The following is a 279,869-nucleotide window of genomic DNA, read 5'->3' as shown; positions in this document are numbered from 1 at the left end:
CATTAGATGGAAGATAAGAGTAAATATCTTCCCAGATCCTTTCTACTTGGATACTCTATGACTCACATATGCAGATGAATTGAGACCACGCCAATCCAGATATAAGAAAATCTAATGGCTTAGGAAAATGTCTAAGACCTTTTAAACTAGGGTCTTAAACCTTAACTAGGGTGTCATAAACCTTAAAATTTAGCTGAGGTTTATTCTAAGTATAGAGGTATCTAATATCTTTCTGAAATTACCTTGATCAGAAGCAAAGTTTATGTTTTTGTGTCCCCTTAGACCCAAAGGTATTGACTTGGGTGTGAGACTTTAAAGGGTTTGCCCTGTGAGCAGGATGAGGGATAGGATGATTCATGGAGTCCATGGGTATAAGATCTGCCTGGGCATGGGATATTCACCAGCCCAGTACAACTCTCTAAGAACAGATTAGAAAAACAACCCAGCAATAAGATTATCTCACTTCAGAGATTTCTTTGCACAACAGCCCCTTACACTAACACTTTTGGTTCTTAATTTGGTCAAAAGACCAACTATGGAGAGAAGGGAGACAAGTTAGGTCTGGCAGGGACAAAAGACCCACTATATCTGCAGCACATGATTGAAGAGAAGTCTAAATTGAGTTGTTAAAGGAAATGCCGGCGGGGGCGGGGCGGGGGCATTCAGCGTTTAAAAAAAGATTATGAAAGGTGGCATTTGAACATTTTTTAAAAATAGAGTTTTGAGATCTAAAGAAAAAAGTATCACCTCACACACATAATCATTTCTGCTATACTGGATTCTATGAAGAGGGCCAATTCCTTCTCTCTGAGAATGACAAAAGTACAGTTTCCTAATGTTAAAACCATTTAAACTGCAACTTGAATTAATGGAGGGAAGATTATATTACAAAGCTCCACACCTATCTGGCAAAATATTTGGAAGGTGGAATTTTAAGGCATGGGAGATACAAAGAATCACACAGAAAACAGACACTAATTTGAGCACTTAGGAATGACATGGTGCTTCCAAATATGTAAGGCTTCTCCACCATTCTAAATGTTCATGACAAAGGAAAATGAGACAAAGACAACAAAATAGAAAAAAATAATTTGGTTATAACTCATACAAGGAATTTGAGCTGCATGAGCTACAGCTGCTGCTCAAAACAAACAACCTAAACCCTTAATATAAGTGAGTACCAAAATATTCACTGAAATACTTCATGTTATATAAAGTATAATATGTCCTATAATTTACATAAATTATATAAACAAGCATACTAAAAAAAGACTGGAAAGATACAATAAAATATAAACTATTTTGTCTATAGGTGGTAGTAGCTTTATAGGTAAATTCTATTTTCCTTTAGCTTATCTGTGGCTTAAAATTATTCTACATCAGGAGTTACTTTTGTGGAAAAAAGGGGAGGGAGAAATTTTTTTTTTAATGCCATGTAGACATGCAAAATTCTAGTGTTCACATTCAGAATTTCTCATTTTCCTCATCAAAAATATTTAAATCATAAAAATGTCTTGCTTGTGGGCCCCTGACACCAGCAAAGTTAACTTCCCTGGCATGTATCCACTTATGAACAAGGTGGGCACATGGCAAGAGCAGAAGGCACTCACACAAAAGCTTCTGACATTCACCTTGATGTTTGTGACTGCAGTCGAGCTGGCTTGTCCACAGGAAGAAAGAAGCCTTAAACGAACTGGTTTTCCCCGAGCCTTCTTGGCTAGGAGTAGAAGATAAGTAGCTGTGAGGTGATCATACTGCCACTGGAGGAAAAGAAAATCAAATTGTTTAGAAGATTAAACTTGCTTTTTGAAATAATGTTTTATTTTAAATTAATTTTTTCCTCAATGTAACAAACATTCAGAATTTAGACATTCTTTTTGGCTTTAAAGCATATAATGAAAGACAGCAATCCCCTACCCCACTCCCACACACACACAATTTCCACTCCCTAAAAGGTACCTTCGGCTGTTTTTTCTATATTTCTAAATTAATTGCTTATACAGCTTTAATTTTTTTCAGCTTCGGATATTATCTCTAGATTTCTTACTATAGAAAATAAGAACTTAGCTCTACTACAACTCCTTCCTTCCCCCGAACAAATTTCCCTGCATCCTCCTACTATAGTTTTATAATTTCTAGTTAAATCAACGTTTACATTATTATGATTATATAAATAGTATTTTCAACTAAGTAAAGGCAATATTCAAAATATTTAATTGGTACCCTGACCCCAGTGAATCAAAACAGAGGCCAAAATATGAGTAGGTCCCTGGGAAACCCCTGCCATGCCAATTATTAACCTTTTAATTGCTGGATATGAGGCAGGACCGGAGGGAGGTACCAGGCCTAAGGGAGGTAACAGGGCAACAGGGAGGGCACTCAATGTAGTAGTTATTTACCAATCAGTATACAAATATTCTAGTATCTTAATAATCTGTATGGCCATACTGGTTGAATATCAGCCCTGCAACCAAACCACACAGGGTGCTATCCTTGCACTTTCTTCTTTTGAAACTTTTTCTTGAAGTTAAAAATAAAAAAGAAGCAGTCATCTGATTAACTCAACTCCACACTCTCCAACACTCTTCACCTCCTCCCAACATGTTCACAACACATCAGCTAATCTGTCTCCTCCTCTGCCTCATTTTGGAGACATTCCACCTGATGTCTGCATTCTATGCTCCACTCTGGGCTGGCTTCTTTCTCAGCCTGCAACTCAAATGTCAGTTGAGGGGTTCCCTTCACTTCTATCCTACAATATACCCCTTGGTTTCCTAGATCCTACCTGTTCCTATCTCTTCATTTACTTTCTTGTTTTGGTGGAACATTTCCTCCAACAACTTCCCGAGTGTGGATGAAGAGGAGGTAAATTTTTTGAGATCTTGCATGTCTGATAAATGACTGTATGCTATCCACACGCTTGACTCTGGTTTGACTGAGTATGGAATTTCAGGCTGACAATAATTTCCATAGCTTTGAAGGCACCATCCCATGGTCTTCTAGCTTCTAGTACAGTTATCGAAAAATCTAAAGTCTTTCTGATTCCCAAGCCTTTGCGTATGACCTTTTGTTTCTTGTCTCTAGAAACTTTTTGGATCTCCTTTTCCCCCCTAGTTTTCTGAAATTTCACTAAAACAGGCCTTTGTGTGAATCTATTTTCATCCATTTTGCCAAACCCTAGTTAAGTCCCTTCATTCTTAGAAACTCATACCTTTCAGTTCTGGAATATTTCTTCTTGTACTACTTCTGTGATGGTTTCCTTCCCTTTCTTCTTCTCTGTTTTATCTTCCTGCAACTTCTATTATGTCTATGTTGGACCTTTCTTACCCCTTCTCTTTTCTTTGTGCATCTCTTTGTCTTTAGGTTCTACTTTTGAAAGATTTCACATTACCTTCATTTTCAAACATTTCTACTGAGCTTTTCATTTCTGTAGTCATATTTTAAATCTTCAAGAGTATCTCTTAAAATGTTATTTTAGTCATCTTATTCCTATTTCAAAAAAGAAATAGCTTCTCTTATCTCAGAGAATATTAATTATTGTTTCTTAGCTATTTTCTTCCACTCCCTGCATTATCTGTTTTTTCTGAGCATCTCTGCTTTTTCTTCCTTCTCTCCCACCACCCCATTTGTTTTGATCTTTGACTTTCATGTTAGAGGCCGTCCTCAAAGGTCTGGTGATCTTTGGCTGTCTGTCTCTATTTGAAAGCAAAGAGTATACTACGCAGCTACTTAAGACTCTTGTGTAGTTTAGGCCTGCTCATTACCTTATGGGCTTCTCTCTAAGGTGAACAGACAGGAACCTGAACTCCCAACCATTGGTATAGTAGGTCTTTTCTCTTGGCTTTTCCCTAGAGATGAGTCTCCCAATATTTTCCCCAACCCCACTGCAATTAGGATAAAATCCTGATCCCAGGATTCTCAGAGTTGAATAGGGAAGAGAGTTAGAGGCAGTGGTTCACTGTTCAGTAAGAGGAATGTGTGTGTCAATGCATCCATTTCAGAATGGCTCATCACCCCCACCTGAGCTGCATCTGGTACAAGAGTGCCTCTTGTTCAATGTCTCCAGTCTTCTGCTGGGGTGGAGAAGACGTGGCTATCATACAGCACAAGGTAAACAGAGGGACCTAGCAATCTAACTGCTCCTAAGACAGACTTTCAACCAATCTTCCTGTTTCCACCCTGCTCACTTCCCTGACTCCAGAGGTTCCTAGGACCTCTGATTCCTGAGCCTTTCTGGAGCTCCAGGGCTCTAATCAATTTGCTTACTGCCTTTTCCCACTGCAGGCACTTTGTTTTCAGCTTTCTCCAAAATGCTAGGTCAGCTGCCACTTAGCCATTTTGTAACTTCTAAAACTTTACTGACATTTCTTTTGTCTCCTCTTTTCTTCTCTTCATTGTGAATTGTTTGTCTTTTTATTCCTTTATCGTTATTTTAGTGAGGTTTTAGGAAGTGTTGGATGTAAACATGTCTGTTCAATCTACGTGAATAACTGAAAGTTTCTAAATAATGTACTTAAGACTTTGAGACTCTCTGCCCTGCAAAAGTGTTAAATTTTAATGCTAAATAATATTTTGTGCTATGTACCTCACAAAGTACACGATCCAAAGAGGTCTACTATCACCTCTGATTTTATTAATAAATTTTATCTGTTAACATTTTAGATGGCCACAATCATAGTATATGCTTTGAAATTTACATAATGGATCTATCAATCTAGTGGAAGAAGTATAACACTGTGATAAATTATCATAGAATGTTGCCTTTAATCCAGAAAGGTTGGGGGAAAGGAAGGACGGAAAAGGTTTCATGGAGAAGGTACTTGGAAACTAGGTGAAAACTATATAGTTATAATCACTCTCTACTTTCCAGAAGCTACGTTAAAGGTTTTTTCTGCACCTCCCACATCCATGGTCTCATGTGTGATAGCTGCCTTCTTGAAAGAGATGGCATAAACTGACTAGAGACAATTGCTCAGAAACAAGTTGCCACTTGCTTGTCAACAATGGCATAACCCAGGCATTGTAAACAATACCTGGAGGGCGCTAAGAGTTTTAGGTGGAGTTTTCTAAACAGGCCTCAGAGTTTTATAATCCTGGAAACTCTACTTCCCTAGGCAAAAAAGCATCCTTTTAATAACTTCTTTGCCATAGCCACTTCATACTACTTACTACAATAAGATGCACAGGGGAGTTCTATGTTTAATAACAAATAAATCAACACATTAGTTATGCTTTTCAGGTGATGTCGATCCCCAAGTCTAATGCAACCAATGTCTCCCTTATCTTTTAGGCAGCTCCCTCTTTTGAAAGTCAAATGTCTGAAAGTAAAGCAATAGGTTTACCTGTTATAAAGAAGGTTCCATTTCTAGAAAACAAAAAACATTTTAAAATCCCCAGTTACTGTTCAGGCAAGCCAAATGTTAAAGGACTGCCCGGGCACCTGGGCTGAGGAGAGGCAGCTACTGGAACAGAGCGTTTGAGAAACTGAGGAGTGGCCCACCATCCTTCTCCTGACCTTGCTCCCGAGGCCCTCAATCTTTAAACTTCTGCCACCAGAACACATGGGTGTTTGCACTGCAGGGGTGAGAGGAAAGGATCTGTCTTGGTCTGTAGGTTCTCGTGTGCACATGCGACCCTCAGCAAAGCCAGATAGATAACTGGCTGCTCCACAATCCAGAGCCACCACGGCTGGAAGATCGGGGAAAGTAAGGAAATCTATGAAGTGGAAGCTCTAGCACCACAGGAGGAAATCTCAACAGGACTATGAGATGGCTCAAAATCATGATACATGAGAGACTCTCACTTCCGCATTCAAAAAGCAGTTTAAGAATGCTCATGTATATAATATAAAAGTGGTAGTTCCATGAGTTGAATGTTTGGGAATAATACTGTTTCTCTCTCTTTACACAAGGATCAGCAGCACCATACCCAGCATGGAGCACATGAAACTGATCCCTGTCCTGTCTAGCCAGCACCTAGAGCTCCCAAGATGCCAGAAAAAAAAATGTAACAGACCACGGCTGATCTCAAACCTGGTTTTCCCAAGGCTCTTTAAACTGGAAAGTACCTAGAACCAATGTGAATTCTCTGAGACCACCCAGACCAGAATTTTTCAACTTCAACACTATTTGATAGTTGACGTGGATAATTCTTTGTGGTGAGTGGCTATTCTCTAGGATATTTAGCAGCATCCCTGGCCTCTACCCACTAGATGCCATTAGTATATACACACACACCCATTGTGACAACCAAAAATGTCCCCTGAGGGGCAAAATCACTCCAAGTTGAGAACCACTGACTTAGACCAATGCTTCACAAGCTTTAATGTATAGATGAATCACTTAGGGTTTATTAGGATGAAGATTCTGATTCAGCAGGTCTGAGGTGGGACGTAGATTCTGCATTTCTAACAAGCACAAAGTGATGCTTATGCTGCTGATTCTAGATCACACTTTGAAGAGCAAGAATCTAGAGTAATACTTCTCAACTCCTGGCTACACACTGCAATCATTTGGAAAGGTTTTAAAAATTGTGATGCTTATGCCATTACCCCAGACCAATGAAATAGTAATCTCTGGGGTGGGATTTAGGCATCAGGATTAAAGTTCCTAGGTGATTACAATGTTCAGGCAAAGTTAAGAAGATATTGTCTACTCATCCCTAGGACTGGAAAATAAGTATAAACAGGCATTTAAGAATGAGGGAAGGGCTTCCCTGGTGGCGCAGTGGTTGAGAGTCCGCCTGCCGATGCAGGGGACGCAGGTTCGTGCCCCGGTCTGGGAAGATCCCACATGCCGCGGAGCAGCTAGGCCCGTGAGCCATGGCCGCTGAGCCTGTGCGTCCGGAGCCTGTGCTCCGCAACAGGAGAGGCCACAACAGTGAGAGGCCCATGTACCGCAAAAAAAAAAAAAAAGAATGAGGGAAAAGTACACAAGAAGAAAAACTATTACTTTCCTCACACATTCTTGATGTTGGTCATGCCTAGCTTTCAGGATAACTGAGATCTTTAAAGAGATGTAACACCAGAAAACAATCTCTATCATGCCTCATTATTTTGTTTTCTTTATCAGAAGTAAGAAGACAATTCCCATTTCCATTTCACTTTTAAGTTTGAAAATTATATGTAGACACCACATAAAGGATACTATTTTAAAGACTTTTTTTTTTCCTAATGATTCTTGAAATTCTGAGTATGTTACTTTTAAGATTCAGATTTTAAAAGTTTGTGAATCTCATACTAAATTTTTTCTGGATAAAATGACATGATACATGGGACTTGCTTTGAAATACCCTAGCTAAAAAGGGCAGATGGAGGGTAGTGTTGGAATATAGATAAAATTGGCAAAATGTTAATAACTGTTAAAACTGGATGATGAGTACATGGAAAACCATTGTTATTATACTAGTCTCTCTACTTTTGTAGGTGTTTGAAAATTTCTATAATAAAAATTTAAAAAGAATTTTTTTGAATCCAAAATATAGTTTTCTATTAAAGTGCATTCCAAAGAAAAGGTCATGTAATTTTTTTTTAACTTGTTTACAATGAAAACTTTGAATTTTCATTGTAAAATACTAAGGACCTGACATATCTGGCAGCAGTTCCCAATTCTTACCATCCTGTTTCATTCCATGAAAAAGTAAATTATCATTCTGTTTTCCAGACATGTTCTGTTTGTCTGGAATTGTCATTCAAAAGACATATTATGTCATTCAAAAGAATTCCTTCATATCTCCTCCTCACTGAAAAAAGTTGTGGCTTAGTAAAGTTTGGTTAGTTTTAAAAAAAATTGCTTAAGGCCTTTACCTTTCAAGTTAGAAAAGAGAAAAAAACAAATACAATTCATAGGTGATGAGAGACATAGTACTGAACCAGGAGCCATGTTGGCTGCGATCCCTGCCCATCGTGTTAGATTGTACTCAGAGACAGCTGTGAGTGCCTCTATCTCTAGAAAAAAAACACATGTGTGATCTAGAAATTAAGCATCTGCAAGAGCTAAAATGATCCAATACCAGAAATCATGATGATGATTTCATGGTATTTGGTTCATAAGGTTGGGGGTGATGCGATGCTACAAGGTTGCTTTCAGGTAAAATGAAAACTGCGTTGTGTTTACCTCATTTCTACAACAGAATCACAGTTCCATGTTAGAGAATTTAAAGTAGTCAAAATTGAAACTCTGTCAATTCTCTGGACTCATTTGTTCTGTTTCTTAAAAGTTTTTTTTCCATTGTCTCTTTGATCAATCTCATTTTTTTTTTTTTTTTTTTTTTTTTTGCTGTACGTGGGCCTCTCACCGCTGTGGCCTCTCCCATTGTGGAGCACAGGCTCTGGACGCGCAGGCTCAGCGGCCATGGCTCACGGGCCCAGCCGCTCCGAGGCATGTGGGATCCTCCAGGACTGGGGCACAAACCCACGTCCCCTGCATTGGCAGGCGGACTCTCAACCACTGTGCCACCAGGGAAGCCCTCAATCTCATTTTTAAAGAGTATATCCACCAGACATCAGAAAGAGTTGAGTGGAAAACACACATAAACATAAAATAAGTGCAATATTTACACCCATGATAAAATCATAGGTCTGAAAAATGCTATACTATTTTTAATGTACTGATAAAATAAAAAACAATGATGAAACAAAAGATATTACTCTCAAATTCATGCTGTATTTCTTACCAGTGAAATTAAATCCTCCATTGTTTGTCTGTTGTTTCTGTGATATACAGAAAGTTCCGTTACACAATCTTCATCAAGGTGAAAAAGCTACAAAAAAATTTTATCAACTTTATTAACAAAAAATTACAAAATATTTATGGTTTTGAAATTTTAAAATTACCATAATTACCTGGTAAAATCAAACACCAACATGTAAAAACAACATGAGTTTGTCAAACTCTTGGGTAAGAATAAACATTCTCGGGCTTCCCTGGTGGCGCAGTGGTTAAGAATCCACCTGCCAATGCAGGGGACATGGGTTCAAGCCCTGGTCCGGGAAGATCCCACATGCCACGGAGCAACTAAGCCTGTGCGCCACAACTACTGAGCCTGCGCTCTAGAGCCCACAAGCCACAACTACTGAAGCCCGCACGCCTACAGCCCGTGCTCCGCAACAAGAAAAACCACCGCAATGAGAAGCCTGCGCACTGCAACAAAGAGTAGCCCCTGCTCGCCACAACCAGAGAAAGCTCGCGCCCAGCAACAAAGAGCCAACGCCAAAAATAAATAAATAAATTTATTTTAAAAAAAAACACGAATAAACATTCTCCACAATTTTTAAAGATATAAGCAGATAACAATAAGAAGTTCAAGAAGATGATGAGCTCTCTTTTCCAGCCCTTCACATCCCCCTCATCATCTGATCAACTGTTACAATTCTGCTGTGCGGCCAAGGGACTATATTCTCCTCCCCTACCGCAAGACAGGGACTGGTATTTGCATCAAAGAGCAGTCATCTAGGCATCCAAAATCACTGGCAGGACAACAGACTGGGTAAAAGAGTGGCTCAGACTTGTAGCATATTGTCCCCCAGGTTATGTTTGGGTTTAGCGCAATCCAAGGAGCCCTTATGATGGTGCCATATATGCTGCACAATCATCATTATGCTGAAGGTACCAGTAAAGCACAATTTTTAAAAGGAAGAAGTGACACAGCTGCTACACAAACTTTATTTTGCTTAAGGACAGAAATTATCCAAGTATTGTGATCCCTGCATGATGAGACCTCACCAGAGATGGGGCCAGAAATGAGTTCTCAGAACCAAACAAGGATCACTGAGAATGAAAAGGCAGGAAGGGTCTGGCCTGGACCTGGAACAGGAGTTCAGAAAATAATATGGGAAAAGAATCATAAGGAATGTAATTTTAAAGTCATCTTTCCAATGTAAGAATTCACTTCACAACAGCCCCAATATGGGATGTTTCACTTTCTGCTTAAAGTCTTCCTCTCCAGAACAGCTGAGATGGTTAGCTTCTTCCTCCTCCCCTAAGGTCTGTCTCCCTGTGATCCCTATCCACTGTGAATTGGTACAATCTGACAGCTGACAGGCTTTGGAAGTAGAGAGACCTTGGTTTTAATCATTACATCAAAAAATAACCGTGTGACCTTGAGCATATTACTACACCGCTCTGAACCTCAGTTTCATCATCTGTAAAACAGAGATGGCACCTGCCTTGCAATATATGTAACCTATGTGGTGTACCTAGTACATCACCTTAAATGAGTAGGCCCTCAAAAAACTGTTAACTATTTTTACTAACAGTCATAATTCTATTTCCTCTTTGGTATAAGAACTTTCAGAAATTTGAATATTCCTATTATCAACAACCTTTCCTCTCCAAGTTTTCTCTTTTCTAGCTCCTTTAACCACTGTTTTAATGATTAACCCCCCTTACCATTCTGGCCCTTTCGTTAGATCACATAGTTCAGGTTTTCACTGACCTTCAACGTACCAGCATGTGGCAGAGCAATATCATGACCTTCCCTTGTTACCACACTTGTAACATCAGACTCAAGAGAAAGTCATGTTGCCATCATGAAACTAGAGGAACAGTACAGACAACGACCTGCATGATTGGCTGGTACAAGCTCAACCTCAAGGGCTATGGAGAATGGGGAGACCACAAAGGTTTATACTGATGGTTTTATGAAAGTCAAAAATGCCACAAGTAAGTTTTCATTGTGTTGCTTTGACCTTAGCAGCTCCCCAAAATGTAGATTCCTGCTTCAGGAAGGGCTCAGCCTCAGAAGTTTGGACACTTTACCACCCAGTTGGGTATCTTCTTGTTGATACCACTGCTCAAGCATGAAGGAAATGATTTCTGGGTTCCCTCCATGATCTTAAGTTACTTTCTTAAAAACAAAAACCTCTCCCCCATAGCCTCTTGCTCTGTAACTTTACCACAAGGTGTGTGGAGGAAAGGAAGGAAGGGTAGGAAGGAGATGCTATCTTCTTTGCTGGGCTCCTGAACTGGAAAGAATGAAAAGAGTGGGACAAGACACCAAAGTCTGAAAAATACAGTTTAACTCAAGTTTTCCAAAGGGGTTCAACACTTTAAGTACTCTGAATTCTCAGCCACACATGCTCCAGTTAAATTAAGTACAAAAACGCATACCCAAAGCTAGCTAATTATTTTGGATTATCCGTGCCTACTACATTTCCTGTTCAGTAGGGCAGAAAATAGAACTGAATATAACTTCTATTTGATACAATACTTGGGTACTAGAGCTACGTGTGAAAATGATAGAAGGAGATCATGCATAGAGTTACAGAATAGCATCTATACCTTAAATATCCAAGTAAATCTGAATTATTTTTTATAGTTCACTCTTGATAAAACACAATACTGAGGCAGAAAAGCAAATACTTCGAAAAGCAATAATCCCTTATAGCTCCTCTGTATATAACTCATTTGATCCCTGCGACAGCTCTGTAAGGCAGACATGACAGATTAATGACATAACATTGAAAGGCACTCTATAGATGACAAAACATGATCCAAACATACAGAAGAGACTGGCATTAGAATACCCATATTAGAGGTGAGAAAATGAAGACTCAGAAAAAGTTATGCAATTTGCCTGAAACTGGCATTTTTCATCCTAGCCCAGGGTTTTTCCTACCACACCATAATGCCACCTCTCCATGACTCTATTCCAGTAGCTATTCCAACAGAGACCAGACAACTAATGCTCATCACAAAGGCTACAGCTACACAGAATACAGGCCCTGAGTTTGAATTAGTTGGCCTGTCAGATCCATTATATTCTGGAGCCCTTCTGTCTGGGTTAAAATCCTGGTTCTACACTTACTAGTTGTTTGACCTTGGGCAAGTTATTTCATGATTCTGTGTCCAGTTGCTTCATCTGTAAATGGGGACAATAACAGTACCTACTTCAGAGGGTTTGTATGAGGACTGAATGAGTTAATAAGAGTTAAAAACACAAAGCCTCTAAAGGTACTATCCTAAGGGCTCTGTCTATATTATATTATAGTACTACAGTAGCACACTTTTCTATTATAGTAAGCATTCAATAAATATTAGTAATTATTATACTAAGATGTAAGGAAAATCATATACTTTTTTGGAACACTCAAAACTATGCATCTTACCTTATACTGTGCCCCAATTTAAAATAATCTTTGTGTTGTTGAAATCAGAGACTTTCTTCCTTTGGGCATCTGTTCCACTGCAAACAGTAGCATATCCTACCCTATTAAGGATCACGGCTGAGAAGACATGTAAAGCCCTCCCACACGTGGAGAAATGATGACCCCCAATGGCTGAACACAGGCATGTGCACCACCCACGTTCTCCACCTCACAAGGGCACGTCACAGCTCCCCTGGCCCTGCTGCTGTGCTGCTCAGACACCATATACTCTGCTGTCCTAGGCTCTCAGTGTTGATGGTTGTTAGCATTAAGTTGCAGCTCTAATTGTGTTTGCTCAATAGCTACTGAAGATGTCGTGGAAGGTTAAAGGAAATATGAAGAAGAGAGATTTTAGGGGTTGACAGTCACAGGAGAATCAGGAGGAATTTCAGATGAGGCTGCATGGTCATAACAGTGGGCAGACTAGTGAGAAGGGGTTAAAAACAAACATAGTCTATTTTCCCAAGTATTTATATTTATTGGTGTAATTCTTCCAGAAAGCAAATACCCCACAGCTGTATCAGGTCTACAATGTGGCATGTATCCAAGCTATTCTGTTGACCCATGCACATACTCCTCTCCATTGCAGACGTTGTAGTAGATTATCAAAAAACATCCCCAGGGCTTCCCTGGTGGCGCAGTGGATGAGAGTCCGCCTGCCGATGCAGGGGACACGGGTTCATGCCCCGGTCTGGGAAGATCCCACATGCCGCGGAGCGGCTGGGCCCGTGAGCCATGGCCGCTGAGCCTGCGCGTCCGGAGCCTGTGCTCCGCAACGGGAGAGGCCACAACAGTGAGAGGCCCACATACCGCAAAAAAAAAAAAAAAAAAAAAAAAAAAAAAATCCCCAATTACCTGAAAAGGCTATTAAAACACTTCTCCTTTAAAGCATTAAAATGCTTTTCTAACTATGTATCTGTGTAAGGCTGCATTTTCTCCATATGCTTTAATAAAAACAACATATCAAAACAGACTGAATGCAGAAACAGATGAGTACCCAAGTGTCTTCTATTAAGCTAGACTTTAAAGAAATCAGCAAAGATGTAAAGCAGTGCCACCCTTCTCACTGGATTTATTTCTTAAGTAGTTATGTTTAATTTCTTGATTTCCTTATCTATGAAAAGAGGATAAGAACTGTACCAACTTTGATGGCTACACTTTCCATACTGGCTCTGGGTTTTGCTTTGTGGCTTGCTTTGGCCAGACATTAGTAAGCACAATGCAAGCAGAGGCTTGAAAAATGCTTGAGTGTGGGACTTCCCTGGCAGTCCAGTGGTTAAGACTCTGCACTTACAATGCAGGGGGCGCGGGGTTGATCCCTGGTTGGGGGAACTAGGATCCCACATGCCACGCGGTGCAGCCAAGAAAAAAAAAAAAAAAAAAAAAAAAGCTTGAGTGTTAGGGTTTGCCCACTTTCTGGCTTCTTCTGGAATCTAGCTGCCATATCAAGGAGCCCAAACTAGCCTGCTGGACAGTGTGGCCCAACAAATAACCAGCACAAACAGTTGGTCTTCTGAGTGAGGCTTAGACCATCCAGCCACAGTCAAGTCACCAGTTAACTGCAGCCACATGAATGACCCCAGGTAAGACTAACACAGGAAATATCTGGCTGAGCCCCAAACTGCTGATCTACAGAATTGTAAATTATTATTGTTTCAAGTCACTAAATTTTGGGGTGGTTTTTTATGCAGCAATAGTTCGCTAATATACAAAGTATACATACCCCTTACATAAAATAGATAAGCAACAGAGATTTACTGTATAACACAGGAAACTACATTCAATATCTTATAATAACCTATAGTGGAAAATAATCTGAAAAAATATACATATGCATAACTGAATCACTATGCTGTATACCTGAAACTAACACAATATTGTAAATCAACTATACTTCAATTAAAAAATATTATACATACCCTTCAGTAATGCTCACATTTTTACCAAGTTCAAATTGCCATTTGTTAAAAAATATTTTTTAAAACATTAATGTAGGAATACTTATTAATATAACTGCTTAAACTTGCATAGCACTTTGTGTTATTTAAAGTTCTTTCACACAGACCTACTAGAGAATGGACTTGAGGATATGGGGAGGGGGAAGGGTAAGCTGTGACAAAGTGAGAGAGCGGCATGGACATATATACACTACCAAACGTAAAATAGATAGCTAGTGGGAAGCAGCCGCATAGCACAGGGAGATCAGCTTGGTGCTTTGTGACCACCTAGAGGGGTGGGATAGGGAGGGTGGGAGGGAAGGAGACACAAGAGGGATATGGCAACATATGTGTATGTATAACTGATTCACTTTGTTATAAAGCAGAAACTAACACACCATTGTAAAGCAATTATACCCCAATAAAGATGTTAAAAATAAATAAATAAATAAATAATAAAGTTCTTTCATATATATATATATTAGACCAGTTCTCATGGTATGGTCTGTAGACCCCTGAGGATCTCCAATCAAAACATCATAGCAAAACAATGCAGAAGCAGGTGAGATCCAAGTGTATTCTATTAAGCTAGACTTTAAAGAAATTTGCAAAGATGTAAAACAATGCTAGTCTTTCCACTAAATTTATTTTTTAAATAGTCATTTTTCATAAAAATATTTGTGATAAACTGTAATAGGTTTAGTACTGTTACTTTTAAATGAATCGATCAATAAATATTTTAATAAGTGAATAATAAGAGCATAAAGGGGCCCTCAGACTTAAAAGTTTGAGAACCTCTATAACCTTATAACTACTCTGGGAAATAGGAAGAACAGGTTTAACCTACTTTTTACAGACGAATATATTGGTTTGGAAAAGTTAAGTAACTTGCCTAAGATTCCCAGAGCACTCTTCACAATCCTGACTACGTGAGAAACACCAGGGAGCTTTTAAAAAATATCCATTAATTGCTGTGGGACGGGGCACAGGCACTTTTTTTTTAAGGTCCTTGTGATTCTCATGTGCAGGCCCGGTTAGGAGCCACTGTCCTAGAGATTAACAGGCAAATATACAATTCAGTTACAATCTCCCAAACACCGATCTGACAGATAAGTCTACAAAATATATTTTCTTTTGTATTTAGACCACATCATTGTACATTCTGAATCCACACAAAGTTTTTGTTTTTGTTTTTTAATTTTACTGGATTTCATTTTACTTACAGGAGTCTTGCTTTGCCACTCAACAGGACAGTTGTAATCTTGCATGATCCAGGGATGGTTCAATAGATTTTTCACAGAAATCCGTTTCTTTGGGTCCACCTAGTGGCCATTGAGAGGTAGCTGGAGATTAACATTTTAAATAGAGACCATAGAACACCTTTCCTCCTGAGAACTCAAAATTCATCAGAACAGATGTAAACTTTATCATCACAAAAATGCTGTCAAAGACCTTAAAATGGCCTTGGAATAAATTCTTTTAAAAAGGGAATAGAGGTAAGAAAACTATAGCTACCAACACGGGCTTAGAAGATAAATGTTTAACAAACATGAACTTCATTGGTATGGACATTATTCATGAAGTTAAGCCAATCTATTGTATGATGTAATAGTCTTTTGCTGGAAAACCTATTCACAGGAAATAGTCACCAATTTAATATTCAAGCAGGCACAATGCAGGGCATTCACACTGAATATGCAATCTCTACCTCCAATGAGCTTACAATCACATATAACAAGTTGAAAAGCACACCTTTCTTTTCCATTTGTAATTTTCAAATGTGAGGAGAGAAAAATTAATCAACAAAGATTAAGTTTTGGGGAGTTTAGAAGAAAGGATGAGGTGTTTTCAATCTCATTATGGAGATTTGGTGGTCTTGCCCTACTCAAGGTAGGTGAGCTCAAGGTAAATTTTGAATAAAAAGTAGAGATGGCTTAATATATGGAAAAACTGAATACATAATAATGAAAAAAATGTTGCTAATAAGGTGCTCATATTTTTCAAAGTGTTTCCCATTAATCTCATTTTATCCACGTAACAGTATGTAGCAAGCACTGAAGCCAAGCTCAGAATCCCCATTTTATAGGTCAGAACCTGGTTAGGTGGCATGCCTATTGATTGGTAGGGTGGATAACTAGACTTCAGCACTCCTGTCTTTCACCCTTAGAGATCATAACACCAAATCAGTGGCTCTTAACGTGTGGTTCCCAGACCAGCGGTATCAGTTGTCATCTGAGAGCTTATTAGAAATGCAAATTCTTAGCCCTGCCCCAGCTCTACTGAATCAGACACTCTCAGGGTGGTGCCCAGCAATCTGTGTTTCAATAAGCTCATGTGGCAATTCTGATACATGCTAAAGTTTGAGAACCACTGCACTAGATCATGGGGCCCACTCAATTGTACATCAGCTCATTTAAGCAATTATTCCGTATCTACTATATATCTAATGGAAAAAGAGTGGGAACAAGAAAACAGAAAACAGTGGAGCAAGAGCTGGTTAGAGAAAACAGACAATGCTCAGGAAAAAGGAAGAAAAACCAAATCAGCAAAGATATATGGTAGCAGTCTTTTTAAAAAAATGCATTTGCAAAGAAAGCACCTAGTAGAGAATATCTGCAGAGTAGATATAATGAATGGAATTTTTTACAGCTGATAGATAAACGTAGTAGCACTACAGACATCTTAAAATCAAATAATAAAAAAAGACTTCTATTATTTTAAAATAAATAACAAAGATTACCTGTAGCATTTGTTGAAGAAGCAGAATACTACTGGGGGAGAGCCACTTAGGAACCTCATATTTCCCTCTCTACAAAAAACAAAGAAAGCATTTAAGAGATTTAGGTTCAATCAGCCTTGACACAAATTTCTAAGGTTAACAACATGCTGGAGGTTTACTTCCAAGCTTGAAGACTTCACCCAAGTTTAAGATTTGGTAAACATTATTAATAACATAAGAAACCCATTTCTTGCCTTAAAGAAGAAAATCCAGTTAGTTAAACACTACTGTCACCTCTAAAGTATCCACATATCGGGTAAGGGCTAGAGCACAGAGAATGTAAGAGCGGCAAACGTAAATGTTACAGGGCTTTGGAATCTATAGTATGATTAAATGGACAGGAAGTATACACTGTAGTCAGTATTTTTATTGCTGAAGCAAATTTTAGTTTATAATCCCAGAGGAATTGTCAGTTGACAAAAGTAGGTCACAGAAAATCATATTTGGTAGGAGGACACAGGCTGTGGTTAAAAACAGGTCACATATCATCCGCAAGGCAGAATTCACAATCATTGAGGGAACTGATGAAAGCCACCTTCTAAGGCAAGTACCTCTTCTGGGAATGGAAGAGACTCAGGAGATAAATGTTTATAACCTGTTATACTCAGACATTACAGTCACCAAGTCATCAACCAAAACAAGACTAGGGGCTTGCTAAACACAAATACGTGATATAATACCTCTTCACACGACCTGTCACACACCCCTCTTTCCCAATTCAAAGGAAATGATAGAATCGTTTTTCTTAGCAGAGAACAAATTGTTTAATGATGCTAGGATAACAGGTTAATTATATGAGAAAAATTAAGATTGAACTGTAATTCACAGTCTATATCAAAATTAATTCTACCCAGATTAAAGAGTTAAATGCAAACACTAAACCATGAGAATACATCGGTGATTATTTTTTAGAACCTGTCTAGACATGACAGCAATACCAAAAAACTATAAAGATTAACAGATGACAAGATTTAAAGGTTGACATTTCTGTACAGCAAAACACAACTAACAAAGTTAATTAACAACAAATTGAGGGAAAAAACCTTTCTGCCTAAATGGCAAAAGATTAATACAGTTCATCACATAAAAAGCTCTCGCAGATCACCACCAATCCTCTCCTTCCCACGTTTCCCCTTCTCAGCAAATGGCAACTGCCTTACCAGCTCCTCAGGTCAGAAACCTTGGATCTTCTTTAGCTCCTCTTTCCCTCACACTTCACATCCGATCCATCAGCAAATCTATTGGTTCTATGTTATATATCCAGAATCACCTGTCACTACCTGTACCACACCTGCAGGGTCTCTCATCTGATATATTGCAAGAGGCTCCTAACTGGTCTTCCAGAGCCCATCACTGTCCCTCACAATCTAGTCTCTACTTACCAACACCAATATTCTTTCAAAACGTTGGGTCAGGTCGTATCACTTCACTATTCAAAACGCTCTAATGGCTCCCCATCTCACTCAGAATGAAACCCAAATTCCTCACTCTGGCTCCAAGGCCCTACGTGGTCTGTAACCCCACATCCACCCCACTCCCTGCTACCTCTCAAGCTCACCTCCTAACTCTCTCCTGCACTCATCAAACTATGATCACATCACAAGTCAAACACAATCCTGCCTTAGGCCCTTTGCACTCTTTGTTCCCGCCGCTATAATGCTTTCCCCAATATCAGCAGAGTTTGTGCCTTTATCTTCCTCAGGTCTCCCCTTAAATACCAGTGGCATCAGTGAGGCTTCCCCAAACCACCTTTATAAATAGCATCCCTGCCCACCATCATCTCTACCTGCCTTTCATGGCACCTTCTTTACAGTCCTTATCCCTACGTGTCATACTACATATTTATTTGTTTATTTTCTGCCTCACTATATTAGAATATAAACTCTTTAATCAGAGGGATTTTGTCTGTGCTGTTCACCTAGAACACTGTCTGGCCCTAACATATAAAAGGTGCTCAATTAATATTTGTTCCATAAAAGAAGAAATGGGATCAAAGCATACACTCCAAAAGAAAATGGGCAAAGAATATTCACAGGTAATCCCAAAACAAGAACTTTTAAATGCTTAATAAACATGAAAATATGTTCAACTAATCCAGCAATAAAAAAGCAATTAGGGACTTCCTGGTGGCACAGTGGTTAAGAATCTGCCTGCCAATGCAGGGGACATGGGTTTGAGCCCTGGTCTGGGAAGATCCCACATGCCATGGAGCAACTAGGCTCATGCGCCACAACTACTGAGCCTGTGCTCTAGAACCCGCGAGCCACAACTACTGAGCCCACACGTCACAACTACTGAAGCCCACGCGCCTAGAGCCCGTGCTCCGCAACAAGAGAAGCCTCCACAATGAGAAGCCCGCACACTGCAACAGAGAGTAGCCCCGGCTTGCTGCAACTAGAGAAAGCCCGCGCGCAGCAACTAAGATCCAACGCAGCCAAAATTTAAAAAAAGCAAGTAATTTAAACAAAAATATGATCTACCAAATTGATAAACTTCAAAAAAATTATCCAGTGTTAGAGTTTGGGGATAAGAGTGCTTATATATACAACGAGAGAGCATAAACTTTTCTGAAGAGTAATTTGGAAATACGTGTAAAAAGCATTCAAGATCACATACCCTTGATCCAGCAATTTCACTTCTAGCAATTTATCCTAAGCAAATAATTTGGCATACAAAAATGTATTAGTGTTATGAACAGTAACATTCACCACAGAATTGTTTGTGATAACTCTGGAAACTAAGGAACATGGTCTGATGGAATCCAGAGAGCTCCCAAAAATAATCAATGACAAAATAACCTGAATGAGGATCCTGGGTTAGAAATATAGGTCCAGGGAGACAAGGGCAAGCACGTGCGCACACGCACGCACGCACACACACCCAACAGTAATTGAACGAGGCTAGAACAGTGGAGGCAGGTAGGTGAAGAAGGCTTCAACTAGCACCAGCACTGGGGTTCTCTGTTCTTACGAATTGTCTAGGACATAATTCTCACAGAAATCAGTCCAGCTTAACGGTGAGGGGAGAAACAGACAGTATAGATCACTCAGAATCCTAGAACTACATGACAGGCTGGATTTTGAATATGTTAAAGAAATAGTCAAAGTTCCAAGGAAGTGTTATCAAGCAATTTATTTAAAAAGAAAAGGTGTTAACGTTAAAACAACTCAATCTCTGATTCAGCCTCTCTGATAAGAGCAGACAGGCTGACCTACAAAGTGTTTCCTAGGAAGGGCAAGAGCTTTCATTTTACAAATGACATTTAATGTTATTAAATTTTTCATTCTTCTTTATCTAAAGCACTCACTAGTACCCAGAGATACCACTCTTATTTATACCTTGCCAGGGCACCTTAACACTTGCCAATGTCAGATGCTGACAGTTTGTTTGTGAATTATAATAATGAAGTCTCTAATTCATTTCTCCTTACTATCCGTCATCCACCAAGCACTGAAGGCTCAGTGCTGCCTGGGCTCCAGGCCTATCCCTGGGAAGGGGGGATTTTTGGATGCTTCAGCCACCTCGCTGGGACTCAGCAGCGAGTCACAGTTGCTGCATGGCTGGCCCTGATCTAGTTGGCCCCACTCTCTTAGCTGAGCTTTTCCTTATTCCTGAGACCAAATGCCACTCATGATTCAAATCCTGGGTACCTGACATGTTCTCTTTCTTGGCAAACTGACCGTTTGCCTGGTACCTCAAATACTGTAGCCTGCTTTTGCCAGGGTCCCATAGAAAGTAGAGACCGGCCTATTACTTGCTTACACTGATCAAGGGTCATGATCTACCTGAATTTCTGATCACAACCTGCACAACCTCTAGAGTGTCCTGTCTTGCTTTACTCACTGATCAGAACCTGCACGTACTCCAGTGGGTCTCTCCTCATGCTGACTGCACATAAAGCCATTTGCCGCTTACTCTCTGGATACCATCTGCACTGGGTTGAATAGTGACCCCCCAATATTCATGTCCACCTGGACCCTGTGAATGCATCCTTATTTGGAAATAGGGGCTTCTGCAGAAGTAATCAAGTTAAGATGAGATCATACTGGGTTAGGCTGGGCCCTAAATTCAATATGACTGGTGTTCTTACAAGAAGGGGGAAATTTAGACACAGAGACACAAACACACAGGAGAGAACACCACATGAAAACAGAGGCAGAGACTGGAGTGATGCATCTATAATCCAAGGAATGCCAAGGATTGCAGGCAAACACAAGAAGCTAGAAAGAGGCAAAGAAGGAGTCTCCCTTAGAGACTTCAGAGACCATGGCCCTGCTAACTCCTTGATTTTAGACTAGCCTCCAGAACTGTGAGAGAATAAATATCTGTTGTTTTAGGCCACCATCTTGTAGTACTTTGTGATAACAACCCTAGGAAACTAATATACCATCTATAAGGGTTTAACTTACTTGCATTACCTCTCTCCTATCATCACCTGCCCACCCCAAGGATAAATCTGGTTCCAGGTTCTAGCCCTTTCTGGTCTGCTCCAACACACAGATAACAGGTCCATAACCAGAACTATGTAATAAAATAAATGTTATGCCTTTAAATTCAAAAACTACCATCCAAAACAAAAGCATTCTTAACTAAAAGTAGCAGAATTCTATAGAAATCAGATGTAAAAATGAATTTTCAGACCAAAGCACTGAATAACAAGAGCTCCACGAGGCTGATTCCAAGTTCCTCTTTGCCTCTTATTTATCTCCCCTTTTATCACCCCAACTTGAATTCACGAAGTATCTTTTAATAGATCCCCTGTGCTGTGCTGTGCTGTAAGCCAGCATCATAGAAGCAATCCTATCCAGAGAGAGGCAGGGAGGATAAGTAAATGAGAAGTGTGGTGCTTGGCACACTGGAAACAGGCAGAGACTGGAGTCATACATTATGTTTGAATCCTAGTCTGCCTTTCATTCGCTCCTTGAGCTTGTACAAGTTGTGTCATCTTTCTGACCCTGTTTCCTAAGAGTAGGCTCTGGAGACAAATTGCCTAGATCCAAATCCAGGGTCTACCACTTACTAGCTGTGTGGATGAGCTATTTAACCTTGCTGTGACTCAGTTTCCTCATCTGTAAAGAGAAGTATAATAACAGTATCAACTCCATAAATTGTTGCTAGCACTCAATGATTTAATACATATAAAGCACTTCGCACACGCACAGAGTAAGAAATCAATACCGTCTAGTTTCTACTATTGCTGCTGCCTCCACTACTATTACTATTACTACTACTACTATTACTACTGTTACTGTGAAACAAGTACAGTAATGCCACTTACAGGGTTATAAAAGGAATGGAAGAGAATGTATGTGAAAGCACTTGGCACAATGCCTTGCACATAAGAGACAATAAATGTTTGTTCAATTTGAAATAAATGGGAGGGTAAGATAGGGCTACTCAAAAAAGTAGCAGAGCAAAGATGGCATGGTGGCAAAGCCATGTATGCCAGGGTGCTAAATATTCAGTATAGTAAGAAAGGCTAGAGTCATTCTGAGGATGCACATGCCTTCTCAATAGAGCTCTGCCCCACTGCAGCTGCCTCAGGATCTCAGCATTGCCTGGGTAAGAACACATCAACTAGTCATGTCCTGCTCACATCACCTCCTGAAACGTACACCCCCACCTTCTCCATTTGGACAGAACAGCTCTATAGAGTACTATCGACAAACAAAGCATGAGGCCTGTGCCCCATCACCAAAACCTGACATTCTCAGCTTCATTCTCTACACTGAAATACTAGCAGAAATAAAGTCCAGAGCTGAGTTCTGCTGCCAGGCTTACCCCAACCTCTAATTTGTACACAGTACTTAAAAACACACAAAGCACTTGTACATATATTTTATCCTGTGCAGTAGGCAGGGATTACTAACTACATTACACAGATGAGGAAACTGTCTCAGCCAGGGAAATCAAATACCTGTTCAATGTTGTAAGGCACTGGTTCTCAACTGGAGGTGATTTTTGTCCCCCAGGGAACACCTGGCAGTGCCTGGAGACATTTCTGATTGTCATAATTTGGGGGCTGCTACTGGCATCTAGTGGGCAGAAGCCAGGGATGCTGCTAAACATCCCACAATACACAGGACAGTCCCCCACAACAAAGAATTATCTAGTCCAAAATGTCAATGGTGCCAAAGTTGAGAAAAATTGTTATAGAGCAATAAAGGGGTAGAGACAGGACTAGAAGAGAGATACAATACTTTTTCTATTGTACCACACTGGAAGTTCTAAGGATACCTAGAAATAGACAGGGAGAAAGGCTCCTTATTTAAATACTGAAAGTATATATCTAAGGATCAAATAGAAAAGGCCTTGAGAGGAACAATTCTGCTGGGGAAGAGCATCTTCACAAAAGGCCCTGTGTTAACCAGGCCTGTGCCCCTTAACCCTGGTTTCTGCTCAGTCTTTGGAGAATTCTTGTTTATTTAAGGGCTGATTACCTTGCAAATGAGATTAAGAAACAGGTAATAGAGGGAGAAACCAAGTGGGAGGAGGAAAAAAGGTCTGTGTGCTAATAAGTGAGATAATCCTGGGAATACTAATGGGCTTGAAATTGTTTGTTTTTTCATACAGTACTAGGAAAGGCAGGTGGTCGACCTCTCCAACCCATAATAATAGTACTGCAGTCAACCCTATAATTGTAAAGAATTATCTCATAAAGAGATAACTTGCTCATTTTCTTTAAAATTATAAATTATACTTGTTAGAAAGCAATTTTACTTTCAAGCTACTCAACTTTCATTTACTAAATTAGTTATATTTCCTTAATATTTGTGTACCCAGAACTGGAATACAGTCACGCTTGTCTTTGAATGCAATGACAGCAGATGAATATGCGACGTTAATAAGATTAATACTCAGTCTGTTAGTAACCATGCTGGAAACTGCAGTTTAGCATTTTGCTTAAAATAGTCAACAAACACAAAAGATAAACAAAGTCTGCCTCTTAAACAAGAGTTACATACAGTGTGTCAAATATTGCTGGGTTTTTCAATCAAACCAAGAACTGAGGGAAGTGTTATTCCCAAGTGAGGAATTTTAGAACATTCTAGGCAAAGATACATACTGCATGCAAGTGATATGACACCTTAATTAGATTCAACCAGCAGACTGTATTACACTGTGACTCGGAACAATAGTTCTGAGCCAAGATTACAATAAATTTCAAAATCTATAATGTGTGAAATTAAATTCCATAATAATGCATAAAAGTCCTAATCTGAATCAATTTTCAACTTGCAAATACATGAAAAACTAAAAAAAAATGAAATTCAGAGTAGGAGAAACAAAGAATATACAGTATTAGTAAATAATATTAATTAGGAAGGCTAAATCTCTATTGAACAAGAATTAGACATTTTCTACCATATTCATTGCACCGAAGAAATATTTGATTTACCAAAAATATCAAAACTTGGATCTAATATCTGCTATTAGGATGTAACAATTTTATATTATCTGGAGATAAGTCCCCTCCCCCAAAGGATTCATCCAGGATCCACTAGTGTACTCAAATAAATAAGTGTAGACACACTGAAGTTTGTATGTTGGTACATTCTCCTCATATTGGTGAAACAGTACATTAATAATTAAGAGCATCAGGAATTCCCTGGCGGTCCAGTGGTTAGGACTCAGCACTTTCACTGCCATGGGGCCAGGTTTGATCCCTGGTTGGGGACCTAAGATCCCACAAGCCACGAAGTGCGGCCTCCCCAAAAAATATATACATATATACTTATATATATTTATAATATATATTATATATTATATATATATATAATAATAATAATTAGGAGCATTAATTCCATGGCTGCCATATGAATGTGAACTCGCAGTAATAGCAAATGAAGGCAAATAAATAGCATAGAAGTTTGGGTCCAGATAGGTTAAAAAAAAAAAAAAAAGCAAGCTTAGAGTTAAGTCAGTAAATGAGGAACACCACGGATATAGTGTAGCTTAATTTCAATAAGGTATTAACAGTCACTTATTTTATCTTTGTGGATAAAACCACAAAATCTTGATTAAGTGTATCTGATACAGGTTAAAAACCCAAAACACTTAGGGGTGGTCTAGATCTAGTCAGTTGTTTTTTTTTTTTTAATTTTTAAAATATATCTATCTGTCTATCTGTCTATCTATCTATCTATCTTTGGCTGCATTGGGTCTTCGTTGCTGCGCGTGGGCTTTCTCTAGTTGCAGCGAGCAGGTGCTACTCTTCATTGCAGTGTGTGGGCTTCTCATTGCAGTGGCTTCTCTTGTTCCAGAGCACAGGCTCTAGGCGCATGGGCTTCAGTAGTTGTGGCACATGGGCTCAGGAGTTGTGGCTCGTGGGCTCTAGAGCGCAGGCTCAGTAGTTGTGGTGCACAGGTTTTGTTGCTCCGCAGCATGTGGTATCTTCCCGGCCCAGGGCTCGAACCCGTGTTGCCTGCACTGGCAGGCAGATGCTTAACCACTGTGCCACCAGGGAAGCCCTCTATTCAGTTTTTTAATCAACAACTTGGATTAGAGATATTTAAGAAATGTACAAAATGTCACACTCCTGGCAAGGACAAGCTGATATTACATGAGATCAGAATCAAGATTCAAAATATCAACAGAGGAGAATACTAGGCTGAAACAAACAAGGAAAACTGAATGTGAATAAATAGAAGTCAGAGAACTTATAGCTATTCAGAGATGGACTGGACCTTGGAAATAACTGACTACTGCAATGCTTTAACACTACTGATAAAGAAAATGAGGACAGGGCTTCCCTGGTGGCGCAGTGGTTGAGAGTCCGCCTGCCGATGCAGGGGACGCGGGTTCGTGCGTCAGTCCGGGAAGATCCCACATGCCACAGAGCGGCTGGGCCCGTGAGCCATGGCCGCTGAGCCTGCGCATCCGGAGCCTGTGCTCCACAACGGGAGAGGCCACAACAGTGAGAGGCCCGCATACCGCAAAAACAAACAAACAAACAAAAAAAAAGAAAGAAAAAAAGAAAAAAGAAAATGAGGACAAGTTGCTCTACCAGGGGTGACACCTAAATTGAGTAGAAAAACTGATGCACAATACCTAATATGAATTAGAACTGGTAAATATAGTCCTGGTAAATCTGAAAAGTTGGGATGTCTGGGAACATTCCCAAGTTAATGGACACAAAAAGAAGCTTGGGGGCTTCCCTGGTGGTGCAGTGGTTGAGAGTCCGCCTGCCGATGCAGGGGACACGGGTTCGTGCCCCAGTCCAGGAAGATCCCACATGCCGTGGAGCGGCTAGGCCTGTGAACCATGGCCGCTGAGCCTGCGCGTCCAGAGCCTGTGCTCCGCAACGGGAGAGGCCACAACAGTGAGAGGCCCGCGTACCGCAAAAAAAAAAAGAAGCTTGGGATGGGGATCATTTTCTGCTCTGGGAGTCTACGATTCTCTTGAGACTAGCAACTACAGAGATGAGAAACAATATCTCATGGTGGTATGAGAACGGGCTCTGAGCTTGACTAGCTGAGTTCAAATCCCAGCTCTGCCACTTACTAGCTGTAAGACCCTGAGTAAGTTATGTAAGGTCTCTGCCCCTTAGTTTCCTCATCCATAAGAGGGGGACAATAATAGCAACTACCTCACTCAGAGCAGAGTCTGGCAAATAAGAAAAACTCAGGAATGTTTAGTATTACTTTTGTAATAAAATAAGAATAAGCAACCATGTGCAAGGGTCACAAAAATATGAAAAACACATACTTCAGAATGCTCTATCTCCCTGGAGGAAAAAAAAGGAATTGGGGGAGAAAAGCAAAAAATTTCAACAAAAAAAAAGACTGATGTAGGTGCTCTAGGCAGAGGAGACTTCAGCACAACCCAAATAAGCATAGAACTCTACTTCTGTATATCTAGAGATAGAGACTCAGACCTGGCCTGCTGAAGGCACCTCCCCCACTTTCCACATCAGCTTTAGAGATTCAAGACTCAGACAAAACTTTATTATTCTACTTTTTAAAAAGTTATTACTAGCAAACCAAATTCAACAGCATATTAAAAGATTTATACACCATGTCCAAGTAGGATTTATTCTTGAAATGCAAGTTTGGCTCAACATACACAAATCAATATATGTGATAGACCACATTTACAGAATGAAGGTGAAAAACATGATGTCAGTTAATGCAGAAAAAACATTTGACAAAATTCAACACCCTTTCATGATAAAAATACTCAACAAACTAGGAATAGGAGGAAACTACCTCAACATAGTAAAAGCCATATATGAAAAACCATAGCTAACATCATACTCAGTGGTGGAAGACTGAAAGCTTTTTCTAAGATCAAGAACAAGACAAGAATGCCCACTTTTCACCACTTCTATTCAACACAGTAATGGAAGTCCTAGTCAGAGCAATTAGGCAAGAAGTAGAACCTTTACATGATTCAAAACTTAAAAGGTACAAAAGAGCACAGAATGAAAATTCTCCCTTCCCTCTCCCAATATTCCTCCCCAGAAGGAGCAGGAATTAGCAACTTCTTATATCTCCTTCCATATTACTCCAAATAATATAAACATACCTCCCTCTCTTTTATTTTTTACAAAAATGACAGTATACTATACATACTGTTCTACACCTTGCTTTTCCCCTTAACAATATATCTTCGATATCATTCCATATCAGTATTTAAAGAGGTTCCTCATTCACTTTTATGGCTATAGAATATCTGTTATAAAGATGTACTATAATTTAACAACAATGTTTTCCAAAAGAAACAGGAAGCACTGTCAAAGACTCACAGGGACTTCCCTGGCTGTCCAGTAGTTAAGACTTTGCGCTTCCACTGCAGGGGGCTTGGGTTTGATCCCTGGTCGGGGAACTAAGGGGAACTAAGATCCCGTGTGCCGTGTGGCATGGCCAAAAAATTTTTAATTTTTTAAAAATTTAAAAAATAAAAAAATACACCAGGGAAAAACAACTTATAGCAGAACAGCCAGGAAATTTCTAGGGGAAAAGTAGAATAAGAGGGAGCTAATTTTACCAGACATTAAATAAATGGTATTATAAAAAATCCAGTAATTAAAACAATTACATATAAAACAAACATAGACAAAAAGTTAAATACAAAGAAATAAAGAGCCCAAAAAAAGAAATATGTAAATGTAGGAATTTAATATATAATAAGACCATCATTTCAAGTCAATGGGAAAATGATGGATTATTGAATAAATAGTTCTAGGACAACCAAATTTCTATTTTTAAATAAATAACTGGTTATTTTTTAAAACTGGATCCCTAGAAACTATCACAGATATTATATTTGTCATGTCATCTAAATATAATATGGTATCCTGAAAGAATATAGAATAAGAAAAGGACATTAGAGAAAGATTAGTGAAATCTGAATAAGTACAGCATTTAGTTAAACAGTAATGTACCAATGTTGGTTCCTTAGTAGTGACAAACATACCATAGTAACATAAGATGTAAACAATAGTGAGAACTGGGCAAGGGTAAATGGGAACCCTCTGTACCACCTTTGCAACTTTCTGTAAATATAAAACTTTTTTTTTTTTTTTTTTGCGGTATGCGGGCCTCTCACTGCTGCGGCCTCTCCCGTTGCGGAGCACAGGCTCCGGACGCGCAGGCTCAGCGGCCATGGCTCACAGGCCCAGCCACTTCGCGGCATGTGGGATCCTCCCGGATCGGGGCACGAACCCGTGTTCCCTGCATCGGCAGGCGGACTCTCAACCACTGCGCCACCAGGGAAGCCCTAAAACTATTTTAAAATAAAAATTTTATTAAAAAAGAAAGAAGGTGGGTCTCTATCACTTCTTATACCAATATTAATTCCTGGCAGATCAAAGAACTAGTATTTTTAAAATGTAAAAGTACTAGAAAAAAAACAAGGGGAAAAAATGTAAATATATAGACTATAACACATAGGACAAAGTATTAAGTCCTTGGGATGATCCATAGCATGGTAGTTAAAAATACAGGCTCTGGTGACTTCCCTGGTGGCACAGAGGTTAAGAATCCGCCTGCCAATGCAGGGGACACAGGTTCGAGTCCTTGTCTGGGAAGATCCCACATGCCGCAGAGCAATTAAGCCCGTGTGCCACAATTAGTGAGCCCATGTGCCACAACTACTGAAGCCTGGGCGCCTAGAGCCTGTGCTCTGCAACAAGAGAAGCCACTGAATAAGAAGCCCGCCCACCACAACAAAGAGTAGCTCCCACTTGCTGCAACTAGAGAAAGCCCTCGTGCAGCAAGGAAGACCCAACACAGCCAAAAATTAATTAATTAATTAAAATTGTATAAAAAAATATAGGCTCTGGATCCAGACCACATGAGTTCTTGCCCCAATTCTGCCAATAATTAGTTGGATAACTTTAGACCAATTATTTTCCCTCTCTCTGCTTCACTTTCTTCATCTTTCAAAAGGGTATAATAACAGTACCTACACCTCACTGGACAATCGTGAGGATTAAATGAGCTAATCCATGTAAAATGCATATAGTCACATGTCACATAATAAACTCTCAAGAAATGATAGCAATTACTACTATTCCTTATTGTAGAAGCATTCTTATAATTTAATAAGAAAAAGATTAACAACCTTAGAGAGAGAAAATGCTATGAACAGGCATTCACAGAAATATATATACATACACATACACACACACACACACACACACACATATATATAAACATTTACGTAATTACTAAGGACACATGAATAAAGCATCAGATGCCACTTCCACCCATTCAATTAATCAAGATCCAAAATTTTGATAAATAACAATATTGGGGAGAGTATGGGGAAGCAGGCACTCTCATATACTGCTGGTGGGAGTATAAATTGGAAAAAAATGATGGAGCAATTCTACTACTCACTACTTAAGTCCAAAGAGGTATGCACAGGGTATCTTACTAAGCATCACTTATAACAGTGAAAAAAACTAGAAAATAACTGAAAATGTTCACAAGAGAATGGCTAGACATACTATTTATAAGAATGAGTTAGTACTATATGTGTATCAAGGCACATACTGTTGAGTAAAGAAAGATACAGAATAATATTAGTATGACACCATTTATGTTAAGAACAAAATACAAGATACTACAAATACAAATAAAAGATCTGGAAGAACCAAAGTAATAACAGTAGTTACCTATGTAAAGATTGCAGGATTGGGGACAGATATTGGAGAAGAGGTCATGAGAATGTTAGTTATCTGTAATGTTTTAATTCTTTATACAGAGAATGTTTTTATGCAATAATGGGGTAATTAAAAATTAATTTTTTAATGATGTATACAAACTTAGAATAAAGGAAATTTCATGATTCCATGCAGCCATTAAAAGATAATGAAAACCTAGGGGCTTCCCTGGTGGCACAGTGGTTAAGAATCCGCCTACCAGTGCAGGGGACACGAGTTCGAGCCCTGGTCTGGGAAGATCCCACATGCCGTGGAGCAACTAAGCCCGTGCCCCACAACTACTGAGCCTGCGCTCTAGAGCCTGCGAGCCACACCTACCGAGCCCGTGTGCCACAGCTACTGAAGCCTGTGCACCAAGAGCCCGTGCTCCGCAACAAGAAGCCACCACAACTAGAGAAAGCCCATGCACAGCAACAAAGACCCAATGCAGCCAAAAATAAATAAATAAATTTATTTTAAAAAAAAAAGACCTAATCAGATCTAACAAGTGGTCTTAAAACCTGAAATTATCAAGACTATTTGAAATACACTTATGCACATTATTGCTAACAGTGAACCTCAAATCCGAGTACATATGGCTACATTGTCATCACAATTACAAGATTTTTAAAAACAAGGATCCAGAATATGAAAACAAATCGCTACAATTTTTTTAGTGACGTTTAAAGGCAAGAAACAACAGCAAAGCAAATTCCAAGTGAATCACATATTTAAATGTAAAAAAAAATAAAATAAAAATGCTAGAAGGAAACATGGGAATTAAAAAAAATAATCTATGTAGGAAAGGCTTTCCAAATATGACAATGAAAGACAGATAAATTTGACCAAACAAAAATAAAACAATTCTTGCATAGCCAAAAAAAAAATCTTAAACATAGAAAAAGGTGACATACTATATTGATGGGATTATGGAGAAATAGGCATTTTCATGCTACTGCTGGTAGTTGTACAAATCGATAGAACTTTGCTGGGAAGCAATTTGGCAGTATCTAATAAAATTACTAATTTACATACCCTTTGACCCAGTAACTCTTCCAGGAATTTTCCTACAGATATATTCACAATGTACAAAATGACCACTTAGAAACTACTTAAATACCCATTAACCTAGGACTGGTTAAATAAATTAAGGTACATATATACACTGCAATTCTATGAAGTGTATTCTATGAAAAGGTTCTGAGCTGGGTATGAAATGGTGTGATTTCCAAGACACACTGTTAGGAGAAGAAGACAAGATACAGAACAGTGTTCGTGGTATGCTACCATCTGTATGAAAAATCTGGGAAGGTGATAGCGTAAAGAGATAAAATATAAGATTCCTTATATATTATAAACTAATCTGAAAAAAAATACATAAAACTCTGATATACACTTTGTCACTGGGTAAATAAACTTATGCCAAGAAATTTGAAAAATTAGACAAAATAGATACATTCTTTATGTTCAAAACTGATCTCCTTATCATCCCTGCCCTACCAGGAGTCTTCTCCATCTCATTTGATGGCAGCTCCAACTTTCCAGTTGCTCAGGTTACTCCCCTCATCCCATCCATCAGCAAATTATGTTAGCTATACCTTCAAAACACAACAGATTAGTCTAAACATATATCCTGATTATGTGGTGGCTACATGAATCTATATGTGTGTTAAAATTCGTAGACCTGGGGCTTCCCTGGTGGTGCAGTGGTTAAGAGTCCGCCTGCCGATGCTAGGGGACACGGGTTCGTGCCCCAGTCCGGGAAAATCCCACATGCCACGGAGCAGCTGGGCCCGTGAGCAATGGCCGCTGAGCCTGCGCGTCCAGAGCCTGTGCTCCACAACGGGAGAGGCCACAACAGTGAGAGGCCCGTGTATCGAAAAAACAAACAAACAAAAAATTCGTAGACCTGTTACACACAAAAAAGTTATTTTACTCTATGTTAATTTTAAAATACATTTTTTAAAAAAAGACACCCCGGGGCTTCCCTGGTGGTGCAGTGGTTGAGAGTCCGCTTGCCGATGCAGGGGACATGGGTTCGTGCCCCGGTCCGGGAAGATCCCACATGCCGTGGAGCGGCGGGGCCCGTGAGCCATGGCCGCTGAGCCTGAGCGTCTGGAGCCTGTGCTCCGCAACGGGAGAGGCCACAACAGTGAGAGGCCCGCGTACTGCAAAAAAAAAAAAAAAAAAAGACACCCCGAGGGACTTCCCTGGTGGTCCAGTGGTTAAGACTCCGTGCTTCTACTGCAAGGGGCAAGGGTTTGATCCCTAGTTGGGGAACTAAGATACCACATACCACGCAGCACAACCAAAAAAAAAAAAAAAAAAAACCCAGAATCCAACCACTTCTCACTACCTCAATGACCACCATCTCTTATCTGAAAATTACTACAATATACAATAACCTCCTCACCAGTCTCCATGGTTCTCCTCTTGGCTACTTTTAGCCTATTTCCGTCCACACAGTAGCCACTGTGGTCCTGATAAAATCTAAACCAGACCATGTCTCTCTTCTGCTCAAAACCCTCTAGTGGGGGCTCTTCCCTGGTGGCACAGTAGTTAAGAATCCACCTGCCAATGCAGGGGACCTGGTCCGGGAAGATCCCACATGCCGCAGAGCAACTAAGCCCGTGCACCACAGCTACTGAGCCTGCACTCTAGAGCCCACGAGCCACAACTACTGAAGCCCGGGTGCCACAACCACTGAAGCCTGCGCACCTAGAGCCCATGCTCCGCAGCAAGAGAAGCCACTGCAATGAGAAGCCCATGCACTGCAATGAAGAGTAGCTCCCACTCGCCGCAACCAGAGAAAGCCCGCGCACAGCAACAAAAGACCCGATGAAGCTAAAAATAAATTAATTAAATAAATAAATTTATTTTAAAAAGAAAACAAAACCCTCTAGTGGCTCCCCATTTCACTTGGAGAAAAAGCCAAAATCCTTATGACAGCTACGGAGCCCAAGGCAGTTGGAGCTCCTGTCCCCTGAGACTTCATTTCCTACGGCTCTCCTCATTTACTCCACTCCAGGGGCCCTAGCCCTCTGCCCTCCCTTGACTACACCAGGCATGCTTCTACCTACTAGCCTTTGCTCTGATTCCTCTGCCTAAAACATTCTCTCCCTTGATAGCCTCTTGACTAACACTCTCACCTCCTTCAAGTCTTGCTCAAATCTCACCTCTGACCACCTTATTTAATATTTAATAATGCAACCAGCCCTTCTCTTCCCTCCACACCCCTCCCCATCTGTTCTCCTGATTCCTCTTTACCCTGCCCAATTTTTTCTTTTTTCTAAAGCAAGTATTATCATCTTTTAATATAATTTATTTATTATGCTTATTATCTTTTTCTACCACCACCACCACTATTTTTTCCCTACCACTACAATATAAACTCCACGAGGGCAGGGACCTTCCATCTGTTTTATTCACTGATATATCTCAAGCATCTAGAAAAGTGCCTGGCACAGATTAGGTGTTCAGTAACTATAATGAACTTAAGACTTAAGATTTAAGAATTTCATCCTAAGATGAGTAAGCAATGAGGGCACTGAGATAATGGGAGGCCAGTTCACCTAGGATAACACCTACGGCCCACAGGGTGAACTCTGGCTTGTAGTACTTGAGTGAAACGGGAAAGAAGCCACTGGAGAGCTTCCAATAAAGGAATGCGACCTGACTTACTATTTTTAAATCTTCCCATAAAGAAGTCACTGGTGGGGATGGACTTCCAAGCACATTCCATAACACCCCAAAATTCCAACCTTATACTGCCCCCACACACACACACAAGAAAAGAAACAGTAAAAGGAAGAATACTCCCAATCAACTTTATGTGGCTAGTAAAATCTTGAAACCAACAACAAACAAAATAGTTCTAGAAAGGAAAACTACATATTAATCTCTGAACAAATTTTAAGTCCTGAACAAAATACTGGCAAACCAAATTTAGAAACGTATGTCAATAATAATAGCTAGGACTTCCCGGGTGGTCCAGCGGTTAAGATTCCACCCTCCCAATGCAGGGGGCCCCAGTTCGATCCCTGGTCAGGGAACTAGATCCAGCATGCCGCAACTAAAAGAGCCCACATGCTGCAACTAAAGATCCTGCATGCCGCAAAGAAGATCTCGCATGTGGCAACGAAGATCCTGCATGCCACAGCTAAGACCCAGAACAGCCAAATAAATAAATAAATAAATAAATATTTTTTAAAAAAAGATTGTTCGGCCTTTCATTAAAAATAATAATAATAGGGCTTCCCTGGTGGCGCAGTGGTTGAGAGTCCGCCTGCCGATGCAGGGGATACGGGTTCGTGCCCCGGTCTGGGAGGATCCCACATGCTGCGGAGCGGCTGGGCCCGTGGGCCATGGCCGCTGAGCCTGCGCGTCTGGAGCGTGTGCTCCGCAACGGGAGTGGCCACAACAGTGAGAGGCCCGCATACCGCAAAAAAAAAAATAATAATAATAATAATAATAATAGCTAACATTTATTGAGCACTACGATAAATGAACTAACTCATTTAATCCTAACAACACTATGTTATGACTACTATCACCCATTTTACAGATGAAGAAGCTGACACACAGAGAAGCTAAGTAATTTGCCAAAGTCCACAGATAGAAAGTAGAGATCCTGGATTTTAAAAATACCAATGAGATTCTGATTTAACTGCTCCAGGAGTTGGACCCTATATTTTTTAAAGCACCCCAAGAGATGCTGGTATGCTGCCGGGGTTGTGAACCACTGCGTTAAGTCCATCAGCTAAGGCTTCCCCCTCCCTGAGAGAGATTACCTGGACATAGCCAGGGCAAGAGATGTTTTAGTGAGGAGTTAAATATGAAACAAGAAGCAGAGAGGAGAAAACATGATTGGTAAGATCCTTTCCAACAAGGAAATTCTATGATCATGTGTCCCCACACTGTCTTTCTAGAATTCTAGAAGGTATAAGATTTCATGCTATAACACCAAACAGATCCAATTCTACTTCATCTTTGGAGAACCTTGTCTGTCAGTTTATTCTCTGGCATGCAGTACCCCCAGCAAAAAAAGAATATGGGAAAACATACTAGTAGCTTGTAATACTAAAGTTATTTTCAGAACAAAAAACAGAGCTCTACTTTATAGAAAGAGTGGCAAAAAGAGGGAATAACTCAAGAGATCAACCTAATGTTTTTCGAAAGTGTAACTGGAAAATTGTTACTGAGCTGCCCAAAGACCAAGCCTCCTTCCCACTCCACATCTGTTAACTAAAGCTGAAACTACAAAGCAATCCTAACACTACCCTCCCTGTATCCTGTTGTTGACATGGGGAATGTGGCTCTGTGAGGTCAGGAACTGCTATCACAGGCAGGAAGCAGAGCCAAGGCAACAACTGCTACCCTACAAAGTTTAGGGGAGGCTTTGTGAGAAGAGATGGGAGGAAATACGGGCTGTCTTGGCTACCCCAGCAGGCTCCAGGAGGTTGGCCTCCAGCCCACTGCCCCATCCATCTCCCCTCACCAAGGAGAAGCACAAGCACTCACGGTTCCCCAAAACAGTGGCAACAGCTACTGCTAACATGACTTCTCTTTGATCCTGCAGAATCAGAGCTCCTCAGCCTTCAAGAAATTGGAACTACTGCAATTCCATCACTTCCCAAAACTACTCTTGCAGTTTTTGCACAGATTTTAAAGCTTTTTCCAGGGTGGGATACAGGAAAAACTATTAAGTCAAATAAATAAAATAACTGCAGATTGAACTCAGTGCCCTCAGACTTGGTTGTTCAGTAGGGTAGGCAAAGAGCCAACTTTTGGTAGAAAGTGGTTCTACCGCTTTCAATTCTGTGTGCTACTTTCCAGAAATGAGAGCTGATTTAGGTAGTCTCCCTACCTAAAGGGTGTTAGAGACCTAATGGTCCAGGCACATAAAACTTCTGACCATTTCTTCCCACGCTTCTCCCATCTTACGCCTTGGCTGATACTGTCTACCAGGCATGCTCTCTCCCACAACCCTTTCTGAAGTGCTTCTAACCTTCTTTTAAAGCCCAGCTCAAAACTCACTTACTATAAGATGTTCTCCTAAATCCCACACCCACTCCTGTATTAACTTCATTTAATCTCTGTCATAAAATGGCACCCCTCACCCTTTCCCCTTTTTAGATAGCCTTGTATCTGTCTCCAACAAGAAATCTGGCAGACAATGATTAAGTTTCATAGATCTTTGTTTCACGTCTTTCAGTATCTCATACAAAGAAGACCTTTAGGAAATATTTGTTAAATAGAACGGAATTCAAGCCGCATTCAGAGAAGTTGCTCTGCTGGTCTGACTTTGGTTTGCTATGGACACAATATGGTGCTCTTCCTCTTTACATGTCTTCTTTTGTTAGCTTGCTTTGAATATTAACTCTTTAAAAAGAATTTTACTATTTTCCTTCCTATATATGATTTTTTAGTTTTTTTAATTGAATATAGTTTATATAACATAAAATTCACCCTTTTAAAGTGTACAGTTCAGTGGTTCTTAGTATATTCACAAAGTTGTGTAATTATTACCATTATCTAATTCCAGAATGTTTTCATCAACCCAAAAAGAAACCCTGCACCTGTTAGCAGTCACTCCCCACTGCCACTCCACCCCTCCCCGCCAGCCCCATAACCACAAATCTACTTTCTATCTCTGACATATATGATTTTAACAAAGCTTACAGTACTCTTAACTGTGGTTTTATTATACCTTAAAGCCAAATTTTACCTTCAAAAAGAAACAGTTTCTCTTATTTTAACATAACTCTAAAGAAAGATGTGATTTAACACAGCAGCTTACTAAGGCATCATTTCAGGATACAAAACAAAAACTCTTACCAGAAAAATCAGCTTACATGTCTACTTTCCCATTTGTTTTTGTTTTATTAAGCTTCTTACTGAAGTATAATGTTCATATAGAAAAGTACACCTATCATAAGGTATACTTTGATAAGTTTTCAAAAACTGAATACAAGTATAACCATCATCCAGATCAAAAACCAAACAGAAGCCCCACCATGTCTCTCTTTCAGTCACTAACCACCTCCAAAGAGTAACCACTATGCTGACTTCTAGCAGCATACATTACTTCTGCTTATTCTTGTACTTTCATAAATAGAAGCATATAGTTTGCAATATAGAAAACTTCTACAATGAAATTCTGTGCCTTGTAATACTCACCATAATCTTCTTGTACAAAGCCATGACATTATCATCATCAAATGGTAGAAAGCCACACATAAGTACATATAAGAGTATGCCCATGCTCCAAACATCTGCCTGAGAAGGAGAAAAAAATAATAATTAAAAAAAAATTAGAACGCATTTCAAAATGGCACTACACAGAATCTTCACAGAGCTGGAAAAGAGCTCAGAAATCATCCAATTCAAACTGCTCCTTGTACAGTCTGAAGCCCAGAAAGGAAGGCTTGTCCAAAGTCACCCAGTCAATGGCAGGCCACCCAGGTAGGTCTCTTGACCAGTGACCAGTCCAGTTCAGAGTGACCAGTTCAGTGCACTCCCCTCTAATGCTCAATAGAAAATCATTTCTAGTTGGCTGGGATGGATTGGGCATGATACGGAAGAAGATGAGGTTAAGTCTCTGATTCTTTTTTAAATTTATTTAGGCTGCAGTGGGTCTTAGTTGCAGAATGCAGGATCTTTGCTGTGGCATGGGGGATCTTTTCTTTTTTGTTTTTTGTTTTTTCAATTGCGGCATGCATGCGGGATCTAGTTCCCCGACCAGGGATCGAACCTGGGCCCCCTGCATTGGGAGTGCAGAGTCTTACCCACTGGACAACCAGGGAAGTCCCTAGGTCTCTGATTCTGAAAGACAAAACTATAGTGCTACTGAGGGTTTATTACATATGAGGATTATGTAAACATGCATGAGGATATCAAAACAAGTCTTAAAATTTACTGCTGATAATCTGCAAATGTAACTAAGCTATACTATAAAGTCCTCTCTATGTAGAGACACCTTAATAAAGTTCAACAGTTGATTTTTCAAGGATCGAGAATAGAAATTAGCCTGCCGGCACAAATAGCCCTACAAATCTCAAAATCCCAGAAAGGATACAGTAGAAACTAACACGACATTATAAAGCAACTATACTCCAATAAAAATTTTTTTAAAAAGGGGGGGGGCAAGAAAAAAAGAGTCCCAGAAAGGAGCTTAGCCTTTATGTAAGATATCCACGCCACCGACGACTGAGAAATCACAGTTCCCACCCTCATCTAAGCCTTAGGAAAATTTTAAGAGGTAAAAGGGCAGCATGTAGCATGTTTAAAGAAAAAAAAAGGTGGGGGGAAAGGACAGAGGGGAGAAACAGAGTTAAAATAACTTCAGCAGCATCACACATCTAGGTAGTACCTATACTAAATAACACAAATTTCACACCTACTCTTGCCTACCAAATCGCATCAAATTATTAGGACTCAACTAGGAAGCCCTGAGTGAACAATTTACTTTCAAGCAAACACCAGATTTTTCTTCCAAGTTGCAGGAGGTCAGAAATTAACCATTTATGCCTGAAAGATATCAAATGCTTCATCTATAAATTGAGTCTTGACGGCATGGCACTCCTGACCCGGGTGTTATAGTCAAGGCAAAGAGACTACACAGGGAAGAGTGGGCTAACATGGCCTCATCAAATGCCAAAAGAAGAAGTCAAAAGAGAGATTACATCTGAGGTTAAAGGAAAAGATGAAGCAAACAGTAGTAACATCCCCACAGAAATCTACAAAAGCCTACTAGAGAGAAAAAAAAAAGCAGAAAAAGTATTCTTCAGTTAACGCATCAAAGCACCTTCACTTCACTGTTTTGAAATGGATATGAGAATAAATGAATCAACTAAAACCACAAACCAAAGCAAATACAAGTAAATCTATAAGCTACCAACTGCCAAATAAGAAAAAAATAACTGGGGGGAAGAGGGGTTTGAAACCACTTCCTCTGAGAAATTACAAAATGAATTAGAGATGTTTACCATAGAACATTCCTTAAAGCATGATCTGGACCATGAGCAACAGAATAACCTAAAGTACTTTTTTTAGAATGAAGATTGCTAAAGCCCCACCTTAGAAAACAAAACCAAAATCTCTAAACATGCACAGCCCTGAGCTCTGCATATTTTAACAAGTGTCCCCAGACAATTCCTTGGTATACTGTCCTTAAGAAACTGTCCTAGAAGGATGGAAAGTTGAACTAAAATGGATAAGAAAACAAGATCCTATAGGAAAATCTTGATGCATTCAAACGAGCAGGGCCTCATCACCAGACCTCTAGGAATCTTGTGAGCATCAGGCATATGATTACCACTCCTTCTGGGAGACTGAATGGAACAGTGAAAAGAGTAGAAGTGTGCAGTAAAGCCTCACTCAGTTCAAATCTTGACCCACAGTTGCCAGCTGTGACCCTTCAAAGGCACTTAATTTCTGAGCCTCAATTTCTTCATCTTCTTTATCTTATGAAACAGAGTAACAGTATTCGCTCCAAAGGATTTTTGTGGTGCTTAAATGAAAATTATAAAAAGGATCTATCATGTGGAACCCTTGTGCACTGTTATGGGAATGTAAAATGCTGCTGCCACTACAGAAAAGAGTATGGCAGTTCCTCAAAAAATTAAAAATAGAATTACCATATGATCTAGCAATTCCACATTTGGGTGTACATCCAAAAGAATTGAAAGCAAGGTCTCAAAGAGATATTTGTTCCTATCAGCATTATTCACAATAACCAAAAGGTGGAAGCAATCCCAGTGTCTACCCATGGATGAATGGAAAAATTAAATGTGATATATACATGCAATGGTATGTTATTCAAGCTTAAAAAGGAACAAAATTCTGATACATGCTATACAACATGGATGAAGCTTGAAGATATTACACTATGTGAAATAAAGCAGTCACACACAAAAAAAAATATTGTATGATTCCACTATACAAGGTACCTAGAATAATCAAACTCATAGAGATAGAAAGTAAAAGGGGGCTTCCCTGGTGGCACAGTGGTTAAGAATATGCCTGCCAATGCAGGGGACACAGGTTCAAGGCCTGGTCTGGGAAGATCTCACATGCCGCAGAGCAACTAAGCCCATGAGCCACAACTACTGAGCCTGCGCTCTAGAGCCCGTGAGCCACAACTACTTAGCCCATGTGCCACAACTACTGAAGCCCGTGTGCTAGAGCCCGTGCTCCGCAACAGGAGAAGCCACTGCAATGAGAAGCCCGTGCACTGCGACGAAGAGTAGCCCCCACTCAATGCAACTAGAGAAGGCCTGCTCGGAGCAACAAAGACCCAACGCAACCAAAAATAAGTAAATAAATAAAATTGATTCTTTAAAAAAAAAAAAATTCAAATTGAGGGACATTTTACAAAATAACTGGCTTCCTGAAAGATTTCAAGGTCATGAAGATAAAGAAAGCCTAAGGAACTCTTTCAGATTAAAGAAGACCAAAGAAACACAACAATGCGATGCCTGATCCTGAATGGAATCCTGGACTGGAGGGAAAATATAGCTATAAAGGACCTTACTGGTACAATTAACACCATCTGAATATGAATTGTGGATTAAATAATTGTATCAGGGACTTCCCTGGTGGTCCAGTGGTTAAGAATCCACCTTCCAATGCAGGGGACGCAGGTTTGATCCTTGGTTGGGGAACTAAGATCCCACATGCCACGGGGCAACTAAGCCCAAGTGCTCTAGAGTCCACGCGCCGCAACTACTGAACCCGCCCACCTTGGAGCCTGCGTGCTGCAACGAAGAGCCCACGCACAGCAACCAAGACCCAATGCAGCCAAATAAATAAATAAATAAATAATAAATTGTATCAATGTTAAATTCTCTGATTTCAATAACTAAAGTGTGGTTATAAAAGAGAGAATCCTTCCTTTAGGAAATATATACATGGTATCTAATGATAAAGGGGTATGATGTCTCCAACTTACTCTCAGTTGGTTCAAAAAATAATACACATACATATAAACATAGAGAATGATAAAACAAATAGGGAAAAATGTAAACAATTATGAATTTGGCTAAATATATACAGAAGTTCCTCATTCCACATTTGCGACTATTCTGTAAGTTTGAGATTATATCCAAATAAAAGGTCACCAAAAACAAGTTAGTCCCCATCTTCTCATGTTACAAATTAAGTAAACCGGCATATCTCAAAGTTTCTTCCGCTTAACACCAGTTCCAAAAGATGCTCCACGTAAAGACTGGATTCTGTAGGTGCATAAAATTGAGACCAGCTGCTGTCTGTCATGTTCTGCTCTCAAAGGACACTGTACAGGAATATATTAAGATTTGGAGATGTCCTTAACTAAAGAAAACTGTTCAACCTAGCATTTCCAGATCTTTTGACAACTAAACCTTTGTAATTTTATGATACTAATATCAGCAAAACCAGTACTCCAGAGAGTGGAAGGGGCTGACTAGCTTGCGGTAGCCAGTGGTTAAGCAGGCAATGCCCAGGCCTTCTGAGCCTGGGCCTCTTACATGGGACTGCTGGCCTTGAATAGTTGGCTGTGAACAAAGTACACATTTTCTCTGTGCTAACCAGCATCTCTGAAAACTGCACCTATAATCCTGGCCTCATGTTCTACCTGGCTGGACTAATCAGTCTAAAACTATGGCACAGTTAAACACAAAAGCAACCACAACAAGGACACCAGAAATATATCCTTGTTTCAGAAGTATACTGTGTATTATTATATTTATTGCAAGTTGTTCATTTCACTTATTACTTTACATATCTCACTCTCTGAATAGACAGCTCTTTGATTAACAAGTTTATTTCTTACCTCATTACACCCTCAATATACAGTGCCTGACTCACTACAGGTCACCAATGAACATACATTGGCTATATATTGAATTAATCAGTGAATAATTACCTCTGATCCCAGATATGATTTGCCTTGTATTAACTCAGGTGCTGCATAAGCAAGACTCCCACAGCATGTCTGCAGGTGATAATCCTTGTTACCCTGCCAATAAGATAAAAATGAAACACTTAACTACAGCCCTTAAGAAAATTAAAACCCTGATAAACATTCTTCAGCACAGCAGAGAGATGCTAGATGAAGAATTACCCCAAATAATAAAAGACTTCTGCTGCCAACTCAATACTCTGCCTATGTGCATGCATGCACATGTGGCTTCCTCTTCTCTGATTTCCAATACCACGACAACCCGACACAAAAAAAATCCTTCTTCCCTTAGCTCAGTCAAGTCAGGTTCGTACTTCCCTAGGCATCCATTAGCATAATAATCAGCTTAGCATACATCCAATCACCCATGTCTTCCCACTCCCAAGTACTCAAGGAAAAAGGGTTATTTCTCTATGGGACCCTATCTCCAATATCAAATCTTTACAAATACAGAAGAGTTTCTTTTCCCCTAGAGGGAAGAGAGCAAATGCTACACAGAATAGTGCCTTGGGAGTCTGCTTTCTAGACTCGGTTATAACGCAAATCACGACCTGAGCTTCCAGATTGTTCAAATGAGGAATCTGCTCAACCTCCTCTGGTCTCCCACAGAAATATGGAGACATAATGAAAATGATACCACTACCCAACAGTTATACAGAGTTCCACAAATGGCAGATGACTTGTGAAATTGTGAAATTTCATTTACAACTGCTACAACACACCCAGAAGTAAGCTCCTCAGCTTAGGAAAGCTGAGGCCACCCCCTCCCAGCCAACCCCTGCTTTTTGAGATGGTGTCTGTGTGGGTTGAATCTGTGGCAGCCATAAATAAAGGCTAAGGGAGTCTGTCACACACATTCTCCACTGCCTCCTGTGATGAACATGACTTAAACCAGCATATCTGCTCAAAGTATGCTTTATCTTTATTGCCTGCTGATCAAAAAAAATGCCTTCTAGCATTTGGTTCCCAGACACAAGACTCGCCTGACAATCTCTGAAGAGCCAAGGGAAGGAGAGGAAAATCAGAAAGAACCAGACATTCAGCCAAAGGGGCAAAATCTGCCTCCCTTTGCATGCAGCTAATTCTGATTGGGGCAGGAAATAATCATGGGACTCCAAAGGGCTGAGACAGGTCTGAAATTTCAACATCCTTAATGAGGGTAGACAGCTCATATTAGACACTGTGAGTACCATCATTAGAGAACTCGGGAGGAAGCTTCCTACAGCAGCCACACAGGAGGAAGTTCAAAGTCACCTCAAAGAGAAGGTATGCTGGAGAACACCAGTACCTAACTATGGAGTGCAAATTAAAGAAATACATCACGGTATAAATTTTAAAGTGCATATGGACTTTTTCCTTCTTCTTTTAGAAGGAAAGGGGATTGTCTCTCAAAATATAAGTAACTGTTAGTTATATAACCATTTGGATAATAAAGAACAGATTTGCACTAAATTCCCAAAACTCATATCTAAATGAACAAAGGCATCATCTAGTGGCAACACACTCTAACTGCAAGAACATGGTCAATTCAGCATTCACACTGTGACGGCCTCCTGTCACCTAAGTGCTGTAAATTCTCTCACAGCATACCTATGGGGTCTTCAGCAGGACCAACCCTGGACCTAGAGCAGTGGTTTTCAACCTTGGCTATATATTAAAATCATCTAGAGAACTTATAAAAACCATAAAATTGAACATTCTTCTCAATGGATGCAACCAGGCTCAATAAAGACTAAGTGGAAGTCAGTGTAAGATAACATACTAAGAGGTACACTGACAAAGGAAATAAATGCATTTTTATCTCTGCACTTACCTTGGGTTTTGCACAGAGACCAAAGTCGATCAGCTTTAATTTATGATCTTCATCAAACAACAAATTTTCCTGAAAAAAACAAAGATATTTTCAGAACTATATACTGTCTTCCTTATATCACATCCCACCTCTAGCTATTTCTAAAATCACTTTAAGGTTGTTTATATTAAACAGCGTGGGTACAAGAATGAAAATCATTAAAAAAGAATGAAATGACAAGAACATAAGGGAAGAGAAGATGAATGTTGATAACTATCCTGCTTCCCCTCAAGACACATTAGCATAAACCATTTTCTCTTTGGTGCTCTGAGGTTCAACTACAAGCAAACACAATGTGTGCCAAAAGCAAGTTTGAACAAAAAGAACAAGTTTGAACTCAAATCAAAGTGTTGGGTATAAACAGAGGGAATGGATAGAAACAGAGGGAAAAGGACAGAAACTGCCATATCGTGTTAGACCAATTCTAGGTCCCTAACCCTAGTACCAAATAACATTAAAATCCATGTTCACTATCATGCATATCAGTCAGAGCCTACAGACTTAAGAGTATCAAATTTTTATTCTGTCCTTGAAAAGTTGAGTCTGTCCATTCCACTGAACTGTTCCTTTCTGAAGCGTAATGGAATTAAAATTAAAGGAAGATGGTGTCAGGAAGACAGTATTGAGAGGAAAATACTCAATGACAATATTCTCAAAGAAAATACTAAAACTCCTCTTTCCTAGAAATAAAACCCTGAGGTTCATATTCTGCAGCTGACTACAAAGATATTTATAATGTCACACATAATTGACAGAAAAAGAATGCCAATAATAAGTCCAACCTGAAGAGCCTACCAGGAGTCAAAAGTCAAGGAGGAAAAAGAAGTGATACATTAGGAATAGAACAACAAAAACAAAAAGCAAAGCCCAGACAAATTCTAAACAGAAAGAACATTTGGAAACCTAGTAATGACAGGTAAATGATGTTGAACTCTCAGGTGACCATCTGGAAGCAGTCACTTACTGGTTTGAGGTCCCTGTGAGCAAAGCCTTGGCTGTGCACGTAAGCAACTGCAGACACTATCTGACGGAAGACAACTCGGGTCTCCTCCTCCGACAGGCGATCCTGGGAAATTATGTAGTCAAACAGCTCTCCTCCAGGGCAATACTTAAAGAGCAATAGTCACATAAATATTGTTACTACTTACAGAAATCGCTTCAGAGGAATTTAAAATAAAAAATTGTACCTAATTCAGAGATATTATTAATTCAATTTACAAGCAAGGAAACAAACTAAGTAAGGCACATTCAAAAATACACTCTCAGTATTCCAAGAAAGAGAACAACAGCTCTTGGCCTCGAGCAGTTTTATTACCAGTAAGTAGAAGTAGAACCAACTACCGCTGTGATTTTAAGTTCATTCAGGGTTTTTATATTTTTATAGCAAAGTATTAATACCCATTCTAACCTTAATGCACTCACATTTAGTGTAGTTATTTGAAACAAACAAAAACCCAGCAGCAATTATTGCTTCTCCATCCTGAAGATCAGTGATTTTCAGTCTATACCAGAAAGAACCAATTATACACAAGTTCCTCAGAGGCTACGAAAGAATGGGTACCAGAGCACAAAGCTCTATCTAGGCTTTCCATCCCTTCTTCACCAGAGCAGCTCCACTATTCTGTAAATGGGGGTTTCCATTTAAGATTTCATTTCATTTTAGCAATATCAATTAAAATTACAGATGGAGATAGCCTATGACCTCATAGGTTCACATTTAGGAACTGTTCCTATAGATACACTCTCACATCAAAAAACAATGCACGTTTAAGATCATTCACTGCAGCAGCATTGCTTGCAACAGCAAAAGACTGGAAACAACCCAAATGTACTCACACTACATAAAACGGCATTCCATGCAGCCATAAAAAGAAGGAAAAAAAAAAAAAAGAGGAAATTCTTTATAAGCTGATATGAAACAATCTCCAATATTAAGTGAAAAAAGCAAGGTGTAAAAGAGAATATACTGATATAATCACTTGCAAAAAGCATTATGCTGAATAAAAGAAGCCAAATACAAAAGAGTACACACTGTATGATTCTATTTTTATCAAGCTCTAGAATAGGTAAAACTAATCTCTGGTGATAAAAATCAGGTCAGTGGTTGTTGAGAAGGGCACTGGGATGGTGGGGTAACAGGGATTAACTTCAAGGGTCAGGAGAAAACTTTCTAGTGTAGTGGAAATATTTTATACTCTGAGTGGGGTGGGAAATACATGGGTGTGTACCTTTTTCAAAAACTATGTACCTAATGTGTTCATTTTCTTGTATATAAATTATACCTAAATAGTCAATTTTTTAAATGCTATCCAATAAGATTTACATAAAGAAAACAGCCTACTTTGTATTTTCAAATAAAGAAATAAAAAATAGAGTAAAACAAAAACATCAAAAATCTCTATGAATATGCATAGATGGTCTCCAAGCTAAAATGTTAAATGGGGGGGAAAAAAGGTACAGAATAATATTATAGTACGTGACCATTTGTGTGACAGAAACCAGTAAGCTATACATACACATAAATATATGTGAAAACACACAATATATATATATATATATATATATATATATATATATAAAATATACATAGGTATTTCTAAGTACATGGAAAATATATAGGAAACCAAAAAAGTAAGTGATTGACATAAGGGAAAGGAAACAGGATGACTGGGATAGAGGGGAGAGAGAATTTTACTTTTTAATATATACTCTCTCGTATCTTTTTTTTTTTTAATATTTTTAAAATTTCTTTTCTTTTTTTGGCTGTGTCTTAGTTGCGGCACACAGGATCTTCCTCGAGGCATGCGGGATCTTTCATTGCGGCACAGGCCTCTCTCTAGTTGTGGTGTGCGGGTTTTCTCTCTCTAGTTGTGGAGCACAGGCTCCAGAGCACAGGGCCTCTGTAGTTCGTAGCACGCAGGCTCTCTAGTTGAGGCACATGGGCTCAGTAGTTGTGGCACGCAGGCTTAGTTGCCCCACAGCATGTGGGATCTTAGTTCCCCGACTAGGGATCGAACCTGCATCCCCTGCATTGGAAGGTGGACTCTCCACCACTGGACCACCATGGAAGTCCCCTCTCTTGTATCCTTTAAATTTTGTCCCAGGTTCATGGATTTTGGTTTTTTGAAGTATTTAATTTGGACAAAAGGATCAACTTTTAAAAAGGTTTTAAATTCACCACTGTAAACCATGTGGGTGGATCTACAGTGTAATAAAGAGAAAATGGTCCTATGTCCGAAACTTTCAGCATTATGAATTTTAAAATGTGCTTTTAAAACAGAGTTAATCTGTCAAAATGATGTGCAGTTACAAATTATTTGGCTGAGACTAAGGAAAATGAAATGAGATGAATGATACATGTTCTAAAGACTTTACATTTCAAGCCAAAAGGGGCAGGTTAAAACTTGAAAGAGGGCTTCCCTGGTGGCGCAGTGGTTGAGAGTCCGCCTGCCGATGCAGGGGACACGGGTTCGTGCCCCAGTCTGGGAAGATCCCACATGCCGTGGAGCGGCTGGGCCCGTGAGCCATGGCCGCTGAGCCTGCGCGTCCAGAGCTTGTGCTCTGCCACGGGAGAGGCCACAACAGTGAGAGGCCTGTGTACAGCAAAAAAAAAAAAAAAAAAAAAAAAAACAAAAAAAAAAACTTGAAAGAGTTTGGTTCAAATAACACATACATTAAAGTCTACCTATAGGCTGCGGGTTGAACTGTGTCATTCCAAAAAGATATGTTCAAGTCCTAACACCTGGTACCGGTGAATGTGACCTTATATGTCAATAAGGTCTTTATAGATGTAATCAAGTCAGAATGAGGTCATACTGGATTAGGGTGGAACCTAATCCAATTGTTTGTGTCCTCATATGAAGAGATAAATTTGGACACAGACACAGACACACAGGTAAGACAACACCATTTGAAGACAGAGGCAGAGATGGTGCATCTATAAGCCAAGGAATGCCAAGGATTGCCAGCAACCATCTGAAACTAGGAAAGAGGCATACAACAGACGATTCAGAAGGAAGCAACCATGTACACACCTTGATTTCAGACTTCTAACCTCCAGAACTATGAGACAGTAAGTTCTTGTTTTAAACCACATTTGTGGCAGTCCTAGGCTAATACATCATATAAAACTGAAATGAATCCTTCCCTCTAGGAACAAATTCTAACATATTCTGTCCACTAAAGTACACCATCCCATTAGGAGGGTATCAGAAAGGATACATTTACAATGTATTTCCAATTTATTATATATGCCTATTTGATCTAAATTGTTACAGAACTCAAACAGGTAAGCCACTTAACATCTAATCTTTCAGGTGAAATGTACTTTTCCCATAACTATTGATAAAATGAGTGAGAATGGTTTGATGTTTGCATCCCTCCAAAAATTCATGTGTTGAAATCCTAACCCCCAAAGACGGTGGCATTAGAAAGTAGGGCCTGGGCTTCCCTGGTGGCGCAGTGGTTGAGAGTCCTCCTGCCGATGCAGGGGACACGGGTTCGTGCCCCGGTCCAGGAAGGTCCCACATGCCGCGGAGCGGCTGGCCCCGTGAGCCATGGCCGCTGAGCCTGAGCGTCTGGAGCCTGAGCTCCCCAACGGGAGAGGCCACAACAGTGAGAGGCCCGCGTACTGCAAAAAAAAAAGAAAAAAAAAGAAAGTGGGGCCTTTGGGAGGTGATTAGGACATGAGGGCAAAGCCCTCATGAATGTAATTAGTGCTCTTCCAAAAGAGGCTCCAGAGAGATCCCTAGCCCTTTCTATCATATAAGGACACAGCAATAAGGTACCAGTTATGAACCAAGAAGAGTGCCCTCACCCGACCATGATGGTGCCTTGATCTTGGAATTCCCAGCCTCCAGAATTGTGAGAAATGAATTTCTGTTGTTCAGAAGCTTCCCAGTCTGTGATATCTTGTTATAGCAGCCCAAACAGACTAAGACAATGACCAAATAACTTTAGGTCTCTGGAACATACTACTGACCTCGAGAACCATGAATATTTTGTTGGCTGTCTCTATCACATGGTAGAGTTGACATATATGCTGATGTCTCAGGTTCTTCAAGGCATCAATTTCTGTTTTGACCCGGGGCAAATCACTCTGTGACAAAACATTTCATTAAATGAGCAATAAACCTATTTGGGAAGTGCTCCAAGCATCAATATCACCAACTTTAATACTAAGTAGCAAAAGCAATCAACAGCCTCAAAACAATTTGTTCAACAATACAGAAATAAAAGACAAAACTTATTTGTGTGTACATTTTTAAAAGGCCTTGAGGGTTTTATGAAAGACAAGTTCAATGTGGGGCAATAGTATAACATCTAGAAAAATTAAAATAATCTCAGACTCCCTTTAGAAGGTTAGCATTCCAAACAAGGAAAATGACAGAAACACTACTCAGTGTACATGCCTTGGCTACCACTTCGGTCTCAGCAATGTCCATTAAGAAGCATGCTGAGCTAAAAATTGGTGAATGTAGATGAAAGGTATTCACTGTCTCAGTCTTCCAACTTTTCAAGGAGCTTGAAATTTTTCAAAATAAGAAGTTGGTTGGGGAGGAGGGTAAACCAAGTTGAAAAGCTTTCGAAGTCCATATTAAAGATAGAAATCCATATATCCATGAAGTAAACAAGTAAAATTTTATTATAAAAAGGGACTTGATCTAATGATCTGTGGTTTAATATCCAATTATCTAGGGCCATGCAACCAGATATTAGTTCTTAACCAAGAATCAATTGTAACTTTGACTATTTTGATATGATAATCTTTTTTCTTCTTTTTTGGGGGATGTGGGAGTCTGATGACTAAAACCCTGAAAGAAATCAAAATATTTTTAAAGTCCCAGGAAGTAACTAAAATAAGCATAGTAACAATAAAAAATACAAAAACAAGTTTAGAAATAATGAATTAATATCATCATATTGATGCTTTAGAATAAGTTTTGAGTACTGATGTGGTAATGCATTTTGTAATAACAGTTCACATTTTGTCTGCTATTTAAGTGTTTGCTGTGTCCAAGTAAATAAGTCACACTAAAGTTATAACTGAAGTTGAAATTGCTTAAGGGAATTAATCAGTTTTGTAACCAATGTTTAAATGTTCAAGAAGAATGTTTTTTAATACCTTTTTATTAGTTTAATAAATACAGTATTGAGCACTGAAAACAAAAATATTGAAGGAGAGCCTGAATTGTCAGTTGATAGGTTATTAAAAATAATTTCTGATATAGATCATTGTGTGATTTTGGCATATATTTCAGAAGGAGTTCAAAGAAGTGAGTGACGTTATTATAACAAAACATATTCTCTTTGACTAATTTATGTATGTTAATCAGCACTTCCATCCTTAAAAATAAAGTAACAATTGATATTACACTCTGTCTCGTCCTAACAACAAGAGAGACCCCCCAAAAAAGTCCAACGTGTCTAATATAAAGATGCATTTTCAATAAACTAATTTTTATGTTTGATAATTATCAACACATAAAAGGTTTGTGCTGTTTTACTCAACTGTATACTAATAATAATTATAATGCTAACTCAATCGCAAAGAATAAAAAACTTTTTTAACACTCAGAGATTTTTTGGTCAGAGGACAAAAAAAGATTTAAAAAAATTTTTTTTAATTTATCTCCAAAAAAAGAAATAATCACAGATGCATACTAAAACTAGTGAATTCTCAGCAGAAAGAGACCAGAACAAAGCATAGAAACCAAACCATACAAGGGATGGTAGAAAGAATTAGGAAAAAAAAGACCACTCAGGATGACTTCAAACACTGGGAAGGGTATATAATGCCCAAAGACCATCAAAAGAGACAGATCTTCCCTTAATAGAAAAACAGAAAACTTTATGCACATTATAGCCAAGATCACAAATTAAATGGGCTGCTTTAGAAGGTAATGAGCAACTCAATCCTAGAAGCATTCATGTAGAGGAAAAAAAGGCTGATTAAGAAAAGGATTTCAGGGGCTTCCCTGGTGGCGCAGTGGTTAAGAGTCCGCTTGCCGATGCAGGGGACACGGGTTCGTTCCCCGGTCTGGGAAGATCCCACATGCCGCGGAGCGGCTGGGTCCACGCGCCATGGCCGCTGAGCCTGCGCATCCGGAGCCTGTGCTCCGCAACGGGAGAGGCCACAACAGTGAGAGGCCCGCGTACCACCAAAAAAAAAAAAAAAGAAAAGGATTTCATAATTTCTAATGAAAGTTAGAATAAATTTTGAGTAAAATTTACTCTTTGAATAAAATTCTGGGACATAAGATCGATCTATACTATAAAGTAGATCAACATTTAGTAAGGGTATCATGAGAAGATAAAGAAGGGAGATATCAATACCCAGAAACACCTACAAGACTATGAAACAACTGCAGAAAAATAGACCCTGTCAACTTCAAATATGTGCCATTGCCCTGTATTAAAATTAAGAACAAAGTAACCCCTTCCCCAGATTACTTTTTTTAATTAATTAATTAATTAATTTTGGGGGGGTGCTGCATTGGGTCTTCATTGCTACGCACAGGCTTTCTCTAGTTGCGGCGAGCGGGCGCTACTCTTTGTTGCAGTGTGCAGGCTTCTCATTGCGGTGGCTTCTCTCATTGAGGAGCACGGGCTCTAGGCACGTGGGCTTCTGTAGTTGTGGCTCACGGGCTCTAGAGTGCAGGCTCAGTAGTTGTGGCGCACAGGCTTAGTTGCTCTGCAGCATGTGGGATCTTCCCGGACCAGGGATTGAACCCATGTCCCCTGCACTAGCAGTTAGATTCTTAACCACTGCGCCACCAGGGAAGTCCCCAGATTACTTTTTAAAACCATAGATTTATACATAACTGGCTATGGAAATGTTACTCTAATAAAAGAGCAGTAACTAGAACATTAGAGCAAATTCAAGTTTTAATTCACAAAACTGATCTATAAATATTTTTTAAGTAATGTTAAACTTACCCCTAGTGCACTTTTATCCATGATTTTTATAGCTACCATTTCTCCAGTGAGGATATGGAAGGCAAGTTTGACCTTTGCAAAGCCACCTAAGTATAGGAAAATGTATTATGAAGACAGAAGCAAACTAACTTAAATATCATCATCAGAGCAAACTGAGAACTCAGGCACAAAAAACCTTTCCACATACTTTTATAAGGGTCTATTGATCTATATTTTCCTGAAGTTTGTGGCCCTTTCTTCTTGTTGCTTCCAAAGTGTTGGCCATGATCCTAACCTCTCCTCATCCAATGACTAACTAAAGACTCTTCTTTGCCATGATAGGATATCTTTAATTTTGCAATGAAGAAGTAGGAAGAAAGAATTCATTCTTTAGAAATTTGTTTTATAATAAACATTGCAATTAAACCTGCTTTATAATTAACATTGCCAGAACACAATATAAAGTTGGAGAGACAAAAGACAAGTAATATGAAATTTCCATTCAGTGTTAAAACTGTAAAAATAAGCAATTATGTTTCAAAACTGGCTCAAAAGCTGGATAAAGGTCTACATTTAGGTATCTAAAAGAAACCGCCAGCTTAGTGCTTCTAAAAAGAAGCTCCTGGTTGTCCCTCCCATGGTCTTCCTCATCTCAGTAAATGGCGACTCCATCTTCCCAGGTGCTCAGGCCAAAAATCCAGAAGCCATTTTTAGCCCCTCCCTTTTGTCTCACACCACATATCCAACCCTCCAACAAATCACACTGGCTCTGTCTTCAAAAATATATTAGTGTTTACCTTGGGAGAAGGGAAGCAGGCACTGACTGGAAATTTCTATGTCCTGATCTGAGCAGGGAACATATGTGTATATGTGTACAAATACTCCATCGAAATTAGTACACTTTGCTTATTTTACTATGTGTTATGCCTCAATAAACTATACTTAAATGTACATATGTGTGTGTATGTCTGTATACAGAATCCCACCCTTTTCTATACACAGAATCTCACTACCTTCAATTCTATCACCATCCAAGTCACCATCATCTCCAGTATCACTCACCTAAATTATTGCAATAACCTCCTAACATCTATATTTTTCCATCCTTGCCCTCTCCCAGCCAGTCTTTTCACAACCAAGCAGCCAGAGTGAACCTTAAAAACAAAAAGTCAGACCACTACTTGGCTCAAAACTCTCTAGTGACTTTTATTCTAAATAAAATGAACCACAAGGCCCCTCCTACAATTCTCCTCTCTCTTGCTTCACTTTTTCTTACTAAAATAGGTTGAAGAATTTTAAAACTACATAAGTAGGGCTAAAAAGCTCTTGGCTGCCCAAACACACTATACTCTCAAATAGATGACCTATCCTCTCCAAGAAGAAAATAATTACCTGTCCCAACAGTTTCATATAATTCATAGTATTTGAGAAGTTCATCATAATCTTTCATAGTCCTCCTGGAAGTTTACTCAAAATTATAAAAAGAACCTGTAAGACAAAAACAAAAACAGTACATGATCAAAAAAGGAACTATTAAGAGACTATCTCCTTCATTCTTATTGAGATCCCTAAAAAATAAAAATAGAGCTACCGTATAAAAAAGAAAAAGAGAGAGAGACTATCTCCTTCATCCTTGTAACTACAAATATAAATAAGTCTTAGGCACATAAATGATACGGGAAAAACTGATAGCCATATAAAAAAAAAATGGATTCCTACCTCACACCATACATAAAAATCAATTCCAGATCAAATAAAGACTTAAATAGGAAAGGTAAGCCTTTAAAAGTTTTGATAGAATATTGTCATCATTTCAGGATAGAAGAGGATCTTTTAAATAGATACAGAAAGTGCTAATGATAAAAAATAATAATGGAGAATTCTCTGGCAGTCCAGTGGTTAGGACTCCATGCCCTCACTGCCAAGGGCCTGGGTTTAATCCCTGGTAGCAGAACTAAACTCCCACAAGCTGTGTGGCAAGGCCAAAAATAAAAAATAGATAAATAGATAGATAGACAGATAGATAGATAGATAAATTTTTTAAAGCTAGCATTATTTAAATAAATAAATAAATATTAAATAACATTGAAATTAAGAACCTCTGCATATCCAATGACATCATTTAAGAAAAAAACAACATAAATGAGAAAATATTTGCAACACTTATAACAGTGGACTTTTATCCAGAATACATATACTCCATCACAATATAGAAAAAGACAACCCCACAGAAAAATAAGCAAATGAAATAAAAAGGCATTTCACAAAGAAACACAAATAACCAATAAAAACATGAAAAAAGGCTCAATTTCATTAGTCATCAGGGATATGCAAATTAAGACTCCAATGATATACAATTTTAAGATACATGTAATGAGATACATATTTTATTATTATGCTTCACAACTTACGTGTGTTACATGTACTCTTATTTATTTATTTGTTTGTTTGTTTATGGCCATGTTGGGTCTTTGTTGCTGTGCACAGGCTTTCTCTAGTTGTGGCGAGCGGGGCTACTCTTTGTTGTGGTGCACAGGCTTCTCATTGCAGTGGCTTCTCTTGTTGCACAGCATGGGCTCTAGGCATGTGGGTGGGCTTCAGTAGTTATGGCACACGGGCTCAGCTGCATGTGGGATCTTCCCAGACCAGGGATCAAACCTGTGTCCCCTGCATTGGTAGGCAGATTCTTTTTTTTTTTTTTTTTTTTGTGGTACGCGGGCCTCTCACTGTTGTGGCCTCTCCCATTGCGGAGCACAGGCTCCGGACGCGCAGGCTCAGCGGCCATGGCTCACGGGCCCAGCCGCTCCGCGGCATGTGGGATCTTCCCGGACCGGGGCACAAACCCGCATCCCCTGCATCGGCAGGCGGACTCTCAACCACTGCGCCACCAGGGAAGCCCAAGTAGGCAGATTCTTAACCACTGCGTCACCAGGGAAGTCCCTATACTCGTAAGTATATATCAAATAATTTATAAAAATATCACATACACACTATTATATATAAAAAAGATAAACAACAAGGACCTACTATATAGCACAGGGAACTCTACTCAATATTCTGTAATAACCAATAAGGAAAAAGAATCTTAAAAAGAATGGTTATATGTATATGTATAACTGGATCACTTTGCTATACACCTGAAACTAACACAACATTGTAAATCAACTATACTCCAATATAAAATAAAAATTAAATAAGTAAATAAATAATAAAAAATTAGTTGTAAAAGTCTTAGGAGGTCTTATTTGATTTTTGTCTTCCTGAGTTTTAAAATTAACTAGAATTACAAAACACCATGGGGTGAGTACACATGAGGTCATACTCATACCAGCTTTGTCTTATTTGGGGAGGATAAGCTCCTAGTTGACTTTAACTAGAGATTAGCAGTGTATCTAGCAGAACTGCTAATGCAATCAGACTATTAACTCTGAACTTTCTTGTATTCATTCATTTATCCATACAAATGTGTTTACTGAGCACCAGTGATGTGCCAGACCTACACTTGGCACCAAGGCTATATAACAGAGAAGAAATATGGTTCCTGCCCTCATAGATCTTGCATTCCAGTGGAGAAGACAAAAGGAAAATTAACAGACAACGAACTAAATAATTATAATTTGTAATAAAGGGCTTCCCTGGTGGCTCAGTAGTTAAGAATCCGCCTGCCAGGGCTTCCCTGGTGGCACAGTGGTTGAGAGTCCGCCTGCCGATGCAGGGGACATGGGTTCGTGCCCCGGTCTGGGAAAATCCCACATGCCGCGGAGCGGCTGGGCCCGTGAGCCATGGCCGCTGGGCCTGCGCGTCCGGAGCCTGTGCTCCGCAACGGGAGAGGCCACAGCAGTGAGAGGCCCGCGTACCGCAAAAAAAAAAAAAAAAAAAAAGAATCCACCTGCCAATGCAGGGGACATGGGTTCAATCCCTGGTCCGGGAAGATCCCACATGCTGCGGAGCAACTAAGCCCATGTGCCACAACTACTGACCCCACGTGCCACAACTACTGAAGCCCGCACGCCTAGAGCCCGTGTTCCACAACAAGAGAAGCCAACGCAATGAGAGGCCTGTGCACCGCAACAAAGAGTAGCCCCCGCTCAACACAACTAGAGAAAGCCTGCGCGCAGCAACGAAGACCCAACACAGCCATAAATAAATAAATTAATTAATTAATTAACAAAAATATGTAACAAATACTGGGGAAAATAAGCAACAGTGGTTAGAATGGGTCACTGAGAAGGTAACATTTAAGTCAAGATCTAACTCAAAGAATGAGAAGCAAGAAAAAGAAAATCAGCCCTTCCCATCAAAACTTGAACAATGTTTCCAATAGGAACTGTGCAGGACCATGTAAACAATGTTTCTATATGAAGCAGTTAAAATGATAATGTTCCTTTATTTGACAGACTGCTGCTTTCTCACCAAAGACATCCTCAGCACTACCTCATTCCTCCCACTTCCTGCTTCCTCAGATACCCAAATGCTGAAATGCTCCTGCTCTTTGACAGTATCCATTCCAAAACTGGTCCTTGGGACTTCCCTGGTGGTCCAGTGGGAAAGATTCCGTGCTCCCAATGCAGGGGGCCTGGGTTCGATCCCTGGTTGGGGAACTAGATCCCACATGCACGCTGCAACTAAGAGTTCACATGCCACAACTAAGAGCCTGCATGCCACAACTAAGAAGTCCACATGCCACAACTAAAAAAACAAACAAACAAACAAAAAACTGGTCCTTGCTTCCCCAGCACAAGCCCAAATCCTGTACGCCCCTTTCAACTCATTCTTACTGAGATGCCCAAGATCCTACGGTGTATGGTTTCTTGCTGCAGCAAGCTAAGTATACCTAATTGTTTTTTAATTACGGATGTGTCCCTAACGGTCTGTGGTTGATAGGCCTTAACAGGAATTGTTAACCCAAAAAGAATGAGAGGAAGAGCATTCCAGAAAGAGGGAATTTAGGTGCAAAGATCCCAGAGGAAGAAAAGGTTGACATGTACTAGATTGAAACTGCTTTCAGAGGTACCAGGAAAAGAAAATGCAGATTTGGAGCAGGGACAATTGGTTAGGTATATGGGAATAAAGAAACTTGGATCTCTACCTCACACCACACATAAAATCAATTACAGTAAAGACTGTAAAGTGACTGTCTACAGTAAAGACAGTAAATTGTCTTTACTGTAAAGACAGTAAAGACAATTAAGACAGATAAGGCCTTACCCATACCAGACCTATAGCTAGGAGTGGCAAGAGGAAGAGCATGGAGATAACAATTAGAAAAGCAAGAATTCGAATACAGTTTCATGGAAGCCAAGAAGGAAGGAAAAAAGCAACACTACTAAAAAGAAAGTTTCTAGGAAGTAGATTTCTAAATAAATTTGGAAGTGCTCCTATATAGGTTAAGTAGGTTAAGTAGGTTAAGTCCTAGGACCTGAGTTTAGGTACTGCAAAATGGAGCTTTCTTATAGGTAGACATGGGGTGCAAGCTCCCTGAACCTATATAGATACAGTTTCTCTAAGGAGCTCTTCTTCCTAGAGGATAGTGTGACAGGACAGGACTTGAGATTTCAACCTTGGAAAGAGATGCTTCCACACCCCTTAGAAAGCCACGCAGGAATCAGAGGGGCCCAGGGAAGTGGAGGTCACTGAGTCAGCACAGCACACCAAGGGCTCTAGAGTTCACAAAGGGCTTTGAGTCCAAGACCCAGCTAGTGATAAAGTCCTTTGCCTGGTCTGACTCCTGTGCACAAATCTCCTTCTGTGCCCTAGCACTGGACTAGGTATGGCACCACAGAGTTCAAGATCCCAGGACCCCACTCTCTGTAACACTTAGAAAGATTAGGTAAGTATATGCATAACCAACTGGGACTTGGGCAAAGTTCTACCTGGAAAGGGCAAAACTCATACATCTTAATTAATGCCTCTCAGTAGTGGAAACCTGGTGCTAGTGCTCATTTCTAGAGCCAGACAGTCTCCCTTCACCAACGGGCAGGGCTTTAGCAAGTCTGCTGAAGGCTCTGGGATTGGTTAAGTGGCCAGCACCATGTTTACTACTTTCAAGTTCTCTGTCCTTCATCTTGGCTCATCCAGAGCTTAGTGGACAGCATGTTATTAAACCTTAATAACGGTATGACTTTGGAAGACCTAGAGTATGAGTTCAACCTCAGGACTGTGGTGAGTTTATAAAGGAAAAGACAGAGCAATAGGCAAGGTCCTTGCTACAATGAAGATGGGTAATCTTCTTAAACTGAGGTGGAGAAAAAAAATGAATGAAATTATCAAAAGCCCAAGAGACACAGAGGATTTTTTTTTTTTTAAGATCCCTTTAAATTTCCTTACAAAACGCCGAAAGCACTCTGACTCCAGGAATCATTTTACTTGGAGATAAAAGGTATGTTATTTAGCAAGTAAAAAGTCTTCAAAAATTTGGTCAGTGAAATGAACACTAGAGCAGAAATTCTGGAAGGAAAAATATCAAAACCCAAGAAAAAAATCAGCTTAAAAAAAAAGTTTTAGTAGCAATGTCAAAGCTGAAATAGCAAGAAAGATAAAGATCATGGGCAAAAGACATTCTGATCCAATAAACAATATTAGTCATTTCCTAGGAAGACGTGGCATTGGACCAACTTAATAAGCAGGTGGAACTTTTAATCTAGCTGAATCTGCATGAACAGCGTAGGCAAACAAAGGAAGCAAAGTCAAGTCCTGATACTAGCGGAAAGCTGGTGATATAAAATGAAATATTTCTGCTTCCACTGGAGTGGCAAAAGTTGTTCCAGGCAAGGAGACAGCAGAGAGGACATATTTATTCTCCCTGGGCACCTGAGACACAGGATTAGAGATAACCTTACTAATTCAGAAACCTTTTAAAAGGCATTTGTTATTGGAGCAAATTGGGAATGAAGTGGAACCACAACCCCAAAAGACAGGAATCGTAGGACTAAGAATTTTTAAAACAGGCAAAAATAGCAGTAAAGGTATAGAGGTCAACACAAGGCTAAGAAATCTTTGGGATCCTGATGATGGAGAAGAGAATGACCAGGACTTTGGAAATGGGGGAATGTTAGGCTATAAATCTGTTTAGAAAGTGATCTGCTATAAAAGTAGGCTATCAGGTTCCTTAGAGAGCAAAGCTCCAACTAATGCAGTATTGGGGTATTCAGAACACAGGGGTTAAAGAGGAAACACAAACAGACATTTCAAAGTTTAAAAACTAAGAGATGGAGGGAATTCCCTGGTGGCCTAATGGTTAGGATTCCTGGTTTTCACTGCCATGGCCTGGGTTGAATCTCTGGTCAGGGAACTGAGATCCTGCAAGCTGCGCAGCTCGGCCAAAAAATAAAAACAAAAACAAACAAACAAAAAAACATGAGATGGAAATGGACAAAGAGAAAGAAGTAGGCCTTAGGAAGTATAAGTAAGACTCCTAATTGCCACCACTGCACATGCCTAAATTCCATACAAAGGACTGGGCTATTTCAAATTGCCACACTCAGAAAGAGAAAGCAATTAGTATGATGCTGGAATTCATTTTCCCAGATAGGGATATAAGAGTGTCATAACCAACTTCTTGATAGATTTTTTCCCAAATGAGTTTTGAACTTCCAGGTTATGGCCTCCAGTCAACTAGCAGAGATCAACTCACACCAGTGTAAGACTAAATCACACACCTCCTCTTTTTCTTCCTTCCATTTTCTTATCTACCCCCTTCCCTCAAATCACACCACGTCTTTAGGTGAGTAATACCAATGTGACCCTAAATTGTATCTACTGAATCCAGGGAACATCATTTTTGCTACTGTATAAGAAAACTGGTGTTTACAGTGCAAAACTGCTATAATGATAGCAGATTTTACTTGGTTTTTAAATTTTGTGGAAGTGGAGCTGGTTCTAAATATTCTGAAGTGCTCTCCCTGTTTATCCTCTAGAGTCTGGAAATACAGAACACAGGAAAGACTTTTGACTGGAGTAACCCACTTGCTGCTAAAGGAGGTATATGATCAGTCAGTGTGAAGACAGCCTCCCAACTGTGGATAATGAAGAAGGAAACTAGATCCCAGACACCTGAATGTCCTTCTGAATGTGATTAAGTAGAAGAACTGGAGCTATATACAATTGGGGTCTTGAACTTTTCTGAGGAAAGAAGGAATTGCCTAGATAGTGGGAGAAAGTTTATCAGTAAATTTTATAAGATAGCAACAAATTGGGGGCATTTTCCTACCAACATAGTCTTATCTGGGCTATGCTATTACCTGCTGTGTAATACACTGACATTATCTAGTGAGCTTGGTATGACACTGATGCTGAGGATATTTCAAATGAGAAGTAAAATACAGAGTGGCATATAATGTGGCCTTGTAATACATTTAATTAACATACTGTCCTGCTCCCTTGCAGAGGCTTCTGGGAGCACCAGTAAAGAGGCATTCACTCCCAAAGGTAGTAAGGGACTGATCTGGCCATCTGGTTGGTCCATAGTAGAAATACTGAAAGGAGAGATCCACTGGTGAGGCACGCCCATGAAGGTGCAGTAAGGATGTTTCTGATTTATCCCACACAACACAGAGATAGAAACTAAAATATGAACAAAAAAGTTAGGAACACTGGGCTCTAAGCAAAACTCCAGGCACTACCTTCCCCCTTACCACTACCAGGAGAAATACCAATTGTGAAGCTCAAGGACAATTATTCATCCTAGAAGCTAGAGGCCTGATCACTCTCCTGGGACGCCCTCCTTTGGAAGTCTCCCTTTTTCCCACTGGTCTCCCGGTGGGTCACTCCTTTTAGTGCTATAGCATTCGGTGCATATTCCCCTTGTGTTAAGCCTCTTAAACCACTACTTTGGGAAGATGAAAGAAAAGGAAGGATTTGGACTCTGAAAAGGGGGTGATTAGACCTAACACATTTCCTTGTTTACTGAACCGCCTAGTAAATTGAGCTGTACGAACAGAAATAAATCGAAACCCTTCTTTGAACTTCTTTCCCGGAGACGGTCAGTGTCATGGAAACATGGAATGGGAATTCACATCTATCACAGCCTCCTAGGTGGCAAGCGCTTTACCTCACCGATAACCCGGAGGCGGATACGATCCCTATTCCACTTACAGAGGAGAAAACCAGGGGTCGGAAAGGCTATCTCATCCAAGGAACCGTGCTCATAAGGTGGGAGTCCGGCGAAGTTCCCCAGTCTCCTGTGAGCCAGGAGCACTCTGGGCCCGAGCCGCCGTCCCCCGCGCCGCGCACGGCCGGGACGCCGGCCACCCACGCGGGACACACTGACCTGAGGGCGGAGGGCCGGGAGGGACTGGGCCTGGCAGAAAGATAGACGCGCCGGCCTGCCGTCCGAAGAGAAGCGGCGAGCGCAGACAGCTCCTAGAAACTTTTTGGATGGTCACGCTCTGGCCGTTTCCGCCCGCCAAGGGAATCAAACCTCGCGCGCCGGAAGGGGCGGGGACTCAGCGGCGTCTGGGCGGTCGCAGCGAGGTGGGGGCGCGGTCGACCTAGGACAGGGAGCGGGGAGCGCTGGCCACGGAGTGGGATGTCCAAGAGGCCTCTGGAGCTTGCTGAGAGGTGAGTTAAGGCCTTGGTCTTCGACCTGGAGTGCCCCTCCCCGGAGAGCACGTGAAGATTTTCTTGGTGTCGTGAACATACAAAGTTTTTACAAATTCAACTTTAAGTTCTCTTTCCTAAAATTGATTTGCAGAGAAGTCGCTAGTAGTCACGGTTCTCATTTTCGTCCTCCCCTTGCCCAGTGGCCCTTCTCCCATCCAACAAAAGACAAGTATACCTCTCCCCTCTAAAAATCTTACTAAAATATGTTGCCACGAGGAATAAAACCCCCAGGGGACAAATTGTCCATTAGATAGCTCAAGATACCAGAAACACCTACCTAGCATCACAGGAGAAGTCCTTCTAATACGTTTTACTGTTTGGTCATTATTTATGTGACTTTCATGGGCTGTATGAATTACTACAATTGTAATGATAATCCAGAAGGAAAAAAAATAGCAAGAGGAAAGAAAAAAATATTAAGTATAAATTTATATATGTATTTTTTAAATAGACTTTTTTTTAAAGAACGGTTTAGATTCACAGCAAATCTGAGGGGTACAGAGATTCCTCCTAAACTCTCTGTCCCAACCACATGCATAGCCTCCCCCATTATCAATATCCCCCACCAGAGTGGTACATCTGTTACAATTTATGAACCTACATTATCACCCAAAGACCACAATTTACATGAGGGTTCCCTCTTAGTGTTGTACATTTTATGGGTTTAGACAAATGTATAATGACATGTCTCCACCATTATAGTATCATACAGAGTAGTTTCACTGCCCTAAATTTTTCTGCTCTGCCTACCTGTGAAGTGGAATAGTGTTATATATGTATTTTTATTGCAATGAAGTGTGCTATTGCACTGGATAAAAGATTTTCAAGCAAAAAAAAAAAAAAAAAATACACTAAGATAACATTCTGTGGAACCGAAATATGAGTTAGGAGAAAAAAGAGGGAAAACAAGCAAGTTAAAAAGTAAATTGTTTATTTTGTTCATGTAATTTTTATCGGATAATAGTGGGTATCAAATCATTCTGGTATTTCCAATCCATTGCATATCTTTTAAGGACTTACATCTTTACTTTCAGAGGTTTACAATAACCAGTTGTTTTAAAAAATATTTACAATTAATCCAAAAATTAAAACCTTTGTGACTATTTAAAATTATAACGAGAGAATGCATGGTGGGAAGCCATTCAGTGTTTACAGCCTGGCCTCCAGCATTATGAGAATACAGCTGAAACGGAAAGGGCTGGGTTTTGAAGATGACACAGCTCTAAAAAGCGTGGAGGCAGTGCGAAGGAAGCTTTGTGCAACTCTTGGCAGGAATAAGGGTTAGCAAGGCCTCCGTGGTTCACTGCTGCTAAGAAGGTGCAGCAGTCCTGGTCGCCCCGCCATGAGGTAGAACAGCAGTCCCCAACCTTTTTAGCACCAGAGACCGGTTTCGTGGAAGACAATTTGAACATGGGGCGGGAGGAGGGGTAATGCAAGTGATGCGGAGCGGCAGATGAATCTTCGCTCTCGCCAGCTGGCCACTCACCTCCTGCTGTGTGACCGGGTACCGGTCTGCGCCCTAGGGGTTGGGGACCCCTGAGCTAGAATAGACGTCTCTATGGTCAAGTAAACATAGAGCCATTCCTCTCTTCCCCGCCCGGTGGGGCTGCGCATGAGCAGTAGCCGAAGCATGGGAAAGATGGAGGAAGAGCAAAGAAGGAAGATCCCTTTGGTTCCAGAAAACCTCCTGAAAAAGAGGAAGGCTTATCAGGCCCTCAAAGCCACCCAGGCAAAGCAGGCGCTTTTACACAAGGAGGAACAGAGGAATGGAAAAGGGCTCAAGTTTAAGCAACTAGAATGGTTCCTACATGATTCCTGGCAGCAGCGATGTGACAGGGTGCGCCTCAGACGACTAGAAGTGAAAACTCATGGCTTGAAAGTGCCAGATAAATATTCTTTGGCCTTTGTTGTATTCATCCAAAGGATTAATGGGGTGAGTTCACTGATGCAGAGGACCATTGCAAGACTTTGCCTGAATAAGATTTTCAGTGGTGTCTTTGTGAAAGTAACCCCTAAAACCATAAAAACGCTTTGTAGAGTGGAACCTTATATGACCTGGGGATTTCCAAATCTGAAGTCTGTTTGGGAACTCATCTTGAAACGTGGACAAGCCAAAGTCAAAAACAAAACCATCCGACAGACGACACAGTGATTGAGGAGCACCTGGGGAAGTTTGGTTTCATTTGCTTTGAGAGACCTCATTCATGAAATTGCCTTCCTGAGGAAGAATTTTCAGTCGATCTCAGGGGTTTTGCGCCCTTTCCAACTCTCAGTGGCCCATCAGGCTACCAAGAATAGAGTGGGTTTCCTAAAGGAGGTGGGCTCACCTGGCTATCGAGGAGAAAGCATCAGTCAGGTCATCCGGCAGCTGAACCAAACCCAGAATATCTGAAAGCACAGTGCATTTGGAAGCATGTGTTTTTGTTTTATGGAATTGTTACCCAGTATCTTCAAAAAAGGTTATTTTCTACTATATCTTCAGAAACTACAGGGGAAGTGTCAGGGAAAAGATGGTGACAGTCATGGCAGGCACTTTTCATCCCACCCCAGGTCCAAGGAAACATTCCTGTGTATTTTCGTTGTTGGTCACCATCCACCTCTGAAATCAGCAAAAGACTCATGCCATGGAGGAGGGATGCTTTGTCACATCTTCTATCCTGGGGTTTAATGTTGGTGAATGAATACCCAAGCATGAATACAAGACAGCAGTGGACCAACCCCAGGGACATACTTGAGCCTAGGGGTTCCTAGGGCCTTGTTTTGGAAAGAATTTTAAGTACAATTAGAGAGAAGAGCACAAAAGCAGTGCTCGGTTGTCTCTGCTGTGAGTCCATGTTCTAACTTCAGTGACAGCGTTGTGAGCTCTCAGACTTACACAGAGCTCTAAGTGTATATGATGCCTTCCTTACCCTTGCCTGCAGCTGGCTTAATGCTTTTCTTTAGCTCAGGATTTTAACCTGTTCTTGGATCTATGAGAAGGGAAGGACGCCTTCCCCCAGGAAAACATGCAGAAACTCCAATTCTCTCTTGGAAGTTTAGAGTATTTGTAGACCCTACTCAGGGACCCATGCACCTTGTGTGAAGAAGTCCTGCACTATCAGGACTGGTCACCCAGGCTCTGACCTTCCTAGTCTCTTCTGGTTCCACGTCCTATGGAAGACCAGAGCTTACCAAGGTAGTTTTTTCCCTTCAAGCCAAATGAGTGTTTCCTTTTAAGAACACGGTGGTAGATTACTGAGTCCCTGTGCCATCTATGACTCAGGGAAATGCCCACCATTTAGTTCTGCTGGGCTTCAGGATGGAATTCTCTGGTTTCCCTGATGATCAGTCCTCTTCTTAAACCTAAATCAGGAAAGAGTGAACCATTTTCTTGGTTTGGCATGGATGAAATTAGCAATATTTGGTCTTTTAGGCTGCAGGCAAGCAGCTTAATTGGACCCTTTCCTTATATATTCTAGACTCCAGAAGTATTGCCCTCTACCCTGCAAGTAAGAATGTAGACCAACACTCCTGGAGATATTAGACCTAAAAAGAGGCTCTGACCCTGCTTGTGTTTGTCATCAGTGTCCACCCCTAAATGGGCCTTCCCTCTGCTCCTGTCACTCACTTATTTGCTTCAGCTTGCCATCTAAGCAGTTGATGAGGGTGTGCCAGGCCCAGCTTAAGAGCTGAAAACATGCTTAACTATTGTGTCCCCTGGTCCTTTAAGATCAGCTCTGCTGCAGTTTTGGTTCATGGAGCGCTCAAACATGTTACTGAGCCCAAGCTCATACTGCTCGCCACCCAACAGGCCAATAAATGGAGAGACGAGTTGTTGGGACAAGGAATAGCCACTTTATTCAGAAAGCCAGAAAACTGAGAAGATGGCGGGCTCGTGCCCCCAAAGAACCATCTTGCCTGAGTTAGAATTCAGGCTTCTTTTATACTGAAAGGGGACGGCGTAAAGTCAAACACTTCCTGGTTCCCGTCATGTGTTATTTGTTCACAGGTGAGCCTGGTCAGCTAAACAAAGGTATTTTAGCTTAATGCTCATTACCTGGGAGGCAGGGTTCCCAGAGATTGGCCATTATGTATAATTTCAGCTTATAGGCAACATCCCTTTACTGATTAACTTGTAATAGAATACAAAATGTTCTTCCCTGTTACTAACATAGCTGTGAGATTGAATTGGAGGTATTAACAGTGCCTTAAAATGTGCCAGATTATGAGGTAGTTAAATTGGTTGGCTCAAGAGTTAACCTGCCAGGATTAGATGTTACAGATGTTACTCTGATACTGTGAAACATTGTAAAATCAGATGACTTTAAAATGATGTGTCAAAAAGTAATAGGAAAAGAGCAGCTGTGAGTGTGGAAGGCCAGGGTATATATCCTGGATCTGTATTATACTAAATATGGGAATGTTTCCAGTCTTGTCTGTAAAATGGGGCTAATATAGTCAAGCCTGTCTGCCTCACATGGTTAAGAGTACTAAGGAAAAATAACAGTTTTTAACTTAGAATTCTATATAAATAAAGGAGGTTATAAAAATTATTACTAAAAGTATGGTAAGAAAATTTAGATATCTACTTAAAGTTTTTCAAACTTATGTTGAGTGTACATATTCAAAAGAGCTTGAGTATTACTGAATTAAGGAGAGTGATTAGGCTGTAAGACAAAACAGTCCAGTGCAAGGAGGCAGGGCTCTAAGCTGTGGAACCTGACCTGAAAGAAGTGCCTGCCCCTCTGTGAACCTGTTTCCTCAAATGGACAATAAGGAGATTGGATATGATTCTGCTGCTCCCTGTTTCTTGAGTCACTAACTGGGCGGGTCAGGCCATTTGGAATGTAACATCTCTACCAATAATAACACCATTAGCAGCAATAATAAAACCCTCTACAGTTTTTTGAACGATTAATGTGCACTTGCATGCATCATCTCTATAACCAAGCGTCTGCCCCTCTCACACAGGGTAATTCATGCTATTCATTCTTTTATCAGTCACTAGTGTCTACCCTATGCCTCACCCTGTTCAGGGCAATGCCAGAAAAGGGAAGAAAAGAGATGTGTCTTCTGCCCAAGGAATCTCAAAGAGAGAATAGCCAGATCCATAGACAACCAACTTTAATAAAGGACCAGACAGAAGCACCAGATACAAGTGCACTCAGCCATGCTGGTTAGACCTGAAAATGGGGAACAATTATTTCTGATCAGGGGATTGAGGTATTTTGTACTGGAGTTAGGCCTTGAAAAAAAAAGAAAAAAAAAAATTTGACGAGGGAAGAGCATTCCCCAGACAGGAGGAGCTCTATGTGCAGAAGCACAGAGGCAAGAAAACACAAGTCTCCCGGGAGAAAGGTATGTTGGGTGGAGCACAGGAAACAAGGGGTGTGGCAGGAAAGGAAGAGCCAGTAATCAGGGAACCCTTTGTGAAGGGCCTTGTGTGCCAGGCTAGAGTTGGGAGGGGTGCTGACCAGGAAAGGGAGATGAGCAGTTGTGCATTTCAGAGGAAGCCCACGCAGCCACTCTGCCAGCGTAAGAGTATCTGAGCCTGGCAAGGCAGGGCGAGAGCTGTGCTTCTCTGGTGGTGGAATGAATGCCTGAATGTCAGCACCATTTGCAGCTGAGTCATCAGTGGGGACGGGAAGCAAAGACTTCAGTCCGTTCATAGCAATGCTGTTTCTCTTCTGAGGCCAGTCAGGTTAGCACACCTCAGGCTACAAACCATGCCTTGATTCTTATATCCAATCCAAGAGAAAATGAGAAGCCACACAAAATTAAGTTTTGGGCCATAGTCCTACTAGAAAAGGAGATAGCTCCAAAAAACCTATTAAAAATATTTCAGGAATTTGAATTTGAAAACTACTTTGGGAATTTGTTAGATTTCCTAATTTTGATAATTAAATTATGGTTGTATAAGAGAATGTTCTTGTTCATAGGAAAAAATGACAGTGGGGGAGAGGAGGAGGAGGAGGAGGAGGAGGATGATAGGACAAAATGTAGAATTAGTGAATCTGGGTAAAGAATATGTGGGAATTCCTTGTTCTATTCTATCCTTGCAACTTGCCAATAGCTTTGAAATTATTTCAAAATTAAAAGTAACCCAAAAATGTCAGGAATATGTTTCTTAATTCTGTTTATCCCTTAGCACCTACCACAGGATCTTAACATTACTGTAAATAACAATGATTTATCTCTTGAGTTCCATTCTCTGCTAGGCACTACTAGGGGTTGTATACACGTTATTTCTAATCCTGCAGAGTAGGTATTCTTATTCCCATTTTACAAATGAGGAAACTGAAGTTCAAGAAGTTTAAGTATCTGATAAGAATAACAGCCAGGAATCCAAAGCCCAGGATTTTTCTGCTGTAATTCTCAGTTAATTTTTGTTGAATGAAATATGAGAGAAATTTGAATAAGGTACCGTACAAATGTAAGAGACCTGATGATTTACTGAGAATTATGATGAACACTCTGATCTAAAGAATACCCTCATCAGTAGGAAAAGGCTAAATATCAGTGGACTGCTATGCAACCAATTTTTCAAAAGAATTAGGTAAGTATACTGCCATTAGGGTTGCTGAATAAAATGGCAACATACTGGGACATATTTACACTAAGAAAATTATCCATTATCCAAAATTCAAATTCAACTGAACATCTTGTATTTTTATTTGCTGTATTTGGCAACCCTAAACGCCATGAAACGATGTCTGTTTTCTAAGTGAACAAAATAAGCTACTGATATAAACAAAAACACAGCCCCATTTTTGTTTAGAAAAATGTGTAAGTATAGGAAAATGTCTGGGAGGATATACTTTATAGTGTTAACATTCTCTTTAGAAAATGGAATTAGGATAAGGTATGGAAAGAAGATTTAGTGTTTACTTTCTCTACTACTCTATTTTGTGTATTTTTAGTTGAAATCTTTATTGAGATAATTATAGAATTGTATGCGGTAGTAAGAAATAATGCAGAGAGTTCTGTTGTATGCTTTGCTCAGTTTCTCTCTAAATTGGAAAAAAAAAGAACCTCTTTTTTCTGTACTACTACTCACACTGAACACTTCTGACACCAGTTGGGTGTCTACAATTCAATTCAATTCTGACACTATCTACCTGAAATTGGCATTAGACCCCAGTTGTTAAGAGCTTAGTCCCACAAAACTGCTCCCACTTCAGATGCCAATCTGGAATCCAGGCTTCCTGTACTTCTGACCAAGCAGCTATAAATTATGTGTTCTCATAACCCCCTTCTTGAGTTCGATAACCTGCTAGAACAGCTCACAAAATTCAGAAAAATTAGTTTATTTACTACATTACTGATTTATTATTAAAGGATACAACTCAGGAACATCCAAATGGAAGAGATGCATACGGCATGATGTATGGGAAGGGGTGCAGAGCTTCCATGCCCTCTCCAGGACCGTCACCCTCCCAGCACCTTGAAGTACTTAGCACCCTCTCCAAAAGCTTCAGTTAGGGTTTTTTATAGAGGCTTCACTATGTAGGCATGATTGATTAAAACTTCCAACCCTTGGGACCTCCCTGGTGGTTAAGACTCCATACTCCCAATGCAGGGGGCCCGGGTTCGATCCCTGGTCAGGAACTAGATCCTGCACACCACAACTAAAACATCCCGCACACTGCAGCTAAAGATCCCACATGCCGCAACTAAGACCCGGCGCAGCCAAATAAATAATAAAATAAATAAATAAATATTTTTAAAAATTCCAACCCTCTAATCACATGGTTGACTTTCCAAGCAAAAACCAGTCCCCCATCCTTAGGAGCTTTCCAGGATCCTCCAGCCACTAGTCATCTGATTAACAACAAAAACACACTTACCACTTCAGAGATTACAAGCGTTTTAGAGCTGTGCACCAGGAAAGGGGGAGTGGGGAGGGTAGACACCAAATATGTATTTCTTATTATGTCACACACCCCCAGTGGTAACATTTTGCAAAACAAATTCATCCAAGCTGTTGCATGCATCAATGGTGCATTCCTTTTTATTGCCGAGTAGCATTTCATGGTTGGATGTACCACAGTTTATTTAACCATTCACCTGTCAAAAGCCATCTGGGATGATCACAGTTTGAAGCTATTACAAACAAAGCTGCTATGAACATTTGTGTGCGGGTTATTGCATGCATATTTAAACTAATTTTTAGATCTAAAAATAATAGATTATATTAAAATGTTATAACATCAATCTGACAAAAAATAAATAAATTGCAAAGCAAACAACAAACTGGGAAAGATTTATAATGTATACATAGACAAAATAAACTGGTAGCTGAGATGGCCTCTGGGGAACTGGTTGACCAGAGGAAAGGGAAGGAAAGGCTTCTCACCACTTTGGCTTTATACATTTTGAATTTTATACCAGGCTTGTCTATTACCCTTTCAAAACTGAATTGTTTTTCAAAGTAATACCTGCAGTTTAAAAAAAAATTGCAACAGGTATGATTACTTACAATTAAAAAAATCTTTTAATGAATGACCATCTGGATAGAAAGAAAAAAAAAATCTGTATGTGGACAGTGGTTTCAGAGCTAGATAATCCTCTCCAAATGGCCTTCACTCCCAGAACCTGGGAACCTGGGCAGGAAGTGTTGTCTGATTGGAAATAACAGAATTTATGAAACTCACCAAAATTTAGAAATCTGGCCCACCCAAAGAGCAAGATTGTGTGTTGCCCATGAAATAAAGATGTTTCCCTCAAATCTTTACCAGGAGAACAAAAAACAGCCAAGTAAAAGGGTCACAATTATCAGAGAAACACTAATCCAGGAAAATAAGTTGTCAGTGACAAAAGTAGGGAAGGAGAAACAAAAGCAAAAATAAACAAATGAGACCTAATTAAACTTAAAATCTTTGCATAGCAAAAGAAACCATCAACAAAACAAAAAGACAACCTACTGAGTGGGAGAAAATATTTGTAAATGATATGACCAGTAAGGGGTTAAGATCCAAAATATCTAAACAGGTCATACAAGTCAATATCAAAAAAAAAACCTGATTAAAAAATGGGCAGAAGACCTGAATAGACCTTTTTCCAAAGAAGACATATAGATGGTCAATAGGCATATGAAAAGATGCTCAACATCACTAATCATCAGAGAAATGAAAATCAAAACCACAATGAGATATCACCTCACATGTGTCGGAATGACTATCATCAAAAAGACCACAAATAACAAATGTTGGTGAGGATGTAGAGAAAAGGGAACCTTTGTACACTGTTGGCAGTAACGTAAATTAGTGCAGCCATTGTGGAAAACAGTATGGAGGTCCCTCAAAAAACTAAAAATAGAACTACCATATGATCCAGCATTTCCACTCCTGGATATATATCCAAAGAAAATGAAAACATTAATTCGAAAAGATACATGTACCCCAATATTCATAGCAACATTATTTACAATAGCTGATACATAGAAGCAACCTAGGTATCCATCAACAGATGAATGGATAAAGATGTGGTATAGGGCTTCCCTGGTGGCGCAGTGGTTGAGAGTCCTTCTGCTGATGCAGGGGACATGGGTTCGTGCCCCGGTCCGGGAAGATCCCACATGCCATGGAACGGCTAGGCCCATGAGCCACGGCCGCTGAGCCTGCATGTCCGGAGGCTGTGCTCCGCAATGGGAGAGACCACAACAGTGAGAGGCCCGTGTACCACACACACACACACACACACAAAAAAAAAAGATATGGTATATATATACAATGGAATATTACTCAGCCATTAAAATGAATGAAATGTTGCCATTTGCAACAACATAGATGGACCTGGAGGGTATTATGCTTAGTGAAATAAGTCAGACAGAGAAAGACAAATACTGTATGATATCACTTGCATGTGGAATCTAAAAAATAAAACCAGTGAATATAACAAAAAAGAAACAGACTCACAGATATAAACAGCAAACTAGTGGTTAGCAGTGGGGAGAGGGAAAGGGGGAGGGGCAAGATGGGGATAGAGGATTAATAGGGACAAACTACCATGTATAAATTAACTGACAAGTATATATTTTATAGCAACAGGGAATATAGCTAATATTTCATAATAACTTTAAATGGAATATGATCTATAAAAATTTTGAATCACTATGTTGTACACCTGAAACTATATAATATTGTAAATAACTACACCTCAATTTTTTTTTTAAGTGGAGAAGGAAAGGGACCTGAGTGGAGCATTGAGGAAAGAAGGCCAACTTCTAAGACATAAATACTGTGTATCCAGTCCCTGTGGGTGGAGGACTTGTCACCAGAGGAGAGACTGAGCAGGGCAGCAGGGCAGCAAGGAGAATTCTGAGCCCTTTCAGAGCCAGAGGGGACTGTCCCACAGCAGATCCCAGCACCTTGCCTCTAGCCTGCACACTCTGAGCAATCTTCTGGGAGCTGAGAGTGGCCCACGTGTCTGTTGTCCTCCTGTGAAAGAACCTACAAGCTCTGGCTTTCTCTAGTAGTCTTCTGGGAGTTTGGTGACTGCTGTGAACACCCCAAAACTGGGATCTTCTAAGTTTGTGAAGCCTGAGGTATAGTTCTCAGAAGAATACACATTCCACCTCTGTGATCATACAGCCTTATGCTCACATCTCCAGTAGTCCACTTAGCACCAAGGCTCATGGCCAATTGGTCGAGTGTTACTCCCCCAGAGAGACTCTGTAACTCTAGAGACCAGAGTCTGTGTCTATGTGGCTTATCCAGCCTGGTACACAGTAGGAGCTCAATAAACTTTCTTTTTGAAGTACTGTATGTGTGTTTGTGTGTGTGTGTGTGTGTGAGAGAGAGAGAGAGAGAGAGAGAGAGAGAGAGAGAAAACTCGGCTTAATTTTGAATTTAAATCCCCATTTTGCTAAAGGAACAGAAACATAGTCTTTGGAGTCCACCCCTCAATTTCTCCCTCATCCCGTTAAGATGATGGAGGTAATAAGCATCTGACCCTTGGTCATCAGCCCATGCCAGTGGCTCCTGCTACTGCTCTCATTCCTGACAGCCAGGCAGACCTGGAAGCTCTTTTCCCTCTGTGCCATCTAAGAGTATGGGAATCAGGGTGCTCCCTCCTCCCAGGCTTCAGCTTTACCTCTTGGGGCTCTGTCCAGAAGGCAGGGCTTGTCCCTCAGAACGCCACTAAGGTCTCCATCATCAGGACTTCCCCTTTGTCTTTTCTTTTTTCCAGCCTCAGGGAAATTTCTTCTCTGTTTGAGGATGGGGTTCAGGAAGCCCTCCTCTCTCCCACAGAGATTTTGTCTATTCTTGGAGTCTTCTCTATGGAAATGCACACATTTTTGGACACCAAAGCAAGAGAGACTCCTTTGATTTTTCTTTCATCTCTATCACATTCTTTCCATAAGGACATAGACAACAAAAAAGGCAGTACCTTGAATGAAGGAGGGTGTGGAGTTGAGGGGAGAGTAGTAAACCACATGGAGAAAGGAATATAGTTAAACATCACAAAAAATGTTATGTCATAACATAACAACTGAATACATAAACCATAATGGAAAAGAATATAAAAAGAATGTATATATGTGTATAACTGAGTCACCTTGCTGTACACCAGAAATTAACTCAACATTGTAAATCAACTATACTTCAATTAAAGAAATTTTTGAAAAACTCAATACGTTTTAAATAGCATGTAAATAAATGAGCATCCACATCTGCCAAGGAAAAAGTGATACTGCGTTGTCTCCCAACTCCAATTCAGCTGCAACAATGTGCCTGAGAGCCATGACCATCAGAAGAACAGGTCATCTGGAGGGTCATCTTCTACAGTCACCAGAGCCCACAGATCACCCTCCCTGGCTACAAACAAAATCTTAAAATAGCTTTAACTCTCTGTTCAGAAGCTATTCATGCCAGCCGGGATTCCCAGAATCTCTGAAGCTGGATTGGAGTGTGGAAAGCCCAACCTGTTCACTCTGAGGAATATTTCTAGGTTCAGGCAAGGCAGCAGATCCAAGAGCAGAAAGATTCAGGCCAGTACTTTGGGACAAGATGGGCTGCAGCTGAGGCATTTTGCACCTGTCTGCTTGGCCTCTGTTGTGCACTCATTCCTCTGCAACAATGATTGTGGACCCCTCCTTGCTATGAGTTCGTCACAGCAGAGCTTCCTTGGCTCTGCCTCCCCACCAGCAGAGCTGGCAGAAGACTCTGGGATGTGTGTAGATCTGAACTGAAGGAAAAATAGGAGGGCTGAGGTGAAGAAATGGCCATGGCCACAGTAAGAAGGCTCACTGACAGTCTTCTGAAACCTCCAACCCTCCATAGTCATGATACCACCATGCCCTTGAGAAGGGCTTGCAGATCCCTTAGGGGACCCTAGGGAGTTCACACACTGTCCACCCCCCAAGTTCAAGAGGAGCCTGCACCAGGCTTGGAACCTTCAGAATCAGGGCCTGGATTCTAAGACTCTCCAGTGAGCAAGCATATGCCAAGTGCTTTCTGTGTATAGACAGAAATGAAAATGATACCACTCACTCATTAACCCACTCGACCAGTATCTACTGAGCGTCTGCAAGTCCCTGCTCTCAAAAAGCTTACCTTCTAGTGGGTGAGACCTTCTAGTGAAATCACATAAATAAGTGATTTCATTTTGGATTGTGACACATGCTGACTAAGAAAACTAAGTAGGGACAGGGGATAGAAAGTGGTGCAGAGAGAGAGTTGCTGTTTTATTTATTCATTTTTATTGAGGTGTAGTTGATTTATAGTATTATACTAGTTTCAGGTGTTCAACGTAGTGATTTAGTATTTTTACAGACTATAATCCATTAAAAGTTATTATAAGATAATGGCTATAATTCCCTGTGCTGTACAGTATATCCTTGTTCCTCATCTCTTTTATACACAGCAGTTTGTATTTATTAATCGCACATCCCTATCTTGTCCCTGCCTCCTTCCCTCTCCCCACTGGTAACCACTAGTTTGTTTTCTACATCTGTGAGTCTGTTACTGTTTTGCTATATATAGCAGCACTATTTACAATAACCAAGGTATGGAAGCAACCCAAGTGCCCATCAACAGACAAATGGATAAAGAAGACGTGGTATATACATATACAATGCAATATTACTCACCTGTAAAAAAAGAATGAAATTCTGCCATCTGCAGCAATGTGGATGAACTTAGAATATTATACTTAGTGAAATAAGTCAAAAATACTGTATGATATCACTTACACGTGGAATCTAAAAAATAAAACAAACTAATGTATATAGCAAAACAGAGAGCTGCTGCTTTTGATAAGGCCATCTGGAAAGGCCCCTCTGAGGAGGTGATGAGAGAGCAGAGGTGTGAAGGGCCAGAAATAGAGAGCCATGTGGAGATGGGAAAGAACATTCTACACAGAGGGAACAACAGAGACAGGTTCTGAGCAGGACCAGGCTTGGCATGTTCAAAGAAGGCCCATGTGTCTGGAACGAAGGCAGCAAGAGCAGAGAGGCTGGCAGTTAGATGGGGAGGTGGAAGCCACCAGATTGTGTAGGGCCCTGCAGCCCCATGAAGTACTTCAGACTGCATTCCAAGTGTGATGTAAAGTCACAACTGGGGAGTGATATGACTGATTTACATTTTAAAGACCAGAAGGCAGCTGTGTAGGCAACCAGCTGGAAATGGGACGAGTTTAAGCAGTAAGACCAGTCAAGAAAGCTACTGCTGTCCAAATGGATGATGGTGGCTTGGATTTGGGTGACAGTAGTGGATGGTGAAAAGTTGTTGGGACACTGGATATATTTTGAAGGAAGAATCTTCTTGGGGAGTGAGGAAAAGAGAGGAGTCAAGGATAACTCCAAAGTTTATGAGCTGAGCAACTGGGTGAATCGTGATATCATTGACTGAGATGGTTATATATAGGGGGTGGGAGGAGGTCTGGAATCAAGAATTCTATCCGAGGCTTTGTTAATTTTGGAACAGCAAGTAGGCAGCTAGATATGTGATTCTGGAACTCTGGAGATAGATTGAGACTACAGACAGACTGGGGAGTCATCCGTGCAGAGGTGGTATTTAAGCTCCAGGACTAGATGAGATGAGTAGGAAGGGAGTGGAGATGGAGAAGAGGTTTGTGAATTGCACACCGGGACATGCCACCACGATGTGGTCAGGAAGAGAAGGAGTGGCTGAGAAGGTACAAGGAGGAGCACATGGTGACTGGGAAGGCCTGGAGAGGAAGTGCATCAAGGAGTGCATCAAAAGCTGCTAGGAGATTAAAAATAAGATGAGAACTGAGAGAACCATTTGCTAGGGAAGATGGAACCGGTGGTAACCTTTCAGAAAAGCGCTAAGGGGCTTGCCTCACTGAAGTCAACTGAGGAGAAAATAAAAGGTGAGGACAAGAGTGAAGAGAATGAGAGAATCTTAGCAGGAAACACGTGGCCCCTCCAGCTGCGCAGTTTTTAGAGCCATCTTAATGAAGATATTCTTTACTGAGGTAGGTGGAGTAAGAGTACTAAAGGGGAACTTGAGACTCCCAGGGAATAGAATAGCAGGAAGCTGAGGCCTGAGGGGCAAGAGAGGTACTAACTGAAGCTGGGTGAAAAGCCATGGAAGAGGGGCCACCCGGCACAGAAGTTGTAGTTGAGGAAAGCAGCATTCGGAAACAGCGTGAGGTGGGGAAGAAGCATGAAGAATAAATCGGGGTGAATTCAATTGGAAGTCATTGGAAGCCAGCAGGTAAGGCAGCCTGGTGATAGAATTCACAGAAGCCAGCTTCCCAGGGCAGGGATGGGTGGAGAATGAATGGGGGTGGGGGATGGAAGGGAACAGGAGAAAAATCATTAGAGCTGTAAGCTGGGGGAGGACAGCAAGTACAGGTGACTCCAGTACAAACCAAAAGAGAAGGTAGCAGGCTGCAGAAATGGTAGAGAGAAAAAGCATAGACATCAAATCCCGGCCTCACCGCTGTTTTACCATGGACACAGTGATTAACATTCCTGGGAATTGTTAGAATTAAATGAGGAGACTTTCCTGGTGGTCCAGTGGTTAAGAATCCGCCTGCCAATGCAAGGGACATGTGTTCGAGCCTTGGTTTGGGAAGATCCCACATGACGTGGAGCAACTAAGCCTGTGTGCCACAACTACTGAACCTGCGCTCTAGAGCCCGTGAGCCACAACTACTGAGCTCACGTGCCACAACAACTGAAGCCCATGCGCCTAGAGCCCATGCTGTGCAACAAGAGAAGCCACCGCAATAAGAAGCCCACGTACCGCAACAAAGGGTAGCCCCCGCTCGCCACAACTAAAGAAAGCCCACGTGCAGCAATGAAGACCCAACACAGCCAAAATACATAAATAAATAAATAAAAATTTTAAAAAATCATGGTGATTTAATGTAGGTTCAATGAGGAAGACATGTCCCGCCTTCTGGGATCTCTGCTGAAAAGTGTTTCTTGTTCTGCTGCTTGAACCTGTGGCTATGTGTGCTGTTACCACCTGGTGGCAGCATGCCCCAATCATGGGTTTCATTGGAGAGCCGACTCCTTTTAAAAGGTTATGGACAGGGGAGGGTGGGAGGGAGGGAGATGCATGAGGGAAGGGATGTGGGAACAGATGTATATGTATGACTGATTCACTTTGTTATAAAGCAGAAACTAATAAAAAAAAAAATCTATAAACAGGAAATGCTGGAGAGGGTGTGGAGAAAAGGGAACCCTCATGCACTGTTGGGAATGTAAACTGATACAGCCACTATGAAAAACAGTTTGGAGGTTCCTTAAAAAACTAAAAATAGAACTACCATATGACCCAGCAATACCACTGCTGGGCATATACCCAGAGAAAAAAAAAAAATAAATAAATAAATAAAAAGTTATGGACAGAAAGACAACCAGACATTATGGACCTCCTGATGAAGTGCACAGCACCACCTTTGAGGTAGCCTTGCCAAAAAAGCAGACCTGAGTCCAATTCAGGCTCTGGATCCAACTACCAATTTACAGAAAATACAGGAATGAAAGAGCCATGTTAAACAACCTCATGAGGATGCAAAGCAGCAAAACCAGAGTATGGAAATCTCTATGGGACAAACGCCTTAGTTTCTTAACAAAAAAAGAAAAAGAAAAAGGGCAAGGAAAAGACAAGGCTGGAAGAGGAATCTTCAGATTAAAAGAGACCGAAGAGGGCTTCCCTGGTGGCACAGTGGTTAAGAATCCACCTGCCAATGCAGGGGACACAGGTTCAAGCCCTGGTCCAGGAAGATCCCACATGCCATGGAGCATCTAAGCCCATGCACCACAACTACTGAGCCTGTGAGCCACATCTATTGAGCCCGCATGCCACACTACTGAAGCCGGCTTGCCTAGAGCCCGTACTCTGCAACAAGAGAAACCACCGCAATGAGAAATCCGCGCACCGCAATGAAGGGTAACCCCCACTCGCTGCAACTAGAGAAAGCCTGCATGCAGCAATGAAGACCCAATGCAGCCAAAAAATAAAGTAAATAAATTTTTTTAAAAAGGACTGAAGAGACAAATTAACATATCACAATAAAAAAAAGCATTCAGGGAAATATGAATGCTGACTGGATTTTGAATAATATTAAGAAATCACTGTTGAATGAGGGGGTGGGTTGGTCTGGTGGTTATTTTTTTCAAAGGAAGTACTTTAATATCTCTCTTTTTTTAAAGATACATATTGAAATATACGATGTATATTTGTAAAGATAGGATGTCTGATATTTACTTCAAAATAATCTGCGGAGGGCAAGGGGATAAGGAGGCAAAAGCAAAATGGGCCATGAATTAATTATTGTTGATGTTAAGTTATAGTACTTGGAGGTTCATTATATCCTTGTGTTATGGACCATATATGTCTTCCCAACATTCTTATGTTGAAGCCCTAACCCCCAATGTGATGGTATTAGGAAGTATTAGGAGATCATGAGGATGGAGCCCCCACTAAGAGAGTTAGTGCTCTTATAAGAACAGGAAGAGACACCAGATCTCCCTCTGGTGAGGGTATAGAAAGAAGGCAGCTGTCTGCAAACCAAGAAGAGGGCCTTCACCAGAACTTGACCATGGTGGTACCCTGATCTCAGACTTACTAGCTTCCAAAACTGAGAAATAAATGTCTGTTGTTTAAGCCACCCAGTCTATGGTATTTTGTTAGGGCAGCACAAATATATGGTAGCTGTGGTCAGCAACATGTCAGTCACAGGGAAGCTTTTTAGAAATGCAGAGTCTCAGGCCCCACCCCAGACCTATGAGTCAGAATTGTAGTTTAACAAGCTCCCCAGGTGAATCATGGGAACGCTTAATGCTTGAGAAGCATCAAATTACATTATTCTTTCTACTTTTGTGTATGTTTGAGATTTCCACAGTAAAAATATAAAAACTAAGAAATTATAAAAAGAAACTTTATAATGTATAGCAAACATTACATCAAAGGTGCTCATTAAATATTGGTTGAGGTGAGCCAGATGCTGCCCAGATAGCAAATATTTCTAATTTTCTTATCAAAACTAAGTGTATCATAATTTCAGTATGTTATGATTAAAAATACAGTACATATCAATATATTTGATCTTTGCAAAAGGCCTCTAAAGTAACCTTTTGTTACAGATTTCAGGGATGAGTAAAATAAAGTTTAGAGAGACCAAGTGACTCATCCAAGATCTCACAGGTTTTAAGTGGAAAAACTAGGACTTCTAACTCCAAAACCCATTCTCTTTCTACCACTACATCATAATTCTAGGAATTGAAATGTGTCCCAGGCTTTTGTAGTTTGTTTTTATATAATTTAGTTTGGGTTCTAGTCTTATACATGTGTATTTTTTAACATACATTTATTTATTTATTTATTTTTGGCTGCATTGGGTCCTCCTTACTGCATGCAGCGAGCGGGAGCTACTCTCTTTTTCTTTTTTTTTTTTTTTTTTGTGTTAAGCGGGCCTCTCACTGTTGTGGCCTCTCCCGTTGTGGAGCACAGGCTCCGGACGCGCAGGCTCAGCGGCCATGGCTCACGGGCCCAGCCGCTCTGCGGCATGTGGGATCTTCCCGGACCGGGGCACGAACCCGTGTCCCCTGCATCGGCAGGCGGACTCTCAACCACTGCGCCACCAGGGAAGCCCCCACAATTATTTTTACTTCCCCCTTTGATCTCTACTGACATTCTGCTGTGAATATAATACAGCTCTGGCTTTTAAATCTTACTTTATTCAAGAGACAATTATCTCAGTCCTTGAATTTATCTCATTCATGAGATCTTGAAACTTTAGTACTAAAATGACGGAGTTATGAGAATGGCATCAGTGTTACATGAATTTCTTTGTATGTTGAAATCACTTGGGGAAACTTTAAAACTTCCCAATGAAAAAAAAACTTCCTGATGGCTAGAGTCTCTGAGGGAGGGACAGCGGCCTAAGTTACCCAGGCAATCCCAGTGGGCAGTCTGGTTTGAGAACCAGTGATCTAGCTATTCTCATTGGAAGTAATGCTACCTAGGGAACATTTCGGAAATATATGGGGGAATTTTGATTACCAAAATTTTAAAAATGGCTAAAATTTAAAACAATAAGTGATGGTGAGGATGCAGAAAAACTGGATCGCTCATACGTTGCTGATGAGAATGTAAAATGGTGCAGCTGCTCTGAAAAATAGTTGGGCGGTTCCTTTTAAAACCAAAAATGGACTTAACATATGACCCAGCAATTTCACTGTTAGGCATTTACCTCAGAGAAATGATCATTTATTTTCACACAGAAGCATGTCCATGAATGTTCATAGCAGCTTTATTCACAATAGCCCTAAATTGGAAACTGCCCAAGTGTCTTTCAATAGATGAATGGTTAAATAAACTGTGGTACATCCATACCATGCAGGATGGCTAATTTTATGTGTCAACTTGATGAGCCACAGGGTGCCCAGATTAAATGTTATTTCTGGGTATGTCTGGATGAGATTAGCATTTGAATTGGTGGACTCAAAGCAGATTACATCCCCCACCCCCGCATTTGGGTGGGCATGATCCAATCAACCGAGAGCCTAAATAGAACAAAGGCAGAGGGAGGACAAATTTACCCCTTTTTTCCTGCCTCACTGCTTGAACTGCTGGGACATCTCATCTCCTGTTCTACCCCTGGACTAGGATTTACACCATCAGCTCACCTGGTTCTCAGGCTTTGGGACTCTGACTGAATTACACCACTTGCTTTCCTGGGTCTTCAGCTTGGAGACAGCAGATTATAAACCTTCTAGCCACCATAATTGCATGAGCCAATTCCTCATAATAAATCTTTCTTTCTCTCTCTCTCTCTCTCTCTCTCTCTGGCTCGCTCTCTCTCTCTCTCTCTCTCTCTCTCTATATATATATATATATATACATATATATATATGTATATATATATATACACACACACACACATACATATCTCTATAATATTATACACATATATATGTATGTGTATATATATATATATATCACTATATATCTATCTCTCTCTGTCTCTATTGTTCACCTGCCACCTCAAGGTGGCCTTGGGCAGGTCTCTGCAGCATCTTCCACTGCCTCAGCACCACCTGCCCAGCCCTTGACAATGTTCGGAGCATGTCCTCATCCTCATGGAACTTGACTATGAAATGGGCAGGAATTAATGTGTCCATTTTACAGATAGATAAACTGAGGTTCTGAGAGTTGCCTGCTCAAAGCGGCTGAGGACAGAGCAGGGAGTCTGGAGAAAGCAAGATGGGGATGAGGGAGATTTAAAAGTGTAAAGGTGAGGAGAGGAGGAGGAAAGTGTCATTGCTAACCCTCTGGTGGACCATGATCTCAGACAGATCTCAGAATAATATATTATTGTTTTAACCACTGAGTTTTGGGGTGTTTGTTAGGCAGCAAGAAATAACTATTCTCAGTGGCTCAAGGCATCCCCTGCTGGAAAGCGAATACTATTACCTTTAATAAAAAGGTATGGGTACCTTTTATAGGACAAATTTTCCAACATATGTATGTATGTATAATATATATATACCTAAACATAAAATTTCAACATATTTTGCATCGCTCCCAAAACTCTGGCAAATAGACTGCAAAGCAAGGACTGAGTAAACTTTGCAACAATACAGCCTTAAATAGTCGAGCCATTTCCAATTTTCATGATGTACATGCAAACTGTAATTGAAAGGACCATGGGTCTCAGCAGGCTTCCAAGTCAAGATTGGACTCTTAACAGATTCATTCCAGCTTGGGAAACTGGGTACACAAATGGAATTCTTGAGAAAGACCTGCCAAGGCGATTTGCCTTATGAAATTCTTTTGGCCACTCCCATTGCTGTACTTTGTACCAGACCACCCATGTGGATACGCGTTCATTGCAAGCCTTCCTGGAGATTGGAGACAAGCCACAGCCACACCAAAAAGCACTAAAAACTAAGTACTACTGACTCCTCTCCAAATCATAGGTACCATTTAGGACTACGATAGCCTGAAAGGGAACTCCTAAGTTTTCACTGCTCTGTAGTGGCTTTCACCTGGAAAGAGAAGAGACATCCATAACTCACTAAGAGATACCCACTGTGAAGTATTCTTGGAGAACTATGTGGATATGCAGGATAAATAACCCGAGGACTAGCTGTGTGAACTGGGAAACCTCAGAGTGAATCCTGCCTATAGGATTCCTTGCAGTCTTTACCTTACTTGTGATGGTGGTTTGCTGCTGCCTACATGGAAGATCTTCCTTCCCCCTCACTCACCTTCCCCAGCACACAGTGATGATGAACAGCAATTATCCCTAGAAAGGCATATCCATGGCCCAACGAATGCATAGGTATGTATTTGTGGATTGGTCTATCCCAACAGGGGAGAAAATGATGAGGAAAGCAGCCCCTTCCCAATGAAACACTGGAAAATATCATGCAGACAAAACTCAGTTGTCAAAAATATCTCTAATGTTTTGGGACTTCCCTGGTGGTCCAGTGGGTAAGACTCCGCCCTCCCAATACAGGCGGCCCGGGTTTGATCCCTGGTCGTGGAACTAGATCCTGCATGCATGCTGCAACTAAGAAGCCTGCATGCCGCAGCTAAAGAGCCCACACACCGCAACGGAGATCCCACGTGCCACAACTAAGACCTGGTGCAGCCTAAATAAATAAATATTTAAAAAATAAAAACCTCTAATGTTTTACTCACCTGCACAAATACTATAATGCTTTTATAAGAATTCTAAATATTTTGTTGGACAAATAACTGATTTCTTTCAAATAAATGTTATTGCTGCTCTTTCAAAAAGCCTTTTGAAAAAACAAAATAAAACTTTTTATATTGGAAATTTTGAAATATATGCAAGAATGGACAGAATAGTATAATGAACACATACACTCATCAACAAGCTACAACACTTATCAACTCATGGTCAGTCTGGTTTCATCTATACCCCTGCCTGCTACCCTCCTGCCCAGATATTGTATCTTTTCATATAAATATTTTAGATGTCTCTAAAAATGAGAATTATTTTAAACCATAACCACAATGCTATTCTCACATGTAAAAAAGTTCATGCAACTTTCTTAATATAATCAAATATTCAGAGTGCACATTTCCTCAATCGTCGCATTTTTTTCCCAGTTTGCTCTAATCAGGATTCAAAGTATAAAGATCTATACTTTGTAATTGGTGGCAATGTTTCTTAAGTCTCTTTTAATATGTAGGATTTTTCTTATTCTTTTCTCTTGTGATTTTTAAAAAGAAATGGTACCATTTACCTATAGAGTTTGTAATCAAATCGTTTTTTTTGTTGTTGTTGTTGTTGTTGTTTTTTTGCAGTACGCGGGCCTCTCACTGTTGTGGCCTCTCCCGTTGTGGAGCACAGGCTCCGGACGCGCAGGCTCAGCAGCCATGGCTCATGGGCCCAGCCGCTCCGCGGCATGTGGGATCTTCCCAGATCAGGGTACGAAGCCACGTCCCCTGCATGGGCAGGCGGACTCTCAACCACTGCGCCACCAGGGAAGCCCCAAATAGTTTTTTTTTGTTTTTTGTTTTTTTAATTTTTGGCTGGGTTGGGTCTTCGTTGCTGCGCGCAGGCTTTCTCTAGTTGCGGTGAGCAGGGGCTTCTCTTTGTTGCGGAGCACAGGCTCTAGGTGCGCGGGCTTCAGTAGTTGTGGCATGCAGGCTCAGTAGTTGTGGCTCGCGGGCTCTAGAGCGCAGGCTCAGTAGTTGTGGCGCATGGGCTTAGTTGCTCCATGGCATGTTGGATCTTCCCGGACCAGGGCTCAAACCCGTGTCCCCTGCATTGGCAGGCGGATTCTTAACCACTGCATCACCAGGGAAGTGCTATAATCAAATAGTCTTTTTGAAGTTGGCTAACTTTTGATTACAAGATGTGTCCACTACAGAGTGTCACAATGTCTCATCTGCCCTACCTGTGTCACAAGGGCTCTCCGCCAGTTCAGTAGTGTGATCACAAGGTGCTTTTTGGAGGAGAATCTGAGGTTTTACTGCTGCATAAAAGGAAGTCTCTATTTTGATGGGTTAAGGAATTAAAGTTTCATGGTCCTAACCTCTGGCTGCAAAAACAACCATAAGCTATATATAGATGAACAGTTGTGTTTTTGTGTTTCAAAAAATTTTATGGACCTTGATTAATTCTTATTATTAGTCTCATTTTTGACTTTTCTCAATCATTTAAAATGTAAAAATCATTCTTAGCTCACAGACTTTAGAAAAACAGGCATTGTACTGGATTTAGGCCACAGGAAGGATTTGGCCTACTGGCCATAATTTGCTGACCCTTACCCTAGATCATAACTTCTATACAGATTTTCCCAAATTTGAAATCTGGCTTTTGGGGGGATGGAACTTGGTAGTAAGTTACAAATACATGGGATGGCCCCACTTTAGCTTAAGACAAGAAATAAAGATAATTCTTACATCTCATTTTAACTGTTGGGTGGAGAATGTGTCTAGAACTGAAGACTAAATCCTCACTTTATTTCAAACATGATTATTATAGATGAGATGAAGTCTTGCGAGAATTATGAAGCCAGGAACGAAAAGCAGCTGATCATGGTCCACATTCTGCAGTTTGATACTTGATATTGATAAATGAATAGAAATCTCCAGCTTCTCTAAATAACTTACCTATGTGAAAAAGACACCTAATACTCTGTTTAAATGAGCTTGATGGTTTAGCAAAGTAGCATAGCAGATGCCCAGTAATGAGTGAATGTCTTTCCTTTTAGAAAAGTGATTCTCAAACTTGGCTGCATTTTAGAGTCACCTGGAAAACTTTTACAACTCCAAATGCCATGGCTGCACCACCATCATTTAATCACAATCTCTGGAGATGAAAACTCTCCAGAGTTTTGGATAACTTGGATCCAATGTTGGGAGCTACTACTGTAGTATAATATTCAGAATTTCTGCTCTTTTTCCAGGTGCACTGTGTCATGTCCAATATCAAAAGACACAATTCTCAATGTTTACATGATCCTGTGTAGCCTAACTCCTAAGAAGGTTCAGGTTCTTTGATTATAGACACTTGGCCTTTCTTGCCTTGAACCCATGTGCCAGCTCCAGGTGAACTCCAGGTGGGCTTCTGGATTCTGTATCTGTAACCTTGGCAACAAAGAATTCTACATGTACAGATCAATTTAAAAAATAGCAAAAGACTTGAATAGACACTTCACAAAAGAGCATATATGAATAAGCACATGAGAAGGTTCCCAACATCTTCAGTCATCAGGGAAATGCATATTAAAGCCAAAATGAGATATAATTTCTCACCCACTGACAATACCGAAAGACTAACAATGCTAAATATTGGCAAGGATAGAGCAACTGGAACTCTCATACAATGGTGAGGTGATGAGAGCATAAAATGGCACAACTACTTATATAAACTGCTTAGAGTTTCTTACAAAGTTAAACCCTCACTTATCCCATGACCCAGCAATTCCACTCCTAGGAAATCAAAACAAATGTCCACTAGAAATGTTCAAGAATGTTCATAGTAGCTTTATTCATAATAGTTCAAAACTGCAAACAACTCCAATTTCCATCAACAGGGAAATGGATAAACAAATTGTGCTACATTCATACAATGGAATACTACTCAGCAATAAGAAGGAATGAAAAATTAATGCACACAAAAACATAGATGAATCTCAGAAACATTATGTTGAGTGAAAGAAGCATGACACAGAATACATACTGTGTGATTCCATTTATATGAGGTTCAAAGAGAGGCAAAACTAATCTATGGTAATAGAAACCAGAGCAGTTGTTTTCTGGGGGATAGGGAGGTGCACAAGGATTGACTGGAAAGGGGCAGGGGAATGAGGGAAATTTTTGAAGTGACAGAAATATTCTAAAGCTTCATTGGACTGGTGGTTACCGTGTGAATACAACTGTCAAAACTCATAGAACTGGGGCTTCCCTGGTGGCACAGTGGTTAAGAATCCGCCTGCCAATGCACGGGGACACGGGTTTGAGCCCTGGTCCGCGAAGATCCCACATGCCGTGGAGCAACTGAGCCCATGTGCCACAACTGCTGAGCCTGTGCTCTAGAGCCCATGCTTCACAGCAAGAGAAGCCACCACAATGAGAAGCCCGCGCAGTGCAAGGAAGAGTAGCCCCCGCTCGCCGCAACTGAAAGAAAAGCCCAAAAGAAAAGCCCGCAACGAGGACCCAACGCAGTCATAAATAAATAAATAAATAAATAAATAAATAAATAAATAAATGAACCTCATAGAACTGTATACTTAAGAGCAATGCATTTTATTGTATATACATTATACCTCAACTTAAAAGACATATAAGGGCTTCCCTGGTGGTGCAGTGGTTGAGAGTCCACCTGCCGATTCAGGGGATGCGAGTTCATGCCCCGATCTCGGAGGATCCCACATGCCGCGGAGCGGCTGGGCCCGTGAGCCATGGCCGCTGAGCCTGCGCGTATGGAGCCTGTGCTCCGCAACGGGAGAGGCCACAACAGTGGGAGGCCCGCGTACCGCAAAAAAAAAAAAAAAAAATCACATAAGAAGAAGGCTGGAGGCCCTAAGACCACATATCATTAATTCTTGTCTCCAGGAGGCTTCTCGACCTTGACTGAGGTGAGGATGGGCACGGGCTCTGAACAGCACTCTGACCAAGGCTGGGATCCCAGAGCTTCCTCCCCACAAGGACAAGGACCCAGAGGTGGCGAAGTGAAGGAGCTATTGGAGAATATCAAGTAGTGCCATTCTGCATACTGCAGTTCTGCTGGAGCACAGTGTATGTAAAGGGGAGGCTGGGAAACAGAAATGGCAAAGAGACCCTTGAATGCCAGGCTGAAGAGCTTGATCTTAACCATAGGCGATGCAGTCTGCTGGAGGTTTTGAGCAGAGAACTTCTCAAATAAATGCCTTCTTCTTGAGGGTTTCACTGATTCGCCTTTAATTCCTTCTTAATGCCTTTTTGAATTCAGAGGAATTCATGAAACTTATTAGCTGAAGTTCCTTCTTCTGGATTCTATCAAACTCATAACCTTATTCTTCTGACGATGAGCAAAAGCATGAAGGCTGCTGTTTGCTTTGGATTCAGACTTGTTTTATCCTTTTTCAACACCAGGGAGATGCTTTCATGCAAATTTTCCCGAGGAGCTTACACTCTGGCTCCATTTTCCTCATTTCCAATTCACTACTCACACTCTGCAATCTTATTTCTCATTTCACTGTTCTTAAACCACTCTCACATAGAACCCCAATCCTATTAATTAGGGCTCTGTATTCATCTAGCAACATGGAACAAATTACCCAATACTTAGTTTCATTAAAACAGTGATAATCATTTATTATCTTTCATGTTTTTTGTGGGTCAGGATATCAGATGGGGCACCACCAGAATGGCTTGTCTCTGCCCTTTGATATCATGAGTCACAGCTGGAAGACTTGAAGACTAGAGGCTGCAATTAGCTGAAGGCTCATTCACTCACATCTAGTGACTGATTCTGGCTGTCAGCTGAGACCTTAGCTGGGATTGTTGGCAAGAACACCTACACATGGCCTCTCCATGTGGCTTAGGGTTCCTTGCAATATAGTTGGGGGTTACAATGGCAAACAGAAAGAGAGAGGTGGAATCTGTACCTTTTGATACCTTAGCATAGGATCTCACACAGCACCACCAGGCCATACTCCACTGGTTAGGGCAGTCACAAGCCCCACCCAGCCTCAAGGAATGGGAACACAGACTCAGTCACATTGCAAGTAGAGAACGTACAGTGGGATAAATACATGGATACAGCCATCTTTAGGGAAAATAATCTGCTACACTCTTTCGGTTTTGTGTTATAGAAAACCCAAGACTAACTGGCTTAAAGAAAGAAGAAATTTATTGAGTCACATATGTGAAAACTCCAGGGGTAGGGCTGACTCCAGATAAGGCTTGAATAAATCTTAAGCTAGGTCATTTGAACCCAATTTCTCTTTATTCTCTTTAAGCCAGTTAGTTTTGGAGTTTCTGTAACATGAAACTGATAGAGTCTGTAGCAGACTGTTTTTTCCAGAGATGGCTGCATCAATATATTTATCCCATTGCACATTCTCTTCTTGCAATGTGATTGATATGCTTCCCACCAAAGGGTGAGGTTATACTTCTCATACATCAGGAATTTATATTTCTCACATCATAAAACGCCTAGAGTCACACAGCTACTGGTGTCCATCCAGTGAGCAGCGATTCAGGGCTGGTAGAGCTGTGATTCTCTTGATCTTTCTACTTTTTCTCCCAAGATGGATGCCCCAGTTCTAGTCATCATGTCTGTCTAGACATTATGTCTCCTTTGCGTCACACATCGCATTGCCACTGCTTGCTATAAAGTAATCAGGAAAGTGAGTACAGGGCAGGGAGCAGGTAAGAGAGAAGAGGGATGGGAATGATGTTAGGTTATCCAACCCACAGTGCCACATCAACCCCAGACATGGAAACGTGTCACCTTCATCTGAACAACATGGCTGCAAGTTTCTGCATGGCTGTCTCTTTCGTAACAAAATTGGAGAGCACTTACCGTAAGAAGGCTAATAAGATGCTGGATGGCAAACATGAGAAATAACCACTAACTCCATGTCCCTTTTTTAAATTCTGAAAAAGTATTTTCTTTCTGTGAGAAACTAGAAGAAACTCTCATGACCTCTTGCTGGTAATTGCCAAATTCTGTAGAAATTTAAGTAATTTTCTTATTGGATCTCTCTTTTGCATTTGATGCTGTTGGTTTCTCTCCTTTCTGCAACTCATTACTTCATTAAAACTCTGTTTCCTTGCTTCTGTGACACTGAGCTCTTTTGGTTGTCCTTGAACCCTTCTGACCATATGATTTATGCATTTGAGAGGCCCTTATTCCTCACCCTGCCCCCTACCGTGGACCTGACTGCAGCCAAACACCTTTCTTATTCTGTCTGCTCCCTTTTTTCATCAAATTTCTTAACTAGACTGCTCAGTTCAGACATTTCATTCTTATTTCTATAATAAGGAAATTTAAGGTTTTTAATCTTCCTGAAAGTAGAGATTTGGCCCATTCCCATAAGCTTTGTCATGTAGTGCTCTCCCTTTGGTAAATATCTAAATAGATTTTGCTTTCCTTGAATTTATTTTGTAATATGAATAATGCATATTCTGCTTTCTTTTTGTTTGGACTTGCCTGTTGTCTTTTCCTAAAGGTTATGTTTAATGTTTCTGCTCATTCATATGTTGCACACACTTGACTTAAACACACACACTTGACTTCCATCTAGCACACATATAGACCCGCTTTATCCTCTATGTTTATTAGTTTAAATGCCAGTGGCACACACCCAGGGATTTCTGAACTTGTAGCCCACTACTGAAAGCACTTTGGATGCCCTTGATATACTTCATGGAAGAGATATTGAGGGAGCTGAATCAGGCAGGGTTCTTTGGTTGCAAGCAACAGAAATCAACTCTGGCTAACTTAAAATGATATGGGCTAGCTCACAGAAGAAAAGGAAAGGCTGAAGAATTGAACTCACCCAGCACCCACAGGGAATGTTTCCCATCACCCCTAGTGAAACACTCAAATTCATTAAACATAGTGCAAAACAATACTTATTCCTTCCTCTGAGCCAGACACTGTTCTAGGCACCAGGTAGTCAGTGCAGAACATGATGGATATGACCCCTGCTTTTTTTTTTTTTTTTTTTGCGGTACGCGGGCCTCTCACTGTTGTGGCCTCTCCCGTTGCGGAGCACAGGCTCCGGATGCGCAGGCTCAGTGGCCATGACTCACGGCTGTCCCGCAGCACGTGGGATCCTCCCTGACCGGGGCACGAACCCGTGTCCCCTCGTGTCCCCTGCATCGGCAGGCGGACTCTCAACCACTGCGCCACCAGGGAAGCCCTGACCCCTGCTTTTAAGACACGAATGTTTAGTATTGATCTAGACCCAAGGGTATGGCTCAACAGCCTCTTTTCCTGCCACTTTTCAACATACACCCTAAATCTCCAGCCATGTACTTCCTTGGTGCACCAGGTTCTTTAATGTTTCCGTAACTTTGATTATGCTTCTCCTTCTACCTGTCATGCCCTTTCCCACATCTTTACTTGGTCATCTTCTATTCAGTCTTCAAAAATCAAGCAAAATGTCACCACTGTTGGGAGGTTAATAAATGACTCTCCCCTTTTCCCTGCTCTGTTCAGAACTATTTGAGATGTAGACAGAGGAACTGGCTGATTGAGAGTAAAATGTCATTTTTATTATTCATAAAGTCTAGGTTGGAGAACATGGCTTATGCTTGAGGCCAAATGACTTTGTTAATATTTGGCCCTGGAATTAGTCAGACTTTATTTCTTAATTTTTAAAATTTTATCTATTAAAAGTACTATTTCAAACATTATTTTTAAAATTAGTTTTACCTTATTTTATCTATTAGTCATAGAAAAAAGCATTTGTTTAACCAATGATAATATTTTAGTGAGTACCATATATTGAATGTATTTTGCTGTTTTTAAAACTTTTAAAATAATTTGTGATATAGATATTTGAAGGTCTATTCTCATTTCAGCTTTATTGGATGTTTGTTTTGAGGCTGTCCTAGCTATAAAAGATGCTTCACAGCGATATGTAGATCCAAGACTTGATATGTATATGGAAACCTGATTTCCTCTTTCAATTTTACACTCCTACTGCTTTTCGTTGAAATTCAGCTAATAAATTTCCATCTTCCTTTATTTATTTTTGTTGTTGTTGTTGTTGTTTTTACTTTAAATACCTTTATTTCAAAGACCGCCACATCACTCAGTTGAATGGTCACCCTGGACACAATTTCCTTCAAAGAATTGTACTTCCTTCTGGTACAGCCACTTCAACTGCTTAATCAATGGTTTAGAGAAGGCCAGGAGTGTCAGAAAGCCTGAGAGATCATCAAAGTCCATCTTGTTTCTCAACGAAGAAAATAAATACCCGGTAGTGTTGCTGCGTGCTTTCTAAGATCAGTTATGTTCACTGAATCATACACAGTGGATGTTTTATACACAAAATTGTGTTCTAACTGCATCATCATGCTGTTCTAATGAATCACCATCCACTCCATTCCTTTATGTTAATCAGTTTTTCCTGCAAACTATTTGCAAGATGTGGCGTCACAATAATTCTAACAAATGAGTTTTTAAAAACCCAATGATGCTCTTTATCTTGAACATTTTAAAACTGGTTAACCATTTTTTTCCCACGTTCTATGTGTGTATATGTAAATTTTATAGGTGACTCTCATTGATTTTTACAATAAAATCATGTTATTATAGAAGATGCTTTTTCACAATCCTCTCTGCATTTACCTATTTAGTTTTTTCCCCAGCTTTATTGAGGTATAATTGAGATATAATAAACTGTACATATTTATAGTGTACAATCTGATAGTTTTGACATTCCTGTATGCCTATGAAACCATCAACATGATCAAGGTAATGAACATATCCATCGCCCCTAAAAGTATCCCATACCCTTTTCTAATGCACCTCCTGCACCTCTCCTCATTCAGCTCCCAGCAATCATTGATCTCCAGTAACATATGAGGTATAAAGGAACAGTTCAGAATATCCGCCAGGTCCATCTGGGCTTGTGCCAAACAAAAAGCCCTGTCTGTGCTATTCCTTCCTCCAGACGCACCAGGCACAAGTCATAAGCCACTGCTTCTCTGTTTAAGGGGGTCCCTCCACTGGAATGCATGAAACCTGGGATAAGGAGGTTCCTTCCTCAGTAATCCCTGTGATGCTTTGCCCTCATCCTCATACAGAGTCCATAGCTCTTCTGGACTCCCACTTTTAAAACACCTCTGTAAGAAGATGGAGGTAACGTTACTCAGCAGAATTCCTGGAGGATTAGGAAAGGATTTGTTAAGACTGCTCTCTGTCAGACAAGCGGCTGGGAATAGGTTGTTAGAAAAGTGGGTTTTTAGAAGGTGGTGGAATGTCAGAGATGGAGCTCTCAGAGACAGCTTAAAGTTACATTTTATGTGATATCACCCCACCTGCATTTACTCTATGATAATAAGTCTAATTAGATTTTTTTTATAGGTGTATTTATTTATTTTTGGTTGCGTTGGGTCTTTGTTGCTGCACGCGGGCTTTCTCTAGTTGCGGTGAGCAGGGGCTACTCTTCATTGCGGTGCGCAGGCTTCTCGTTGCAGTGGCTTCTCTTGTTGCGGAGCACGGGCTCTAGGCGCGCAGGCTCCAGTAGTTGTGGCTCGCGGGCTCTAGAGCGCAGGCTCAGTAGTTGTGGTGCACGGGCTTAGTTGCTCCACGGCTTGTGGGATCTTCCCGGACCAGGGTTCGAACCCATGTTCCCTGCATTGGCAGGCGGATTCTTAACCACTGTGCCACCAGGGAAGTCCCGAAACTTGTTTTCTTTATTACCCAGGTTGTGCACTTTTAGGTCTGTACTTTTCTAACTCAACTGCTGAATTTCCCTAAAGGAAATGTGATACTGGATAGGGATGACATAGTGAAATTGTAAAGAAAAGCACTCCAATTAAAAGATAGGCTGTGCTCCAGCTAAGGGACGCAACTGGATCTGTCCTGGGCTTCCCTGCACTTCCAGCTACAGTGATTCCTGGGACTGGTTCAAAAAGGAATCCATTTCCTACAATCCTTCCACCTGCATGGTTCACTCTTACTGAGTTTCATGTTCTAAGGCCAGAGAAGAGAGTATGGGTGGAGGAAAGGAATGGGAGTGGAAGAAAGAGAGGAAGGTTTAGATTCTCAAACTCAAATATTGTCAGAGCAGGGAGGGACCTTAGATAACACTTTAGCCCAATTTTCAAAAATCCTTTTTTTTTTTTTTACATTACAAAATTAAGATATACTTGTAACAGATAACTTGTAACTTGTAACAGATATACTTGTAACTTGTAACTTGTAACAAATAGACCTTCCTTCCTCTCCTGCCTTCATTTACAGGTGAAGAAACAGCTCATAGAGTAAAGTGACTATGCAATGTCATCTAGTGAGGGTGCAGGGGAAGTTTTCACAGAGACAGACACTGGGAATGAGCTGGATTATTTCCAGTAGAAATGGAAGAGGCTGGAATGTTGAGAAGTTTTATTCAATTATCTCTTTTTGTATCTGATAAGAGACTGGAAAGAAAAACAAAAAGACTAGGGCTGACTTTAAGTTATATACTGAGTGCTTATTACTATACTGTGCTCAGAGTTTTACACGCTATTTTACTTAAGTATTAACACTCCCCTGGGGAGGGGGTATAGTTATTCTCATATTAGAAATAAGGAAACTGGCGATCAGAGAGCTAATTAACTTGCCCAATGTCACACTACTAGAAATGTGGAGTAACTAGAACCCGGGTCTCTCTGACCCTCAAGTTTCAATCCTGTGTCACCTGTGTAAATTAAAAACAGGTGCCTCTGCCTCTGGGCACATGCAGCCCTGCACCAGACCTCATGGACATGGGTACATCTGCTGTGCATCCGTCATGCATTGTGCTCCAAGCTCGTAGCCCTTAACCACTATGCAATAATGGTTTATCAAAAGAATGGTATTTTCATTGTGAGGTCTGTATTTTTTCCTCTTTTTTTGTTAAAAAAATTTTAATTTGTATACAATTTTGAAAGCTTACTTTCCATTTACAATTATTACAAAATATTGGCTATATTCCCCGTGTTGTACAATACATCCTTGAGCCTATTTTACACCCAATACTTTGTACCTCCCATTCCCTCATCCTTGTGTTGCCCCTCCCCACCCCTCCCCATGGTAACCACTAGTTTGTTCTCCATATCTGTGAGTCTGCTTCTCTTCTGTTATATTCACTAGTTTGTTGTATTTTTTAGATTCCACATATAAGTGATATCATACAGTATTTTTCTTTCTCTGTCTTACTTCAGGATAAGCCTGCATTAATTCCGCAATTTCTCTCTTTCAATTTTTATTCTGAAGTGAGAGAATGGGAAATAGAGATACAGTACCTGTTGACATACTACAAGGAAAGGGAAGAGAGTCCTACTGCTCAAGACACAGTGGCACCATACCTTGGTCAGCAATGAAGAGAACCCTGGAGAACTGGGTTCTAGGGCTATCTTCCACCATAATCTAGCTATTTGACTTGGGTCTTAGTTTTCTCATATGTAGAGTGGTACAAAGAAGGGATTGGACCAAATGAATTCTGAGGTTCCTTCCAGCTGTAAGGTCTATGTTTCCAAGAATAGATAGAGGTGCCCAGTGGGAAGATGTTTTAAAATCAGCTAGAAACCTAACGAGCACAAAAGAAGAGTAGAAGACAGGTAGACTACAGAGATTATCTAATCCAGTAACTGAAACATTGAAAGGTGGTATCTAGTCTCTGTAGAAATGAGCCCTTGCCTCAATGAGATAAGCCATAACATTTATGGCCAGTTCTGATGGTTAGAATTCCTTATAACGAGTCAAGGTTGCTTTCTTAGTCCTAGCTATGCCATGGGGACCACAGAGCCCATTTCAAATACACTTCCTCCGGACTTCCCTGGCAGTCCAGTGGTTAAGACTCTGAGCTCCCAATGAAGGGGGCATGGGTTTGATCCCTGGTCAGGGAACTAAGATCCCGCGTGTTGCACGGCACGGCCAAAAATGAAACAGTCAAATACACTTCCCCAAGTTAGTGCTACAAATATTGGAAAAATAGTGAGTATACCTCCTCAGAGTTATCTCTTCTCCAGGTTAAATGTCCTCTGGACTGCCTCCCTCAAAGGACATGGTGTTAAGTCCCTTGACCCAGGCTCATTCATTCAACAAACATTAGTCAAGCATATTACATATGCCAGGTTCTGTGGAAGTAACTTAGAATACAGAAAGTGAATAAGATGCAGTCCCAGTACACAAGGGTCTTAAATATGGGCCTGGTTCGTGGCACCCCAAAACAATTACATCAGTAACATCAAAGATCACTGATCACAGGTCACCATAACAAGTATAATAATAACTAAAAAGTTTGAAATATTATAAGAATTACCAAAACAGACACAAAGTGAGCTGTTGGGAAAATGGCGCCAATAGACTTGCTCAATGCACAGTTGCCACAAACCCTCAATTTGTAAAAAAACTCAGTATCTGCAAAACACAATAAAGTGAAGTGCAATAAAACAAGGCATTGCCTGTATTATCTAATGGGAATGACAGGCAAACAGAGAAGCTCCTAAACCATTGTACCAACTCTAGTAGAAAGTGTGCAAGTCTAGTGGGAGTCCAAGAGGAGATAGTCAGTTCCACCCAGGAGGTCAGGAAGGTTCATGGAGGAGGTGAGACTTCTGCCTCCATAGGTCCATGTATAAATCATTTTGTCTTCCTCTTCATCTAAGGACTTTACCTCCTTCTGCCTTCTTTTCTTGGCATTTCTCTAACACATCCTTTTGGAGTGTTATGTTTCAGGAAAATTTTTAAAAATATATCCATCTAAAAAATATATATATATATATTCATCTGCCACCTTAGAAATGTTTTCATAAGAAAAAATCTAGCAGCTTGTGACAAGAATGACTATTTCAGCACATAAAGTCTGAGATAATTTCACCAGCTCCCATTTTTCTGACAGTCCATCCAACCTGGCTTCCTCTCTTTCATCATTCTTCTCTTTTTCTACCTCTCTCTTTCAGTCTTTCACTCTCCCTTTCAAGGCATTTTTATATTCTCATAGTTATTCCTCAACACAGCTTTTTAAAATAAATTCAAAGGGGTTAAGTGACTTGGTAGAGGGCACAAGCTGGGAAGTGGCAGAAGCAGGATTTGAACCTATCTCTTCTGATAAATATTCACATTCAATTACAGGAAATAGGTCAGAAGGTTTTTACCTAACCCTTTGCTAATCCAAGAGTGCATATCTGAACATTATAATCATTTCCATGACATGCCAAAACTCAGGCCTAACTCTTCCATCTAGTTACCCTCTAACCTTCCTGAATAAAATATCCTCTCGTAACTGCTTTTAACCTGTTTCTACAAAATGTACATATATCCAACCATCCAATCATCACTTTCACATTAAAAACTCATCTTCTCACAATGTCCTGAGCAGGTAAATTTATAAAAATACTTTATCTTATCTTGGAGGGATGCAGCACAATATGATAAGCACAAAGTTTCCTAAACTTCAGTAATTTGTATAATTCTTTCATGATTTTTACCACATTCTGTTACCAGTTGCATGCCTTCTAAAAAATATTTTAATTTTAATTCATTCACCTTTCAACTTAAATTTTAAAGTAAACTTTAGATTACTATCTAATATCCCTATCCATAAAATCAAAGTTTAGTGTGCTTTTTATGTTTCCTAAACATTAAAATAAAGGCATAACTCTTAGTATCCTTAAATGTTTGTCCTGAACTACTTAAAATAATCTCAGGAGCACGTTGGTAAAACCAGGGCTGTTGCATGCAAAAGTCTAAGGGTGCCATTTGCATCATGGTCACATCAGAGCTGTTCAGGGCACAGCCTGTGGATGTACATGTTAACCCTGAGTAAACCTTGGGAACTTTAAAAATAGTGGAAAATAAAGAGAGTATTTAGTTGGAGCCTATAAACCTGTGCTCTAGCTGTGGCACTGCCACTGATTTGCTGTGTGACTGGAGGCAGTCTTTCCACCTCTCTGGACTCCAGCTTCCAGATCTGAAAAATAAGGGGGTTGGATTGGAGGAGCTATAAAGTCCCCTTTTAGTTGCTATAATCCTTCTTTCGAGTAGCTCTAGTCATTTTGGATATAATTCTGGGGCTTTTCCTAGCTTTTAATCCCAGAGGAAAGCCTTGCTGTTATTGTAATTCAGTCAAATGAGTACTTAGATACTGAGGAAAAGAATTTTCTTTGTCCTTTGCTTAGGAGGTAAGATCAGGTAAGTCTTCCAAGATGGGATTCATGTTGGGCAAGAGGGCAGCTCCAGGCAAAACTGTGGGTTTGATGTTACTGTACAGAATCAGATGCTATCACTATGGTTGTAGATATTGCTATTTGTGAACTTTTCCCCCTCTTGACTAGAGAGTAAACTCTTTGAAGGCAAGGGCTGAAATCCTCATAGGGCATTAATGCAGTAGGATCTCAATAAATGTTTGAATATGGGAACAGAAGGGAAAGGAGAGGAGGGAGAAGGAAAAATGGGAGGGAAAGAAGGGAAAGGAAGGAAATGGGACTGAGAGCTTCCCCTTTTATTCCTTAGAGTAAGCTAAATCATTTTGGTTCATCACCGGAGTGACACCTAGATGTGAAGGGTATTTTTTCACTATTCCTGCTCCTGTCTTAATTTTCAAGAATGCACTATTTCATATAGTGGAAATATCATGTAGGATGTTTTTCTAATCCTTCACTATAGTTAAGACTATTTTGAGATTTCCCTTATGTGTCTTTGACCTATTATTCATAAATGCACCCTATTTAAATGATTTAAATGCAATGCTAATGATTATATATTTCCATTCATTCATTCATTTATTCTAAAAATACTTTCGAACCCCTACTATGTGTCAGGAACCATGCTAGATATTGTTGAAAATATGATGATGAATACGATATGGTTCATGACTTCAAAGTTTTCATAGGCTATTTTGGGAGGCAGGTAAATTAGAACAGACCCTTGACATTTGTGAACTGCTATTCATTGTTTCAACTATTCAATTCACAAACAGCCTCAAAGATCCATGACATGAATTTAATTGTATTGAGAATAATTATACTGATATTATGGGCTGTTGAAAGGATTAATTGAGATAATGCATTTTTAAGCACCTAGGATGCATCTACTTTTTAAAATAAATTTATTTATTTATTCTTGGCTGCACTGGGTCTTCGTTGCTGCAAGCAGGCTTTCTCTAGCTGTGGCGAGCGGGGGCTACTCTTCATTGTGGTGCGCGGGCTTCTAATTGCAGTGGCTTCTCTTGCTGTTAAGCACAGGCTCTAGGTGCGTGGGTTTCAGTGGTTGTGGCACATGGGCTCAGTAGTTGTGGCTCGCGTCTAGAGCAAAGGCTCAGTAGTTGTAGCGCATGGGCTTAGCTGCTCCGTGGCATGTCGGATCTTCCCGGGCCGGGTCTCGAACCCATGTCTCCTGCATTGGCAGGCGGGTTCTTAACCACTGCACCACCAGGGAAGCCCCCTAGGATGTATTTAAATCAAGAGCACTGTAAAAATCTTGTACAAGGGGACTCATGTGGCTAGCCAAGCCAAACACAGGGTAACTGGGATGGGTTGCAAGGAGGAGGGACTATGGGCAGAATATCCATTCTCCAGTTTGGGGGAGAGATAACATATATACATATAACCAATAAAAACGTGGAAAAATAGTAGAACATGAAAAAATATATGAAATCAATTGTAGGAATTGTAAAACATAAGTCACAGTCCAACTTCTTATGTGGCACTATTTTTAAAAATCACAAAGTATGGGCTTCCCTGGTGGCGCAGTGGTTGAGAGTCCACCTGCCGATGCAGGGGACGCAGGTTCATGCCCCGGTCCGGGAAGATCTCACATGCTGCGGAGCGGCTGGGCCCGTGAGCCATGGCCCCTGAGCCTGCGCCTCCGGAGCCTGTGCTCCGCAACGGGAGAGGCCACAACAGTGAGAGGCCTGCGTACCGCAAAAAAAACCCCAAAAAACCACAAAGTATTTATCAAGATTGAAAAGAAGGGGTTTCCCTGGTGGCGCAGTGGTTAAGAATCCGCCTGCCAACGTAGAGGACACAGTTTCAAGCCCTGATCCGGGAAGATCCCACATATCACGGAGCACCTAAGCCCGTGCACCACAACTACTGAGCCTGCGCTCTAGAGCCCGCGAGCCACTACTACTGAAGCCCGCGCGCCTAGAGCCCACGTTCCGCAGCAAAAGAAACCACCACAATGAGAAGCCCGAGCACTGCGACGAAGAGTAGCCCTTGCTCGCCACAACTAGAGAAAGCCCGCATGCAGCAACGAAGACCCAACGCAGCCAAAAATAAATAAGTTAATTAAATAAATTTTTTTAAAAAAGGATTGAAAAGAAGAAGCATGAGCACACTGGTGTAAATCCAGTGAAGATCACTCCTCCTGCCATCTCCACCTAGATAAAGTTCTGCTTCCCTGTCTGCACAAATATAGCTGTTCGTATCAATACTTACACAGCTTTGCATCACTTAGAACACAAATTTATGACTCATCGTATCTATCAATCTTTGTTAACTCTGATGACATTATTTGAAGTCGTCAAAAGAAAACTTTTTTTTTCCTCCCTGGCCTCCTTTCATCAAAAATTTTCTGAGCAGGGCTTCCCTGGTGGCGCAGTGGTTGAGAGTCCGCCTGCCGATGCAGGGGACGTGGGTTCGTGCCCCGGTCCGGGAGGATCCCACATGCCGCGGAGCGGCTGGGCCCGTGAGCCATGGCCGCTGGGCCTGCGCGTCTGGAGCCTGTGCTCCGCAACGGGAGAGGCCACAGCAGTGAGAAGCCCGCATACCGCAAAAAAAAAAAAAAAAATTTTCTGAGCAGCCTCTGTTCTCTGTCCATTTGTCTCTCTCTTTCAGCTCTTACTGTTTTTTTTCCTGCTGTTGCTTCTTCCTTGCCTCATCAGAATTGTTTGGTGAGGTTAGTCAGTTAGAATGTGTCTCAGGACTTCCCTGGTGGCACAGTTGTTAAGAATCCGCCTGCCAATGCAGGGCACAAGGGTTCGATCCCCGGTCCGGGAAGATACCACATGCTGCGGAGCAACTGAGCCCGTGCGCTACACCTACTGCGCCTGCGTTCTAGAGTCTGCGAGCCACAACTACTGAGCCTGAGCGCTGCAACTACTGAAGCCGGCGCGCCCGGAGCCCATGCTCCGCAACAAGAGGAGCCACCGCAATGAAGAGTAGCCCCCGCTCGCCACTAGAGAAAGCCCGTGCACAGTAACGAAGACCCAATGCAGCCAAAAATTTAAAAAAAATTTTTTAAAGAAAAAAAATTAGTGTCTCAGAGACTGGAGAAAAGCAACTGGTGTCCTAGTGTGTTTGAAGGTTCAGGACCTTGGACAACAACACAAGTGCCCTCCCCATTTAAACACTCATCATACTCTGCCTATACAGTCAATAATGAGCAGGAATCATAAATGTGTCTGTCAGGGACCTGCCATAAGACTCAATTTGATAAGTGTTATCCTAGCAGAATAAACAAAGTGCTGCAGGAGACTCAAAGAAGGAGAGATTTAACCTTCTTAAAGAATCTGGGAGGGCCTCCCTGGTGGCACAGTGGTTGAGAGTCTGCCTGCCGATGCAGGGAACACGGGTTCGTGCCCCGGTCCGGGAAGATCCCACATGCCGCGGAGCGACTGGGTCCGTGAGCCATGGCTGCTGAGCCTGCACGTCTGGAGCCTGTGCTCTGCAACGGGAGAGACGACAACAGTGAGAGGCCCGCGTACCGCAAAAAAAAAAAAAAAATCTGGGCAAGTTTCATATAGAAGGTGATACCATACTGGGACCTCAGAGAATAACAGTCATAGTATACAGCTGTTTGAGCTAAAATGGATCTCAGTTTTATACAAGTTTGGTTTTAAAAAAAGTTTTGCTTAGTGTATCAGGAGTAGAAATGGCTACATACAACAGAAAACCTAAATAAATAACTTAAAAAACAAGGTAGAAGTTTGTAAAAAAGTCCACAGACAGTCGATATAGAGCTAATATGGAGACTTCACAGTCATTAGAAACCTAAGATCCTTATGTCTTTCTCTTCCACTATCCTTAGTGGTTTCCTTTCTGAAGGGAAACCCATGACCCAAGATGGCAGCTCAGACTTCAGCCCTTCCATCTATATTCTAAGCAGAAATAAGAAGAGGGCAATAATGGTACCTCTGTTATCTAAGTGAGCCTCTTTTAAGGTGATGTCCTGGAAGTTCACCCTACAACTTCCATTCACAACTCACTGGTCATCCCTAGCTACAAGAGAGATTGGGCACGGGCTTCCCTTCCCTGGTGGCGCAGTGGTTAAGAATCCGCCTGCCAATGCAGGGGACATGGGTTCGAGCCCTGGTCTGGGAAGATCCCACATGCCGCAGAGCAACTAAGCCTGTGCACCACAACTACTGAGCCTGCACTCTAGAGCCCGCGAGCCATAACTACTGGAGCCCGTGTGCCACAACTACTGAAGCCTGCACACCTACAGCCTGTGCTCTGCAACAAGAGAAGCCACCGCAATGAGAAGCCCTCGACATCTAGAGAAAGCCCGCGCACAGTATTGGAAGACCCAACGCAGCCAATAAATAAATAAATAAGAGATTGGGCAATGTAATATTTTGGGTGGACACATTAAAGCCCATAACAAAATCAGAATTTTGTCAGTAAGAGAGAAGAGGAGAATAAATATTAGATAGGCAATCTGCAGTCTCTGCCACATTTAGTAAACCCCATAAGTGACCTTGGGGGTCATGTTCCCTGTATCCCAGAGCCTAGCACAGTAAATGAAAATATGCATGAATAAACTGCATTTTGGGGAAATTGTGAGGTCTCTAATTCCTCATGGAGTGTTCTCCTCACTGCACTCTTATTTCCCAGAGTTTCTACTCACTGATCCTTTTTCCCCTCTGAAGTCACCCTGAGCAGATCTGCCTTTTTCTTACAGGGCAAACATTTAGATATCTGGAGACACTTCTCATGCCCTGTCCTCTTCCCCCAGATCTTTACTTTTCCAGGACCATGACCTCCACCCTCTCAGCCATTTCTCATAAGACACGACTCCTGGGTTCTCCCTTTCAATTTGGTTTTATGGCAGTTTTGTTCCATCCGGAAGCCGGGAATGAATGAATCCATTTCAACCATAGGCAGGACTTAATTTCAGGTACTCTCTGGTCTCCAAACTGATTAAAATAAGGCCTTATAAATTATTTTATTAAATTTCCCTGCAATTAAACCTCTTACAAAATAGATGGGGAAAAAAGGGAGACACATGCAAAGTAAAACACCGTCCCGAAAGCTGTTACTTGATATTCATAAAATATTACCTCCCCTGTGTTTTATATGAATAGCTCCTGGCATAGTAGAGATTTGCCTTTTGGTTCCAGCTCCAGGTGCTGCTTCCCTGCTTCCCTTGGGAGTTGATCATGCAGGTCATGTACCCCTATCTCTCTTCTCTTCAAAGACTTGGGTCTCTCTGATTGAAACACTATTCACACACTGTACCATGAGGCTCGCACTCTCTACCCTGAAGAATCAGTGGGAGCTTTTCTAGAAGATACAGCCTCTAACCCAAGGCCTCAAATTTGCCTGATCTCCCATTAAACGTCCCACCCACCTTTGGGTCCAGCCGATCTTTCTGCTTCTGCATTCCCGGATTAACTCTGCTTTCACATATTTTATGAATATATACACCCATTCATGTGACCACCACAGATCAAGACAGAATATTTATTGCTCCCTAGAAGACTCCTTTGTACTTCCTTCCAGTCAATACCTACCCCTCAACAATTGCTACTATTCTGGTTAGTTTTGCCTGCTTTTGAACTTCAGGTCAGTGGAATTAGCCTGTAGGTACTCTTTTTTGTCTGCTTCTCTCCTTCACCATTATGTCAGAGAGATCCATCCATGTCATGTGTAGCAGTGTTCTGCTCTTTTCCATTGCTGTGTCGATTGTGGCAAGTGATTCAAATATTTCAATTTGAGTCTAGTATGTGGCCAAGATTGAGAACTGTGGCTCTGGAGTCAGAAAAAACAGGGCTGGAATCCTATCTTCGTGACCTGGATTTGTTCCTGAAATGTCCATCAGCAGGTGCTCTTTGGGCTCGACTAGACATTTGGCCTCACTCAGTTACCATAGGCCTCATTTGGCATCAGATTAACTAACAAGGGGCCAAGGTAAGAAACAGCATGCCAACAGGATAGCACCTGGTACTTCTCTTCAGCAGGAGTTCTTGTGGTAATCCAGCGGTTAGTCTTCTTTGGCTCCCCCCGCCCAAGGAGACAAAATCACTCCAGTGAATGGGGCAACAGCCTTAGCTTAGAAATGCCCTGTCCCAAATAGGAATCAATACCTTGTGTCCCACAGACATAGCTTTCAGGTTCTCTGTGGGAGATGAACCTAGACCCAAGAGTCACTGTGCTTAGGGTGGCCCAGAGCCATGGCTTCTCAGCAGGTACTTATATATCCTGGGCCAGATGCACTTTACCAATCAGGGGTTATTTTTACTATAAGCAATGCTGCCTACTACTATAGCTGATATTGCACCTTTATTACACTTCCAGGGAGACAGAGCTGTAAAGTTAGCCCAAATTTGTCCTAAGAGAAGGAGAACGTAAAATGCTCTATTCATACTCCCTTCAGCTGACATGCTGACCTTTATAGAATAGTTAACCAACAAGGTTAGGTCTGAAAATGTCCCTGTTCCTTGAGTTAAAATCAGTATTTGGCACATGAAGATGCTCAATAAATGTTTGTCAATGAGCAAATTAATGATAAATAACAACAAAACTACTTGACTTCTACGTTATCTTGGGCAAGTCTTACTTTCTGTTACATCCCTGCTACCTCTTTTGTAAAATGGGAATAATAATAGTTCTTATCTCTATAAGACTGTTGTAAGGATTAAATCAGATAAAGTATGTAAAAGATATTATGAACAGCTACACTTGAACTTTATTATTATAGATGGTGAGAGGAAGCTTAAAAAGAGAAAGAGATTTGCACCAGGTCACAAATGGTGGCAGAAATGCTCAGGTCTCCTGACTCCCAGCCCAGTGCCTGTCCATAATAGCACATGGCTCCTTACCCAGTTAATGTGTAGAAAATCATAAATCTCAAACCAATTAGTATTTTTGTCCAGGAGAGAAAACGTTTGTGAAGGTCGACTGTGCACGGCAGACTCGTCACCCGTCCTTCACAGAATACAATCCATCCAGGGTACTTCTCCTAGCATTATGGGTGAAATCAAGATTTTTCTCAAGGGCATGAGAAAAGGTGAAAATTGTGTTCTTAGCTTGCTGCTGATTAGCAGACAAACGGCAAACAGAACCTCTAAGCATTCATTCTTGAAAGCTCTGGTTCCTTTTTCCTTTCCAACAGCCACTGCAGGGAGAGGGATGTAAAAAGCAATATGATCAGAATGTAATGAAGGAACAAATCTCACTAGGAGTCAAATACCATTGTTTTTTTTTTTTTTTAAAAAAGGCACCATGGCAGAAGCCCAAAAATCAGAGGCTTCCCCCAGTGCTCTCTGAATCCATTCTTTTTCAGCTGTTAAAAACACCCTTAAAATAAACCTGCCATCTTGTGAGGACAGGAAGAAGGTTGCCTGTCTTTCCACCACCATCTGCAGGGCTAGCTCAGCTTTAGGCTTCCTTGAGCCACACTCCCCCGCCTCCAGCCTGTTCTTTACAACATGTCAGGGTGGGGTTGATTATAGTCTTTTTCCCTAACTTAGCAAAATTTAGTTCCAGTTAAAATTTGAAGTGAACCAAGAAGAGACCATAGAGATTGTAATTCACCTCACAGTGCACTTTATTCTTGTAATTTCTCTTTCTCTAATAAAGTTGACCCTGGAACAACGCAGGAGTTAGCGGTGCCCACCCACCGCACGGTTGAAAATCCCTCTATAACTTATAGTCTGCGCTGCTCACCTGGGGTTCCTTCATATCCCAATTACTGTATTTCATATCTGCGGTTCCACGTCCACGGATTCAACTAACCGCAGATTCAACAGTGGATTTTATAGTATTTGAGAAAAAAATGGGCGTGTAAGAAGATCCGTGCAGTTCTAACCTGTGTTGTTCAAATGTCAAATGTAAGTTCTAACATTGTGCTTGATCCATTTGTATTTATCAGTCTGAGTTTGGCTCAGGTTAGTTTGTAAGTAGGTTCAGGGCTCGGGCTATGTCTAGCATTAGAGCTTGGTCTACTACTGGGGTCATGGCTCAGATTGTGGTTGGTGTCAGGGTTCACCGGGTAGCTGTGAGTAGGGCTCAGTCTGTGGTGGGCTATGAATGTAGTCAGTGATTAGGAAAGAGATCTGTCTGTGATCAGTATTAGGGCTCAGTCCGTACTGTAATCAGGTCTCAGCCTGCAGCAGAAATCAGATTTGTTTGTGGTGAGCGCTACGGTTCAATCCATAGCTGGGGTTATAGCAGGATAGGGCTCTCTTCCAGGAAAGAAGAGCAGGAAGCATTGATCAGGAGTAGGAAAAGTCCATTCAGGGGCTGTTAGACCAGAACACTGAGCAGATGGGGAACCAGAGAACGGAGGTGTGGCAGGGAGGATCAAGATTGAGTTGCGACCCCCATCGAAATGGCTTAAATTAAAAAGACAGTATCAAGTGTGGGTGAGAATGCAGAGCATCTGAAACTTTCTTGTATTACGGGTAGGAGTATAAATTGTACAACAATATTGAACAACTGTTTGGCAGTATATATAAAGCTAAGTGTGCATATACCCTGTGGTTCAGCACTTCCACTCCTGGAATGAACAAACAACTGTTACATACAACATGGATAAGTCTCACAATATAGCATTAAGCAAAAGAAGACAGACACCAAAGAGTAGATATTTTATGAGTGCATTTATGTGAAGTTCAAAAACAGGCAAAATTAATCTGTGGTGGCTAGGAGCCAGAATAGGGGTTATATTTAGGGGGTGGTATGTGCAGGAGGGGCTTGAAGGAGCCTTCTGGAAAGACGGTATGGTATACATTTTGAACTGGATGGTGATTACACAGGTGAACATATATAAAAATTCACTGAGATGAACATTTGTACACTTTACCACATGTAAGTTATACCTCATTGTGAAAAAGAGAAACAATACAGAAATGTGGTTGGTTAAAGACTAGCTGGGGAGTTAATTCCACAGTCCTGACTTTTCTGCCATGACAATTGTGATGTTACTGCCATGGTTTGTTGAGCCCGGGGGGTAGGCCTGAGGGGTTTTGGGGATGAGAGGGTGTAGCCCTTGAAGCAACCGCATTGGGCAATAATGTAGTATAAAAAGCCACAGACTTGGAGTCAGAATTCCTGAGTTTGGATCTTAGCACTCTGCTTAGTATCTAATACAGTGGAAAGCACTGGTGTGTTGTAATCGGTCATGAGGTGAGTTACAAATTATTCATTGGTAATTATAAATCACTGAAGCTTTTAGGAATTTTCTCTCAATTTATTTGAATTCATAATACATGCACTTGGTTAAAAACAATTTAAATCTTATAAAAGAGTATACAGTGAAAGGTCCATTTCCCTCTCATCCTTGAGTCTGAACACCAGTCCCCCATTCTCTCTCTTGAGAGGCAACCATTGTCATCAGCTTCTTAAATACCCTTCCAGAGATATTCTATGCATGTTCATGAATGATTTCCTTGAAGAAAATCAGAACAGTTTCAAGGTATGCATATAATAATGTTGCTTGCATACTGAATGCTTTATTTTCAAAACTGAATAAGGTTTTCATTATAAAAATAATGCATGGGGCCTCCCTGGTGGCGCAGTGGTTGAGAGTCCGCCTGCCGATGCAGGGGATACGGGTTCGTGCCCCGGTCTGGGAGGATCCCATATGCCGCGGAGCGGCTGGGCCCGTGAGCCATGGCTGCTGAGCCTGCGCGTCCGGAGCCTGTGCTCCGCAACGGGAGAGGCCACAGCAGTGAGAGGCCCGCGTACCACAAAAAATAAAAAAAATAAAAAAAAAATAAATAAATAAAAATAATAATAATAATAATAATGCATGATTATTTACAAATCGTGTAAAGTAAAAGTGAATGCTCCCTCCATCCACTCTGCCACGTCTCACTCCTCAATTCCAGGGTTAACCACTATGAACGGTTTCCTATGTGGCCTTTCTGACAGCTTTAGGCATGTGTAAACATACATAGAATATTACTATAAATAGTAAATTTGCAATCTGATTTATTTTCGTCAACAATATATCAAAGATATAGTTCCACATGAATTGCATATAGCTCTTCTTACCTTTCTTAAAGGCTGTGTAACATCAAATAATTTCCAAAAGGAGAGAAAGAGATGAAGATATGGCAGGAATTACACTGGGGAGTGTGTCCACCTGAAAGCATCATCTCTCAAAATGTTCCAGAAGAAAAAATGTTGAAAGCAGCTGATTTACGCCATTTGTGTCTCAGTTTCTCATCTGCAAAATGGAGACAATAATGAAAGCCCTGATTGCCTCACAAGATTGTCAAGAGGATTACACAGAAGGAGAATGAATGACAGAGTACTTCGAAAACTGAAAAGTGCTGTGCAGATGTGGGAGACTGTTATTCCTGGAAGGGAGAAGGAAGGGGCAGTAGTTCCAGGAGCTAAAGTCTAACAACCACCACTAACAATAATTGCTTTTCCTGCCCTTCTTCGCCAAATGAACAGTTCATCTTTGCATAATAATTGTGAACATTTGTTAAGCTCTTACTTTGCCAGGCATTCTTCTAACATATATATATATATATATATATATATATATATATATATATATATATATATATACACACACACATATATATATACACACACACACATATATATGATATATATTATGAGATAGGTACTCTGATTATCTTCATTTGACTATGAGGCAATTAAGGCTGACATAGTTGCCAAGTGGCGGTCTTATTTCTGAACTGTGCCAAACTCTATGCTATTCATTTTGAAGGCTTTTCCAGGCTTCAACTATGTGGTTGGACTGAGACTTAAGACAGTTAGGGATTATGCACTGAAGAAAGAAGGGGTTCATTCCACTGGTATTAAAAAATAAAAAGCAACAAATGACTCAAAATCCTGGGTCTCATAGGTAGTTAGTCACGCAGGTGGTCACACTGCCGCCCGCTCTGAGACCCTTCTTGACTCCCCTCTGCTAAGTAAAAGCCTAGCTCCTCAGCCTGGTGTTCCACATCTTCCTTAGTTCAGTCAAATAACCTTTCCAGGCCTTTGTTTTATACTACAGGAACTTCTAAACCCATCATTCATACCTTTTTGGGAACCTGTTAGAGGTTAAATTGTGTCCCCTTTGAAAACGTATGTTGAAGTCCAATCCCCCATACCTCAGAATGTGACCTTGTTTGGGAATAGCATCGTTGCAGATGTAATTCGTTATGATGAAGTCCTGCAGGAGTAGGGTGGACCCCTAATCCAATATGACCTATGTCCTTATGAGAAAATGACCACATGAAGAGACAATCAGGGAGAATGCCATGTGACCATGAAGGCAGAGGTTGGAGTTATTGAGCTGCAAGCCAAGGAACACCAAAGATTGCCAGTAAACCACCAAGGGCTAGGAAGAAGCAAGGAAGGATGCCCCTACAAGTTTTGAAGGGAGAGTGGTCCATCCAATACCTTGATTTGGGACTTCTAGCCTCCAGAACCGGGAGACAATACATTTGTATTATTTTTAGCTGGCTGGTTTGCAATACTTTATTACCACAGCCCCAGGAAACTAATGCAGAACCTCAGCCATTTAACCCCCTGATACTGCATCAGGCCAAGATGCATCAGGCCTTCTTTTTTCCTGTCCCATTCCTGTTCTCTCAGCCAGCCATAGCATCCTTGGCATTTTGCTAGTACAACACAGACAATCACAGCCATGACATTCCCCATCTCTTCTGGCAGGCAACACACCAATGGTCTGTTTACTTCCCGACACACTCTGCGCAGGGCCAGTCAGGTCCCCTGCCCCCTTCCTCTTCCTGGCTCAGGGCCAGCCCAGCCCCTCTGGGGAGACAGTTGATTGAAGCCCCCTCCTATGTTGCCTAGGCGACAGTGCCTGAGTGCCCTGGAGCCAAGCAGCTGTGGCTACAGGGAAGGGAGGGACCAAGGGAAGGGGGAAGGGAGGAGGAGGACTACGGGAAAGACCCAAGGAGAGTCCTTAAAAGTGGCTCTAGTACAAACGCAGAAGATGAAATTAAAACTGCCTCACCATAACCAGCCTTATAAGGCAAAATGCAAGACTTGAGATGGAGAGGAGACTTTACTCAGAGGATTCTATACAGGGTTCAGCTCTGCAGGTCTTTGAGTCCAAACCCTGTTGAAGCCCATGCTTTGAGACCTTTTGACAGCATGAGAGATCAAAAGATAAAATTCAGGCAAATGGGGGCTGGCATTTTGCATACCAAGAGCAAGTCTTCTATAAACTGCATTAAGGTGCACACTAAATGAAGAGAAAGATGCCGCGATTTTTAGTTCACCGTAGGTAATGCCTGCTGTGTGGAGGGAAACAGACAGGGCGCTGGTTAGTTGGGGAGGGAGTACAGGGAGGAACAAGAAGTTATACTTGCCCTCAAGGAGCACATTGTCCTTCCTTCAATGATTACTGCAGCAATGGACTTCTATAGTTGCATGCTGGAACATTCCAAGGCAATTTTTCTTAGTCCATGGGGTTAGGTAGGGCTTCAGGGGGCATGGAACTCAGTCCAAATCAATCAGGTTAACACAGTGCCCTGGCCACAGATTGGTACAGGGGTGGGCACGTACCCAATCTTAGCCAATAATGAGTTGTGAGTCTTTTGCTAGGATTGCTGAGAGGAATACGTTTTCTCTTCTGTGCTAGGAGCTGCCATCACCATCCTGCCACCACATGGAATCTTGCATGAAGCCAACATGGTGGCAAGCACAGCTTGAGAGATGGAGGAAGATTGGGAGCTGATGACATCATTTGAGCCCCTGAATGAAGCCAATACATTCTATGTTTCTTAACGTAGTTTCTGTTACTTCCAATTCAAAATGTTCAATAAAAGATAAGTTAGAAACTCTTTTAACTGATTAACCAGATTAACCAATGCTTTTCTTTCCCTATGTAAAATACACTGATTTATGCCCTTGTATACTGAACACTCACAGCCAATGGCTGCTTTCTGGTACTTTGTCCCCCAAACTGTTTATGTTAGTTGTATTTATTACTGCAATTATGTTAGTTAATTAAATATTAAGTAACTGCAGAAACACAAGTGCAAAAAGATAGACTTCCTGGTTCTATGAAAACTAAATTAAATGCTTTTGAAAGACTTGATATAAAGTATTTCAAAATTGCTTTGGGTTTAGATATGGATACACACATAGTTAAAAATGAAACAATAAAAATATGGATGGGTTTTACACTCATCTTTGGAAGGGTCTTTAGGTTCTTTTTCCCCTCTAAAGAGCCCAATGCTGGACATAGTGGATGATACATAGTGGATGAGAAAGAGACCATTAATTGTCTCATAAGAAGCCTTGCAGCTTTGACCTGGGACACTTGGAACATTTACTCTAGGGGGAGCCAGGCACTCTGTAAGAAGTCTATCTATCCTGAGACCACGGTGCTTTTAGGAAGCCCAGGCTAGCCACATTGAGAGAAAAAGAGATGCCCTGTTAACTCCCAGCTATTCCAGCCATCTCAGTTTAGGGACCAGAAAAGTGAGTGAGGAAGCCATCTTGGATATCTATCCCAGTCGAGCTTTCAGAAGACTCTAGCCCTAGCGAGAATCTGACTGCAACCTTATAAGAGATTCTGAGTGAGAAACACCCAACTGAGCCCAGTTTTCCCTCAGAATCATGAGAAATAATAATAACTTATTAATAATACGGTTGGTTTGTTATACAGCAACAGATAACCGGTCTTTTTGTGGATGAAAGGAAAGAGTTACAAGAAAAAGGAGGTCGCCCCTAATGTCAAATACCATCTAGAGATCATGGAGGATGAGAAAAGGCCATTGTGGTTAGCAACTGAGAAATCATCATTGTCCTTTAAGCATTGCAGTTTCAATAGAATGGTGGGAGCAGCAGCCAAACTGGAAGTGTTCTAGGGCAAGAGAGTGGTACAAAATTGATAAAATGGTGGATTGGTCTTTTTACTTTCTTTCTTTTTTAATAGTTTAACATTCAGTGATGATCCTTGCCTGAATAAATTATCTTATTGGAGATTGCAAAATGGTGATTTTCTAATTCTATCAGTCCTTCTACATTTATTAGCTACATTCTTCTATAAAGGAGAGTTTTCCCTCATCAATTGGGAATGAACCTAATTTCTTCCAAAAATGGCAGGTTAAATGCTTCATTCTTTCTCTTTAATTATCAATTTCCTGACAAAGAAGTTGGTGTCATAGTATTTCCATTGGTGCAAATGAGTTTTTTTCTCCTTTCACTCGTTCTCTCTTTGAGTATCATTATGGATTCACGTGTGGACTCATGTATCACATTTATTCAATGTGTTACAATCAATTACAGACCAAATTAGTCTTTAAAGAAGTAATGGAGGATAGGGCTAAGAATGTGGTCAGAAAATTCCTGGAAGAATACACTGGTTAAAGAAATACACACACACACACTCTTATCCTTATCAGTAATCAAAAAATGAAAATCAAAGCTATATAAAGGAGAAAAAACTATAAAATATTCAATTCTACTACTGGATATATAACCCCCCCAAATTCTCATAGGTCACAATAGGGGCATATATGAATATATTCACAGCAGTATTGTTTTTGGTTGTGGGGAGTTGGAGACAATGTGGGTGTCCATAACTGAAGAAGTCCTTGAGCAAAATGTGGTGGATGAGTACTATGCAGTAGTTAGAAGCAATGGACTAGATCTTAAAAACATGTTGCTGCAAGGAGGAAAAAATATATTTTATAATACTATCTACATAAGAAAAAAACACATGCATCTAAAACAATGGTACAAGGCTTCCCTGGTGGCGCAGTGGTTGGGAGTCCTCCTGCCAATGCAGGGGACGTGGGTTCGTGCCCCAGTCCGGGAGGATCCTGCATGCCATGGAACAGCTGGGCCCGTGAGCCATGGCCGCTGGGTCTGTGCATCTGGAGCCTGTACTCCACAGTGGGAGAGGCCACAACGGTGAGAGGCCCACATACTGCAAAAAAAAAAAAAAAAAAAAAAAAAAAAAAAAGCCACATTAAAACAATGGTACACATTTCAAATAAACACCTGCAGACAAAAGGATGTACACTAAACAGACTGGAATGTTTTCCTACGGTGAGAAAGGGGAACGAGGTTGGAAAATATGGATAAAAGAGAATAAAAAATAATAAACCAATGTGAGAGGCTTTGCAAGTCAGGAATAGGATCGAGTTAATCCCCTCTATTTAAGTAAAAATGACTAAATAAATAAATTGCTACTACAATCATTCTGGAAAGTAAAATCTTTAAAAACATTGACCTAGCAATTCTACTTTTAGGAATCTAGCCTAAGCAAATAGAAACTAACACTTGTTAGTGTTGTAACAGTGAGAAAAATGGTCAGCATGTGTTCCTTTGCCCTCACCCACACCCTACAATATATATCCCCAGGTGTTTCAGGGAAACCTCAGAGGTGTTTCACAGGTGTTTGTGATGTGCTTGTGTACAAGTGTAGTCACGTGGTATTGGTACTTAAATTCATCATCTCCAGCTCCAGCCCCTTCCATTTGGCATTGCTATTTCCGCTGCCTTTTCTGGGCATGGTTATGACTGTCACTGTCACTCATCTGGAGTCCTTCAGTTGCTAAGGTTGCAGGGTGTTATTCTGCAGCATAGCCAAGACTATCTTGCTCTTCTTTTGGTTTTACATATTAGAAGTCTATAATTGTGGGACTTCCCTGGTGGCACAGTGGTTAAGAATCCGCCTGCCAATGTAGGGGACATAGGTTCGAGCCCTGGTCCAGGAAGATCCCAAGTGCTGTGGAGCAACTAAGTCTGTGTGCCACAACTACTGAGCCCGCATGCTGCAACTACTGAAGTTCGTGTGCCTAGAGCCCGTGCTCCGAAAAAACAGAAGCCACCGCAATGAGAAGCCTGCACACCGCAATGAAGAGTAGCCCCCCCCGCCCACGCGAAGCAACGAAGACCCAATGCAGCCAAAAATAAATAAATAATAAAGTTAGAAGTCTATCATTGTTACAAGTTTTCAGGAAATAACTCTTTCAGTATTTTCTTACAATCTCCCTCCTTTACCAACACCCCGCCCCCAAATTTTTGCAAACCATGCTGGAAGACAAATGTAATAGATATGCTGGGCTGGAAAGTGAAATGGGAAATGCAAACCAAAACCATAATGAGATACCACTTCACATCACTTAGGATGGCTAGGCTAATATAAAAAATGGAAAATAACAAGTGTTGATGAGGATGTAGAGAAATTGGAACCTTTGTGCATTGTTGATGGGAATGTAAAATGGTGTAACCACTGTGGAAAACATTTTGGTGGTTCCTCAAAAAGTTAAGCATAGAATTACCATATGATGCAGCAATTCCACTCCAAGGTAGAATTCAACAGAATGGAAAGCAGGGACTCAAGTAATACTTGCATACCAATGTTCATAGCAGTATTATTCACAACAGCCAAAGGTGAAAGCAACATAAATGTCCATTGATGGAGGAATGGATAGACAAAATGTGGTGTATACATACAATGGTGTATTATTCAGCTTTAAAAAATGAAATTCTGATACATGCTATAACATGGTTGAACCTTGAAAACATTATGCTAAGTGAAATAAGCCAAAGTCAAAAGGACAAATATTGTATGAGGTACTTAGAATAGGCAAATTCATAGAAAGTAGAATGGAGGGAGGTACCAGGGACTGGGGGGAGGGGAGAGTGGGAGAATTATGTTTAATAGATACAGAGATTCTGTTTGGGATGATGAAAAAGTTCTGGAAATATATGGTAGTGATGGTTGAATATTGTGAATGTCGTTGCTATGGACCAAATTATGCAACCCCCCCCCAACCCGCCCAATTCATATGTTGAAGTCCTAACCTCCCAATGTGATACAATTTGTAGATGCGGTCTTGGGGAGATTTTAGGTTTTGAGCTCATGAGGGTGGAGCCCTCAAGATGAGATTAGTGCCTTTATAAGAAGGGACACCAGAGAGTTTGCTCTCTTTCTCTCCCCACCATGTGAGGACACAGTGGGAAATCAGCATCTATAAGCTAGGAAGGGAGCTCTCACCAGAAACTGACCACGTTGGCATCTTGATGTTGGACTTTCAGCCTCCAGAACTGTGAGAAAATAAATTTCGGTTGTTTAAACCACCAGCCTATGGTATTTTGTTATGACAGTCCGAACTAAGATAGTAGCTAATGCCACTGAGTTGTATACCTGAAAATCATTAAAATGATAAAGTTATGATGTATTTTTTACCACAATAAAACAAAATGGAAACAAAAAGTGAAAAGGGCAATTCTGGTATCTTGCTTCTCTTTGTAAATCTGCCGGTGCCAATATTAGAAGGACATTAGTAATTGTACAATAGTGACTCTAGGCAACTCCCTCAGCCCTTCTGCCTTATATGAATGAGGTTAGTGAGGATTAGAGAAATAAACTGAATTAACCAGCGTCGTAGTTCTCTCTTCCCCATCCTGTATTCCCTACCTTCAGGAATGGCACCACTATCACCGAGTTGCCCAGGCCAAAAATCTGTCATCTTTGATTCTCTCTCACCTCCCTCAACAGCTATGTCTTGGTGATTCTACTACCTTAATATCTCTCTATTCCTACCATCTCTGCCTCAGTTTGGGTCACTTTCATCCCTTGCCTATTATGATAGCTTTTTACCTGGTTTTATTACCTCTCTTCTTATTCCCTTCCAGTCTATTTTCTACAAAGCAGCCAGAGTCTTTCCAAAGTCTAATCTGATCATGTCACTCTCATTAAACCTTTCAATAGCTCCCTTTAGTTACTTGGGGTAAGTTCAAATGCCTCAACCCGGCACTCAAGACTCTTCATGGTCTTCTGGTCTCTTCTTAACTCTCCAGTCTGATCTCTCAGCTCACCACCCAGGCTGTGCTCCAGCCCTATTAAACTTGTGGTTTCCTAAACACATCATGCTCGTCTCTCTTCCCGGTCATTGCTGGAGGATGGAAATTTTCAGAGATAAAGGACACAGGACACATGGATGTCATCCATTCTTTCTTTTGCATCCCTTAACTGTCAAGGTGAGGCGGCCCAGGGCCTGGCCTGGCCCTCTCCCTTATTTCTTCCTGGCCTGCAAGGCAGCCTCAGTGGGCTTCTTTGGTTACTGGATCAAACTGCTTTCCTGCCCCTTTTCCTCTAGGGATGGTGGGCAAAACATGTGACCAAACTGAAGTTAAGAGCTGAAACTGGAGCTTGGGCTTTGGAGTGGAAATAGGCCTGATTTCATTCAAGGCTGTGAGACCTATCAAAAGAGATAAGAACGCTATAGCTTACGGGCATTCTACAGTACGCATTGGGAACCAAACCCAGCTAGTAATATGATGTTACCTGCCTTCTCTGCGACCAGAAAGTCAAGGGTGGGATTCAGGAAATACTAGGTGCTTTGGCTGATTATAATCTTAATGTCTTCCCAGTCCACTTTCCCCCAGTCTGCTCCACCTGGTAAACTCCTACTCATTCTTAAATTCTTAACTTCTAAGAATATATCTCACCAGCCTCCAAGGAGATCGGAAACTCTTTAAAGTCCTGGACTGTATCTCTATCAATGTATCCTAGTGTCTAGCATTGGTCACGATTGTATAAATGAAAAGATCATACACTTAGTTAAGTGTTAGGGTGTAGTTTGAAATGTATGCTGCCGAAGATTCATCCCCACTTCTCTCATGCGGCCAGCCCACCACTGTAGCACCATGCCTTGTCAACTTGTAGCTCTCTCTACCTGCTCAGTCCCCAGTTGGTGGCTGCATGTTGGGAAAGGCTGAGCATAATATTTTATTGAAATGATCTATTGAGCAGTTTAGTTGCACTCCTACCCCCACGGCTGTACTTAGAGGCACTCCTAGTATAGGACTGCCTTTATTTTGCTCCCCTATGGCTTTGATTTGAGAGTCAGAGAAACATGAAAGGAAAATGGGTTCAGTAACTAACATCACATCCAAGGAGAGGAGGGTGCAAGGGGGTCATGAATCTGCAGAGTTCTTCTGTCATAAGAAAACTGTCAGCACATCTCGAAAGCCTTTCTGCACCTCACAGTCTCTCCCTTTCTTGAGACTAGGCACAGCCGAGTTGGATGATTTCCTGTCTTTTAACAACAAGGGGCTTTAAAGTAAGGAAGAGGAAGATAAAGTCAGAGAAAGGGGCGAGGGATCAGGCTGGCTTCTGCTCATAATTCAAGATGGGTCTCTAGACTCAGAGAAGGCAGCGCATCTCCATCTGTTTCGTTTCTGCTTCTGCTACCCTCTCTGGGCCCACAGGGACTGATTTACCACTGAGACACAGCCCATGAAGGGAAGGGAGAGTTTCTTTCCTAAGTGTCTGAAAAGGAAAAACTTTGAGGAAACAGCCGAGAGGGAGAGGAGAGGAGTCCGTGGCTCTAGAGTGGGGAGAGGTGGAGGAAGGAGGCCGAGGCGGCACAACCCGTGGAATGGGAGCCTGCGGGCGGGCGGGCGCGCCGGCGGGCAGCAGCTACCCGGGCCAAGCCCCCGGCAAACTCGCGGGCGCCGACATCGGCGCCCCAGGCACAGCCGGGCCCGGGTGGCGCGAGGCCTTGCTCCGGAGGCCCGCGGCCTTACCCCGGAGGCGGACCGGGGGCGGAGCAGCCCCCGAAACTGGGCTCTCCCGGCGGGCGGCCCTTAGCCTCCCCGCTTCAGCAGCAGAAGATGCCCCACGGCGCCGCCCGCCCAGCCCGTGAGCCTCGGCCGGACGAGGAGCTCGCGGCCCATTGGCGGCGGCGGCGCTGCGTCCCCACCCCGCTCCGCGTCCCCGCCCCCTCCGCTGCCGCCGCCGCCGCTTCCCGGCTCCGCCTCCTCCTCCTCCGGGAGCCGCCTCCGTCGCTGCCGCCGCCGCCGCCGCCGCCGCCGCCGCCGCCGCCGCCGCCGCCGCTGCCGCTGCTGCCGCCGCCGCCGCCGCCGCCACCGCCACCGCCGCTGCCGGCCCGGGCCAGCCAGCGCCCGCCGCGCCGGAGTCGAGTCGCAGCCGGAGCTGCTGCTCGCGGCCCCGCCATGAGCGGAAGCGCCGCCGCCGCGGTCGCCGCCGCCGCCGCCTCAGCAGCCGCGGCCGCCGCGCACTTCCAGCCTCAGTCGTCGTCTCCCAGGCCGGGCCCCGCCGAGCTCGGGTCCTCGCGCCGCCCGCGCCCCCTGCCGCCGCCGCCCCGGCCCGAGCCCGCCGCAGCTGGCCGCCTCAGCCCTCCGGGCCACGGGCCTCTCCGGGCAGGCGCCCAGGGTGGCGGCGCCTGCGGCCGAGCTCCGGGAGCAGGTACGGGGTCCAGGAGCGGGCCAGGCGGGGAGGGGCGTGGGTTGGTCTCGGCTGTGTGTGTTGGGGGGGCGCCCAGAGGCGTGTGGTCCAGCCGCCCGGCCCCGCGGCGGGGGTGGAGCGTTGTCCGGGTCAGGTTAGTCCGTCCCCGGAGCCCCTGTGATCCCTGCGTCTCCGCTGCGCGGAGCGGCTCACAAAGCGTTTTCCCCCCTGGTGGGTAACCCCCTCCCCTAGGGTGGGCAGGGCAGGACCTCTCTAGGTCTCCTCGGGCGGTGGAGGAAACGGAGGTTTACAGGGGGAAGTGACTTGCCCAAGGTCACATAGCCGGCGAAAGTCGTAACCTGGCTGGGACCCAGGGTCACTCTGGCCCGGCGCGGGCCCGGAGCAGGGGGCGCTGGGAGGAGGAAGAGCCCCTAGCCCCGGAGAACCGAGAGAGATTGATCGCGGAGGAGGGGGCGCTAGGCCTCGGCCACAGGCACGCCCACCCAGCGCTTTTGGGGCTGGCTTAGGAGAAAGCAGGCTGGGACGGAGGAGAGCGGCGGCTGATTTGGGGGATTGGTGGTGTCCTGGGGAGCCGCAGGGGGAGAGACTCCTCCTCCTGTGAGGTTGTCCTCTCGGGGAAGAGGGCTTTCTTGAGTGAGTGGGTCAGAGCTTCGGAAAGTTCTTATTGCAGGGACCATTTGGTCTCTGCCAGGCGACCTTTCCCACCACTGCACGGACTAAACCAATCCAGCTGGAATTAATAGGAGGGAGGCCTGCCTGCTTTTGTGGAGACGCCTGTAAGGTGTCTTTTTCACGAAATGGCCCGAGTTTCGTTCCTGCCCCAAACACCCGGCAGTATATATGGCCCTAGTAAAGACGTTTCTGCCACAAAAAGCCAAATGAGGTTTTCCCAGGTGGTCTGGACCTGTCACACTTGGGGAACCCCCAGAGAAAGAACAGCTATCCCAGGCCTGAAGGGGTAGGAAGTGAGAGGATTGGGACAGGTCACCCACCTGCCTGGCATGGAAGAGGGCCATGTACTGCATGGGATTCCCGTTTTTCTTTCGGGTGGGTTGTTTTTATTGTGGATGCATCTTGGAAAGGGTCTTGGGGTTCTAGAGGCAACGGAGAGAGAGTAGTGTTATAGTCAGTGAAGAGGGTCCTGTGGAGTTAGAAAACAGAAGCTGTAGAATGGGGGAAAAGGAAATTTAGTCATTGTGGGGGAAGGGAGATGAAAGGATTGCTTGAAGGGAGGGGGACAGTGTCTAGTGTAGAGAAAAAGATTGGGCTGTTTTAAAGAGGGAGCCAAAGGTAATGAGCTTGAAAGGAGTCTGTTAGAGGTGGATGGTATCTTACAAGGATGAGTAATAGGTATTGGTCTGCAATCACATCATTTTCTTTGAGTAAAGACAGTTGTAAGTACTTTTACATAATGTTTTGGGTACTCCCCATCCCCCCCATTCTCTCTCATGTTCTAAGGCTGCAGGCCCGTAGTATTGTCTTGGAAGTAAGCCTTGACAAAAGAGGGAAGGGAAAGACTAATTAGCAAATGCATTAATTAGGGCTCTTTGTCCAAGATGATTCCTTGTTTAAGTCAGCTGTTTTCTCGCTGCCCTCCCACACCTCAGCTTTCCAGTTGTGGTGGCTGTTGGCAAGGTTCTTTGGGAAGAACTGCCCTGATTCAGACAAGATGGGTTAAATTTTTCTAAAAAACTGAGAAAAACATATTTGACAGATATATATAAAAGTATGAAAATTTACTTGTCAAAGACTTAAAATCAGGGAAATGCAAATTGAAACATCAGTGACATGCCATTTCACACTCATCAGATTGGCAGAAATTAAATGCTGTGATAACCAAGTGTTAGTAAGGTTATGGGGAAATCACCTTTTATATACTGCTAGTGGGACTGTAAATAGATACAGTCACTCGGGAGAGCAGTATAGTGATGTCTAGCTGAAGGAGGGCAAGCAGATCTGTTTACCTAAAATGTCCATATCTGGGTATATACTTTAAGAAATCTTTGCACACTTGTCCAAGAAAATAAGTACAGAAGAAGTACAGGAATGTTTATTGCTGCTTAAATGTCCACCAATAGGGAAATACATAAATTGTTAGATAGTCCCACACAATTGAATATTAGAGCACTGAGAAAAATAAAGTATAGCCACATGCATTAAAGTGGTTGAATCTTACAAACATAACAGGGGCTGGGGGAGTAAATAACAGAAGAATTATTAGAGAATGTTTCCACTTGCATAAAATCTGAAAACATGCAAAATAATATTGTCTGTGTCTGTGTACATATGTAGTAGTAGTATAAAAACATTCATGGTGGGGCCTCCCTGGTGGTGCAGTGGTTGAGAGTCCGCCTGCCAATGCAGGGGACACGGGTTCGTGACCCGGTCCGGGAAGATCCCATATGCCGCGGAGCGGCTAGGCGCGTGAGCCATGGCCGCTGAGCCTGCGCGTCCGGAGCCTGTGCTCCGCCACGGGAGAGGCCACAACAGTGAGAGGCCCGCGTACGGCAAAAAAAAAAACATTCATGGTAACAGCTAACACCAAATTCGGAGTAGTGGTTATCTCTCAGGAGAGTGGGTGAGGAATGGGATTGATCAGGGGTACACACAGGGCTTTAGTTATATCTAGTATTCTATTATTAAACCTGAATCAGATAATTGCAAATTAAGATTTGCTTATCTTGGATGTAGGGTACAGAGATATTTAAATATTTTTCAGATGTTTGAAATATTTCTCAACATGGAAAACAATTTCTTGTTTACATAGCAGAGGGTTTTTGTCCCATAATAGTGAAACTCTAGCTACAGGATCCAGCCCAACACAGCCTGTTAGACATGCTGGCTGGTGATCCTTTTCTCACCCTATTCTGACCCGCAAAGCCTAGTTTTGTGATGGATGACTTTTATTTTGGAACAGCTGATAGGCACGTGGAGGATTTCCCAGTCTTTCTAAACTTTCTGGTGGACCTAGGTCAGCAGTTTGAATTTTGTCAAAATATAAGTGCTCCAGGACATTCTGATCTATCAAATGTAGGGAGGGACCCAGAAATCTGATTCTGAACATGTTCCCTAGTAGATTCTCATGCCCACTGAAGTTTGAGAACCACTGCCTTAAGGTTTCTTCTGACTCTGGGCTGTACTTCTCAGCTTTGCCCAGCCTAGTCCCCAGGCTGCCTTCTGTTGCCCCTCCTGCATGACTGGGACTAATTTGGACCCATGTGATATTTAGCTTTTTTGTAGGGCATAAAAGAATGATCGGGTTGGAAGCCATTGAATGTTAAACCCTTCATAATCCAGGTTGTCTATTCCTCTTATTTTCATGCAGGTAGCTAAGGGGCCCACCACCCACCAGGGCTGTTTATCAGGTTTTATAAACTTTAACCACATGTATCACTGTGTATGGTTTTATAGTTAGGATAGGAGCAAAAAAGTGTCTGACTGAGAAGGAAAACTAGCAGATTGGAGAAAGTAAACCCCCAAAGGTAAATGTATGTGATCATGCCTTTCTCTGCAGATGATAGTGATTGTTTGCATGTTTTAGCTTAGCACATGCATTTGAAGTTCAGCTATTTGAACCCGTAGTCAAAGATTGGGGGCTTTAGGAACAACTGATTATTCCCCTGGATGGAAGAGTTTCCTTTCTCTCAAATTTGCTAGTTTTCGGGGCTTCCCTGGTGGCTCAGTGGTTGAGAGTCCGCCTGCCGATGCAGGGGACACGGGTTCGTGCCCCGGTCCGGGAAGATCCCACATGCCGCGGAGCGGCTGGGCCCGTGAGCCATGACCGCTGAGCCTGCGCGTCCGGAGCCTGTGCTCCGCAACGGGAGAGGCCACAACAGTGAGAGGCCCGCGTACTGCAAAAAAAAAAAAAAAAAAAAAAAAAAATTGCTAGTTTTCCTTCTTTGCTAGACCCTTTTTCCTCTGGTCCTAATATGTTTATGAATGAATTTATATTAACGTGTGAGGATTTCTGGTAATGGAATTTGTGAAATGCTGTTTGTTGTTGGTGACGTTCTTCTTTTTGGAAACCTACTTTGGAGGTGCAGTTTTGCCCCAGGGCTGCTGATTAGGGTTGTATAGCTTGTTCTCAGCACTGAGTGCTTGTTTTGTTTTGCAAGTGGGAGTAGAAACCCATTTTGTACTCCGCTTACCAAGATGAACACCTTGTGTGGAAACTGTGTCCCCTTAGTGGGGGCACCCTTTTCTAATCCTCACAAAGGTGCTCTGTGAACTAGCATGGCCCTGCGGCTTTGTAACTGTTGGTCCAGCTGTTACCCGTCCATACTCACCACAGGCTCTGTGAAGAGGGCTGGTCACTGCTAGGCCTGAGACTCCAAAAGAGTTTTCTCCATGTGAGCTTTTCATGGGAAAGGGCCTACCCCTGGCTTTTCATTACCATGCTCAGTTGAACCAAAGAGTTCAGCTCGAAATTGTAAAATTTGTTATGGGTCTGGAGAAATTGTACAGAATAAACAATTTGATAAATACCATTATTTATGGAAAGACCATGAGAAAGAAATCATTAAAAAGACAAAAGCATCTGGTAAGTGAAGGAGAGAAAGTAGCTATGCGCCACATTTGCTCATGCAGTCACATAGTGCTCACTTTGTGGGGGAAATACGATACTATTTTTCTCTTCCTATTTCCCCCTACACTAGTATTCCTGAATTTCTTAAGACCTCAGGCTTTTTAGCCAATTTTGAAAATATTTGCCCATTTGTATTTTCCATTAAGCGGTTGTTTACGCTTCCTGCTGTTTCATTTTTTCTTGGAGAGAGAGAGGAAGGGGGAGTGCTGAACCAAGGACAAGACTGGACTTCCTACTGCTTTTGCAAATAATGGCAGTGTGTTTTTCAGAACAGTTGTCATGGAAGAGTGCTGTTCTGCGGGCTCAAGGGAGAGGTACAATTTGAAGTGGTTTCTGTTGTCTTTTTTTTTTTTGTGGTACGTGGGCCTCTCACTGTTGTGGCCTCTCTCGTTGCGGAGCACAGGCTCCGGAAGCCCAGACTTAGCGGCCATGGCTCACGGGCCCAACCGCTCCGCGGCATGTGGGATCCTCCCAGACCAGGGCTCGAACCAGTGTCCCCTGCATCGGCAGGCGGACGCTCAACCACTGCACCACCAGGGAAGCCCTGTTGTCTTTTTTATTATTGTTTTTAAACATGATTGAGGGTGATGGATAGAGGGTTCCATTGTGCTTTTGCTGCTGTCTTGAAGAAATTTTTTTTTTTAAGAAAATGTATGTAAATAAAACTGAAAATGTTTAACAAAACTAGTCTTATGCCCACACAAGGAGAATAAACAGTTCTCACCTATAAGCCTCACCCAAAGCAGTTTCAGGGTTTTTTTTTCTGTTCTTAGTTTAAATGGATATTAGTGCTATTCTAGGGACTGCTTGGGACAGTTAACCATGTTGGGCAGGTGGAGGAGAATGATGGGATTATACTAGAGTTTATCAGTAGCCCCCTCCAGTCATGATATGGAAAGCTGTCACTGTGTTGTCTGCTTTTGTGATAAAATATGTGTAGAAATGAGGGAGAGATTGTAAGTTTTGATATAGCCATTTGACCCTGTTGAAAGAAGGGAAGAAGTGGTAAAGAGGAAGAAATACATGCATGGAAGAGAGAGCTGCAAGCAATTAAGTAGTAGAACATTTTGTAGTGCTTCTGGGATGTACCTTGAGTTGAAAGTCACCTGTCAGTATCTGTTCTGCCTCAACACCTTTGATTTCAGTGTTTGCAGATGGTGCTCACTGATCTTTAGTTGAAGTCTGTTTTATTGTCACAGAGCTGGAAAGCGAGCAGTTTGGAAGACTACACTGAAGTAGTAGGGGAGGCAAAGTAAAACAAGTATTCATTTCATAATCACTTGTGCGACTAGAAGATGGGACTCTAATAATTAAAAAAAAGTATTTTCATTTGGCTTTTAGGCTATTTTATTTTTTAAATTTTTTAATAGATTTGTCTTCCTATGTATATTTTTGCTGCCGCCTGAATATGTTTGAGTGAGCACCTACTGGGTGCTGGTAATACCAGTACTAGCCACTGATTCATTGGGGTGATAGCTTCACTGTCAGAGACTTCATTACCTGAAGTACTGAGAACAGCACAAAGGAGTATGTTTCAGCTACTGCTTTCTTTTCTCCCCCTTTTCATGCTTCCTTCTGTTCCCTGGCCTTTTGGGCTTGGTGCTGATCTCTCCATCTGTCAGAACAGGTCCTGTCCTTTACTCTCCTCATGGGAGGGGCGCAGAGGCTTTGTAGGACCTTTGGGCTGGACACCCACAAGTAAAACCCCTCGAACAATATTGACCCAGACCCGAAGGCCTCCAGAGTGGCCCCAGCTCCTCTTCTGTCGTTGCTGCCTATGTTGCCACCACCCACATTTTGCTGTGGAGCCTGGAAGGCACCCCCCTCACCCCCAGTCATACAAAGAGGCTTTGTGCTCTGAGGATGTTTTAAAGGCGGGATCACTGGAATTATAATTCCCTAAGCACAACCAAGTAATGGGGGCAGACAGGGTCAAGATGGTATCCAAGTACTTGTTGGTAGGGAGAAGTCAGGCGGGGATTAAAAGCATCTGGAGACAGTACCAAAATGGATAATGGAGCGTTGTTGGTAATGCTGACAGGAATGTGTTTAAGTGAATACGTTTCAAGGTTTTAAATTCTAATACTTGCAAGATACTTGAAGCTTTAAAAAGCACAAGACAGCCGAAACATTTTCTTTTTCTAGTCTAAAACTGTAACTGAAAAGTACTTTACAGTGGGACTTCCGTGGTGGCACAGTGGTTAAGAATCCGCCTGCCAATGCAGGGGACACAGGTTGGAGCCCTGGTCCAGGAAGATCCCACATGCCGCGGAGCAGCTAAGCCCGTGCGCCACAACTACTGAGCCTGTGCTCTAGAGCCCGTGAGCCACAACTACTGAGCCCACGTGCCACAACTACTGAAGCCCGCGTGCCTAGAGGCCCTGCTCTGCAACAAGAGAAGCCACCGCAATGAGAACCACGCGCACTGCAACAAAGAGTGGCCCCCACTTGCCGCAGCTGGAGAAAGCCTGCGTGCAGCAACGAAGACCCAAGACAGCCAAAAATTTAAAAAAAAAAAAAATTATATTAAAAAAAAAAAGTACTTTACAAGAAGGTATGCAGAAATCCAGGCCTACTTTGTTTTATGCTTGTGTTTCCAAAATGATTGATTGCCCAAGAAAGCCAAATCATGGGGCGCTCTTACTAATCTTTTTTTTTTTTTTTTTTAAAGTTTCTAAAAGTTAGCACTGACTGACATCTTGGGAAGCTGATTTCCCCCTACCACCACCAGAAACAAAATCAATGAATCTGGGGGTATGTGTTTAGTAACCTCTTATATCAACCATCTTGTCATGATGTGCTTCTAAGATCTGTTGGCAATCAATCTTCTAGTGAACACTTTTTTTTTTTTTACTATGTTAACTATTAGTATATTACTTTTACTAGTGTCTCACATGTCTTTCTTCCTCCTGCCTCCCTTCTTTCCTTCCTCCCTCCCTCCTTCCCTTCTTTCATTCCTTCCTTCTGCTCCCTCCCTCCCTTCCTTCCTTCTTTCTTTCCTTCCTTTCTCTCTTTCCTTCCTTCCTTCCTTCCTTTCTCTTTCTCTCTCCCTTTTTTATTGACAAATAAAATTGTATGTATTTAAAGTGTGCAATGTGATGGTTTGATATTTGTGTACATGGCGAAATGATTACCATGGTCAGGTTAATTAATACATTCATCACCTCACATAACTACCTTTTTTCTTGGTGAGAATGCTTAAGGTCTATTTTCTTAGCAAATTTCAAGTATACAGCACTATTAAGTATAGTCACCATGCTGTACATTAGAGCCTCAGAACTTACTTATCTTACAACTGAAGGCTTGTGCCTTTTGACCAACATCTCATTTCCTCCACTCCCCAGGCCCTGGTAACCACCATTCTACTCTCTGTTTCCATGAGTTTGACTTTTATATTAAAAACCAAATTATTACTATTATTATTTTTTTAGATTCTACATATAAGTGACATCTTAAATTATTTGTCTTTCTTTATTTGGCTTATTTCACTTTACATTATGTCCTCCAGTCTCATCCATGTTGTTGCAAATGGCAGGATTTCTTTCTTTCTTCATGGCTGAATAATATTCCATTGTATGTATATACCATAACTTCTTCATCCACTCATTCATCAGGCACTTAGGTTCTTTCTCTATCTTAGCTATTATGAATAATGCTGCAATGAACATGGGAGTGCAAATACCTTGAGGAAATCTGCCTTAAATTTATCATCACATAAGAATACTGGGTAGTCCATTACAAAGATATTGCCCAAATAATCCTTAAAAAGACTATATCAATCTGACAGCTAAATTTTATGAGATTTAAAAATATACAAGTTTCCATATTATCTGCTTTTAATGAAAAGTAAGGGTGATTACCCCTGTTTTAGGCAAGTATACTGCTCGGCAGTGACTTAACATTTTACCAGCTGTTATTTGGCTACTTCATTTGCTTCATTTATAATACATATTTCTTACAATACATACACATATAACCTGTGACTGTTTTTACTTCACTGCTCTGAAGTGGCCAGTAAAAAGTGGTGGCCAGTAAAAGTAACAATAAAACATTTATTGAATGCCTACTATGTACCAGACACAGTGAAGATTTCAGATTTGATTCAGATATACAACAGTTTAGCAATAGACTCCGACAGTGTGTTAGTTGACCAAACAAATTTTTGGGTTTGAGAACATCAAAATTGCATAAATAGTAGTGATATGATATAATCATGATAATTAACATTGCTAAAGCACAGATCTAATCAGGTCACAAATTTAAGTGGCTGCCTTGTAAGTAAAATATTTTTTGGTTTGGCATTCAAGGCCAGCATAATTGGGTCTTCATTATTCCAGTCTCTACTATTCTTCATGAATATTCTGCAGGGAAGTGTAATGCCCTGTTTCCATGTGTGTATCACTTTTTCACCTCTGTTCGTTTGATTGTTGCTTCAGCTTTAATTTTTCCTATCTTCTCCAAATCCTGCTTATTATGTGCAAGGCTCTGTTCTAAGTGGTTTACCTGGATTAATTCATTTAATTTTCACTACAGTCCTCTAAGGTTGATGCTTTTATCATCTTTATTGTGCAGATGAAGAAACTGGAGCACAGAGAGGTTAAATAACTTGCTAAAGATGACGCAGCTATTAAGAGTGTTATCTAGGATATGAACCCAAGCCGTCTTATTCCAGAGTCTGTATTTTTAGCCATCATGCTTTATGTCTCACTTTATGGATAGCCTAAGCAAACATAGCAGTTAAATTTTGGTAACAAGATTGAACATAAGCAAAGGTGACCACTGTCTTAGCCACTAGAGAGAATTTGCAGTCTTCAGTTTTACCTTTGTTCCTCCTGAGAAATACACTCCTTTTAAGTTCTGAATTTTTGTATTAGGATTATTTAATTTTCTTTTTAGTCATTCATTACTTTTTCATATAATAAGGAGTAGGAGTACCTGCATTGGAGTGGGTTCACCTCAGATCAGGCATATTTAAATTGCTTCTTGGAAAATCTCCCATGTTTTGTGATTCTGAACATTGGTCTTAACTCAGTGCTTGTTTGGTCACTTAAGCAGATACAAAGCTTCTCATAGAAAAATTTGGCCCTATTCAGAATCCCACCTTTTTGTGGATATGAGTACTTCCCTCTCTGAAATTAGTATAAGAATGGATGTTAGACTTCTTTTTAGCCTTCTTAATTTCCATAATAAACTTTGATTTGTCACAAGCTAAAGCATAAACATATCCCTTTATTCAGTGGTATAGAATATGAATGTTTCAGGCATCAGTTGGAGAGCCTGGTGCTGTGTTGATGCTGTCTGACATAGTAGATTATTTGAGGAAGATAATGTAGCATAGTGGTTCCCAAATGAACTACTTCAAACTTGGTTGGAATGCTTGTTGAAAATTCTGTCTTTAGGGGGCCCAAAGTTGGAATCTGAGATTAAATTTTCTCAAGCAGTTATAGTGTTTCTAATATTATTTCGTTTATGTTGTGGGCTTAATAGACATTGGTGGGCCATCCATTTAGAAAATGTTCTATGGGAAAATGGGATTCTAAGGTCAAAACGAGGTACAGTAGTTTTAGACTTTTGGTTGGAACATGTCCTGTTTTGAGTTGAGCACTGCCAACTCATTCTTTTTCTTTGTTTATGGATAGTTGGAAAAGAAAAATGAATTCTCCACCTTTCAAATTACTAAGCAATATGAGAATTAATTCATAGGAGGAAGATAGTTTTCTATTCAGGCAGGATAAAAGCTGATTAAATCCAGATAATTGAGGAATTTCCACCCATTTACTGGTTTGCGTTTCTTTAAGAACGTTAACATCAGAACATCTCTAGAGTTACAGTATGTTTGGGGCTCTAATGGAAGATATTGTTGACTGTCTTTGCTGTATATGAAGAATATGAGTCATGAATTCCTGTGATCTAATTATTTAATATTTCTATTAAAAACTATGCATGTATTGAAAACAGAAATTACTATTCCATGATATTTTTGAGCTTTAACTTTAAATAAAAGCCACCATTGTGTGCTTAACAACAACAACAAACAACAACAAACAATAACAACAGTTAAACCCAAAACCCTACAAAGGCAACAAGTCAAAAGATTTGCCTTAAAGTGAATCTGTGTTTAATTCATGGAATTATTAATGTCCATGAGATAAAACTAAAGTCAGAATTTGACTCTAGAATGTTTAGGTAATTCTGTACATATTTTGAGTCTAGCTTTTGGTAGAAGAAAATCTTTAAAAAATGAACTCTGTCTCAATTGCCATAAATGATTTTAAGAAACAATTGTGTGGGGTGGGGATAGAAATCAAACTAGTTTTACCATACCAAAATCTTTTTATAGCACTTTTGAGATGTAAACATGTTCCTTTCTTTTTTTTTCATTTTCATTTAAAAAAATTTTTTAACATCTTTATTAGAAACATGTTTCCTTTCGAAATAGAATTGTTTGATAGAATAGTTATATTATTTTTCCCTATGCTATGTAATTAAAAACCCAAGGCCCAAATTTTTTTTTTTTTTTTTTTTTTTTTTTTTTTTTTTTTGTGGTACGCGGGCCTCTCACTGTTGTGGCCTCTCCCGTTGCGGAGCACAGGCTCCGGATGCGCAGGCTCAGCAGCCATGGCTCACGGGCCCAGCCGCTCCGCGGCATATGGGATCCTCCCAGACCGGGGCACGAACCCGTATCCCCTGCATCGGCAGGCGGACTCTCAACCACTGCGCCACCAGGGAGGCCCCCAAGGCCCAAATTTATTTTGTCTTGATTAAAACTTTCTTTGTATGGAAGAAAAGTTATCAAATGGAAAAGGAGCTTTAGAAATTTTGATTCTGAGATTGCTTTAAGAAGGGAGAGGCAAGTCAAGTTAGGTTTGGGCCCCACAGAATTGACTGTGCTACTTCCTGTGTCAGGAAAGCTCAGAGAGAAGGGGCTGTGCTGCCTTGGGGCGGGGCATAAGCCTGGTAGGAACTAGAAGTGAAACTGGAAGTGCCTTAAAAAAGCAGATCGTTGTGTTAGCCCGAGTCAGGCTGCCTAAGCAGTGAGACAGTAGGATTCTCAAGCACAAATGTATGTGTTGTTACTTTGGCAGATTTCCTGAGAAAGTTAACATGTTTGCCTGTGACTCAGGACAGACCTGAAGACTCCGTGGAGAAAAATGAGAGAAGAGCAAAGGAAGAGGGGCTTTAGGGTGCAGGTTTTGAAAGAAAATGTCAGCCTTTGAGGGAGGCAGCAGGAAGTTAAAGGTGGAATTCTGGGGACATTTTCCCCTCCCCACAAGCTCTGTAGAGGTGGAGGCTGCAGTATGGAAGTGGAGGGTAGATACACTTGTAAATGTTGATAAAAGTATCCTTGTTAGAGCAGAAAAGGTGTATCCCTGCGCTTTGTTTTAAAATGATGGATTCCCATTACAGTATTAGTGATAACAAACAGAGGTTAGCTAGTTTTACGTAATTTTATTATGCCTGGGGTTAACATTGAAATTAACTTATTTTAAAAGAAAAATGAGAACTTACGATATAATATTGACACCTAAGAGCGGTACATTTCTAGGGTGGTTTAAAGGTAGTTATGTGCTATCTGTCACGCACAAAAGACGACACTGCTAACATGCTCTGCCTAACTAGGGCATGCAGTGCTGATGTTTTTCCCACAGGAGTGATAGAGTCAAATTCAAAGAGGTTAAAAACCACTGCTCTTTTTGTTGGCCTCCCCCCTTCCCATCCCCAGAAACCACTCATAATACCCTGTGTGTGGATAGGTGCGGGTAATATGGATTGGGGTTAGGTTTATGGCTCAGAGGTAGACCGGCTTCTTAACACTTCAGTTTACTTACGCATCACCCCGGGATCTAGTTAAAAAGCAGATTCCTAGCAAGGGCACAGGTGATGGAGTAGTGGCACTCAAACTTTAGCCTGCATAATAGTCATGTGGAGGGCTGGTTAAAAGGAAGGTTACCGGGCCCCACTTCCTGAGCTTTTGATTCACTGTACTAGGGTGGGGCCTTTTAAACAAATTCCTAGGTGATGCTAATGCAGCGGTTGGGGGAGTGTGGGGATATTTTGAGAACCACTGAGGTAGGGTGTAAACAACCCTGAGGAGATTCAAACTGTTCCTCTTGGTTTCTTGAGCATTATTTTATAACTGAACTGAAAATGGTGAGAAAAAAAGGTTGCAGAAAGTAATAGGGTGATTAATACTGTTCATGTTGAGCAAACAACACCTCCTAAAGCAATTCTCTGTGTTTTATTGTGGTGAGTATGTGTCCCTGTCTAGAAAAAAGTCAGTGACAAACCCCATCAAAATGATGATAATAAATAAAGATGATTACTTCTGGAGAAGGATCTAGGATTATGGAGGGTGGGATTTTAGCTTTCTATGTAAGTTTTTCATTTCTAATTAAGATATTGTACTTCTGTTTATGTAATTAATTTTATAAAAATGTAAAGGAAATCTGGGCCCGGTACATTCTATTTACTTCTCCACGCCTGTCCTTCACCCATTTCCACCTGGTTCTCTGCCCCAGGGAAAGAGTTCCCAGGTCTTCTGGTTTCTGGTTGGCTTCAGCCATTAGAGGAGATTGAAGGGAAGAAGAATGAGGTCAGAATATTTATTCTGTCTCCTCTCAGGGTAGCCGGCCTTATATTACCTGGGTTCTGGTACTCTCTGTGTCCTGTCTTTTTGGGAGCCAGAGTGATAATTGTTATGCTATAGCTAGTCCTGTTCATCCTCTGTGGTTTCTGTAGGTCTCACCTCCCAACTTTGTAATTATTCCTTTTATAAATAAGCCCCCTTCAGATTATTCTAATTTGAGTTTGCCATCTCTTCACTGTTGGGGTAATGACTGATGGACTCTCCATTCTTATTCCTCTCCTTACTATAATCCCAGAGGTAGTGACAGTGCTATTTAGATATGTGTATCTTTCCAGACATTTTCTATACATAGCGTGGCTGTCAAATAAACAAATAAATAAAACACAAGGGATCATACTGTACTCCCTTTTTTTTTTTTCTTTTTTTTTTTGCGGTACGCGGGCCTCTCACTGTTGTGGCCTCTCCCGTTGCGGAGCACAGGCTCCGGACGCGCAGGCTCAGTGGCCATGGCTCACGGGCCCAGCCGCTCCGCGGCATATGGGATCTTCCCGGACCGGGGCACGAACCCGTGGTCCCCTGCATCGGCAGGCGGACTCTCAACCACTGCGCCACCAGGGAAGCCCTGTACTTCCTATTCTTTACATTTTTTTTTTTTTTTTACATCATACTATATTGCGACCAGCTTTCTACATCAGTGTAATCTACCTCATTTTTAATAACTGTAATACTCCATTGTATTTGATAATAGACGTACCACAATTTAACCAGTTCCTTATATATTTAACATGACTTTTTTTTTTTTTTTTTTTTTTGCGGTACGCCGGCCTCTCACTGTTGTGGCCTCTCCCGTTGCGGAGCACAGGCTCCGGACGCGCAGGCTCAGCGGCCATGGCTCACGGGCCCAGCCGCTCTGCGGCATGTGGGATCTTCCTGGACCGGGGCACGAACCCAATGTCCCCTGCATCGGCAGGCGGACCCTCAACCACTGCGCCACCAGGGAAGCCCAAACATGACATTTTTAATCATATACTGAATTTTCATTAATACTTAGATCTGTTTCTCACTCTGTTCTATTGATCTGTCAGTATTCTGGCACGAATATTATATGTTTTACTTACTGTAGTTTTATATGGATAAATGCTTTGTAGGGCAACTCCTTGTAGTTATTATTATTTTGAAAAAAAACTTTTGCCTTTCATTACGTGCTTTTCCCCACTGTCCAGATATATTTTTTAAAGGTTTTTGTCAGGATTACTGCGAAAATCCCATTGATACACAGATTGGAAAAGCATTAAATTTATGAGGTTGGAAATAGTTGATCTCATCACACTGTTAACATCTATCAATCTATTAACATGATTTCTTTCCCCTTTTCTTATAGTATGTGCCTTAGTAGAGCTTAGTAGTGCCATAGTATGTGCCTTAGTAGGGCTTTGTAGTTTAATTCACATAATGTCAATTCCGTAGTATTTTATGTTCTTGCTTTTTAAAAAAATTTTATTTATTTATTTTGGCTGTGTTGGGTCTTTGTTGCTGCACGCGGGCTTTCTCTAGTTACGTCGAGCCGGGGCTACTCTTTGTTGCGGTGCGCGGTCTTCTCACTGCGGTGGCTTCTCTTGTTGCAGAGCATGGGCTCTAGGTGTGCAGGCTGCAGTAGTTGTGGCACTTGGGCTCCGTCGTTGTGGCTCATGGGCTCTAGAGCGCAGGCTCAGTAGTTGTGGCGCACGGGCTTAGTTGCTCCGCGGCATGTGGGATCTTCCCGGACCAGGGCTCAAACCCGTGTCCCTGCATTGGCAGGTTGATTCTTAACCACCACGCCACTAGGGAAGCCCCTCTTCTTGCTTTTGACAGTGGGATGTTTTTCATCATATTTTTTGAGCTTTGCTGATGTTAGGAAAAGCTGTTGATTTTTGTATATTTATTTAAAAACCTGCCAATTTCCTGAGCTCTTTCATTTTAGTAATTTTTCATAGATTTTTCTTGGGTATTCCAGTTGGACAACTCTATTATTGGACAATGCTGCTAATTTAGACTCCTTTTCAATACTTTCCTCTGTTATTTTTCTTTCTTATTTCATTGGCTACACGGTAACATCCAGAAAATGTCATATTCAATATTTGACTGTAACGTAATGAGGCTGCCTCAGTTGTTTTTCACTGTTCGTTGTGGGGTTGACTGTGGGTCTGAAAGCTAACAAGTTAAAGAAGTAGTATTTTTTTTTATTAAGTGCTTTTCTTAGAATAAGTTTGTCAAATGCCTTCCAACTCAGTTATCTACCCTTGGAGGTTATGTCTCTTTTTACTTATTTATGTGCTGAATTACATTAATCAATTTTTAGTATGGAATTATCCCTAAATTTCTGTAATGGAGCTCATGGTACTGGATTGATTTGTTAGTATTTAGGACTTTGGTATATAATCACAAGAGAGAAGGCCTGTAAGTTTCCTTCCTTGTACCGTTCTTGATATAAGGATTTTGGTAGCATGGAAAAATAGCCTTTTGGGAGGAAGGACAGTAACCATTTCTATTTTGTTTTTTAGCTTATTCCATTCAGTTTTCGGTTTCTGGTGTGGGTATGTGTGTTGGGGGGGGTAGTCAATTTTGGCAAATTTTTTTTTTAAGAAAATTAAATTCTTTTCCAGATTTTAAAAAAGTATGAGTGTGTTCATTATGTTCTTTTACTTTTTAAAATTTTCTCTGTAAATGATTTTATGAAGTTTCTTCATAAGCTATATTTTGTTCTATTTTGATTAGATTAAAATCTCCCGGCCTATTTCCTCATCTGTAAAATAGGTATAATGAAAATGAGCTAATATATGTGCCAACTACATAGTAAGCAATCAAATGATTGTTGCTGTTATTTTTTTTTTTAATGATTATCTTTTATTCTTGGATCTGTTATTTCTATGTTTTTGTATACTGGTTGAGGAATTTCTGTTCTTTATTAAATTCTGTCTGTACACCTTAAAAGATTTTTTAAATGTATACATTTATTGTCTTCTGATTATAAAAATGCACATTGCAAAAAATTCAAACATTATAGAAATATGTATCAGAGAAAATTAAGTCCCTTTATCTGAATTCTTCAGAGATCAATGAGAACAGGTTTATGTGTATACTCATGTGTGTGTGTGTGTGTTTTACTCTGCACATACATATATGTGTATGTGTATAAATTTATAAAAAGTGGGACCATATTGTATATATGGTTTTGAAACTTTCTTTGTTTCCACTTTATATCTTGGATCCCTTTCCAAATCAGTATTTATAGACCTAGTTATTCTTTCCTAAACCTTTATTTGACATGTGATATATTTATAAAACATGCACATCTTGTAAGTTTGCCAATCAGTGAATCATCACAATGTGAACACACTTGTGTAACCAACACTCAGGTCAAGAAATATGATATTAATTACCCCAGACACCTTCCATTGTGCCCCCTACCTCATTCTTTTATAAAATTTAACAGCTTTGTTGAGATATAACTCACATATCACACAGTTCACCCATACTAAGTGTACAGTTCAATGGCTTTTAGTATTTTGGTATATTCATAATTGTGCAGCCATCACCATTGTCTAATTCCAGAATCTTTTCATTGCTCAGAAAAGAAACCCTGTACCCACTGGCAGTCAGTCTCCACTTCCTCCCACCCCAAGCTTAGGAAACAACTACCTCCTTTTCTTTTTCTATAGATTTGCCTATTCTGGACCTTTTATAGTGGAATCATACAATATACAGTCTTTTATGACTGGCTTCTTTCACTTAGCATAGTGCTTTCAGGTTCATCCATGTTGTAACATATATCAACATTTCATTCCTTTTCATGACCAAATAATACTCAGTGTATGTATATACTACATTTTATTTATTCATCTATCAATTAATGGACATTTGGGTTGCATTCACTTTTGGACTAATATGAATAATGCTCCTGTGAACATTTGTGTACTACTAGATTTTGCGTGGACATATGTTTACATTTCTTTAAGATACACACACACACACACACACACACACACATACACACCACCACACACACACACACCCCACCCCACCCCACCCCACCCCACCCCACCCCAGGAGTGGAATTACTGGGTCAAATTATAACTCTGTGTTTAACCTTTTGAGGAATTGCGAAACTGTTTTCCAAGGTGGTTGTACCATTTCATTTTACATTTCCACCAGCAATGTATGAGAGTCCTGATTTCTTCACATTATCATCAAAACCTGTTACTATCTGTCTTTCTTATCATAATCATCCTACTGGGGGTGCATTGGTAGTTCATTGTGGTTTTGATTTGCATTTCCCTAGTGGCTAATAATATTGAGCATCTTTTCATGTGTTATTGATCCATGTAGATTTTAAAAAGGCTTTTAAACTTTCTCTAATTGTCAGAGGCAGAGCTAAATAGTATCTTTAGTGTCCTCATAATTTTTTTTTTTTTTTTTTTTTTTTTTTTTTTTTTTTGTGGTATGCGGGCCTCTCACCGTTGTGGCCTCTCCCGTTGCGGAGCACAGGCTCCGGACGCGCAGGCTCAGCAGCCATGGCTCACGGGCCCAGCCGCTCCGCGGCATATGGGATCCTCCCAGACCGGGGCACGAACCCGTATCCCCTGCATCGGCAGGCGGACTCTCAACCACTGCGCCACCAGGGAGGCCCGTCCTCATAATTTTTATACAAGCATTTCAGTACATCTATACTTCTACACTCTTTATTTTTCTATATAAATATAATTTATAGTTTTATTTATCTGTGTTGTTTTTATAAATTACATATTTTCTTTTGAGAATGATTTTTTAAATGTTTTCATGTAATTATGTAGCCAGATTTACAATAGAATTTTATTCTATATTTTAAATTTATTATTTATTTTTGTCTGCGTTGGGTCTTCGTTGCTGCGTGTGGGCTTTCTCTAGTTGCAGTGAGCGGGGGCTACTCTTCGTTGCAGTGCGCAGGCCTCTCATTGCGGTGGCTTCACTTGTTGCAGAGCACAGGCTCTAGGTGCACGGGCTTCAGTAGTCATGGCGTGCAGGCTTAGTTGCTCCGTGGCATGTGGGATCTTCCTGGACCAGGGATCGAACCCGTTCCCCCTGCTTTGGCAGGTGGATTCTTAACCAATGCGCCACCAGGGAAGTCCCTTTACAATAGAATTTTAAATTGTTTTGCTGTTCCCTTCCATTCTTCGCTATGCAATAAATGTAAATCAATTCATTGGGTGAGTACTGTAGTTTTCAGGATCCATGTTTTCACAGATTATGTATAAGATTACATGAGTTGATCTATATGACTTATTTAAACATTTCAAAGGTATGGTTAAGATTTTCATTTCATTGATGTAATTCAGAGCTTTGTTTGCTCTAAATTCATCAGGAGTTTCAAGGTAGTATTTTTCAGTCAGTTACCCTTCCAGGGAGAACAGCCTGAGGTGTAGGGGGTTTGCAGAGAAAAATGATATAGTCTGTTTCTTTGTGATCAGAGAGATAAATAGGGAAACCAGATGGACAGACCGGAGAGCATGGTTCCATTATTTGGAAGAATCAACTAATCCCAGAGCATCATATCTTCTTGCTTTTGTTCAAATATATGTATATATCTGTCTTCATATTTGTGTGATTCATCAGTACCACTATTCTGTCCATGACCCCTTTTCTGAGTTATCACAAATAGTTTTTGTCCAGTGTACTTTGCCTTAGCCAAAAGTTCATATTGAAAACAGTTCATTTTGAAATCTAAATGGAAATACTCCTTGAAGAGTCTATAGGGGATGGCCCACAGGATGATATTGTGAGTTTTCCAAGGCATAGGGGCTAGTATTCAATTTCATGGGCCCAGAAACTGGGCTTTTTTCTGCATGTCTGTAGGTGATCAGAAGACTCATGCTGTCTAAATAACAGAAGACTTATATCCATACTGAAAGTACAAGTTTATTAATTTGTAATGTGAAAGGGCCTTTCTAATGATTTAAATGCAGCAGATAAACATGAATGTCTACTGTGTACCAGGCCTACTTACTGGGTATACAGTAGTGAACAAAAACAGGTAAAACCTCTGCTCTTATGATGAAGCTTGCATTCTGATGATGTGAGACACACAATAGCTAATAAATATATAATATGTCATAAAGATGGTAAGTGCTAAGAAGATAAATAGAGTAGGTAAGGAAAGATGAGCAAAGAATGAAAGGAGCAAGTGCTATTTAAATCCATTGGCCAAAGAAGGCCTCTTTGTTGTGGTGACATTTGAACTGAGGCCTGAAGGAAGTGGGGAGTCAAACTGCAGATGTAGAAGCCCTGAGGCTTCAAGGGGCAGGAGGGAATTCTGAGCGGCTAGAGAAGGAGAGTGGAAGGAGGTAGATAGTGACCTTCTAGGCCATTATAAAGACTTTCTTCTTGACTTTTGTTCTGAGTGAGATGAGATCACTGAGCAGAGAATGATCATATAATGTGACTTTCTTTTTAGCCAGGTCACTGGCAGCTGTGTTGATAATGGGCTGTAGAAGGGTAAGGATTGAAGGAGGAAAAGCCGTTAAGAGGCTGTTTTGGTTGAGCAGGAGATGAAGTGATTTGCCTGCTTCTTGGTTATAGCTGGGAAGTCAGCCCTCATCTACTTGACCCTTTTTTCTACTTCTGGAAACTGCTTTTGCCAAGATCAATGATGGTGAGTTGATGTGGCCTGTGGTTCAGGCCACATCTCAGTACGTGTCTTACCAGAATTCTCCATGGAATTCTCCCTCTTTCTTGAATCCTTATCTCTTGACTTCTGTAATTATATAATCCTGGTTTTCCTCTCACCTTTGTGTGTACTTTTTGTTAGCCCCTTCCCCTCAATCGCTACAGGTTTGATTTGCTCAGGGATTGGTCCTGTACCCTCATCTCTTCTGTTTTCTCTTGAGGATATCATTTGTTCCCAAGGATTTTAAATATAATTTATATGCTGAGAATTCCCAAATTTATATTTTACAAGGAGCTCATATTTTACATGTCAAAAACTAAACTTATTATCCAGCCAAAACTGAGGGGGAACTTGTCTCCCCCCCACCCCCCATTTTCCCCCTCAGATAATGGCATCCAATTGCTTAAACCGGGAACCTAGGAGTCATTTCTGGCACCTTTGTTTTTCTCCCACCCCCTCCCTCTACATCCTTCACCAAGTCCTTTTCAACTCACCTCCAAAATGTATCTTGTACCCTTCCATTTCTTTCCATCGTATCCATCTCACCTTTCCCCCAAACTACCACTCTAGCCTTTCATTTGGTCATCACACTTCTCTGGCTTCCCTCCCATTTTCTCTGCACAGCAGCCAGAGAGCTTTTAAAAGACTGGATCACATGGTTACTTAAAGCCATTCATTGGCTTCCTGTTGCACTTGAACTTACCCAGTTTTTCCTTTCCCTCTCACAAGCTGTTTTCTCTGCATAAACTTCTCATTCTGCCCTTTGAGTGCTCAGTTCCTACTCATCCATTAGTGCTCAGCTTTCCTCTGAGGCTTTCCTTGGCTACCCTGTCTAAAGGAGGTTCTACTTCTCTGCTCTCTTATTACACCCTGTTTTTTCCTTCATAGCACTTAACCACAATTTACAATTACTCATTCATGGGTTTGCATATGTGGCCCAGATACTTGTCCTGTCCTTTAGCAGAAGACTTTGGTCTTCATTGTAACTGATCACAGAGAAAGTGAATTCAGAAGAGGCTGCAAATAATTTTCCACTTTGTCTTGGGTGAGTTCCCAGAAGCCCATTCTCTGATCTTCCTTCCTTTTCTATAACTTTTTTTTTTTTTTTTTTGCCCAAGACTGGGGAGATCTTTGACAGCTTGTGTTCAAGCCTGGGTTGACATGTTCCTGGCTCCAGCCAGTAAGGTGGTTTTGATCATCATGTTCTTCAAAACTGAACATTTATAGGATAGACCAAGACCTCCCTCTTATTTGGCCAGCTCTCCTAATATTAACTTTGGTATATTATCCTAAAGTACCTCCTTCTGAGCACAAGTTTGGCATTGGGAAGAGTAGAAGGAATGAAGGGGACTTGGGTCCCCCTATCCTCCCCCGCCCCTTTAGAAATTGTCTTCCATACTAGACTGCAGGCAGCATGAGGAGTTAATGTCTCCTGTTTTCCCCATCATGATGTACCCAGGGTTTATATAGTGCCTGGCACTTAGTAGCTGCTCCGTATAGAATAAGCATAGAATGGAATTAGAGCAAAAACAGGTAGTTCATCTTGTGAGAATTTCATCTCAGTGATAAGGGGCTTGATGAAAAATCTCTTCCTCGCAGCAGTAGATGCCTCTAGTATCCAGATTTGTGCCTGTCCTCTCCTCTGGGCAGAGCTGGACATGACATGAGTGGTCTTAGAACCTGTTTCTCATTGCTTATTGCCACCTTCACGTGGCCCTGTGTTTCTTTATATGTTATGTGTTCATGTCACTGATTAAGCTAGTTGCTTCTCCCAGTCCATTAAGTGTTCCGGGGCCTAGGAAAAACCTGTTTTCTACCACTATGTTTTACTTTACTCTCTGAATAAACCCTGTTCTTGTGGTAGGGACTGGTGTGGGGTAGGGACTGGTGTGGGGCAGGCACTTGCACCCACACACTTTGTTGTCACTCTATTTACATTTACTCCAGTGTGTATGTGTATATGATACCTTGACTAAAGCAATAGAAATGAAAGAAAGTTCTTTTTATTCCTGCCTCTGAATTTCCTGTTTGGTTGCTTAAGTTTTGGATTAGGTTAGTTTCTTCCTACTTACGGTCACTTACGCTAGAGAAGTAAACCGTCAGTTTTGCAACTAGCACAACCTATTCTTCCTTCCTTCCTTCCTATTTATTTACTAATTTATTTATTTTGAGGTGTCATTGGTTTGTAACATTATATACGTTTCATGTGTGCAACATTATATTTCTACTAACGTATATACTATAGTATGCTCACCACCAAAAGTTTAGTTTCCATCCATCATCATACAGTTGATCCCCTTTATCCATTTCACCCTCCACCCTGCTCTTTCCCCTCTGCTAAGAACAACCTGTTTTTAATATTCTCCACTACCTTCTTCATTTGTCAGACACCTGCATGGAGTTGTGGAGAAGGTGTGCAGGTAATTAACTCTGTGTGCTTATATCAAACAATTATGCTTGGGCCTCCCTGGTGGCGCAGTGGTTGAGAGTCCGCCTGCTGATGCAGGGGATACGGGTTCGTGCCCCGGTCTGGGAGGATCCCATATGCCGCGGAGCGGCTGGGCCCGTGAGCCATGGCCGCTGAGCCTGCGCATCCGGAGCCTGTGCTCCGCAACGGGAGAGGACACAACGGTGAGAGGCCCGCGTACCGCAAAAAAAAAAAAAAAAAAAAACAATTATGCTGTGCCTATAAATGGGAGAATTGGAATTTCTAATGTATTTATTGGTCATTAGTTTTTAATTTTCAATATTGTTTTGTAGGCAGTTGATCATGATCTTAATAAACCACAAGAAAAATGTTTTTTTAATTACATTTGTGATCTTTAATTGGAGGCATTGATTTTGTCCCTGAGTATAGTTTTCAGATATTAAGAGGCATGATTTTGGTGAATGAATTGAATTTCTCTGCCTTTTAAGTTAAAAAAAAAATTTTTTTTTTTGCATGAAGATAAAAATTTTTCCTCTAAAGTGTTGGATAGCAATAGCCTAAAAATACATAGGTGTAAAACAGAGCATTTATGCTGATGTTACCAATCACTGTGGAGAATCTTGTGTTCACAGATTTCCTGACTAAATAATCCTTTCTTTATTTTCTTTTGCAAGAATACTAAAATCAGTTAAAACTAATTCTTAGCATTTTACATGGTAGTAGAAGAATATAAAAATAAAAATTTCAAAAATTAACAAACTTGTAAAGTGAACAATTATTACTGAGTGGTGGTGGAAGGAAAGGATTTCTGTGTAGCAACATACAGTATTTAGAGTTAATGTTTTATGTGGTCTGTATGTGATGGAGTATGGAGTATGTATACATACTCTCTAATACACACACACATATATATACTTTTCCTTCCCTCCCTCCCTCCCTCCCTTTCCTTTCCTCCCTCTCTCATATGCATCCAAGGTGTTAAATATAAAATAATTCTTCATTCTCAGAAAATTCTAAGGGGATTTGTGATCACACTTATAAAATCATGATAATCGATTTATTCTCACAATACTAAATATTCAAAGTACCAAATGAGGAAATATTCCATCCCCGATGTTTGACAAAGAGGTTTTATTTTTGGACAATAAAAGGAGTTAATATCTTAACACAGGTTAGTAAATTTAACACTAAGAGGTGGCAGTAGTAGTTGAGATAAAGTATTTTCAGGGTGGGCTTTTGCTAGTTCATGGATGCTGGAAGGCTCTTTACCTTAGGGATTCCCCCATTATGTCTCTACCCCTTCCCCCATCTTTTTAGTGTGTGGCCATGGAGGGCAATCTTGCTTTCTTAAAAAATATCTTGGGGGGCTTCCCTGGTGGCGCAGTGGTTGAGAGTCCACCTGCCGATGCAGGGGACGTGGGTTCGTGCCCCGGTCTGGGAGGATCCCACATGCCGCGGAGCGGCTGGGCCCGTGAGCCATGGCCGCTGAGCCTGCGCGTCCGGAGCCTGTGCTCCGCAACGGGAGAGGCCACAACAGTGAGAGGCCCGCGTACCGCAAGAAAAAAAAAAAAATCTTGGGTTTCCTTGGTGGCACAGTGGTTAAGAATCTGCCTGCCAGTGCAGGGGACATGGGTTCGAGCCCTGGTCCGGGAAGATCCCACATGCTGCAGAGTGACTAAGCCCGTGCGCCACAACAGCTGAGCTTGCGCTCTAGAACCTGTAAGCCACAACTACTGAGCCCGCGTGCCACAGCTACTGAAGCCCGCGTGCCTAGAGGCCCTGCTCCACAACAAGAGAAGCTACTGCAAAGAGAAGCCTGCACACCGCAACGAAGAGTAGCCCCACTCACCGCAACCAGAGAAAAGCCTGTGCGCAGCAATGAAGACCCAACGCAGCCAAAAATAAAATAAATAAAATAAAATAATTTTTTTTTTTTTTTTTGGCGGTACGTGGGCCTCTCACTGTTGTGGCCTCTCCCGTTGCGGAGCACAGGCTCTGGACGTGCAAGCTCAGCGGCCATGGCTCACGGGCCTAGTTGCTCCGCGGCATGTGGGATCTTCCCGGACCGGGGCACGAACCCGTGTCCCCTGCATCGGCAGGCGGACTCTTAACCACTGTGCCACCAGGGAAGCCCCCAAAATAAAATAAATTAAAAAAAATCTTGATGCTCTTTTGTTGAGAGACTAAATGTGGTGATAGGTTGGTTGGGAAGATATAGTGGACTTAGTGTATATAGTGGATTTGTTTCCCAGTCTTGTGACCAGGGAACTTTTGGTCTCTCAAGATTACCACTCTGTTGAGGTTCTGCATTCCAGAAGGGTTGGTGTGAGTAAAGAGAGCAAACCTTTGTTGTTGGGCATTCTGCAGTCAGCAGTGAACCAGCTGCCTTGCCTCCCCGGCCTGAAAACTTTGTTTTACTGAAAGCTGTGATGCTGATCTTTTAGATGAAGCTGTAGATCTTCTCTCCTAACACATGCATCTGTGCATATACACACAGAATTTTATGTACAGTTTTTTGGGAGTTCACAGACCTCCTAAAGTCCATTAATAAATTTATTTTAGGGCTGTGGACTTCAATGTGAGAACCTGTGCCTTAAAGATTAACATGAACGAGATTTACCATAAAATTTATACATAAGTTATTTTGAACAAAGACATTTAAACTATTTAAATAAATATTAACGTCTGTGCTCATTTGCAGACTTTCAGAATTCCATGCTGTGAGGTGTAGTTCTTTTGAAAGGATAGATGCATGCTACTCTCTCATAACTCAGTAAAAAGGAGTTAAAAATTAAAAGATGAATTGCTGGGACTTCCCTGGTGGTGCAGTGGTTAAGAATCTGCCTGCCAATGCAGGGGACACGGGTTCGATCCCTGGTCTGGGAAGATCCCACATGCCACGGAGCTGCTAAGCCCGTGCACCGCAACTACTGAGCCTGCACTCTAGAGCCCGCGAGCCACAACTACTGAAGCCAGTGGGCCTAGAGCCCGTGCTCCGCAACAAGAGAAGCTACCGCAATGAAAAGCCCACATCGCAATGAAGACCCAACGCAGCCAAAAAGAAAAAAAAAGATGAATTGCCAATTAGGTGGTTTAAATTCAGTCAGAGGGAGTCTGTTTAAAGCATGTTCTACTCTAAACTGTTACCTGTATGTAGAATGTTTGGTTCTGTGAGATAGTTTTATTTTATGTTTGGTTTGTTTGTTTATTTTCTCATTTTGGCTGCGCCACTCGGCTTGTGGGATCTCAGTTCCCTGACCAGAGGCTGAACCCGGGCTATGAAAGTGCTGAATCCTAACCTGTAGACCATCGGGGAACTCCCTGTTTAGTTTAAATAGGATTGATTCCTATGAGTTCAGTGTCTCCATGTTCTGGAAGAAAGCAAATACCTGTGATCAAGCTGGTCCTACCTTAATACAAGTTCACCTAGAAGAATTCAGAATTTAGGGTTTTATTGTCTTATTCCTAGAAGGACTAGTGTCCCTGAATTTAAAGAATTTGGGTAAAATTTGGCGCTCTTAATGGTTTTATCAGCTTGTATCTTATTGTATGATAATCTTGGAGGATGTGAATGTTCATTTAAGTAGTGTAAAAAGCACTTGGACTAGAAACCAGCAGTTCTGACTATTAATATCTTTTCTGCTGGTAAATAATCCTGTGACCTTGGATGGGTCACTTCATCTTCCTGGGCTTTTTTACTCATGTATAAAACAGGAAGACTGAACTCTTATCACTAAGATTTTCATATCTTATAATACTAAAACACATCCACCAGTAAATAGGTAAACACGGTGAGTGGCCAAAACAACCCAGTCTGTTGGTCTTCATAACTGGCGCAATGTGGATGTAGCCATTCTGGACCCATGGAGGTGTGGGGCACTTAAGCTAGCTAGGAACAGAAGCAGTGGGCATTCATTAGATTCACTGAGTTCAGTAGGCTGAGAGCTGAATTGCAGGAAGAGGCCAAGAGAAACCCTCAACCCAGGTGGGGAGGCAGTTTCCCTTGCAAGTCAGAGCTTAGGATAGATCATTGAAGAGAAAAACCAAGAGCCTGGCATTCAGGAAAGCAAATGTCTAAGTCTCCCTTGATTCTACAGCAGCAAACATCAGAGTTTGATAATTGATGTTAATGATGATTATCCTGAAAAATTTTTAATTACTTTTAATGTTTTATAAAGCAGAAGAGTGCATATTATACTTTGGAATAATATCAGTAAAGATGGTAGAAATAAAAATTATTTGTTAGATCAGCTGAATATCAAGAAAATTCATCCACGTGCAGCCTCTACTCCCTACTGATGCTAGGAAAATTAAAAATTACTGAGCTGACTTTTCTGTGATCTGGTCAACTGGCAATTTATGAAAGAAAAAAAGAATTAAGGAAAACAAGTACAGTTTTATTTTTTTTAAATAAATTTATTATTTTTGGCTGTGTTGGGTCTTTGTTGCTACGCGCGGGCTTTCTCTAGTTGCAGCGAGCAGGGGGCTACTCTTCGTTGCAGTGCGCAGGCTTCTCATTGCGGTGGCTTCTCTCGTGGAGCACGGGCTGTAGAGCTCACGGGCTTCAGTAGATGCGGCACATGGGCTCAGTAGTTGTGGCTCACGGGCTTAGATGCTCCGCAGCATGTGGGATCTTCCCGGACCAGGGCTTGAACCCTGTCCCCTGCATTGGCAGGCGGATTCTTAACCACTGTGCCATCAGGGAAGCCCACAAGTACAATTTTAAACTGACTTATTTGCCTCCTAGCTTCCTTCCCCTGGAGATGTTTGAGAGGCTCCTTTGTATATTTGTGCTTACTATTAAAGAAACAAAAGCTTCTTAATTGAGATAAAGTCCAATAGTGCATTTGCAGTTACTCAGAAATTTATTTCTACATACATGTGGGAATTGAATGCTGATAAATTTGATTTTTCACATTTGTAGCTGATGAGGTTTAGTTGGATATAACACAAAGTTTTTGTTAACTAGTTTAAATATGTAACCTTGGAAACCTGCCATCTAATTACAAGATTTAAAATTAATGTATAGGGCTTCCCTGGTGGTGCAGTGGTTGAGAGTCCGCCTGCCAATGCAGGGGACGCGGGTTCGTGCCCCAGTCTGGGAAGATCCCACATGCTGCGGAGCGGCTGGGCCCGTGAGCTATGGCCGCTGAGCCTGCGCGTCCGGAGCCTGTGCTCCGCAACGGGAAAGGCCACAACAGTGAGAGGCCCGCGTATCGCAAATAAATAAATAAATAAATAAGTTAATTAATTAATAAAATTAATGTATAATCAATACTTAGGTATAAAATGTCTTCCAAGGTTTTAAAAACAGCTGAAGAAAAACAATTATCTGTGTAATATTGATGTATATTTTGCTTTCTAGGGTTTAAAAATGTATGAAATCTCTGTATTTATAATATTGTAGGCACACTTTTAATATTTGTTATAGAAAATTTCAAACATGTACAGATTTGGAGAGACTAGTATAATGAACTCCTGACCAGACTGTGACAGTTTTATTTCATCTACACTTTTACTTGTTTCCCCTATGCCTATCTTGGATTATTTTGAAACAAGTTCCAATCTTGGGCAGCCATGACACTCTCTTGCCACCTGGTGGCAGCATACCATAGTTTGAAAGTTATTAAGGCCTTTGAGACTATAATTATAAAAAATAAATGACAGGAGAATGAGGAAGCTATTGCTTAATGGTTACAGGGTTTCTGTTTGGGGTAATGAAAAAGTTTTGGAAATAGATAGTGGTGATGGTTGCACAACATTGTGAATAAAATCTATGCCACTGAATTATACACTAAAAAATGGTTAAAATGGTAAATTTTATGTCATGTATATTTCACTACAATAAAAAAGATACAAAAGGGGGACAACCTCATAACAGTATATGATAGCATATAAATACATGAGGAGAGTCAGTAGTATGGTTCTTGTGAAAATAACTAATATGTGTTTGTTATGCTGTCTTCTTTTTTTGGGAGAAAGACCTAGTGAGCTTCCAGAATTACTTTGAACAGCAAAACATGATAAATAAAACACACAATTGGAACTCCTTAGATATAGCGAGGGGTCTGGAAAGCTTCTTCCATCTAGTTGAGCAACTTCCCCCACTCACACCCCATTGTAGGGCCCAAAATGTTTTAAACCATGGCAGATCTCTGAGCAGTTCCTTTATGAACCAAAACCACTATTCATTAGAGTTAAAAGTATTTGTAGCGGAGATCCAGGTATTAGTTGGGTGTTTTAAGCAGTTTACCGTTCAGGTCTAGTTCAACGTGTGATAATCATATACTCAAAACTTTTATGGGAGGAGGGCATGGGACGTAGGCACTTTCTGGAGAGCATTGCAAATGATAAGAAAACATGTTTAGTGTTCTAGATGCTTTGAGTTTTAGAGCTGGAAGGAATTTTACATTATTTAGTTCAACCTCTTCTTTTTAAAGATGTGAAAGCTGAATTCCAGAGTGATTGGCTTGAACAATGCCTCACAGCTCGTCAGTCAGTGGTAAGGCCGGGCTGTTTGTACTGTACCATCACTACTTTATATAGCATGTCTAGTAGCAAGATAGTATGTATTCATTCTGCTTTTTCCCTTTTCTCATGTTCTTTTTCCTGATAATTGTTAAGTTCAGTTATCAAAACAAACCTTTGGTAACCAGAAAATGAAATCAACTAGAATATGCAGTTTTTCTGAGAAGTCTGCTTGGGAAGATTTTGCTATATTTGATCATTTTAGTTTTGCATTTGCATAATACTTCGACACAGTTTATCACAATAAACACAAATTTAGTAGCTGCAGAGAGATGGTTTGGGGTAGTAAATCACTGGCTTCACTCGGCTTTAAGACCTGTTCTGCCCTTGCTCTCCCATTAGCTCTCTTTATGCCCCAGGGCAAGTATCTTGACCTCAGTGGACCTTAGTTTTGTGCCCAGTGGAAACTGGTAGAGGTAGATTTTTTTTGGGGGGGGCGCGGATCACGCCGTGTGGCTTGTGGGATCTTAGTTTCCTGACCAGGGATCAAACCCGTGCCCCCTGCAGTGGAAGCGCGAAGTTCTAACCACTGGAGCACCAAGGAATTCCCTAGATCTGATGAGCTTTAAAGGTTCCTTTCAGCAGTGTCATCCAGAGCTGTTAAGCTGAATGTAGGCTTCAATATTGCAATGAAGAATCACCCTCTTCCATGCTTTTGGTGAAAAAAAAACTCTCAGGGTAGAAGCAGCTACTCTTGGTTGCCCATGACAGTAATTATGCACATAGTGAAAACAAACCCAGTTTTGAAGTTCACATGAATAAATTTTTATTTAGGTCTCAGTACAGTTAATAGATTTTTGAATGTGGAAATCTCAGGCTTCTTCTTGGCCTTGGTCCTAAGGTTATTGGGTTTGAAAAGAAAACAGAGAAAGTAAAAGGTAGTTGGCAAGACCATTTCCTTCCTGGGTTTACATTTCTGTTACTTATGCAATAGTTGTTTTGAACCCCAAGCCTGCTAAGGGGGCTCAAAAATTCAGAGTCCAGGGCTTCCCTGGTGGCCCAGAGGTTAAGAATCCGCCTGCCACTGCAAGGGACACAGGTTCGAGTCCTGATCCGGAAAGATCCCACGTGCAGCGGAGCAACTAAGCGTGTGCGCCACAACTACTGAGCCTGTGCTCTGGAGCCTCGAGCCACAACTACTGAGCCCACGTGCTGCAGTTACTGAAGCCCGTGAGCCTAGAGCCCGTGCTCTGCAACAAGAGAAGCCACTGCAATGGGAAGCCCGCGCACAACAAGGAAGAGTAGTCCCCGCTCGCCGCAACTAGCGAAAAGCCCGCGTGCAGCAACAAAGACCCAACGCAGCCAAAAATAAAATAAAAAAATTTTTTGAAATGATTGTTTAAAAAAAAAATTCAGAGTCCATAAAGTACTTGTATTTTCTTTGCTTCTCTAAGGGCTTATTCCTTTCCTTGGTTATCTATTTTATCAGGTCATTTGTTACTTAACATTTACTAACATCACAAAATGCCCACACATCTAGGGCTTGAGGTGTGTAGATATTTATTGCTAATTTGGAATCCTTCAGAGATAGCAGAATTTTAGTTAGAAATTTGTCTTCTGAATTCAGAATGAGTATCATGTTTTTCCATTCAGAAGTGTTTATTTAACATCTATTATGTGCCCAGCACTGTGTTGGGCTTGGTTTAGCAAAACATTAAGTCATGGCTCTGTTGTTCCTGGTGTAGCAGGAGAAGCAAAGCGTTGTGATGTGTTTTGACGTGTTATGCAGAGGTCTGTGGCAGCACAGAGGAGTATCTAGATCATGCTATTCAGGCACAGTGATGAGACTGGAGTCAAAATTTCTAACCACACTTCATCACAGAGCTTAATCAGTCTAATGTGCATTATTTAAACTTTATAATAAACGGTTTTTAGATTTCATTTTTATTTTAATGCAAAGAAATAAACAGTTGTCTCCAAACCATTCCCTTATTCAAAATTTTTTTTCCAAGAAGCATAGGGGAGAAAAAAAAAAGCATTTCATATAAACTACTGTACTGAATTCACATTGTCCTCAACTCTTAAGAAATTGTCAGGAAAATCCTCACTTTGTTTATGAGCCCTTTATATTAACTCCTTGCCCTAAAACTCAAGGAACAGAAAATAACCCCTCATGGGATAAAATCAGTGTAACATTGCCAGAGCCTGTGCTTGAAGGGCCAGAAGTCCTGCCTGGAGGCTGTTAGCATAGTTAGGACTTTTCACGGCTGTTTCACAGAGAAACTCCCTGACATGAGTGAGGTCCAGTTGTGCATGTGGACCACACAGAACAGCATGTGAGTTTTTAGTGCATCACAAAACCTGGTGGAGTTTTCTATGCAAGAACCAAAACTTTGGGGGAAGGGGAGGAAGGAAAACAAGGACTAGTTTAGAGGCAGGATGAGTATGGGAGGACTACACAACTGAAGTCCTAAGCATTGCACTGTGTGGGACTGGCTCTCATGTTCCACTTCAAGGTGATGTGTTTCAAGCCTGGATGAAAGGGGGAAGAATTTCAATACATCTTTTTCTAGGCTGTCACTTCAGGTGACATGTTAAAGCTGTGAGGAGTTTTTGTAAAGGAACATGTTCACTGCTGGTGTTTATTGTTTTGTGACACTTCTTGAGATCAGCTGACACTCAGAAGTTCTGAGTTGAAAACCTGGATTAAGGAGTTGTAGCCTGGCTTTCAGAGAGCCATGTGCCTCCGTGGTTAAGGAGAGTCTTTCAATAGCTGGTTCTGTCCCTCTTACCCTCCCCAGGTCTTTCTGGTCTATGGCTTGACTTCCCTGTCTTAGCATGGACTGTTTGCTTACACTTTCTCTCATCCCAACTCCATAATTTATTTGTAAGTATCTCTATACCAGTGTTGTAGCCTCCATTGCTTTGATACATATGGCAACCAGTTATCCTATCTCAAATTGTGTACACCGTCTGACAAAGGATTTCTTGATTTATAGAACTATGAATATGAAAGAGATTGGAACAAGTGATAAATAAGTCCATTTAATTATTCAGTTAATAAGTAACCATTATTAAAAAGAAAAAAAATTATGTGAAATCGTTTTCTCTCAAAGTTGGGGACACGTGGCCATGAAATCTACTTTGTATTTCTATTGTCTGTTTCCCTAACCATGTTCAATTTCTCTGCCATGTTCAAATTTTCTCAGAAAGGATCTCATGATTAATTTCTTCCCATCTGGAATTTGTTGTTGTTCTTTGCTTCTCCTTGTTGGTTCTTGTTGATAAGTTGTGTTTGAGTGTTCCTAAGTCACATCATTTGTGTGTACCCTCTCTGCCATTCTGGGGTGGGAGTATCATCATAACATGCTGTCCCATAATAAGAAAGAATGAGGTGGTCCACTCTTGTGGATGCTGAACCCTGCTGAGGCACCATGTGTCCTGGGTCAGCCAGTGTAGTTTAGGAGATTTGAGCCTTTGTGATCTATGCAGAATTTGCTGGAGCCTAAGGGATAATGGATTAACCAGAGAGTATCGTAAGTGATCTTCAGAGCTGGCTGTCAAAAGAAAGGAGAATGGTTCTTAAAGCTGTATGAAATCATGCTCTGTTTTCAGGTTAATAAAGAGAAATAACAGCATTGGTGGGGGAGGGAGAGTATTCTTTGTTTATTCAGATTTTACTTTTTTTTCTTCTGAAAAGCTAAACTATACAGTTGTAGTATTTGTAAAGCCACGGTCTACGTTTGATTTTTGATTTTTAATCAGGGATATGCAGAAAATCTTGTTAGATTAGCAAAATTTTCTGAACCCTGAGTTTTCAAAAATGGCAGTTTAGGGCTTCCCTGGTGGCGCAGTGGTTGAGAGTCTGCCTGCCGATGCAGGGGACACGGGTTCGTGCCCTGGTCCGGGAAGATCCCACATGTCGCGGAGCAGCTGGGCCCGTGAGCCATGGCCGCTGAGCCTGCGCGTCCGGAGCCTGTGCTCCGCAATGGGAGAGGCCACAACAGTGGGAGGCCCGTGTACCACACACACACACAAAAAATGGTGGTTTACTGAAGTATTTTTGCTACAAAGTAGCTGTCAGGTTATTGTCTCTTCCAGGCCTTTATTCTATCAGTGAATTTCTAGTGAAGTGAATTCTTTGGACACTTTTCAGCCTTGATGTTTAGTTGAACTTCCTACTTATCACTATTCTTGAAATCCTTCTGCTTTTGCTTCAGTGAACTGTTCTGTCCTGATCATTCACTGTCTCTTTTTTGTATTTCTTTTTAGGTGCTTTGGTGGCTTTTTCTTTGTTCATGCCTCAAATCTGCAGCAGCAAACTGGCAATCTGTGGTTCAAATCTGGTTTGTTGACATGTTTTATTTGGCCCTCAAAGTGTTTTGAAAATGTTTATAATAGTTGCCAATAATAAAAATATAATATTTTATATTAAGAATTTGAATGTAACTTTTGGGGGGAAGTGACCTGGCTGCACTGGGTGGCCGTTCCCCTGTGGCAGTGATCCTCAGAGCTGCTCCTCTGGGAGGGGCACATGTTTGCTCCAGTGCTTTGGCTCCATGCCGTGCACTTCACTCGTTTGTTGTCGCCTAGCATCTGTACATTGCATTTGCAGCCCATCTTCCATGGTATATTCATCAGGTTCTCATCTGAGGCCTCTCCCCTCCTCTCCACATGCTCTCCCTGAGCACCTCTGCCTCCATCAGTCGCGAAAGCCAAGCGGACAAGTCTGTTTGCCATCTTAAGAAATGTGTTTTCAGTTCAGTGGTTATGCCTGCTTTTCAATGTTTGAATTCATTTCTTCTTTGCCTTGAATGATGTTCTTTTCGTTGCTTTCAGATCTATAAAGTTTGATAGCTTGAAACAATTTTCTGGTTATGTATGTTAATTGAGACTTTTTATCTGCTTGTAGTGATTTCCAACTGTCATTTGAGTCTTCCATGTCCCAGCAACTGAGTGGTTGTCATATTGTGCATATAAACGATACAAAGATTAAATTGTTTTTACTTTTTAATGTAAGTATATATACAACAGCATTGTCATTTTTCTTACTCTTACAACTTCCCTACCTTTGTTTTAATACCTTTGTATAAAAACCTGTCTTTGAGGTTTATACCACATTGCCCTTTACCCCTCTTTGTGATCATCCACTAAAACTTCTGGCACAGACATTTCTCTCATCCTGCTCCCCTCAATTCATGAGAGATTTTGTCATCTGGTTCATAGTATTGCTATCCTCACTCTAAATCTTGCCACTGCTATGCCTGTGGACAATCCATTTAATATGCTGCCCACTAGGAGCTTAAAATCTACTTGGAGATAACAAACATAGTAAGTACATAAAAACAGTAAAAGTCTTACATAAAAATAACATTTTAAGTCATCTGTAGAAGAAGTGGCATAGGTCTGTATTTGATAAATTGCTAATAAAGTTATATAAGCAGTTTTTTGAAGGGTGGAAATCTCTTTCAGCCTAGATTCATGTTTCCGTGTAGAGGGATATCACTCCATGTAATTCCCTTGGCCCATCTTTGTCCAGGGAGGAGTGGCTGATCTTATTGGATAATTTGGGCAAGGAACTAGTCAGGGCCTAGCTCTCAGTCCCTCTCCTCTCTCCTTTCCTGGGGAACAAGGTACCGGTAGCCTGTTCCTCTATGTTTTCCAGAAACTGACCTCTGTGTGGGGAAACCTGTGGTTTTCCGACTGTGACTGTGATTGGGCCGGTGAATTAGCTCAGTTCTTTTTTTTTTTTTTTAAATTATTGATTGATTGATTGATTGATTGATTGCTGCATTGGGTCTCCGTTGCTGCATACGGGCTTTCTCTACTTGCGGCCAGCGGGGGCTACTCTTCGTTGTGGAGCAGCAGCTTCTCACTGCGGTGGCTTCTCTTGTTGTGGAGCACGGGCTCTAGGCGCGGGCCTCAGTAGCTGTGGCTCATAGGCTGCAGAGCACAGGCTCAGTAGTTGTGGCACACGGGCGTAGTTGCTCCGCAGCACGTGGGATCTTCCCAAACCAGGGCTCGAACCCGTGTCCCCTGCATTGGCAGGTGGATTCTTAACCACTGCGCCACCAGGGAAGCCCTAGCTCAGTTCTTGGGTGAAGTTTTAGGAAGACATTGTTGCTATGCCTTTAAGTTACATTTAAAAATATGAGCTTTACCTATAATAAAGCTGACAGTTTGATCTTCATCTATTTGACTTTTCTGTCTTGTTTCTCAGTTATTCCAGAAGTGGGTAGGTAGGTAGCTGGGAAGAAGGGATTTTATTTAATGATCCCCTAAACCCCAGTGGTAATCATTGCTAAAATGTTCATAGGGAACATGATGCTAGTTTTTTTGAGGTTTGAGGTGAGTATTGAGAGATGGCAGAATTCAGGTAGGATTTTTTAAATGTGTTGACTTGAGAAATTCAGGCAGATGAAGATGAGCTCAGAGAACAGGAACTTGAACTCAAGTTCAAGCCGGCTTGAGCAAAAGGCTTTGGTAAGATGTTGGTAGTGATGAGACCAGGAAGATTGACCAGGGCAGATTGTATAGGACTTTGAATGCCTGATTGAGAAATTTGACTTTTTAATCTTATAAGTAGCAGAAAACAATTGACAGTTCCTATGTAGAGGAATGGTAATGTTAAAGTTATATGTTAGGAAAGAGTTTTATGAATTGATGTTTCAATAAAGTATAATACATACAAGAATATATCATCATTAGTGTCTAAGAGCAGGCTAACATTCAGTGGTAACAGCTATTAGTACCACCTAATCTTCACTGTAAATCATTTTGGAAGCACAAATGATTTAATAGGAAATAATCTTTCTTGAAGGTAGTCATTCCTTAAGTAGCTGTGATTTCTTTGAACAGAAGGCTGCTTCATAGGCTGATATAGATGGACTTGGAGTCATCTTTTAGCGTTAGAATTAACTTCCGAAAGCAAGCCTTTTTGAAGTAGGTGTACAAGTTTTTCATTGAGGGTTGTTTTTATGAATGTATGTTGGACTGCTTGTAGTGTCTGACAAAATAAAAGAGATGAGAAAAATAGTTTTGGAATTCATCCAAGGTGATATGATTCAATGTTAAGAAAGATTTGGCAGAGTAACCCTGAACAGGTAAAAAGCCTGCTAAATGAAATTACATAAATTACATCTTTACTTAGCAGCTGACATTCATGGAGAGTTTGGCTCTGTGTCATATGGATGGCTGAGGCCACAATAGGTGCCTACCAGTGTGGGCAGAGACCATTTTGTAACCCCAACAGTATGGTATGAAATAGAGAAGGGTGCTCGTTTTTTCTTTCTCATCATTTCTTCTACCACTTTCTCCTCTACCCATACCAGCACCCCATTCCCCCACTTCCTAGCCACTATCGTGGTTAAAGGAGCCATGCCCAGCTTTGCCTTGGCTGTGTTAGATTGGCTGGCAGATGGAACCAAAAATAAGTCTGCTCATGGGGTGTTCATGGGGTGTCAGACCATGAGCTACTTTAGGAAAAACATGTTTTGGGTAGAGAGGTTAAATCAGTATCTGGGGTTATATAAGTGCTTTGTACGAGTAATTTTCATTTTAATTATACAGGTAATACCTTTTTCTCTTTGTTATTAGTTTTCAGTTATGCAAGTAGTGCTTGTAATTGAAGATGCAAACAATATAAAATATGTAAATACCCCTAGTCCCATTATCCTTTTCAAGGATAATTATTGTTAACAGTTTGTATATATTCCCAGATAAATTGGACCTTATTGTATTTATTGTTATGCAGCTTGCTTTTTTTCACTTAACAATATATCTTGGTGGCCTTTCTATGTCAATAACTTTTAGGAATGCTGTACAATAAGTAGATCATAGGAAGGAATAGCAATGATTTACTTAACCACTTTCATATTGATGGATACTGGTAAGATTTTCCAAGTTACAGACTATGCCAGACAATTTCTGGAGGTCTGGAAAAAGAGGTTGGTACTTTAACTTCTTCTTTGATATATTGTAAGAATAACCACTTATTAACCCCCTTTGTGCCAGACACAGTGCTAAATTTTTTACATACATTGTATAAACTTTGCAACAACCTGTGTCATAGGTGTTAACACCCCTTCCCAGGTAAGGAAAAAAATTGAAGCTCACTTGCCCAAGGTCTCACAGCCCATGAATGAAAGAACAAGGGTTAAAACCCAAGCCTGTGTCATCACAAAACCTTGCTTCTTTTCCATTTCTCATTTCTAAGTCTAAATATATTATTAGCAAGTAAAAAAAAATTTTTTTCTGCCAGTGATGTTGTTAGAATTAGCTTGAATATAATTTTCATGTTCTAATTTAAAATTCACTTCTTGTTTATTTGTAGTTCTGTAGTTTTCCTCTCTGTTGCTTTCCATGCTTAGCTCTATTCTGCGTAGATTTGAAATATGGCAATATGAAGTGGCCCCTCTGGCTCATTCTATCTCCTATTCTAGTTTGTGGGTTAGAGAGTAGCAGTATACTATGTAGCAGTATTCAAGGCTGAGAGAAATGTCTAATTAATAATTCTTTTTTTTAATTGAAGTATAGTTGATTTACAGTGTTGTGTTAATTACTGCTGTACAGCAAAGTGATTCAGTTATATATACATTCTTTTTGTAAAAAATTATCTTCCATTATGGTTTATCATAGGATATTGAATATAGTTCTTTGGGCTATACAGTAGGACCTTGTTGTTTATCCATCCTATACATAAAGGCTCACATCTGCTCACCCCAACCTCCCACTCCAGCCCCGCCCAACCGCGTCCTCCTTGGCAACCACCAGTCTGTTCTCTATGTCTGTGATTCTGTTTCTGTTTCATAGATAGGTTCATTTGTGTCATAGTTTATTTACTTTTTTTAATTTTTATTTTTTATCTGCACTGCACGGCATGTGGGATCCTAGTTCCCTGACCAGGGATCAAACCTGCACCCCCTGCATTGGAAGTACGGAATCTTAGCCACTGGAATGCCAGGGAAGTCCCTGTGTCATAGTTTAGATTCCACATATAAATGATATCATATGGTATTTGTCATTCTGTTTCTGACTTACTTCACTTAGTATGATAATCTCTAGTTGCATCCATGTTGCTGCAAATGGCATTATTTCGTATTTCGTTCTTTTTTATGGCTGAGTAGTATTCCATTGTATATATGTACCACATCTTCTTTATCCATTCATCTGTCCATGGACATTTAGGTTGTTTCCATGTCTTGGCTATTGTGAATAGTGCTGCTACGAACATGGGGGGGGGCAGAAGACCTAAATAGACATTTTTTCCAAAGAAGAAGTACAGATGGCCAATAGGCACATGAAAAGATGCTCAACATCGCTAATTTTTTTTTTTTAATTTTATTTATTTATTTTTGGCTATGTTGGGTCTTCATTGCTGTGTGTGGGCTTTCTCTGGTTGCAGCAGGCAGGGGCTACTGTTCGTTGTGGTGCACAGGCTTCTCATTGAAGTAGCTTCTCTTGTTGCAGAGCATGGGCTCTAGGCACACGGGCTTCAGTAGTTGTGGCTCATGGGCTCAGTACTTGTGGCTCATGGGCTCTAGAGCTCAGGCTCAGTACTTGTGGTGCACGGGCTTAGTTGCTCCGTGGCATGTGGGATCTTCCCGGACCAGGGCTCAAACCTGTGTCCCCTGCATTGGCAGACAGATTCTTAACCACTGCGCCACTAAGGAAGCCCCAACATCGCTAATTATTAGAGAAATGCAAATCAAAACTACAGTGAGGCACCACTTCACACCAGTCAGAATGGCCATCTTTAAAAAGTCTTTGAATAACAAATGCTGGAGAGGATGTGGAGAAAAGGGAACCCTCCTACACTGTCGGTGGGAATGTAAGTTGGTGCAGCCACTGTGGAAAACAGTATGGAGGTTCCTCATAAAACTAAAAATAGAATTACCATATGATCCAGCAGTCCCACTCCTGGGAATATATCCAGACAAAAACTATAATTCAAAAAGATACATGCACCTAATAATTCTTAAGCTTCTGAGGTCTGCATTGTAAAACTTTTTACCTTGTGTATTGCTTTGCCCTCCCCCAGGCCATGGCACTCTAAGGTAGTGAGAGCAAGAGAGAGGGCATCTCTACCCAAGCAGGGGAAGATGTCAGGCCTCTTACCTAGCCAGCTGGGTAGAGGGAACTTCTTTCCTTCCAGTTAGGAATGGCATTGACACTTGCCCCACCCCCTCCCTCTTTGGCTTTGTGGAAGTAAATGTATCTGAGAATGAGTGTGCTTTCCTACCTCCAGGCCTTTTGCTCAGCTCAGTGAAAGCTCTTCTCTGTACTGTACTGAATGTCCTGAAGCTCTTCCTGCTTGTAAGGGGATTGGGATGAAGTGGGGGGGGAGGAATCTTGAATACTTGATTTTAGAGTAGTGAACCTGAGAGGATCTGTTAAAAACCATTCACTTACAGTCTGAAGTAAAACTTCTTGACAAGCTATTTTAGGGTCAACCTCTGATATTTAGGCCTTGTTTCCCTTCCTAGGTTGAAAGCTGCCTGAAGATGGGGACCATATTTTTGCTGCCTTTACCCTCCTTTCAGCACCAAGCTCAGTCTGACAGCGAGTAGCATTAATTGGCTTGTCACTCATCAGGTGATAAGTGAACAACACTGGTTTTTAGAGTGTTGCCCTTAGAAAGGTTTGAATTCAGGTGGAAAGGATTAGTTACCCAGATGGAGGATAAATATTTTACAATTAAGGATGTGCGAATAATTTTAGGCAAGATACGACAGTAACTGACCAAGCTTAGGTAGATTTTTCTCTGAGTTGATTTTACATACTGGCATTTATATTTGGTCTCACTAACATCATCATAGATAACCAAGAATTGATATAAGAAGATATTTTAATTGTAAGACTTGTTGAGAAAAAAAGCAGATAGTATACATACGACCCATCTGATGCTGGGTGAGAAGGGGCATCTTCGATAGTAAGATTGATGCATGAATTCTCTCACTTTTCTTGCTCTGATCAGCTGAAATGCCAGGAGAGGGAGGGAAGGGCTGGCCACGTGCCAGTGCAGCCTGAGTGGACTTTTAAGTAGCCACTCCTGTCCTATTTGCTTCCTCAATGTTTAGCTGTGTAGGGGCAACCAAAAGGGAAAAAGGAAGGGCCTGACTTTTTGCTGGTGGTAGAAACTGCTTTCTTTCAGATCTAGCAGGTCAGGAAACAAACTTCAAAGATTAGTGACCCAGGTTGCCATGCCAAGACTAAAAGATGGATGATTATTCATTTTTTATATTATTTATTCTTATGTTCCCATTCTTTAGTGCTAATCTTATTGTGTCTGTTTCCTGCTATTGATTATGCTTCTGTAAATTAGAATATCTTCCACACATTACAGAAGGAAAAAATGGATATAAATGAATCTAAGATGATAATTCAGAATATGCTATTTGAGTTTATCATTACTATTTTAATAATGGGCAGTCATGTTTCAGAAAAGGAGCTGAGTGGTTTAGCTCTTTCCAAACTGAATTGGGCTCTCTTTTCGTTTGGATCATGAGTTTAATGTCAGCTTTCCCATGGAGATCATTTAGTGCATCCCTAGATACTTTACAATGAACTTTCCCAATTTTTTAGTTTTCTACTCTTCACATTTTGGTACCTTCCTCATAAAAACAAAACAGAACACCCTGCTACCACTTAGGAGTGATAAAAGCCTAATTTTAGTGGAAGATTCACCTATAAAACGTTATTACACAATTATGAATATACCCTCAGAAGGCTATCTTTAGCATTAGGAACTGACAGCATTATGTGGGAAGCTTAATATTTAAATGAATTGTTTTGCGATTTTGAAACAGGTGATTTTTTTTTTTGAGGCAAGTCAGAGAATTTTTTTTTTAATTGAAGTATAGTTGATTTACAGTGTTGGGCTAACTTCTGCTGTACACAAAGTGACTCAGTTATACACATATATACATTCTTTTTTAATATTCTTTTCCATTATGGTTTACTCCAGGAGACTGGACGTAGTTCCCTGTGCTATACAGTAGGACCTTGTTGTTTATCCATTCTAAATGTCATAGTTTGCGTCTCCTAACCCCAGACTCCCAGTCCATCCCTCTCCCTTCCCCTTTCCCCCTTGGCAACCACAAGTCTGTTCTCTATATCTGTGAGTTTGTTTCTGAAACAGGTTATATTTTTTAAGAAATAAAAATCTCTAAGTCCTGCTAGATAAGAAAACACAGAATTGCAAAGAACTAGATTATATTTGTTGCCTAGAAAACTCTACTCTCCTTAGGAGGGCTTATTTTATCTGTTTCTGAAATTTCTATGACTATCATTTTGATACAAACACAAAATGTGACATAATTGTGTTGGAGGACTGGGTGAGATAGGAAGTGAAACAGGAGGGATGGAAGAGTTTAGTCGTCTGATAGTGGCATGACAAATTCAATAAGTAACTCATAAAATTTGATAGCCAAACAAGTCATATATGCACATTATGTAGGAAAATTGAGGTCAGTACTGGAGGAAATGCCTAGAAGATTTGACGATACTTGCCTCTGGGAAGGGAGACCGGGTTGGGGGGGGCAGTAGAAGAGTTCTTTTTTCATCATAAACCACTTCATTCTTTTTTATTTTTTAAACTTATGTGCATGTGTTACTTTTACATGATGGCATTTCACAGAGTTGACTGGGAAATGCGTCTTTATAGAATTGGTTAAAATATAAGGTAAATGAAGGGCAGAGACCTTGTCTTATTTATCCCATGTCCCTAGGATAGACTTGACACAGTGGGGGTTTGATAAATACTTAATGAATGAAGCAATTGCAGAGATGAAATTTCTGGAGTATGAGATTAGAACCTTCAGGATAGAAGGCAAATGCTCTCCACTGAGCTGTAAACTACATAGAGCAAGGGGTCTTGCTTGCTTTTTGCTGTGTCTTGTACATAGGTGTCTGGTATAGAGTAGGTACTCAGCAAACGCTCAGGGCTCTCTTTAAAATGGACAATTCAAGAATTACAGCCTTGAGGGTGAGAAGTAAGGGTACTTCCCTCAGCTTGTGTATTGTTGCATCTATCCAGCTGAAGCATACTCCTTGCCTCACTTGGTTGATCCTTTGTTAGGCATAAAATCTGAGCTAATCAATTGCACAAAGTCTTTGTGTATTCAGTAAACTTTTTTAGTAGGGCTTTCTATGAACAAAACTTGGCATTAGGCTCTATAGAGGTTATAAAGATGAATAAGGCTCAGTGTCTGACTCCAAAGAAAATATAGTCCAGAAGGGGAAATCGAATTTCTATGTGTTTAACTGTTATGTACAAAACATATTATGAGGCCTAAGCAGCTTGTGTGGGAGAAAGGAGGAAGGCATAATTAAATCTCACTGGGGGTGGCAGGGTAGAGAGACTGATTGAAGTGCAGACCAGGGAAGGGAGGGGATGAATCAGAAAGGCTGCCTTTGCTTTCTGTTCCCCTCTCCTCCCCACCCCACCCCCGCCTTTCACTCTTTTATTTCCTTTCTGCCTTCCTTTGTTTCTGCATTTACCTAGTGCCTGCCATGAGCCAGGAAACGTGCTACCTGCCAGAATTGAAAAGATAAATTAAGGATCTTATGGTCTGGTTGGAGAGACAGACATGTAACCAAAAAATTACAGTATGATGAGTGCAATGAAAGAGTTCTAGCAAAAAAATTAAGGAGTTAGGCAGTGTCTCACAGGAAAATCAGCAGCCTTGGTTTGAATAGAAGTGTTATTTATAACACCATTTCTTGAATTACTATGTGCCAGGCACTGTGCTGTGAGCATTTTTATATATTTACTCTTAATAATAATCCTCAGAACAGCTCTGTGAAGTAGGTATAAGTAGATATTACTCTTCCCACTTTAGAGATGAGGAAGGCATCTGATAGGTTAAATGACATGCCTTAGATCACATATTCAGTAAATGACTGAACGATATCTAGGTCTGACTCCAAGGTTCATTCTATTCAAGAAACAACTAGAGGAATCCTTATATATTGCTGATAGAATTGTAAAATGATACAGCCACTTTGGAAAACAGTTCCTTAAAAGGTTGAGTAGAGGTACATATGACCCAACAGTTCCACTCAAGAGAAATGAAAACAAACATCGACCCAAAAATGAATGTCATAACAGCACTATTCACAATAGCTCTGAAGTGGAAACAACCCAAAGGTCCATCAGTTGATGAATGGTTATTCATACACTGGAATATGTAGTCATAAAAAGGAAATGAATTGATAACATGCTATAACATGGATGAACCTTGCAAACAAACATTAAGCTAGGTGAAAGAAGTCAGTTACAAAGACCAATTTTATGATTTCATTTATATGAAATGTCCAGAATAGGCATATATATAAGTTAGATTAGTGATTGTCAGGGGCTCATAGAAGGGGAAAAGGAGGTAATGGCCTGGGGTTTCTTTTTAGGGTAATGAAAATGTTCTAAAATTGATTGTGATGGTTGCACAACTTTGTGAATATACTAAAAAAAACTTTTAACTTTATACTTTAAATGGGTGAATTGAATGGTATGTGAATTGTATCTCAACAAAATTGTTTAAAACAAAACATCCTGAGACTTTGAAATTGAATTTTCTGCTCTAGGTAGCTAGAAGTATCATTACTTATTGTAAAAATAAATAAGCAACTGATCGTGACTTACAGAGTAAGACTGGCTTTTTCCTCGCATGTTATTTATCAACATTTACTTTACGTTAATAATGTCATTTTTTTTTTTTTTGGCTGCTTTGGGTGTTCGTTGCTGCAGGCGGGCTTTCTCTAGTTGCAGCGAGCGGGGGCTACTCTTCGTTGTGGTGCGCAGGCTTCTCATTGTGGTAGCTTCTCTTGTTGCGGAGCACAGGCTCTAGGTGCGCAGACTTCAGTAGTTGTGGCTTGCGGGCTCTAGAGCACAGGCTCAGTAGTTGTGGTGCACGGGCTTAGTTGCTCCATGGCATGTGGGATCTTCCTGTACCAGGAATCGAACCCATGTCCCCTGCATTGGCAGGCAGATTCTTAATCACTGCAGCACCAGGGAAGTCCCTAATAATGTCTTAAAGTGTATTTAGCTAATAGAGTTTGTCTAGTAAGTTTTAAGTAAGATTTCTAAAAATAGCGCAGCCTGTTTTGTAAGTTCATTTGGAGAAAGTTTGAAGCATTGAGGATAGATGTGTAAATAAAGTTGGGCTTTAACAATTGGTTGATACTTAAATCTTTGGAGCAGATATATGGAAATTGTTGGTTGTTAAAACTCGGAACCTTCCTGGCACTTTTCTTTCAAAGCCGTGCCATAGACTCTGGTATCCCGGTAGCAGCTGTGAAGGCTGCTGCAAGTGATGTGATTAAAACCCAGAGAGATCGTGTTGCAGAGTGTAGCAGCCCCCAGGCCAAGTATTGGATAAGGCTCACTATGTTTTCATGTCCTGCTACAAAATCAGGCACTTAAAAAAAATTCTTTCTGCTAGAGTGAAAGGAAAAGAGCCCTGAAAAAACAGTATATGGGAGCAGAACCAAAAAATTAGACTTAAGTGCTGAGAGTCTCTTTTGGACAGTAATTACAGTGACAGTTACTTATAAAGTACAGGCAAGTTCCTGGGGGTGGATTTTAAAAAAGTCTACCTGTCTGTCTTATTGTAGAATGAGCAAAAAAGTAGCTGTTTAGGTTTTTTTTATATTATTGATTGAGTTCAGATGCTTTTTAGTATCTATGCCAATTATTTGGATTGTGGTGGCTGGTAGGCTAATTAAGTTTTCAAAAGACTGGTTTGGAAGGGTTATTAATACCTCAGAAAATGGGACCAGATTTCAGAATAATTAATTAAATTCATAGAATACCCACTATGTGCAAGGGCCTGTACCAGTGTCCTTAAGAATCTAAAAGCAGTGTAAGACCTAGCATCTTTTATCTGAATTTTACTGTCTCCTTGCTGGAACTTATAAATCCATCTGCTGCAATGCATAATTGAATTCTCCCTTGCTAGTCTTTGGATTATCAAGGAGATTCTGTCTGAGACATGACTTCCATCTTGGCCCACTTGTGACCCCAGTTAACCACTTGACCTCCTTGGGATGTGTGGACAATAATTGTTCCAAGCCTTGATCATCATCTCATGTACTTAACTGGTGTATAAAAAGCCCTGGGTAGGTCACCGAGGCATGAGGTTCAGTCCTTACCTGCCCAATGCTGTCCTTGAGCCAGGCCAGGCGAGTGATTCTATCTATGTTTCTACTCCCAGTTCTCTGTATGTGTTTGGGGGAGGATGGGATGGAGAGGAGAGAGACATCACCTTTGAGGGGTTTCATGAACGAGCCAGGTAAGCGCTCATAGGTTGGTCTCAATTGCCTTCTCCAAGGTACTTTTGTCAGAAGCCATTACAGATTTGGACTGGAGCTTAATAACAAAAAGAATGGAGTAAAAATACCCCTGCCTACACTTAGGCTAACGGTTGCATCTTAGCAGAACATCCTAACAGTTGCCACCAAGATTATTTTGTAGATAGAGTCTCAAAGGAGAGAGAAGATAATGGGATAGTTCACCTCAAGAATCCTGCTCATGGTCATGGGGGTGCTGTTGGAGTCCTCTTTTTTTTTTTTTTGGCCTTGCTGTGTGGCTTGCGGCATCTTAGTTCCCCAATCGGGGATCGAACCAGTGCCCCACCTGCAGTAGAATCTAGGAGCCCTAACCACTGGACTGCCAGGGAATTCCCTCTTTTCTTTTTTTTTTTTTTTTTTTCTTTTTGAGTCTTTTTTCTTGCATTTGTTTGTCCTATTTGGTCTAGTATTCCTAGGGATACTGAGACCTAGTCTTGGAGCTAGGCCCTTTTTTTAATGGGCATCATGGAAAATCAGAAAATATAGATGAGCAAAAATAAGAAAAAAATTTCCTCCTGTCACCCAGGGATTACCATTGTTAGTATCATGGTGTATATTCTTCTGAACATTTCCTTTGTATATCTGTGTACACATATACGTATTTATTTAACCATCATGAAAGCATAGTATTCATATTCTCTACTCTTTTTTAAAATCTTATTTTCTTTTATTTATTTATTTTTAAAATAAATTTATTTATTTATTTTTATTTTCTTTTTGGCTGTGTTGGGTCTTCGTTGCTGTGCGCGGGCTTTCTCTAGTTGCAGCGAGTGGGGGCTGCTCTTCGTTGTGGTGCACAGGCTTCTCATTGCGGTGGCTTCTCTTGTTGCGGAGCACGGGCTCTAGGTGCGTGGGCTTCAGTAGTTGTGGCACGCGGGCTCAGTAGGTGTGGCTCTCAGGCTCTAGAGCGCAGGCTCAGTAGTTGTGGCATACGGGCTTAGTTGCTCCACGGCATGTGGGAACTTCCCAGACCAGGGCTTGAACCCGTGTCCCCTGCATTGGCAGGCAGATTCTTAACCACTGCACCACCAGAGAAGCTCCGCTTTTTTTTAAGTTAGCATTTTATTTCAGTAAGTTTTCATCTCATCTAATTTTACCATATTCAGATTTTTCCAATTCTCTCCCAAATATCCTTTTTAACTAGTTTATTTAAACTAATATGCAATCTGGTATGCACATTGTATCTATTTCCTTTAATTTCTTTTAATCTAGCACAGTTCCTATCTTTTCTTTTTCCTTTTATAATAATAATAACACCGACTTCTTGAGAACTTCTGCAGAACCAACTTTTGGATGAGCTGATTGCTTCCTGTGATGTCTATCCCTTGTATTTCCTGTAAACTGCCAATTATATCCAATAGTTTGATGGAGCCAAGGAAAGTATTTTTTGCTTGGATGCCAAACAGAGCTTATGTCTGAATTTCACAGTGTATCACATCATAAGTCACATCTGGTTGGCCCACTGTTAATGATGCTAAGATTGGCCATTGGATTAAGGTGATGGGATTAGGTCTCTTTACAGTGTAGTTATGTTCTCCCTGCAACTATAGATAACGTGGGTAGCAGGGTAACGTTACTTTGGCACTTTACAAACCCCCATCAACCATGCACTTAATGATTTTAGCCTAATTGGTTTTAGCCTAATCCTTGCCTGGATCAGCAGTTTTATGGGGCTTGCAAAATGATGTTTTCTAATTCTGAAATTCCTTCTGTATCTGTTAGCTGGCATTCTTCTGCAATGTAGAACTAGGGCTATTCAGTTACTCTAAAAGGTAGGATAAACACATGATTTTTTAAAAGTTGCTATTAAGGGACTCCCAGATTTTCATTGATACGTGTTTTGGTTAGCTACAGTCTTTTCTTGTTGTTGTTGTTTTTAATGCTTAAACTGGTAAAAGTTTGGCCAGTGGGAGACGCTGTTTTTGGTCCTGTAGAACAGGTCTCAGAAAGCATGTGGTGCTTAGGTTGGTGCTATTGCTTTCCCCATTGTCCACTTTTGTAGCTCAAAACCTTTACTTTTAAATCCTCAAATCTTTGGGAATTTCCTGGCGTCCAGTGGTTAGGACTCCATGCTCTCACTGCCAAGGGCCTGGGCTCAGTGCCTGGTCAGGGAACCAAGATCCCGCAAGCTGCATGGTGCGGCCAAAAAGAACAAACAGAACCAAAAATGAGTCTAGGAAATGCTTGAGAGGGGCTCACTTCATACTTCTAGATTAACCCACTAGTATTACAATGCAAACCCCCATCTCACATGTGCACACTGAGGAATAATTCTAACAGTGCTCAAAATGCCACATTTTCATGACAACTTAAAGAGCCTAACTGCTTTTAAAGAGATGTGCACATTTTGCCCAAGTCTCTGCAGTTCAGTTTTGTGGTTTAATGCCCCTCGTTTTTTATACCCAGATTTCGAGGAATATGCATATATCTCAACAATGGTTTTCTGCTGATGTTTATCTAAGAAGATTATATGTTAATGTTTCACAAACTCAATACAACTTTTTTTTCCTTCAAAGCAATGTGCAGAAGAGTTTCAGTTATTGATACATTCCAGTTATCCTTGAGAGAACATGACATTTGGAAAACCATGCTGCATGTCAACAAAGAGGGTGTGAGTTCTAGATGGGCCTGGCACTAAGAGGCCTTATTACTGCATATGAAGAAATGGTGTTGTTTGACAGTGTTTTAAGGATATAACGTAATAAGATGATAATTTGCTACAGGTGTGTTTATTGTGTTTTAGTTCCATTTTAGGAAAGAAGAGGTAGGAGACATCAGAAAGGCCTAGGATACCCAGGTCATATGAGACCTCATAGACCAAGGAGTAAGGACTTTGGATTTTATTTTGAGTGAGAGACGGAACAAGGTTTTCAAAGGAGGAGTGACATGATCTATCTGAACTTTGAAAGGGTCATTCATGCTACTACGTGGAGAATAGACTGGGGAGGAGGTAGGGAAAGTTCATGGGGAGAGAGTGGAACTAAGACCAGTCAGGAAACCATTGCATTAGTCCAGGCTTTGGCTTGGGTAGCCACAGTGGATGATGCTGAGTAGTTATATTTCAGGCATATTTTTGAAGTGGGACCAACAGGATTTGCCAACCCATTGAATGTGGGATGTGAATTAAAGAGAGGAGTTGAGGAAGATGCCAAGGGTTTTGGCCAGAGCAGCTGGTGAATAGTTGTGCCATTTACTGAAACTGGAGGCAGGTTTAGAGCAGAAGATCGAGAGCTCAGTTTTGGACATGTTATGTTTGAGATGCTGTTTAGATATCTAAGTGATTTTGAATAGGTAGCAGAATATGGAAATCTGGGTTTCCTTGGGGTGGGAGGTGGGAGAGTGAGAGCTTGGAAATAAAGATTTTGGTGTCATCAGCCACGGGACTAGTTGGGATCACTAAAGGAGTGAATATAGATAGAAGAGAGAAGTCTGAGGATTGATCCTTGGGACGTTCCAACCTTTATAATGGGAAGATGAGAATCCAGCAAATGGGACTGAGTGGCAGTCAGTGATGTAGGAAGCTTTTATGAGGCCAAGTGAAGAAAAGGGTTTCACGAAGGAGAGTAGGGTCAGCTGGGTCAAATGCTGCTGGTAGATCAAGAAAGGTGAGGATTCAGAATTGACCATTAGATTTTGCAGTATAGTGGTCTCCGGGAACATGACAAATAGTGTCTCTGCTTTACCTCACTACCTTTACCCTTGTGGACTTAAAACACTATCTGATATTCTTGGCAGTTGCTCAGAAACTTCTCCACTTGCCACCGCTGTTTCAACCTCGACGTCTTTGTGTTTACTAGTTCTAAACTATGGGCTTCATACCCCGACTTGAGCCCTCACTTCTGTTCTCTTCCCTCGATTTCACATACTTGTCTGACTCTTCACAAGATGTTGCACATCTATTTTCCCTTATAAAGCTCCTGATCTGGTTCTCCCCCTGGTCCCAGCACTTTCTGCTAACCATTTTGGGGGTTTGTAACGATTTTGGGTGTGTCATGGACTCCTTTGGTAATCAGATGAAGTTTATAGGCCCCTTCCCAGGAGAATACTTTTATTTATATATTTATATATATATTTATTTATTTTTAGTATTGGAGGGTTCCTTTTTCTCCACATCCTCTCCAGCATTTATTATTTGTAGACTTTTTTTTTATTACACTTTTTTTTTTTTTTGCTTTATAACAAATTTAATCAGTTATACATATACATATGTTCCCATATCCCCTCCCTTTTGCGTCTCCCTCCCACCCTCCCTATCCCACCCCTCCAGGCGGTCACAAAGCACCGAGCTGATCTCCCTGTGCTATGCGGCTGCTTCCCACTAGCTATCTACCTTACGTTTGGTAGTGTATATATGTCCATGCTGCTCTCTCACTTTGTCACAGCTTACCCTTCCCCCTCCCCATATCCTCAAGTCCATTCTCTAGTAGGTCTGTGTCTTTAGTCCTGTCTTACCCCTATGTTCTTCATGACATTTTTTTTTCTTAAATTCCATATATATGTGTGGGCATACAGTATTTGTCTTTCTCTTTCTGACTTACTTCACTCTGTATGACAGACTCTAGGCCCATCCACCTCATTACAAATAGCTCAATTTCATTTCTTTTTATGGCTGAGTAATATTCCATTGTATATATGTGCCACATCTTCTTTACCCATTCATCCGATGATGGACACTTAGGTTGTTTCCATCTCCGGGCTATTGTAAATAGGGCTGCTATAAACATTTTGGTACATGTCTCTTTTTGAATTATGGTTTTCTCAGGGTATATGCCCAGTAGTGGGATTGCTGGGTCATATGGTAGTTCTATTTGTAGTTTTTTAAGGAACCTCCATACCATTCTCCATAGTGGCTGTACCAATTCACATTCCCACCAGCAGTGCAAGAGTGTTCCCTGTTTTCCACACCCTCTCCAGCATTTATTGTTTCTAGATTTTTTGATGATGGCCATTCTGACTGGTGTGAGATGATATCTCATTGTAGTTTTGATTTGCATTTCTCTAATGAGTAAAGATGTTGAGCATCCTTTCATGTGTTTGTTGGCAGTCTGTATATCTTCTGTGGAGAAATGTCTATTTAGGTCTTCTGCCCATTTTTGGATTGGGTTGTTTGTTTTTTTGTTATTGAGCTGCATGAGCTGCTTATAAATTTTGGAGATTAATCCTTTGTCAGTTGCTTCATTTGCAAATATTTTCTCCCATTCTGAGGGTTGTCTTTTGGTCTTGTTTATGGTTTCCTTTGCTGTGCAAAAGCTTTTAAGTTTCATTAGGTCCCATGTGTTTATTTTTGTCTTTATTTCCATTTCTCTAGGAGGTGGGTCAAAAAGGATCTTGCTGTGATTTATGTCATAGAGTGTTCTGCCTATGTTTTCCTCTAAGAGTTTGATAGTGTCTGGCCTTACATTTAGGTCTTTAATCCATTTTGAGCTTATTTTTGTGTATGGTGTTAGGGAGTGATCTAATCTCATACTTTTACATGTCCCTGTCCAGTTTTCCCAGCACCACTTATTGAAGAGACTGTCCTTTCTCCACTGTACATTCCTGCCTCCTTTATCAAAGATAAGGTGACCATATGTCCGTGGGTTTATCTCTGGGCTTTCTATCCTGTTCCATTGATCTATCTTTCTGTTTTTGTGCCAGTACCATACTGTCTTGATTACTGTAGCTTTGTAGTATAGTCTGAAGTCAGGGAGCCTGATTCCTCCAGCTCCATTTTTCGTTCTCAAGATTGCTTTGGCTATTCGGGGTCTTTTGTGTTTCCATACAAATTGTGAAATTTTTTGTTCTAGTTCTGTGAAAAATGCCAGTGGTAGTTTGATAGGGATTGCATTGAATCTGTAGATTGCTTTGGGTAGTAGAGTCATTTTCACAATGTTGATTGTTCCAATCCAAGAACATGGTACATCTCTCCATCTATTTGTATCATCTTTAATTTCTTTCATCAGTGTTTTATAATTTTCTGCATACAGGTCTTTTGTCTCCTTAGGTAGGTTTATTCCTAGATATTTTATTCTTTTTGTTGCAGTGGTAAATGGGAGTGTTTCCTTGATTCCACTTTCAGATTTTTCATCATTAGTGTATAGGAATGCCAGAGACTTCTGTGCATTAATTTTGTATCCTGCAACTTTACCAAATTCATTGATTAGCTCTAGTAGTTTTCTGGTAGCATCTTTAGGATTCTCTATGTATAGTATCATGTCATCTGCAAACAGTGACAGCTTTACTTCTTCTTTTCCGATTTGGATTCCTTTTATTTCCTTTTCTTCTCTGATTGCTGTGGCTAAAACTTCCAAAACTATGTTGAATAAGAGTGGTGAGAGTGGGCAACCTTGTCTTGTTCCTGATCTTAGTGGAAATGGTTTCAGTTTTTCACCATTGAGGATGATGCTGGCTGTGGGTTTGTCATATATGGCCTTTATTATGTTGAGGAAAGTTCCCTCTATGCCTACTTTCTGCAGGGTTTTTATCATAAATGGGTGTTGAATTTTGTCGAAAGCTTTCTCTGCATCTATTGAGATGATCATATGGTTTTTCTTCTTCAATTTGTTAATATGGTGTATCACGTTGATTGATTTGCATATATTGAAGAATCCTTGCATTCCTGGAATAAACCCCACTTGATCATGGTGTATGATCCTTTTAATGTGCTGTTGGAGTCTGTTTGCTAGTATTTTGTTGAGGATTTTTGCATCTATGTTCATCAGTGATATTGGCCTGTAGTTTTCTTTCTTTGTGACATCCTTGTCTGGTTTTGGTATCAAGGTGATGGTGGCCTCGTAGAATGAGTTTGGGAGTGTTCCTCCCTCTGCTATATTTTGGAAGAGTTTGAGAAGGATAGGTGTTAGCTCTTCTCTAAATGCTTGATAGAATTCGCCTGTGAAGCCGTCTGGTCCTGGGCTTTTGTTTGTTGGAAGATTTTTTATCACAGTTTCAATTTCAGTGCTTGTGATTGGTCTGTTCATATTTTCTATTTCTTCCTGATTCAGTCTTGGCAGGTTGTGCATTTCTAAGAATTTGTCCATTTCTTCCTGGTGTCCATTTTATTGGCATAGAGTTGCTTATAGTAATCTCTCATGATCTTTTGTATTTCTGCAGTGTCAGTTGTTACTTCTCCTTTTTCATTTCTAATTCTATTGATTTGAGTCTTCTCCCTTTTTTTCTTGATGAGTCTGGCTAATGGTTTATCAATTTTGTTTATCTTCTCAAAGAACCAGCTTTTAGTTTTATTGATCTTTGCTATCGTTTCCTTCATTTCTTTTTCATTTATTTCTGATCTGATTTTTATGATTTCTTTCCTTGTGCTAACTTTGGGATGTTTTTGTTCTTCTTTCTCTAATTGCTTTAGGTGCAAGGTTAGGTTGTTTATTCGAGATGTTTCCTGTTTCTTAAGGTGGGATTGTATTGCTATAAACTTCCCTCTTAGAACTGCTTTTGCTGCATCCCATAGGTTTTGGGTCGTCGTGTCTCCATTGTCATTTGTTTCTAGGTATTTTTTAATTTCCTCTTTGATTTCTTCAGTGATCACTTCGTTATTAAGTAGTGTATTGTTTAGCCTCCATGTGTTTGTATTTTTTACAGATCTTTTCCTGTAATTGATATCTAGTCTCATAGCATTGTGGTCGGAAAAGATACTAGATACAATTTCAATTCTCTTAAATTTACCAAGGCTTGATTTGTGACCCAAGATATGATCTATCCTGGAGAATGTTCCATGAGCACTTGAGAAAAATGTGTATTCTGTTGTTTTTGGATGGAATGTCCTATAAATATCAGTTAAGTCCATCTTGTTTAATGTATCATTTAAAGCTTGTGTTTCCTTATTTATTTTCATTTTGGATGATCTGTCCATTGGTGAAAGTGGGGTGTTAAAATCCCCTACTATGATTGTGTTACTGTCGATTTCTCCTTTTATGGCTGTTAGTATTTGCCTTATATATTGAGGTGCTCCTATGTTGGGTGCATAAATATTTACAATTGTTATATCTTCTTCTTGGATCGACCCCTTGATCATTATGTAGTGTCCTTCTTTGTCTCTTCTAGTAGTCTTTATTTTAAAGTCTATTTTGTCTGATATGAGAATTGCTACTCCAGCTTTCTTTTGGTTTCCATTTGCATGGAATATCTTTTTCCATCCCCTTACTTTCAGTCTGTATGTGTCTCTAGGTCTGAAGTGGGTCTCTTGTAGACAGCATATATATGGGTCTTGTTTTTGTATCTATTCAGCCAATCTGTGTCTTTTGGTGGGAGCATTTAGTCCATTTACATTCAAGGTAATTATTGATATGTATGCTCCTATTCCCATTTTCTTAATTGTTTTGGGTTCGTTATTGTAGGTCTTTTCCTTCTGTTGTGTTTCTTGCCTAGAGAAGTTCCTTTAGCATTTGTTGTAAAGCTGGTTTGGTGGTGCTGAACTCTCTCAGCTTTTGCTTGTCTGTAAACGTTTTAATTTCTCCATCAAATCTGAATGAGATCCTTGCTGGGTAGAGTAATCTTGGTTGCAGGTTTCTCTCCTTCATCACTTTAATTATGTCCTGCCACTCCCTTCTGGCTTGTAGAGTTTCTGCTGAGAGATCAGCTGTTATCCTGATGGGGATTCCCTTGTGTGTTATTTGTTGTTTTTGCCTTGCTGCTTTTAATATGATTTCTTTGTGTTTAATTTTTGACAGTTTGATTAATATGTGTCTTGGCGTATTTCTTCTTGGATTTATTCTGTATGGGACTCTCTGTGCCTCCTGGACTTGATTAACTATTTCCTTTCCCATATTAGGGAAGTTTTCAACTATAATCTCTTCAAATATTTTCTCAGTCCCTTTCTTTTTCTCTTCTTCTTCTGGAACCCCTATAATTCGAATGTTGGTGCGTTTAATGTTGTCCCAGAGGTCTCTGAGACTGTCCTCTGTTCTTTTCATTCTTTTTTCTTTATTTTGCTCTGCATCAGTTATTTCCACTATTTTATCTTCCACCTCACTTATCCGTTCTTCTGCCTCAGTTATTCTGCTATTGATCCCATCTAGAGTATTTTTTATTTCATTTATTGTGTTTTTAATCGATGCTTGATTCATCTTTAGTTCTTCTAGGTCCTTGTTAACTGTTTCTTGCATTTTGTCTATTCTATTTCCAAGATTTTGGATCTTGGAAATAGAATCTTGGATCATCTTTACCATCATTATTCTGAATTCTTTTTCAGGTAGACTGCCTATTACCTCTTCATTTGTTAGGTCTGGTGGGTTTTTATCTTGCTCCTTCTCCTGCTGTGTGTTTTTCTGTCTTCTCATTTTGCTTATGTTACTGTGTTTGGGGTCTCCTTTTTGCAGGCTGCAGGTTCGTAGTTCCCGTTGTTTTTGGTGTCTGTCCCCAGTGGCTAAGGTTGGTTTAGTGGGTTGTGTAGGCTTCCTGGTGGAGGGGACTAGTGCCTGTGTTCTGGTGGATGAGGCTGGATCTTGTCTTTCTGGTGGGCAGGTCCACGTCTGGTGGTGTGTTTTGGGGTGTCTGCGGACTTTTTATGATTTTAGGCCACCTCTCTGCTAATGGGTGGCGTTGTGTTCCTGTCTTGCTAGTTGTTTGGCATAGGGTGTCCAGCACTGTAGCTTGCTGGTCGTTGAGTGAAGCTGAGTGCTGGTGTTGAGATGGAGATCTCTGGAAGATTTTCGCCGTTTGATATTATGTGGAGCTGGGAGGTCTCTTGTGGACCAGTGTCCTGAAGTTGGCTCTCCCACGTCAGAGGCACAGCACTGACTCCTGGCTCCTCAATTTGGGATGATTTGTTGTCTATTCATGTATTCCACAGATGCAGGGTACATCAAGTTGATTGTGGAGCTTTAATCCGCTGCTTCTGAGGCTGCTGGGAGAGGTTTCCCTTTCTCTTCTTTGTTCTCACAGCTCCTGGGTCTCAGCTTTGGATTTGGCCCCGCCTCTGCGTGTAGGTCGCCGGAGGGCGTCTGTTCTTCGCTCAGACAGGACAGGGTTAAAGGAGCAGCCTCTTCGGGGACTCTGGCTCACTCAGGCCGGGCGGGAGGGAGGGGCACGGAGTGCGGGGCGAGCCTGCAGCGGCAGAGGTCGGCGTGACGTTGCACCAGCCCGAGGCGCACCGTGCGTTCTCCCAGGGAAGCCGCCCCTGGATCCCGGGACCCCGGCAGTGGCGGGCTGCACAGGCTCCCGGAAGGGCGGTGTGGACAGTGACCTGCGCTCGCACACAGGCTTCTTGGCGGCGGCAGCAGCAGCCCCAGCGTCCCACGCCCGTCTCTGGGCTCCGCGCTTTCAGCCGCAACTCGCGCCCGTCTGTGGAGCCCCTTTAAGCAGCACTCTTAATCCCCTCTCCTCGCGCACCAGGGAGGAGAATACTTTTAATTGCATAAAATAAAATACATGAGATTACAAAGAAAACCAATCATACTGGAATGTAGTTATCAAAATATTAAAAACTGGGGCTTCCCTGGTGGCGCAGTGGTTGAGAGTCCGCCTGCCGATGCGGGAGACACGGGTTCGTGCCCTGGTCTGGGAAGGTCCCACATGCCGCGGAGCGGCTGGGCCCGTGAGCCATGGCTGCTGAACCTGCGTGTCCGGAGCCTGTGCTCCGCAACGGGAGAGGCCACAGCAGTGAGACGCCCGCGTACCGCAAAAAAAAAAAAAAATTAAAAACAAATTTATGATAAAAATATATTTGTTATTATATTTAATGTATTAAATAACACATTCTAGCAGTGGGCCTAATAGCTATTGTAAATTTAAAGTAATGATAAGTGTAAATGATATTGCAGTATACCTCCAGCAACTGTATTATATGAAAATATATGTGGTTTTTATTAGAGACAAAATCACAGGTACTGTCAATCCTAATGTGGTTTGTTGTTGTATTCATAATAGAGTGGATTTTTGACATTTAGTTTCAAGTTAATGAAAATAAAGATAAAATTTTATTCCCATGTAAGTCTTGGTTAAGAACCTAGAGAGAGAACTGTCATGCTGGTGTGAGGAGAGCACTGAGTGCTCACCAGGTGGAGGAACAAGCCTCGTCTGCATGGAAGCATCCTGCCACATTTCTCATGGGTAGTGGAGGATTCAGACATGGACTTTATGCCTTGAGTAGTAGAGTGCCAGGGTAGGTTCTTGAGCAGGAATAATAACTTTATGAAATGCATTTGAAAAAATCAGAAAACCCGTGGTAAACACTGTCATTTAATGTATGTTTGGCTAGATTCTTTCAATTTTCAAAAATTGACTCCTTTATTTTAGTATAGAAGGTTTCTTCTTTTGCCTCTGTGTGCTTCTTTCCCTGACTAGCTATCCAAAGTTGCTTACAATCTGTATTTTATTCTTCAGGAGTTCAGTTTGAGTGATCTGTCTACATTCTTTTACTTATGGGGCAGGGACAGCTGGAGAGGGAAACTGGTGCTTTTGTGCTTTCATTTGCCTCTAGGATGCTTCTGCATTGTTTTCCAGCAAAGGGCCCTTCCCTTTGTGGCAAAGGAGTGAATTCTGATATTCAGGGGAAAAAATCAAAGAGAGAAACCTTGCCCATTTAAAAAATTGGGTTCTATTTTCTTCCTGTTTAGTTTTTTGTTTTTCGGTTTTTTTTTTTTTGGCTGCGCAGCCTGTGGGATCTTAGTTCCCCAAGGGATCAAACCAGGGCCCCGTGGTGAAAGCACGGAGTCCTAACCACTGGACCACCAGGGAATTCCCATTACTGTTGAATTTTAAGAGTTCTTTGAATACTTTGGGTATCAGTCCTTTATTAGATACACATTTTGCAGATATTTTCTAGCAGCCTGTGGCGTTGTCTTTTCATTTTCTTAAGTGATTTTCACAGAGCAGAAGTTTTTAATTTTATTGAAGTCCGGGCCTCCCTGGTGGCGTGGTGGTTGAGAGTCCGCCTGCCGATGCAGGGGACACGGGTTCGTGCCCCAGTCCGGGAAGATCCCACATGCCGCGGAGCGGTTGGGCCCGTGAGCCATGGTCGCTGGGCCTGTGCGTCCGGAGCCTGTGCTCCGCAACGGGAGAGGCCACAACAGTGAGAGGCCCGGGTACCGCAAAAAAAAAAAAAAAAAAAAAATTTTATTGAAGTCCATTTTACCATTTTTTTCTTGATGGATTATGCTTTGGTGTCAAGCCAAGGTCACTTAGATTTTTTCCTGTTATCTTCTAGAAGTTTTATATTTTTGTGTTTTACATTTAGGTCTATGATCCATTTTGAGTTAATTTTTGTGAAAGGTGTATGGTTAGTGTCTAGGTTCTTTTTTTTGTATGTGGATCTCTATTCATTTATTTTTAATACTCTCTTTTGGAAGAGATTTTTAAGTTGCTAAATAATGTATCTCAGCCTTCATCTTTCCAACTGCATGGAGTCCAAGTTTTTGACAATGGTCCCAAATGGTGGTCTCCCTCATAGTTATTAGATGGTATTATGTGAACTGTTTCTAACAAAGTTTCATTTTTCTTACATTGTGTCCAAGAGAAGCACACATAACATGATACATTAAATACAACAGTTTTACATAAGAGTAAGATAAATGTCTGTTTTGGTACCTCTTTGAAAGGTATCTAAATGTATGCTTATAATCATCAGTTCTTAGGGTTCTTTTCACCAGTCTAACTTTAGTATTACATGATATTAGACTAATAGGAGACTGAAAGTATAATTTTTACTAACTCCTTGAAACTCATCTACTGAATTTTTTTTTTAATAATAAAGTTTTCTGGTTTTTTTTTTTTTTTTTTGCGGTACGCGGGCCTCTCACTGTTGTGGCCTCTCGCGTTGCGCAGCACAGGCTCTGGATGCGCAGCTCAGCGGCCATGGCTCATGGGCCTAGCTGCTCCGCGGCATGTGGAATCCTCCCAGACCAGGGCACGAACCTGTGTCCCCTGCATCGGCAGGCGGACTCTCAACCGCTGCGCCACCAGGGAAGCCCCTATAATTCAGATTTTTTAAAAAAATTATTTTATTTTTATTTTTGGCTGCATTGGGTCTTCGTTGCTGCGCGCAGGCTTTCTCTAGTTGTGCCCAGCGGGGGCTACTCTTCGTTGTGGTCCGTGGGCTTCTCATTGCGGTGGCTTCTCTTGTTGCAGAGCACGGGCTATAGGTGTACGGGCTTCAGTCGTTGTGACACTTGGGCTCAGTAGTTGTGGCTCGCAGGCTCTAGAGTGCAGGCTTAGTAGTTGTGGCGCATGAACTTAGTTGCTCCGTGGCATGTGGGAAATTCCCGGACTAGGGCTCGAACCCATGTCCTCTGCATTGGCAGGCGGATTCTTAACCACTGTGCCACCAGGGAAGCCCTCACCTACCAAATTTTTGACAGAATAGTTTATGTCATGATTAGATTTGTCATTCTACTATCCCAGGAGATTTTAGTATTTGGGGACATTGTCATATATATAGTCTTTCTTCCAAATTATGGTTGTTGAATATGTTAAATGACGTTAACTGTTATCAGTACCAGTGGGAACTCTATGGTTTATATTATTCTTATCCATAATTGTAACTTTTTGGCAACTGTACCTTCCCCCATCTCATCCTTCCCAGAATTGTCATCCAGTGGCAAAAACTTGTTAAGCTTATTAATATTTCCAAGAAACAGAAATTAGAAAGATCTTTTGATGTGATCAAACTTTTTAAAATTGTTTTTTTATGCTAATACTTTGTTGATAAATTTTCTTTTATTGAATTAGTTAAGGAATCAGGCTGAGTAGATTATAGTGACACTATATTACATATGCTGTCAGTATGCTATATATATATATATATATATATACACACACACACACACATACATATACTGTATGCTACAACTTTATTTAGTATTTTTATTCCTGTGTTTCAGTGAGGTTGTTTTCTTATTTTGATCCTTTTTATATTTTATAATCAATGTCATATAAAATGAGTTGGGAAACAACAGTTTATATTGGGAAGTTAGGAATAGTCGCTGTCACTGGGATTATTGATTCTGTGCATTTGAAGAAATTGTCTGGTAAAGTTATCTAGTAAGGACTGTTTGTTTTTTTTTTTTTGGCCGCGCTGCGAGCCTTGTAGGATCTTAGTTCACTGACCAGGGATTGAACCTGGGCTCCCGGCAGTGAAAGAAAGCGCCGAGTCCTAACCACTGGACCTGCAGGGAATTCCCCTAGGACTTTATCCTTTGTAGTTTTTAATAATTTTCTCTGTTATAGCCAATTATTTTCTCATTTTCTTTTTATGAATGCATAAGAGTAATATATGATAAAAATCTACCTTTGAAGTCTAAAAGAGTTATTTCAATAAGTGTAAAACCAAAATTTTTATTATTAAGAAAATGTGTCAAAGTTTACTTGGCGGCATTCTTTCTCAAGCATATAGAATAATTGGACATCTGAATTGATCGCGTTGTAAATTTTATAATTTTGTCAAGGTAACGTCCACAGGAGTGACAGGGGGATGTTTTCTTAGGTTCAACTAAACATTTGCACATTCAGACTGGTAAAACCACCATAGGTCTCACTTGGCAACATTTATTCAAAAGGATATAGGACAGAAGTTACTCAGAAGGATATAGGACAGAAGCTATAACTTATCAGTAAGACAGTGGGAGTCCTTGCAGCAGTTCATTCCTTCTGAAGTGCTCTTCTCACAGCTTAGGTTCAAAGAGATGAGATCCACGTTGTGTGGTGCAGAGAACTCCATGGGCATAGTTTCCAGGGTCTTTTGCCAGGACATGCCTAATTAGGTAACATGTCACCATACTCAGAGAAGTTCAAGAACGTGGCTTCCTACTAAGTGGCTATTGTACTTCCAGTCCAGATGCAATTTACTAATTTGGTAATTTCTGTCATAAGAAATGTTGCCAGGTAACATAGGTGGCGTGCTGTTTAATTAGGTTAACAGGGATTAACCCAAGGTTGAATTCTCATACATTGGGAGAACGGGTTTTGCTCATCTTTGGTCCACAGTCATGCATGCTGATTTTTCATTTATGCCTTCTTGTTTTAGTATCATCTTTCAGAAGGCTTTTCTTACTCCAAGATTATTTTTTAAATGTCATTTGTTTTCCTATTGGTTAGAAATGTCACTGTTGTCATAGAGCAGTTATTAGGAGATAGTTCTTCAAATTAACAAATGGTTGTGTATATTAAAAATGTGTACTTTTTAAAGTAATAAAAACCTATTTATAATCTTACGATTGTATATTAGATTCTGTTACATGTATGCTGAAAATTTATAGGGTCAATTTTTTTCTCAGAGAAAGTATTTGTAGTCTGAAAAGCAGTATACTTTTTTCTAAATAGAAGTTTGCCTTATTGAAGGCTGTTGTGCTTATTTAGGTGGCCTTACTCTGAAAACTAACCACTCAGTGTAGTAGAAAGTGGTGAATTAGGGGTTTGAATAATGGGGTTCTGGTTTCAAACCTGCTACTTTACTGACTGCCCCGTTGTGCAAGTCAGCCTCTCTGTGTTTTGTTTTGCTCAGACTGCATGAATAACAATCCCTATCCTGCCTATTTCCGAGTATTGTTGAGGATTAGATGGGATGATGGATATAAAGGCACTTTTAACTGGTAAAGCAGTTTAAATGTAAGGAATTATTGCATCTTAACTTTTCCTCCCTTTCTCTTGTAGGTAGTGTTGGTGCTTCTTTTCAGTGCCAGTCCATCCATCACGACCACATTTGTCATGATGACAGTGACAAGGTGAGGTCCGTGTTGATGTCTACAATGGTGAAAATGCATGCTGCCCTTACATCACTGGATTCACTTACATAACTCTGGTCGTAGGGGCAGAAGAGTGTGGCTTGGGGGGCACAATGTTGAGATGCAGAGAGCCTTGCTGGTTTGTGTGCCAGCTCACTAGACTGCTCCAGAAAACTTGCAGATAATTCCCAGGAGGTGGGCTGGACTCCTGATAACCCATTTCCTTACCCCCATTCCTGTCTCTGTCACTGCACTTCTTCTTTCCCTGCGCAGCCTGGATGGATTATCTTAATATATGAACAGGTGCTCCCAAAGCTGATAACTATTTCAGCAATTTGTGTCTGTTTCCAATTTGAAATATCTCAGACATTCCGATTTGGTTTGTTTTGTAGTTGATTGTATTATGGCTTATTCTCATGCTTACTTTTTTTTTTTTTTTTTTTTTTTGGCTGTTTCCAAAGCCCAATTTAAATGTTGAGGAATGACGGTGGAACCTGTCTGATTCGTGCAAAAGAAGCCTGCTTTGGGCCTTTTTTATTTTTTAAATCAGGTCCAGACTTTTGGTATTTTGCTTCTGTTCTTTTTATCTCTAAAGAAACTGGTCTTTGGGGGCTTTCCAGTACTCATCAGCACCCTTGATGGCCCAGCCCTTGACGTAGACTAATGTGGGCTTGGTGTTTGGAACCTCTGGCTGCTGATATTGGATGGGCTTAAATTTAGTCTTTTCCATCATCAGTTTCCAGTGGTCTCCCTCCCATTTCCTGTGTCTTGTATGCAGGAATGTATCACTCCCCTGGTAGTTTCCCCAGGCAGACCAATCCAAGTGCTGTTTTTCTGCGCTGTTGTAATCAAGATCCTCCTCCCTCATCCTGTTGGAGCTCGATCAAGATGTTGGTTGATCATTGGGATTTTCCAAATGGCCTTTTTGTTCTGTGTGTTGCTCTCTCTGTCTTTGTGAGCTTTGCTCAGTCAGATTTCAGTCTGTTTACAGAGAGAGTGGTATGATTTTAGTATTCCAGATTCTCTCTTATTATGATAGTAATCCAGAGGCATGGGTTTAACTTTTAACTTCTTTTAGAAGCAAGCCACTGAAAAAGACTTCTAGACTATATAGTTAGCTCCCTAAAATTCAGTATACCACAGATTTTAGACGAGCATTTGAAAATAAGACTGATAGAAAAGCCAAATCACTTTTGGTCAGTAATATTACAAAGAATTGTGTTACATCATTGTAAAGATGTTTGGGGGTTAAAATTTCTTTCTGCAGCTAGGTATAATATGCCTCTATCCATTGTTCATTTACAGTGGAGAAGCCAGACTATTCTCTGTTCTGTCTCCAGGTTTAGAGTCAAGAGATGAGATTTCTGTCCATTTCTGCCAGATGCTTTTTATCTACTTTAAAATGGTTTTCCTCCTAATTTCTGAATCTTTGTATGACTCATTTTGTGCTTTTAGGATGGGATCTTTCCTGAAATACATGGGGGGAGGGCAGAGAAATTTTAGGGATTTTTGTCACTTGATCAGCAGATCAAAGAACTGTCAGAAACTGCCCTCCTTTCCTGCCTACCATGCATATATTTATGATGGTTTCCCAGAGGGAAATGGAGAGAATGGATTAGGGTCTCTTGACTGTATTTATAATTGATTCAACTGATTCAGTCAGCAAATAATATTTGTTGATAGGCAGCTATGTTTCTTGGCACTTAGGGAATATATCAGGATACAAAACAAAGATTGCTGTTTTTTCATGAGTGTGCAGTCTAACTGGGGGAGGCAGACAAGAAAAATAAACATAAGTTATAAGTTATATAGTATGCTACAATAAGCACAATGGATTAAAGAAACGTACAGCAGAATAAGAGGGATGAGGAACACCAAGAATTGGATGTTACAGATTGCAGCTTTGAATAGGATCATTAGACATCATTCTGGGGAGGAGAGTGGTGGATAGGACAAGAATCAGATCTCTGTGTTTGTAGCAGCTTCTGACTTCTTTCTTTCTATAATAAATGGGTATTGGTTTTGCAAAAGCAGCAACAAAACCTGCTGCCTGATATATGCCACTTGGATAGGTATGTGTGTTCTCTCTCTCTCTCTCTCTCTCTCTCTCTCTCTCTCTCTCTCTCTCTCTCTCTCTCAGAATTGAAGGGATTATAGAGCACAGCTAATTCAACCCTCTTTTTAAAATAAACTTGTAAGCTGTGACCCCAGGGAGAAGAGACTTAAGGAGTCACCCTGGAGTGCTGCAGCTAGATCACATCTTCTTTCCCTGATACAAGCCATGTAAAGTAATTGTCTAGCTATTCTGAGCACACTGTCAAAACACATATTGATGCTTTGCTTATTATCCTCACTTAGCTTTCAGGCATGGTCCATTTCTCAGATTTGGGAACAAAAGTTGATTTTTCTTAAATGTTGTCTGAATTTTAACTAATTCATGTGTGATGTGGGTGGAACCAAGGAGAAAAAGGGCCAGTCCATTTGTCGGACCTCCATTCTACAACCTTGGAAGTGGTGGCAAGCCCCCAAATTCCATGGTTTGGCTTGTTTTCCAACTTAAGTTTCTCTGCTGCTATACATCCATCGGCTTGTCACTTAACAGTGCCGGAAGGAGCTGTTTCCAGCTCTGAGGTTTACTGTTAACTAATGTGAGTTACATACTCTCATGTTCAGTTTATATTGGGCATAGCAATTCACACAAAGCCCTCCAGCAATATTTTTATATTCATTCACAATGTCATACCCCGTAATTTCCAGGTAGCAAACACTTACTTATTATATATCAATATTTGAGTACCTGCTATGAACTAAGCATTGTTCTAGGCATTGGGGACAGTGTATTGAACAAAACAGACAGGAATCTTTACTCTTATGGAGCTTGCTCTCTGTAAGTGGGTTAGGGAGATGGCAAGACATAAATAAAGATACTGTTAGTTCATTTGTGTTATGAAGAATCATAAATCAGGTAAGGGATATAGGAGTATTCGGAGAAGATTACCTTCTAAACACCCTTTGAAATAGGGGTTGTTTTATCCCCATTCGTAGGTGAGGAATGTGAGACATAGATTAAGTAGTTTCCCCAAGGTTACCCAGTTAGTAAGTAGTAAAACTGGGATTCAAACACAAGATACCTAATTCCAGAGTCTGTACTTGACCATCTGAAGAAATCTGTTCCTAATGTAGTTTTACCCACTCAACTCTGACACGCTCAGGGGAAAATATCTTCAAGTGGAGAAGGCCCTGGAGAATCACAGTGAACCAAGTCACTTGGCAGGTAATCTTTGCCTGTCAGTTTTTTCTTGCCCAGCTCCTTTTGGCCTCCGTTGTGTTTCATGACTATTTGTTACTCCAGGCTTCTCTAACCTGACACCCCTGCCCTGATTCATACTCAGAAATCTGTGCTTCTTTATAAGAAACCTCACATTGTGTGTTGCTGTATTGCACTGATCAAATGTGATGGTTATGTAGAAGCAGTTTAAAAGTATAAAGAATAACACAAAAATGTGATTGTGACTCTTCCGTAGTGGCCTGGTAATACTTCTGGGAAGGCTGGCCATTTGAGAGAGGGAAATGGAGAGTTTTTGTTTGTTTGTTTTTGTTTTTTGTTTTTTTTTTCTGTGGTACGCAGGCCTCTCACTGTTGTGGCCTCTCCCGTTGCGGAACACAGGCTCCGGACACGCAGGCCCAGCATCCATGGCTCACGGGCCCAGCCACTCCGCGGCATGTGGGATCTTCCCGGACCGGGGCACAAAACCTGTGTCCCCTGCATCGGCAGGCAGACTCTCAACCACTGCGCCACCAGGGAAGCCCGAGAGTTCTTTCTAAACTGCATGTGAATGGCTACTCAGAGCAGAAGTCTTTTCTGGACAAAACTTCCTTTTGCTAGCCTTCAGTCCCTTTGTCATGGAAGACGGTACCAATCCGATTTGTGTACAGGTATTCGCACACAGACTGCTTTCAGAAAGATGGGAAATGTGCTACTGGTTTTTCTTCCATGATTATATACTTCCTTTTATCTTAATCTTTTAAGTTTTTAGTTTTTTTAAAAATTACATGTTGATTTTAAAAAGATATGCAGCACTACCTTCAATCCCTCTCCCCAGAAGTAACGGCAATTGGAATTTTAGTATTAACCGGATTTTTTAAAGTTATATTTGTGTAAAATATTTTTCATCTTTGCAAACAGTGGTTTTTAGTATATTCAAAGAGTTGTTCATCTATCTCTACTATCTAATTTTAGAACACTTATCACTCCCCCCCAAAAAAAAACTCTATACCCATTAACAATCACTCCCCATTATTCCTTCCCGCCAGCTCCTGGCAACCACTAATCTTTCTGTCTCTATGGATTTGCCTGTTCTGCACATTTCGTATAAATGGAATCACATAATATGTGGCCTTTTGTGTCTGGCTTCTCTCACTTAGCATGATGATTTCATGGGTTTGTCTATGTTGTAGCATAAATCAGTACTTCATTCCTTTTTATGGGTGAATAATATTCCATTGTGTGGATCTAGCACATTTTGTTTATCAATTCCCCAATTAGTGGATGTTTGTTTCCATGCTCTGGTTATTGTGAATAACACTGCTGTGAACATTTGCCTGTGAGTGTGTTTTTGTTTTCACATGATTTTAACAATTTGAGGATCCGCCAAACTTTTCCAAAGTGGCTGCACCATTTTGCATTCCAACAAATGCTTGAGGGTTCCAGTTTCTTCACATACTTGCCAATACTTTTTTCCTGGTTGTCTTTTATAAATTGATTGATTGATTGATTGATTGATTGCTGCTTTGGTTCTTCGTTGCTGTGTGTGGCTTTCTCTAGTTGCAGTGAGCAGGGGCTACTCTTCGTTGCGGTGCACGGGCTTCTTATTGCGGTGGCTTCTCGTTGCGGAGCACGGGCTCTAGGCACGTGGGCTTCAGTAGTTGTGGCACACGGGCTCAGTAGTTGTGGCTCGCAGGCTCTAGAGCACAGGCTCAGTAGTTGTGGCTCACAGGCTTAGTTGCTCCGTGGCATGTAGGATCTTCCCGGACCAGGGCTCAAACCCGTGTCCCCTGCATTAGCCAGTGGATTCTTAACCACTGCGCCACCAGGGAAGCCCCTGGTTGACTTTTAAATTATAGCCACTGTAGTGAGTGTGAAGTGGCATCTTATTGTGGTTTTAATTTGCATTTCTCTAGTGACTGACTATGCTGAGTATCTTTTTATATGTTTATTGGCCATTCCTAAATCTTCTCTGGTCAGTTAAAAAATGTCAGTTAAAGGTCCTTTTATTGTTCTTGCCCCTTGTGCTTAAAAAATCTCCCTATGCCTCGTATTATTTTATTTGTTATTTATTTATTTATTTATTGCTAGCTTGCTTGCTTGCTTGCTTGCTGCATTGGGTCTTCGTTGCTGCACGCGGGCTTTCTCTTGTTGCGGTGAGCGGGGGCTACTCTTCGTCGTGCTTCTCATTGTGGTGGCTTCTCTTTGTTGTGGAGCACAGGCTCTAGGCATGAGGGCTGCAGTAGTTTTGGCGCGCAGGCTCAGTAGTTGTGGCACACAGGCTTAGTTGCTCTGCGGCATGTGGGATCTTCCCGGACCAGGGCTCGAACCTGTGTCCCCTGCATTGGCAGTGGATTCTTAACCACTGGACCACCAGGGAAGTCCGTATGCCTCGTATTATATCGTTACATGTGTTCCATTAGGGAAATGTGGGGAAACAGAATATGTCATAAGTAAACATACCATCTTTCAATAGTTAACACTCTTAACATGCATTTTTTTCTTCAGATTTTTCTTTGCATTCTCTGCATGGTTAAAACAAAACTAAAGCACTGATTATCTATGGCTGTGTAATTAATTATCCTAAAACTCAGTGGTGCAAAGCATATCTTTTGGTATCTTTCATGGTTCTGGGGTTTCCTGTGCTCAGCTAGGTGGGCTCTTGCTTGGAATTTCTCATGCAGTTGCAGTCAGATGGTGGCTAAGGTTGGAGTCATCTCGATGTCTTCCCTCACATGTCTGATGGTTGATGCTGGTTGTCAGCTGGGACTTCAACTGGGGCCCTCAGCCTGAGCACCTATATGTAGCATGGGCTTCCTCACAGTATGGCAGCTTTGATTCTAAGAGTGACTGTCCCAAGAGGACCACACAGGTGCTGTATGGCCTTTTATGACCTAACTTCAGAAGTCACAAAGCTTCACTTCCACCATAGTTACAGGCCTGCCCAAATTCAAGAGGAGGGAGCATCAATCCTACCACTGGGGAGGAATGTCTACATAATAAGAAGAGAATGAAGGATGGGAGAAAGTATCATGGCCATATTGAAAAATATAATCTGCACATTATATATAGATGAAACATCAGTTAAAATGTCTACATAATGTTCCACCATAAGGGTACATGGTAATTTATTTAACTTGTCTTCAGTTGTGGAGCTTTAGGTCATTTTTTAAAAATTGTGTGTTTATTCATTCAGCAAATATTTATAAGTGCCTACTATATGCCAGGGATAACTGAGTCACCAGAGTACCATGGTGAAAAGACTGACAAAGAAGGTCCTTGTTCTTTGGGTGCTTATTTTTTGTGGATGGGACAGAAAATGAACTGTATATGTAAACCAGTAAATAATCAGATACTCTTAAGTACTGTGCAAGTAATTGGGCAGTTGGCTACTCTAGATTAGGTGTTAGGGAAGGCCTTTAAGAAGGTGACATTTTGGGCTTCCCTGGTGGCGCAGTGGTTGAGAGTCCGCCTGCCGATGCAGGGGACACGGGTTCGTGCCCCGGTCCGGGAAGATCCCACATGCCGCGGAGCGGCTGGGCCCGTGAGCCATGGCCGCTGAGCCTGCGCATCCGGAGCCTGTGCTCCGCAATGGGAGAGGCCACAGCAGTGAGATGCCCGCGTACCGCAAAAAAAAAAAAAAAAGAAGGTGACATTTTAAGCTAAGATCTGACAGATGGAAAAGAACAAATCGAGAAAATCTGGGCCATAGGAGAACATGCTAGGGAGAGGAAACATCTAGTGCAAAGGCCATAAGGCTAGAAATTGAAACAAACAGAAGGAAAGCTGATGTGCACAAGCAAGGTGGATGAGGGTGGAAGTGGTGGTATGAGATGAGGTTGAAGGGGTAGGCACAGACTAGATCAAGTGGATCTTGGTAAGCCAGGGAAAGAAGTTTCAATTCTGCGTATTATGGAATGGAAGCCTTTGGAAGGTTTTAAGCAAAGGAGTGATGTTATATTTTTTTAAATATCCCTTTTCCTATTGTGATAAGAATTTTTTAAAATTGTGGTAAAATCTGCAATATAAAATTTACCATCTTAACCATTTTTAGGTGTACAGTTCAGTAGTGTTAATAAGTACATTCACATCGTACAACCAATCTGTAGAACTCTTTTATGTTGCAAAATGGAAACTATGTCTGTTAAACAATAATTCACTCTCTTCTCCCCCCAACCCTTGGCAGTCGCCCTTCTACTTTCTGTCTCTGAATTTGAGTGCTCTATGTACCTCATACAGGTGAAGTCATATAATAGTTGTCTTCTTGTGACTGACTTAGCATAATGTTGTCAAAGTTCATCCATGTTGTAGCATGCCTCAGAACTTCCTTCCTTTTAAAGGCTGAATAATATTCCATTGTATGTATATAATACATTTTGTTTATTGATCCATGGATGGCCACTTGGGTTGCTTCCATGTTTTGGCTATTGTGATTAATGCCGCTGGAACATAGGTGCACAAATATCTCTTTTAGACCCTTTTAACTCTTTTGGGTATATGCCTAGAAGTGGAATTGCTAGATCATTTCTTTCGTTCTTTTTTTTTTCTTTCTATTTTTAATGTTTTGAGGAACCACTATTTTGTTTTCCATAGTGACTGCACCATTTTACACTCCCATCAGGAGTGCACAAGGATTCCAGTTTTTCCACATCCTTGTCACCACTTGTTGTTTTCTGTTTTTACTTGTTTTGTTTAATAGTAGCCATCCTAATGAGTGTGAGGTAGTATCTCATTGTGGTTTTGATTTGCATTTCCCTCCTGACTAGTGATGTTGAACATATTTTCATGTGCTTACTGGACATTTGTACATCTCTGGAGAAGTGTCTATTTCAGTGCTTTGCCCATTTTATAGTCAGGTTTTGGATTTTGTTTGGTTGTAGTTCTTTATATATTCTGGATATTAACCTCTTATCAGATATGATTTGGAAATATTTTCTATTCCGTAGGTTGCCTTTTCACTCTGTTGCACGGATGTTTTCGTTTTGATGTAATCCAATTTATCTATTTTTTTCTCTTGTTGCCTGTGAGTTTCAGAATGAGATCTTCCTTATATATGTCCTAAGATTATGATTGTTTTTCTTTTGTTAGAAATAAGGAAAAGGGACTTCCCTGGTGGTCTAGTTGGTTAAGACTCCGTGCTTCCAATGCAGGGGGCATGGGTTCGATCCCTTGTCGGGGAACTAAGATCTCGCATGCTGCTCGGTGAGGCCAAAAAAAAAAAAAAAAAGAAAAGAAAAGAAAAAAGAAATAAGGAAAAGACAGAAAATCTGACAAGAAATCCATAACTACTAAAGAAATCTAATTCAAAGTTCAGATAGCTAACCAGCAAATTCTACCAAACATTTAAAGGAGGCATAACACCAATCTTATAGAAACTCTTGTAGAGAATAGAAAAAGAGAGAATACTCTGTGATTCATTTTCTGAGGCTAGCATAATATCTGTAACAAAACTTGATAAGGACATTACAAAAAATGGAAAATAACAGCTACTCTCACTTAAGAACACAGATGTAAAAATTCTAAGCAAAATATGAGCAAACCAAATCCAACAATATATAAAAAGAGTAGTGCAATATGACATGATTTTATTAGGAATGTAAAATTGGTTTAACCTTCAAAAAACAATCAAGGTAATTCACCCAGTAACAGAAAATCCATGATTATCTCATATACAGAAAATTTTGATGAAATTAAATATCCATTTTATGATAAACTTTTAACAAATTTGAAATAAAAAAGAACTCCCTTGATTTGCTAAAGGAAGCTACAAAAACCTACGGCCAACATCATACTTAATGGTGAAATGTTGGAAGCTTTCCAGTTTTTTTTTTTTTTTTTTTTTCTGTACGTGGGCCTCTCACTGTTGTGGCCTCTCCCGTTGCGGAGCACAGGTTCCGGACGCACAGGCTCAGCGGCCATGGCTCACGGGGCCAGCCGCTCCGCGGCATGTGGGATCTTCCCAGACTGGGGCACGAACCTGTGTCCCCTGCATCGGCAGGCAGACTCTCAACCACTGCGCCACCAGGGAAGCCCAGCTTTCCAGTTTTGGAATAAGATGAAGATGCATGCTCTCACTGTATCTATTTAGCATTGTACTGGAGGTCCTAGCAAGTGCAGACAAGAGGAAAACACGTTGGAAAGAAAGAAATTGAATAGTCATTTTCTGCCAACAGGACTGTATATGTAGAAAACTGGAAAAAAATGAACAAAACTATTAGAATTAATAATTATATATAAAACCTAGAATAGACTCTAGAACAAATGTGCAGGACCTCTACAGAAAATTGTGAAGCATTATTGAAAAAATCAACAACTCGGGTTGATAGAAGGGTTCATCTTACTTACAGGTTGAAGATTCAATATTGTAAAGATATCAATACCACCTAATTTATCTCTGGATCCCTTGCTGCCCAATAAAAAAATCTCAGCATCATTCCCATGTGTTAGACTGGTAGGGCACCAGGGTAGACAATCCCAGTGACCAGATACACTTGAAGGAACTGCAATATTTTCCTGTTTGGTAAGCAACATATTGGTATATTTTTATTTTAGCAGTTGAGGGGACTTAAATGACTTAGGTACCCCAGGAAGAAGTTTTTAGTAGGCATTCACAGTTTTCATTTCTGTCATGAAAACGAATTTTAAAGGGCAGTCTTGGAGTCAGAATTCTCAAAAGTTCTTGCTACAAGCAACTACTTTTCGCACAAGTGCTGTACTGTCCCCTAGCCACATGTGACTATTTAAACAATCCTGGTTAATGCATTAGTTGCACTAGCCCCACTTCAGGTGCTCACTCAGTAGCCATATGTATGTAGCTAATGGCTACCTTTTGGATGCTGCAGATGTTGAACATTTCCATCATTGCAGAAAGATCCATTGGACACCTCTCCAACAAGGCTTCCCACCTTTTTGGACCGACACCAAGTAGAATTTTAGGTGGACTGGGGTTGAGCCACTGCTCTGGTATAATTTACTTCCTGCCACATTAGGTGGTCAGTGGCCCACCTTAAAACGTAACCCACTCATCAGGTGTTTATTAGCAGGGTACCAGATTTTCTGGTTAAGAAAATCAACTAGAAAAGAAATTGCAGTACAAATTTCCAACGATTCAACCTTGAGGTGTGGGACCATTGTTTACATGTAGACAGACTTCTTAGGTGAAGCCTTCAGATCCCAGTTAACTAAGATCTCAGCCATTTGAGAAGGGTTCTCAAAGAGTGCCTGACAAAGGATTGGCTGAAGCCCAGGGGGAATTCACATAAGCTTAAGGGTTAGGAACCCTGGAGGACTGTAATAGATATTTGCTGCTGAAATTCAGCACTTGAGGAACCTGACTCTTAGGATTGGACAGCTTCCAAATGGTAATTTCCCTCCCTGTTCCCAATTTTTGTCTCTATTTCCCCCTCTCATTACCTAGCCCATGCCCAAGTAAACAAGAAAAGCTGTTTCAGGGTGGTCTGTATTATGTAAGGAAGCTTGTATAGCTGAGATTCTGTTGGAAGATCTGTAATGCTAGGTGAATCCACAGCAGTAAAGGGGGTATTGTGGGGGATCCAGATGTTAGAAGTGGATTACATTGGATGCACCTAAAGGTGTGGTTGGGATTTATGACACTGTACTGTGAAATGGGGGGGAAAAAAACCTTAAAAGTTTGGATATAATCATCTCCAAATTGGCTGCTTTGGAAGACTAGTGGAGAGGGCTTTGGGAGAAGAGTCAGCTAGATAACTGGGCTACATAATGGGGGTGTGGGGCTGGGGGAGGGAACTTGTTCATGGGGGCCTGTTATCTCATTCTAGCCTCTCTTTGTCCAGGAGTTGTAAAAACCTGTGATGTTATTGCTGGAACTTTGAATTCAGCAGTTGCTAAGCACCTGCTGTTGTATTTCAGGCTGTAGGTTTAGACCTTAGGGTTACAGAGTCAAAACAGGTCACCCAGTGTGATATGGGAGACAGATGTTCACAAATAATTACCTTTTCGTGTTATTCATATCAATGCATAGAGGTTCAGAGGGTCCTGGAACATCATTTTAGTCTGGTTCCCTAATTTTCTACAGGAGGCAGCTGAGGCCCACAGCAGGAAGGAGACTGGTTTAAGTAATGCCAAAAGAACCAGAACCTGGGCTTTTTGATGATTGGACTGAAATATGATCACCATCCTTGAAGACATAATATAATTCCTATCTGCTTAAAACCCACTTCTTCGATACTGTCCCCTTGACTGCCCTCTTTTCCTCTGATACCATTTAAACTATTTTGTCCTTGTCTTTATTGCGCTTTTATGGAAGATCCTTACTTACTCTTTTAGATCTCGAACCTGATTAGGACAGGCACCATGCCAGCTTCGGTCTTCGTACCTATCTCATTTCCTGTCCTCAGCACAATATGAATAACTGTTTAATTGAGCCTTACAGTAGGACAAGTTGGGTTTGAACCTGCCTCTCCATTGAGACACCTTGGCCAAAGACACCTTGGCCAAATCACCTCTCTCTACGTCAATAAAAATTCCTAACATTTGGGCCACATGAATACATACTATATTGGGAATTTGAGTGAGGTTAATTACTGTTTGATGGCTGAATTTTGGAGGCGGTACGCACGGATTTGCAGCAACACTTGGGGAGAAATACATAGAACTCGAAGGCCCGGCCCGCCTGCGGCCCGGCGTAGCGGCAGCCTTTCCGGGCGCCAGGCGCGGGGGGCGGGGCGGGGCGGGGCTGCGGAGGGGAGCGGCGCGACGGCTCTGTTGCCGGAACAAGTCCGAGTCGCGCGCCTGGACGAGCGCAGCCCGCCCCGCCCCCTCACCCCGCGGGTGGAAACAAAGGGGGCTCCGCGGGCGGAGGTTAGCCGAGGGGGAAAGGGGCGGAGCGACTGGTGGTCTCGCGCCCTGGGATCGCGAGGTTTGTTCCGGAGATGGGGCGGGGTGGGGTGGGAGCGACCCAGACCCGAGAAGTGGGAGGGCCGCGTGCTCGCGCATTTTGCGGCCTAGCGGCAGGGGGTGTCGCTTGCGCGCGCAGCGCAGGGTACTGCGCCGGCGCGTCTGGTCAGCGAGCACCGGGGAGGGGCGCAGCGGGGCGGGGCCCCCTCGTGCAGCGGTGCGGGGTCGTGCAGCGGTGCGGGGTCGTGCGGCGGCCGGGGCGGTTAGGGTGCGCGGGCCGAGAGGTTGGAGCCCCCGAGGCGTTAGCCGACTTCTGTCAGCTCTGGGCGTGCAGCCGTCGTTTCTTGGCGCGGCCCGTGTGATGGTGCCGGGAGGAAGGAAGCGCCGTGATAGCGCGTCGGTCGGAGCCCGGGTTCCAGGGTTGAGAAGTCCCGGGAACAGAGGATCTGGCGAGCTGGCCGCTGGCTGGACGAGCGGTCACAGTAGGAGGCGGTGGCCCAGCGAGGAGCCGCGGGAGTAGCCCCGCAGGGCGGAGCCTTCCTTGCAGGTACTGGCTGCCGCAGCCGTTGGTTCCCGCACGAGGGCGGGACGGGCCGAGCCTTGGGCCTTTGGGAGCCTGCGGGCCGCGCTAGAGATAAGGTTGCTTGGTGTTCAGCGGGGCGCGGCCGGGCCGACCGGCGCTCTTTGTTCCCGAGGCAGCGGCGAGGAGGTGCGGGCACAGCCCTCGGGAGCGCCGGCCCGCCGCGTCTGGCAGATGGCCTCGCTCTTTCGCTCCCTCCCTTTTTGCTCAGGCGCAGGTGAAATGATGTCACTCAGGAGAACGCAGAACCCGGTCCGAAGGGTCCTGTCTCCGTCCTTGTGACGCCGCGGGTTTCTGAACAGGCTGCGTTTTGTTCTCAGGGGATGGGAATTCTTCCTTTCAGGGCTGAAGAATGAAAGAGATTGGTTTTGAGCCGAGAGTTTTTCAAAGTATTGAGGGCCAAAGAGAAGAAAGTTTTCGTTTACGTGTGTAGGACTTGTAAGACCTTTTTTTTTCTTATGCTGCAAAAATGATGTATACTATTAACATTAAAAGTTGGGTATGTTAGTTCTTGCACCGTAAATAGAAACGAATACTGTAATATTGAATTACCTTTTTTCTTACGAGGCGCACTTAATATACGAAAATTTAAGTGTATGCAAATCATTCACAGTCGTTTATTACCTTAGAATTGCAGGCCTTTTTGGATACTATTTGGCCTCGATTGCAGATATTGTTGTTAACACAATTACCGCAAAAGTCCTTTAAGTAGGTACCAGCCCTGGTAACTAGTCTTAAATTTTTTTAAAAAAATCCATTCTCTCAGTTTTTAAGAAATCAAAACGTAATGAGGATCTAGGGACAGTTGGGATCAAAGTAAAATTGTTTCTGTCTTCCATTAGGAAGAAATTGGGCTTGTATAGAAGTAACAATACAAGACCAAATATAGGGGTCAGATCAGTTGCATTGCAGCTGGCATGTATTCAATACTTGCAGTACAAAGCGAAAGAGAGGCATGGACATATATACACTACCAAACGTAAGGTAGATAGATAGTGGGAAGCAGCCGCAGAGCACAGGGAGATCAGCTTGGTGCTTTGTGACCGCCTGGAGGGGTGGGATGGGGAGGGTGGGAGGGAGGGAGATGCATGAGGGAAGGGATGTGGGAACAGATGTATATGTATGACTGATTCACTTTGTTATAAAGCAGAAACTAATAAAAAAAATTTAAAAAAATACTTGCAGTAAATAGATGAAAATTACTAACTGGATTTTTAAGTAGGAATTGTATCATTTAATGTGCTCCAGCTCTTGCTGGCTCATAAATGTTTTGGCATAGTATATTTCACTTTTGAAAACCTATTAAACCTTAAATCTATTCATTATAGGGGTTAAATTTTAAGTTGATATTTGTAATTTTCTTTAAGGCTTGTTTCTAAAAGACTTGGTAGCCTTGAGAGGCTATAGTTGAATAAATTTTGCCACAAATTAGCCATGTGCTCCTCAAGTCCTCATCTGTAAAATATGAGAGTTGGATTTAAATGTTCTCTGTGGTCCCTCCACTTCTGATATCTTCTGTGACTCTGGAAGGTAGTGTGTTTCTGTACTTGTTGAGTTTTACCTACCCATCCAATTTTTATAGCTAAACTTAAGTTGGAAGTTATTAATCTGAGTAAATATTGAGAATTTTCTGTACTAGAGCAACCTGATTTTTGAGCAAGGGTGGAGAGAGGATGGTACAGTTAGACATAATTGAATATGTTAGCATCATAATGTGGAGTGTAGACCTGTTGTGTCTCTGCAGTTGCTTTAGATGAGGCTTTTAGTTACATTGCTAGGCTGTTTATTTTATTTTATTTATTTTTGGCTGTGTTGGGTCATCGTTACTGCGTGCGGCTTTCTCTAGTTGTGGCGAGCAGGGGCTACTCTTCTTTGCGGTCCACATACAGGCTTCTCATTACCGTGGCTTCTCTTGTTGCAGAGCACGGGCTCTAGGCGCGCGGGCTTCAGTAGTTGTGGCATGCGGGCTCAATAGTTGTGGCTCGCGGGCTCTAGAGTGCAGGCTCAGTAGTTGTGGCGCACGGGCTTAGTTGCTCCGCGGCATGGGGATCTTCCCGGACCAGGGCTCAAACCTGTGCCCCCTGCATTGGCAGGCGGATTCTTAACCACTACGTCATCAGGGAAGCCCCGGTAGGGTAGTTCTTGATTAGTCCTCTGATTGTTGTGTAGTGTCTGGGTCTAGTCACTAGTTTTCTGGTTGTTTTCCTGCTAACCACATATATCAGGCATCTGTTTTCATGTCGGTTCATTTTTGGTTAAATCACAGTTTGCTTCATGTTTTCTCTCGACAGAGTGTATGGATTGTAAACACATATTTGAACTCTATAGTTGTAGTCTAGTTAATTTGTTCAGCAAATGTTAGATTCGTAACATCACGTTGTCTATCTGTAGATCAAGCAAATGCTTGAACTCTATAATGAATTAACGAGTGAGATTTGAGCAAGTAGACAAAGAGGGGCCATGTACACAGTCTTATTTTCCCCCCAGCTCTTCTGTCATTTCATGTTCCTTTTTAAAAGATCTGAACACCTTTTCTTCTCCCCTCTATGTTAGGGGACCCTGTTGTCCTCATTTATTCCTGTTGAATTTGTCCCTCCCTAGACTAAATCTCTTTGAGGGCAAGAAATATTTCTTTTTGTTTTCACAGCATCTAGCACATGGTAAAAATGCAGTAAGTATTTGAATTAATTGTGACTTTTATTCGGTAAGACTTACAAAGCACTCAGTCACACTTCATCTTTTCACATGTGTGTATGTGTGTGTATATATGTATAAATGTTTTATTGATTTGGACTGGTCATGGTCTAGATATTTTCCAAATCCATGTAATTCTTAAGAGATAAATCTTGAAAAGATGGTTTAGAGCAATCTACTTTGAGGTTACCAGCGTAAGTAAAATGATTTTAGACATACTTCCTTGAGGGAAAAATAATCCTTGTGCGTGCAAATCTGGATTGTAGAAGTGAAGGAACGAAAAATTTATTAAAAGAATGTGTAAATCTTAACTTTTCCTAACCTTTATGTTCCCCTGCTCAGTATATGTAATGGTTAGAGGCTTCCTTAGTTGCACGTGCCTCCCTTCCCCCCTTTCCCGTTAATTTGTTGGACTGTGGGGTGAGAAAGGAAGGTGGAGCCTTTCAGCTATTTTCACCATCCCTGGTTCTGCTCTGTTCCCAGAAAGACATGGGCCCAGTTTGTTGTTTGCCTTAACTCAAGAATGGGAATAATAGTTTATTTTAAAAAAAAGAGTGTCCCATTGCTGGACAGTAATGATCCTTCCCCCCCGCCCCCGTAAGTAGTACCAGTTCTTGAATGGTTTAATGACTGCATAATAGTCCGCCAAGCACACATACCATAATCTCATTTAACAAATACTTATTTGTTAAACATTTAGGTTACTTCTAGTTCCCTTTTAAATTTTTGCTGTAATGTGATGAACATATTTGTGCTTATGGCTTTTCTCATATTTTGGAATATAATCTCAGAATTTGTCAGATGAAAGATCAGTGATTCGAACTGTTAAGTTGTTAATGAAATCTCCTTGATTACTTTCCAGGAGATTAATATTTGCCATCATGGAAGCAGTGAGAATATTTGGATTTTTAGATAATTTGGATTCGAACTCTTCATTTTTTAGGTACCCAGACTTGGACCTAGAGGAGTAAGGCACTTGTTGGAGTCAACGTTGACCAAGCACCTAACTCATCATTTTTTGTTTTGTTTTTTCCCTTTGTCTGTTAGCCTATGATTTGAGTGCCTTTGAGCAGATGGTATGCAGCTTTTGTAAAAGTGAACAATTTTTTTTCTGGAGAGTAATGTGGCCATTTTGGAGAAGGCCATTTGGCCTTTTGAGCAATTTATTTTGTGGAAAGTACATTATTTAATACTGGCCTAGAGATCATACACCTGTATATCCTCTACTTCACTTATATGAGAAAAATGTAAATGAAGGAAGCTGTCATCAGAAGTGATTTTGGAGGAAGCAAGTTCTGGGACAATATGTGGACCTAAGTCCAATGTTATTTTTAACACAATAACTACAACAATTTGCCACAGTAACAATAATACTACACTGTAACACAAAGGTTAAATTGTTGGTTATATTATGGTTACCAAGACAGGGAAAGACCACATTAAACAGAAGATGTCCTTAAAATAGTAATGTGTTATTGCTTAAAAGGTTAAACTGTTTTCTATAATTCTAGTCTTGTGAAACAGAAAACAGTTATGCTGGGTAATGAGTCATATAGTTATATGTAAATAAACATTAGAAATGAGAAGTGTAGTGAGTTGCAGATTCAGTCCCATCTCAGGAATGTTTTTATGGCAGGACTTTTTAAATATAGGTGCATTCTGAGAGAAGGCTGAAGTTACCATGTCTTTGTAATGCTCAGCATTTGGTAGGTTAGGGAAAAATAGAACTACTGATTTTCAGATGTAGTATAACCTCAGTAATCTTAACTGAGGGAGAGTTAGGGAAGTAGTGGAAGTCAGAAACAAGTTACAAGGAAACAAACTTATTTTTAAATGCTTAAAATAGCTTTAAATAGGCATTGTGGAATAGTTGTTCCTTACTAATCCAACTAGATAGATTATAAAGAAGAATGTTACTTTTAAAATTCTTCAGTTAGAAGGTGGTTTAGTGGGTTGAGTCTGAACCTTAGAGCCAGATAGACTTGGCTTCAAATTATGGCTCTGGTGTTCATGAGATGTTTCGCTTTAAGCAAGTTGGTTAACCCTAACTTACAGTATGTAAAGATCAGAAAGCCCAGTTTGGTTCCTGGCATGAAGTTTACTATTACCAGATTGAGGTTTTAAAAACTGCTGTATTGCATAGATAAAAAGTCATCTTTCATAATTAAACTCATACAGCTAGAATTTAGGAGAAGAAACTCCTTGAGTGTGGCACAACAGTTTTTATTTTATTATGTACATGTATGTTATGTTAGTTTTCTATTGTGTGTAACAAATAACCACAAATTTGGTAGCTTAAAACACAAATCTATTATCTCACAGTTTCCATGGATCGAAGTCCTGGTATGGGTTAGCTGTAGAGTCTTCTGTTCAGGGTCTTATTTGGCTGGAGCTGTGATTTTTATTACGAGACTTGATGGCCTCTTCCAAGCTCACTGTTGTTGCTGTAATGTGGTTCTTGTGATTATAGGGCTGAGGTTCCCCCATTTTCTTGCTAGCTGTCAACTGGTGACCATTCTCAGTTCCTAGGTGCCCTCAGGTCTCTACCACATGGCCCCCTTCATATGACTTCTCAGAACATAGCAGCTTAGTCTATAGGGTTGGCAGGAGAATCTCTTTAGGAAGGGCTCAACTTCTCTTTTGAGAGCTTTCTCTCATTAAGTCAGGCCTACCCAAGGTGATCTCCCCTTTGATTAAGTTAAAATTCAGTGACTTGGAATCTTAATTATATTTGAAAATCCCTTCACCTCTGTGAAAGGGTTTGTGTAATTTAGGTCATATAATTCAACCTAATCATGGGAATGAAATTTACCATATTTACAGTCCTACCCACACACCAGGGAGGGATGGATTATACAGGAGATATACACCAGAGGTGGGAATCTTGGAGACCATCTTAGAATTCTCTCTTCCCTTCCCTCCCCCTACTCCCCCCTGCTTCCCCCTGCAAGGACCAGGGTTTGCCAATTTTTTACTTACATATTACTGAAATCTGTTTTCCCAGCCAGCTCTTGTACTAGCAGTTTGTGAGACTGCTTTAGGTATGATAGTTGAAGGTAGATAGCCTTGTTAAAACACTCTTCAAATGTACTTATTGTGCAAAGTGTAAGCTTAAGATTGCAGAAGGAACATGAAGCCTACATCAAGGAACAGAGACCATTTTGAGAGAGGAGAGAACTGCTTTAAAGTGGTAAAAGCACTCCTTACATTGAATGAGTCAGGAATGTGAAACTACTTCTTCCTTTGAAATATTTTCTCCTCTTGCCCTCAGATAAACCCAAGGCTCCTACCTTTATTTTGATTTTTGCCTGTATTATGGCATTTAAAACATTATCCTGGGGCTTCCCTAGTGGCGCAGTGGTTGAGAGTCCGCCTGCCGATGCAGGGGACACGGGTTCGTGCCCTGGTCCGGGAAGATCCCAGATGCCGTGGAGCGGCTGGGCCCGTGAGCCATGGCCGCTGAGCCTGTGCATCCGGAGCCTGCGCGTCCGGAGCCTGTGCTCCGCAACGGAAGAGGCCACGACAGTGAGAAGCCTGTGTACTGACAAAAAAAACCATTATCCTGTAGTTGGCTGCTTGCATCTTTTTTTTAAAAAACTAGAATAAGCTCCTTGAGGGTGGGATCCATGTTTTATTTTCTTTTCTAACATAACTCTTTGCTTGTAAGAGGCAGTGAGTAAATATTCCTTGATTCAGTCATTCATGCTTCATCACAGTGGTAAAGGGTGTTGGCACGTTCATGTTTATAGTACAGAGAAAAGCTTTAGTTCATGTCCAAAACATTTTGTGGAGCAGTACTAATGAATTCTAAAGTTACTGCCCTCAAGTTTTTTGCTTTCAATTCTAGGAAGGTCTTTGGAAGTAATTTTAGTGTTAGCAACAGGCCTGGTCATTTATCTGTTTACCAGGCTCATAGCAAACCAGAAATAAAAATTTATAAAGGGGCTAAAGAAGGTGGTTATAGCAGGATTATTCATGTAATTAGCATGCCACTTTATGATGTCTCTGCCTTCCTCTCTGGCTACTTCCTAACTGACCAGTTACACTGAACATTTTGTAGTTTCTTGACTACACTGTTACAAATTACCTCTCCAAAGCACCAGTATGGACCATTATCACAGAAAGATACTTCGTTTTTTTTTTGTTTTTTTTTTTGCAATACGTGGACCTCTCACTGTTGTGGCCTCTCCCGTTGAGGAGCCACAGGCTCCAGACGCTCAGGCTCAGCGGCCAGGGCTCACGGGCCCAGCCGCCCTGCGGCATGTGGGATCTTCCCGGACCGGGGCACGGTCCCGTGTCCCCTGCATTGGCAGGTGGACTCTCAACCACTGCGCCACCAGGGAAGCCCGAAAGATACTTTTTTATACAGTGATTTGCTTTTGTTTCTTTTTTATAGCATATACTTCTTGAAGGTAGGAAATCATGACTATCTTTTGTTTTTAGTGCCTGTCACAGAATAGACACTTAACATGTAAGGGAATGAGTGCAGCAATGAAACTAAAAACAAGACAGCCTTAAAGCACATGGTCTTTAGTGTAGGAGCAAGCGGGTACATAAACCTTAACCCCCAAAGGCAGTTCACGCCACAGCACAGTGGAACAGGTGATACTCATGATATCTGTGATCAAAAATGCTACAGATTGGGCTTCCCTGGTGGCGCAGTGGTTGAGAGTCCGCCTGTCGATGCAGGGGACACGGGTTCGTGCCCCGGTCCGGGAAGATCCCACATGCCGTGGAGCGGCTGGGCCCGTGAGCCATGGATGCTGAGCCTGCGCGTCCGGAGCCTGTGCTCCGCAACGGGAGAGGCCACAACAGCGAGAGGCCCACGTACCGCAAAAAAAAAAAAAGCTACAGATTAAGTATACTTACATATGAGTTTAAGGGGATTAACTCACAATCTAGTGAGCATTTAAAACATGCAGTCATTTACTTTGAGGCTTATGGTCTTGTCCTTTATTCATTAGGAAGGTTGCTAGGTTTGTGTTGAATAGAGCTGAGATCTCCACAATGAAAATCTTGTTTTCTATACTTGGGATCACTATAGAAATTTTGCCATAGATGTTCTGAAATCTCTCTTCCTTTGCATGATCATTTGGAATGTTAGCTTAAAAAGAGAATGAAAAATTAATCATCGCCAGGTAGACACTAATCTTTCTGTACTTAAGTGATTTTTACTTCAGGTTTTCTTGACATGAAGTCTTATCTGTCATTTAGGGTTTCAGAATTAATGCCAACAGAAAAGATATCAATAGATATTATATGGGAAACATAGGAAGGACTTTGCGTTCTTGAGCAGTGCTATTTTGCCTTTAAAGAAAGTTTTTATAAGAGAGATCCATTGCCAGAGGCAACCTTTGTCATCCTTATATTTGTTTTGATGTTTAAGATTAATTTTTTATTTCTTTTCAGCCTCTGCTAACAAAATCATCAGATACCTAGAAAATCCAGACTGTCCTTCATAGGCATGATTCTCCACATTGGTGCAGCTAGCCATGAACTATCCTTTTCTTCTCCCTCTTTTTCTCAGATATCTCCCGGGGCCAATTCAGCACCTCTACCTGGCCATCCTAACAAGGTGATTTGTGAAAGGGTGAGACTTCAGAGCCTGTTCCCTCTCCTCCCAAGTGATCAGAACACTACCGTTCAAGAGGATGCTCACTTCAAAGCTTTCTTCCAGGTTCTTATATATTTACCCTTTCCCTTCATAGGGCTGAAAGCCACAAGATACATTCTAGGTTGTTTCTAGGAAGGCTTGAGACAAAATTCTCAGAATCTTCTTACTTCTTATTTTCTGTTATATGTGGGAATAAGTATTCTTCTTAGAGGGCGTCTTTAACATAACTTTTTCAGCCAGCTTTTCTGAAGAATGTTTGTCTTGTCTTGAGCTGCTGTTACTATTTGACCACTTAATATTCTTGTTTTTTGATCTTTTGTTCTTAATCACTTGTCCTAATAGGTCTAGTTCTGTAGGAAGGTAGAAGATATTAATATGTGAAATTGTATAGGGAAGGAAAAATGGAAGCATGTAAGGTATTTTTTAAAGTCATCACTACTTATTTGCTTAACATCCAGAGTTTGATAGTAATACATATTTCAAAGAGAAAACATGGTTACTTGCCTTCTGTGACTTTTTATACCTGTGGGTAAAATGTGTTTAAAAATTTGGTTACATACTAAATGAAAACAAATTAAGGTATGAATGGATTTAAACTGTCATTAGGTTATTAACAAGAATACTAGGATGTGCTCACATAAATCATTGGCTACTACATTTACAATCCATTATTCCTAGAGAAGCAAGTTTTAGTAATGGAATTCGTTATTACCACAAAGGAAACTAAGTTACAGAATTGCTTTTGTATACTAGGGTTGTGGGCCAAGTCATGTAATTGTACATGTGTATATAGACCTGACGTAGTGAGAGTTGCTAATCAAAGCTAGGACTTTTGGATAGAGCTAGCTCATTTTCTGTTTGTGTGGGAGTGACAGGTTGGGACTTGGGACTAGTTCTGAAAGAGAAATGCTTGTGACACATTAAATTGGAGGTGTAGGATTTCTGAGGGTAGGTGTTTAGGTGATCTAGGGCCCTTTAATCTGCTTTCTTTGTTAATATTTGTGCCAGGTTCTCTGCTTTGTGTGTATTGTCTCCTTTTGTTTTTAACCGTCATAATAAATCAGTCCTGGATGCTTTTCTAGATGAAGAAATAGGCTCAGAGAATCTCGCTGAGATGCCCAATTACATATCTAGTTATTGGCAGAGCAGAAATTCAAATCCAACTTTTGCTGTTTCTTGTCTACTATATCATACCAGCTTTGGATGTTAACAGATAATTCTGTAAACACAGTTCAGTGTATGTTAAGAGACATCATCTGTATTGAATTGAATGGCATATTGACTGCCATTTTGGATACAGCATTAGCTTGCAAGAGCTTGATCTTTAACAATAGACCAATATAGCTAAGGAAGAAATTGACTTTGTACCGTTGCGACTGCCACTAATAAACAGTTATTTGACACTTTCTGTGTTTTCCATACCTCCTTTGAGTCTTTAAGCATTAACTCAGTATTAACTTTAAACTCAAAGAGTAGCTGCCAAATGCAATAGATTAAACCCATGTTTTGGGACTTCCCTGGTGGCACAGTGGTTAAGAGTCTGCCTGCCAGGGCTTCCCTGGTGGCGCAGTGGTTGAGAGTCCGCCTGCCGATGCAGGGGACACGGGTTCGTGCCCTGGTCTGGGAGGATCCCGCGTGCCGCGGAGCAGCTGGGCCCGTGAGCCATGGCCGCTGGGCCTGCGCGTCCAGAGCCTGCGCTCTGCAATGGGAGAGGCCGCAGCAGTAAGGGGCCCACGTACCGCAAAAAAAAAAAAAAAGAATCTGCCTGCCAGTGCAGAGGACACGGGTTCAAGCCCTGATCCATTCCTACATGCCACAGAGCAACTAAGCCTGTGCGCCACGACTACTGAAGCCCGCGGGCCTAGAGGCCCTGCTCTGCAACAAGAGAAGCCACCACAATGAGAAGCCCGCGCGCCGCAACAAAGAGTAGCCCCCTCTTGCCGCAACTAGAGAAAGCCTGCGTGCAGCAATGAAGACCCAAGCAACCATAAATATATAAATTAATTAGTTTTCAAAAAAAGAATTAAACCCATATTTTGAAAATAAAACCAAAAAGTTAGACCCAGTTCCATTTGGATGTTGCAGAAAGGTGAAAGGTATTACTGTAAAGTTTTTATTTATAGTCCTAATTTAACTTAAATCTTACTTTTCTCTAACTTTAGAATAAGGCCCTCAATGTACTTTGCTCCCAAGAGAGACTGGAGATTTTCTTTGCCCACTTATTACCCTACCACTGTTCCACATTGAAGCAAAGTAAATCCTTCTCACATCCCCTTCGAGATGTTGTCAGATACCTTCAACCAATTCTGATACCATGATTGCGTGTGATTTCTTAGTTCCAGGTATGGTTCTCATCCTTATAAAACTTAGTTGCCATGTAAAAACAAGAACCTATGCAGCCACGTCGTATCCTCAGAAAGTTGTTCCCTTAATGCATTGTTTTCTCTTGGCTTTCCTCCAAGTTGCTTTCCTCCCAACTCTTTCTGCTTTTCCTTCCCCCTTGACTCCATCCACTCTAAACAGACTCACCTACCTCTTCCATTTTTTTCTTAAAGCACGCTCTCCCCTTCCATATTGTAGCTAAAACTAGTCTCTTTTATGAGGATATCATTTTCCCTGTACCCTTCTCTAAGGGTAAAGAAATTACTGCTTTTTCCTGCTCCAAGCATGGGATTGGGTATGTGGCTAGTAGGTAGGATGGTCATAGAGGTGAAGGAAAGTGTTGATACTCTCCTGGATCCTTGTTTTTAATCACTAGTCTTCTTTGAACAAAAAGCTCATCCTGTTGTTTTTTGTTTTTGTTTTCGTTTTTGTTTTTTTTTGCGGTATGCGGGCCTCTCACCGTCACGGCCCCTCCCGCCATGGAGTACAGGCTCCGGACGCGTAGGCTTAGCGGCCACGGCCCACAGGCCCAGCCGCTCTGCGACATGCGGGATCCTCCCGGACCGGGACACGAACCCGCGTCCCCTGCATCAGCAGGCGGACTCCCAACCACTGCGCCACCAGGGAAGCCCCGCATCCTGTTTTTGATTTTTTGTCATTCATCTCCACTACTTACCAAGTTTGTGTCACTGTCCTTGTTTATTTAAGACTTTTGCACTTTGCTGCTTTTTACTTGCTTGTTTTTCTAGTCAAAATCTTTCCAATTTTGCATGTTTTTTAATTTTAAAAATTATGAAATATTTCATATATGCAAGTTATAAAATATAAAGAAGACATATGTATAAGTTTTAAAAACCCACCATCTAGCTTAAGAAATCAACTATTGCCAATGTTTTTGAAGCTTCCATATTATATTCAGGTGCTGTCCCAAACCTGTGCCTTGGGTAAACCTCTGTTGAATTTTGTGTTCGGTATCTCTTTGCTTTTCTGTGTGGTTTTTACTACATATAGTATACCTCAATACTATACTATTTAGTTTCTGAACTTAATGTAAATGGTATCATACTTGGTGTATTTGAGATTTATCCATATTGATGCATGTGGCTGTGTCCTGTAGATTCATTTTCCTGCTTTTAGCATTGCATTTATATGAATGTACTGTACTATAGTTTATCCCTTCTCTTTTTGATGGACATTTGGGTAGTCTCCAGTTTTCTATTATTATTATTAGAAACAGTGCTGCCATGAGTATTCTTGTATGTTTCCTGGTGTACATTTAGTTGGTACTTTAATGTTCCTTTAAAAATGATGGCTTTGGGCTTCCCTGGTGGTGCAGTGGTTGAGAGTCCACCTGCCGATGCAGGGGACGCGGGTTCATGCCCTGGTCTGGGAAGATCCCACATGCTGCAGGGCAGCTGGGCCCGTGAGCCATGGCCGCTGAGCCTGCGCGTCCGGATCCAGCCTGTGCTTCACCACCGGAGAGGCCACAACAGTGAGAGGCCCACATACCGCAAAAAAAAAAAAAAAAAAAAAAAAAAAAGATGGCTTTGTGTATTTCTTGCTCTTTTTTTTTTCCCTACAAGAGAGGTTTAAGTAGATGCACATTTGCGTCTCTATAAAAATAAGCCTATATTTAAAATTAGAATCAAAGTGCCTCCTGTAATTTTTTTAAATTAAAATTAAGGTATAATTAACATACAGTAAAATTCACCTTTTTCCGTGTACGGGTCTGTGAGTTTTGACAAACACATACAGCTGTGGGACCATTACAATCAAGATATATGATAGTTTCAGCACCCCCCAGAATTCCCTCATGTCTGTTTGCTGTCAGACCCCTATAATTTTAAAATTAGCAGTTTCGTGCTACCAACCAATTCAGTGATTGTGATTGAAGATTGTATGCTTTCATTAAGAAGTCATGTACATTGTGGGGAACTTGAATTTCAGGTGTGGCACAACCCTTGATTTCAGGTGTGTGTGTGTTTAACATACATATACATTCTTTTTTAAAAAATATTTTCCATTATGGTTTATCATAGGATATTGAATGTAGTTTTCTGTGCTATATGGTAGGACCTTGTTGTTTATCCATTCTATATAGAAAAGCTAACCCCAACCTCCCACTCCACCCTTCTCCCAGTCCTCTCCCCCTTGGCAACCACAAGTCTGTTCTCTGTGTCTGTGAGTCTGTTTCTGTTTTGTAGATAGGTTCATTGGTACCATACTTTAGTGATACCATATGGTATTTGTCTTTCTCTTTCTGACTTCACTTAGCATGATAATCTCTAGTTCCATCCATATTGCTGCAGATGGCATTATTTCGTTCTTTTTTATGGCTGGGTAGTATTCCATTTGTGTGTGTGTATACACACACACACACACACACTCCTCACATATTCGTTATCCATTCTTCTATTGATGGACATTTAGGTTGTTTCCATGTCTTGGCTATTGTGTACGGTGCTGCTGTGAATGTAAGGGTGCATGTACCTTTTTTTTTTTTGCGGTATGCGGGCCTCTCACTGTTGTGGCCTCTCCCGTTGCGGAGCACAGGGTCTGGACGCGCAGGCTCATCAGCCATGGCTCACGGGCCCAGCCGCTCCGCGGCATGTGGGATCTTCCCGGACCAGGGCATGAACCCGTGTCCCCTGCATCGGCAGGCAGACTCTCAACCACTGCACCATCAGGGAAGCCTGCATGTATCTTTTTGAATTAGAGTTTTGTCTGTATATATGCTCAGGAGTGGGATTGCTGGATTGTATGGTAATTCTGTTTTTAGTTTTCTGAGGAACCTCCATACTGTTTTCCATAGTGGCTGTACCAACTTACATTCCCACCAACAGTGTAGGAGGGTTCCCTTTTCTCTTCAGGGCTGTGTGTGTATGTGTGTGTGCATGCACTCGTGTCTTAATACAGCTATTTGATAACTTTATTTTGTAAATTTACTAAAGTTAGGTGATTGAAATTTGTTGATTTATACATATAAAGAAATAGATTTCTGAAAGACTACTGTAAAAATGTCTCTTCAGCAAGTTTATAGACTTAATAAAAATTTTGGCCAAAAATATAAGAAATATTTTATTTTAGAGCTTTATGGAGTTATCCTTTCCCCCCCATTAATTAATTAATTAATTTACTTTTGGCTGCGTTGGGTCTTCATTGCTGTGCGCACGCAGGCTTTCTCTAGTCGTGGTGAGCGGGGGCTACTCTTTGTTCTGGTGTGCGGGCTTCTCACTGTGGTGGCTTCTCTTGTTGTGGAGCACGGGCTCAGTAGTTGTGGCTCACAGGCTCTAGAGCACAGGCTCAGTAGTTGTGGCACACGGGCTTAGTTGCTCCATGGCAAGTAGGATCTTCCTGGACCAGGGCTCAAACCCGTGTCCCCTGCATTGGCAGGCAGATTCCTAACCACTGCGCCACCAGAGAAGTTCTAGAGTTATCCTTAAATTCATAAGATCATCAAAGGAAAGACAGGAACAAAAACTTCTCCAAAAATTGTCATAAAGGGAAATACACCATAATGATACTAAATCATATTGTAAAGAAATAGGTTCAAGTCAGTGAGTTCCATGTTGTTAAAATACAGTGGATGTTTTGCAGCCCTCATTCTGCATGACCTCTTAGTTGAACCCTTGAAACTCCATTACACTGGTTTTCACCATCACACTCCACTCTCCTCTCATCAGGTATTCAACATAAAATGTTGGAGCTTCTCAGGGTTCAGTATTGGGCCTCCTTTTCATTGTATAAACTATTTTGAGCAATTTTTGTCAATGCCTGTAACTTCGTTGACGTACCAACTACCTGTAGTATACCAAAAAGTCCTGAATTAACATGTCTAGTCTGAGCTTCAGTTGTCTGCAGAACGACTCCATGTGGAGGGATCCCTTGATTTCAGGTTGTTCTTAACAGCTTTTCTGTTTTTGTTGGTTTCATGTTTATGCTTCAGATTATTTCATTGATCCTTGTTTATAGCTTCTGTGGAACTAAATATAGCATTTGAAAACAGTACAATTATAGCATCAAGGTAAATCAGTTTTTGTGAATCAGTGATGTTCTAAGAAAAATCTAGGACTTAAGGTTGTTAATACATTATTCAGAAATTAGCCAAACAGGCCTCCCTGAACTCAGGAAGCCACTGCTGGGTTAGCAGTTATGGCCAATGAATATAGAAACATAGTATTTTCCCACGGTATTTTATCCTCTTCATTATGATGGAATTGCAATACGTTATACCACTACATTCCCTGTGCAAGCACTCACTGCACATAAAATTGATCTGTTCTTTGGCCTTTTATGAAAAAACACAAACTTGGACCATGTCAAAAAGCAAAGTTCTGATTTTTTTTTTTTAATGCATGCTCTGGTAACTTTTGAAAACAGAATATTTGAAGTCTCTTTTCCCTTTCGTACCTACAAGTAAAGTAACATTCCAGGAGGATGTACTGTTTGAGTGGTTATGAGGTTGGATTTTGTTCTGAAATCTTTTGAGCTGAGGAATCAAAGCTGTACATTAGAAAATTAAAGTCCTTTGTGAAGTATATGAAACAGGATTATATATATGTTGTGTAGTTCAAAGGCAGTATATTCACTGAATTGTCTTTTGTACATCTTCACTAATAGAAACATATTTTACATAAATTTGAATATAGTTTAAACAAAGATTTTCGTTTGTGGAAAATTAAATGAAAGAATGTGTAGAGATCATTTTGTAAATTATATTGTGTGATTCAAATGTCAAGTTATTAATTACTTGCTTACTATTTACAAAAAGGGATCTGTCTTGGTGGTTATTCTTTATTAGCAAGTTGCTTTATGTAGAGTGTTTCAGTTTTCTAAGTGCTTTCATGTCTCTTATTTTAAATGAATGGAATTCAGTAAGTATTTCCTCTCCCGGGCCATTTAAATTTAATGGCTGTGGAATGAGAAACTTAATCTTTTGTCAGATAGAATAAGGCAAATAGAGTCTGGAAGTTTAAAAGAGGATTGGGAACTCATAAATCATGCTATGCTTATTTATTTGTAAATCTGAGATGAATGGTAGTCCTGAACAATGTGGGGAGAGCGGACCAGGTTATTGGAGATTTTACCTCCCCGACTCTAGTTGCCCCCTTGCTCCTTTGAGAAGTCCTTGGGGCTCACTAGTGTTTGCTGAAATCAGAGGCACTTTTCAATCACCATTTTTAATCTAGAACTTGGAACCTGTTTATGCTTTGGGGAAAGTTTGCATTATCTTCAAGACTTCCTGATTGACATATATATATATAAATAAATATTATTTATATTTTATGTGTGTGTGTTTATACATATGCGTGTGTGTTTGTATTTTTTTTCTCCCATGGTAATTTAGCATTTAATCATTTCTGATTTGCTTTTTTCGAAACTGTGGAATACTTTCTTATGTGTTGTTTTCACTTCTAATAATGATGTTTTGGTTATAAAGATTTGGTGTTACAGAAGTGTAATCCTGTACTGATTTTATCAGATGTTGAATACTGAGTATAAAAGCTAGCTGGCTAATTTTCTTCTGTCCTTCCTCCCTTCCTTCTTCCCTCTCTTGCTCCCTTGATCCCTGAATCTGCATCCGTATTCTGTACTGTAATATCTCTACAGTATTCTGTACCAGTAGAGACAGTACTAGTACATGACTTCACTCAACATCTTACAGGTTTAAGTTGTCAACATCTGGGACTTTCTAAAATCAGCCTACTGGCACAGAGTCAGCAGGGACAGGAGGGAACTGCTCACCCCTGAGATTTCAAAACGTAGATTTTTCTGTAATGGTGAATTTATCCTTAGGGACTTTTCTTAAGAGAGTCCCTTATCTCTTAGTTCAGTGGTTCTCAGAGTGTAGTCCCAGACGAGCAATACCAAGCATCATATGGGATCATGTTAGAAATGCAAAATTCTTGGATCCCAATCCAAACTGTCTGAATCAGAGACTGGGGAGTGGACCCAACAATCTGGTGTTTCTGATGCATGCAAAAGTTTGAGAACCACTGGCCTAGGTAATGGGAGTATCCCTCCAGATTCTGCTTTGCATTTACTTCTGTCAAGAGTCGTTGTGGTAGCATAATTCTAGTTCAGTTTTTGTATTAATTTCTAAGTTTAGAGGTTCACAGACAGCATGGGTAGTGAAAAATTTGAACCCCAGCCTTGGTGTGAGGAGCTAACTTGTGGTTTGAGTTCTCAGGGATGTGATCCCTCCTCCAGTTCTCAGTATATACAGAGTAGACACTCTGTGCCAATGGCTGACTTCTTCTAGTCTTCCCTTTTATTGAAAGCATAGTACTTTGGAAATTTTGGGCTTATGCAGGGGTCTCAGTGATAAGACCTTATCTTCTGTCCCTCCTGCGAATATCAAAAAACAAACCTGGTTTTCAGTTTCCCTCGTTGTTTCTGGTCCTTGGAAATTTCTCTTTTTCTCTGAATCCAGCAATACCTTAAAAAAATTTTTTTTTTTGGTATTTAAACCATTATTTCTAGATGTTTATGTTAGGGTTTTCACTTTCAGTCCATGATTTTGTCACAGAAGTCGTTATAGTTACTTTATATCAAAGTTTACAATACTTATTTCTGTTCTGTAACTACAACAGTGATCTTTCGTGCCTTGTCCTATGTTGATTATAATAATTGAAAACCAGTAAACATTCTTCATAGTATTAGGAATACTTGTATAGTCATTGCAGAACCAAGTAGCATGTTTGGCCCAGGGAGGAGGAGTTGTAATCTTTTGACTACCTATCCTACTCAGAGGATGCTTTAAGTGAAAGAATGATACGGATTTGTTTTCATCTTTGTCCTCCGCTCTCTGATTGCCTTTTTTTTTTCTCTTTATTTTTTTGGCTGCATTGGGTCTTTGTTGCGGCACACGGGGTCTTCATTGAGGCATGCGGGATCTTCGTTGCAGCGTGTGGGCTCTTCATTGGGGCACGCGGGCTTCTCTCTAGTTGTGGTGTGCAGGTTTTCTCTCTCTAGTTGTGGCGCGCAGGCTCCAGAGCGCGTGTGCTCTGTAGTTTGCGGCACGCGGGCTCTCTCGTTGAGGTGTGCGGGCTTAGGTGCCCGACCAGGGATTGAACCCGCATCCCCTGCATTGGAAGGCAGATTCTTTACCACTGGACCAGCAGGGAAGTCCCTGATTGCCTTTTTATATTTCTTATGATAAGAGAGCTGTGGGCTTAAGTTTTATTAAGAACTTGTAAGTTCTCAATCATACTGTTTTTGAATCCACATTGTGTATGGTATTTTTCTCAGAGTCCTCTGATTCGTTCTAATTTGTAATGGTTGTTTTTCAGACCTGCTGTACTGCCATCACCCTGGGATTTCTTTTCATTGCACTTCTGGCTTGCTTCTGTTTCTTGGATCCTGTATTTATATATATGTCCCCAGGTGAAGGAGAGAGCATGCACGCATACGTAAAAATCAATCAAGTAAAATTTTCTGAATGGGTGTATGAGAAGCAACTTTGAATCTTAATACATCTGGCAAGGTCTTTGTTTTTTCCCTTATACTAGACTAATAGTTTGATTGGAATATAAAACTCTAGATTCAACATTATTTTCCCCCAGAGCACTTTAGCATCTTTTGTTTTCTGTGGGAAGTCTAATGCTAATCTAATTCTTTTTCTTTATAGGTTACTCCCCCTTTCTTTTTCTGGAAACTGAGAATTTTTTATGCAGTTTCTTAGAGTATTAAAATTGATAAGGAATATGATGAAACCATATTGCATATAGTAAAACAACATTTTAGTAATTCCATGTCACTAAATATCAGTTGTAGTTTCCTATTACTTTGAGTGAAAAAGTAAGGTTTATTACCATAATACTAATGAAGAGCTCACTTCCACATATTTCCCTTCACTTCCTAGTCTTTGTCTCCTCTTACACACTGAGAACCTTTCACAACACAAAGAGAAGGGATGGGAAACTTTCTCAGTCATCTTTCCTTATCTCCACTCTTAAAAGTAATGCATCTGTTGTAAAATAAGAATATGCTAACCCACAACTTGAACATCACTGAAAATGTGTAAAGCTTGATAGCCTAAGTGTTTTTTCAATACTTAGTTATTTTGTGGATCTCTAGCATTCTCCTCCATTTGGGCAGTGAATTTTTAGAATTCAGAGTTCCATGTCTTAGCTTGCATGAAGCTTTGCGGGACAGGTTTATACATATGAAAGCCAGTGATTATGATTGGTTGCTAGCATATTGTACCTCAAAAAGTCAATGTTAATCAAGTCTGTTTTACCACACGTGGAGATCACATTTCTAATGCTTATGTGTAGTTCATGTATGAGTTTGTCAAGTCTTAGTTGTTCTGTTGTTTTGTTTTAATCAGAATATCTAAATATTAATGGTTATTTTTCACTTTCTAAGTTTTACGATTATCAGAACATAACTGATTTTCTTATTAAAATCAAGGGGTTAAAAACAACTACTTTTGGGCTTCCCTGGTGGCGCAGTGGTTGAGAGTCCGCCTGCCGATGCAGGGGACACGGGTTCGTGCCCCAGTCTGGGAGGATCCCACATGCCGCGGAGTGGCTGGGCCCGTGAGCCATGGCCACTGAGCCTGCATGTCCGGAGCGTGTGCTCCGCAACGGGAGAGGCCACAACAGTGAGAGGCCCGCGTACTGCAAAACAAACAAACAAACAAAAAAAACTACTTTTAATAGCACCATTAAATATAGGGAGAAAATAAGGTTAGTGTGAGGAAAGTTACAAGAGCATTTGTATATGGTTCTGAAAACTATTTTCTATTTTAGTTTTAACAAATGTGAATTATAATATTCTTAAGTATAGAAGGAAAATGACATGGTTTTTTGAATACAACTGCTGAATAATTTAGAATGATCAAAAGTAACCATTTAGCAGTTTGCTTCATTCCTATCAGTTTAATCAGTTCTGTTTTATATGCTTATATTTTAAAATCTAACATGGTATGTAACCTCATATATTCTTTAGCTAATATTAACATTTTTGTTCTAGCAGCAGGTGCCAATCAAAAGTTCCCTAATGCCCAAATGATTAGAATTTGCAGGAGCAGACTGGAGACAGGAGAGGCTCTATTAGAAAACACACAGCCCTCATCAGACTTTCAGTTAACTTGTAATTTTGACAGTTTTGATGAGAGACTCAATTGAAAAATTGAGTTGTGTGGGGAATCCTGGAGAGTTAATAATTCAATTAAGTGATCCATACCAATTTTATAGCTAAACCCTTGAAAACTTGGGACTGTGCTTCAATATTAACAGGTATGGGTTTTTAATTATCTACCACTCCCATGATCTACCTGAAATGCCATGTCTTTCCAAAGATATTCTATGATATTCTAGTTAAGAACTGATGAACTAGATCAGTTGACTGTTTTTTAATGTTTTAAATAAATTTTACTTTGTCCACATAAACGTTATTAAATAATAAATGTAATGGCCTTAAACAACAGGAATAAAGAGGCAGGCAAGTGTAATTTTAAATCAAATCAAGGGCCTACTTAAATTATACCCCCTCCTAAATTGATCTCTCAGCTAAGAATTAATGCCTAAAAGAGTAACTATTAACTGATGGGAGGACATAGTAGATTTTCTCAGTTGAATTAGAGTTTTAAAGAGATGGTCAGGTACCACAGAAATTGTTTACTGCCCTATTGTGTACCTTGTGTGTTGTTACCTGGTTAATTTTATGATATTTTAAAGAAAGAGTTAACTTTTCATTTGATATTATTTACGGTGCATCTCCCTTTCCCACCCCACCCCTCGTATCTTTTAAAGGTATTTAATTCAGGTTGATAGTGTATTTTTTCCCTCCTTTACACTTTGTGGTAAACATACTTAAACACCTATGCATGTAAACAGTAATGCAAAAATCCTTAAAAGATTTTATTCAGTTGATTGATTTTGTTGCATTGGCAGAGTGAAGATAGTCCAAGTCCCAAGAGACAGCGCCTCTCTCATTCAGTCTTTGATTATACATCAGCATCACCAGCTCCCTCACCACCAATGCGACCATGGGAGATGACATCAAATAGGCAGCCCCCTTCAGTTCGACCAAGCCAACATCACTTCTCAGGGGAACGATGCAACACACCTGCACGCAACAGAAGAAGGTTAGTTGGTTACAGTTACTTATTAAATTTGTGGTCATTGGTAGATTTGTGAGTTTGTTTTTAACATCAGAAAGCATTTTTTTCTGTAGGAATTTTATAAACACATCAACACCTTTTTACTTGTACGCTTACACATGAGAAACAACATTACAAGTTGTTTAGATTTCTACAGTCCATCATGAGAGTTCATTTAGCTTGTGATTGACAGAAGAAGAAATTGAAAGAGGCTAAAGTGGTTTACCTAAAATCAATCCATACCATTATATGTGAATTCAACCACCTTAAGGTTTAAGACTTTTTGTGGGCTAGGCTTCAATCCATATTACTGAAAAATGCATTTTATAGTTTACAACTGTAAGGAAATATAGAACCATGGTCTTAGGAATGAGCAACCTCTTTTTCGCGCCATTCTTATCCACTGCATTCTTAGAAATGAATAACCTCTCTCCAGATATTCCTTCTGTATCCTCTAAGGCAACTGGGAGCTTAATTAAGTTTCTTTAAAATTGTAGAGCCTGTGATACGAAGAGTGACTGAAATTTAGTTTGGCTTTCAGTCCTATCTTCCATATAGGACTTGCCCCTTGCCTTTCCTTCCCAGGGGAATACATTTCCTGAGCTGCTTCCTCTTTAGTAGTTGTCCGAGGTCATACCTTTCTTCTTCCAAGGAAAGAGAGTCATATTTCCAGGCGGAAACAATAGAAGGGAACAATTTTGACAGAAATAGTACAAAATCATTTTCGAGAATTGAAGAGGGACTTCCCTGGTGGCGCAGTGGTTAAGAATCTGCCTGCCAATGCAGGGGATGTGGGTTTGAGCCCTGGTCTGGGAAGATCCCACATGCCGCGGAGCAACTAAGCCCGTGCGCCACAACTACTGAGCCTGTGCTCTAGAGCCTGCGAGCCACAACTACTGAAGCCCGTGCACCTAGAGACTGTGCTCCACAACAAAAGAAGCCACTGAAATGAGAAGCCCGCGCACCACAATGAAGAGTAGCCCCCGCTTGCCACAACTAGAGAAAGCCTGTGTGCAGCAACGAAGACCCAATGCATCCATAAATAAATAAATTAATTAATATTTTTTTAAAAATTGAAGAAAGACTGAGTGTTGAGCAAGATCTTGGTGAAATTTAAGAATATGCATAAACATTCAGAGATGAAGAATGTTGAACAATAAGAGATCCTCCCTGAATCATACATCATGATCAAGAGGGATTTATCCTGGGATTGCAAGGATTTTTCAATATCCACAAGTCAATCAGTGTGATACACAACATTAACAAATTGAAGAATAAAAACCATATGATTGTTTCAATAGATGTAGAAAAAGCTTTTGATAAGATTTAGCATCTGTTTATGATTAAAAACTCTCCAGAAAGTGGGCATAGAGGGCACATACCTCAACATAATAAAGGCCTTATATGACAGACCTACAGCTGACATCATACTCAACGGTGAAAACCTGAAAGTGTTCTCTCCAAGATCAGGAATAAGACAAGGATGTCCACTCTCGCCACTTTTACTTAACATAGTTTTGGATGTCGTAGCCAAAGCAGTCAGACAGGAAAAAGAAAAGGAATCCAAGTTGGAAAGGAAGAAGTAAAATTGTCACTGTTTGCAGATGATGTGATACTATACATAGAAAATCCTAAAGATGCCACCAGGAAACTACTAGAGCTCATCAATGAATTCGGTAGAGTTGCAGGATACAGAATTAATACACATAAATCTGTTGCATTTCTATACGTGAATGATAAACTATCAAAAAGAGAAATTAAGGAAACAGTCTCATTTACCATCGCATCAAAAAGAATAAAATACCTAGGAATAAACCTACTTAAGGAGTTAAAAGACCTGTACTTGGAAAACTATAAGGCACTGATGAAAAAAATTGAAGATGACAAAAACAGAAGGAAAGATATACTGTGTTCTTGAATTGGAAGAATTAATATAGTTAAAAGGACCATACTTCCCAAGGCAATCTACAGATTCAGTGCAGTCTCCATCAAAATACCAATGGCATTTTTCGCAGAACTAGAACAAATAATTTTAAAATTTGTATGGAGACACAAAATATCCTGAATAGCCAAAACAATCTTGAGAAAAAACAACAGAGCTGAAGGAATCATGCTCCCTGACTTCAGACTATATACTACAAAGCTACAGTTGTCAAAACAGTATGCTACCGGCATAAAAACAGACACATAGATCAATGGAACAGGATGGAAAGCCCAGAAATAAACCCACGCAGTATGGTCAATCTGTGGCAAAGGAGGCAAGAATATACAGAGAAAAGACAGCCTCTTCAGTAAGTGGTGCTGGGAAAACTGGACAGCTACATGTAAAAAAATAAAATTAGAACATTCTCTAACACAATATACAGAAATAAATTCAAAATGGATTAAACAGCTAAATGTAAGACCAGATACTATAAAACTCCTAGAGGAATACATAGGTGAACTCTTTCACATAAATTGCAGCAGCATTTTTTGGATCTGTCTCCTAAAGCAAAGAAAATTAAAGCAAAAATAAACAAATCAGACTTAATTAAACTTAAAAGCTTTTACACAGCACAAAATTCATCAACAAAATGAAAAGACAACCTACTGAATGGGAGAAGATGTTTGCAAATGATATGACCGATATGGGGTTAATATCGAACATATATAAACAGCTCATACAACTCAATGTCAAAAAAAAAAACTCAGTTAAAAAATGGGCAGAAGACCTGACTAGACAGTTTTTCAGAGAGGAAATGCAGATGGCCAACAGGTACATGGAAAGATGCTCAGCATTGCTAATCCTCAGGGAAATGCAAATCAAAACCACAATGAGATATCACCTCACACTTGGCAGAACAGCTATTATCAAAAAGAATGCAAAAAACAAATGTTAGCAAAGGTGTGGAAAAAAGAGAACCCTCATACACTGTTGGTGGGAATGTAAATTGGTGCAGCCACTGTGGAAAATAGTATGAAGATTTCTCAAAAAAACTAAAAACAGAACTACCATATGATCCAGCAGCTTCACTCCTGGGTAGATATCCAAAAAAAACAAAAATACTAATTAAGAAACATATGCACCCCACTGTTCATAGCAGCATTATTTACAATTACCAAGGTATGGAAGCAACCTAAGTGTCCATCAACAGGTGAATGGATAAAGGATCTGTGTGTGTGTGTTCCACACAACGGAATACTACTCAGCCATAAAAAAGGCCGAAATTTTGCCATTTGCAGCAACATGGATGGACTTGGAGGGCATTATGCCAAGTAAAGTAAGTCAGAGAAAAACATACCGTATGACATCACTTATATATATGGAATCTAAAAAATACAGCTAACTAGTTGAATGTAAAAAAAGAAGCAGACTCACAGATACAGAGAACAAACTAGTGGTTACCAGTGGGGAGAGGGAAGGAGGACGGAGAGGGCTAATATAAGGGTAGGGGATAAGAGGTACAAACTATTAGGTATAAAATAAGCTGCAAGGATATATTTATTGTACAACACGGGGAGTATAGCCAATATTTCATAATGACTATAAGTGGAACATAACCTTTAAAATTGTGAATCACTGTATTGTACACCTGTAACTTATGTAATATTGTACAGCAGCTACAATTAAAAAAGAAGAAATAAGAGAAGAAAAAAGGGGCTTCCCTGGTGGCGCAGTGGTTGAGAGTCTGCCTGCCGATGTAGGGGACACGGGTTCGTGCCCCGGTCTGGGAAGATCCCACATGCCGCGGAGCGGCTGGGCCCGTGAGCCATGGCCGCTGAGCCTGCACGTCCGGAGCCTGTGCTCCGCAACGGGAGAGGCCACAGCTGTGAGAGGCCCGCATACCGCAAAAAAGAAAAAGAAAAAGAGAATCTTCTTGAAAGAATTGTTAAATACTGTACTCTAGGAAGTGGAAGAATAAATGCAAGAAGTAGGATTTAATACCATTTGATTAGGAAAGGAAACAAAAAAGACATACTGCTAAGTCTGAATAAAGGTCTGTTCAAAAAAAGAGAAAAAATTTCAGGAAAGATCTGAATGTAAAATGGGGACAGAGCAGAGAGAAGTAAAAATGTGCAGTCTAGGGCTTCCCTGGTGGCGCAGTGGTTGAGAGTCCGCCTGCCGATGCAGGGGACACGGGTTCGTGCCCCGGTCTGGGAAGATCCCACATGCTGCGGAGCGGCTGGGCCCGTGAGCCATGGCCGCTGAGCCTGCGTGTCCGGAGCCTGTGCTCCGCAACGGGAGAGGCCACAGCAGTGAGAGGCCCGCGTACCGCAAAAAAAAAAAAAAAAAAAATGTGCAGTCTAGATGTTTTCAGAAAAATGGAATTATGTGTTTAAAAATTTAAGTGTAGTCACTAGAAGAATAGAACTGGAATATGTAGCTTCCACACAATGAAACAGATAAACAACATATATAGAAAACACCATCCAACAAAAGGCAGGTCAGTGAGGCCAGGAGGGAACAGCTTTGTGCTGTTCACAAGTGATACATCTAAAACAAAGTGACAAAGTAGTACCTATCATAGATATAAAAGTCAACTGAAAGAAATATTTGTCCATCTTATCACTGTTTATTATTTCTAGATTTTCCAATAATTCTGCTTTCTAAATGTTCTACTACAAAGGCATACATAACAGATTTAATGAGAGGCAATTCAGTAAAGACAAGGACCAGAATTGTCAAGGAACTTACATATCAGCGTGAGAGCTTGGGTCTTAATTTGTGTTAAGTTTGAGTTTGAAATTATGTTTGAGTAGGGAAGTGAGGGCAAGAAGCAACAACAGAATAAAACAATATTAAAAGGGACCCTTAAAGTTTGTGGACAGGCTGAGTGTTTTTTCGGGAGATGAGTGATTGGGGCATATATTTTCTATTTTGAGTGTAAGGTACACATTTTTTCACATCATAATGTCTCTAAATTGATGGTATAGCATAATCTAATTGGCAGCTTTCCTCCTCTTTTTAGTGATACATTAAACAGTCCTTTAAAATATTTTTACAGGTATAAAGATATGTACATATACATGAATTAGTATACATAGATTAATTTTCTTGTTTTTTTCTCTTAGAGAGACTAGAAATAGTGTAGCAGTCAGCGCACTTACCTTCTAAATACCATTCCACAATCAAAGGAACCAGGGCTCTGGAGAACTGGTTAATTCCAGAGTTGGTATAGGGAAAATACAAGATAAGCCTAGAGCATATTGTCCATATAGTAAGGAAGAATAGTAAAAGGGCACAGGAGCTAAACTGAAAGTGCTCCCATTGGACAAAGTTGAAACAATTTTAACAACAAAATAAAACAATAGTGTGGATTGTAACCTAAAGAATAAAATAAATATCCATACTCATAAATAAGTGAATAAACAAATGGGAGAGAGGGAACAGTTCTTCCTTATGGAATTCCAATTAATACATGTGGAAGAAATGAGGGGAGTAGAAAATCACCATTAGAATATCATAATAGTGATAGCAGAAGGTCCATTCATGCATGCTAAAGCTATTGGCAAAACTTTTAGCAGAAGCAGAATATTTGCATGGTCTCAAAAGTATCTCCCTCCCAAATATTTGGTAATTACAAAGGGAAGAATGGTGATTTTGTAGTAGAGGGTCTTGGCAGAAACCAATTTAGCCAAGTGATCGGTGGTAAATACATAGGCATGAGTGATGCATGTGACGTCATGTGCCCCTGGATACAACGCACTGAAAAGGGCCTATCACCTCTCTGATACCCTTTCCAGTAATGCATAACGTCATGCAGATCATGCGAAACCATCAGACAAATCTGAGTTAAAGGATATTCTGCAGAGTAAATATGTCTTCAGAGGTATCAAGGTCGTGAAAGACTGAGGAACTGTCATGGATTGGAGAAGACTAAAGAAACATGACCACTATATGCAATAATGGGATCCTGCACTGGATTTTTAGACCGTGAGGGGATATTGGTAGAAAAACTGGGTAAAGTCTGAATACATTGTGTTGTTTAGTTAACAGTATGATACCAAGGCTTATTTCTTAATTTTGATAATTTTTCTATTCTAATGGAAGATATTAATATGAAGGAAAGCTAGGTGAGGGGTACACAAAAATTACACTAAAATTATCTCAAAATAAAACATTAAAGTGAGTTCGAAGGTGGATGGCACCTGAAAATCAGTGAAATACAGTATGTCAGTTTTGAAGCAGAAATGCAAAAAAGAGTTATGCTGAAAATAAAGATAGAGGAAGCAATGAATGGAGCAAGAACCTGGGGGTTAGTTTTAAGAGCACTGTAGAGGAGTTGATGTTGCAAAGGAGTGTCCCTTATTCTTTTTAAGACTGGGCAGTTGAGAGTGAGAAGAAACAGATTTAGAGGTGCAGAGTGCAACAATTAAGGGAAAGGTGACCTGTCCTCAGTAACTACTGCTGAGGTGACTGTGTGCAGCTGTGTCTTGAAGGGGGCTGTTTGGCCTCTTTTGTCTAATGTAGAGTACATTTTTAATGAGGCCTGCTGCTTTTTCGAATTGTTATGTGTGCTGAGGCATTGTAAAAAGCAGTGGAGCTGAATTGTGGAATTATAGGGAAGTGGAAGATGGAAGTCTACTCATGATAACCTGTTATTTGTGTTAAGCTATGTCCATGACAAGTACATGGGGAGTAAAAGTGGTTTCCTTCAGTAACCAGATTCTACCTAAAAATTCTGTATATTACTGGAACATTTATGCTGACGCTGTTTTGCCATCATTTCCATTCTCAACATTTACCCAATTACTCTATTATTTGCAATTGTCAACAAATTAAATGTTCTTTAGTTATCTCATGTATTTTCTACTCTCATTTTTTAAAGTTGTCATTTTGGGCATATAGGAACTATGTCTTTTCTATGTGTCTTAGCCTGATAGACAAACATAAAATGCCCATTAGGCATATGTGGTTTACGGCCAAGGTACATACGCAAATTAAAATTTGTTCTAAAATGTTTATAAAATAAAGGAGGCAAAATAATAGGTTAAACCATATGAAATTGCTGATATTTGACTATATTTGCCTATAAAAGGATCAATTTTATACAATTAAAGCCCCTCCCCCAAAATGACAGTGATTGGCTATTGATTTCTAAATAATCTCAGAGCTGAATATCAATTTTGTTTACTTCTGTTATGTTTTAAAAAACATATACATTCTATTTAAATTTGCAAGTGTTCAGAGCTGATAATGAACCACAGCAATTCTTTAATACTCAAGCCTACCTTAGCATATACTACTAATGGATTACAACGAGAGACAATACAGAATCCTGATGGATCACAACAGTAAACATTATAACAACCTTTTTGACATTTTTGCTATATTACAGTCCTCCTGTCAGACGCCAGAGAGGAAGAAGGGATCGTCTGTCTCGACATAATTCCATTAGTCAAGATGAAAATTATCACCATCTCCCTTATGCACAGCAGCAAGCAATAGAGGAACCTCGAGCCTTCCACCCTCCGAATGTATCTCCCCGTCTATTACACCCTGCTGCTCATCCACCCCAGCAGAATGCAGTAATGGTTGACATACATGATCAGGTATAGTAACAGAATGCCCAGGAAATACAGGTGCTGAAAGTTGGTAGCAGTTTATTGAGGTTGGTTGTTTTTTGTTGTAGATTTCTTTTAATTTTACCTAAAAGGAAACAATTTTATCCAAAATGAAGCTATTTTAGGTAAGTTCATCATTCTTCATTGAGAATTAAAATTTAAATTCTACACAGCTTCCTTAGAAGAAAGTTGAACTTTAAAAAATTAGGATCAAGGTTGTGAAAGCTCAGAATGACTTCATTGTAATAGTTGGTTTAAAATGACCAATACAGGATTTATAGCGGATATCAGACAGCTGGTGGTTTGAGTCTATATTCCTGTTTCCCTCTCCCTTCCGGTTTCTTCTGGAGTAATTCAGTAGGCAAGACAGTTGGGGGCATCTTTGATTACAAGTTTCTCTAGGTCTCCATGGAGATGACAGGTACAGAGCTTCCTTTCCCTTTGTTCCTTCCAGGAACTGAGGGACTAGCTGAGAAGAGGGTTTGCCAGTCCTTAGAGCCTGAGACCAAAATTGTATGATTTTCTGAGGTCAAAAAAGACACAAATCTAGGGACTTCCCTGGTGGTCCAGTGGGTAAGACTCCATGCTCCCAATGCAGGGGGCTGGGTTCAATCCCTGGTCGGGGAACTAGATCCCACATGCATGCCGCAACTAAAAGATCCTGCATGCCAGAACTAAGACTCAGCGCAGCCAAAATAAATAAGTAAATAAATATTATTTTTAAAAAGACAAATCTAGACATATTCTTATAAAGTTTCTGGATTTTAAGGATAAGGGGGGAAAATCTTCCAAGTTTATAGACAGCAGAAATTACAAAGGAAAGGAAATCAAATCAGACTAGCGTTTGATTTTTTTTTTTTTTTTAATATACTGCACTGGATGCTGGAAAACAATGAAAGTACCATATACTGACAGTTGAAAGAAAATATGATTTTGCTCAGACATCCTTCTTCCTTCAGCCATGTTCTTTCCCTTTATGTTCATGAAACACTTTTAAAAAGTTAATCACATAATAATAAGTTTTAAAAAGAAAAGTTTTTCCAGACCATATTTTTTGTGGTCATAATCTGATAAAACTGTAAATCATAAGTTTTTTAAAAAGATTTTTAAAAATGACACTGAAATATTTGAGGCAAGGTTGTAAAGGAAAAATCTTCATACCATAGTCAGTGGGACAGGCCAAAGCTGTTCTCCAAGAAATTTTTATAAACCTTCATTATGAACACTAATTGCTTGAGTAATTAGGGTGAAATGTTACAGAATAAACCAAAAGGAATTGGGATGAATAACTTACAAGGCAAACAACTAAAACTAATGATTTGATAATCTATTCTTTTAATAAGGGAAGTAGCACAAGGAAAACCCAATCCTAGTGCTTTGAAAAGTTGGTAAGGATGGCACACCTCTTCTGAGCTTGGTTATAGAAAAAAGAACAAATGTAAAGAAGAGTAGGAATGATAAAAAGATATATCTCTATATGTAGGAAACATTCAAAGAATTTTTTCATTTGTAAAATGAAAATAGCACCTGTTTCATAAGGGATGTTGAAAGAATTAAGAGTTAATCCATTCTGAGCACTTAAACTAGGGTAAGTGCTCAAGTATTGCTTCATTATTAACTATTATAATGAAATTTTATATATAATCCTGGGGGGGACAAAAGAAAACTTAAAGGAAGTTCCAAAAATTGACCCAAGAATAACAGGAAAATTTGAATTACCACAGAAGTGTGAAAGCTAATCAGAGATTCACCAAGGCACGGTGACAAGATAGCTTCACAGCTGTTTTCTCTAACCTTTAGAGAGCACTCAAATAATTCCAGGCGGCTTTTTTTTTTTTTTAAGTCAAACTCTCTACTTTGTGAAACCAGCATAGTTTTAATACCAAAAACAAATAAAGATAGTAATCCCCCCAAACTCCCTAATGCATAGGCAGAATTTCTAAATAGATGTTTAGAAAGTACACTATAGCACCATATCAAAAGAGTAATAAACTGTGACCAAATAAGATCTATTCCAAGTAAGAGGCGATAGTTTTGTATGAAAATCATATCGCATCAGCAAATAATAGAAGAAAAAGCATATGATTATAATAAAAAGATGTTGAAAAGTCTAAGTTTACTAAGAACTCTAACAAAATAGAGCAAGAAGGAAATTAATTATAATAAATAAAACTAATAGCAAGCATCCTAATCTGCGAGTGACAAGTCAGCAACTAGAGAGATACTTGCTCTGTTCATATTTATTCATTGTTATGTTAGGAGTTCTACCAAATGCAGAATGATATTGTAATGGATATAAAACATTGAAAGAAATCATTGTATCTTTCTCCCTCTCATTATATAATTGTAAGTAGAAGAAAACACAAGATATTCTAGTTTGAAAGAATTTGATACAGTGCCTAAATGCAAATTACGTGTACAGAAAGCAATAACTTAGGTCGATCAGCTGATGAATAGATGCAATATGGTATATCTGTGCAGTGGAATATTACTCACTCAAAAAGTAGTGAAGTACTAATTCATGCTACCACATGGATTAACCTTGAAAACATGCTTAGTAAAAGAAGCCAGTCACAAAAGGCCACAGATTCAGTTTGATTTCATTTATATGAAATGTCTAAAATAGGCAAATCCATAGAAACAAAGCATGAATGAAGTGATTGCTTATCATTAGTAGAATAGTAGAATAAATTAGGATACCTTCATACCATGGAATGTATCTATTACAAAGAATTACTTAGAATTATGCCAGGAATGTGAGTGATATCTGCAAGATACAGTTGAGCAAGAAAAACAAAATTGAGGAAAGTGTTATGTTCAATTTTGTAAAACATGGTGATTAAATATTTGTATACATAGGACTCTGAACATAGAGAAAAATACAGAGAAATATATACTAGGCGTGAGGGGGGAGAGTGCTAAAGTGAAGGGAAAGGGAAGGAGGGTAGAGATGGAACCAAAGAAAGAAAAGGAAAAGACTTAATTTCAGAAAAGATGGTATCTCATTTATATAAAGTTACTTATTGGGTCTACATATTGAAAAATGAAACAATTGCATATGTAAACACCAGAACAACACAAGACATAGAAAACCTGAACAGACCAATAGCTGTGGAAGAAATTAAAGGCATGATAAAAAAAACGTGTCTTTATAGATTACATCTGAATTCTGTCTAATCTCTATAAAGAACTGAAAGTTCCAATTTAAACTATTCCAGATCATAGACAAAGATAGAAATTTTCTAAGTATATTTTGTGAAGCTTACATAACCTTAATAATAAAACCTCAGACAGTACAACAGATGAAAGCGTTCAACTAGTTTCCCTCTTGAATACAGATGCAGATGCTTTAAATAATAAACCATAGCTAGTGTTATACTAAAATAGTCTATTAGCAAAGTTGAAATAATGATTATTAGAGTTTATCCTGGCAATGCAGGGATAAGTTCAACATCAGGAAAACTTTTTTTTAGTTTGTTTTTGTTTTGGGCTGCATTGGTGCTGCGTTGGGTCTTCGTTGCTGTGTGCAGGCTTTCTCTAGTTGTGGTGAGCAGGGGCTACTCCTTGTTGCCGTGCGTGGACTTCTCGTTGCAGTGGCTTCTCTTGCTGGGGAGCACAGGCTCCAGGCGCACAGGCTTCAGTAGTTGTGGCTCACAGGCTCTAGAGAACAGGCTCAGTAGTTGTGGTGCACAGGCTTAGTTGCCCCATGGTAGGTGGGATCTTCTCGGACTGGTGCTCAAACCTGAGTCCCCTGCATTGGCAGACGGATTCTTAACAACTGCGCCACCAGGGAAGCCCAGGAAATCTTTTAAGGTAATAGATTTCATCAACACTCTAAAGGGAGAATGTTTTGTTAATAGATGCAAAAATATAAAATTTAGCCATCATGTCCAATAATAGGTCTTATAATGGAAAAGGGAGTTTTATTTTCTAGAGCTGGTAGGCAAGGTTATTGAGAGCATCCCCATTGATTGAGGACAGTTGACTATACTGTATAAATTATTAATAATATCCTAAAAGCATCAAAAGAGCTTAAAGATCAGAAGGAATTGCCAGGTCAAAATTTAAGGGATAGTAGGGATGCTAGTTCTATCCTGAAGGCATGTTGTTCATTTATGCAAGCTTGAACTTCAATTTTAAGTCCCATCATGAGGCACAAGAGAACAGGAATCAGAGACCACTGTTTAAGGAGTCCCTTCCTACATAGGTGACCCTTCTTACGTAAAATAGGCACCTTAAAGGTCTGTATCCTTAGAATAAGAGTGACCAGAAACAGATGTAATTTGTGGCTAAATTCACATCAGACTGTGCAATTAGTGAAAGTACTTGGGACTGCAGGGGCCTAGAAAACATGCAGATTCTCGTTGGAGGAAGAAATCTTCAGGCTAGTTTTCAAAGAATTCCCTCCATCAAATTTTCAAGGACAGTAAGCAATAAACAAAGTTAACCAAGTACGTGAGGAAAAAAGGACTACAAATGAAAACCAACAGAAATAGATCTACAGTGAGTTCACATAACCTATTTCTTTTTTTTCTTGATCTTTATTGGAGTATAATTGCTTCACAATACTGTGTTAGTTTCTGTTGCACAACAAAGCGTGTCAGCCATATGCATACACATGTCCCCCTATCCCCTCCCTCTTTAGTCTCCCTCCCATCCTCCCTATCCCACCCTTCTATGTCATCTCAAAGCACCGAGCCAGTCTCCCTGTGCTGTGCTGCTGCTTCTCACTAGCCAACTATTTTACATTCAGTAGTGTATATATATGTCGACGCTACTCTCACTTTGCCCCAGCTTCACCCTCCCACCCCATGTCCTCAAGTCCATTTTCTGTGTCTACCTCTTTATTCCTGCCCTGCAACTACATTCATCAGTACCTTTTTTTTTTTTTAGATTCCATATATATGCGTTAGCATACAGTATTTGTTTTTCTCTTTCTGACTTACTTCACTCTGTATGACAGACTCTAGGTCCATCCACCTCACTACAAATAAGTCAATTTCATTTCTTTTAATGGCTGAGTAATATTCCATTGTATATGTGCCACAGCTTCATTATCCATTCATCTGTTGATGGACATTTAGGTTGCTTCCATGTCCTGGCTATTGTAAATAGTGCTGCAGTGAACATTGTGGTACATGTCTCTTTTTGAATTATGGTTTTCTCAGGGTATATGCCCAGTAGTGGGATTGCTGGGTCATATGGTAGTTCTATTTTTAGCTTTTTGTTTGTTTGTTTGTTTGTTTTTTGCAGTACACGGGCCTTTCACTGTTGTGGCCTCTCCCATTGCAGAGCACAGGCTCAGCGGCCATGGCTCACGGGCCCAGCTGCTCCGCGGCATGTGGAATCTTCCCGGACCGGGGCACGAACCCGTGTCCCCTGCATCAGCAGGCGGACTCTCAACCACTGCGCCACCAGGGAAGCCCCTCATTGTAGTTTTGATTTGCATTTCTCTAATATTAATTAGTGATGTTGAGCATCTTTTCATGTGCCTCTTGGCCATCTGTACGTCTTCCTTGGTGAAATGTCTGTTTAGGTCTTCCACTCATTTTTTAACTGGATTGTTTTTTTTGATATTGAGCTCCATGAGCTGTTTGTATATTTTGGAAGTTAATCCTTTGTTTCATTTGCAAATATTTTCTACCATTCTGAGGGTTGTCTTTTTGTCTTGTTTATGGTTTCCTTTGCTGTGCAAAAGCTTTTAAGTTTAATTAAGTCCAATTTGTTTATTTTTGTTTTTATTTCTGTTACTTTAGGAGGTGGGTCAAAAAAGATCTTGCTGTGGTTTATGTCAAAGAGTGTTTTTCCTATGTTTTCCTCTAACAGTTTTATAGTGTCTGGTCTTACATTTAAGTCTTTAATCCATTTGGAGTTTATTTTTGTGTATGGTGTTTGGGAGTGTTCTAATTTCATTCTTGTACATGTAGCTGCCCAGTTTTCCCAGCACCACTTATTGAAGAGGCTGTCTTTTCTCCATTGTATGTTCTTACCTCCTTTGTTGTAAATTAGGTGCCCATATGTGCGTGGGTTTATCTCCGGGCATTCTATCTTGTACCATTGATCTATGTTTCTGTTTTTATGCCAGTACCATACTGTCTTGAATACTGTAGCTTTGTGGTATAGTTTGAAGTCAGGGAGCCTGATTCCTCCAACTCCGTTTTTCTTTCTCAAGATTACTTTGGCTATTCGGAGTCTTTTGTGTTTCCATACGAATTGTGAAGTTTTTTGTTCGAATTCTGTGAAGGATTCCATTGGTAGTTTGATAGGGATTGCATTGAATCTGTAGATTGCTGTATTGTGATCTGTAGATCACAGTATTGATTCTTTCAATCCAAGAACATGGTATATTTCTCCATCTGTTTATGTCATTTTTGATTTCTTTCATCAGTGTTTTATAGTTTGCTGAGTACAAGTCTTTCGCCTCCTTAGGCAGGTTTATTCCTAGGTATTTTATTATTTTTGTTGCAGTGGTAAATGGGAGTGTTTCCTTAATTTCTCTTTCTGATCTTTCATTGTTGGTGTATAGGAATGTAAGAGATTTCTGTGCATTAGTTTTGTATCCTACAACCTTACCGAATTCATTGATTAGTTCTAGTAGTTTTCTGGTGGCATCTTAGGATTTTCTATGTATAGTATCATGTCATCTGCAAACAGTGATGGTTTTAGTGCTTCTTTCCCAATTTGTATTCCTTTTACTTCTTTTTCTTCTCTGATTGCCATGGCTAGGACTTCCAAAACTATGCTGAATAATAGTGGCAAGAGTGGACATCTTTGTCTTGTTCCTGATCTTAGTGGAAATGCTTTCAGTTTTTCACCATTGAGTATGATACTTGCTGTGGGTTTGTCATATATGGCCTTTATTATGTTGAGGTAGGTTCCCTCTATGCCCATTTTCTGGAAAGTTTTTATCATAAATGGGTGTTGAATTTTGTCAAAAGCTTTTTCTGCATCTATTGAGATCATATGGTTTTTATTCCTTAATTTGTTAATGTGGTGTATCACATTGTTTGATTTGTGTATACTGAAGAATGCTTGCGTCCCTGGGATAAATCCCACTTGATCATGGTGTATGATCCTTTTAATGTGCTGTTGGATTCTGTTTGCTAGTATTTTGTTCAGGATTTTTGCATCTATGTTCATCAGTGATATTGGTCTATAATTTTCTTTTTTTGTGATATCTTTTTCTGATTTTGGTATCAGGGTCAGTGATCTCTTGGTATTGAGTAGCACACTGTTTAGCCTCCATGTATTTGTGTTTTTACAGGTTTTTCCCTGTAATTGAGTACCAATCTCATAGCGTTGTGGTCAAAAAAGATGCTTGCTATGATTTCAAGTTTCTTAAATTTTCCAAGGCTTGGTTTGTGACCCAAGATGTGATCTGTCCTGGAGGATGTTCCATGTCCACTTGAGAAGAAAGTGTATTCTGCCACTTGTGGGTGTAGTGTTCTATAAATATCCATTAGATCTATCTGATCTATTGTGTCATTTAAAGCTTGTGTTTCCTTCTTTATTTTCTGTTTGGATGATCTGTCCATTGGTGTAAGTGGGGTGTTAAAGTCCCCTACTATTATTGTGTTACTGTCGATCTCTCCTTTCGTGGTTGTTAGCATTTGCCTTATGTATTGAAGTGCTCCTATGTTGGGTGCCTAAACATTTATAATTGTTATATCTTATTCTTAGATTGATCCTTCGATCATTATGTAGTGTCCCTCCTTAGGCCTTGTAACAGTCTTTATTTTAAAGTCTACTTTATCTGATATGAGTATTGCTACTCCAGCTTCCTTTTGATTTCCATTTGCATGGGATATCTTTTTCCATCCCTTCACTTTCAGTCTGTATTTGTCCCTAGGTCTGAAGTGGGTCTCTTGTAGACAGCATATATATGGGTCTTGTTTTTGTATCCATTCAGCTAGTCTATGTCTTTTGGTTGGGGCATCTAATCTATTTACATTCAGGTTTATTGTTGATATGTATGTTCCTATTCCCATTTTCTTAATTGTTTTGAGTTTGTTTTTTATCCATTCAGCTAGTCTATGTCTTTTGGTTGGGGCATCTAATCTATTTACATTCAGGTTTATTGTTGATATGTATGTTCCTATTCCCATTTTCTTAATTGTTTTGGGTTTGTTTTTGTGGGTCTTTTTCTTCTCTTATGTTTCCCGCTTAGAGAAGTTTCTTTAGCATTTGTTGTAAAGCTGGTTTGATGGTGCTGAATTCTCTTAGCTTTTGTTTGTCTGAAAAGCTTTGACTTCTCCGTAGATCCTTGCCTTGGTTGTAAGTTTTTCTCTTTCATTACTTTAAGTATATTCTGCCACTCCCTTCTGGCCTTCAGAATTTCCACTGAAAAATCAGCTGATAACCTTATAGGGATTTCTTTGTATGTTATTTTTTGTTTTTCCCTTGCTGCTTTTAATATTTTTTCTTTGAATTTAATTTTTGTTAGTTTGATTAATATGTGTCTTGGTGTGTTTTTCCTAGGGTTTATCCTGTATGGGACTCTCTGTGCTTCCTGGACTAGGGTGACTATTTCCTTTCCCATGTTAGGGAAGTTTTCAACTATAATCTCTTCAAATATTTTCTCAGACCCTTTCTTTTTCTCTTCTTCTTCTGGCACCCCTATAATTCGAATGTTGGTGCATTTAGTATTGTCCCAGAGGTCTGTGAGATTGTCTTCAATTCTTTTCATTCTTACTTCTTTATTCTGCTCCTCAGCAGTTATTTCCACCATTTTGTCTTCCAGCTCACTTATTTGTTCTTCTGCCTCAGTTATTCTGTTATTGATTCCTTCTAGTGTATTTTTCATTTCATTTATTGTGTTGCTCATCTTTGTTTGTTTGTTCTTTAGTTCTTCTAGATCTTTGTTAAACATTTCTTGTATTTTCTCATTCGTGCCTCCATTCTATTTCCGAGATTCTGGATCTTCTTTACTGTCATTGCTCTGAATTCTTTTTCAGGTACATTGCCTTTTTCTTCTTCATTTATTTGGTCTTATAGGTTTTTACCTTGCTCCTTCATCTGTGACATATTTTTTTGCATCCTCTCTCTCTCTTTTTCTTTTTTTATGAGTGCGATTGTGATCCTGTCTTAATGGTTGTTTGGCCTGAGGCTTCTAACACTGCAGTTTGTAGGCTGTTGGGTGGAGCTGGGTCTTGGTGCTGAGATGAGGAACTCTGTGAGACCTCACTCTGATGAATGTTCCCTGGGGTCTGAGGTTCTCTGCTAGTCCAGTGGTTCGGACTCAGAGCTCCCACCGCAGGAGCTTCAGCCCGACCCCAGGCTTATGAACCAAGATCCTGCAAGCTGCCTGGGGTGCGGTTGCGGGGGTGGGAACCACAACAATAACAAAGTAAAAAATAAAATTAGACTAGGAAACTAACAGATGTTAGGAAGAATATAAAAATAGAAATATAGATGAATCAACAACTGGAAGGTACATCAGTACCACAGTAGTAAAAAGGAGGGAGGAGGGCTTCCCTGGTGGCGCAGTGGTTGAGAGTCTGCCTGCCGATGTAGGGGACATGGGTTCGTGCTCTGGTCTGGGAGGATCCCGCATGCCGCGGAGCGGCTGGGCCCGTGAGCCGTGGCCGCTGGGCCTGCGCATCCAGAGCCTGTGCTCTGCAACGGGAGAGGCCACAACGGTGAGAGGCCCACGTACCGCAAAAAAAAAAAAAAAAAGGAGGGGGGAAAAGGAAAAAAAAAAGCGGGGGGAGGCCTTGGCTGTGGAGGGTGGGGCCTAAGCAAGGGTGAGATTTGGGCGGTGGGTGGGGCCAATGCTCAGGACCCACAGGGCTTGAAAAGGCCCTGGGAGCTTTGGGGGGTGGGGCTTAGGCTCAAGGAACAGAAAGAACCCAGGTATGCCCCCCACCTCTGGTCTCAGAGGGCAGGGGACCTCACCTGGGAGCCCAGCAGGCTTCCTGGGCTCGAGTGGGTGGGGCAAACTCCTTCCCACCTCTCCTGCTCCTCTGGTCTGGGAGGGCTCCTCCCGCCTGCCTCTCCTGATCTCCCCGGCCTCAGGGGCACTGATCCTGTCTGGCCTCTACTTCTCCTCCCCCCTCAGTCCCCCTACATCCTACCAGTTCACTTTGGGGTTCCTCCCATCTCCTTGGGCATCAGAGTCCGCCACCAGCGGGGCTGGCAGGTGCCCTAGTTGTGGGGAGATGCTAGCTCCGCATATTCCCACACAGCCATCTTCTACGTTTGCTCCACATAACCTATTTCAAACAGCATAATTAATGGTAAAACTTTGAGTGCTTTGAGTGTTGTCTTTTAGAAATAAGTACTGAAATATTTATGAAGTGATAGGTTCCTGGGATTTGCTTCAGAAAAGTACAGGAAAGGGAGAAGTTGATGGGAGTGGATTGGATATATGGTTTTGTGGTTTTGGAGGCTATGTGCTAGATATGGGGGTTCATTATACTGGTATTGAGCATGTTTGAAATTCTCCATAGTAAATATGCAAATAAGAAAGTAAAATTGAAAAATCAAAATAATATGAAGGAAGTTAAGAATCTTAACAAAAGATGTTCAAGCCCTCTATGTAGAAGATTATAAAACTGTCTAAATACTAAAAGATTTGGCTTGAAAGATCCAAATTTGTAAAAACTCTCTGCTTTCAATACTGATATACAGGGTGTGTAGAATTACTGTACTCCCAAGTAAATTTCCAGTAAGGTTTTTGATGTTACTTGAGAAGCTGATTCTGCGATTTCTATGGCATTTTAAAGGACCTGGGATTATTCAGAGCACGGAAAAGCAAAGTATTGCTGGCTGTTTTTGTAGAGTTTTATTGGAATACAACTATGCTTATTTATTTATCTGTCATTTGTGGCTGCTTTGTGCAGGGACCAGGATGGCCCACAAACTTAAAGTATTTACTTTTCTGGCCCTTTATGAAATAGTTGGCCAACTAACACTCTGGTCTAGAATCTCTAAGGCCACTTGGTCCTCAAAGTATGTCTTGGATCAGCTGATTAGCAGCAGCAGCATCACCTAGGTATTTGTTAAAAATGCACATTCTCAGACTATACAATAGACTTACTAGGTAAGGGATCCAGCAATCTGTTTTAACCCAGGTGATTCTAATGCACACTACAATTAAGAGAACCTCTGGTGTATAATTCTGAAGTAGAACAAGGTGGGTAGAGTAGCTCTTCCAATTATTAAGACTAATTATAAAGCTATATGAAGGTATTTTTGCCAGAATAATTAAATATGCTAGTGAAATAGAATATAAAACCCAGAGATAAACTAACAGATTTAAGAATGCTTTATATGTGATATATAACTGCAGATGAGTTGGGAGAAGACAGAATTTTTAATAAATGATGCTGGGACAATTAGATATCCAAATGAAAACATGAAACTGGATCCTTTATCCCATAGCATCTACAAATGTCAGTTCCAGGTAGATTAAAGACGTAAATGTTAATGGCAATATAAGCTTTTAAGAAAGTAAAATGGGAATGGCTTCATGACCTTAAGTAGGGAAGGCTTTCTTTAAGACATAGGAAAAGCACTAACTATACAGAGAACTGTTGATAAATTAAAGAACTTGTGTTCATTGTGAGAAATAGACATATATTTTGGTCACTTAATTTTTGGCAAAAATGCCAAGGGAATTCCAGGAGAGAAAGGAAGGTCTTTTTCAGTAATGGTATGGAAACAACTGGTTATCTATGTGGATAAATTTGAACCTTGGCTCCTACTTTATATAGTACACAAAAATAAAGTTGGTTTCTAGATTTAAGTGTGAAAGATAAAATAAAATAAAAGAGATGTCTTCATAAGGTAGGCAAAGATTTCTTAAACAGGATATATAAAGTACTAGCTGCTTGATAAAACACCAACATACTGGATTTCATTAAAATAAAAAATTTCTGCTCATCTAAAAGACAGTATTTTAAAGGTGAAAAAGCAAGCCACTGTCTGGAAGAAAATATTCACAATACTATTTCTGAGAAAGGAGTAGAATCCAGAACATTAAAAAAGATTTTGTATACATATCCATTAAAATCAGATCTAAGATAGGTGCCTGTGAGCATCATTTTTGAAGGTTCTTCATTAGTAATGCAGAAAGACAAGAGTAAATAATTGTGTTGAGTCTTAGCAAATATAGTTGTATACATAGAAAAGGAGATTGTAATTTTTAAAAGTACTAGAATTAAAAAATTGGATAACGTTGTTAGATTCGAGAAACATAAAATTAGTAACTTTTCTCATTACTAGCACTTAACCAATTTGACGTGGGGACTTCCCTGGCAATCCAGTGGTTAACACTCCGAGCTTCCACTGCAGGGGGCAAGTGTTTGATCCCTGGTTGGGGGACTAAGATCCCGCATGCCTTGTTGTATGGCCAAAAAAGAAAAAGAAAGAAGAAAAAAGGCAATTTGACATGGAAATAGAGAAAAATAACCTATCAGCAATATAACAAAGTCTACAAACTTAACAAAAGAATTTTGAGGAATAAATTTAATAAGAATAATATAATCTTTATGAAGAAGACTAATTTCTTGAAGGTACAGTACTATAGTATTGAACATGTAATGACATGATATTCCAATGAAAAGCTGTAATATAGAATTATGTCCTTTGTAAAATAACATTTAATACAATTAATATAAATTAGGATTCCAGTGGGTTTTGAAACTGGATAAAATTACTTGAGGTTATTTAAATAAGAATAAATGTGTGAAAATGGCCCAAAAATGAAAAGAAAGTATGGTAATGAGAAGAATTTGTCTTACTAGCTACTAACTTTTCTAGTAAGATACTAGAATTGACAAATTTGGCAGAAAATAGATCCAGGTATGTTTGGGAAGTTATTGATGGAAAAAAGATGTATTTCAGTTTAGAGGAAAAGGGAGGGTTTATTTACCATTAAATAAAGGGTTTAACAGAAGATAAAGCATAGACTGGGAAAATATTTTTGTTACACGTATCTCTAATTAGAAAGCCAAACTATAATGTTAATGGACAGCCTTGTAGAAAGTGGGCAGTGAGCAAAATATATAGATTATTTACATAAATTTGTAATGGTTAATAAACATATTAAAAGATGTTCAACCTTTCTAATCAGAAATGCAAATTTAAAGCAAGCCGGTTGTGATATTGTTTTTTTTCACCTCCCCCATTCTTCTAGTAGGTAAGCATGCTTGTAATGCAAATACATCTACCTGGGAATGGAGGTGCTGGGAGTCCTATTGTTATTGTTGGGATTGTGACTTAATCCATCCAGACTTTTGCTAAAGTTTAAAATACATTCACCCCTTTACCCAGTCACCCCTATGAAATAAATGAAACTAATATGTAAGGATATATGTTCAGTGACATTTTTTTTTAGTGACATTTTTTATGGTTGTATTTGAATTGGTAAAAAGAGTGAATACAACTTGAATGTCCACTAGTATATAAATGATAGGACTGTGTTAAAGTGATGAGTGTACTTGAAATATCTTGTTAGTGTCAAAAAGAATGAATTGCTTTTAATTTCCTTGAAGTGATATCTACAATATTAATTGAAAAAAGTAAGTTACAGGGTAATATCTCATTTCCGTTAAGAACAAAACCAAACATGACAATAGTTCATGGGTAATCATGCTAGCATATGTTTATATACTCATGGAGAATGATGTGGGAGAACACATTATTAATATTGATTTCTTCCAGATAGGTAGGGTGGGAATAAAACTGGCCAGGAGAGAAGGAAATTATTTAACTTTTTAAAAATACTATCAATACTTTACATTGTTTCACTAGTTGCAATTAAACAAAAGTTTTTTTTTCTGTTGAATGTCACCAGGTCATTAGAAGATATGTTTCATTTTTCCAAATGTCCTCTTTAGAAAAAATTTCTGCTCTTTAGAGCAGGCTAGAAGAGTTAATATAGCAATTCATTATTCTCCTGGATTTTTTAAGTCTTTTTGAGGGAAGACTTTAGACCCAGGTCACTGGGTATCATATAGTACTCTTGAAACAGTCACCTTTCTTTTCTTTTGACAAGAATATTTTGGTTGAAACTGTAGTACATTGTGAAAATATGTGCAGCGAAGAGGAGAATCAGTAAATGCCCAGATCTTAATTTTTAATAGTTGATGTTTTATCCAAACAGTTAAAAGTTCTAATGTTCTATTTTTCTTTCCTAATAGCTCCATCAGGGCACCGTTCCTGTTTCTTACACGGTAACAACAGTGGCACCACATGGGATTCCCCTCTGCACAGGCCAGCACATCCCTGCTTGCAGTACACAACAGGTCCCAGGATGCTCTGTGGTTTTCAGTGGACAGCACCTCCCTGTCTGTAGTGTGCCTCCTCCAGTAAGTCTGTGCAGTCCTTCTTTAGAGTGCCTAAATGTGTTATATAAGCAAAACCTGAGAGACTTGTACCTTTTCAGTTTCGAGTAAAAAAGGCAATTTTACTGCAACAGAAATTTCAATAACACCTGTACAGTAACAGTTTAATAAAATTAGCTTTAAAACTTGATATGTTTTTACATTAATTAAATTACACATATTTTAATATTCTTTGAAGGTCAAAGCCTGTTCCTCACATATCAGCACTTTATAATTAAACCTTGATAAAGATTGGGCTTGGGGTTTTAACATAGGATATTGGACTGGTTAGTAGTAAAGTCTCAGAGACTTCAGTGATCAACATTAATAGTTGATCAGCACTTATTGGGTTTTAACAGGCACTTTGAATACTTGGTCTTACTTATTCCTCACTACAGGAAGCCTGATGAAACTGAAAATGACTTGCTTAAAATCATAGAGAAAATTAGCTTGAGAAAACAGGGGTTCACGCTCACTTCTTTCTGCCTCTTACAAGCTATGCTTTATCCTTTATCAGCCCCCAGTCTAGCCTCCTTATTTCAAAAATGAGGTTGCTGAAAACCAGAGGATTTAAATGACTTGTCAAAGGTCAATAATGTCTTCAAAGTAAATCACTTTGCTAAATCTTAATATAATCCTAATATCCCTGTTTGAATTTGAGATTAAAACAAACACATACATACAAATACCAATACCAATTTAACAGTTTAATTTACCCATGCTTGGTTTCTCAGCAATAGATTATAGAACCAGTGTTCTAAGTTAGCAGACTAAAATATTGAGAGACCATAAAGCATTTAGTTGTGAGTTGGGCTCTTAGAAATAAAATCTACAAGATTGAAAAGGAGAGCTTCTTGGAAAGTAGTAATATCTGCTATATTTTAAACCAAGTGGAAAGAGATTCCTCTTCTATGCAGCACTTTCCTTCCATTTCATAGGTGTTACAAAAGCTTAAGTAAAAAGTGTTTTGACTGGTTTATAAGAACTATATAAGATCCAGAATAATTACTAGTTACCATTATTTTACTAACAGATGCAAAATACACTAGTATTTCATTGTTAATATAGGTTATTAAAACATTTTGGTATGATTTTTGGGAGGGATATGGCAATAACATTTCAATCTCACTGTATAGGTTTTTTAAAATTAATTATATATTCTAATACTTTTAACAAAAAATAATGATTTCTCTTACAGATGCTTCAAGCATGTTCAGTTCAGCACTTACCAGTACCATATGCTGCATTTCCACCCCTTATTTCTAGCGATCCATTTCTTTTACATCCTCCTCACCTTTCTCCCCATCATCCTCCTCATTTGCCACCTCCAGGCCAGTTTGTCCCTTTTCAAACACAGCAGTCACGATCGGTAGGTATCTCTACTCTTATATCTTTAACTTTCACAGAATGTTTAGACCTAAAAGACAGATTAATTCAATAGATGTAAGTTGTTACCATTTAAAAATTATAACTTAGGCACTTCTCTGGTTCTTAAAAGAATTAAGGAATCCCCACTGATACAAATATATATAGATCTAATTTACCTAGAATTATCTTGGGTTCTTAAGTTTTTCTAGTTATTTTATATGTCATTTATCTAATCAAATTTGTTCTTTCGTATCTGCAGTCCTTTGGGAAGTAAATCTAAAAAAAAATACAGTCTGGTTTTTCCTTTCATGTGTTTCTAAAATGGAAAATGAAAATATAAAATTATTTATACTTGTTAGAATAATATTCATTCAGGCAAGTAAAGTAATCCTTTGAACCGCAATTGTTTTTTCCAAAGGCTGGTTTTCTACTGTGTTTTGATGAAAAGTAGATGAGATAGTCTATTAATATAGTTAACTCTGTCCTGGGGATGGAATATAGCTGAGAGGCATATTATTTCACAGGCCTGGAAGAGGTAAGCACTGTATCAGTGGAAGGAAGGACACAGGAAGAAGACCCCGTTGTTTTTTGGACAGGCCAAGTTGAACATCTGAACCATCGGGCATTAAGGGAGAATAGGGGAAAGAACATATAGAAATGGTTAGAGTGGAACTGGAGTGGAAATGGTTGGCCCTGTGAAAGGAGCTTGACGGTTACTCTAGCAGAGCCTGACCATCCTTTACTTAGGATTTATGCACCATGTTTGGTCTCAGGCAGAGGTGAGAGGTGAGGTTACCTGGCTAATCTGGAAAGTTAAAGTTACTCCTACCAAAAAATCTTTTAGTAGAATCAGGACAGGATTCATGCCAGGATGTTCCTTAGGAAGCTTTTCCCGTACCTGGGAATTCAAGGTTAAAACTAAATTTAGCCATCATACAAGCGTACATAAGCTTCCTCAATCAGGCGTACATAAGCTCCCTCAATCAAGCGTACATAAGTTTCCTCAATCAGGCGTACATAAGCTTCCTCAATCAAGCGTACATAAGCTTCCAAAGTAGAGTGTTAGCAGTTACTTGTATTTGAATACTGTGTTGCCACTTTCTAACTGTGGAAAGAAGTTAGACTAACATTTAAGAATATATGTTCCCAAGAGAATCAGAATGAAAACATTATCCCCAAAATGTCCTAACAGCCAAAAAGTGGAAATAGTCCAAAAGTCCATTAACTGATGAATGGCTAAAGCATGGCATATCTATACAGTTGATTATTATTCAACTATAAAAAGGAATGAAGTACTGATACACAAACTACACAAACACAAGATGGATGAACCATGAAAACATCATGCTAAGTGAAAGGAGCCAGATACAGGGCCACATACTATGTGATTCCATATATATGAAATGTCCAGAATAAGCAAATCTATAGCAAATGTGCTTTGCATAGCACTGTGTGCTTTTTGAGCATTGTCTCAGTGTTCACCACACACTTTTTAAGTAGGCTGTGAACATATCAGTTCTATAGATGATAGTATTGAGATTCAGACTATAAGTAATTTATATAAAAGCCATATGGCTCATTAGTTGCAGTACCAAGAGTTTGTCTAATGCCAAAGCCTGTAAGCTTTCTGCTATAGTGTACAGCCTGCTGTGTTCTATTCCATTTAGCCTTATTTAGTTCTCATTTACAATATGTACTGTGTTTGATTTCATCTGTTAAAGGTTGTTTCTGAAGATCTGATGTAGGTCAGTTGTGCCATGACTAAAGTAATATTAACTTTCATATAATTGGCTTTTACTACATGACTTTTTGTCTTTCCTTCTGTCATTTTTTAGAGAACGTTCAAATAGTGAAAGAAATGTTTAATAACATGTTTGAGAGATTTTCTTACTGAAATTCAGTAAAGGCAGTAAGATTTTACTATAGGCTGTATGTCCACATGTATGAATTTAGATTGATGTAAACATCAAGAAATGCATGACCTTAAAGATGTCTTGGGGTTTTTGATTTTTGTTATTATAAAGCACCATCTGTCTAAATACTGGAAGTATATTAGTTTGCTTTTTCTCACCCCTCAGCCTCTGCAAAGGATAGAAAACGAAGTGGAACTCTTAGGAGAACATCTTCCTGTAGGAGGTTTTACTTACCCGCCATCAGCCCATCCCCCAACATTGCCTCCATCAGCTCCTTTGCAGTTCTTAACACATGATCCTTTGCATCAGGAGGTTTCCTTTGGAGTAGTAAGTTTTCATTCATTGTTATTAATTTATCACTTGATTACTTGTTTTGAGTTCTGTTTTTTTTTTTTTTTTTTAATATTTATTTATTTATTTATTTGGCTGCGCCAGGTCTTAGTTGCAGCACGTGGGATCTTTAGTTGTGGCATGTGGGATCTAGTTCCCTGACAAGGGATGGAACCCGGGCCCCCTGCATTGGGAGCGCAGAGTCTTGACCACTGGACAACCAGGGAAGCCCCTTGAGTTCTGTTTCAGTATAACTCTACATGTTTAGAATTTTAAATGTATTCTTGCAGTCAGTTGGAAAATTATATTTAGAAGTACACCTAAGTGTATGTTTTAAACAAGCTGTTGCATCTATGTTAACGTTTAAAAAATATTAAATACCACTTGAACAGTAAATAACTTCCTAGGTTTTTAAAAAAGAAGAGACTTTATTCGACAGCTTAAAAAGTTGTGAACGTAGAATGATTTTAAATTGTTTTACCATTTTTTTCTCTACAGTCTTATCCTCCATTTATGCCTCGGAGGCTCACAGGACGTAGTAGATATCGATCCCAGCAGCCAATACCACCTCCCCCTTATCATCCCAGCTTACTGCCATATGTGTTGTAAGTTCTGTCTTTCTTATTTTAATGAGTTCTGAATTTTGACATCCTTGAGATTCTCTTTCCTTTATGAACATTTCTGTGTGGTATATATTTAATTTAGAGTATGTTAGATATTTGTTTTTATTTAGTGTTAAGAGGTTGGGGTCGGGGGGGACCATTTAAGGGTGAAAGAAAGAGCAAGGACAAGGTAGAAGTTGGGGGTGTGGGGGAGAAATTTGTGAGCCAGAAGATAGGTTTAGCAAATCAAAAGATAGAGAAGTTTAAATTTTTTGCCTCTTTTACAGCTGGCATCACTTGCCACCTTCTTTTGGTTATCTAGCATTTGATGCTGCTACTTCTCAGGAAGAGGGAGAAAGAAGTTGTATTTGTGCCTTAGAAATACTCTTCTAGGGGCTTTCCTGGTGGCGCAGTGGTTGAGAGTCCGCCTGCCGGTGCAGGGGATGCGGGTTCGTGCCCCGGTCCGGGAGGATCCCATGTGCCGCAGAGCGGCTGGGCCCGTGAGCCATGGCCACTGGGCCTGTGCGTCCGGAGCCTGTGCTCCGCAACGGGGGAGGCCACAGCGGTGAGAGGCCCGCATACCGCAAAAAAAAAAAAAAAAGAAAAAAGAAAAAAAAAAGAAATACTCTTCTAGGATTAAGTTTGTAACAGAAACACCCATGGCTTAAATATGACAATTCTTTATTTCTTTCTCATGTAATGAAGTCTAGAAGTAGGCAGTTCAAACATGGTTTGTTAGCTCCATAACCCTGAGGAATGGTTCTACTATCTTCAAATTTTTATGGCTTCCTCTGCATGATATAAGATGACTCCTCAGGCTCTAGCCATTACATCCACATTCCAGCTAGCAAAAATGAAGATGGATCTCTCTGCCTACCTGCCTCCTCTCAAGGATACTTCCTAGAAATTGCATGTATGACTCTGCCTACGTCCCATTGGCCAGAATTTAGTCTCATGTCTGTAACTACCTTCTAGGAAGGCTGGGGAATGTTGTCTTTATACCAGAGGGCCATATGCCTATATCATACTATTTTGATAATTGTAGCTTTATTGTAAGTCTTAAAATCAGATGGTATAAATCTCCCAACTTCGTTCTTAAACGGATTTTATTTAAAGTCTTTTGCATGTCCATATAAATTTTAAAATCAGCAATCAGTTTCTACTTTAAAAAAGCTGGCATTTTGGTAGGGATTACATGAAATCTGTAGGTGAGTTTTGGAAGAGAAGTGACATCTTTAACAGTATTGAGTCTTCTGGCCTACTTATATGGTATATTTCTCTGTTCATCTTTTAAAATTTATCCTAGCAGTATTTTTACAGTTTATATTATACAGGTCTTGCACATGTTTAGTTAAATTCATCCATAATGTTTCATGTTTTTTTATGCTGTTGTGAAAGGTATTTTTTAATGTCAGTTTTTAATTGTTTATTACTAGTGAAGTCAGTTTCTTTAAAAGGTTGTCACTGATCAACACTGACCATTCTTTATCCATTTAGCACTGGCCTTGTTCTTCTCATCCTGTTCATTGAAATAATGTATTAATGCATTATCAATGCTTGTGTTGCTTATTTGCATTGCAGATCAATGCTTCCAGTGCCACCTGCAGTGGGCCCAACTTTCAGTTTTGAATTGGATGTGGAAGATGGAGAAGTAGAAAATTACGAGGTTAGTAGGTGAAATGTGAATTAATTTGGGGAATTTTGTACGCATAAAAATATTGTGCTACTCAACTCATTGATCTAATTAAACATTTATTAGGTAAATCCATTGTATATTTCAAGATACAAATGTGGGCTTCCCTGGTGGCGCAGTGGTTGGGGGTCCGCCTGCCGATGCGGGGGACATGGGTTCGTGCTCCGGTCCAGGAGGGTCCCGCGTGCCGCGGAGCGGCTGGGCCCGTGAGCCATGGCCGCTGGGGCTGCGCATCTGGAGCCTGTGCTCCGCGGTGGGAGAGGCCGCAGCAGTGAGAGGCCCGCGTATCGCAAAAAAAAAAAAAAAAAAAAAAGGTACAAATGTGTCAGAAATACTGTTCATCCTTAAAGGTATTTCAGCATGTACCACACAGTTATGATAACAAGATAGACTTTGGTGCTCTATTCGAATTACATACAATTCCTGTAAAAGAATGTAAATGAGAAAATGGTGAATTACGAGTGGATGTTCTGAAACCATGCAAGTTCTGAACTATGGGACCTGCAAATAGAAAAGAGTACATCTTGAAAGACTTTTTAACACTAGAATCAACAGGATTTGATCATTGAATGGTTTGTGGTAGTGTCAGGGTTATGAGTGGGAAGGATGCAAGAGAAGATGCTTTGCAAAAAGGACTACAATAACTTGCGCAGAAGGCAAACTCAAAGATGATGGGGCAAATAGACGGTGTTGACATTGTCATATTATTTGAGGTTAGGAATAGGACAGACAGTTTAAGGGTTGGAAGGCACATTTGGATTTGGAAATGTTGAATGTGAGTGACTATGTGACTGTTTTGGTACTGCCTTACCCCAGCCTCACTCTATTTATGAGTCTCTATGTAGTATGAATACTGGAACAGGGTTTTTTTTGTTATTGTTCATTTTTTTAGGTGAATTGAACCTGGGAACAGGGAGGAAAGACACACATACGCAAACACGGTCTTACAGCACCTTTTTTTTTTTTTTTTTAATGCATGTGGAAGAGATCAGGCCAAATGCTATCTATATTCTTTTGTAATTTTTAAAATGCCATTATACTACTTTCTGCATATACAGTCACAGTGTCCTTTGGATTGCATTCTCAGATTTCTTGAGAAAGGGGCTATAATAATTTCCTGTTTCTACACTGTTTATGCTAGTTTTGTACAGAGTAGTAAGAAAAGGAGTTGGTTATCCTTTAGGCATTCTGTATTAAAATTGTCATAAGTCATGTTGCTGAAAAGGACAGCTCTTTGTTAAATCATATACATATCAGTGAAAAAAAACAGTGATACACACCATTCTAGTATAAGAAAAATATTTTGTGTTTGGCATTAGAGTCCCTTTCTTTTTTTTTTTTTAATTTTAATTTTAATTTTTATCTTTTGGCCCCGCCATGTGTCAGCGGGTTCTTAGTTCCCTGACCAGGGATCAAACCTGCGCCCCTGCACTGGAAGCACGGAGTCTTAACCACTGGACTTCCAGGGAAGTCCCAGGAGTCCCTTTCTAAATTGTATTTTGGGTTGACTATGTTTAATCTTCTGCAAAGTCATACTTTAATCCAGTCAATAGTCTTGTTTGCTTTTCTGGTTTTGTTTCATAGTATACACGCCTACAACACACACTAGTCCAGAGTACTCACCATTTTTTGAGTCTGCCCTATACATCCTTGCTTCAGTGCCTTTATTCCCCTTGATTCTTCTGCTTAAGAACTTTTCCCCCTTCCTGTACATGGCCATCTTTCAAGAACCAGTTAAAAACCTGCTACCTCTGTGAAAGGCATTTCTAGCCCATTCCCAGGTCTATGTGAGTCTCTCCCTCCTTTTTGCTCTCATAGGGCTTATAAAACAATACATACTAATCATGTCCTGCCTTCAGTTGTCTTGCTTTCAGATCATGTAGGTTTGTTGAGGGCTCAATTATCATTACAGTCTCCATCCAATAAGGGCTTAAAATAATGGTCATAAATTATATTACTTGACCTAAGTGTCCTATAGAATATAAAATATAGGTGTAAAAGATATATCACCTCTATCATAAACTTTATAGCTAATTGTAATCAGCATCAGTTAAATTTAACAAATTACCATCTACTAGCATTTAGAAGGACTTAGGGGCATGCATGGGGAAGGGGGAGCAATTTATTTAGATGACACAATTCTCCAAATAAAGCTGTACCAAAAGCAGTGTTGCAGCAGCATCATGTTAAAACACACAGTTATCACAGCATTGATTATTGATATTATGGGAAATTAAATTTATTCCTCTCATTGTCCATCCTTATTTCTTCATTACCTATTCTCTTAACCCTGTGGCAGCCTTAAAAAATAAAAAAGAGGGGCAGCAGCATGCACATGGCTGCCTGATTGTAGGATAAAGCAAATGAGCAATTAGAGCCATTGAAAACTGGGAGAAAGGAGGTACTAGTGTAAAATCAAGCATAATAGCTGCAATGTGTTGAAACATATCTACTGTGTTAAAATCCATGAATTGATAAGTGATACTTCAAAAAATAAAAAAAAATAAACTCATTAGTCTTATCCTGCCTATTTTTTATAAATTAAACTACTGAGTATAGTTTAATATGAGGCAGCTGATCAGTGTAGAAGTATTTCATCTAATGAAGAAAGAGTGATAGAATATTACCGTTTTGCCATCTTTAATGAATTAATGGATCTAGGCAGTGTTCCATCAGTGCTAACTAACATAACAACTAGACATGCTGAGCCTTACGATGGAAATAGTAAAATCTTCCAATTTATAGGAAGTACAGGGGACAAGGAAGGAACGTTATTAAACCACACGAGTCAGGGATGGGGAGGTTCAGTCAGCAAAATTCAGACTGCGAATTTCTACAGGCCATTGACCTGGTTTCTTTAACAAATAAAAGAGTAAAAAAAAAATACTTGAGATGTCAAGCAGTGGTAACATGGATTTATTTGGATCCTAATTTGAACAAACTATTTCAAAAAGTGTTTTGAAAATAATTGAAACAGAGGTATTTGACATTAAGGAATTACTAATTCTGGGGGTGTGATGATGTTAGTGTGATTATATTCTTTTAAAAAGTGTTTTAGTTTTTAGATTGGTGGTGGTTCTCAACCTGGGGACAGTTTTATCCCTTAGAGGCTATTTAGCAATATCTGGAGATATTTTTGTAGAGGCCAGGGTTACTGCTAAACATCCTACAGTGCACAGAAAAACCTCCCACAAAATTTTATCCAGCCCCAAATGTCCAAAATGCTGAGGTTGACAGACTGTCTTAAAGATAACAAACAGAACTATTTCACCAATGAAATACCATGTTTTAGTTTTCTTTCCAAATAATCTAGGGTTTAGGAGTGGACAGTAAAAGATGAAATAAATTAGCTGTGAATTGTTGAGCCTGGGTAATGGGCATATGGAAGTAATTTCTTTATACTATTTCTCTACTTCTGTATGTATTTAAATTTTTTCCATAATAAAGGTAGTTTAAATATATATATATTGGAATATAAAATTTAAGGAAAAATGCAGCTATGTCTCTCTTTCCCTCTGTAGGCCCTGTTAAACCTAGCAGAGCGACTGGGAGAGGCCAAGCCTCGAGGACTGACTAAAGCAGACATTGAACAACTTCCTTCTTACCGGTTCAATCCTAACAACCACCAGTCAGAACAGACTTTGTAAGTATATTTTTCTGACCTCATTCTGTGTTAAATTTCCTTTTCCACCTTTTGTGAAATAAAAGCTTGGAAGTCAAAGATAACTTGATAAAGATAAGTAGTGACTATTTCATGCTCTAGGCCTATGCTGTCCAGTAAGATAGCTGCTAGTCACATGGGGCTATTTAAGTTAAATAAAATAAAAGTTAAAATTTTTAGTTGCACTAGCTAGTGATGCTATATCAGAAGATGTAAATGTAGAACATTTCTATCACCTGAGGAAGTTCTGCTGGACAGTACCGTTCTGGATTTTTAGGTGGCCTAGAAATCTTATGGTTTTTAATTCAAACACTAGAATTATATTAGATTGAAAAGTTTCATACCTGTAAAATTTGAGGGTTTTACCTGAAGATTCTCCTTGTTATAGTATCTTTTTTAATAGCAGCTCTGCTAGATACAATTCACATTTAAAGTGTATAATCCAGTGGTTTTTAGTATATTCATAGAATTTTGCAACTCTGAATTTGATTTGCATCATCACAATCAAGTTTACACCATTTTCATCACCCCCATTAGAAACCTCATCTGTTAGTAACCACTCCCCACTTCTCCCCAACCCTCTAAACCCTGGCTCAGCCCCCTGCTGTATCACTTCATTCCTAATTGACTATACCATTTTACATTCCCACCAGCAGTGTATAGAAGTTTTCAGTTTCTCCACATCCTCACCAACGCTTGTTATTGTCTGTCTTTTGATTCTAGCCATCTTAGTGGGAGTGAAGTGGTATCTCACTGAGGTTTTGATTTCCATTTCCCAGATGGCTAGTGATGTTGAGCTCTTTTACTATACTTATTGGCCATTTATATATCTTTAGAGAAATGTGTATTCACATTCTTTGTCCATTTTTTAATTGGGTTGTCTTTATTGAGTTGTAGAAGTTATTTGTGTATTATACATATAAGTCCTTATAAGATTTATGATTTTCAAAAATATCTTCCATTCTGTGAGTTAGTTGTGTTTTCACTTTATAGATTGGCATCTTTAGAAGCACTTTTTTTTTTTAATGGATGAAGTTCAGTTTGTCTGCGTTTTCTGGTTGGTGTTTCTTGTGCTTTTGATACCATCTCTAAGAAACCATTGCCTATTCCAAGGTCATGAAGATTTACTCCAGTGTTTCCTTCTAAAAGTTTAATAGTTTTTAGCTTTTACATTTAGGCTTTTCATTTTTTAGTTAATTTTCGTATATTGTGTGAGGTAGGGGTCCAACTTCATTCTTTTGCATATGGGTATCCAGCTGTTCCAACCCCATTTGTTGAATATAATAGTATCTTCAGTATTAAGGTTGTCTTGGATGTTAAGCCAGAAATTTTCTTGATCATCTCTCACTCAGTAAAGCAAAGCACTCCTACTAAATTTCTTAATATCATGCTTTTTTCGAGGTATTGATAGAGTATTTTGTTTTAAAATTTAAATATTTTGATAAGTGAGATGATAAGTGGTTTTGTAGGCTTCGAGAGTTGTAACAAAATAGAAACCACTTGGTTTTATAGTTAAACAATCTTTTTGCTTTATTTTAGGTGTGTAGTATGCATGTGTGATTTTGAGTCAAGGCAGCTACTTAGAGTTTTACCCTGTAACCACGAGTTCCATGCCAAGTGTGTCGACAAATGGCTTAAGGTAAAATGATGGCATCTGAAGAGAATGACATCGCATTTTCTTTCTTATGCATCATAGTTTTATGTAGAGTAAGTCCATGGTTTGGTGGAGGGTGATTAAGGAGACAAAACTGAAACACAGCTTTCAGTATGATTTCTGCAAATTAAGAGAAAAGACCAGTAGAAACGAACTACAATCATCAGCGTGGGAGTGATTGAGCAAAATCTGAAAATGGGTTTTCTGTCCTTGATAATCAGTATGTCCTAACTTTCTTCTAAGAGTTTAGAGGTGACCTCACTGGAGGTTCTTTGTCAGAGATTTACATGAGAAATAAACCTCTAGTGCTTTTACATAATTCTGACCATTTTCTCCTTTGTGTATATAGGTCGGGGGGAGTCCAAAGACACAAATTCTAATAGTATGCCAGGGTGAAATTATTTCAGGGACTTCTTATTTTCTATTTTTTATAATAGTAGGATAAAAATGTGATGAAGTAAAATAATTTAGTAAACTTAATGGTTTGTTTGTTTTAGATTATTCTGAGTAGGAGATGATAATACTGGCTTAGATAACTTCACAGTTGGTGAGGAAGACAGATGAGTTAAAATAAAATAGAATCAGTCCTCTGTGTGAGCACAGATTAAGGGTACCCAGTTTAGTCCAAACTGAATCCTGAAGGCAAAGAGTCTAGACTTTTTAGAAAAATGAAGTTATTATATATGCATAGCCCTGACATGTGAGAACAGAGAATGACCAGAAAAACACGGGTTCCACGTGGCTGATGGCTAGAGTGTGAGGGAGAAAGGCAAGAGAAGAGAGGGATTCAGAGGTAAAACCAGGAGCCAGCTTACTGCAGAGTCACTGTGAAGTGTGCGGGAGTTTGGACTTGATCCTGAAAACATGTGAGAGGATATGTTTTAGAAAGATCACGGCCACAGTTTGGAGAATGGAATAGAGGAGATAATTTCTGAGAGACAGAGAGAGGAAATAAGGATGTTCTGGGCCAGATGGAGAAGAAACAGTAGAAATTGGATGAAAAGAAGAGTACTTGATTTGAGAGCTATCATAATGTAGAAATGAGAGTGTTTGATGAAAAATGCTTCGTAGAACGTAAGAGAGCAGGTGTTGCTTATGTTTCTGATTTTAGCAGCACAGCCAATGGTAGTGCCATTTGTTGAGGCGGAGTTTTAAGCCAGTTATTAAATTTGTCTAATCTGGTGATGGGTAGTTTTGTCTGTATGTTGAAACGGACCTATTAAAACATTATTCACAGGCTGTTATTGTTTTTGAGGTTTGTGGAGTATATTTTAAAAGATTAAATGATTGCTCTGTACCTTCTTAAAGAAACAAAGAATGTAAAAACTATGTGGAAAGTAAAAATAGTTCTATTGCTTTTAATATGTTTCACTGTATAAGTCAAAATTCAAACAAGTTTTCTCTTCTGTGTTTTAGGCAAATCGTACTTGCCCAATCTGCCGAGCTGATGCTTCAGAAGTGCATCGGGATTCAGAATGACCAACCTAAGAGCACAAATTTAATTTGGGTGTTCCTCATCACATGTATATATGGACTATCCATTGAACTTAATCTGTGTAGCTTCCAGCCCTCCCTTTACCAAAAGGGTCAATGGACCTTTCTTTGCACTGTGTGACCTAATCAACTATAAAAGCTTACAATTAGTCTTCACAATTTTGGGATTATTATACTAACCGTGTGATTGGAACTCCAAAGACTTTTTCTTTAGCTTAATTTTGTGTGTGCACTAACATTCCCTGGTTTTCGTGTGATCATTCCGAGTGTTGCTGCAAGATTACAGTGGACGTGATCTTTTAGCATGTGCTTTTATAAAAAGTGGTAGCTCCAGATGATATAGCAATCTACCTTATATAGAGCCTTCAGAAACTGTGAGTGGAAATGAATGCAGCGTATGACTGTTGGTGATAAATGTATCTGTGTGTGTGAGAGAGAGAATGTGTGAAACTACTTGTGTGAGGGCATGGTAGCTCAAGTGTGTATGAGATCCTGTATACCAGCATGTACCAAGAATGTGTGTGTAGTTTTAATTATGCTGCAATGTATAATCTGGTGTGTTATTTAAACAGCACTAGTACTGTACACTGGTTTTTTCCCTTGTGTTTGCTGTTGCACACTGATTGCTAAGGGTGCATCAATTATAAGCATTGAATACTCCATCCCCTTCCCTCCCAATGAATGGAATGAGAAAAGCCTTCTTCCTTTGCTTCAGGCAGCTGTCACCTTCTCTTCGTTGGTGATCCCAAGTGGGTCACTTAAGGAAAAAAGTGTAACAGATTCTCACTCCATGAACCTGATACTTTCATCCTGTTGTGAAAAAGAAATTTTTAAATCTCCAACTTGCTGTTTCCAAAAAGAAGGTGCAATATCATACATCATCAATTAGCAATATTAGCATTTCAATCAATGTTTTGAATGTTGATACTCTCTTGTTTTTCCTTTACCTTTCCAGTAAGCTTCTTACCGGAAGTACTTGTGATTTTTTTTTTTTTTAATGTTTAGATTTGTAGTCTATTCTGAAGATATTTGAGTAATATATTTCTAAGAATACCACTGGTCCCATGAAGTCTCACCTCCTCTACTTCCACCAGAACAAAATCTGTTAACTCAGCTTGACTTCTGATATGTTCTTTGTTCAAGCTCCCATAGGCAACTAAATTGTTTTAAGAAAACTATATTTCTGTTCTGCCAAGCTCCAGTTCTGAAAGTTGTCTAGTTCTTTTCCCCTCAGTAAATGTGTTTCTCATCGAAATCCTCATTTCCAGGATGGATCAAGTGCTGTGACAGCTCAAGCTCTTTAGACCTGATGTGCTTTGATGTTTTATTGCTTTTCTTTTTAATTTTTGTTTGAATGAGAAAATGATTAATTTAACCGGTATCCAGAATACTTGCAGTATAAATGAAGATTTGATTTTTGTATAAAAAATAATGCTGTAAAACAGGAATTGACCTTCATTTAGTTGATCTGAAAATAATACATAGCTGTGTGGGTTTTTTTAATAGGTTCATTGAGCATAATTCAGATTGTTTAAAATCATTTTCCCAGCAATGTTTGGATTCCTCTCTCATTCTTCTAGTGTGCTCAACATTGCCTCTTCCTGCAGTTGATGTCCTTGCTCTGTTTGCAGTAGCACAAGCTGCATAACTCCAGTCGGGACTGTGATGACTTGCTGCCAGCCTCACTCAGCTTTCAGTTGGCTCTGTGTCCGTTTTCTACTCAGTGTTAACTACTTGTTACTGCCGTGCTACTTGCCTTCTCTTGAAGACTCTATAAGCTCATCACAGCTTAGAGTTCAGTAAAGTCAATTCACACAGAAGCACAATTTTGCCCTTTTCCAGACACTGTTGCCTCTATCTAGTCATACAAGTAAGATTTTGTGTACCTTCTGTTTGCCCCTGTATTTGTCAGTGCATCAGAAATACATCTAAACAGTGGTAAAATGCACGTTACTTTTAAATCATTAGAATATCCTCCACCTGTTCCTGATGAATAAAGTGTGTTAAAGACCAAAATTATTGGCATAATAATCAGCTACATTACAAATCACATATAGTCTAATCTTTATTTTTTTTAATTAAGAAATCACGTTTAAAATGGCAAAAGCCCATCTTATACATAGACTCTTTTATATAGCTGCAAAAAATTTATATCTGTACAGATCTAACATAACACTACTACACTCAGTATTCATTTTATTGAAGCATGCAAGTAAAGCACTTTTTCTAATTTATATAGATACCTAATTAACAAGGCACATTGTACTAATGACTAGGAAAAGTAGCTCTTTCCTCCCTCCCTCTGATGAATTCTTAATACCCCTTTTCCATTAAAATTTTGAGAGGTTGTTGGCAATTTAGGAGGCAGCAGGGTCTATTTTGGTAAAATCCTGAATGAATTGTTGCACTCTCATGACTGATCTGTCTTTGGGAATGTCTTCTTTGCATGGGGCTCTTAAGGATGTGTGCAGACTTGCTTGTTAAGTGGTTAGTGCATATTAGGAGCATACATGCATGTGTTCTGAACTAGCTTAGACTAGCCACAGTGAGTAACTTTGTGGCTAGCAGAAGAGAAAGAACAGTTGATTCATACCCAGCTGTTGACACCTTGGGTGATGCACCAGATAGCAGGCAGATGTTGGTTTGTTGCCTTCTTCCTCTTTCCTCCTAAAACAATTTTGGCTTTACCACCTTAACTCTGCTGTGTTTTTTGTTTTTCTATGCATGAAATACCATCTTTGTTTGTTTTTAGCGCCCCCTCTTCCCCAAACAGAACAAAACAAAAAACAAGGCCTCCAGGTATCAAGATCTCATTAGGATTTTCTGTCCTGAATTTTTTTGAGCAAAATCTGGAAAATGTGAAAGCATATTTAGATTTTATACACTCTCTGAAATGTGATTTGTTAAGATTCTTATATTTGGGCCTCTTATAACATTTTGAAAGAGATCTACCAACTCACTTATGAGTATTTTTCACAGATATCTTTAGGCCTGTTAGAAAGCTATTTTCCCCCTGTTGGTACATTTGGTTACCTCATTTTGCTGTTTCTTTCAGATTATGAAAGCTTACAGGGGTGTATCTTTGGAATCATTTGCTGAGTCATTTCCTCAAATCATACTCCATTGTATCAGTTAACATATAGTTTTAAATGTACGTATTATAAATATCTGTAACCAAATCATTTGAAGGCTTGATAAATTTTTAACAAAGTTTGTACATTTTTTATGAAAGTTACTAGTAATGCTTTACTAAGTAGTGCAATGAATTTTTATTTTTAATCCCTGTGCCCAATTTTGGAGTTGAGAGGGTTGTTGGTAATAAATGTATGATGTACACTTAAAACATTCGGTTGCGTTTGGTGTTACTGTGTTAGGGAAGGGTAGGGGTTGTATATGTTTGGAGGGAGGGGTGTAGAGGGATTCTCACAGGAAGATAGAGCTCATGAGCTACTAGCAGCCAGATTTAACTTTTAGGCAGTAATGCAGATTTTTGTTTCTGTGTTTGTGTATAAACAACTTAGAAACACAAAAGCAACTTGCATTGTGACTCATATGGTACATATTTATATCTTTACAAAGACCAAGAAGATAGCTTGAGTGTAGGCACACACATGGTATATAAGCTTATTGAATATTAAGGTTACATAAGCAGGCAGCTCGATTTCTTTCTGTGTATGTCAACTATAAGATGTAGGAAATAAGAGTACAAAAGATAATTGGGGGAGATGCAAGAGGGAGGAGATACAGGTATATATGTATGTGTATAGGTGATTCACTTTGTTATAAAGCAGAAACTAACACATTGTAAAGCAATTATACTCTAATAAAGATGTTAAAAAAAAATAAACTATGGAAACCAAAAAAAAAAAGATAATTGGGCAGATTTGTTCACATTAGCTATTCTGACTTGTCAATATAATATGGAAAGAGGAGCCTCTGCTTATTTTCCATACATGTTTGTGTAATTGCTTTCCTTTGACTAAAAAAGGAAGAAAGTAAAGCAGTCTATATGTATGCTGAAAGTAGAAGTAAAATACCCAAAAAAATTATGAGGCTAATAGATCCCAATTCTCACTCTTTCAGGAAGCAGTCCTTTGGCTTAAGGTGATACCCTCAGACTGGCTCCGGTACTCCCTTGACAGAAGCAATCAGAAAAGGGACTAAGTCCTGATTGTTTCCCTCATTTTTCCAGCATACTTGAAAGAGTGAGTGTTTGTGTTGGACTTTGAATGACTCGAAACTTGTACTGTCTTACTGCAGAAGCATTTACTGCTCAGTCAGTACCTATGCACTCTCTCCCATCCCCCTTCCTACAATAAGGCAGCGAGGCTCATGCAGCTGGGTTTGACCAAAGGACTGTAAGCTTAGGCCATGGGGGACCATTTAAAAGCTAGCTCTGTTTTCCTCTGCCATGTTGATGGTATCCCTGGATTCTGAGCCACTGTCTGGAAGAGAGCTGTCCTAGAAAGCAAAGCCACTGGACTCCACAGATTTTCTGTTAACAATAAATAGAGGTCCTTAAACTACTCTTCATCAGGACTTCATCTTTGCCAGTTTATTTCCCCCCTTTACAAGTCTTTTTAGTCTTATTCTAACTACATTTTGATAATACTAATCCTCAAATGTGCCAATTAAACATCACTGGCTACAGTTAATTTTTACTAGATCACAAGATCTGATTTGCACCACAGGATAAAATGCTTTTGAATGTTTGTGGTCAGATCACTATCAAGTGTTTCAAGTCTCTTGTGTGCTTCAGACTAATGAACTGTATAGACAAGGATGTCCAATAGAAGTGTAATTAGCCACATACATAATTTTTAAAATTTTAGTGGCTATGTTAAAAAATAGTTAACGTTTTTAAAAAATATATTCAACCTAGCATACCCAAAATATTTCAATATGTAGTCAGTATAAAAGACTATTGAGATAATTTGTATTTTCTCGTACCAAGTCTTTGAATCCAATGTATAAATTGCATTTACAATACATCTCAATTTAGCTACATTTCAAATGCTCAAATAGCCACATGTGGATAGTGGCTACCATGTTGGACAGCACAGGTCTAGATGCCAGGTTATCTGGTTTCCAAATAATTGAAGGTTACTCTTGATATCCCAAGGCTTCTTAATGTTTTCATTGCATGCCTTAATAAACTACAGTATGATTAGAAATATTTTACTCTTTGTAGAGTTGAATGTAACTCGTTGCTATATTCAATACATAAATACGTAAAAATCAGACTTAGTTCCTGTGAACGTCATATATAGCTTCCCTGGCTAACTTTCAAGAACAAAGTTCCTTGTTTGTCAGTAAATTCCCAAGTCAAAATTTGCTTATAGCACCTTCAGGATTCATACCTATTTAAAAGATTAACTTGCTAATCAGAAAATTGGGCATTCTGAAGAGAGTAAGAAACTTTGAACCCACACGGAGAGGGTGGGGGTGGATCCCAGCTGAGATTGCTTTACATACGGTGCACATGCTCTTAACCTTTTTCATGTGGCTATCTCTTGCCTCCCAAACTGGCAGGAGATGTAGGAATAAGAAAGATTGAAGAAAAAAAAAATGAACATAGTGACAGCCAGGGATACTGAATGTCATCTTATATTTTGGAAATGTGCTGCAGAATCAGTATGGATGTTTTCTCACTACAAAGAGGGAGATAATTAGGAGGAAGGAACCCACATTCCCTTCAAACCTCTGGTTCTTGGTCTACACATGGAAACAAAGTATAGCAGCTGGTTAATAGAAGGACCTTCAGCCCACACCCAGCACTCTGCCAGTACCCAGCTAGGTATACAGTAAAGGTGTTCACCAGCTGCCTTCTTAGCCTCCCTTTCAGTGTTAGAATCCCTTCCCCACAGCCCTCCCTTAATAGTAAACTTAAGAGATTCTAAAGCAGCATCCCTCTTCCCACTACCACAGTACTTTCAGGTTTAGATGAGAATAAGCTTTATATTATCCAGCCTTCTTGGTAGTTATTATCTTTTAATAAAGAAGAGTTCTCCAAACGTGCCAAGTAGGTTTCTGACCGTTCCAACGTAATCCTGGTAATAATAGACATTTCTGTAGCCAGTGCAAGCAATATGGTGTCCACGTGTTTTAGTTGGTTCTTTTCCTCCCCTTCTGCTTTTGGATATGTTCATACTGGACTTCAGCTAAATCAGAGAACAATAACCTTGACTCCATTACCAAAACAAAGCCAGCCTTGCCAAGAAAAAAATGTATCTCAATCTATGGCGATTCAGGCTCAGAATGCCCCAGTTTTGGTATCAGTGAGGAGGAACATAGATTGCATTTACTCTAATTCCAGAATATATAAAAGAAACTTGGATCCTCTATCTAATCCAAGCCACTAAATTTTAGTTGGGGAAGCAAATCAGAAAGGAAAACGTTCAAGATCAGTCAATTTCTGTTGCCCACAAAATAAGGAGAGATCCAAGTCCTTCCTAAGGAGTCTGCTATGAACAGACTACACAACAGACTACACGAACTTGCTACACAAGTTTTTATTAAGCACCAGCTTAGACCAGGCAGCTTCAGAATCAGGAGGTCTTAACGTATTAGTTTTCTATGACTGCCGTAACAAATTTCCACAAATTTGGTGACTTAGAACAAATTTAATCTCTCAGGTTTGGGGCGAGAAATTCAAAATCGGTGTTGGCAGCCTTGTTTTTCCCTGGAGGCTCCGAGTGCTAATCTTCCATGCTTCTTCTTGGAGTTCTTTGGCCTGTAGACACGAAACTCCAGTCTCTGCCTGTCTGTACATGGATCTTCACGTCTCCTCTGCATCTCTGTGTGTCTTCAACTGAATGGAAGTCCCCACACCTCTACATGGAAGTCAGCTATAGGGGTACCTCCAAGGGAAAGCCAGGTTTGTCCAATCTCAATAAATTTTTTGAATATGTTTCAGTGAACTCAAAATTCCAGAATTTCTTTTCTTTTTTTTTACAATTTATTATTTTTTAATTTTATTTTTGGCTGCGTTGGGTCTTCGTTGCTGTGCACGGGCTTTCTCTAGTTGTGGTGAGTGGGAGCTACTCTTCGTTGGTGGTGCGTGGGCTTCTCACTGTGGTGGCTTCTCTTGTTGCGGAGCACGGGCTCTAGGCGCGCAGGCTTCAATAGTTGTGGCAGGTGGGCTCAGTAGTTGTGGCTCGAGGGCTCTAGAGCACAGGCTCAGTAGTTGTGGTGCACGGGCTTAGTTGCTCCGTGGCATGTGGGATTTTCCCGGACCAGGGCTCGAACCTTTGTCCCCTGCATTGGCAGGCAGATTCTTAACCACTGCACCACCAGGGAAGTCCCCCAGAATTTCTTATAAAGCATGACCAAAATAATTTTGACTTGGAAAGTGTTGAAGGGGCTCCTTCCTTTATCTTTAGTTCATTCTTGCAGCCAAAGATAAACCTCAGTCATGCTCTCACAAATTGATTCAAAGTAGCACAGCTTCCTAGTATATCCATGAAATTAACTGTGAGAGTTCAATATGAAATGTACCATCAGGTAAGTGAACAATTAGCAATTTTTTTAAAGGGGAATGAATAAATAGGAACAAGCCTGCATTCTATGTCCCAGGTGTACGATTTGATCCATGAGGGTTCCTTTGTTGAATCAAAATCTGTTGAATCTTGAAAATATGGTAAGTGAAAGAAGCCAGATGAAAGGCCACATATGATATGATTCCATTTATGTGAAATGTTAAAGGCAAATCTGTAGACACAGAAAGTAGATTAGCAGTTGACTAGGCTGACTTAGGAGGGTTGGGGGTGACAGCCAAGGAGTATGGGTTTCTTCTTGGGGTAATGAAAGTATTCTGAAATTGTGATGGGTGCACAATTCTGTGAATATATTGAAAGCCATTGAATTGTACACTTTAAATGGGTGAATTGTATGTGGATTATATCTCAATAAAGCTCTTTTTCAAAAACAACACAATACCCATCAGAATGTCTATAATTAAGAAGATTAACAATACCATGTGTTGGTGAGGACATGAAGCAAAGGGAATTCTCATACACTGTTGATGAGAATATAAGTTGGGACAACCGAGTTAGAAAACTGCTTGATAGTATCTACTGAAGCTAAGCATATACTATAACCCAGTAATTTCTCTCCTAGGTATACACCAAACAGAAATGCATACACAAAAAGTACGTACAAGAATGTTCATAGCAGACTCTAATAGCCCCAAACTGGAAACAAGCCAAATTTTTACCAACTACCGAATTGATAAATTATGGTTGATTTTTGCAATGGTTTTTAAAACAGCAGAGAATAAAGTACAAATACACAGAGCAACATGGATGAATCTCAACGAATATATTGAATAAGACACAAAAGTATACATACTGATCATTCCAATTATTGAAATTTCAAAGTCAAGCAAGATGGGTCTGTGCCATGAGAAGGCCTGACAGTGGTTGTCCTTGGCAGCGGTGGTAGTGACTGAAAGGAGCAGAGGGCACGAGGGGCATCGGGGCTGTTAGGAATTTTCTGTTTGTTAATCTATGTGCTTCTTTACACAGTGGTTCTATTTGAGAAATTAATTGTAATCTATGCTTACGATTTGTTCAGTTTTCTGTATATATCATTTTATGAACTTTATTTTAAAAATAAATGGTAGGTCGCACTCTGTGACCCTTTGGTAGAAGCACAGCTATACAATGCACGTGGGCAAATGAATTTTTATCTTTTTTTTTTTTTTTGCCACATGGCTTGCAGGATCTTAGTTCCCCGACCAGGGATTGAACCAGGGCCCACCTAACTGCTGGACCACTGCCAGGGAACTCCAAATTTTTGTCATATTAAATGAGCCATACCAGGTACATCAATACCCCCAATGTTGCAGCACATAAAACTTAAGCTCCCCAAATTAAACACTTCCCCATCCCAAAACATCTGTGTTTTGAATTTGCTTTTTAAGTTAAACAAAAAGTGTGAGAGCAGCAACAATATTTCCAGAATATTGTCTCCATGCTAATAAAAGGTAAGTATTTAAGCATGACATCTACACCAGGGGGCACTGTTGTACAAAACCAGTTCCAAATAAAAGCCTTTTAATGTACAGGTCAGGACTGATGTGGTTATAAACATCCAAAATCTGTTTTAATGTTGCTTTTATTTACAGAAAGCATACATTAAAAAAATCTGTTTCCCAGAATAGTACAGGATCACTACAGCTAAAAGACTCCTTTCTTCAAGTGCCTTTGGCTGTTACGGTCCTCTTCTCACTCCCATCTTCCTGTTTCTCTCTTGAGTTTCTTCTCTCTCCTGTCTCTGAGTTTCTGTGGCCTGCAGCTTTAATATCAGGGCTCCCTAGGACGCGTCCCTCACCCTCTGGTTTTCTCATTCCACACCCTTTCTCTTGAGTGACTGCATCCTGTCCTACTGATTCAACTGATCAGTCCTCATGACCCAGAGATTCACATCTCCGGTCCCAGCTTCTCTCTAGAGTTTCTGCCTCCTGAACATTTCCTCCTGAACTTCCCTCTCCCCGTTCCGAACAGCCCACAGGCACTCAAACTCGGTGCATCCAAATGTGAACTCATCAAATTTCCCCCAAAATTGTTTCTCCTCCTGCATTCTCTGTTTCCATTGCTGACCCCACCACCCACCCAAATAACCCAGCCAGAAACAGGGAAGTCGTCCCTGACTCATCCATCTTGCGCCTCTGTGACATCTAATCAGTCTCCCCTTTGTCTCCTCCCCTTCCTCCACAGCCCCCTAGTTCAGGTTCCATCATCTGCTTTTACAAGCTCTTGCTTCCAGCTATGCACCCCACCCCCTCATATTCAGACCTCTCCACAGCCTCCAAAATGAGTCCTTCAAAGTATTAATCTGGCTCCCTTCACCCCCACCCCCACCCCCACCCATAGCCTCAAACCCTTAAAAGGCTCTCATTGCCTGTAGGACACAGTCCAAGCTTACAGCAGGAGCCCCTCTCCAACAAAAGTCCCCCTTTGGTCTGCTGCTGACTGTGGTCCCAGCCTCAGTGCTCAAGACCCCTTTGCCTTGTAATTTACCCTGTAACAGTATCAATCTACTGAAGGTTCCCCAGACACATTGTATTCTTTCTTTCTCTATATTTTCTCAGTCAGACCCCTCTGCCCAGAAGGCCTCTCCTCCCTTGCTCTCTCCTCGCATGACCCAGGTATCACCAGAAGATCTTTCCTGGTACTATAAGTCAGGTCAGATGCTTTAACTCCTGTAACAGCCCGGGATGAGCCATTTCTCTTCCGCAGGGTGTTGTCAGCACTTGTGGGGTTTGTTCGCTAGCCTGTGAGCATCTTGAGTCTGCACTGAGGCATGTCTTTACCTCTAGGCCTAGCACAGAATCTGGCACAGGTTAAAGGTTCAAGAAATGTTTCCTGAGTGAAGGAATGGAGAATGGCTCCCCAGCTTGAATGGTTAGGTAGCTGGTGGGAACAATCACCCAAGGTGATTGCTAAGATGTCCTGAAACCAGCCTTGCTGGCATTAATGCTCACCCCATCCAGCCCACAAGGGACAGAGGGCTGGAGAGTTACTGGAGTGCTGAGGCTTCCTGTCCCCTCTCCCCACACTCCCCACAGGGAGGGAGAGATGCTTCCCTTTTACCTAAAGTAATGTGAGAGGAACCTTCAGGGAACGACTAGAGGGCTTACATGTGTCCTCTGGACTTTGGGGGTCAGAGGGGACAGGGTCTGATGCCTGGCTGAGAAGTGTAGCAGGGCTCCGTGGAGAAGCTGGGCAGGGCTGCACTGGCAGGAGCTGCCTTTACCACTGACAGTGCTGGAGAGCAAGCTTGAGAGTGAGCTCCCGTCATTTGAATTTCTAGAAGGATGGAACCCTGAACATTAGCAGCGACTCTCTCTGAAGAGGGGAGTGGAATTAGGGGTCAAAATGTGTGGAAAGAAACTCTGATGTTTTAATCCAAATACTTCTATATTGCCCAAAATAAACATGTTTATATGTTACCAAAAAAGGAGAACATAAAAGAATTTTTAAAAAGTACATACAGGGCTTCCCTGGTGGCGCAGTGGTTGAGAATCTGCCTGCCAATGCAGGGGACACGGGTTCGAGCCCTGGTCTGGGAAGATCCCAGATGCTGCGGAGCAACTGGGCCCGTGGGCCACAACTACCGAGCCTGCGCGTCTGGAGCCTGTGCTCCGCAACAAGAGAGGCCGCGACAGTGAGAGGCCTGCGCACCGCGATGAAGAGTGGACCCAGCTCGCCGCAACTAGAGAAAATCCTTGTACAGAAACAAAAACCCAACACAGCCATAAATAAATAAATTAATTAATTTTTTAAAAAATGACTGATTCACTTAGGATTAGACCAAAAAAAAAAAAAAAGTACATACAATGAACACATAACAATAAATGGTTTGCTCAAAGGGTAGTACTGAGAAACATTATTTCCAGTGATTTCAGATTTTCATTATGTTGAATTTTTTTACAATAAGCACGTTTTATTTTTAGAAGCAGAAAAATATCCAGAGATAGCACTGAATGAATGAATGAATGAATGAATGAATTAAAGAAAGCTATCAGAAAGACCAGCTTTGCATCCCTCTTCTCTCTCATTTAAATGCGGAACTCTGACTAGTTGGGTAGGATGGCAGCTGGCCAGTCCGATCTCTGCTGTGGGGCGGCGGGTGTCAGGCCCAGAGAACTCCTCTTTTCTCTGGCTGCCCACACCGAGGAAGGGGCTTTCAACCAGCACTGGGAACAGGTCTGTGCTCCTGACCAGCCACCGTGGGGACACCAGTACCTTGAGAGTCCTGGCTGTCTCTGGCTGGGACAACGCCACCTTCCAGACTTCGCTGCTCCCTCGGTTCTCCCCGAGTGAGCCTGGCTCCCCAGAACCCCACTCACCTGCCCCCTTGCCCCTCCTCCCTCTTCCTCTTCCACTGATCTTCAACCATGGTTAACCTTCTGACGGGGAAACCGAGGCACCCTGGGATGAGAGTTACCTGAGGTCAAGCAGGGAGTGAGAGGCAGGTCTGCCAACTGCCAGCGGAGCCTCTCCCATCTGGTCCGCGTCCCTCCCTGTTGGCTCATGGCCACACCCTTCCCTCCTCCGGGACTGACTCGGGTAAATGGGGTGGCCCCAGAGTCCACGTGTCCTTGACACACGGCCAGACTCTACAATAGCCTTCTTAATGAAACGCGGAAGCTGCAAAGTTCAAGTGGGTGTTTAGTATTGAGCTTTGGCTCATACACTTAGTGATCAAAGAGCAATAGACTCATTAAACAAAGACCATAAAGTCCATCTCAGCCTTCTTAAGGAAAAGATGTTTGGGGTCTGGAAGTTTTTCAGTAGGCTGGGCAGGTGTTAGAAGCAGCCTGGGAGTTTTGAGCAGACAGCTGCTGCTGTGCTGTGAGGGGTACCCAAAGGCTATGAGCTCTGAGCCTCTGCTGGTTCGGCTCTAACTTATGAGCTTGAATTTGGCCATACAGCGTGTTGGGGGACGGCAGTGGGGAGTAGCGGCCATGATCTTCCCTTTCTGTATGTCTCAGGGGCCCTCCACCCATTCTGCTCCCAACATCTCCATCCTGTTCTCAGGCCTTCAGTCAACTTTTGAGGGCAAAAGACATGAGCAGCAAAGGGCTTTGTGTCTTCTGAAAAGGATGTTGAAACGGAACTCAACATATATCTTGTGTTTTCAGAACCTCCCCTTTGCTGGCTGCTGTTCTGGGCTCTTAACCTTTCCGTGTGCTCTGACTCACCCCTCTGGCAGGCCATTGAAGCCTATGGACCTCATCTCACATTGCTGATTCTAATGTAAAATAAACACAAAGGGCTATAGAGGGAACTGAGCATATGAGAATATAGTTATTAGAATATAAACAAATTTGTGATGTGGAAAAAAATGCTAGTTTACTAATGCATCAAATGACACGATCTAGCAATAGGTCTAATTACGGCTGTTCTTTTGAAAAAGTGATGAATGTAAGTGATATTTCAGGGTCTCTGGGACAACCAGAGTATGATGGTGAAAGCATCTGTGATTCTAGTTGTGACAAAGTCACAGGTTCTCTGAAGCACATGGTTTCTTACCCACATGCTTAACTGAAGGGCAATGTAAATTGCAGTTAGAGGTTAATGAAAATCAGGGTGTAATTTTTTCCTTGCTAAGGAAAATAGACCCTCTCGGTTCTATCTGTGGGCCTCTGACTGTGAGCCCCCAAGTCAAGGCTTGTGCAGTGGGCTCTTTGCCTGGTAGTGCTGGCCTGGGTCTTGCAGCCTGGCTCCCCCTTTATTTTCACCTCTCTCTCTCTCTCTCTCTCTCCCTCCCTCTCTCACCTCCTTTGGCCTCTTCTAAGTGCTATTCATGCAGGGCTAAATGTTACATTTTCCGATTAAGATTGACTTGGCAAGAGTCAGGAATTATGTATAACTTCCCCGGGCTTTCCATGAGTGTCAGACTCCAAACCCAGGTCTGTCAGTGTCCAAAATAATGTTCTTCCCACTAGGCCTGGGGCTCTTCCCCCCAGAAGAGCAATGCCTGTCCCTGCCTCCCTCTGGCTGTAGAAAGTGTTCATCTAAACAAAGAGCGGCGCCTGTGATAGGGGGATTTTCAAGCTGCCAGTGCACCTTGGGCAGCCGAGCGCTCCCTTGGCCTTGCCTGTCTCTTCTTCAAGAGCTCTGGCTTGGCGCACCCCAGCATGTGCGGGTTTCAAAATGTCATTTGGCAAAGATTTAAAAATAATGCTCCCCCCATCGTCGGCACTGCCAAAACTGGAGAAAAGGATCCAACCCCAAACCTCTCCCTCCAGAGGCCAGACTTGCCTATGTTTATTGTCTCTGTGTACTGCAAACATTAATCAGAAAGCCTCTTTGACCAGACACAGGGGAAATAAAGGTCACACTATCTCCCGCACACAGAGCTCTGAGGCTGAACAAAGCCGGACCCACAAAGGCAGACGTCTGCTTCTGCTCTCTTTGCCTCAGATTTAAAAACCTGTTCATTAGACCTCTTTCTGGATGGCTCACCTGGCCCCCATCAACACCCTTGTCACCCTGGATCCACTGAGGGATCCAGACAGCCACCTCAGGTCCATTCATGCTTCTATTCACCCATTCACCAAATGGTCCTTGAATATGAAGGTATGTGTGTGTCCTGGCACTATGGGGATGAAACCAATCTCAGCTCACAATAATTGGATTAAATTCTCTTTTAAGAAGGTCTTAAAGCCATGTTCTTGTGGTGCGTTTTTATTTTTTCTAGAAACACTTTTAAAAAGAAGGTAGCAAACTGCTATAAAAAAAAAAAAAAGAAGGTAGCTTGTATCAGAAAGCATTTATACATAACCTATACATTATGGTTGATTGTTATCTTATTTTTTTAAACTTATTTAATTTATTTATTTATTTATTTATTTAAATTTTTGGCTGCGTTGGGTCTTTGTTGCTGCGCACGAGCTTTCTCTAGTTGTGGTGAGCGGGGGCTACTCTCCGTTGCAGGGCGCGGACTTCTCATTGTGGTGGCTTCTCTTGTTTCGGGGGCTCTAGGCGTGAGGGCTTCAGTAGTTGTGGCTCACGGGCTCAGTAGTTGTGGCTCACGGGCTCTAGAGCGCAGGCTTAGTAGTTGTGGCACACGGGCTTTGTTGCTCCGTGGCATGTGGGATCTTCCCAGACCAGGGATCAAACCCGTGTCCCCTGCACTGGCAGGCAGATTCTTAACCACTGCACCACCAAGGAAGTCCCTGCCTTTTCATTTTGTTGATGGTTTCCTTTCCTTTGCAGAAGCTTCTCAGCTTGATGTAGTGCTGCTTGTTTATTTTTGCTTTTGTTGCCTTTTCTTTTGGTGTCAACTCCCAAAAAAATCATCTCAAGACCAGTGTTAAGGAGCTTAGTCCCTATGTTTTCTGCTAGGGGTTTTACACTTTCAGGTCAAGTCTTTAACCCATTTTGAGTTAATTTTTGTGTATTTTGTAAGACAGTGGTCCAATTTCATTCTTTTGCATGTGGCAGGCTAGTTTTCCCAACACCCTTTATTGAAGAACCTATCCTTTCCCCATTATATGTTCTTGGCTCCTTTGTCAAAAATTAATTGACCATATATGCATGGGTTTATTTCTGGGCTCTCTAGTTTGTTCCATTGGTCTATGTCCATTTTCATGTCAATACCATACTGTTTTGATTACTATAGCTTTGTAATATAGTTTGAAATCAGGGTACAGGATGCCCCCAGCTTTGTTCTTCCTCAAGATTGCTTTGGTTATTTGGAGTCTTTTCTTGTTCCATACAAATTTTAGAATTTTTTTTCTGTGAAAATTCCATTGGAATCTCTAGAGGGATTGCATTGAACCTAGAGATAGTTTGGGGTAGCCCATTTTAAAACTGCTTCTTTGGGCTTCCCTGGTGGCACAGTGGTTAAGAGTCCGCTTGTCGATGCAGGGGACACAGGTTCGTGCCCCGGTCGGGGAAGATCCCACATGCCGTGGAGCGGCTGGGCCCGTGAGCCATGGCTGCTGAGCCTGCGCATCCAGAGCCTGTGCTCCGCAACCGGAGAGGCCACCACAGTGAGAGGCCTGCGTACCGCAAAAAACCAAAAAACAAAAAACTGCTTCTTTGTTTGCTATTGTCCTGGGGGCCTCATGGATGCAAGCCCTCTTGGCTCTCAGAGCTGGCTGATCTGGGCGACTGTCCTTTGGGTGGCAGCACTAAAAATTGGGGTGTGGACAAACTCCTTCTAGGGAGATACTGATGACTTAATGTTATTGTTGGAGCAACTGGTTGGAGAAGGCAGGGGAAGTGCCCACCAGCTTTCCTAAACTCCAGACTCTGGACTCTAGGGAGGATCGCAGCCAGCCCCTCATTGTGTGCTAAATTAGAAGCCAGACCCTCAGGCAGCAGCTTATAAAGTAAGCAATCAAACCTCTTTCATGGAAAGCCTAGGAGGTGGGCGTTTTTTTGAGCTCCCTCTGCGCTGAGCCCTGTGCAGGGGTAGCTGCGGGGAATGCTCAGGCACGGATAGGGAACGGTTCGTTTGCTATAGTCCTGTGTGTCTTGTGGACACCAGCCCCATTGTCTTTCAGAGCTAGATGTTTTGTGGGCCTGTCCCTCAGGTGGGAGTCTTAAAACTTGGGGGGCTAGACACCTTGTTTTTAACCCAGTGAGACCCATTTTGGACTTCTGACTTCCAGAACTCTGAAATATGTGCGTTAAATAATAAGTATGTGTTGTTTTAAGCCACTAAGTTTGTGGTAATTTGTTGCAGCAGCCATAGGAAAATAACATAGAGAAGTGAAGGGGTGTCATGGAGACAACTTGGAGTGGTGGCACGGTGACAGTCTGGAGAGTGCCTACCCAACTCACAACTCCTGTTCAGCACCAGCCAATATTTCTTAGAGGGAATAAAGGTTCAGAGTTGTCAAATTTTTCAATTTTCCAAATAAGGTGAAAATACAGATTTCTATGTGGAAAAAAAAAGTTGGGTGTCTAGATGTGTGGTGCAAACCATTTACTTCTCATAAGCAGTGAAATCACCTCCTTTTAAAACTAAGGAAATAGAAAGGTTGTGGAAGTGAATTGCTCAAGGTGACATAACTTGCCAGCAGTAATGTTCCTTCCTTCCAACCTAGGACTTGCATTAGGAAAAAATTAACTATATGTGTGAATGTTTCTTTTCTTTTTTTGGGGGGGGGGTATGCGGGCCTCTCACTGTTGTGGCCTCTCCCACTGCGGAGCACAGGCTCTGGAGGCACAGGCTCAGCAGCCATGGCTCACGGGCCTAGCTGCTCCGCAGCATGTGGGATCTTCCCGGACCAGGGCACGAACTCGTGTCCCCTGCATCGGCAGGTGGACTCTCAACCACTGCGCCACCAGGGAAGCCCCATATGTGTGAATTTTATAAGGCAAGACAAATTGACTATCAAGTTACTACTCTGAATTACACCCAGAAAACAAATATGCCCAAGATGGTTTATGCCGGAAAGATCCTGGTGCTGTAGGAGGTGTCACATCTATGCAAACATTACACTTCGGAGCAAACAGAGGCCTGAAATTGCAAAAGAGAAGCTCAAAAGTTTTGGTGGTTTAAAAAAAAAGTCCCACATACCATGAGGAAAAAAATCTGCTTTTTGATGAGTTATTTACTGAAAGCCAGGGCAGTATTTGACCATTCATTTATTCTTTAATTTGTTCATTCACTCAGCAAATGTTCCCTAAACATCCCTTGAGGAGCTTACTTCAGCCATGGGTCAGAAGAGTAACCAGTAAATAAAATCTATGTGAGACAGAATGAACTAACTGGACGAGGCTCCAGTATAAAATTAGGAGAGCATCCAAAAGGAATAATAATAACTAATCTTCCTGGGCACTGACTACATTCCAGGTGTCTTCTTCTTTTCTTTTTTTTAAAATTGTAATTCGTGTTTTTAAAATTTAGTTATTATTTATTTACTTAATTTATTTTTGGCTGCATCAGGTCTTAGTTGTGGCATGCTGGATCTTCGCTGAGGCACGCGGGATCTTTTGTTGCGGCGTGTAGGCTCTTCATTGTGGTGCGCGGGCTTCTCTCTAGTTGTGGCGTGCAGGTTTTCTCTTCTCTAGTTGTGGTGCGCAGGCTCCAGAGTGTGTGGCCTCTGTAGTTTGCAGCATGCAGCCTCTCTAGTTGAGGCACGCAAGCTCAGTAGTTGTGGCATGTGGGCTTATTTGTCCCGCGACATGTGGGATCTTAATTCCCTGACAAGGGATCGAACCTGCGTCCCCTGCATTGTAAGGTGGATTCTTTACCACTGGGCCACCAGCGAAGTCCCCAGATGTCTTCTAAGTGTATTCGTTTATTTAATCTTCACAAAAACCCTGAGGTGAGCAGTAGTATTCTCCCCAAATTTACCTTAGAAAATTCAGGCACAGAATGGTTTCGTCACTCACCAAAGGTCACAAAACTAAGTGGATTCAGGCCACCTGGCTCCACAGCCTTCATCTTTCATGGTCTCACTCCAGCTGTTGAGAGGACAAGGCAAGTGATGAGGTCACATCTAAGGGATCAGGGAAGGCTTCGTGGAAGAGAGTATTTTAGTTAAGCCCTGAAGGTGAAGGGAAAGAGCATTCCAGGTTGAGAGAGGAGATACAGAGATGCTAAAAAAAAAAAAAAAAAAAGTATTGGGAGTAAGCATCCGGCTGACAGGAGTAGGTAGACAACGTGGATGGGGAGGGTGAAGTCTCTGATGAGTTTGCATATTATTCTGAAGGCGCTGGGAAGTCAAAGGGTTTTTCTGAGCAGGGAAGTTCTCTATTCTAACACCTTCTATCTATCCCTTCGATCAATATTTGTTTAACATCTAATTAAACACCTGTTTGAACACCTAATTTAACACCTGATATTGGGTGCTGGTAGAGGGGGATCGTTTCTGCTATCAAAGAAGTATACCTTAATTGAAGACAGAAGAAATAACTCTTTTAAAAAATGTATACAAAGCTGGGACGAAGTGAGAGAGTTGCGTTGACATATATACACTACCAAATGGAAAATAGCTAGTGGGAAGCAGCCGCATAGCACAGGGAGGTCAGCTCAGTGCTTTGTGACCACCTAGAGGGGTGGGATAGGGAGGGTGGGTGGGAGACGCAAGAGGGAAGAGATATGGGAATGTATGTTTATGTATAGCTGACTCACTTTGTTATACAGCAGAAACTAACACACCATTGTAAAGCAATTATACTCCAATAAAGATGTTTTTAAAAAATTGTAGACAAGTTAAAAAATATGACACAAAAGGTGTTCCAAGGCAGTACATGATGAATTGTTCAACAAACCATTTTTTGAAATTTGGTAAATTTCAGGGTCTGTTATTTTTTTTGTGTGTGTGTTTTTGAGAAGCATTTCTTCCTTTTTTTTTTTTAGTATTTATTTATTTATTTACTTGGCTGCATTGGGTCTTAGTTGTGGCACATGGAATCTTTCCTTGCAGCATGCAGGCTTCTCTCTAGTTATGGCACGCAGGGTCTAGAATGTACAGGCTCAGTAGTTGCCGCACATAGGCTCTCTAGTCGTGGCACGCAGGGGCTCTAGAGTGCATGGGCTCCAGAGCTTGTGGGCTCAGTAGTTGTGGCGCTCAGGCTCAGTTGCCCCACGGCTTGTGGGATCTTAGTTCCCTGACCTGGGATCGAACACGTGTCCCCTGTATTGGAGGGCAGATGCTTTTTTAAAAAATTGTATTTATGTATTTTATTTTTGGCTGCGTTGGGTCTTCGTTGCTGTGTGCAGGCTTTCTCTAGTTCTGGTGAGCAGGGGCTACCTTCATTGCGGTGCACAGACTTCTCATTGTGGTGGCTTCTCTTGTTGTGGAGCACGGGCTCTAGACGTGTGGGCTTCAGTAGTTGTGGTGCGTGGGCTCAGTAGTTGTGGCTCACAGGTTCTAGAGCACAGGCTCAGTAGTTGTGGCACACTGGCTTAGTTGCTCCGCGGCATGTGGGATCTTCCCAGACCAGGGCTCAAACCTGTGTCCCCTGCATTGGCAGGTGGATTCTTAACCACTGAGCCACCAGGGAAGTCCCTCATGGTCTGTTAATTATCTCTCGGGCTTGGGTTGAGGGTTTGCAAGGGCAAAGTTGGAGAGCAGTCTGGGAAGCCAGTTGGAGCAGTTTGTGGTGCTACATATACAGCTAGCCCTTGAGCTACAGAACACAGGAACAAAATGGTTAATGTCAGAACTGGCTGCCTCAGCACCCTCACCCTAATCTGCATCATGGCTCAGGGAGAGGAGAATTCCTGTAATCAGAGACTGGGAGGGAGGCACTGGCTATAACAGGGGCCTGGTCCCATGATTCAGGGTGAGAAAATTCCAAAGCCTCCCTCCTAGATCACAGTCTAATTGTATAGGTATCACTGGGGAAAACTGTCCAAGATTTGGAAATGGACAAGAGAGATTACTAGGTTTTCTTTCAGTGGAATGCTTATCGTTGCCTGCTGGAATCTCTGTCATTTTCTGATTCTACAGGTTTATGCAAATTGATTTCTTATTGACCAGGCTATTTTCCATCTCTGGAGGAGTTGAAGTAAATTTGTAAAAAAAGTAGTAATGCAGGGCTTCCCTGGTGGCGCAGTGGTTGGGAGTCCGCCTGCCGATGCAGGGAACACGGGTTTATGCCCCGGTCCGGGAAGATCCCACATGCCGCAGAGCAGCTGGGCCCGTGAGCCATGGCCGCTGAGCCTGCGCATCCAGAGCCTATGCTCCGCAACGGGAGAGGCCACAACAGTGAGAGGCCCGCGTACCACACACACACACACACGCACACACACACGCACACACACAAAGTAGTAATGCAAAAGGTTCTTGTCCTTAGTAATGCAAGTTAATTTTGTCTGGTGAAGATACAATTGATTTCTCCTCTGTAGAAAAGGTAACCCCAAACATTATATTTTATTGCATGAGAATATTAACCAGTTTTGCGTGTATTAGCAAAACCATTTTATCTTTTGTCATTGCCTCTCTGTTTCTCAAATTCTCCTTTGAAACAGTCTTAACATCTTACTGGTGTCTTCATTAATTAATGGGTACCAGTATGGTACCCACTAACTAATCTTTGACTCGTTCATTTTATAACTGTGTAACCGTTATATTTTTACATTAAAAAAAATCATACTTTAACACTGTTAACTCCTGCAGGTTTTCCAGCATCTAGGTTAACCAGAAGAAAGGAATTGCCACAATTTCCATTACTGAGCCAAAAGTAGTTTCCAGAAATTCTAACTGTGGTGCTCGTTGGCAATTCTTTGAGAATCCTAAATGGAGTTCTCAAACAGATGCTTTATGAGAATTTAGAAAGAAAAAGGAAAAAACATTTACTATTATATTGTCAATTACTGTGCTAGGTGATTTACATATATTATCTCAACCCTTGGGAAATTTTTGAAATAGGTATTATTGTCCTAATTTTGCAGGTGAGTAAACAGGAAATATTTGATTAAGTATGGTAGCACCCATCTGCAGATCAAGTCGCATAAGTGGAAAATTACAGTAATGGTTCATGAACCCTGGCAGTTAAAAGGGCACATGGTAAATAAGCGTATAAAATTCAATAAAGATGTGAGTGAAAGGACAACCAGCAAGACTAAAGTCCTAAACAAGAAAAACTGGTGCCAGTGCTTGGGCGGAGCTCTTAATTACATGGATACAGCTTGAAGCCTTCTTTAGATATCCTGTTTCTTTAGACCTCATTTAACAACAGACCTGCCACACACCCACCCTCTGCCATCTGCCCTCCTTCCTGAGAAGAGAGAGTGAATTTAGGGACCACTTCAGCTCCTGCCTTCCTACATCACTCTCAAAGGGATGTGTTGTCCACTTCCACAAGGCAGCCCCACTGACCATGGGGCTGATGGAGATGAAGCAGCTTCTTAGAAACAGAAAGATTGGATCCACAGATCCACCGCATCTGTGATATTTTCTCTCTGAACAAGATCTGATGCAAAATGGCCTAATGCTAAAATTTTAAACCTGGGTTGTTATATTCTTCTCTAATTGCCTCTTATATTTCATACAAAATACGTTTATCGTTAAGAAGAAAAGGAAAATCTGGAGGGAAAAAGGTTTAACTTATTTGTTTTGATTTTGAGCCATGCTCTAACAGCAGAAACAGAGAGCAGGCAGAGGGAGAGCAGGGACAGTGCCAGGTGTGCTTAACAAGCCCTGGGGATCTGGTGCTGCCCCCGCTGCTCCCAGACCACTGGCTCTTCTCATCCGTGTCTGGCCTGCTGGTTAACAGCCCTTTTTGTCTTCTACTTGACAGATGCCTCCTGCTTTTGGACACCGTCTCTTAGGAAGTACAGGACAGCTCCTGGAGATCCTTCAAGAATAAGATCTGCTGCTTTAGGCCACAAGAGTCTCTTCAAGCCTCATCTCCTCCTCTGGCTTTCGGGTCCTGACTGCAGGTCTCCCTCCACTCTACCATCCATCTCTTCTATTCCTCCCCTCTGTCTGCATGCTTTATTTTATATTCTCATAAACGTGTCCCCCATCTCACACACACAGACACACACACACGCACACGTACACAGCCCAGAGCAGTGTGTTAGGGGTTCTGCCACTTATTTACAAATATTTGTTGGTAAAAACCACAGCCTGGGGCTTCCTGCCCAGTTATGCCTCACGCTAGCTCAACCCCTCTGCCTCTGGAAGCGGCTGCTGTAATTGTAATCAGGTAGGTGGGAGCCACCTGTTTCTACTCCCTCATCACATTCCGGTGCGTCTGCCCAAGGAGTTTGAAGGAGCTTGGGCTTCTCCAGCAGCACTTGAGCACAGTTCTGGGAAAGCACCCTTCGTTCCTCCACGGGACGCCTATTTCCTGAACAGTGGAGAGCTCTCTGCCGGCTGCATTCAGAACCCGCTGATGTTTAAAACAGGTATCGCCATTGCCTGATAAAAGGAGCATCTATCTGTAAGGGCCTCCAGGTCTGTGCAGCGTGGGTGGTTGAGGGAGCCTGAAGCAGCAGCAGGGAGTGGGCCCTGCTCACCCGCTGTCCCTGGAGCACTTCCCGGGGCCTCTATTTTCCCGTCACCATTACCGGAGGAGCCTCAGGTCACCCTGACACAGTCTGGTGCCTCAGGAGCCCTGCCTTCTCCCTAGGCTCCATCCACAGGTGTTAAAGGTGAAAGGTTGACTTCACCCTCACCTGGCGCCCAGGTTGCCTTCTTGTCCATAGTCTATGATGATAAGCTGTGACTGACACCCCTCTGACCCAGGTGCCCAGGTCTGCACTTGGCCCTGGCAGCTCACGGCTCCCTGTCAACAGAGGGCAGGACGGTGGGTCTGTCACGCCCCGTTCTTTAGGAATCTCCTTGTTCTTCTGGGCCGCCTGACTCCCGGGCTCATGTCACGCTTCCTTTCTGAAACCCTGAGCTGTTCCCACCGGCCTTCCCAGAAGCCTGGTCATGAGGCTTTGGTCATTTCTATTTTTAGTTCTGGGCTCCAAGAAGGAAGGAGGACAGCCAAGCGCGGCAGCCTTTATCTCGTGGAGGCCGAGGGCCAGACGCAGGGTGGAAGGGCAGGGGGCACAGACGGGGCTGCTGCAGGAGAGGATGAGGGTGGGGAGACAGGAGGGCCCTTGTCCTGCAGGGAGGAGAAGGTGGGTCCGGGAGCCTTGAGATGGGGCAGCACGTGCCGGTGGCCAGGGAGGGTCCACGTGCCCCAGCCTGCTGGGGTCCATGAGGGGCCTGGGAAGGTCACTGCCGACTCTTAGGAGAGCCATTTCAGAAGGGTGGTGGGGCCTGAGGACAGACCAGGGAAAGTCAGGAACGAGCAGGTGGCTGGCAGACGGAGACCCTAAGTGTACCCCACTCTCCCGGCATGCTGTCGTGAGGAAGGAGAGGCACAGCACTGACATGCGAGGGGCACGTAATGGGGAGAACTGGTCTGCACAGGTTGTGTTTGGTTTTGCCATAGAGAAACATGCTGGTACTCAGAGAGGAAGCCCTTGGAGAGAGGTACAGACTGAAAAGGTATTGACAAAGCCAAGTCCCCAGATCACGCTGGAGGTGGGAGGCATTGTGAGAGGGCAGGCAGCATGTGGAACCCCGGGTGCATCTCTGATGGGCGCAGGTAAAGCTGGGCTGGGGCTCTTGGCTCAGCCGAAAGGTGGCCTCTCCTACGCTATCCCCAAATCTGAGTCTTGCCATCTTAAGGGGGCCTGATCCTGAAGCCCAGGGCAGCCTTATGAGAAGAATGTGGACCCCTGAGGAAAAGGAAGAGGGGGAGTGTGGCTGGCTAGCCAGTCACTGTGAGGTCCTGAGCCCATTTACTCATGCAGCTGCCTGGAAAGAGGAAACAAAGGGAGGGGAAACACATACATACACACACACACACACACACACACACACACAACACACACGATGGACAAACCCACAGAGCAGGCATGAGTCAATTTTTCTTTCAGTCACCTATAAGGAAGAATCACATGGAAAGCAAGAAGACACCCAGGGTCTAAAATAGATCCACTGCCCTTTCTTACCTCCCTCCCATTGCATGGGGGCAAATGCAGAGCAGAAGAAAGCCTCTGACTCAAGGCCTGGGATTTAGTGCACGCCAACTAGGTACCTTGGTAAACACTTGACAGAGCTTCCTAACGAGTGCGACTAACCCTCTCAGCCCTGGGAATGAGTGGCGTCTGGAGTCAACTGCCTTGCCTGGGTGCTCAGAGCCTAGAACTGTGCCAGGCTGTTCGCACAAAAAAAGGCACTCTAATACCTGCTGAATGAATGACTACCTGAACGTATTCATCTATTGCATATTAGAAGAAAGATTTATAACTAACCTGTGAACCCTACTGAGATCATAAAAGGCACTCTTGAATGAGTGACTAAGTGTATTTACTGTGCATTGGAAAAAAAAATATGTAGGGCTTCCCTGGTGGCGCAGGGGTTAAGCATCCGCCTGCCAATGCAGGGGACATGGGTTCAAGCCCTGGTCCGGGAAGATCCCACATGCTGCAGAGCAACTAAGCCCATACACCACAACTACTGAAGCCTGTGCACCTAGTGCCCGTGCTCTGCAACAAGAGAAGCCACTGCAATGAGAAGCCTGCACAATGCAACGAAGAGTAACCCCTGCTCACCGCAACTAGAGAAAGCCCATGCGCAGCAACGAAGACCCAACACAGCCAAAAATCAATCAATAAATTAATTAATTAAAAATATATATATATAATTAGCAAGTTAAACCCGTGATTTCACAAGTGTCTAGGACAAGGCTAATTTTAAGAAAAAGAATTGATTGGGCTTCCCTGGTGGCGCAGTGGTTGAGAGTCCGCCTGCCGATGCAGGGGACGCGGGTTCGTGCCCCGGTCCGGGAAGATCCCACATGCTGCGGAGCAGCTGGGCCCGTGAGCCATGGCCGCTGAGCCTGCGCGTCCGGAGCCTGTGCTCTGCAACGGGAGAGGCCACAACAGTGAGAGGCCCGCGTACCGCAAAAAAAAAAAAAAAAAAAAAAAAAAAAAAGATTTAATTTCAGGAAAAAATATAATTAAAATAACATTACAAGCAGATAGGGCAGTCATCAGACCAAGATGCACTGTTTCCCCCATTGCCTGCATTGCTCATGAGGGCCTTGTCACCATTCTGTCCTGTTGGGGGAAAGGAAAGAAATTCACTGAGTGTCAGGTACTGGGTATACATTTTGCGTCAGTGTCTCCTTCAACCTGGTACCAGCCCTCTGAATATTATCTCTTCAAAAGCACTGTCAGCCTTAGAAAAGTTAAGTAACTTGTCCAAGATCAATCAACTGTAAATGGCAGAGCAGAATTCAAGCACAGCTCTGGCTGACTTCACAGCCCTGCTCTTTTCACTATCCGCCAAGCAAGGAGAAGAGTGAGTCTGTCTATAGCAAACGTTCAGCTTAGGGTAGGAAGCAGGTGGGAGTTTCCTTGGAAGGTTCTCTGTCTCCACGAAGTCAGTGGTGAGTCCATCTGCTGAGCCACTGTGTGGAATTTGATAAGAAATCACCCTGACTTACAGAAAATGAAAAGAACTGGGAAAGGAAGACACTTAGAGAGTGTGTAACACCCATGGCACCCCACGTCAGGAACTAATACTTAATGAATTTGTCCACTGCAAGATACCTTTACACTTATCCCCACATTCAAGGGAAGTCTCAAGTTTTCACAAATGCCCCCCTCCCCTGGGGTAGATGCTCGTGTAGTGGGTTGAATGGTGGTCTGCTGTATTAGTGAGGGTTCACCAGAGAAATGGAACCAATAGGATGTAAATATATATAGAGAGAAAGAGGTTTATTTTAAGGAATTGGATCACATGATTATGGGGGCTTGGCAAGTCCAAAATCTGATGGGGGAGGCAGCAGGCTGGAGACTCAGGAAAGAGGTGTAGTTTGAGTCGAAAGGCAGTTAGGCTGGAGACCCAGGAAGAACAAATATTGCAGATGAAGTCCAAAGGCTGGCTGCTGGCAGAATTCCCTCGTGCTCTGGGGAGGTCAGCCTTTGTTTTATTCAGGCCTTCAACTGATTGGGTGAGGCCCACCCACAATATGGAGGCCAATCCGTGAATAATGTTTGAGCACATATCTGGGCACCATGGCCCAGCAAAATTGACACATAAAATTCACCATCATATCCCCCAAAAGGTGTGTCCCTGTCAAATTCCTGGAACCAGTGAATGTTACCTTATCTGGAAAAAGAGTTTCTGGAATTAGGTATCTTGAGATGGGGAGATCATCCTGGATCATCCAGGTAAGCCCTTAATCCAATGACAAGGGTCCTTACAAGAGACACACAGAGGGGAGATGCACAGGACGGAGAAAGGCCATGTGGAGACAGACAGGAGACGAGAGTGATGTAGCCACAGCCAAATAAGCCACTAGGAGTGAGAAGAGGCATAAAACGACCCTTCCCTGGAGCCTCCAGAGGGGTTGCAACCCTGCCACCACTAGATTTTGGACTTCTGGCCTCTAGACTGTGAGGGGATACATTCCTGTTGTTTGAAGCCACCCAGCTTGCAGTGACTTGTTACAGCTGCCACGGGAAACTAATTCAGCTGGACAATGGTGAGAGGCTCCTCTCCCTCACTTCTGTGCTGTGGTTCCTCACCCTTGCACTTGCACACACAAGAAGAAGTTTCTAGCAATTGCCACCAGTTCCTAGCAGTCTGCTTAGTGCCTGCCCTTCCTCTACTTTCTGGGTACAAGGGTCCCATTGTGCGGGATATTAGAACCAGAATTTAACCGTGGACCCTCTTAAAAATGTACACGGTGTCATTTGTTGGTCTTTGCTGTGGAAGAAGCCATAGGCCAAATGGAAGTAAGGCAGAGGCTGAATTTGACACAAGGAGTTACCAATCGTTATTTCATCAAAGCCATGGACCCAGTGCTTAGTTGTGTTTGTATAAGAAAAGATAAGGAACAATGATATTATGTTTCCCACCCTAGAGTAGTTAAAGTTTACATAAGTGTTAACACAGTACTAGAAAAATGTGAGGTGAGGCCTGATTTCAAATCCTGCATCTTAAAAAAAAAAATTCACACTGCAAAATCCACTTCAATAATCAAGATAGTTCATCAGTATAGATTTGTATTTATTTATCAATGTCTCATATTCTTTGAGTATGAGTATGCTTTCTCCACATCTGACTTTCTTTTTTAAAAAAAAATCCTCTTTCATATCTTTGGTATAGTTGTTTTCATTTTCAATAATCCAAAACATGTTGAATCACTTTTAATAGATCAAATAATCTTCTTTAGACATAAAATCATGAAGATTAAGACTGAGCTGACCTTCAGCACCAAAGAGACCATTCTGCCTTTCTCAGGTTTCTTTAGCCTTCTCATAAATACCTCATCCCAGCCCATTTTAATTTAATTCACATACTGAGTGCCTACTATGTGCTCGACACTATGCAAGAGTCTGGAAATACAAAGATAAACAAAATAGCTGTGGTGACCCTAATGGAGTTTACAGTGTACTCCCAGTGCCAGCCTGTTGAACTGTCGTGCGCTGGAGCAGCGGTTCTCAAAGTGTGGTCTGGGGTCTGCTGGGAAGGGAGGAGGGGTCCCTGAGATGGGCTGTGTGTGAAGCCCAAACATACTGCTGTGTTTATCATAATACAGCCTATTCTCATTTTTTTGCAGTACGTAGGGTCTATACAGTTGCTGTGAAACGCCGAGTTAGTGAATACCGAACTGTTTATCACCCCTAAGAGAAACATAAACTTAGGTTCCTGTGAGCCTCTGGTCACAACATTTTTGTCCACTGGTCAATATATAACCTTGTTTGGTGTGTGTTTCTGTTTAAAGACACCTTAACGTGAGAGAATGGGAGGCTTGTAGCCCGTCTCCCACCTACCTCCCTACCTTCCCCGGGAGGATATCATGGCATGATTTCTTAGGCCTTCCGGGTTCTGAGGAGGAAGGGGCTTCCTGCCCCAGTCCCCTCAGAATAGGGCTGTAGAATGTGAAGCTCCTTGCTGTAGCCTAGAATAGGCTCCGCAGCAATGGGGTGTCCCACATCTCACACTGCAGTCAGCGGGCCCTTTTCGTCTCTGTGTTGTCCTGTTTGGTGTGTGTGACAAGGACCAAGGGAGCTGGTACCATAAAAGTGGCTTGTTGTATCTTTACTCTTCATCTGGTCAGGCCCCGTCTTTGGCCTGCTGTGTGCTTGACAAATATGAGCCACCAAAGGGCAGCCGTCGCCTGGGTGCCCTGCACAGGGACTCTGCTCATGGCTGAGCCATCGGGTCCCCAGATACCCAGCTTGAAACCCAGCAATGAGAACGTTCTCCAAGTCAGCCCTCAGAGCTGAGCTTTAGTGACAGAGACTAGAAAAGGAGGGAGAGTGCTTTTGAAAATAGAGTTTTTAGTTAAGTGAGGAAAAGCAAACTGGATGTGAGGAAATGGATGGGAATGAAGAGTGGACATTTAACAAAAAAATGCTGCTGAGGGTTATGTATACCCTTCATCATATCTGGGAAATGTAAGAAAAATTTTGAGTTATTTAAAAATTACTCTGGTGGCCCAGCTGATTTCTCTGATTGCAAAACTGCTACAAGTTCAGATCATGGCTTGCTTCATAGTCTGTAATTATATAATGATTAGGAATTTCTGTGCCTCGAGGGAACTCCATGATGCCTAACCCTCTTGAACTTCCCAACCAAACTGCAGAAGACAATTCTATTATTCTTTATGGAATTGCAAATTCCTTAAGCTTTCTACATATGGCGAAAGGAGAGTGGGCATAATACTTTAGCAGAATTTCTCAGTGGAAATATTCCTGCCATTTGGGGCAGGATAATTTTTTAGTGTGCAGGATAATTTCTGGCATTACAAGAAAGTTCTTTTTACCCAGTGAAACCAAAAGCACCTGTTCTTCGTTGTGACAGCTGAAGATTACCTGCCCCCATACACATTTTGGAATATACCCCTTTTGGGTATGGAATTGCCTCCCTTGAGAATGACTGCCATCCAGGAGAAGATGGAGAATATCTGGGAAATTCAGCCCAAGCCTCCCTCTGCCTAACTTTGTCATACTGTTTACTTCACTCCTGCAGCCACCCCATGTTGATGGGGCCTGGTGAAGGGGGCCCATCCTGAGAGGCAATGTTATGAACTAAACGTTTGTGTCCCCCCCAAATTCATATGTTGGAAACCACACCTCCCCCAAATATGATGTATTAGGAAGTGGGACCTTCAGGACGTAATTAGGATTGGATGAGATCATGAGAGTGGAGCCCCTCATGAATGGAATTAGTGCCCCTATAAGAGTGAGGGGAGGACTTCCCTGGTGGCGCAGTGGTTGAGAATCCGCCTGCCAGTGCAGGGGACACGGGTTCAATCCCTGGTCCGGGAAGATCCTACATGCTGTGGAGCAACTAAGCACGTGCGCCACAACTACTGAGCCTGTGCTCTAGAGCCCGTGAGCCACAACTGAGCCCGTGCACCACAACTACTGGAGCTCGTGTGCTGCAACTACTGAGCCCACGTGCCGCAACTACTGAAGCCCGCACACTCTAGGGCCCGAGTGTCACGGCTGCTGCGCCCCCCTGCTGCAACTACTGAAGCCCACGCACCTAGAGCCTGTGCTCTGCAACAAGAGAAGCCACCACAATGAGATGCCCGCACACCACAACAAAGAGCAGCCCCTGCTCCCCACAACTAGAGAAAGCCTGAGAGCAGCAATGAAGACCCAACACAGCCAAAAAAAAAAAAAAAAGAAAGAAACAGTGAGGGGAGCACTGGCTTTCCCTCTGTTCTCCGCCATGTGAAGGTACCACAAGAAGTGGAGATGTCCATAGTCTGCACCTCGAAAGCCCTCATCAGAATTTCAGCACGCTGCCACCCTGATCTTGGACATTCAGTCTCCAGAACTGTGAGAAATAAAGTTCTGTTGTTTATAAACCACTATGTGTTATGGTAGTACTTTGGTAGTTTGTTACAGCAGCTCAAACAGACTAAGGCATCCCAGGTCCCAAATGGCAAGTTGGGTCAAATCTCCTCTATTTTTGTCATCCCTTTTAACCTGTCAGCACCGCAGAGCACACTCCAGATTTCAGCCTAGAGAGGGAGAATACAAGTCAGGCTCCCCTGATCACTGTTTCCGCGCCCCACTCCGATCTTCCTCCCACCATCCAATGGGGCTGCAAGAAGTGGGCTTATTCTCTCTCGCATGAATTTCCCCTGCTTCATCTCCTTGCTGTGGTGGCGTTTGACCTCTCCCCATCCCTGGGGGTAACAATGGCAGATGCAGTGGAGGAAAACAGGAGAGAGTGAGTCTGGAGGTATTTTAAATTTTTATTTTAGGTGTTGTTGCATTCTACCTTCCAAAAATCTTGGTATCACACTTTGGCAGTGACCAGGGGCTCCCAGTTTGGAAGGGAGGCTGGGGTGGTGGTAAGGTTCTTCCCCTCACCCAGAGGTGTTTCTACCTGCTTCCCCAGTGGACTTCGCTGAATTTGCCTGGCAACCTGAGCCTGGAGGTCCTGCAAAACCCAGTAAGCAGCTTCTATGGAGGAGGGAGGAAGCAGTGCTTGGAAGGGGGCTTCTGGATACTGCTAACAGTCCATTTTCACCTGGGCAATGGTTACACAGTGTGTTCACCTTGTAACAATTCATGAGCTGTACACCTTATGATTTGTGCCCCTTTTTTGTATATGTGTTCTACTCCAAGTGAAAAAAAAAAGTTTAAAATTTTCCTTTGGTCCACTGACAAAACTCCAGCCTTAACTAGAATATAGTAACTCAACCTAATCACCTGAACTTATCAAATTAGCACTTCCCTCTCATACTATCCCAGAAACTTTAAATATTGTGATATTTTCTTCTGTTAGTCATTTTAACTTATGTCTATTATCCTATTCTAAAAGTACTGTATGCTAATTATAGAAAATTTAGAAAAGTATAAATAAGAAAATTACAATCTGCAATTTTACCACCCAGGCAACCACTGTTATTTTCTATTTCCTTCCTAGTTTTTTTAATGCATACGTAAACTTTATATATAGTGTATATAAACAGATAGTTTTTTTTACAATATTAGGATCATTTTATTTAAATTTTTTTGAAGCCTACTTTTTTCACTTAATACATTATGAACATTTTCCTATAATTTACTATAGTTTGAAAATAAAATTTAAAAAAATGCATGTGCATACCTTCTTTTTTTTTTTTTTTTTTTTTTTTTTTTTTTTGTGGTATGTGGGCCTCTCACTGTTGTGGCCTTTCCCGTTGCGGAGCACAGGCTCCGGACGCGCAGGCTCAGCGGCCATAGCTCACGGGCCCAGCCGCTCCGCGGCACGTGGGATCCCCCCAGACCGGGGCACGAACCCGCGTCCCCTGCATCGGCAGGCGGACTCTCAACCTCTGCGCCACCAGGGAAGCCCCCTTCTTTTTTTTTAATGTTTTAATTTTTTAAATTTTTGGCTCCCTTGGGTCTTCTTTGCTGTGCGCGGGCTTTCTCTAGCTGTGGCGAGCGGGGGCTGCTCTTCGTTGTGGTGCGTGGGCTTCTCATTACAGTGGCTTGTCTTGTTGTGGAGCACTGGCTCTAGGTGCGTGGGCTTCAGTAGTTGGGGCACGTGGGCTCAGTAGTTGTGGCTCACAGACTCTAGAGCACAGGCTCAGTAGTTGTGGCACACGGTCTTAGTTGCTCTGTGGCATGTGGGATCTTCCCGGACCAGGGCTCGAACCCGTGTCACCTGCATTGGCAGGTGGATTCTTAACCTCTGTGCCACCAGGGAAGCCCCAAAATAAAAATTTAATGCCTGTAAAACATTTTATATTATCATTATTCTATCGTAGGTCATTTATTCATTCATTCATTCATTCATCCAACCATTCTAGAATGAGTTTATTAAGTACTTACTATCCTATAGGCACTGGCTAGGTGCTGTGAACACAGTAAGAACAAGACAGGCGTGGTCTCTTGTCATCAAGCAGTTTTCAGTCTATAGGGACAGAGAAATTTTAAAAATTAATTAAACCAATAAAAATCCCAAATGGAGTTTCTCATGGAACTTGGCAAGTTGGTCCTAAAATTTATATGGAAAAGCAAAGAATAGAGAGAATACTAAAGGGTGTCATAATAGTAAAATAGTTAAAATAGTAAAGACTATATATCTGAATTCTCTAAGTTTTTAAGAGGCATAAATGAAGATTGGAAATCCTGTTTGAATTGTGCTTTTTTGAATGTTGAATTGCTTTAGGAATAAAATATGTGGCTTAATGACTACAATATGGTTACTTACATATCCATACTTGTCTATAAAATGAATAGAATATAGTTTAGATAATTTTTTACATACGTGGGATCACACTTCATATAGCTTTTTAAAAGATTTATTTATTATTTATTTATTTATTTTATTTATTTATTTTTGGCTTCATCGGGTCTTGGCTGTGGCACACGGGATCTTTGTTGAGGCATGTGGGCTCTTCGTTGTGGTGCACAGGCTTCTCTCTAGTTGTGGGGCATGTTTTCTCTTCTCTAGTTGTGGTGCACAGGCTCCAGGGCACGTGGGCTCTGTAATTGTGGTGCACAGGCTCCAGGGTGTGTGGGCTCTGTAGTTTGCAGCACGCGGGCTCTGTAGTTGAGGCGTAGGCTCAGTATTTGTGGCGCTTGGGCTTAGTTGCCCTGCGGCATGTGGGATCTTAGTTCACTGACCAGGGATCGAACCCACGTCCCCTGCATTGTAAGGTGGATTCTTTACCACTGGACCACCAAGGAAGTCCCTTCATATAGTTTTGATGCTACTTTTTCATTTAGTAATATGCCTTAGGAAGTATTCCATACTGATACATACCATACTGATACAAAGGAATACTTAGGTATTCCTTTTAACAAGTACATGGTATTTTACAGTATGGATATTCTATATTTATTTAACCAGTCTCCTAGTGAGAGTTATTTAGGTTATCTCCAATTTTTTAAAGGTGCAATGATCGTAATTGTACATATATCTTTTTTTTTTTTTTTTTTTTTTGCGGTATGTGGGCCTCTCATTGTTGTGGCCTCTCCCGTTGCGAAGCACAGGCTCCGGACGCGCAGGCTCAGCAGCCATGGCTCACGGGGCCCAGCCGCTCCGCGGCATGTGGGATCTTCCCAGACCGGGGCACGAACCCGTGTCCCCTGCATCGGCAGGCGGACTCTCAACCACTGCGCCACCAGGGAAGCCCCGTACATATATCTTTGTACACGTTAGCAGGTATACATGTATGATAGATGACTTGAAGTGGAAGTGAGTCAAAGAGTATGTACATTACAAATTCTGATAGATGTTGCCAAATTGTTCCTCCAACCATTTATACTCTCATCAGCAGAGTATGAGAGTTTTCTTCCCCAACACCATCACCATTATTATACATTATCAGTCCTTTTAGCTTTGTAAGATTTGATGGGCAAAAAATAATTCCTCCTTGTTTGTTTTCATGTATATTTCCCTAAGTGCTAGTGAGGTTGAGCATCTTTTCAAATATTTGTAGAATTAATTCTATTTCCTCTTCTAAGAATTATGTTTTTCTCCCCTGCCTTTTTTTTCTCCATTAGCTTGCTTATGTTTTGTCACATCTCTGTAGGAATTTTAGATATATATTATAGTTATTAAGCATTTGTCTGTGGTATATGTTGCAAATATTTTTCCCAGTCTTTTGCTCTGAGGAGTTTTAAATTTCTGTTTAATAAAATTTGTCTTGTTTTTCTTGACGACTGAGTCTTTCCCACCCCATGATTATAAACGTATTGTCTGGTGTTTTCTTCTATATTTTTGTAAATGCAGATCTTGAGTCAATCTGGATTTTTTTCTGAGTATGGGATGAGGAAGTGATTCACTTTATTTTTTTTTCCTTATGGCTCCCATTGTCCTAGTACTATTTTTAGAGTAATTTTTCATTTTCCCACTGTTTGGAAATTCCACCTTTATCATACACTAAATTCCTTTGAATACATGGGTCAATTTCTGGACTCTATTCTCTTTCATTAATCCATATGTTTATTTGTTCTCTGACACTCCATTGTTTTAATTACTGTAGTTTTATAGATTGTTTTCATATCTGGTAGGGCAAATTCTCCACCTCATTTTTTTCCTCAATTTTTTTTTTTGGTTATTTTTGTTTATTTTCTATTCTAGAAGAACTTGATAAGCAGCTTTTCATGTTCAATTAAAAATCTTGTGAAAATTTTCATTGGGCTCCCCAATGAATGTGTAGATTATTGGGGAAGAATCAACATTCTTCCAGTAAGTTTTCCTCATATAAGTCTTGCACAGTTTTTATTAGGTTAGTTCCAAGTACTCAATTG

The 279,869-nt window shown here is 40.9% G+C and overlaps 2 protein-coding genes and 1 pseudogene across 12 annotated transcripts in view; 2 read left to right on the top strand and 1 right to left on the bottom strand.

Moving 5' to 3' along the window:
- The window catches only part of MELK (maternal embryonic leucine zipper kinase), a gene marked incomplete at its 5' end in the record, with an annotated part of 71,517 nt that extends 18,346 nt beyond the window's left edge, over positions 1-53,171 (bottom strand). For 2 of the 9 annotated variants that reach the window (XM_079706474.1, XM_079706475.1), the window contains 11 exons: positions 1,632-1,760; positions 8,674-8,760; positions 15,306-15,404; positions 16,823-16,891; positions 37,191-37,289; positions 41,917-42,009; positions 43,766-43,834; positions 44,769-44,912; positions 48,786-48,902; positions 51,743-51,828; positions 53,114-53,171. In XM_079706474.1, coding sequence (XP_079562600.1) covers positions 1,632-1,760; positions 8,674-8,760; positions 15,306-15,404; positions 16,823-16,891; positions 37,191-37,289; positions 41,917-42,009; positions 43,766-43,834; positions 44,769-44,912; positions 48,786-48,902; positions 51,743-51,828; positions 53,114-53,171 — 1,050 coding nt within the window. Of the gene's footprint in view, positions 1-1,631; positions 1,761-8,673; positions 8,761-15,305; positions 15,405-16,822; positions 16,892-37,190; positions 37,290-41,916; positions 42,010-43,765; positions 43,835-44,768; positions 44,913-48,620; positions 48,683-48,781; positions 48,903-51,742; positions 51,829-53,113 lie in introns of all 9 variants that reach the window. The other 7 variants (XM_079706473.1, XM_079706477.1, XM_079706476.1 and 4 more) reach the window with 7 other exon arrangements.
- A 9,762-nt stretch (positions 53,172-62,933) lies between these two features.
- Positions 62,934-63,713, top strand: LOC307054247 (large ribosomal subunit protein uL30-like; annotated as a pseudogene). The gene has a single exon. The product of its transcript is annotated as a large ribosomal subunit protein uL30-like (transcript).
- Positions 63,714-116,547: 52,834 nt separating this feature from the next.
- On the top strand, positions 116,548-245,813 carry RNF38 (ring finger protein 38; the record flags this gene model as incomplete). 2 transcript variants are annotated; one of them, XM_079705643.1, is made up of 13 exons in its annotated part: positions 116,548-116,800; positions 177,474-177,544; positions 198,488-198,637; positions 210,859-211,052; positions 218,387-218,600; positions 232,757-232,924; positions 234,138-234,308; positions 236,386-236,547; positions 237,049-237,155; positions 238,734-238,818; positions 242,367-242,488; positions 244,046-244,145; positions 245,577-245,813. In XM_079705643.1, the coding sequence occupies 13 exons, from the start codon at positions 116,548-116,550 to the stop codon at positions 245,637-245,639; spliced, it is 1,860 nt and encodes a 619-aa protein (XP_079561769.1). In that variant the 3' UTR covers positions 245,640-245,813. The 2 variants fall into 2 exon arrangements, with proteins under 2 accessions (XP_079561769.1, XP_079561770.1); XM_079705644.1 differs by lacking the exon at positions 198,488-198,637.
- Between the last annotated feature and the right edge of the window lie 34,056 nt (positions 245,814-279,869).

This window comes from Hyperoodon ampullatus (genome assembly GCF_949752795.1).
Source record: "Hyperoodon ampullatus genome assembly, chromosome: 6".
Taxonomy (NCBI): Eukaryota; Metazoa; Chordata; class Mammalia; order Artiodactyla; family Ziphiidae; genus Hyperoodon; species Hyperoodon ampullatus.
This window is presented reverse-complemented; position numbering and strand designations above follow the sequence as displayed.